The 288358-nt window shown below is 42.7% G+C and overlaps 2 protein-coding genes across 5 annotated transcripts; one reads left to right on the top strand and one right to left on the bottom strand.

The window, feature by feature from the left end:
- Nucleotides 1–9907: 9907 nt before the first annotated feature.
- Tlcd4 (TLC domain containing 4) lies at nt 9908–96682 on the bottom strand. Of its 2 annotated transcripts, none has more exons than XM_045138585.1 (7): nt 96518–96682; nt 54391–54556; nt 48555–48644; nt 42472–42530; nt 40652–40746; nt 21500–21573; nt 9908–14368 (listed from the first exon to the last, which is right to left on the bottom strand). In XM_045138585.1, the coding sequence occupies exons 2-7, from the start codon at nt 54543–54545 to the stop codon at nt 14050–14052; spliced, it is 792 nt and encodes a 263-aa protein (XP_044994520.1). In that variant the 5' UTR covers nt 54546–54556; nt 96518–96682; the 3' UTR covers nt 9908–14049. The 2 variants fall into 2 exon arrangements, with proteins under 2 accessions (XP_044994520.1, XP_044994521.1); XM_045138586.1 differs by lacking the exon at nt 96518–96682 and adding an exon at nt 96092–96214.
- Nucleotides 96683–138815: 42133 nt separating this feature from the next.
- On the top strand, nt 138816–255107 carry Alg14 (ALG14 UDP-N-acetylglucosaminyltransferase subunit). 3 transcript variants are annotated; one of them, XM_045138394.1, is made up of 6 exons: nt 138816–139057; nt 148890–149041; nt 197576–197707; nt 199601–199698; nt 210027–210177; nt 254671–255107. In XM_045138394.1, the coding sequence occupies exons 1-6, from the start codon at nt 138883–138885 to the stop codon at nt 254899–254901; spliced, it is 939 nt and encodes a 312-aa protein (XP_044994329.1). In that variant the 5' UTR covers nt 138816–138882; the 3' UTR covers nt 254902–255107. The 3 variants fall into 3 exon arrangements, with proteins under 3 accessions (XP_044994329.1, XP_004663992.3, XP_044994330.1); XM_004663935.3 differs by lacking the exons at nt 199601–199698; nt 210027–210177; XM_045138395.1 differs by lacking the exons at nt 197576–197707; nt 199601–199698; nt 210027–210177.
- Nucleotides 255108–288358: the final 33251 nt, after the last annotated feature.

The following is a 288358-nucleotide window of genomic DNA, read 5'->3' as shown; positions in this document are numbered from 1 at the left end:
CATAATTTTTTTGCATATGTGTGTGTGTGTATGTGTGGTATGGTGTGTGCATGTGGCTAATCATGTCTGTATACAGATGTGCACACTCTGTGTGCACACCACATGTGTAGAGGGCATAGAACATTCAGATGTCCTCCAATGTTGCTATCTGCACATTTGCTTCAGACCAGAATCTCTCACTGAATCCGGAGTTGCTGTTTTCCATGAGCCCCAGTGATTCTCCAGTCTCCGCTCCCCATTAGACTTCGCTTACAGGTGTGGCCATGCCCGGCCGCTTGGTGTCCGCTGAGGAAGCAACCCCGGCGCTTTCAGGCCCGCGTGCTTGCACAGCGCGCGCTCTTACTGGCTGAGCCAGCTTCCCAGCAGCCCCGCGCGTCACTTTTTATACAAACAACCCAGATCCCTTTCATTTAAAAAAAAAATCTGAACTTATTTATTTTTAGGAGCAAAAGGGGTACTCCAGGGCCTCCAGCCACTGCAAATGAACTCCACATGCATGCACCACTAGGTGCATCTGGCTTACTTGGGTTCTGGAGACTCGAACCTGGGTCCTTAAGCTTTGCAGGAAAGCCCTTAACTGCTAAGCATTCTCTCCAGCCCTGAAGTTGTATATTTTAATCATATTTAAAGATAAAAATTTCCGGGCGTGGTGGCACACGCCTTTAATCCCAGGAGGCTGAGGTAGAAGGATTGCCATGAGTTTGAGGCCACTCTGAGACTACATAGTGAATTCCAGGTCAGCCTGGACTAGAGTGAGACCCTACCTCAAAAAAAAAAAATAATAATTACCATACTGTCACATCTATTTCATTAAAAAAAATTTTATCATTTATTGATTTTTTTTAAACAAAAGTTTGTGCTCTTGAACTCTCTCCCTTGCAGCAGTTCTGCTGAGGGTCTTCGGTGGGGTTATTTGTACTCACTGTGGGGACCAAGAGGCCTCCTTCAGCCCAGGGGGTGAACATGGTGCTTCAGGCTGTTCCTACCCACCCTGAGGCTCTTGCAGTCTCTCCAGCCCTTCTGCAATGTTCCCTGAGCCTTGGCGGGCAAGATGGGGGTCTGATTTAGTGCTGCTTTCTCTGTAGCCTCTGGATCTCTGCTTTGATGAGGTCTGAGTGACCAGTGTCTATAGCCATTTCCCTGGAACTGGTTTTAAACTAGCCCTGAGAGCAGCACTCATGTCACTGCTTCCTCGGCAATGACTCCTGGGCCCAGCAGAGGAGGAGGAGGTGACACATCCCATGTAGAAAATCGGCTCTCTCTTCCTGACGTGCCCTGGTTCTCTACAATATTCTTCTCCATCTGCCCCACAAGATGCCACCAGGGAATGGGAGAATCTCATTCCATTCTTTAGAATGAAAATCTTATTTTCTTGACTCACTTCAATAAGAATTATTCATTATCTGGTCTGAAACAATACAGAGTTACTTCTTTTTTAAAATTTTTTTTGTTTATTTTTATTTATTTATTTGAAAGCGTCAGAAAAAGAGGCAGAGAAAGAGAGAGAGAGAGAGAGAGAGAGAGAGAGAGAGAGAATGGGCGCACCAGGGCCTCCAGCCACTGTAAATGATCTCCAGATGCATGTGCCCCCTTGTGCATCTGGCTAATGTGGGTCCTGGGGAATTGAGCCTCGAACCAGGGTCCTTAGGCTTCACAGGCAAGCACTTAACCGCTAAGCCATCTCTACAGCCCCAGAGTTACTTCTTACATGTCTTTCCATCATGATGGAGTGTCTTAGCTCATTCATCTACTAATCACAGAATGAATCCACAACAGATAACTTCATCACCAGTCAGGTAAAGACCAATAAAGTTGCATAATACAAGGTACCACCCAACCAAGTTAACCCTGGCGTAGTAAGTCTCTCAGCTCGATTCATCCCACTCTTGATTCCCTCCACAAAGCTACTCCGTGAGCCTGCAGTCATAGCCACACAGAAAACAGAAATATTATGGAAAGCCCTGATTATCCAGTACTGAGTCAGCCAATGTTACTGGCCCATTAGTGATAGGCTGGCTTCCCAAGATAGTGGAGGCTTTAGACTATTTTAATAAGTCAAACATAGATAACTTATTATTTACATTTTTATTAGTCATCCATTTCCCATCTTGATGATATTTTATTGTGGTAAACAAAACAATGGGCTCCATGCTTGGATCTCATGATCAAGATGTTTATATTTCCCAAAGGTTAATACTAAGAAGAATATTTTTAAAAATCAAGTTGGCTGTAAGTAGAGTGGGAAAATACATCATTAGAACTTTATCTCCTCTTAAGAATGTTGAAGCACTTAGCCTTCTGGCCAGCTTCTTTAATTGCAAGTCACACCATGTCTTCTTGCAAGTGGTCCACATGGAATCCTAAGTTTCCCCACACAAGAGCATAAAGTTATAATAAAATTAAAACACAAGTTAAAACTTTCAAAAGTGCTGGGCATGGTAGTACATGTCTTTAATCCCAGCACTTGGGAGGCAGAGGTAGAAGAATCACTGTGAGTTTGATGCCAGCCTGAGACTACAGAGTGAATGCTAGGTCAGCCTGGGCTAAAGAAGACCCTACCTTGAAAAATCAAAAAAAAAAAGGGGGGGGGGTTGGAGAGATGGCTTAGCAGTTAAGCGCTGGCCTATGAAGCCTAAGGACCCCAGTTCAAGGCTCAACTCCCCAGGACCCACATTAGCCAGATGCACAAGGGGGTGCACGCATCTGGAGTTCATTTGCAGTGGCTGGAGGCCCTGGCGCGTCCATTCTCTCTCTCTCTCTCTGCCTCTTACTCTCTCTGTCACTCTCAAATAAATAAATAAAAATAAAAACAAAGAAAAGAAAAAATAACTTTCACAATTGAAATGAATATTGTGAAACTGTTGTCTTATAGGAATTGAATTCACAGTCCGTCGTACCTTGGGCTACCACTGGCCCTATTTATCACAATCAGTGAAAGATGAGCTTTGAAAGAAAATGAACACTTAATACTGTTAAGTTTTACTTCACAGATAAAGACAAAATGAGCGCAAGTGAGCGAAAAGACTTGCTTGAAGTCGTTACCGGTGTGTAGTGGACCCAGAATGGGATGTAAGTTTCTAGGCCTCCAGATGGAAAATCTTCCCACTGTGTTATTCCAAATATCTTGTTGTGTTGTTTAAACCAGAGCGCTAACCAGACCGCCAAGGCTCAGGACCACTGCAGAAGAGGGAGCGGGCGGATGGTGAGGGCCGCCGAGTGGGTAGAAATACCCTGAGCGCGGCCCTCCTCGCCCGGAGACTGGCGGAGAGCTCATTTACTCAACAGTAAACACACCAATAACCCTGCTGTGCAGAGCCCTCGGGGAGAGAGGAGCCAGGGGAGAGGACAGGGGACATAAGACTACAACCTTTGTAAAAAAAAAAAAAAAAAAAAGAATGAAAGGAAGAAAATAAATAAGCTTATTATTATTTTTTAAGTTTGTATTCAAGCCAGAAAGGGCAGCGTTCCCACCACTTACCCCAGCCCGGGGGCGGGGGGTGCGGGCCGGTGGTCAACTCATTTCTCTGACTTCTAAGCTGAGGGAAAATACAGCTGGCTCAGCTATGGCCACAAGTTTACTCAGTTCAGAAAGTCTATCAAGGATGAGGTTATTTATCCTGGCTGTTCCAGGAACTTGACACACTAGCAAGTACACCACAAATGCTAAGACAATGTTTTGCCTGTGCATCTGTGGCATGCACGTGGACACCATGTGAATGCATGTGTGTCTGCGGAGGTTAGGGGTCACTATTGGGCGGGTGTGTCTGAGGAGGAGGAGGGTGTTTTTCCTCAGTCATTCTCCATCTTACTCTTTGAGACAGGGCTCCACACTGAACCTTCAGCTCACCAGTCAGTGAGCACCAGGGATTTCTTACCTCTGCCTCCCCAGTGTTGGCTGTGCAAATGAACACTACCACACCACGCATCTTACATGGGCTGTGGGGATCTGAACTCAGGTCTTCATGCCTGTGCACCGGACACTTTACCCACTGAGACATCTCCCCCGCCCCGATAAAAATGTGATGAGTTATTCCAGTCAATTCCAACCTGAACTTGTGATTTTATTTTGTTTTCAGTGGAGGAAAAAAACCGAACTGATCCCCTTCAAACGCGGGACTGAAGGTTCAGAGGGCACAGATGAGAAAGGGAGGAACAGCAATAAGTCATACAGGGGCCTAGAATCCCCCCTCCCTCCTGCCCCTGTAGAACTTACGGCCCAAAGATTAGGTTGAGCAAATGGGATAGAGTTACATCATCCAGAACTGGAAGGTTGGTTTAAGGAATTGAGACATGGAAGTGGAGGGCTAGAAATTTTGAGCAAGATTGCAACAAGAAATGCTCTAAAATGAGTAGAAGGCTCACTTGCTTGCAAAGCCTATAGGCCTGCGTTTGATTCCCAATACCCAAGCCAGATGCACAATTGCAGTGGAGAGAGGCCCTGGTGTACGCATATACATACCTTTTTTCTCTCTCTCAAATAAAGGATTTCTTTTTTTGTTTGTTTTTGGTTTTTTGAGGTAGGGTCTCACTCTAGCTCAGGTTGACCTGGAATTTTTCTCTCTCAAATAAAGGATTTTTTTTTTTGGGGGGGGGGGTCGAGGTAGGGTCTCACTCTGGTCCAGGCAGACCTGGAATTAACTATGTAGTCTCAGGATGGTCTCAAACTCACGGCAACCTCCTACCTCTGCCTCCCGAGTGCTGTGATTAAAGGCATGAGCCACCGTGCCTGGCTTCAAATAAAGGATATTTTAAATGAAGATCTGCTCAGTGCATGTGATGGATAAGGAAAAAACAAATGCAGGAAGACCAATTAGGAGACTGTGTGATATTCCACAAGGGACCATCTTAAAAGTGCCTCTCCATCTCACCTCTGAACCATTCACAAGCCCAAATGGAAGGAAACCTCTCAGGCTCATAAAGCCTGATCAGGACAGACATCTTCTGCTCCAGCTATTCTTTTCTTTTCTTTCTTTCTTTTTCTTTCTTTCTTTCTTTCTTTTTTTTTTTTTTTTTTTTTTTTTTTGCCCTTTCCCTCACCATCCAAAGACACCTTATCTAGGAAGCGTATTACCCTGCAAGGCTGGAGCTTCCTGACCAGCTATAGTCCAGCTACTAGATCTGCTCCTGAAAAGCCACAGAAGGGCCTTATTTTCTGGGCCTCTTACCAAAGCATCTCTAGGCTTTTCTAAAGCTCTCTGACTTGGTGGGTGGGCTAACATGGGAGAGAGGCAGGGGAGACAAGTCATGGGCACACTGGGGAATGGTGGGCAAGGAAGCCGTATCAATGGCCCATCAAGAAACACCAGAGGACAGGCTGGAGAGATGGTTTGGCAGCTAAGGAGCCAGCCTGCAGAACCTAATGACTGGAGTTCAATTCCCCGGTACCACATAAAGCCACATACACAAAGTCACCCATGTGTCTGGAGTTTGTTTGCAGCACCTGGAGGCCCTGGTGTGCCATTCTCTCTGACTATCTCCTTTTTATTTCTGCTTGCAAGTAACTAAAATAAGACATTCAAAAAGAGAGACATCTGCAGGGCATGGTGGTACACGCCTTTAATCCGAGCACTCAGGAAGTAGAGGTAGAAGGATTGCCATGAATTCAAGGCCACCCTGAGACTATGTAGTTAATTCCAGAAGCAGGCACTGCGGGAGGGTTTCTGCTTTCCTCCAGGTGCACATCCACACAGCCCTGCCGCGTGTTAGACGTCTGTGTTCAGCTCCACTCTGTCCCTCCAGTGAGAATGACTCAGACAGACCCTGCCTGTCTCCTTTCTCTGTCCTGCACGAGATCTCCTGAAGAGCTGCTGCCGAGGTGTGGCTCAGTGGTTCGGTGGCACCTGTCTCCTCCCAGGTCTACATTTTACTTGTGAGTTAAGGAGTTTTTTCTGAACATTTCTGACCCTTTCTCTTTTCCTTCTACCCCTTCTCTCTGTAATATTGATCAGAACCAGCCCTTTATCTGTCTTCTTGTGTCAGGCCAACCACCAGGCTTAACCACCTCGTATTGTAGCTCCTTAGTCAATCTTTCCGTCATTTAACCTATGTCTGTTCTTCATTCATCAAATATGACAGTCTGTCCCTTAGATACCATTGAAGTCATACTACTAAGCCACCCTCAATGCTACACTGTTCCTTCCTAATTGCCTTGTGTCAAACTAAAGCTGTTGCTAATAGTATGGAATGGCTGGAGGTGATTTTAGAATCACTTCAAACATTATTTTACAGACAATAAAACTAAAACTCAGAGATGTTTCATTGTATTACTATAGATAGACCTAAGCACCTCTCTATCTCCAAATAGCTCTTTTCCAATTTAAAATTCAAAGTCATTCCCAAGTTGCCTCATCCATTCAGATATCTTCTCTTTCCAAAGCACAGTAGGGGGCTGGAGGAATGGCTCGGTGAATAAGATGCTTGCCTGCAAAGCCTAAGAACTCATGTTCGAATCTCCAGGTCCCACATAAGCCAGACACAGTGACACAAGTGCACAAGGCCGCCCATGCGCACAAGCAGGCACATGTGTCAAGTTCAGTCACAGAGGCTAGAGGCCCTGGTGTCTCTCTCTCACATTAAGAAACAATAAGGCAACTCTGTTGGGTTTGCCTCAAAAAAAAAAAGTAGGTTTTAAAAACTGCTCACTTGAGCTGGGCATGGTGGCACATGCCTTTAATCCCAGCACTCGGAGGCAGAGGTAGGAGGATTGTCGTGAGTTCAAGGCCACCCTGAAACTCCATAGTGAATTTCAGATCAGCCTGGGCTAGAGCAAGACCCTACCTCGAAAAACAAACAGAAAAAACAAACTCTGCTCACTTCATCTTCTGAAGCCTCTCAGGATGAGCTTGTTTCCCAAGTCAGTTTTTTCCAAGGTGTTGGGAACTGAGGGGGTTTGGTGAGTATGGCAGATCTAGACTTGGGCTCTCCTAAAGGAGAGGCTGCCTCTGCCTGACGTCTCTTGGTCACTGGCAGGGTGAAACCTAAGTAACAGGTGCTCTTTCTCAGATATGATTTTGAATCATGTCCTCATGTGTGTGTATATACGAACATATGTACATATACACACAATCCTATATACACAGAGAGAAGCATATATGTGTACACATTGCATTTTCAAATTGAAATCATAAAACTTCTGATACCCTAATATCATAAGAACTGCTTCATTAATTCCCTGTAACCAAAATGTACTAGATATCATTACATTTTAAATTGTTTTCCTTAGTTGCTGGTTATTTTTTCATCCTTTCTTTTGTGCTTTTCCTTCCAAATTTTCATCTGTGATGTTTGCCCTCAATGGAAATGTAACCATCCATGTCATCTTTCTCTTCTTTCTAGGAGTCAGTCCCCACTGAACACTCTGTGTAGACAGGATTTCCTGGTATAATAAGTGAGGTGGTAAAATGACGAGATCGGTAATGGAAATTTAGTTGCAGGCAGATGAAAAGGGAAGGAGCTGTTTGCACTGGGAAGGAGGACTGAGGAGGAATGACAAGGTCACAGCCACTCAGGGAGGTAGTGTGCTTAAATGAAGAGCTCGGGTTGAGGAAAGCACCCAGAGACGTGTGGTAAATTACTAAGAACTTGCACAGGGAAGCATTACAAATTTGCCAAACCACTTACACTGGGCACGCTCAAGGACTGTTCAGAGGGAGAGAAAGCAGTAAGTCAACTTGCCTAGCAAATAGGAGGGAAAAAAAAGAATTATGTCTGAGATAACCTGAGGGGTACGAGGTTGCCTCCCCTGGCCATGGGCAGCTCTGAATCCATGCAGCTTCACCTGTGGCCTCTCTCCACTGACAGCTGATTGCTATTTTCATTTTGAAATTCAGCTGTTCCTTTGCTGGTCTTGCCACAACATCTGAGGCATGTTCAGAAGCATGACTCATGATCCTTTCCAAAGGCCAAACCGTTTCAGTACTCTATTCAATTAGGGCTCAGCTCCTTGATTTAATGCACTAGCTTGGACAGAGATGCAAGATTAAGAGCAAGGGCAATTTGAGAAGCAAAAATTGCATCCAAAACATTTGGCAAAAAAAAAGAATAAAAATTTAAAAAAAGGGCTGGAGAGATGGCTTAGCTGTTAAGCGCTTGCCTGTGAAGCCTAAGGACCCCGGTTCGAGGCTCGGTTCCCCAGGTCCCACGTTAGCCAGATGCATAAGGGGGCGCACGCATCTGGAGTTCGTTTGCAGAGGCTGGAAGCCCTGGCGCGCCCATTCCCTCTCTCTCCCTCTATCTGTCTTTCTCTCTGTGTCTGTCGCTCTCAAATAAATAAATAAATAAATAAATAATTTAAAACTTCACAAAATTATAAAGGTTTTAAAAAACAAACAAACAAACAAAAAAAAAAAACCTAGAGACCAGGAGAGGCCTGAGAGATGGAGATTAAAAACCTAATTGCCAAGGTTTGACTTAATCTAGAAGAGCTGATTAGCTAATGTCATTCCTTCCATTAACAAGCACAACTGAAGTGTTTCTAACTTGTCCTGGTCTGGGCAGCTGTGAGGCTGTAATCTCAGGGGAGAGAGGAAGAGACCTTGAGTAATAAAATCTTACCTTTAGGGCCCAGGTAGTAGAAAAAATTATTTGATTAGGAAAACATAATCTCATCAATTTGCTCATTAATTAGGACTAAAAGACACACCTTGCAGACACTTTGCACTAAATAATTGTGATTTTATTTTTCTTTCACAAAATACAAAGATTTGCACCACATGATTGTAGTATTCTAACATATGAAAATTTCAAAGGTGTTCGTGGGGTCAGGGGAAGTTACACAATGTGGATTTTATCATTCTTAGTATTGAAGGGCCATGACGAAGTAGACTGACCCTGGCTAACATGCGGGTTATTGCTTAGAACTTGCATATACTTTAAAATGGCACACATACAAATGTACAAACATTTCAAAATTGTAATGAAAATACCAAAAGACATTTATTATCCCTTCAAATAAAGCACAATCTGAAAACAAAATAAGATAATAAATTGTACTGTAATTACTGACAAGCCATTGTAACACAGATTTATAAATAAGTCTAAAATTTTGTAAGTAAAACAAAATTCTTTCATCTTATGGAAATAAATTAGAAAGTATGTTCTCAAAATAGGAAGCATATTTTGAGAGGCCTTAAACTCTGTATAATAATATTATATATTATATTCTCAGAAAAGTTTGTATATATCACTGTAGCTATTGCATGTAATGCCGTTTTCAAGTAGCATTTTTTTTTCAAATAAAATCTATGTCTATATGTTCTTTTTACAAATTCTTATGATTACAAAAAAATTCTCATAACATCTTAGTCTTAGGTTTTATCCACATGAAAATTCCTTTAAGTTAAAAGTAGACATAATCATTCCAGAAACAAACCAAGCAAAGGACAAGAATATGCAGCACATTTTGTTTACAGCTCTATTTCTATGTTTAATTAACCAAAAAGTAGCAAATGATAGTAATACATGCTTAGTTACAGAATTACATAAAAATATTTCAAAGTACAGATGATGTTTAACAAGTTCCTAGCCAGAGGTATAGCACTTATAAATGTGAGAGTCAGAAATGCTTCTCATTGCTTTTGGTCTTGTGTAGCATAGGGCCTGATAGCAATGCCGCTGCTCAGAGCGTAAGTGTAAACATTTTCAACACCAACAGGCCTACTGCTGTCCACAGTATCCTCCAACCCAGGTGTGGCAGACTGTCCATAAGAAGAGGCTAGAAAGAAGGAGGGTTCAAGTCCTTGGGTGCTTTCCTCTGGGCAGCACCAAGTCATTTGTTAGCTAGTAAGCTTATTTTTAAAGAAATGTTACCCAGGACTGGAGAGATGGCTTAGCAGGTAAGGCATCTGCCTGCAAAGCCTAAGGACCTAAGTTAGATTCCCCAGAACCCACGTAAGCCAGATGCACATGGTGGTGCCTGCATCTGGGGTTTGTTTGCAGTGGCTGGAGGCCATGGCATGCCCATTCTCTCTCCTGTGTGTGTGTGTCTCTCTCTCAAATAAATAAATAAATAAAGTTTTAAAGAAATATTACAATAAAGTCAGTTCTATTGAACAGGCTCTAAAATAATTCAGTCAGACCTTCCCCTCCACAGCTCAGTTTTCCCTCCTCGCTGATGTCTTGGGGTCTAGGGAGAATATTTATATAATTTACGAGCCTACAATAAATCCTCAGCTGAAACACTTTACAAAACTTATTGCTAAACCAGTTTAAGAGAAAAAAATTATAGATGTTTCTTAATAAAGCCATAATTAGCTTTGCTTCATGTTGTAAACAGGTATTATTAAATGCTGACTGGCTTCCTGTAGCCTTTTCATAAATTGTGGTTTGACTGATCTTTCCTTAAACTTCCTACAAGGCTTTTTTGTTTTGCAATGAGAGAACCTATTTGTAAACTTTGAAACTTGCCACATAAAACTGAGACACTTACAGAGGACATCTTAGAAGTTGACATAGAACAATGTTGACACAAGGGAGGAGGCTGGCTGATGATCTCTGTGGGTCATAGAAGGAAGGGATGGATTGGGGGGGGAGGTTGCCAAAAGAACATTCTAACTGGAGGGAGAGCTATCCTCTGTGAAGGAAAAGCAGTCTTGCTATCTCTTCCAACTCCAGTGTTTGTGGGCTTTTCTTGTCTCTGCACATGTGCTTTGCACCAAAATCTGCCTTCAGTAGCTTGACTTAAGCCAGCTGTGGATAAGGCTGAGAGGTGGGTGTGCACTCAGAGTCTGAACGCTGGGAGGTTGTCACCGGTGTGCTAGCTGATGCCTGCTGAGAAACACCACACCACTCTTCTGCAAAATAAGATGCTCCCTTTTGATGGTGTCCAAAACATAAACATACACAGCTTCTATGAAATATTAATGTCAACAACTATGTGGGCTTTTCAAATTCACAAAACAGACTAACCAACTTGAAGCCAGTTAAGATACATATTTACATATCTGTACCCACACATTTATGTTAGTAGGGTCTTTGGGAACATGTTTATTTCCCTTGAAAATAAAAGGAAAAAAACATGTACATTCCAACAATACTTTTCCCTCTTTTCCACAAGGGTGATGTTTCAAACACGTAAAAAATGCTCTCAACAGTAAAAATAGTGAAGTACTGGTCTTCAAATGTCTCAGCGGAAATATGCAATTTAAAAGCTGACACTTTAGCAAAATCTTTATTTGAGTCAAATAAATTCTTAATTGCTAGGAAAGAATTTCATTCAAATACATATAAACTAGGCAATTTTAAAACTAGACCTTTAAGACAGTACTGGGTCACACATAACCATAGACTAATGAAATAACATAACAGTAGGAATAAACACTTAATGAACATACTGTAATTAAGCTTGAGTAAATTTCTTTGTATTCATATATAACTCCATTATAAATTTTTGTTGTTGTTGTTTTGGAGGTAGGGTTTCACTGTAGCCCAGGCTGACCTGGAATTCACTATGTAGTCTGGCCTTGAACTCACAGTGATCCTCCTACCTCTGCCTCCTGAGTGCTGGGATTAAAGGTGTGCACCACCACACCCGACTCCATTATAAAGTTTAAATAAATGCAAACAAATTTTTAAAAGATTGAAGACATGAGGACACAAACTCTATAAACCCAAGCTCATTTTTTAAAAATTCTCACAAATATTTAATGCTGGATCTATGATCTTACATGCTATCACTTGATTTTCATTCACTTTTAAGTTTCACAAGAACTTTAATTTTCTAGAACATTACACATTCAGATTGTCACTAATCTTTTCTAGAAAAATAGAATTGCTTATAAATTTATACCAATTTGCTTTTATTTTCTATAAATATTTGAAGAGTTGTTAAATATCAGAATGCCTAATAGAATCATTCAAATGAACCCATGTAGCCAAAATACTTAATACCTAAAATATCTAGCAAAATTTTGTCACTCAACAAATGAAAAGTTCATTGTTTAACAAATGATATGTTCTGTCTTTATTTGCATTTTAAGTCAGTAAGTACAATCACAGAACAGCAAGTTACAGCTCCTATAATGATCTGACTTAACGCAGCATGGCAGTTTGGGGCGTTCCCTTTCAGGTCTGCTGCATGAAGAAATGCAAAGAGATGACCTCTGACTACTAATTCTGAAAAAGACTGCTGACTGAGGACATGACAAATCTTAGTTTAAAATTGCAATATTGCCAATTTACTTAGTTATTGAGGAACTATACCACTCAGTGAAAAGTAATGTGAGTAAAAACCAAAGTGAATTTTTATGCATGAAACAACTACCAATTCACTAACATCACTTCATATTGCCAGTGTTTTGATGGTGGGATTAAAACTTTGTGTTTAGAGCTATAACAATATCCAAAACGTCAAAAATATTGATCTCAAAATTTATTTCTCTCTAAATAAATTTTCAAAATAGTTTTATAATATAAATGTCTTCCTTTCTTTAAAAAAAAAAAAAAACACCATGCTTGCAAAAGACCCAGGAACAGAGTACAATCAATTGCTCTCCTTTTCCCTCTAGACAACCAGCACATATTTGAGTGCCTAGGATGTGGAGCCTTAAATTTACTAAGTGGTTATCAGAGTAACATTAGCTGCTTTAAAAACAAACTTCTTTCTTTTCATTACTTTGTCTTCAAAGCTAAATGTACAATGACAATCAATTTTTTTCATGTAGTTGATTGAAAGTTCAGTTCTCATTATTGAATATACTAGGACCTATCAGATTACTTGTATTGGAAATTAAATCAAATATCTTGGTTACATTCAGCTAGCCTCCTTTCATCATCATATGAACCAAGACAGTGAGTCAAACACTCTCCTTCAAAATAAGAATCCAAATTAATTAGCTCTTTTGGTTTAAGTTCAAGTATTCACCACTAGTTGAGTTAAATCTCTCTTTTTTAAAGAACAATCATTAAAATCAAGTACTTCAGAAAAATAAATAAAGGCAATAATAATTTTATAATTCCATATTTGGATTGCAAGAACCAAAGTAAAGTAAACATACACATAAAACCAATCACTCGTCTTCACTTAGGGGCGATATTTGATGGCAGTCAGAACACGTGGAGAAAGTGCCTATGTCCCTGTGCGGTAGGCAAGGCAGGAATGGAAAGTACTCAGAACACTGGCTAAGCCAGCCTGGTCATGAATCCTGATGACTGTGGGGTAGGTCTCACCCACCGGAGGCCCACTTTAGGAACATGGCACTCACACACCTCTACTGCAGAAGCCTGGCACTGATGGTGACAAGACCTGAACTTGGGAGATTGTGCAGACAGAGAAGGGGCGAGGGACGCAGAAGGAGCGGCAGTTAAAGCCTGTCCCGAGCGAGCGCTTGTGCCACATAAGCACTCATCTGCCAACATGCAGTTTTAGGAGACACTGATCCTGTAAGACGGTGTAGATGACAGATATCTCTTAAGCCTCATGAAAAATAAAAGCAATAATTTGATAAAGTGTTAAAAATAAAATGACATCTGAAAAAAAAAATCTTGCAATGCAGGAGTTATTTCCCAGGACTAAGCTAATGAAATATTCTCAAAGTGAGTAAAAGTCTTCATTGTGAATAGATGAGTGCATATCTGAAATGAAAAAAAAATATGTCATTTACTCGCCAGGTAAAAAGAGCATGTTGACCCTGTAGAAACTGAAACGAGGCGGCATGGCAAAGCGCAGCTGCTTACAGCTTGCCCGTCGTTCCTCTCCTCTCCGCAAATCAGGCGGCGGCTCGGCAGTCATCGTCCCACACAGCAAAACAGCACTGTGTGCTAAGAGACTTCTGAAAAGTTTCACCACTATGTCATTTTTATTTCAACCTTTAATTTTTTACCCATGCTATAATGCAGAAGGAAAGAGGAAATCTTAGAATGAAAACTAGATTTTATTTTCTTTATCTTTCCTAAACGTAAAAAAGAAAGAAAGAAAACACTGAAGCCCTGAATAACAATTATAGTTAGTAAAGAAGTACAAGAACATGCCAGGAACTTGTCCTATTAGTAGATACAATGCGGGTAGTAATAAAGATTGCGCAGCTAAACAAAGGTGTTTGACAGAGCACACCTTCAGTCAAGTTTTCCATTCTGAAGACTTTTTTTGGCTTTCTCTTGTCTGATGAGAGAGATGACTTTGATGCATCCTTTAGAAATTTTGATCATCCACATGACATTCATCACATCCAACACAAAACAGGTGGAGATCCAGGTGCACTGGATCACAAGTCCAAGCCTTCGGAAGGCGTCTGTTCCATACACGGAGTAAATGAAGAAATACAAAGGAGGTATCGCAGCAATCCGCACGATGAAAAACACCACCGTCATAAGTATTCCATTGATGACATTGACTTTGGAAAACTTAGCGTATTTCAGAGTTTCAAAGAACCACCTAAAAAGAGAATTAAAGAAACATAATTTTTTTCTGTAACTTGAGAATCAATCAAATTTTTTTTAGTTTCTAGAAGTCAAGGAGCATCTTTGATAATTAAGACTGTGTGTCTAAGTGCACATATGTGTGCAGGCACATGTGGAAAACAACTTTGGTGATGCTCCTCAAGAACAATGTCCACTTAAAAATATTTATTTATTTATCTGAGAAAAAGCGCAGACAGAGGAGTGAGTATAGGCACCAGAGCCTCTTGCCACTGTAAGGAATTCCAGGCGCCTGTGCCACCTTGTGTATCTGGCTTCCTGTGGGTAGTGGGAAATCGAACCTAGACCCTCACGGTTTGCAAGCAAGCTCCTTTATCCACTGAGCCATCTCTCCAACCCCACTTTTTTTTAATTAAGTTACAAACTGTGTGAACAAATCATGTGTTGTTCACATTCCCATTGGATTATACCTATCTCCTCTCCCCCACGTTCATTCCACTGAGGTCCCTCCTCAGTGGGGCTACTGCTATTCACCATGGGATCATGATGTCCACTCTTTTTATTGAGACTATCTCATTGATCTAGAACTATGCAAGTAGGCTTGACTGGTGGACCAGTAAGCCTGGGGATCTTCCCATCTCTGGATCTCTGGAGCTGAGATTATATGAGCATTACACCACCATGCCCAGCTTTAAAAAAATTTACAACACAAAAGCCATGGGTTCTCGGGATCTAACTCAGGTCCTTATGCATCTGAAACAAGCACTTTACCAACTAACTATGACCCCAGCCATCGTCCTTAAACTTCAGATGCAGAGGGATTGTAAAAAATGACTCAGAAGTTAAAGGTGCTTGCCTACAAAGCCGGACAGCTTGGGTTTGATTCCCTAGCACCCAAATAATGCCAGTGGTAAAAGTGGCGCAAGCACCTAGTGTGTGTTTGTAGAGGCAAGAGACTCTGGAGTGCCTACCTCCACCCACACAAACACAAATAAAAATGGTTTGGAAAAAACTGATATAGAGAGGCAAGGTGTCTAGGAAAGCCAAGACAATACTGAAAGGAACACTTGACGGAGTCACACTTCTAGTTGCAGGACATTATCATCTGGCTAAGTAGATAGGATGGCATGTGCATTAGTGAAAGAACAAAGTATGTGACAGAGCAGAGCTCAGAAGTAACTGTACACAAATATACTCAACTGATTTTTGTGTTTTTTTTTTAAGGTAGGCTTTCACTCTAGCCCAGGCTGACCTGAAATTCACTATGTAGTCTCAGGGGGCCTTGAACTCATGGTGATCCTCCTACCTCTGCCTCCTGAGTGCTGGGATGTAAAGGTGTGCGCCACCACACCCAGCTTACCCAACTGGTTTTTTTTTTTAATTTTTATTTATTTATTTATTTGAGAGCGACAGACACAGAGAGAAAGACAGATAGAGGGAGAGAGAGAGAATGGGCACGCCAGGGCTTCCAGCCTCTGCAAACGAACTCCAGACGCGTGCGCCCCCTTGTGCATCTGGCTAACGTGGGACCTGGGGAACCGAGCCTCGAACCGGGGTCCTTAGGCTTCACAGGCAAGTGCTTAACCGCTAAGCCATCTCTCCAGCCCTTTTTTTTTTAAGCTTGCTAGGCTCTTGTGATGGTTAATCTGCATTGTTGATCTTTTAAAATATAGTTTATTTATTTATTTGAAAGAGAGAAAGAGAGAGACAATAGGCATGCCAGGGCCTCCAGCCACTGCAGACAAACTCCAGATGCATGCACCCCCTTGTGCATCTGGCATAAGTGGGTCCTGGAGAATCAAACCAGGATCCTTTGTCTTTGCAGGCAAATGTCTTAACTGCTAAAAGTAAAAGGCAACTCATAGACAAAGAACCTCTTCCAAATATCCACATGAGGGGGGGAAAAAAAGAATTTAAGCAGAGACTTTCTACCTTCCACAAAATGAACTTAAAATGATGACCTCACAGTGTCTGACACTACCTATACAAGGCCACCATAAAAGAGAGACTAATGGGGAGGGGGTTATGATGGAGAGTGGAGTTGCAAAGGAAAGGGAAAGTGGAAGAGAGGGAATTACCATGGTTTATTGTCTATAATTATGGAAGTTGTCAATAAAAACAATTAACTCAAAATGGATTAAAAACACATGCAATATGAAAAAGTGTACTTGCAGAAAAAAATTCTGCATGCCATCATCTTTAGTGATGATTTTTAGATACAACACCAAAAATGCAATCCATGGAAGACAAAAACTGACAAGATGGAAAAAATATGAAAGAGGATATACACACTGGGAGAAGAGACTTACAATATGTCTATACTTTAAAGCACTAGTATACCTAAGGTATACACAGAGTACTTAAAATGCAACAACGAGGAAACAGCCCCACTAAAACAAGGGTAGCGGATCTTAAAGACCTCACTAGGGAAGACAGACAGCATGCAGATGTTATCTATAGAAGCAAGCCTATTAAAAGATGCTTAAAACCCATTGGTTCATGTTAACCCAGGAAGTTTGATACCAGTCTAAGCTACATACTGAGATCCTATCTGCAAACAAAAAATAAACATGTTCAACACTGTCTGTCATTAGGAAAGTTTGAATACAATGAGATATTACTCTACCATCATTAAAATTACAAAAATTACACACACAAAAACCCCTGAGAGTTGATGAGATGTGAAGTCATAGGAACACTCAACTGCTTATGGAAATGCAAGGTAGTCACTTCAAAAGATAAGCAGCAGTTACAAAGCTAAAGTATTTACAGAAACAAGCTAGCTGTATTTTCAAGGGATTCAACTGCATAAACAGGAGGCTGGGGAGGTGGCTCAGCAGCTAAAGGTGCTTGCTTGCAAAGCCTGATGACCTGTGTTTCATTCCCCAGTAACCATATAAGCCAGATGCAAAAACTGGCATCATGGCATTTTGTGTGGTAATTTGAATGGATATCAACCAATAGATTCAATTTTATTAAAGCTTCTTGAGTGTTCAGCCACCTGCCGGGAGAAGGTGTCACAGGGCAACTCCTGGGGTCCAGCCCTAAGGTGTTTGTTACTGGGGGTGAATCTGAATTTCAGTGAAAGTATACAGCTTGCTTGGGCTCTGCCTGGGTTTCTGGAGTGTGTCTGTTTGTGATGCTAGTATGTCTCTCTCTCTCTGCATGGACCTGTGAAAGGGGGCCAGCTTCTGCCACAGTGGAGCTTCCCCGCTATCTTAAAGCCTCAAATGAAACCGGTTCTTCCTCCCATGAACTGTGTCTGGTTTGGAAGTTCATCCCAGCAACAGGCTGCTGACCATGACCGTCTGACACTCATTTGCAGCAGCAGTAAGCCCTGGTGTGCCCATACACACACAGGTGCAAATAAATCAAATGATTTTTTTATAGTAAAATGTTCCAAAATCCAACTGAATGCCACAAGTGGAAAATCCCATGTTACCTCATTACAGGTCACGGTCAAAATGCAGGGGCACTATTAATGGTATATAAAATTACCTTGAAGCAGATTGGAGGGCTGGTTTAGTGGTTAAAGCACTTGCCTGCAAAGCCTAAGGACACAGGTTCAATGCCCCAGGACCAATGTAAGCCAAATGCACAAGGTGGCCCATGTGTCTGTCGTTCATCTGCAGTGGCTAGAGCCCTGGTCTGCCCATTCTCTTTTCTCTCTCTCTCTCTCTCTCTTTGCCCCCTCTCTATATGCCTCTTTCTCTATGTATAGAATGTGCATAGAATGCATATGAAACACAAATAAATTTTGTATTTAGGCTCAGTCTCTTCCTCAAAATATCTCAGTATGCATATGCAAAAATACCAGACTTCTAAAAAAAAATACCTGAAACCTAAGCTTTTTAAATAAGCAATATTTTAACCTCTGTTTTGTGGCTGCTCAGTTGGACAGTACCAGGTTAGAGGCAGTACTGTGTCCAGTACCAACTCTAGACAAGAGGTTAGGGTAAAAAAAGCAGAGATAGAGAAGAGATGAGAGAGGTAAGAAATACTTAGGAGGGCTGGAGAGATGGCTTAGTGGGTAAGGCACTTGCCTGCAAAGCCTAATGACCCAGGTTTGATCCCCCAGTACCCACATAAAGCCAGACGCACAAAGTAGCCCATGCATCTGGAGTTTGTTTGCAGCAGTTGGAGGACCTAGTGCACCTGTTCTCACACACATACACACACTCTTTCTCTCCCCTTGCCAATAAATAAATAATAAATAAATATTTTAAAATAATCTGTAGGAGATACCATATGCTGAGCAGGGGTAACTGAGTGGACAACTGGGTTACCTACTGATCGAAAGGTCAGGAAGAACCAAGATTATGGCAAGTAGGTGGCCAAGCTGAATTGCAGCTTTCACTGCAAGATCTCAAAGAGGTATCTGTTTAGCTCTGTTCAGGGCAGCACTACTCACAACAGCCAAGAGGTACCAGCCACTCAAATATCCGTAGCAGAAAATGTGGGAGACGGACACAGAGAACAGCATGCAGTTTTTGTTTCATTGTATTTTGAGATAGGGGGGCTGGAGAGATGGCTTAGCGGTTAAGCGCTCGCCTGTGAAGCCTAAGGACCCCGGTTCGAGGCTCGGTTCCCCAGGTCCCACGTTAGCCAGATGCACAAGGGGGCGCACGCGTCTGGAGTTCGTTTGCAGAGGCTGGAAGCCCTGGCGCACCCATTCTCTCTCTCTCCCTCTATCTGTCTTTCTCTCTGTGTCTGTCTCTCTCAAATAAATAAATTAAAAAAAAATTGAGATAGGATCTCAACTATAGCACAGGCTGACCTGGAACTCACTCTATAGTCCCAAACTGGCCTCGAACTCTCAGAGGTCCTCCCACCTCTGCCTCCCAAGTGCTGGGATGAAAGGTGTGCACCACCATGCCCCACAAGTATATGGTGTTTTTTTTTTTTAATTTTTTGTTTATTTTTATTTATTTATTTGAAAGCAATGGACAGAGAGAGAGAGAGAAGGAGGCAGAGAGAGAGAGAGAGAATGGGCGCGCCAGGGCCTCCAGCCACTGCAAACGAACTCCAGACGCGTGCGCCCCCTTGTGCATCTGGCTAACATGGGTCCTGGAGAATCGAGCCTTGAACCAGGGTCCTTGGCCTTCACAGGCAAGTGCTTAACCGCTAAGCCATCTCTCCAGCCCAAGTATATGGTTTTTCAAAAGGAAAAACCATCACATGCTAGAACATGATGAATCATTAGAACATGATGCTAAGCAAAATAAGCCATCCACACAAGAGCATATATTATATTATTCCATTCATATAAGGCATCTAAAATATTCCTGGGTGGGGGAAAGATACAGGACTGCAAGATGACAAGGTTCTCGGTATATGATGCACAACAATATCATGCACTAAATACTACCCGACAGCACTCCTAAGATGGCTGAGGTGGCCAGAAGAGGGCTGGGTGAGGGCACTCAGCACTGAGGACGGAGAGCCTGAGGTCAATCACCAGACCCCATGCTACAAAATCAATAACTAAAGCTGCGGCGGGCTCCTGTAATCCCAGCTAGCTGATGCTGATGGTGAGATGGGCAGAAAAGACAGAGTTCCCAGAAAGCTCATGAGCACAGCAAAGAACAACAGACTGAGAATCTAGAGAGAGAAACCCTGCCTCAAAGGAGGAGGAAAGGCAGTGGGCCAGCCTGAAAGTGTCGTCTGACCTACACACACACACACACACACACACACACACACTCAGTGGACACATGTACCTGCACCCACATGCACATGAACACGCACATACCAAGCACATTAACATACAATACACACATGAGAGCTATAAAATGCTCTCCCGATGGCGCTCAGTGCTCTGCAGTGCTGCGGGGGGGGGGGGTGCTCTCTTCACCTGCACAGGCACTGGCAAACTGCCCATGCTGCCGCAAATAAGCCCTACCCACACTCACGCAAACACAGCGAGGAGAGCAGGACAGGGACTTGATGAGAAGGGTGCAGGGCAGTGGGAGTGGAAACGAGAGGGCAGTGGGTGAATATGATCAAAATACACTATGTACATGTAGGAAATTATGAAATAAAAATATTGTAAAATTATACATTGTAGTTACTTAGAGGTGAGTATTTAAATTCAAAGTAGTCTTTTAAATTAAAAATAAAGGACTGAGGCTGGAGAGATGGTTTAGCGGTTAAGTGCTTGCCTGTGAAGCCTAAGGACCCCGGTTCGAGGCTCAATTCCCCAGGACCCACGTTACCCAGATGCACAAGGGAGCGCATGCATCTGGAGTTCGTTTGCAGTGGCTGGAGGCCCTGGTGCGCCCATTCTCTGTCTCTCTCAACCTGCCTCTTTCTCTCAAATAAATAAATAAGAATAATAATAAAGGACTAAACAGATGGATCAGGGGTTTAGGTATTTGCTTGCAAAGCCAAACAACCCGGGTTTGTTTCTCCAGTACCCATGTAGAGCCACATGCACAAAGGGGCACATGCATCTGGACTTCATTTGCAGCGACTGGAAGTGCTGGTACATCCATTCTGTCTGTCTGTCTGTCTCTGCTTGAAAATAAATAAATTAAAATATTTTAAGTTAAAGACATATAAATCTGGGTGTGATAGCACACACCTTTAGTTCCAGCACTAGGAAGGCAGAGGTAGGAAGGTCTTTATAAGTTTGAGGCCAGTCTGGGACTAGAGTGAGTTCTAGGTCAGCTTGTACTAGAGTGAGACCCTGTCTTGAAAAACAAAAGCAAACAACAATAATAACAATAATATCAAATTGCTTAAATGGAACAGTAAGTAAGATGCTCTCGCTGTCAGAATTTGGGGACAGAAAGCAGAATGAGATGAGCAGAGGTTGCTGTCTGCTCCTCCCCATGCAGAGCCTGGCTTCTGCGTGACCACACGTCATCCTGCAGGGTGCATCGTGGGCAGAAAGCAGCGCCTAGAACCAGGCGATGGAGACACAGCCACTCTACAGAGGGCAGGGCTAGGCCACCGGAAACACTTGTGTGAGTTATTTGAGCCTTTTCAGGGCCTCCTTTTCTCATTTGTACAATGATGACAAGAATAATTCATATCACATGTTCTCGCTTTCTCTATTGAAGCTTTAGCATTTTGAAGAAAATTTCCCCTCACACTAACAGATGAACAACTGCCTTTAGAATAATGCAGGACAGGAGTTACCTACCGCTGATTCACAAAGGGGCTGGAAAGCTCCGCAAGCAGGCGAAAATTGGCGATGTAGGCAAGCACTCCATCTCTCTGGACAATAAACACAAACAGAATGTCAGTTCTTATCAAAATGCTTTAGAATTAGTCAATAGCTTCTAGGCATAACACATCAATGTAAAAACAGGCCAGGGAGTTTTCAACCTTTAGCCATAAAATCAATTTTCTTCATCAGATTTTAGAGATGTGCTTAGAATTCTAGAGCATTTTGTTTTGTTTATTCGAGGCAGGTTCTCACTCAAGCCCAGAATGACCATGAACTCACTCTTAGTCCAGGCCTATCTCTAACTCATGGCACCCTCCTACCTCACCCTCCTGAATGATGAAATTAAAGGTGTGCACCATCAAGCCTGGCAGAATTCTACAGTGTTTTAAAAGATGGCATCACACATGTGTGTCAAGTGACTCACCTAGGAAAACAGCTTTCAAGCTGCTGGCGCACTGATAAACTGTAATTTAGCATTAGTAAGAGCATTCTTGAATTCCTTTAGGAAAAATGATGACATGGTAGCAGGAATTTCCAAAGTTGATGAATTTTAAGCTACTATGGGAACTCCTTTTTTTATCCATTATGCAGAAGAAGCAATGTGACATATCAAAAGTGTAATTTTCTGATATAATATGTGTATCTATGAAGAGCCTCAACATGCCAAATCTTGTATATTGTATTTGACCTAAAAATACCTGTCTATCAGAAGGCCCTAGAGCTAAAATACAGTCATGTCTGAGACCTAAGTTTAAATATAATCCTTAGTGCGTTCTGACAAAGCAATGTGATTAAAGATACAGCAGGATTTAGAGAGAAGGCCAAAACAAAGTTCCAAGAACTTTTTTTTTTACTTTGTTTTTATTTATTTATTTGAGAGTGACAGAGAGAGAAAGAGGCAGGGAGTTGGGGGGAGAATCGGTGCGCCAGGGCCTCCAACCACTGCAAATGAACTCCATATGCATGCGCCACCTTGTGTATCTGGCTAACATGGGTCCTGGGGAATCAAGCCTTGAACGGGGCACTTAGGCTACAGAGTCAAGCCTTAATGGCTAAGCCATCTCTCCAGCCCTCCAAGAACTTTTTAATGTACTTTACAATCTGCCATGAGGTCCAGCACTTCTAATCATGTCAGAAGGATGATTGTGTCTCAAGAAGGCACGCTACCCATCCTAATACATCACATATACACCACACCAGAAATATCATGATAAACAGAAGTGACATAAAACATTAAAAATGTACTTTTTGGTTTAGAGAGATGGTTCAGCAACAAAAAGTGCTGTTTACAGGCTGGGGAGATGGCTTAGCAGTTCAGGAATTTACCTTGAAGCCAAAGGACTCACGTTCTACTCTTCAGGTCCTAAGTCAGCCAGATGCACAGTGACGCAAGTGCACACGGTCCCACACGCACACAGGAGGGTACACGCCTCTGGAGTTCAACTGCAGCCGCTGGTAGCCCTGACACACCAATTCATATTCTCTCTCTCTATTGATCTCTTGCATAAAAAAAAAAAATGACCAGTCTGTTGGGCTTGCCTCAAAAAAAAAAAAAAAACAGTACTTGCTTACAAAGCCTGATGGCTTGGGGTTCAATTCCCCAGTTTCCACATAAAGCCAGATGCAAAACATGAACATATGTCTAGAGTTCACTTGCAGTGGCAAGCGGTCCTGGTGTGCCCATTATCTCTCTCCCTCTGCCTCTGTCTCTCTCAAATAAATAAACATATATTAAATATTACAATACTTTTATGTTTCTTTATGTTCCTTTACCTCTGTTGAATAAATGTAGTAAGCTGTACATATTATGGTTTAAAGAGAAAATGTAACACATTTTAAAAGTAATAGAGGAGGGCTGGAGAGACTGCTCAATGGTTAAGGCGCTTGCCTGCAAGGCCTGACAACCCCAGTTCACTTCCCAGTACCCACGTAAAGCCAGGTGCCACAGAATGGCGCATGCATCTGGAGTCTGTTTACAGCACCTGGCACTCCCGTTCATTCGTCTGTCTCTCTTCTCTCTCTCTCTCCTTGCAAATTAATAGATAAAAATAATAAAGGAATATAGAAGCTGGAGAAATGGCATAGTGGTTAAGGGCGCTTGCTTGCATGCCTGACAGCCTTGGCTTGATTCCCTAGTACCCAGGTAAAGCCAGACACTCAAAGTGGCGCATGTGTCTGGAGTTGGTTTGTAGTAGCAGATGTGCCCATTCTCTCTCACTCATTCTCTCTCTCATAAATAAAAAAAATTTAAACTAATATAAACATAACAAACTAATTAAAGAGGTTACCAATGTTGAATGAAAAATAAATATTTTTTTCTGACTCATGATACAGTAACATATTTTTATCCTTTCTGTTTCTTCTTCCAATAATATTCCCTTTCCAGTAATATTGCCTAGAGCCTTGGGACAGCCTTTTCTTGTACATAGTATTAAAACTGCAGTCCAACATACAATTCATTTTGACTTACATTATGGTCTTCAGCATACATTGCACCAATTTCTGGTATCAATCCAATGTGATACACTCAAGTTAAATATTCTCCCAGCAGAGATGTTTGGGCATAGGATAGTTCGTATTTTTACAGCAATGGCAGGGTTTTATAAAAATTAAATTTCCAGTTCCCCAGAAATGTCCATTCACGTTGTATCTACAATCTTGTTTTAGTAGATCAGCTGTTTTAAGTTCCTTTGCATGTGGAAATTCATCATTCACACTACCTGTGTCTAAAATGTCTATTCTCTACTCCAAAGTACATTTCATTCTGAATAAGTTATAATAATGAATCCCCTAAAATGCCTACAACAATCTGGAAATTGTTTTGTTGTTGTTGTTTTTTTGTTTTGTTTCTGCTTTAAGCTGTCTTATTTCCAAATGCCGAGGAATTGCTTTATTGCAGGAGTTTCGGTTAAAATTCAGGCACAGACAGCTCACTCTTTGCTAAGCTTCTTGTGACCTCCTCAAAGATCAAACAATTCTGAGGAACGGTGCATTGGTATCTGTTTTTTGTAATACTATTCTATATTCTTATCCTCAACTTATTTCCTAATGAAATAATGAAGGAAGGACATTCTCTCTGCACCAACTCTGAAATAAAATTATATAGCATGCCAATATTGTAACATCTTTGTCACGGCCAGTAACAATGATGGCTGTTAGTAGGCACATGCAAAAGCCATCTTGTCCACATAAAGTTAAATTAAAATAAGAGGTGGCTTAGCAGTTAAGGCGCTTGCCTGCAAATCGAAAGGACCCAGGTTTGATTCTCCAGAATCCACATAAGCCAGATGCACAGGGTGGCACATGTGTCTGGAGTTTGTTTGCAGCACAGAAAGCCCTGGCATGCCCATGTTCTCTCTCTCTCTCCCCCTCAAATAAAAAAGTTAATTAAAAAAATCTTAGACTAGGAATGCAGCTCAGTTGGTCGAGTGCTCACCTAGCGCGCGGGAGGCCGGGGTTGGTCTGCGGCAGCACATAACCAGGGAGTGGCGGCACACGCCTGGGACCCGGCGACGGGGACGCAGAGGTGTAGGGACGAGTAGTTAAAAGCCAGCCTCAGACATGAAGTGAGTTCGAGGCTGGTCTGAGCTACAGAAGACCCTCTCAAAAGCAAACACACAAAACTTCATAAAGTGCCTCTGCAGGTTTTAAAGAATTTTAAGTGACCAAGAACCTCACGACACTCTCAATATACATGTACAAGACGTGTGAGCGACTTAGCCAGTAACACCTTACTATCTTCTGCAAGACATTTATGTACAAAATAAAGTTCACCAAAATCTGTATATGTACAATTTGTAATACTTAACTTTTATGTGAGCAACATATCACCAATTTCTATGTGTTCCATGTTTAAAACTCATATTATAGAAATCAAAAATTCACCTGGAGGGCTGAAGAGATGTTTTAGCAGTTAAGACACTTGCCTGCAAAGCACTCCCACATGGTACATTAAGGCCCACTCTACCCTAACACGAGCTCATTTTAATTACATCTGCAATGGCCCTGTTTCCACACAAAATCATGTCCTAAGGTACTAGAAGTTAGGAATTTAATATGAATTTTATAATTCAACTCATGCCAGTGCTGAGTCCAAATTTCTTTCCTATATATTGTCCATATATCATTTTGGTTATAAGACTCCCTAACTCCATGTTAAGGGCTTTGCCTCTATAATAACATGTAATTACACACTAACATATACAAGGTGTTACATAGATTCCCACATACAGAATGATAACCTTTATCAGTGATGTCTGAGGGTAGTCTGGTACTGATACCACAATTGGTCTCATCTTCATGACATAAACTCTTGAGTGAATGATCAGCAAGCTTCAGAGGTCCTCTTGTCTCCATCCCAGTTAGCACTGGGGTTAAAGGCATCCACAGCCACTCCTGCCTTTTTACACGGGTACTGGGGAATCCAAACTCAGATGCTCATGCATGCGAAGCAAGAGCACTCTAGAAGAATACACAGAGTCAAAGTACTCCGCGACATAGATTAAACTAGTACTGACTCTTACAAATCGCAGTTGTTAGTCCAGCAAGCAAAGCCACAGCCAGACGACTGCGCTCAAAATCACAGCACCCTGGCGTTGCGAGAGGAAGACACTGAGCTGGATGGCCCGTTATTATAAACTGCAAACCACAGTCACCATGGTAGCTTCACATCCTGGGCTACAGGATTTTCAGAGGTGAGTGATATAGCCAGGTCTTCCTTGGATAGGTCATTTTCAACTTTGTTTTAGTATAAATTCATACAAATACATGAGAAATTGCATGGTACTGCTAGGAAAACAAAGGAATGGAAAGAACAGTCAAATATTTCTAATTTATCCCATATGCACTGAGAGGTATTTAAAAATAATAGGAAAGGGGCTGGGGAGATAGCTCAGCAGTTAAAGGCACTTACCTACAAAAGTGTGAGGGTCTAGATTCAATTCCCCAGCCCAATATAAAGCCAGATGCACAAGTGCACAAGCATGTGGAGTTCATTTATAGTGGCAGAAAGCCCTGGTGTGCCCATACCCACTCTCACTCTCACACTCACTCTCTTTCCCTCTTTCTGTCTCTCTCAAATAAACCAATAGTATTTTTTTTATATTTTTTGTTCATTTTTTATTTATTTATTTGAGAGTGACAGACAGAGAGAAAGACAGATAGAGGGAGAGAGAAAGAATGGGCAGCCAGGGCTTCCAGCCACTGCAAACGAACTCCAGACGCGTGCGCCCCCTTGTGCATCTGGCTAATGTGGGACCTGGGGAACCGAGCCTCGAACCAGGGTCCTTAGGCTTCACAGGCAAGCGCTTAACCACTAAGCCATCTCTCCAGCCCATCAATAGTATTTTTAAAAACAATAGGAAACAGAAGCCAGGCATGGTGACACACACCTTTAACTCCAGCACTGGGGAGGCAGAGGTAGAAGGATCACCGTGAGTTCAAAGCCATACTGAGACTACATACTGAATTCCAGGTCAGACTGGGATAGAACGAGACTCTACCTTAAAAAACAATGGTGACAAAGAACAAAAGAAGAAAATAAATTGCCATTCACATTTCAAGTTCATAGATATTCTATGTGACCTTTTCAAAGTATAAGAGAGTTTGTTTAAAAGAATTGGACAGAATATTAGCTTCAGGAGAGGTGAGAGCTGGGCAGGGTGGTACACATCTATAATTATAGTACTCGGGAAGCCAAGGTGGGAGGATCACAAGTTTGAGGCCAACCTGCATTACAAAGCAAGTCCTTGTCTCAAAACAAATCAAAACCTTTAACAAAGAAGAGGTTAGAAGAATATGTAATTGTGTTTAGTTGTATGTAATTCAAGGAAAACAGGAAATCTGAAGTCCTCTGCTCTTTCCACCTTTATGTATTCTGTATATGCTCTGCAGTGAATCAAAAGAGAAGAACTTTGAAGATATGCATAGCTGGAAAAGAACTCTTGGAGGGACAAAGCATGCAAGGGAAAAGTCATTTTACTGGAATTCTTACTTGAAACAGGAATAACAATCTTGGAAATATTGTCATTAAAATAATCCCTTGTATGAATTGTACAGATTGCTCAGTGGTTAAACGTGTTTGTTTATAAAACCTGATAACCTGGGTTCAATTTTTCAGTACCCACATAAAGCCCAGATGCACAAAGTGGTGCATGCATTTGGAGTCCTTTTACAATGGCCGGATGCCTTGACACACCCATATTCACTCTCCCTGTCTTTTTCTTTGTCTCTTTCATAAATAAATAAATTTTAAAAAAGAATAATCCTTTATTTTTAAGACACGGTCTCATTAGGTAGCCCAGGCTGGGTGCCAACTTGCAATCCTCCTGCCTGTACTTTGCAAGTCCTGGGGCTCCAGGTATGCACCGCCATATCTGGTAAATGCAATGAACACGTACTACTATTTCGTGAAGATAACTCACTCATGAAGATGTCTTTCGCCCCTCAGTTGAAGGCAACTCCTGTTCCAGTCTATTTTCCTTAAAAACGTCTTTGGGTTAAGTGTCTGAAGTCTGTGATACTCTACATAACCATGTCCATTATTGACAAGACGTGACAAGCTAGACTTCTGCAAAATATTATGAGCTAATATGTTCCTAAGGTCAGTCAAAATCCTTGCTAAATTACTCACTGTGTACTTTACAAACACAGCTTTTCCAAAGATAACATCTACTGCCAGAATTTGTTTATTTTTATGAGTTTAAAAATATTTTTAAACCAACACTCCAAAGTCACATAAAATGTTGAAATAATAAACTATCAATAGCCTTAGTCTTAACTAAACATCAAAAAGTGATTCTAAAAATTTCTCTCTAGTTAATACTAACTTTAAAAAAAACACAAAAATAGGGCTGGGGTGTTGGCTTAGCGGTTCAAGCACTTGTTTACAAAGCCAAAGGACCCAGGTTCAATTCCCCAGGACCCACATAAGCCAGATATACATAGTGGTACATGTGTCTGGAGTTCATTTGTGCACCCATTCTTTCTTTCTCTCTGTGCCTCTTCCTCTATCTCAAAGAAATAAATAAAAAAATTAAAAAACACAAAAATATATTCAGGATATATGTCAAAAATATGTGTTGAGGGGCTTAAGAGATTGCTAAGTGGATAAGGTACTTGCCTGTAAAGCCTAATGACCCAGGTTCAATTCCCTAGTACCCATGTGAGGCCAGATGCACAAGGAGGCACGTGTATCTGGAGTTTGTTTGTAGCAGATGGAGGCCCTGGCACATATATTCTCAATCTCTCTCTCTCTCTCTCTCTCTCTCTCTCTCCCCCTTTGCTTGAAAATAAATAAAGAATATGTGTAAATTACTTTTAACTCCTTTAATATGGTTATAGAATTGAAAGTAACCACTTCTGGGTATGGTGACATAAACCTTTAATTTCAGCACTAGGGAGGCAGAGATAGGAGGACTGCCATGAGTTAGAGGCCAACCTGGAGCTACAGAGTGAGTTCCAGATCAGCCTGGGCTAGGGTAAGAAACTACCTTGAAAAAAAATGAAAACCTATTAACTAAAATACCAAATTAATGGAGAAAACACAATTTACATACTTTAAATATTAAGTTACTAGTGGAAAAAATACATTAGAATACTGTTGGCATCTGCCATATTTTTGGGGGGTGGAACTATTTCAAGGTAGGGTCTCACTCTGGCCCATGCTGACCTGGGATTCATTATGTTGCCTCAGGGTGGCTTTGAACTCACAGCCATCCTCCTACCTCAGCCTCCCAAGTGCTGGGATTAAAGGCGTGCACCACCAGGCATGGCTCATTTTACCATTTTTGGCCAAATTACAAATTCCCCACAGTTTGAGGAAATTTACTCTTAAATTTGCAAAAGCTTGGGAATAATATCTGGGCCCTTCTAATTTCTCTCTCCTCTTACCCACGAAAATGGTTCATGGTTTTATTTGGAGTCCATCGGTTCTCTACGTATGGTTCCCAGACCAGCAGCATTGGGGAACCTGATAAACACACCTGTTCTTGATCCTCAATCTAGACATCTCAAATCTGGAACCCTAGGGATGGGAGGACCAGTCTGCATTTACTCAAGCCTCCAGATGATTCCAACATATAGTAAGCAGGGAGTTTCCCCAGTTCTTTAATGCCCTAAGGTGCTGTCTCTCTCTTCACTGTGCTTTGTGAAGGTTTACAAACACCACCATGTCCTACAGCATCATCAAGGCACCTGACCCCTTAATTCCCAGCTAGGTTGGGTGTCTCCACAGATCTTGTAGCCTGCCTGCCACAGTGCTCAGCTTCTTGCAAGTCTATAATCTATAATCCTGTGCCTCATTGACTCTCATAGCCACATGGTCTGGCCAGTGCTGACCTCTGTTTCCTGAGCTAAATCTGGTCTGCTCACTGGTTCTAAGCAGAGAGATGCATTACCTCTAAAGTCGAAAGCACATTCACCTTCAAAGAAGGGAAGGCACAGGAATGAGAGCTAAATACCCCTCTATCACACAGGAAGATGTTACCTCACAATGTTAACAAATCAAGGTATGGGTAATTTGTGTGCTGAGTTCTCTGAAGCTAGGCCATGAGATGCCTTGCTCTCTCCCATGTCTCTAGGACAATCACTCTGGAAATCCCTTTCAAATTACTATGGCCAAACTGTGAGAAGCCAGAGCTGCTCAAAGGGGCCACACATCGGTGCTGTGGTCCACCAGGTCTCACTGAGCTCTTATCAGAGAGCCCATAGCAACTGAGAGCCATCCAAATGACCACAGCAATAACCTGCTAAAAGATATCCTCCCACAGACTGGGACTTTAGCTCTGCTGGTAGAGTCTTTATCTATTATGCAGGAAGCCCTGGATTCAATTCCCACTACCACATAAACCCAGCATGGTGAAACATGTGTGTCATCACAGCACCCAGGATCAGAAGTTTAAAATCATCCTTGATGGGATACCTTCCAGTAAGTTGTTGGCCAGGAAGGTCCCTGATGCCCCCAAAGCATTGCAGGCCATTGAAAAGACTTGGTTTCCCATCAGAAATAGATAGTAAGACCCTACTGCTGACTCCACGTGCCTGGGCTACAAGATCACTGAGAAATAAAGCTGGAACTGAACTGAAAACCTCCTCCCTGTAGACCACTTGACTGAAAGCCGGAAAAAGCTGCACTTCATGCAGCACTGTAGGAGACAGAAGTCATCAGCAGTGAAAACAGTGGGCACAACAAGCCTTAAGTTTGGCCAACGAGGCCAAATGACTGAGCGGGTGCAATAGTGGCATGTCTGCTATGGGGGCCTGCTCCATGGTAGGGAATACATGCCTGATACTGAAAACCTAATCAAAAGCCTATGATGGGGGAGTTCATGAGCTCTAGGAGTGAAACAACTGCTCTTGTCTGGCTAAATGCATATATTATGCTCACCAAACTGCCCTGTAAGCACTTTACTTAACATTCATACTCATATATTAATGCTACTCTCAATTTTTGTTAGAGAAGTTTCTCTTTACAGATGGTGGTGACTACTGGGGTTGCCCAAAAGGCACCACAGTGCTGAGAAGAAGTAACAGAGAAGTGTTCTACACTGAAATATCTTTATCATATCTTCCAAGGCTCAGGGTCCATTGCAGAAGAAGTGGGAGAAAGAACGTAAGAGCCGAAAGAAGGGTAGGATGGCTTACAATGAAATCTACCAGACAGAAATTGGGCTTGATATCCATGACCTCACAGTGCCCAACAATATCTTCACAAGACCCTCATAATAGGAGGAAAAGATGATGACATCAAAATAAAAGAGAAACTAATGAAGAAAGGAAGGGGATTTCATGGACAGTGGATTTGTGAAGGAGAAAGTGGGAGGGGAGGGAATTATCATGGTTTACTGTTTGTGATTATGGAAGTTGTCAATAGAAACAGTTTAAAAAAATCATCCTTGGCTATATAGTGAGTTTATAGCCAGCCTGACCTATGTGAATGCTGTCTAAATAATAAATACATTAATAAAAAGACAAATTCTTCCACTCTGATCTCCATCTTGAATATCATTATCAATTTGCCAATTATATCAAGTTCTTTTCTGGTTAAAGTACAATTCTGTAAAACGTAAAAACACAAAGCTTACAAATTGGAATTTTTATTCCTTCTGGCAGGTTGGCCATATCTTACCAGTCCAAATATACAACTACTACCATGGCCATGCAAATCCCATTTCCTGATATCCCAGCTCCCCAGCATCTCCAGGAAAAGCCAGCATCTTCTCCCAAGACTCTCTTTATGAATGTTTACCAACCAAGGAAACTTTCTCTACTTCTTCCAGCCAATCTAAACATGAGAATTTTTAAAGCCCAAGTTTAAGTTCCATGCATCTCAAAAGCGTCTCAGAAAATTCAGAAAGACATATATGTGTGTATATACATATCTATGAAAACATGTGCAATTTACATAAACTGTAAGTACATACATCACATACCTTCATTAGTCATTGTTGGAGAAGCAGCCATAGAAAACATTATACAAGGCCAAACAGTTCTACAAATTCAGAATATTTTTATAACCATCTATATGTGGAAGGAAAAATTGGAAACTAAACTATAATATTTTTTCATTTTCTAACTTACTGATGCATTACTGGATGATATACTTATTTATTTACTTACTTATTGAGAAAGAATCTTGCTATCCTGTCAACCAGGCTGGCCCCAAACTTGTGATCTTCCTGCTTCAATCTCCTGAAAGCTAAGATTATTGGCATGCCCCATCTTACTCAGCTGCTTTTAATATTTTAAGGTTCTTACATTTAAGTCTTTGCCTCCCCCATTCAAACCAATTTCGATGTTACATATCTTTAGGTTCTATTCCTATTATCTTCACTACTTCTAGTTCCAAAAACCCAAGCTTGACTGCTCCCATTAGTTCTAAATACATAGTCCTGATTGAACCAAAATAAGTCTACTCTCTTTTCCATTTAATAGTCATTTCCCAATTCCAGGGACATTTCAAAGTCCCCATGTTCTCTGACTTCTCTTTTCCAGGCTGACATCTTTGGGTACTTCAATACAATGAGTACCTAATCTAATCTCACCTCTACAGTTAACTGGCTATTTTCCCTGTCACTTCTCTGTCTAACGTGCGCATGGCCAGGGACTCCAGATAATGGTGACACTGGGTGTGCTCTGAGCAAGCAAATTAGAACATGTTCCAGTTAGATACTGTGCCTTCCCAAATGGACTCTAAGTTTGAAAATTGCTTTATTTGTAGATGTGATATATCACTGATGCAAGTGAAGTGTGGCCATTCCTCTTTCTTACCCATTATTAAACCTAAATGCAAATTTCACCTCCATCACTATTAAAGTCCATCTATTTGTTTCAGCTTATATGATTCCAGTAGGAAGCTTTTAAAAAAAGTTAAGGAATAAATATATTGTTCAACATATTAGTTCTCCTTCCTAAATTTTCTCATTTGGTAAGCTTTGTGAGGGTATATACATAACATAAATTTCATAAATGCCCCCCTTTTTGCCAGGTATGGTAGTGCATGCCTTTAATCCCAACACTTGGGAGGCACAGGTAGGAGGATCACTGTGAGCTCAAGGCCAGCCTGGAACTGCAAAATTCCAGGCTGGTCTGGGCTACAGTGATACCCAACCTTGAAAATAGCAACAACAAAAAATTTACCCTTTTAACAGCATTTTTTGTTATTTATTTTTTAAAATTTAATTATTTATTTGAGAGAGAGAGAAAGCAAGGGGGTGGGGAATGGGTATGCCAAGGCTTCTAGCCCCTGCAAATGAACTCCAGATGCATGCACCCCCTTGTACTTACGTGGGTCCTGGGCAATGGAACTGGGGTCTTAAGGCTTGGCAGGCAAATGCCTTAACTGCTAAGCCATCTCTGCAGCCCCTTGTTATTTTTTAAGCAAGGTCTAAGTCTGGCCCAGACTGAGCTGGAACTTACTGTAGCCCTGGAACTTACAGCAATCCTCCTGCCTCAGGCTCCTGAGTGCTGGAACTAAAGGTATGTGCCATCACATCTGGCTAACCTGGAATTCACTACGTAGTCTCAGACTGGCCTCAAACTCATGGTGATCCTCCTACTTCTGCCTCCCAAATGCTGGGATATTAAAGGTGTGTGCCACCACACCTGGCCACACCTGGATTCTTCTGGCAACCTTTTAAAGTGTAAAATTCAGTGGCATTAAGTACATTCATATTGTTGTTAACCATCACTGCTTGCCACATCGGAATTTTTTCAAATTCCGAAACTCCGCATCCACTAAACAATGAGTTCTCCATTACCCCTCCACCATCTCTTGGTAACTGACTAACCCTAATTGTGCTGAGGAGCGGCGCAGAGCGCAAGCCACGGTGCTGTGGGTCCTGACGCTGCCACGCCGACAACCCCGCGATCTTCCAAAGAGGCACCTGGGCCTCTCCCTTTTGCTATCAGACGACTGCAACAACGGACCCCTAGAAACTGGAATTTTCTCATGAATCTCATGCTGGAAAAAGGAGAAGGCTAATGCCTAGTGCCAGCCAGAGGGGGACTCTGGCTCCTGGGAAGAGATTTCACACAGTTGCGACAACTTGTCAGAAAACCTTGCAGGAGAGACTGAGTGATATTGGGTAGCCATTGTGTGCATATGTGTGCACATGTACGTGTATTTGCATGTGTGGGCACATACATAACCTGCAGGTGTGGTGTGACTGCAGAGAACAGAAAAAAAACAACAACAAAAATAAAACAAAACCCTGAGCATACCAGAGAAGTCAGGGGTGGGGTGTACACAGGACGGTGGGTTGACCGTAGAGATAGGACGCTGGGGACTGGAGCATGCGGAGCAGGAAGAGTGTGCGCGGTGCGAGCATGCAGCCCGAGCGACCCACCAGCCGCGTGTGGTGTGGCCGCACATTCCGAAAACCCCACTGTGCTGAGCAGGTGGAGACAGGAAGATGACTGGGGCTCCCAGGTCAACCCGGTTGACAGAAAAACAGCAGCTCCAGGTTCAGTGAAAGACTATTTCAGGGAAATAACATGGAAGAGTAATAGAGGAAAGCACCTCACCTTCATTCTCTAGCTCCGCACACACACGAATCTGCACATACACTGAAACCACATAGTACACAACACATACACACCAAAATTTTGTTAAAGATATTAAAAACATATGGCATCAATTTCCTTTACAATAAACCAGCTATGGTTTTCCTTGATGGTTGGTAGGTATCCTTTCCCAGGGATAAGAGCTGAGTGCCGGGTGAAGGAGGGCTGCAGGATTTTTACCTCCCTGCATAGTCAGAAGAGGAGTGTCTAAGGTCTAAGTCGCTCTGTCACAGAATTTTAAAACCCAGTTAATGTAGCACAGAGAGGCACAAAAATAGTGAGTAAGACATTATGTAACCTAGATACAACCTATATATCTTAGATGCAAATATATCTTACTATTCAACTATTTCTTCAGCATGTTTATTTAAAACATACAGAGAACTTGCATTTATTTACAAAATTTTATTTAGATCCAACAACAAAATCATTTAAGATAGAAGTTTAAACAATTGTAGGAGTACCAAGTCAAGGTTCTTTCCCAACACTGACTCCCATAAATGAAAAGAATTTCATAACATTTTATACCAGAAAAATAATAATTATTACTCTCCTAGCCATTTTAAGGTTAACTTGCACAAAGTGAGTTGGGAGCTTACTGCATGGAAAGAAAAAAAATCCCTCATATATTTAATGATCAAGTGTAAGATGGTTATTACAGGTAACTTAGAGAGTGTTTTTACTAAAATTCATTGACTCCTCCTTTCAGTCCATGAAGTAACTAAAAGCAGGATAAAAGCTCACCTCTCTGACTTCATACTTTTTTCTTCTCTTTTGGTAAATATTTTTTAAAATTTATTTGCAAGCAGAAAGAGACAAAGTGAAAAGAGAACGAGAAAATAGACATGTGCCAGGGCCTCCAGTGAGTGCAAACAAACCCCAGATGCATGTGCCACTTTGCACATCCAGCTCTATGTGGGTATTGGGCAATCAAACTTGGGTCATTAGGCTTTGCAGGCAAGTCCCCTAACTGCTGAGCCATCTCTCCAGCCCTGGCCTCATTCTTTATGTCTTCCTCAAGCATCTCCCTGTCAGCTTTCACAATGTTCCAGGCCTCCAAAAGGAACTTATATGTCTCTGTCATTGTCCTAGACTTGTAGTCATCTTGGATCTTAGGAACACTTTATGTTAAGGGATTAAAACTACCCCAGAGCAAGAGGTAAGGCTAGGACAGACCACCCACTCATCAAGTGAGGACAGTTACTTGTGATGATGATAGTGTGCCTTGAGCAGGAGTCATCAGGTTGTAGGAACCAGACGGGTCCCCTCAGGTGATGACAGTGACAACTTCATATTGGACCATTTTGCAGGATGAGAGCTGAGACCATGATTTGAAAGGTCAAACTATGACCAGGACTACCTATGTATACCTCTTGTCCCGTGCTCCTCCCTTCTTCCCTTCCTTCCTGTGTGGATATATGCATGAACACTTGTACGTGCATGTTTGTGTGTGGGGTGGGTGCATGTGCACACACGCATGTGAGGCCAGACAAAAACTTCAGCAGGAAGACTCCACACACGTGGGCTGCAAGGCCACTGAGAAATCCTACTGGAACTGAGCTGATAACCTCCTCCATGTAGACCAGCTGACAAAAAGCTGGAAGAAGCCATTCTACATGCAGTTCAATGGGAGAAAGAGAAATCACCAGTGAAGATACTCAACAGTGGACACTGCAAGCCTTATAATTGGCCAGCCAGCCCAAATGAGCCAACGGGTGCAATAGTGGCACATCTGTCATGGTGGAAACCAACTGCCCTCCAATTGGACTGGAGGCCTGCTCCATGGGGGGAAACACATCCCTGATACTGAAAACTTAAAACAGGGGTAGTCATGAGCCCTAGGGGTGTAACATCTGCTGATGTCTGGATAAGTATATATACTATGCTTATCAAACTGCCCAGTAAGCACTTTTCTTAATATTCATACCCTTATATTAATGCTACTCTCACTTTGGTAGAGAATCTTCTCTTTTCAGATGGCAGTGACCTTGGGACAACTCAGAAGGTATCATAGTGCTGGAAAGAAGTGACTAGAGTACCGAGTAACATCTCAATCACACCTTCCAAGGCTCAGGGACTATTGCGGAAGAGATGGCGGAAAGAATGTAAGAGCGAAAGGAAGGGTTGGACTCCTTACAACATGCTCCCTCCAGACATAAAATGGCCTCGATATCCATGACCTCATAGTGACTGACACTACCTACACAAGACCATCATAAGAGGAGGGAAAGATCACGACATCAAAATAAAAGAGAGACTTATTGAGATGGGGAGGAGATATGATGGAGAATGGAATTTCAAAGAGAAAAGTGGGGGAGGAGGGAGGGTATTGATATTTTTTATAATCATGGAAAATGTTTTAAAAAATTGAGAAAAAAATAAAATAAAATAAGATTACAAAAAAAAAAAAAAAAAAACCAGCAGGTGTGGTGGCGCATTTAATCCCAGCATTCGGGAGGCAGAGGTAGGAGGATCACCGTGAGTTCGAGGCCACCCTGAGACTCCATAATGAATTCCAGGTCAGCCTGGGCTAGAGTGAGACCCTACCTCACAAAACCAAAACAAACAAAAAAAGTTTAAAAAAAAATTTCAGTGGTCGTTCCTCAGGTGTGTTCCTCCTTTTCTGAGACAGATCTGTTATTGGCCTTGAACCCACCACGTGAGCCAGACTAGATGGCCAGCCAGTCCCAAGGATCCACCTGTCTCCATCTTCCCGGCCCTGGGATTACAACAGCTCATTACCGCACCACACCTGGCTTTTTGCAAACTCAGGTCCTCATGCTTGCAAGACAAGCACTTTACTGACTGAGACATATCTTACTCTAGGTAAGACTGAAGCTTGGGCTAGAGAGGTGGCTCAGTGATTGAAGGCACTTGCTTGCAATGCCTGATGGCCTGGGTTCAATTCCCCAGTAGCCACATAAAACCAGGTGCACAAGGTTTGCAGTGGCTACAGGCCCTGGCATGCCTATTCTCTCTCTCTCTCTCTCTCTCTCTCTCTCTCTCGCTCAAATAAAGAAAAAAAAATAGTGCTTAAAAAAAAAAATAAAAGACTGGAGCTTATGCCAGTACACTGAACATAAGCTTAGGGATCACTGCGTCCCTTAGTCTATTCCTCTCTGACTGATTACATGCCTTTTCTCTACTTCTCACAGACTGAGTGCTTCAGCTGCCACACAGAAGGTGTGGCCTAATGTGTGGCCTAATGGGGCTGAAGCCTTTGCCCTAAAACTCCAGCTATAAAGTCATTAAGTAACATAGAATCTCCATATATAAAAACATGCTTTGGGGCCGGGGAGATGGCTCAGTGGTTAAGAGCATTTGTTGCTTAAGCCTGAGGGCCTGAGACTGCTTGTGTTTGAGTGTCCATAACCCCCTTAAACAGTTCAGTGAGGCCATGCACACTCAATCCCATTCCATGGGAGCCAAAACCAGAGAATCACTGGGGCTCGCAGACTAAAAGCAGAAGCTCCAGGTTGAAGGACAGACACTGTCTCAAGGAAACAGAACAGATGAGCTATAGAGAAAGGCACCCAACATTCTCCTCTGGCCTCCACATGCATGTGCACAGTGCCCACGTGTGCATACACCACCCCTGGCACCACACAAACCAAGCCACATGTCCTCTACACAGACACATCAAAAATCAAATCTTCATTTCATCTATTTTTCTCTTACTTTGTTTTGCTATAAATGGGTTAATTTTAGATAAATTTATTTCATACTAAAGCAATAGAACAAAAGAAGGCAGTCCAACTGCAACCATCATCAGAAAAAAACTACAGCGGATTTCATTTGCTTATCAACTTACTAAATAAGACAACCTGCAATTTCTCTTTAAAAAATGACAGCATGCATTTGATTCTTAAAAGAAAGGCTTAAGAGCTCAAAGAGAAACAAACTTGTATTCATCTCACATAATTAAACATTCAACTTGCCAATCCATGCACAGCCAACCATTTGCCAAGCCAGTGATTCCAGCAGCCAAAAAGAACAGCAGCTCATAATATCCACACTGAAACATGCACGTAAGGGACCTGTTATCTTTCATCAGTTTACATTCTTTTCAGAGCACACAGATAATTTTGTGACTCATGTTCAGAGAATATACTGATAAGTGGTAGCAAGATATTAAACTCTCATGTGTAATATTGTTTCTAGTATGGGGTTGGGTTTTTATTAGCTTTTCCAGCAAAAGTGTTTAGGACTAAATTGTCTACACACAAAATAGCTAAGACCTGTACAGGGTAGGCATCTATGTATCTACAATCTACTAACTTTTTTTTAAAGGAAGATGAAGGAAAAGAAAATGGTACCAAAATGACCTATTGTTTCATAGAAATAAAGGAATTACATATTTCTTTTGAGACAACAGCACTTATTTAGAACATACATTATTTTTAGAACATATATTATTTTTAAATTATGACTGAGTCAGCAATTTATAGAGATGTTTTATACAGCTAATTTAAATATGTATGATGCCAAATCAGCCTCTTATTCACCACCTATCATTGTGTGGGTCAATAAAAACAAAAACAGGGGCTGGAGAGATGGCTTAGTGGTTAAGACACTTGCTTGAGAAGTCTAAATACTCAAGTTCATTTCCCCAGTACCCATGTAAACCAGATGTACATGATGGCACATTTATCTGAAGTTCATTTCAGTGGCTAGAGGCCCTGGTGCACACATTCCTTCTCCCTTTCTCTCTCTTTCTCTCACTCAAATAATAAATAAATTATTTTTAAATAAAAAGAAGATTATTATAAATATATACTTATACAGATTTTTTAAATACTCTAAATGATCATGAGTATCCAGGAATATAAGGATTCTAGAAATACCAAATAAGAAAAACATCATCAGGGGCTGGAGAGATGGCTTAGTGGTTAAGGTGTTTGCCTGCAAAACCAAAGGATCCAGGTTTGACTCTCCAGGACCCACATAAGCCAGATGCACAAAGGGGCACATGCGTCTGGAGTTCATTTGCAGTGGTTGTAGGCCCTGGTATGCCCATTCTCCCTCTCTCTGTCTGTCTGTCTCTCTCTCTCTCTCAGTCTCTCTAAAGTAAATAAATAATAATTTTTTTTAATTTAAGAGGAATAAAGGAACTGCATATGCCTTGCTAATCAGAACTATAAATTGTCTTTTTTCGAGGCAGGGTCTCTCTCTAGCCGAATGTGACCTAGGACTCCCAACTACCCTCCTATGTTACAGCCTCCAGAGTGCTGGGATTGAAAGTGCATGCCCAGCCATATCTGAGCTGTAAGCTTTCTTTATTTAGACTTTTAGCTTATTATTATTATATAAATGTTTTCTATGTATAAACATTGATAAAAGTCTAAACTAAAAAATAAAATCTCAATCATGAAGTTCTGATAGTCTCTGAGCAAGATTCCCCTGCCTGTGTAAAACTAATGATTCAAGTACATGGACTTAACCAGGAAAAAATACTTTATCTAGGAATATGAGAAAAAAACATATGTGTGTGTGTGTGTGTGTGTGTGCCTGCCTATTAAATCATAAACAATTTTAAAGGACAAGTATCTACACATTCCTAAAGTTGTTAAGTGGTGAATTAAATTAGGTCATCTGCCTGCCTCAGTTTATAAATACAGACACACTAAACCATGAAGCACAGAGTGGCAGTACATCCAGCAGTTGAGAGAGGAAGATAGGATCAGTAATTCAAGGCTGGGGCCTTGGCTACATAAAGCCCTGTATCAAAATAAATAAATAAATAAATAAATAACTTAGAGCCGGGCATGATGGTGCACACCTTTAATCCCAGCACTCAGGAGGCAGAGGTAGGAGGATTGCTGTGAGTTTGAGGCCACCCTGAGACTACACAGTGAATTCCAGGTCAGCCTGGGCTAGAGCAAGACTGTACCTTGAAAAATCAAAAAAAAAAAGAGAGAGAGAGAAGATAACTTATCATAAGTGCAATCCCTGCATACATTTTAACGTGGTCTTTAAGGCCTACAGGCCCAGATTTGTGTCTACCCTTAAGCTGCTATTCCCGGCCTTGCTGCTGGTTAGGCTAATGTCAATGCTGACACTCACCAACACGAAGTAGTACGCGCTCAGGGCTGCACAGTGGTGAATTATAAAAAACTTGTCACCAATCACTTTCCAATTCAAAATGATAATCACCAAATCTGTGAGAAGAAAAAAAATAAGTCGTTACCTAAGAGAAAGTTACTGTCCTTTTTAATGTTTTATTTTTATTTATGTATTTATTTGAGAGAAAAGCAGACAAGAGCAAGAATGTGCAGACCAGGCGCTCTTGCCATTGCAAATGAACTCCAGACTCACGTGCCACTCTGTGCATCTGGCTTCACATGGGTACCAGGGACTCAAATCCCGGCTGTTAGGATTTGCAAACAAGCACCTTTGACTGCCGAGCCATCTCTCCAGCCCAAAAGCTTTGTTTTATGGGTGCACCTAACTTGTTCTGCTAATTCAGGGGTGTCTACTCAGAAGCCATAGCTCATTGGTCATCCCTCCTCTAGTACAACCCCCTCCCCCAGAGGTGTCTGTTCTTAGATGCCTGCCTCACTCCCACCTCCCCCGGCTAAAGGCACTTGCTCACAAAGCCTGATGGCCAGAGTTCAGTTCCTCAGTACTCAAGTAAAGCCAGATGCACAAAGTGGCACATACATCTGGAGTCCACTTGCAGTGTCAAGTGGTTCTGGCATGCCCTTACTCTCCTATATTTCTCTCCTCACTCTCTCTCTTTTTCTGTCTTGCAAATAAGTAAAACTTGTCTCCAGAATTTAATAAACTAAAAGCATGATCAAATAGAAGTAAGTTCAAGCTGGGCATGGTGGCCCATGTCTTTAATCCCAGCAGTTGGGAGGCCAAGTAGGGGGATCATTGTAATTTGGAGGCCACCGTGAGACTACAGAGTGAATTCTAGGACAGCCTGGGCTAGAGCAAGATCCTACCTTGAAAAACCAAAAGAGAAGTTCAAAATAAACCTAAATTACCAATTTTTGTCACTTCAACAATGCAAACTGGAAGATGGCTGCAGAAAAGCACAAAAGGAGTGACTCATTTATAACACAATCAATTTTTTTTCTTTTTAATTAAAAAAATTTTGAGGGCTAGAGAGATGACGAGATGACTTAGCAGTCAGTTAAGGTGCTTGCCTGCAAAGCCAAAGGACCCAGATTTAATTCCCCAAGCACCCACATAAGCCAAATGCACAAAGTGGCCCATGTGCCTAGAGTTCGTGAGCAGTATCTAAAGGATTTGACATGCCCATTCTTCCCATCCCCCGCCTCTATCTCTCTCTCTCTCAAATAAGTGAATTAAATTAAATTATGTTTAAAAATTGAAGGCTGGAGAGATTGCTCAATGGTTAAAGGCACTTGCTTCCAAAGCCTGATGGTCTTAGATTTCCCACTACCCACTAAAGCCACACAGACAACATGGCACATGCGTCTGGAGTTTGTTTGTGATGGTTAAGAAACCCTGATATACCCATTCTCTCTCTATTCTCTCTCTCTCTCTCTCTCTCTCTCCCCCCTTGGAAATTTTCAAATAAATACTTTAAAATATTTCTTAAAAGTTTTGTAGCCCAGGCTGACCTCATCAACTTCACATTTTAAGGGGGTGGAAAAAGAGACTATTATCTTAAAAATGTGCCCAGGCTGTGGTGTTCTGAGGCTCTACTGTGCAACTGAGATCTCCTTCAGTGAGAACCGGACAGCCAGATGAAGGGCTTCATGTTAACAACCGTGGCAGGTGTTACTTTTCCTGCATGGATCGGATCCTAAATGCTAGTTTTCAAATAAGTCATAATCACAAATTATGCATTCTCTGTACAATTCCACAAGGGGTTTAAAGAGAAATCAACCATGAATGGCATTACCACATACCGGAAATGAGGTAGCCTGAAGCAGTAGCGATATTCACATTCACAAGTGTGGCATCACCCCTGTAAGTATTAGAAACAAAAAAAAGTTCCTTTCTTAAGCGTATGGGTCACAGATGACAGATACTTTTTGCTATTGCAATTTAAATATGATGAAAATGCTTCCTCGATTAGGAAACCATCATTTTCAAAGATAAAAACAAAGCACCAATTATAGTCCCATGGGGCTACGGGGAACTGATGGTGGCGCGGACGTGGTACTGGCGCTGGCTGGAGTGAACTAACCTGACTGGAACCCGAACTGAAACCACTCCCCCCAGAGAAGTGTAGTAGCCGTCCTGGCCAAGATAAACTTGTTTTTCCTTTTCTTCCCCCCCCCCTCCTCTCTCTCTCTCTCTCTCTCTCTCTCTCTCTTTGGAGGGCTTTTTGGTTTATTTTAGTTGATTGAGCCAAAGTCTCATGTAGCCCAGGCTGACCTTGAACTCCTCATCCTCCTGCCTCTGCCTCTGCCTCTGCCTCTGCCTCTGCCTCTGCCTCTGCCTCTGCCTCTCTGCCTCTCTGCCTCTCTGCGCCTCTGCGCCTCTGCGCCTCTGCCCCTCTGCCCCTCTGCCCCTCTGCCCCCCTGCCCCTGCCCCTGCCCCTGCCTCTGCCTCAAGAGCTGGGATTTACAGGCAGGCATCACCACACCTGGCTCAAGATGAACTGTTTTAATCAAGAGACTTTCCATGATGTTTACTCTAAGCCCAAGCCAGCCTTCAGAATCTTCTCAATCGTACCTCATCAATACTTGGAGTTCAAAGTGGGATGAAATCCTCTAAAAGCCCTGATCGCTAAGATCCCTGACCCGAAAATCGGGCTTCCCCAGGATGACTAACAACACCCGTGCATCTTTTGAACATTAGTATTTAGAACTGTTCCCAGGACCTCCATGTTGAGAGGCACAGTGCAAGGTGTGCTTCGCTGTACATCAGGAGGCACCATGCACACGACCATGCACACGACAGCGGCCTCTGTGGAGCACGCGAGGCGGCCTAACTGCTCACCACAGCTGATCTATGCGGAGTATCTCATTGTCAGTTCGGGGCCTATTCTCACCCTGTCCATGCACAGCACCAGGTTAGCCAAGCTAACAGTTCTTACTGCACAAATCATCACAATTGCTTACATACATGTATACACACATATACACATAATAAATTTTAACAAAAATAATTTTACAAGAAGATTTATAAATGTGCTCTCATATAATGTATTATAAATGTGCTCTCATATAATGTATTCACAAAAGGATTCAAATGGAATTCTAGATGTTGGTTTTTTTTTTTTTAATTCCTTATTTGGAAACAGAGGTTAAAATACCTGAAGAAATCATTTAGCCTGCCTTTGATTTTGAGACAATATAGTATGATCAATATCATTCTACTAAGAATTTGCCTATTAAAAAAGAACAAAGCGATGGTCAATCAGGCAATTTAACACTATTGTTTTGATGTCTACACATATCAAGATGATATATTTTTGCCCTACTCAGTCCTTTATCTGAATTATACTATAAGTGATTGGTAAAATCAACACAAAACTGATAACAGCTAAACTTCAAATGGAAATGTAGCACTTATACTTTCTTTATAATTTTGATCTGCCAATAGGTTAAGGTCCAGGAAAATTGTACCTAAAATGAATTATAGCATAAAAGAAAAACAGCAAAAATTATAGTAGGGGCTGGGGAAATACTTAGTGGTTAAGGCAGTTGCCTGCAAAGCCTAAGGACCCCGGTTCGATTCCCCATGACTCTCATAAGCCAGATGCACAAGGCAACATATGTGCCTGGAATTCATTTGCAGTGACTGCAGGCCCTGGTACACCCATTCTGTCTTTCTCTGCCTCTTTCCTTCTCTCTCTCAAATAAATAAATAAATAATTTTTTCAAAAATTACAGTAAGTTAAAGTTTGTCAAGGCAAATACTGACCAATGAATCAAATCTTTGCTAGTAAAATTTACTTCTCAAAAGGACCAGTTCTTGCTCCACTTGCAACCACAGGATAGTGTGCCCAGTGGTATGATAGTGGGAAGACTGTCACGGGGATAATCAACAACTTTCTGATTGGATTCAAGGCCTGCTTGAATTCCCAGAAGGGAATTCATATCTGGTACTATAAACCCGGTCAAAAGCCCACAGCTGGGGAGGTCATGGCCAAAGCAAATTGCCTTCTAAATATTTGTATGTATTCCCATAGATGAATGCTGAAAATAGCTTTGACTTGAGCAGCCTACTTCTGCAGTGGCTCTCTGTTACTGCTGAGACTCACAACTTGTCAAAGTGTGGAGAATAAGTGACTACTGACATTTATATCACCTCCTCCAAGGCCCGAGGAACATCAAGGAAAATGGGGTAAAAAAATAATGTGAGGGTCAGAGGACCAGGAGGAGCTTTGTGGAATGCTGTCTTCCAGACATGACGTGGCCATTACACTCATAAGCTCATAGTAGTTGGGCTAACTGTAAAACCTATACAAGACTGGGCCAGTCACCTTCTGTCATAGATGTAAGGAGGCTGCAAAAACCCCATCCTTCCCTGAAGTGTAACAGGCAGATAATGGTTCCTATGGGGGTGGGCTTACGAGTCCCCACTCCTACCTAGTTAACTATTGGCAGTTAATGATTGCTGGGGTGGGAGAAACATGCTCTTCACTGGTATAGCTACTGGTTGCCCATGTTCTACAAATAACCAGAGCTATTTGTCAGATGCAAATAACTTCCCTTATGCTCATGTAAACAACCCTAATTAAATACATCACCAGGTCACAAACATATACTTTTAAAAAAGAAAAAAAAACTCACAGAAGTAGAAGTAGGACTAGTTGGGTAGGTAGAAAGGGGTTCAATGGGACGGGGAGAAGAGTGGGTAATGGGGAGGGGTGAACATGATCAAAATACATGTATGAAGAAAATGTCACAAAATAATAGTAACAAAGTAAGCTGGGTGTGGTAGCACATGCCTTTAATCTCAGCACTCAGGAGGCAGAGGTAGGAAGATTGCCATGAGTTCAAGGCCACCCTGAGACTACATAGTGATTTCCAGGTCAACCTGGGCTAGAGCGAGACCCTATCTGAAAAAACAAAAAATGAAACAAAAAAAGTAATTTTTTTAAAGAAAACAACTGGTTCAGCTAACAATGTTAATAAAATAAATGTGAAAACTTTTTAAACTTTTTAAAATTTTATTTATTTATTTATTTATTTGAGAGGCAGAGAGAAAGAGAGTGGGAGAGAGAGAGAATGGGCATGCCAGGACCTTCAGCCAGTGCAAATGATCTCCAGACACTTGTACCACCTTGTACATGTAGCTTACATCGGTCCTAGGGAATCAAACCTTGGTCTTTTGGCTTTGTAGGCAAGTGCCATAACCACTAAGCCATCTCCCCAGCCATGAAAACATTTTTAGAAGCTAAGAAATATTCAGTTACATGATATAAAAATCTGGTTCAAGAAATTAAATTTGCTAAATTGAGTCACTGGAAAATATCTTCCCAATGAAAATGTTTCAACTGGTAGAATCCTGGTGGAAATAAGTTCATAGTTATGGCATGAAAGCATGTGTTTGTAGCCCACAGTGATGGTTAAGAAACCTGATTATACTTTATCCCTCAAGCCCAGAGCCTCCTCTCCTCAATGAAGGGCTTCCAAAAAACACACCTCGGCTCTAGAGCTGCTCTGACCTCAGCCTTGTTAAGAAACAGTTTGCAAAATTTCTGCCACTGCAAATGACCCTGAAGTTTTCTTGAAAGAACAATGTTGTAAGTTACTATCACTTATTGCCAAACCATAGGTGGTTGGTAGTGTTCTCCGGTGGTGTCACATGCCTCTCTCACGGCAGACCACAATTCACATTGTATTTCTTTGACTGCAAACTATGGGTAAAGCATAGATTTGAACATTTAAGTTTTAAGTAGCTATTATGCCAGCTGATTATCCCTATCTTAAGAATGACCCAATTTTTCTCATAACAGTGGCTATAATAACTTGGTTTTCATAGGTCTGCTGGTAAATCCCAGTGTCAGAACTGGATTATCTCCCAGAGACCTAGCTGTTGGTCAGGTGGACCCAAAACAATGCAGGCAATTACCAAAGCACTTGGTTACCTGCCAGAGATAAATGGCAAGAGCCCATTGCTGAAGACACCACAGAGTGCAAGCACAGGGTTACAAGAGCTCGCGCTGGAACTGAGCAGGAAGGCAGCTCCCTAGCCCAGCCCTCACAGTTCTGCAAAGTGCTAGGGGAGCTGCTGGCACATAATGGCCACCAACGGCCTGAACAAGGAGGGGATTCTGCCGGCTACAAAATCAAGCAGCCCGGCAGCACGCGCACACTGCGTAATAGCAGCACACGGGCTACGGGGAAAACCAGCTGCACTGTAATTAGACATAAGGGCAGCTCAGTGGGAGAGAATTCATACCTGACAATGAGAACCAAGTCAGAAACTCATGGCTAGGAAGGTCATAGACTCTAGAGAGAAACTCTCGCTGGTAGTTGACTAAGAAGAGAGGGAGGCACATCCAACTGTCTCTGAAAGCATTATGTTTATTTATCCCCTTTTTTCATGCCACTCTCACTTTTTCTTTAAAGATTTTATTTTTACTTATTTATTAGAGTTAGAGAGAGAAAGAGAGAGAGAGAGAGAGAGAGAGAGAGAGAGAGAGAGAGAGAGAATGGGCACACCAGGGCTTCTAGCCACTGCAAATGAACTCCAGTCACATGTGCCACCATGTGCATCTGGCTTATGTGGGACCTGGAGAATCAAAGCTGGGTCCTTAGGCTTCACAGGCACATGCCTTCTAAGCCACCACTCTTGGTTGAAGAATCTTCTTTTTATTTAACAGATGGCTGTGAATACCAGAGAGAACCAAGATCATTCAATACAACAAGAAAAGATAGCCTAGCATAAGACAAGTAATCTGTATTACATCTTTCAAGACCCAGGAGACACTCCAGAAGAGTGGCAATTTAAACTTGAGTGCTGCACTCACTGCTAGCCTGACAACCTTCCCCAGAGAGATGGAAATAGACACTGAGATGATTCAAAACTCATCAAAGCAGAAATGAAGAGACTGCAAAGAGCTCAACATTAAAGGAGATTTAACACACCTGCCAAGACTTAGGGAACAATGCAGAAGAGGGGGCAGAGAATTGTAAGAGTCACAGGGCAGGAAGATGTATCCTGAGGCATTGTTCCCCAGCACAGACACTGACTGGTACATTCATTACCCCACAATTAATACCAACAACTCCACTAAGGAGGCCTCAGTGCAATGAGGGTGGGGGAGAGGAAACATTAGAATATAACACAGTGGGAATATGACCAATATGCAATAAGTTCATCTTATAAAGTTCATAATAATAAAAATAATTTAAAAAAATAACTTGGTTTGGGCTGGAGAGATGGCTTAGCGGTTAAACGCTTGCCTGTGAAGCCTAAGGACCCTGGTTCGAGGCTTGATTCCCTAGGACCCACGTTAGCCAGATACACAAGGGGGCGCACGCATCTGGAGTTCGGTTGCAGTGGCTGGAAGCCCTGGTGCACCCATTCTCTCTGTCTCCATCTGCCTCTTCCTCTCTCTGTCTGTCACTCTCAAATAGACAAATAAAAACAAAAAATTAAAAAAAAAAATAACTTGGTTTAAGCCAGGCATGGTGGCGCACGCCTTTAATCCTAGCACTCGGGAGGCACAGGTAGGAGGATTGCTGTGAATTCGAGGCCAGCCTGAGATTACATAGTGAATTCCAGGTCAGCCTGAGCTAGAGTGAAACCCTACCTCAAAAAAATAAAATAAAATAAAAAATAACTTGGTTTTACTCAATAGCACAGTATAAGCATACAACGTATATATTCTTGTTTTGGATAAAAATCACCATATAAAAGCAGCACTTATGTTCAAATCTAAAATTGTATTGTAACTTGATAACGTAAGTCTAAATAAAAGAAACTTAATAAAGCATACAGCATTGATTGTCAATATGTTTTATGTTTTAAAGTGGGGGTCTTATTAATAATTAATAGCAAGTGTAAATCAAAACAGTTAGCTTACCAAAGTGGATCACTTATTGAAGCCTCATCAAATAAGAAGAGGTATAGGCCAAAAATCCCAACCAACAAAGAATGGCATGTAGATACTACCCTGAAAGGAAAAAATACAAATGCAGATTTTAGAGTCCTTGCAATAAAGTTGAAAACGTTGTGCCTCAAAGTGTTAAAGTTTCACCAAAAGCATTAAAGGCTCCAGCAGAGTACATATGAGGAGGATTAAAACTACCATCTCAGAACCCAAGAGCTGCAACTTTATTTTGAAGTAGAATGTCAAGGTCTTTCAACTCAGGCTAGAAAACTGGTGAATCATTTCTTGGTTAAAAAAAAAATTCCAAAGCAGGGCTGGAGAGCTGGCTTAGCAGTTAAGGCATTTACTTGCAAAGCCAAGGGACCCAGGTCCTATTCCACAGGACCCACATTAGCAAGATGCACAAGGAGGCACACGAGTCTGAAGTTCATCTGTAGAGGCTGGAGGCCCTGGCACACCCATTCTCTCTCTCTTTCTCTCTCTCTCTCTCTCTTGCTCGCTCTTTCTCTGTCAAATAAATAAATAAAAATAAAATATTTTTTAAAAATTCCAAAGCAGACTGCAGAGATGCCTTAGCAGTGAAGGCATTTACCTACAAAGCCAAAGGATCCTGGTTGGATTCTCCAGGACCCAAGTAAGCCAGGTGCACAAGGGGGTGCATGCATCTGGAGTTTGTTTGTAGTGGCTAGAGGCCCTGGCACCTCCATTCTCATTCCCTCTCTCTCTCTCTCTCTCTGCCTCTTTCTCTGTCTCAAATAAATAAATAAACAAACTTTAAAAAAATTCCAAAGCAAAGACACATTTAATGAAGTCAGTAGTATCTCATGCAATCACCCGGCTACCACTCCTCATGCTCCAGATGCCACACTGTCAGCAGCACTGAGGATGAGGTTCGTACTCCAAGCCATTGGGAATGACCCCAAGTTGACTGCCATTAACTCACTCCATCTTTGTTCCAAGACCAGGGGTCACACCCTGGGTTTCATGAATATGAGGCAGATGGGCTAATAAGGCTGAGGCACATTTCCAGCCTGACTCCCTATTCTTAAAACAATCACAATATGAAGAGTCACCATCTCAGAGATTTCATTTCTAGACACACGCCCACGCACACTGCTGCACGTAGCCCCCATGTCAACCTGCAGGCAGCAATGGCTATCTGTATCTCGCTCTACTGGGAAAGATGTGCCGAACAGAAAAACAGAATCATACATTCACACAGTTAATTGTTATTTTTATTTGCTTGTTTATTTTAGTCTTTAGTTTTTGAAACAGGGTGTGGCTTACATTGTCAATGTGAGTCTTGAACTTGTGGGCTGCAAAAATCCTCCCAGGCACGCCTTTGAAATAGATGGGATTATGTGTGTGTGCACCAGGAAGCCCTTTTTTTTTTTTTTCAGGAGGCACTTAAATGAAAGTAAAAGGTTCACATGATTCTGATTGACTTTTCTCTTTAGAAGGAATAAGTTTGGAATAAAAATTTGGCACACTCTCCTGTTGCTGATGTCTACCTTTTGTGAGTCAGGGGGTGATGTCCACCTCTGCTCATACCATCATTTTCCCCTGCCATCGTGGAACTTCCCCTCAAGTCTATAAGCCAAAATAAACCCTTTTTCCCAAAAGCTGTTCTTGGTAGGATGATTTCTGTCAGCAATGTGAACCTGACTGTAATATGTAGCAAGTGCTCTAACCACTGAACCATGGCTCTTGCCCCAAAGTTTTTTTTTAAGAAATTTCAAATTTCTCACATTTTTACTTAGACATGTAGAAATAATAGTTTCTTTCCTTTCACCAACATAAAAGATGAAAGTATGAGTCAGAAATTAATAATATATAACAAATTTCTTTATGACTTCAAATCTATAAAAAAATAACTGTATTAACAATATTGATATTAGAAATTTTCATTGTACTTTGAAAAATCAGTGTACTCTATCAGACAGAGATGTTCCTCAACAGTTATGCCATGCTACAGCAAATCGCTTTAAATTCACAAAGACTATTATTAATTTAGCCACTGATGAAGAATCTTTTGTAGTACCAGAGGAACATCCTGAAGTGTGAATAATTAACCCAATTTAGAAGCCTGGAGTTCATGCCAAGTACACCTGCATTTCATTTAAGCACGGCAGGACAGAAATGTGAAATCCTCCATATTAAACAGCACACTCCATCCAAATAATCATACAGATAGCTCTCTACTATTATTCAAAAATCCTGTAAAAGGACAAAAAAAAACCTCTCTTACCAATGGGATTGAATGATTAATTAATAACTATACATAAAGAAGTTTCAGTTTGGGAAAAAACCTTTATTTTTTATTTTATTTGTGACACAGGTTTAAAGTGTTATTTTCTGCTGAGATATTACATGGCTAAACACTAAGACAAATGGCAAAATGGCATGAAATGTGTCAGAAAAGGGGTACATGTTATTTGGTCTGATGAAAAGCTCTCACCATACTGAATGGAAAAACAAACACTGCACTGCACATTGATCTATTAAAAGTCTGCACTTTGGGGCTGGAGAGAAGGCTTAGCAGTTGAAGGAGCTTGCTCACAAAGCCTGATGGCTTAGGTTCAATTCCCCAGTAGCACATGAAGCTAAATGCACAAGGCGGCACATGCACTTGGAGTTCACGTGCAGTAGCAGGAGCACAGAGAAACAGAAGAGAGACAGAGAGAACGGGCACACCAGGGCCTCCAACTGCTGCAAACAAACTCCAGATGCATGTGCCACTTTGTACATTTGGCTTTATATGGGCACTAAGGAATTGAATCAGGGTTATTAGGCTTTGCAGGCAAATGTCTTAACCGCTGAGCCATGTCTCCAGCCTCCAAAATTTTTTTAAAGGAAAAAAAAAAGCCTGCGCTGTTGTATATGGGAAAGGCAGCAGTTTTTGGAAGGTACAGGCAGGCAGATCAGTAGTTTAAGGATATCTTCAGCTACCTAGTGAATTTCAGGCCAGCACGAGGCTACATGCGACCTTGTCTCCAAAAGCATAATGATGATAATAATACATGCTTGCAGAAGCTTCTGTCAGTAAACATCTCATATTTTATTCTTTAAAATCATATTCCTGTCAAAGCAAAATGTAATCCCATAACATCCAAGAAGAAACACCAAAAGAAAATATTTCTTTTTAAAAAAAATTATTGAAAAAGAAATGTTTGTGTTTATTTAAAAAAACCCACTTGTAAAGAAATAATTGACCATTTTGAAATAATTTAGGCTGGAGAGATGGCTTAGTAGTTAAGGGCTTGCCTGCAAAGCCAAAGGACCCAGGTTCGATTACTAATGTAAGCCAGATGCACAAGATGGTGGATGTGTCTGGAGTTCATTTGCAATGGCTGATGGCCCTGGTGTGCCCATTCCCTATCTCTCTATCTGTCTCTTTCTCTCTCTCTCTCTCTAAAATAAATAAAAAAAGAAATCATTGAAATAGTAATTTAATGATTTACTGAGTTGTGTTATCAGTTATTTGTAACATATTATATACCTCTAACAACCAACAGTTCATTTTTGGAAACATAAATTTAAAACCAGTAATATTTTAATACAAAAGGGTTTTCTTTCTCCTTTTTTTTTTCCTTTTCGAGGTGGGGTCTCACTCTATCCCAGGCTGACCTGGAATTCGCTATGTAGTCTCAAGGTGGACTTGAAGTCATGGCAATCCTCCTACCTCTGCCTCCCAAGTGCTGGGATTAAAGGTGTGCACCACCACGCCTGGCTGTTTTACGAAAGCATTTTCTATGCCCTAAGAAGCCACTGGATATAAACAACTCAGAAGAAGAAAAAAAGTGAATTGTAAGATGTAGCTAACACTTTCTAGGTATGAATATTTTCAGAAAAATCAACAATTACATATTATAGTTTCTCACTTATAAACTATTATGCCTTAAGTGTGAAGCTTCCAGTATTTCTTATCCTGTCTTTTTCCTACTAGATGGTTTAGGACCCTCATTGTTCATAACTCTTTGCCAATTACCAGAAAGAATGAGGGACATGTCATTGATCTGTATATTTAAGGCTGAAAGCTGAATGCTAAGGCAAAAATATATGTACTTTAAAAATAAAAAAAAAACACGAAACTCGGTCTTTCTATTCTATAAGCGCTTCACATCAAAGTTTAAGGTCCATGCACACAAACTGGAATAGGAAGCAGGAATAAGTTTGAAAAGAGAAAATACCATTTAAATTGCTAAATCAATCCTATATGAGGCCTGATTCCTCTTGTTAATAGGAACTCAGTTTCCCAAATGGTAATTTCCAGCATCACAGAATGATAGTGAAAAAACGGGATACTACAAAATGTTTTTCAAGTTTACCATTTCATTTTCTCTCTGTTTATCTCCCCATGCCTCCCTGTTACTTTGGCTCATAGGTTCCCATGATTCAGAAGCTTTCACCTATTCTAACCATATTCAAAGGGAAAAGAGTTCAAAATTTACTCAGAGGACGTTTCTCCCCGCTTGTCTTTCCTACCATGTACTGCACTTGAACAATATTTCTGTGCTAGTCTTAAGACAAAACAACTACACCTTCTATTTTTTAGAAATATGTGGGGAAATGATTCTTGTTTTTTGGTGAAAAGAACAGTGGTACATATGAACCAGACACATCAGTATAAAGTGTGAAAGAAAACAACTAGATTTTCATTCACAGTCTGAGTTATAAAACTGGATGCCTGCAAAAACAGTTTGGTTTAACAAATATAGAGGGTTTCATATCAAATATGTCCATTCTCAAACCCTTAAACAATGGCAGGAATTTTTGTATTTTAAAAAGGAAATTTGAGTACAGAATAATTACAACAACTTTGGAGACTTGTTAAACACATCTTATAATTTAAGTTCAAGTAAATAAATAATAAAAGCACAAAATCTTCCTAAGGCTGCTGCAATGCGCATGAATGCTCTGGAGTCATCAGTAATTTTTGTGTTTGAAATCTTGTGCGACTCATGAACAGCACCAAAAAAAAAAAAAAAAAAAATGCAGCCAACTTAGAAAATCTTTTTGTTTGTTCTTTTAATCTCAAGGTGGCTTTTATTTTGGAATTCTGTAACAGAAGACTAAATCCTGGAGAGCTCAAAGTGATAACAAGAAGCTCTGGAAAAGGCAGGTAACAGCTGTGCAGACTACATTCAGCCGTCTCATGGGTGGAGGTCAAGTGCACTGGGTCTGGCTAAGTCAGCCAATGCTATGCAAGAGCCATTTGAGACTCCAACGAACGTTTTTCTTCTGTTATCACTACCAACAAATAGAAGTTTGCTACTATAAACATTTCAGAGAAGGATTTAAATTACGCTTCCACTATCAGCTGGAGTCTAATCTTCCCATGTTGCTTCAAAACATGGAGTAAACTTTCCTGATTTCTTTGGATGCAAGAATTATTTAACTTTTCCTGTCTTCTAAGGTCAAATAAGTATTTTGACCTTGAGGGCTGGAGAGATGGCTCAGCAGATAAGGCACTTGTTTGCAAAGCCTAAAAAAAAGACCCAAGTTTGATTCCCCAGTACCCATGTAAAGCCAGATGCACAAAGTGGCACATGTATCTATAGTTCGTCTACAGTGGCCAGAAGCCCTGGCGCATACCTATCCCGTCTGTCTGTCTGTCTGTCTGTCTGTCTGTCTCTGTCTCTCTCTCTTTCTGTTTGCAAATAAATAAATAAATAAATAAAAATATTTTAAAAGAATCTTGACCTTGAATTTTGTTAGATCCTAAATTAAAGGGTTTGGGGAAAACAATTTAAAATAACTTTACTTCATAGAACAACTTTTTAAGTCCATGACATTGTCAAAGCTTTACCTTGAGTTCCATTCAATCTTCTTTTCGGTGCTAAGCCTATTATAACCTGAAGAGACTTTTGCTGAAAACCAGTAGCTTATGAAGTAGAAGAGAAACTGAAACACGGTAAAGCTGCCACACATCACACCAATGACCAGTTTCGTGTTGGTTTCCATATTTCTTCAACCTGTGAAGAGAAATGATGGCTATCAGTTGCTACCTCACAATCAGCCTGCATTAATTTCTTTTTCATTCTAAAGAGTATGTACTCCTATTTTTAGTATTTTTTTTTTCATTTAACAGAAGAATTTACATAAGGAATGTAAGAAAAGAAACTCCAGAGGCAGAGGTAGGAAGACAACTTATGAGTTTGAGGCCAGCCTGAGACTTCAGAGTGAGTTCCAGGTCAGTGAAATCCTACCTCAAAAAAAAAAAAAAGAAAAAGAAAAAGAAAACGAGGGCTGGAAGATTCTCCAGGACCCACGTAAGCCAGATGTACAGAGCGGCACTGCGTCGGGAGCTCTTCACAGCCGCTGCCTCCACCTTTCTCTCTCCTTCCCCCTTCTTGCAAATAAATAAATAAAAATATGTCTTAAAATAGAGATTGGAAGAATTTTTAGCCTTTTTTTGTTTTTTACCTTTACCATCTATTTTCCATGAATCTTTCCTCCAAACATCAACAACCTTTTTTTTTTTTTAATTCACTCTATTATCCTCTAAGCTTGAAAAGACAATGGAACATTGTCAATGCTCAATAAATGTTCACTGACCAAATAAATGAATCAAAAAAATAAAAGGAACTCTATTAGCTTAAAAGCTCCAATATTATAAAATTAAGGAGACATATGAATATCAATGATATGTAAGATTATCCAAATCATAGAGTTTAATTCACATCAAGTAAAAATGAAAGCATTCTTTTAACAATACTTTTAATTATATTGAGACAAATCACCTGATTTCACTTTGACTCAATTTTCACACCTATAAATTGAAAGAGTTGGTTGGATAATTTCTAAGACCCACTTAAGCCAAAAATCCTACAGTATTGCCTGAAATGACAAGACAAAAAGAATTATATAATATAGTCTAATTGTAGAATGAGACAATATTCAACATAAAGTTTATATCCTAAGAATTAATTCTTAGAAAAGAGATATACAGCTGGGTGTGGTAGTGCATACCTTTAATCCCAGCACTTGGGAAGCAGAGGTAGGAGGATCACCATGAGTTCAAGGTCACCCTGAGACTACATAGTGAATTCCACGTGAGAGTGAGCTAGAGTGAAACCCTACCTCGAAAAACAAAACAAAAAAACAAAACAAAAAAAAAAGAAGAAAAGAAAAGAAAAAGAAAAAGTTACTACTTACATTAGTAATAGCAACTAACATTTTTCCTTTGACTAAAAAGCTCCCTAGGTTTTTTTTTTTTTTGTGGGGGATTCGAGGTAAGGTCTCACTCTAGCCCAGGCTAACCTGGAATTCAATATGCACTCTCAGAGTGGCCTCAAACTCATGTCAATCCACGTACCTCTGCCTCCCGAGTGCTGGGATTAAAAGCATGTGCCCCCCCATCTGGTTCTCTATTTTTTTGTATCTTAAAAAAAATTCTTTTAAATAAAAGAGCTTCAAATTTTAAAGATAAAGTTAGTGAAAAGAATAGCAATATGCATATGCATACTTAATGTATGTTTCTAGGCTGGAGAGATGGCTTAGTGTTTAAGGCATTTGATTGTGAAGCCTAAGGACCCAGGTTCAATTCCCCAGTACCCATGTAAGGCATTTGCACAAGGTGGCGCATGCACCCAGAGGCGCGCGCGCTCTCTCTCTCTCTCTCTCCTCAAGTAAATAAATAAAAAAATATAATAAAGTATGTTTTCTATCGCACTGAACTTTATTTGACACCTAAAAATCTTAGGAACATACAAACCAAAAAAGAACACAAAAGCATTTGCTCTTACTGAGCAAAACAGCATTTTTAGGGCTCCATCTTTAATAGAGCCAGTCTTCAAATGAAAAGGAAATGAATCAATACACATTTCCAAGCTGCCTAATGGAAAGAAACAAAGTCTACCTACGGGAGCCTATTCACTGGAGAAAAGCCAAGCCGTTGACAGCACAGGCAATAACCCACTTCACTCCCTGCCAAGCAGGGTATCATAGTAAGACTCAGCCTCCCACAGGCCCCTCCCAACAGCACTCGCACGTCTGTGATGACTTCTTTCCTCAGTGCTTTTTCTTGGTGTGTGTGTGTGCCTGGTAAAATTACCGATATTGCAAAATTCTTCTCTGTGAGATGCTACTTAACTTTATTGCTCATTTACTTTTTATTTTTTTTTTGATTCAACATGTGTTTATTAGGTTTATTAGCCTATTAAAAATAACCAAATAATGCATAAAGTTAAGCTTTGCACATGAACTAAATATCATTATACTAAGTCAGATGGAAGGAGAAAATGTTATTTTAAGATTAAAGCACACAGACTTCTGCACAATGGTGGACAGCTAATTGAAAAATATGGAATCAGTAAGTAGAGGGAAATGAACACCTGATGTTAAATGTGAAGGTTGTTTCCCTGAATGCTCCCTGGATGCGCTCTGGTGGCCCTGGAGCAGGTGCTACTGGAAAACTGGTGTTAAAATTCAACATAGCCAGGCATGGTGGTGCACGCCTTTAACCCTGAGACTACAGAGTGAATTCCACATCAGCATGGGCTAGAGTGAGACCCTACCTCAAAAAAAAAAAAAAAAAATCAACATAGATAGTTGTGGTGGCAATCCCAGCATTCAGGAGGCTGAGGTAGGACTATTGTGAGTTCAAGGTGAGCCTGACACTATAAAGTAAATTCCTGGCCAGCCTGGGCTAGAGTGAGATCCCACCTTGGAAAAACAAAAAGAAAAAAAAAATCAACATATGCAGGTCTGGGCAGATGACTCAGTGGTGAAAGGTGCTTGCTTGTAAAGCTTGTTGGCCCAGGTTTAATTTCCTAGTAGCCATGTAAGGCCAGCTGCACAAAATGGTACATGCATTTGGGGTTTATTTGCAATGGCTAGAGGCTCTGGCATGCCCAATAGTCAGTCACTCACTCACTCTCCCTTGAAAATAAATAAATAAATAAACAATATAAATTTTCTTTTAAAATTCAACATATGGGCTAGAGAGATGGCTTGGCGGTTAAGTGCTTACCTACGAAGCCTAAGGACCCCGGTTTGAGGCTCAATTCCCCAGGATCCACGTTAGCCAGATGCACAAGGAGGCGCACACATCTGGAGTTCGTTTACAGAGCCTGTAAGCTCTGGCGTTCTCCCCCTCTCTCTCTCTCCCTCCCTCCCTCCCTCCCTCCCTCCCTCCCTCCCTCCCTCCCTCCCTCCCTCCTTCCCTCTGTCATTCTCAAATAAATAAATAAACAAAAAAATGTTTAAAAAAATTCAACATATACATAAGCATTTCATGAATGTTTTCCAGAATTGTCATAAAACTTGTTTTTGTAGACAATATCCAGTTTATGAAATATTAATTTAACTAATATACTAAAAAGGACTCAAACATCTAAGTGGTATTAGTGTCCTTTGCAATGTACTCAATAAAGTATTCTCCAAAAAAAAGCATTCACCATTAGGAAATGTATTATTCCTTCGAAATCCTAGCTTTTTTAAATATATTTTTTATTTATTTTGAGTAATGGACACACCAGGGCCTCTAGCCTCTGTAAAATGAACTCCAGACACACGCATCACCTTGTGCATGTGGCTTATGTGGGTCCTGAGGAATCGAACCTGGATCCTTTGGCTTTACAGGCAAGCACCTTAACTGCTAAGTCATCTCTTTAGCCCCTAAATCCTGTTATTAAATTGTTATTATACTGGATGAACATTTTATATTTTTAATATTTATATTCAGTTATTTTGGGAGTAAATGTTGAGACTCTCTTAGGAAAAAATATATTTCATACTTCTGGGTAAGATGGCAGCATAGGAGTCACACCAAACCAGCCTAGAGAGGGATTTAAGCAAAACCACATCAAAATACACTCTTCTTCTGAAAAGTGAAGGTGTATGGGCTTTTATTATCCACAGCAGAGAAGCAAGAGAGACCAAGATCTACCAGGAAGCAGAAAAACAGTCAGAACCCCACCGAGGTGCTTGCAGCCCTGATCTGCGCACATCTGGGCACCTGCCCAGCCCAGTGCCAAGTTGCAGGAGCAAAGACCAAGCAAGGGGATTTTCCAACTTCATCAGTCTCCTTGCAAAGTCAGGAAATATAAGGCAGAAACAGTGGCGATCAGCTAAGGAGTTGCTGGAAGGGATACAGGCAGGGCCAGCTGAGCAGTACAACTCCAGGCTTCCTGTACTCTGCCATCCCCCAACCGAGAACTCATTTAGCCCCCAGAGGCAGGGCATCCAGCACAGGTGATCAGAGCACCAGCTCCATAGCACAACACTGAAGGATCGAGGTGGGCACTCAGCATTGGTAGGATTGGAAGCCACCCCAAAAGGTAATGAGGCCGACTGAGTTTTAAAAAAGCAGGTACATAGGCCTGCACGGGATATGCTAATTTCTCTTTCCATGTCAGGGCAGGTTATGGGTTACATATTTGTGGCTGGCTTTACCATTATCAATTAAGCTTTTTGGGGGGGTTGACTAATTGTTGCCTTTGATGCTTTCAGATTCATAGGGCCTTTGTCTTTTCTTGTCGTTATTGGGGGCAGGGTCTGATTCACACCCAGGCTGACCTGGAACTCATTTCAGAACAGAAATCTCAACCTCTCAGCAGAGAGGATTAAGGGTATAGAGCAACACACACCCTTAGGGATTTTGGCTTTATAAGGTTATATTTGTATGCTGGTTTTTATTTAATGTGTATATTGCTCAGTTGAAGTTTAGAATTTGCCAGTAAATTGTTCCATCCAGTCCACTAGAATACTTGCTTATCAGGCAAACTCAACACCTAGGATTACTTCTACGGTTGGATTGGAATACAAGAGCTACATTTGGCACCTCAAACTCATATCCTGAAGGTATATAAAGCTGTATCTTCACATTTAAGAACACTGCAGATAAGTAGAAAACCCAAGCATCAAATCAACTCAGGATGCAAAAGTTGCTACATTATAAGAAACAGAAATAATCAAGACAATACAATCCCACCAAAAATTATAAATCTATCAGAAATGACCCCCATTGAGACTGTTTTAGATGAAATGCCTGACAAAGATTTCAAAAAAATGATTTTATCTATAATCGAAGAAATCAAAGGAATGAAAGAAGAAACAAACTCCTGAAAGAGAACACAGGAAACCAGCTTAATGAAATAAGGAGGTCATCATAAGACATGAGTAAGGAAATAGAAATACTGAAGAAAAACCAGGCAGAAATACTAGCACTGAAAATCACAGTCAGTCAAACAAACAAACAAAAAAAAAACTCTGTGGAAAGTCTCACCAGTAGAATGGATGAAGGAGAGAACAGAATATCTAAACTAGAAAACCAGGTGGCAAACCCAATACAGTCCAACAAAGAGACAGATAAGCTAACAGGAAGGTATGAAGGGGAATTTCAAGATATTCGGGACACTAAGAAAAGATCAAACATAAGAATTCAGGGTATAGTAGAAGGAGAAGAATTTCACTCCAAAGGTAGAGTAGGCATTTTCAACAAAATCATTAAAGAAAACTTCCCCCAAATTAGGAAAGAGGTGCCAATGCAGATACAAGAATCCTTTAAAACACCAACCAGACAAAACCTGGAAAGATCCTCTCCTTGCCATATTATAATTAAACTACCAAACATACAAACCAAAGAAAAAATATTGAAAACAGTTAGAGAGATAAAGCAAGAACTGAAGAGATGGCTTAGTGGTTTAGCACTTGCCTGTGAAGCCTAATGACCCTGGTTTGAGGCTCAATTCCCCAGGACCCATGTTAGCCAGATGCACAAGGGGGCGCACATGTCTGGAGTTCGTTTGCAGTGGCTGGAGGCTCTGTCGTACCCATTCTTCTCTTTCTCTCTCTCTCTCTCTCCCTCTCTCTTTCTCTCTCTGCCTCTTTCTCTGTCTGTTGCTCTTAAATAAATAAAAATAAAAAACAAATTTTTTTTTTAAATAATAAAAAGCAAGTCACCTACAAAGGCAAGCCCATCAGAATGACAGCAGACTACTCAACACAAACTTTAAAAGCCAGAAGGGCTTGGAATGATACATTCCAAACTCTAAAAGATAACAACTGTCAACCAAGATTACTTTTTCCTGCAGTTATCTAACCAAATAGATGGAGAAATAAGGACATTCCACAACAAAAACAGGCTAACGGAATTTATGACAACCAAGATAGCTCTACAGAAAATACTTGAAGGAATCCTTCACACTGAAGAGAAAGCAAAACACACACGGGAAGAAACAGGAAAAAATAAACCATACTCAAATAATAGTTAAAACAAGAGAGTAAAGGGAAAACAGGAAGCACTATGAAACAAGAAGAATGGAGAGAAAAAAATACACATATTTCAATAAAAACTGTTATTATCAGCCAGGTGTGGTGGTGCATGCCCTTAATCCCAGCACTCTGGAGGCAGAGGTAAGAGGATGGCTGTGAGTTCGAGACCACCCTGAGACTACAGAGTGAATTCCAAGTCAGCCTGAGCTAGAGTAAGACCCTAAAAACCTGTTAATATCAATGGCCTCAATGCCCCAACCAAAAGACACAGGCTTGCAGACTGGATTAAAAAGTAGGATCCTGCTGTTTGTTGCCTCCAGGAAACTCATCCTTAATAAAAGATAGACACTGGGCTGGAGAAGTGGCTTAGCAGTTAAGTGCTTGTCTGTGAAGCCTAAGGACCCCGGTTTGAGGCTCAATTCCCCAGGACCCACATTAGCCAGATGCACAAGGGGGCATACGCATCTGGAGTTCATTTGCAGTGGCTGGAAGCCCTGGAGCGCCCATTCTCTCTCTCTCTCAAATAAATAAGTAAAATATATATTTAAAAAATTAAAAAAAATAAAAGATAGACACTATCTAAGGGTGAAAGGATGGAAAACAGTATTTCAAGCAAATGGGCCTAGGAAACAAGCAGATGTTGCTATCCTAATTTCTGACAGGATAGATTTCAAGCCAACATTACTCAGGAAAGATAAAGAAGGTCACTTCATGCTGATTGAAAGAACACTCCAACAAGAGAACATTAAAATCCTAAACACATATGCACCTAACATGGAGCCTTCCAATTTCATCAAACAAACACAATTAGACTTAAGGTCTCAGATACCACCAAACACAATTGTAATGGGTGACTTTAATGCCCCAGTCTCATCAATTGACAGGTCATCCTGGCAAAAAATAAACAGAGAGACATCCGGATTAAATGATGTCATGGAACATATGGACCTAGCAGGTATCTATAGAACAGTCCATCCAAATGCTACAGAATATACATTTTTCTCAGCAGCACATGGAACATTCTATAAAAAAGACCATATATTATGACACAAAGCAAATCTTAACAAATACAGGAAAATTGAAAAAATATTTCACTTAACACTAAATAAACAATGACATATATTCAAGCTGTGGCTTCTATTAAAGGCTCAACAGACAGAAGCTAATTAAATTGTTCTACTTTCAGCTTAATAAGCATCTGCTTACTTAATCAGTCATGCTAAATAGAGAACTAATCTAGAGACTATTGCAAATTTCCCCTGGAAACCAAGATTTACTGGGTAAAAAGCCATTGCCACTTTAGGTTTTATTCACTTTAATTGCCTGAATCAGGTAATAAAATGGTAAAAATGAATAAAGCAAACAACCCTCAATATACACTTAGATAAAGGACCTCTCCAGGCCTGAGAATCAGTGGGCAAAAGGAAAGACACATTAGGCCTCATTCATACGCCTGTAAGTGTGGCCAACCACAGTCAGAAGGCTGGCTCCTAGCTCTCCCACGAAAGAGTGCTGAAACAGACATGGCATATTTACAAGACTGCTTATATCTATAATATATATGCATATATACATATATATAGTTATTTTTGCCTATGTATGTGGCATGTAGTGTATGCACATGTATGTGCCCTTGCTGCACCTCATAAGCTCACTTGCGGTGGGTTCATTAGCCTGTGGCCCCCTGGAGTGGACCACAGTGTTTCCTGCCCCATTGCTTCTCCCATCTTGTATCTGAGCAAGGAGCATCTCTTTAATGTTTCTGGAGCTTGCTGGGCTCCATCAGTTCTCCGAGGTCAAGGCTCCCCTGTGGGACCTGGGTTATGGGTGTGCATGGCCGTAACCAGCTGTTTCACATGGGATATGGAAACGTGAACTCAGAAAGCCTCAGCCCCCCTTGGGCCTCATGCTTACACAGGAAGTGCACCTAACCACTGAGCAATCTTTCCAGCCTGATATCTACAATATAATTGACCATCTTGATTCACAGGAACTGCCAACACCAGAGAAATTTCCAGAAACATGCTGAGTACTGATGCTTGCTTCTCCGTGTCCCAGAAGGTGGCCCAGTCTGACACTGAAGGTGGTTCCTTCCTAGAGTGCCATCAGGAAGTCTGAAGCTCATACTTCCTCCCTCCACTAGGCCAGCCCTCCTCTGTGGTGGGGGTAGAGTTCACCTCCAGGGGCAGAGCCCCTGAGACAGTGCCAAGAGCTGATTTCGTCTGTATTTCAGCCCATAGTCCAGCCAGCATCTGCCACTTGCCAACCACATACCAGGCTCTCTCCCGGGGTTCAGGATACTAAATGGGGACATGCGTATGAGAAACAACAATATCTTTATAAAGTGTTAAGTTCAAAGTGCTAAGGCAACCCTCCCTGCTCTCCTAGCAGAGATGATTTACAAATAGTATGGTGATGTGTAACAGTATTCAGTAAAAGAGAGAGTCTTCTTTTTTATTGAAATCCCAACAAGATGCTTTGAGGCTAAAGCCCAAAAGATTCAGTTCCGCTAGGAGAATTTAGAGCCATCTTCCCCAGCCCCAGCAACAATTATTATATCTCTTATTTCCTCATGTTTGGTAGTCACAGACAGTGACTAAGTACAGGGGCTCCTGTCTGAACTACCAGTGTCATTTCTAGTCATACTCACGAGTACACTCCCAGATGTGAACCACTGCGATAGAATGTAGGCACGGGCTGGAGTTGTGCATTTGTCTTCAAGGCCAGCAGAGGAAAATAAAACTGGCATTAATGCTGCCCTCATGGTTAGCATTTCTTTTCCATCCTCAGCAAACTCCTCCATTCATCCCAAATACATACTACCATCAAGTCTCCAGTTCTCACCCTCTATTATAATAGAAAGGTGTCTATTATACCACCACCAAGAAGATCAAAGTTACCAGAGATGGACTTGCTTTAGCTGACAATGACGTTCACTACCTCACCATACCCTGAACCTCTTCTCTGCCCACTACCAGCTTCTCCTATGCACCCCATGCTCTGAGCACTCATTGCACCCCACAGGGTACCTGTGCTGGATGGCTCCATATGGGAACTCAGAGGCCCTGGCCCGTGATGAACTAAAACCTCAGCCATGGCGGGACAGCTCAGTGAATGGCTCTGCCACACAGCTTCAACTCCCGACCCACAGCAGCTCACTCACTGTGGATGCATGCCTGTGCCTTACTCCCCCAATAGTTAAATGGCAAGTTCTGGTAGACTGGAGAATGAATGCCCAATGAAGGATAACTTTGTTCCAGCCAAGTTCTGAGCATTTGTCATGATAGTCTTGAGTCTTACACAAAGAAATATAGCCAGGTAGCCGGGCATGGTAGCACATGCCTTTAATCCCAGGACTTGGGAGACAGAGGTAGAAGGATCGCCATGAGTTCGAGGCCACCCTGAGACTACATAGTGAATTACAGGTCAACCTGAGCTAGAGTGAAACCCTACCTCGAAAAGCCAAAAAAAAAAGTAGCCAGGTAACAAGACCTGGTGGATGCAGAGCTGGCTGGAAAATGAGAAGCTGTATATAGATTAATGAGCTGATGTCTACTTAACTATCTCTTGATGCTTGCTACAGTTGTACTGTTTTAGTACATACATTTTCTAAATATTTACATATTTAACTACATAGTATGCTATACTTTTATAGTATATTACATAGTCATTTATCAAAATTTAACTGTATTTATATTTAACTCTTCTATTTATATTTATATAATATACATATAACACAAATCTGGGAAGATACACTGGATGAACAGAAACATGTTTCCAAATTTTCTTAATCTGCTGAAATCATGAATCCCAATCTCAAAGAAAAAATATGATGGGAGAAAACTTAAAATGCACATTCAAACATGGCATAATAACTACTCAACACAACCTTAGTATGGTGAGTGGCCAACTCAATGATAAATGACAATATAATGACGTTATCACACACAAATGAAAACTGCAGACTTATTTGTAATCAAAGTAAGAGTTCCATTTTAGTCAGGAGTAATCACACACTAAAGAACTGTGGCTGAGGCGCTTACCTGCAAAGCCTAATGGCCTGAGTTCAATTCCCTAGTACCCACATAAAGCTGGATGCACAAGGTGCCGTATGCATCTGGAGTTCCTTTGCAATAGCTAGAAGCCCTGGTGTTCTCATTTTCTTTCTCTCCCTCTGCCTCTCTCTCTCTCTCTCTCTCTCTCTCTCTCTCTCCTTGCAAAGAAGAAAGAAAAAGAGGACAAAGAAAGAAAAGAAGAAAGGAGAGTAGAGAGAGGGGAAGGAAGGGGAGGGGAGGGGAGGGGAGGGGAGGGGAGGGGAGGGGAGGGGAGGGGAGGGGAGGGGAGGGGAGGGGAGGGGAGGGAAGGGAAGGGAAGGGAAGGGAAGGGAAGGGAAGGGAAGGGAAGGGAAGGGAAGGGAAGGGAAGGGAAGGGAAGGGAAGGGAAGGGAAGAAAAAGAGCATAAATAGACAGTAACTTCTAGAACTGCATCCCATTGTGAGAGTCAAAGGGCTGAGTATTGTGTGCACTGCAATGAGATTTCTTCAAAGGGACTTGAGTAGTCTTGGAACATTTAAAGAACTCTCATGTAGAAAAATCAGAGGATATTTTGCATTCCCAAGAAAGGCAAAAGTGGGCAAAAACTGTCACAGGAAAGGAGTTTCCAGGTCAGTATTTTCTAACGAGTTTGAAGCGGTCACGTACCCATCATGGAGGTGGTGAAGAACAGCTAAGGGCCAGTCAGCAGAAGGGGTGGGGACCAGGCTAACTTCAGAATGAATGCTCTCAAAGTGAGTCTTGAGTTTAATTTTGATTTTAAAGAGACAATGTGGTATTAAGTACAGTAGCATCTCCATATATTATCATTTACATTAAAATATCAAAATTTTGGGCGGTGGAGATTGCTCAGTGGTTATAGAGGCTTGCTGGCAAAGCCTGACAGCCCAGAGTTCAATTCCCCAGCACCCATGAAGAGCCAGATGCAAAAAATGGCACAAGCATCTGACATTCGTTTGCAGCAAGAGACCCTGGAGCACTCATACACACAAACACACTTCCAAATAAATAAATAGATAATTGTAAAATACCAAAATTTCACATGTAAGGAACCATTAAGCACATACATAGTGGGAAGCACACAGGTTCAGAGTCTTGGGTTGGAGTCTTGAATCCACCACCTCTTAGTAGCTGTGGGACTTTGAACAAAATACTTGCTTCACCTTAACTGAGACTCGTTTTCCTCATCCAACATCGGAAATAAAATAGTACACGTCTGGCCTGTCTATCATAAGAGAGTGAGTGAGGTAACCTTCCTTGGGTACTAAGTACAGGAATTCAGCAGTTTCAGCTTCTAGCACCATCCATGAGTTTGCAGGACAAGAACTCCAGCCACAGGACACAAGAACCTCCTCCAAATACTAAACCCAAGGCCCCTCATTCGTCCCTGTTTCCATCAGTCAAATGTTAAAATGTTGGCAGCACCACCCCACCATCTGGGTGTCTCTGCCAGGCTCCACAGGCTCTTTCTAGCCACCCCATCACCCCTCGTAACACCTAACCTCACCCCTGGGTTCCTGTGGCAGCTGCTCCGCAGGGCACAGCCTTGGTGACCCTAAGGACACCCTCTGCCCCACAACCCTTTCAGGCAGTGGCTGCCTAGCCAAACACTTCACTTGGGGTGGCTGAGTGCTCTCTGTTCCTCATAGTTCCCCTTCAGGATTTATCCCGCCACCCCGTAGCCCCCTAAATGCCACATCCATTTTGGCCCTGCCAGTGGCGCACAGCGCTCGGTCCTCCGCGCTTGTGTCGCGCTGTGCCCTCCAGACTCGCCCTGACCCCAGACGGCTGCTGCCCCAGCGCTGCTGGCCGCACGCCCTGCCGTCATCCTGAGACACTTCCTGCGCGTGTAGATGGCCCAGCAGCCCGTGACTACTTGATCCTTTCATGTTCTTCTGGAATAGCATTTCTTCTCTGCCATCTCAACCACCCTCAGGCCTTCATCATCCCTTATCCATCATCCTCCTGCCTCAAAAACACGATTTCAAGCACTCTGGTGACTGCTTTCCTTCAGGCTTGTTCAGTATTACAGCGTTCTCAAGCACACTGACCTCTTGGCTTTTCCCCTGCCCCCCAGCCCTTTCATTTGCCTTTTTTAACTCCCCTCTTTAGTTGGCGTAGGTCCCAGAGCCTATCATTTCAGTAACATTCTCACTAACACCCTGCATTCCCTTCCCTTTGCCCACCAGGGCCTGGGTATACCCAACTATTTACTCAGCAATGAGGCCTGAGCAATGAGTGTGCTGTCAGAAGCAGTCCTATACTAGAAGGGACTGAACTGGGCGAACATGAAATTACAGAGGGCTCAAACAGCCCTCCACCCTGCCCTACACTATAGTCACTTGGCTTTGCCAACCAATTCCCTCATATTTCACAGTAAAATTTCTTAACTCTACCCACCCAAACCCATTACAGCAGATAACCTCTACCCTGTTCCACAAAGTTAAAAACCAGACACCAACAAAGGAAAAATTTCAATATCCCACTCCCTACTACATAAACCATTGTATCTTCAACCCCTTCCTGTGCACATCGGAGCAGCCTGCCTGACCTTCCTGGGAATCTTTTATCCCACAGTTTCTTTACCTTCTCCCCCTCACCTGGCGATGGTAACTATGAAGTAAGCTCAAGTCCCCAGCAAAAATGTCAATGAATCTACCGCCTCTTTTTTTATCCTCTTTCCTACAGTTTTCTTTCTCTTTTTTAAAAATAATAATAATTTGATTTATTTGAGAGAAAGAGACACAAAGAGAAAGAGACAGGCAGAGAGAAGGGTAATGGGCATGCCAGGACCTCCTGCCAAAGCAAGCAAACTCCAGACACCTATGTCACTTTGTGCATCTAGCTTTACACAGATGCTGGGGAATCAAACCTAGGCCATCAGGCTTTGCAAGCAATTTCCTTGAATGGCTGAGCCATCTTCCCAGCCTTGTTTTCCCTCTCTTGCTCCCAGTTTTGTACTTGCATTCTCTGACCTTTTCCATTATTTTACAAAGTAAGAGAGGTTTGTCCATATACCTGCCATCATTTTTCATCTCACTTTTCAACTCACCCCATCCTTGTTCCCCTCCTCATCCCTCCCTTGAACCATTGCTGAGGTCACCTCTGTCAGCTTTCATGTCCCTTGACCCTCAACATCACCAGACCTCTGACCATTCCTCTTTGAATCCTTCTTCCCTATCCCCATGCTTCCTCTTCCCAGTCACCACTGGAGAAACCTCACTCGTCTAAAGCTCGGCAGCAGACTCTCTCTACTTGCTTCCTGTGGGATTTCACCAGACACCTGCAGTTTTAGTCACCACTAAGATGCAAAAAAAACATGAAGTTTAAATATCCTCTCTCTAGAGCTCTCCCTTAAGCCTAGGCCACATATAACTGACCACTACCTGTTGTTACTACAGAGGGTCTCCAAGCCATCTCAAGCCAAGCTTACAACCTGACCTCCAAAGGTAGTCCACATCTAGGTCTTCCTCTCAGAGAATGGTGTCACCGGATCTGACAGCCAGAAATGGTGATGGCTTGCTTTCTGTGCCTTCCTACACTCCTGCCACAGCCGATCTACCAGCAAGTCCTACAGATTTGGCTTTTTAAAAACATATTTTTTTTTATGTATTTGACAGAGACAGAAAGGCAGACACAGAGAGAATGAGCTTCAGCACACCAGGGCCTCCTGCCACTGCAAACACATTCCAGACACATACACCACTTTGTAGATCTGGCTTTACATAATTAGTAGGGAATCTATCGTGAGCCATAAGGCTTTGTAAGCAAGTACCTTTAACCACTAGGCAATCTCTCCAGCCCAGATTTGACTGCTTAAATGGCTTGCAAAAGGATTCATGTTTCTCAAGCGATATCATGAATTTTATGGCATGATTCTAAACTGGTCTCCTTAGTGTGAAGGTGTATGAAGGACTAGAGGGCTCTGTGGTAGTCTGAATCAGACATCCCCCATAAACTCGTGTGTTTGGGCTGAAGAAATTGCTCAGAGCTTAAAGACATACAAAGCCTAGTGGCCCTGGTTTGATTTCCCAGTACCCCCATAAAGCCAGATGCACAAAATGGCACAAATCTAGAATTCATTCATGGTGATAGGAGGCCCTCGTGTGCCCCAACTCATTCTCTATGTCCACCCCCCAACAAATAAAATAAAAATATACTAAAAAAAAAAACCCACTCATGTTTTCTCAAAACTTTGTCTCGAGCTAGTGGCAACTGGAAGGTGGAGCCTTGCTGGAGGGGGCCCCTGGGGAGAGACCTTGAAGTTTATTAGCTCCCCGTTTGCCAGCGCTCACTCTCTTGCTGCTGTCTTCCACCTGCGTGGCAAGAAGAGATGTCCAGCATCTGCTCTACCAGGCTCTCCTGCCATGAGAGCTCCCCTCAAGACCGTGAGCCAAAATGAACCCTGTCCTCTCATCAGCCGCTGTTGGTCGGATATTTTGTCCCAGCAACAGGATGATGACTAGGAGAGCTCTTTTCTGAAAGTGTAGCCAGTCATCACCTCCCCCACCCACCCTCCACTCACAATCCTCATGAGATTCCCGTCACTCCCACCACACAGACCTCAGCCTCCCCAGCCTCACCTGGCACTCACTTTCACTTGCTGATTCCGAGAGCTCCATGATCTTCTTCCTGTTCCTGGAAGGCAGTGTCTCCTCCCTCCACAAGACCTTTGCACATCCTAGGCCCTCACTTCTCACCCTCCCTGAATTCCCTACTTAACTCCCAGGCTTCGTTAGCCCGCAGGTCCATCCCCAGTTCCTGAGAGAGGCCTTCTCTGACCTCTATCAACAGTCCAGTTCCCCAGCATCTGTCCTAAAGAGCTGCCAACTGAAGCAAACGCGCGCTACTCAAGGAGGAGAGGCCGGTCATGCTTCACCTCACTGTCATTCCCTTGCCTAACACAGGGTCTGCTGTGAACTCACAGCATGGTCTCAATGTCTGTTAAATAAAATGACGATGACAGATACTCATAGTCTTTTGTACATGCATGTGTCTATGTTCATGTGTGTAGGTATAAATGGCATGCACACACAGGTAGAGGCCAAAGGATAACCTCAAGGGTCGTTCATCCAGTGCCATCTATCTTGCTGTGAGACAGGTTCTCTCACTGGCCAAGTAGGCTACGTTGGCCAGAGAGACCCAGGAATCTGCCTGTTTCCACCTCCCTGAACTGGGATTACAAGCATGTGTCACCATGTCTGGCTTTAAAAAAAAAAAAGACAAAACATGGGTTCTGGAGATTAAGCTCAAGCCCTAATTCATTTTTTTAAACTCTTTACTGACAATAAGCCATAATTCCCTCCCACCATCCCTGGTTTCTCCCTCCCAAATCCACCCTTCATTGAATTCAGGCCTTCATCCTTAAAAGGCAAGCACTTTGCCAACTGAGCGATCTCCATAGCCTGACATCCACGTTCTTGTAAGGGCTTTCCCTCCTGCCCATACTTTGTCAGTTACAGGACCTCCTTGTACGACTATCAACAGAATAGTAGAAAAGTAACTGTCTACTTAATAGGATGGTTTTGTATATATGTAAGTAGAAGAATAGATTAATGGGGGTAAAAGGGCCCAAGTGAGGTCAGGGAAGAGATTGAGTAAAGGAAAGGGGGAGGAAGGGCTAATCAAAATCTAAGAGGATATGAATAAATCATATGGAAACCTACTTTATTGGACAAATGGAACACTCAGGAGCTCAAGATTGTTACTAGAAAATTTTCAGTGCCAGGGATGGGATACCTTCCAGTGAGTTGTTGGCCAGAGAGGCCCCTGATGCCCCCAAAACATTATAGGCCATTGCCAATGTCCTTGGTTTCCCACTAAGAATAGATGGCAAGACCCTACTGCTGAAGACTCCATATACTTGGGCTGCACGACCACTGAGAAATCCTGATGAAACTGAGCTGATAACCTCCTCTATGTAGACCAGCTAACAGAAAGCTAGAAGAAGGCATTATACATGTAGTTCAATGGGAGAAAGAGATACCACCAGTGAAGATACTCAACAGTGGACACTGCAAGTCTTATATTTGGCCAGCCAGGCCAAATGAGCCAATGAGTGCAATAGTGGCATGTCTGTCATGGTGGAAACCAACTGCCCTCTAATTGGACTGGAGGCCCACTTCAAAGGAGGGAATACATCCTTGATACTGAAAACTTAAAACAGGGGTGGTCATGAGCCCTAGGGGTTAACATCTGCTGCTGTCTGGCTAAATGTATATACTATGCTTATCAAACTGCCCAATAAGCACTTCTCTTAATGTTCATACCCTTATATTAATGCTACTCTCACTTTTTGTAGAGAACCTTCTCTTTTCAGATGGCAGTGACCTTGGAATGACTCAGAAGGCATCATGGTGCTGGAAAGAAGTGACAGAGGAGTGCTCAGCACTGCAACATCACTATCACACCTTCCAAGGCTCAGGGTCCATTGCAGAAGAGGTGGAGGAAAGAATGTAAGAGCCAAAGGAAGGGTAGGACTCCTTACAATGTGCTCCCTCAGACACAAAATGGCCCAGATATACATGACCTTGACACTACCTACACAAGACCATCATAATAAGAGGAAAAGATCATGATGTCAAAATAAAAGAGAGACTGATTGAGCGGAGGAAGGGATATGATGGAGAATAGAGTTTCAAAGGAGAAAGTGGGGGGAGGGAGGGCATTACTATGGGATTTTTTTATAGTCATGGAAGTTGTTAATAAAAAAATTTTGAAAAAAGAGATATCATTAAATGTAAATAAGAAAGAAAGAAAGAAAGAAAGAAAGAAAGAAAGAAAGAAAGAAAGAAAGAAAGAAAGAAAGAAAGTAACTCTAAGCTGTCAACCCTGGTACTACAACATGAAGTATTGTGTTGACTTCAAAAAGCTTCTCACCTCTAAATGTGTCATGTCCAACAGCAGAATACTGATATTAAATGAGTATTTATGTATCTTAGCTCTCTACATGTGATATGTACTCAAAGACTCATGCATGCGTGTGTATATATGTGTACAATCATATGAATCCACACTGTCATGAAAGTCTTTACCAACTGCAGAAGTACTTATTCACTGAGTTACCATGGTTCCTAGCCCAGAGGCCTAACATCCTAGGATTTAAAAGTCGCTTTGCTGCAAATCATTTGTATATGAGTACCTGACACAGAAGATGAGCTATTTACAAACTACCTATGAAAAACGGTAGAGCAACCCCCCACCCACTGGGGGTTCTGTTTACATTTTCCACACTGCAAAGAGCAGTCTCAGTGCTGACCAAATGTCAATATTTGACCAGATGTCTTACAAACCTCTTTGCACAGAATATCACACCACTTGCTTTCATTCATGAAAAAACTGCTAAGCATTTATGCAAGCATGTAGAAACATTTAAGCTAACTGCAGTTATGTTTTTATTGGGGGGGGGATGTGAGAAAGGTTCTTACTCTAGCCCAGGCTGACCTGGAATTCACTATGTAGTCTCATGCTGGCCTCAAACTAACAGCGACCCCTCTATCTTTGCCTCCTGAGTACCAGGATTAAAGGCGTGCACCAAATGTCCAGCTGAATTTTTATTTACATATTATGTGGGGGATCATACGTTCATGATGTATGTGAGTGAGGACACATGTGGAGGTGAATTCTTGCCTTCCACCTCATTTGAGGCAGAATTCTAATTGTTCTGAGCTGTGCACAGGCTAGCTGGCCCTCGAGTTTCTGGGACAGTTTCCTGTTTCCACCTTCCTTCTCTCTCTAGGCACACTGGGATTAGAGATGTGAGCCACAAAATCCAGCTTTTAGCTGGGTTCTAGGGATCTGATCTCAGGTACACACCTGAACTGCAAGGGCTTTATCCCCGGGGCCACCCCGCAGCGCCCGCTGGTCAGTATGGAGGTATATGAATACTGAATCTAGGGCCTCGCACATGATAAGCAAGCACTCTGACCACTGAATTACATCCTCAACTCTTTTTTTTTTCAACCTTTTATTTGGGGACAGCTTCTCACTAAGTTGGCCAGGCTGGCCTTGAACTCATTTGGTAACTCAGCCTAACCTTGAACTTGAGATGCTTCTACCTCAGTCACCTGAGTTACTAGAATTACATAATACATCTGCCCCTAGGCCTGGCTGCTCTTGTTATTCTCTAAATCATGCATGGACTGTCATTGGAAAAAGAAAAAAGTTGGAAGAACTATATTCACAAAGCACTTTCACCCCTTTTTCCTCTCTGATCAAGTTCATGGGGTGGTAAAGGTGGGTAGGAAAGCAGTGACGTCCACCAGCCTGCCCAGCTGAAGGACACCCTCTCACAGTCACAGACCCAGCCTGAATGTGTGCTGGGGATGAAGCCCAGGGCTCTGAACCCCCACAGCAAGCCCCCACCACCCAGCCACGCTATGAGCCTCAATGGTACTGTTTTTTAATTTGAAGTAAGTATGCAAAAAACATTGAGACAACCAAGAAAAGCTCAGCAACCCTCTCATAGTATGACTAAGTTCGCTTCTTTTCTGAGATAAATTGCTCAGGTTTAACAAGGAAATGTTCACAAATATAAAAAAAAAAAAATTCTCTATGAGTCTTCCCTGTTGGATTGAAGACTACACTGTGAATAAGGGCATCCTTTATGGCTTTATTCTCCAGTTCCTCATTCTTTTTTTTTTAAATATTGTATTTATTTATTTATTTGCCAGGGAAAGAGGAAGAGGGGGAGAGAGAGAAAGACAGAGAATGGGTGTGCCAAGGCCTCCAGCCACTGCAAACAAACTCCAGACGCATGCACCCCCTTGTGTATCTGGCTAATGTGGGTCCTAGGGAATCGAACCTAGGTCCTTTTGGCTTTGCAGGCAAACACCTTAACCTCTAAGTCATCCCTCCAACCCAGTTCCTCATTCTTTAACCTTTTTTCACCAACAGTATTTAACAGAATACATTTAACTCTTCAATCCTGCCTGCTACAGACCCTGGCAATTGACACTTTTCTGAAGCATCTCATTATTACTATTATTGTAAGGTTTGTTTTGTTTTTCCAAGGTAGGGTCTCACTCTAGCCCAGGCTGACCTGTAATTCACTATGTAGTCTCAGGGGTCTCAGGATGGTCTCAAACTCTTGGCGATCCTCCTACCAAGTGCTGGGATTAAAGTTGTGGGCCACCATGCCCGGCTATAAGTTGTTTTGATAACAAAAAATAAAATATTTTAAATAAACTGTTCATACATGTCTCTGTTTTTGTGTTCTATATTTCTGGGTTTTATATTTTCCATAGTTCTCATGGTAATTGTAAACACAGGATGCACTAGAACAGGAAGACGCTACGTCCCGCCTGTGAATTGGGACTGTCAGGCTCAGTGCACAGCACCCTCAATCAAAAGCTACCAGGTGTCAGGGCCAGCTGGCCAGCACAGCCCAGAGACCTATTAAGACAACCAACTCCTACCTCTACTACATCTCTCTTTAAGAATTCCCTTTATCTACATGATCTGGTCTTTTTATCTATTCTTATAAATGTTTTTCCCTCTGATCTGTGTGGTGTTTGTTTGTTTGTTTGAGGTAGGGTCTCCTTCTAGCCCAAGCTGACCTGGAATTCCCTATGTAGTCTCAGGGTGGCTTCGAACTCATGGCCATCTTCCTACCTCTACCTCCCAGTGCGGGGATTAAATTGGTGTTGTTGCTTTTTTTGGTAAGGGGGTGCTGAGACACTCACTCTATGGCCTGGCAGTCATTAATAACCAAGACTGGCCCTTGAATTCACAGTAATCCCCCTGCCTCTGCCTCCCAATTGTTGGGATTTCAGGCATGGATTATGGATTTCAGGGCTGGTGTAGACCTGTCATGTGGTCTTACTGTCTATAGATTTTTGTTTGTTTTTGTTTTGAAGTAGAGTCTTGCTCTAGCTCAGGGTGACCTGGAATTAACTATGTAGTCTCAGGGCAGCCACAGTGGCAATTCTCCCACCTCAGCCTCCAGGTGCTAGGATTAAAGGCCTAAGCTACCATACCCAGCAGAGAGAGAGATTGGGAATGAACATGCCAGCGCCTCTAGCTGCTGCAACCAAATGCCAGACCCATGTACCACTTTGTGCATCTGGCTTTACATGAGTTCTGTGTCAGGAGCCATAGAGAAAAAGCCTCTCCTGGGCCTGCTCATAAGCTGACTCATTCCTCAGAAAGCTGGTCCATCCAGCTTTCTGTTAGGTACTTCTGGAACGTCGGTCAGCAGAATGCTTAAGAATCTTATCTTTTGCAAAAGGCCAGTTTATGGTCAGGATGTGAAGCCTGGTGCAGTCAGGATGTTAAGCCATTGAGGCAAGATTAGATGAACACCTAATTACATCCCCTCTAGGTTTCCTGACAATTCCAAAGCCCTAAATCACGTCAGCCAGCTTATTCCCCCCCCCATTTTTCCCCCTATATAAACACTGTATAAAAAATAAAGACTCTGAGACCTTGACAAACATCTAGCATGGTCTCCTTCTTGTGTCTGTTTGCCTTTTCTCACCCAGGTTAGCTTCTCCTCGGGTCCATGTTCAACTCCCCGCTGGCCGGAGCAGTTCTGGAGAATAGAACTGGGGTCATTAGGCTTTATGCACAAGTGCCTTAACCTCTGACCCATCTCTCCAGCCCTTCTATATATTTTTTTCTTTTTTAAAAATTTTTCTTAGCATTTTCCATGATTATAAAAAAAATCCCGTGTTAATTCCCTCCCCCCCCATACTTTCTCCTTTGAAATTCCATTCTCCATCATATTACCTCCCCATAACAATCATTGTACTTACATAGATACAATATCAACCCATTAAGTGCCCTCCCTTCTATATTTTTTTAATGAGTAGAAAAGGAAGCTTCTTGAAATAGATTTTTCTCAAAAAGCCTAAAGTGGGGCTGGAGAGATGGCTTAGCGGTTAAGCGCTTGCCTGTGAAGCCTAAGGACCCCGGTTCGAGGCTCGGTTCCCCAGGTCCCACGTTAGCCAGATGCACAAGGGGGCGCACGCGTCTGGAGTTCGTTTACAGAGGCTGGAAGCCCTGGCGCGCCCATTCTCTCTCTCTCCCTCTATCTGTCTTTCTCTCTGTGTCTGTCACTCTCAAATAAATAAAAAAATTAAAAAAAAAAAAAAAAGCCTAAAGTGCCTGACAAAGATTTCTAACAGTATCTCCTTAACCTCTCCCTCAGAATCCCTGCTCTTCCAAGAAATAACATGGTTATTCCCCTTAACTTCCCATACCTGATCAGTTCTCACTTCTATTATAGGTGGTTTTAAACAAAGCTTTTATTCTTATTTTCATAGCTTGCATTAAAAGTTTTTTGGGAGTCAGTTGAAAGATGGTTCAATATTTAAAGGAGCTTGCTTGGAAAGCCTGCCAGGCCAGGTTCCATTCCCAGGCTACCCAAGTAACCTAGGAGGAAAAAGTACCACAATGCCAGACATAGTGGCTCACACCATTAATCCTTGCACTCAGGAGGCAGAGGTAGGAGAATCGCTGTGAGTTCAAGGCTACTCTGAGACTTACATAGTGAATTCTAGGTCAGCCTGGGCTAGAGAGAGACCATACCTCAACGCCCCCACACACACAAGAAAAAAAAAGTAGCACAATCATTGGGTGTTCATTCATAACAGCAAAAGGCCCTAGCACACCCATACACATGCACAAATAAAACTAAAATACTTTTAACTTTAATTTGAAACAATAAAAATTAAAATAAAACATCTTTTTATATACTCTGCTTGGGTGGAGTTTTTGTGATTGTTTTGTCTTGTTTGGGATCTTTTTCCTCTTTTTTTTCTCTCTTTCTGCTTTTTCTTTTCTTTTTTTTCTTTTCATAATTTTTATTAACATTTGCCATGATTATAAAAAAATAACCCATGGTAATACCCTTACTCCCCCCTCACATTTTCCCCTTTGAAATTCCATTCTCCATCATATTACCTCCCCATCTCAATCATTCTACTTACAATACAATACCAACCTATTAAGTACCCTACTCCCTTCCTTTCTCTTCCCTTTACATCTCCTTTTTAACTTACTGTCCTCTGCTACTAAGTATTTTCCCTCTTACACAGAAGCCCAATCATCTGTAGCTAGGATCCACATATGAGAGAGAACATGTGGCGCTTGGCTTTCTAGGCCTGGGTTACTTCACTTACTATAATCCTTTCCAGATCTATCCATTTTTCTGCAAATTTCATAACTTCATTTTTCTTTACCACTGAGTAGAACTCCATTGTATAAACGTGCCATATCTTCACTATCCACTCATCAGTTGAGGGACATCTAGGCTGGTTCCATTTCCCAGCTATTATAAATTGAAAAATGAGATGAGTCCTTAGGATATATGCCTAGGAGTGCTATAGCTGGGTCATATGGTAGATCAATCTTTAGCTGTTTTAGGAACCTCCACACTGATTTCCATGATGGCTGGACCAGATTGCATTCCCGCCAGCAGTGTAGAAGGGTTCCTCTTTTTCCACATCCCCACCAACATTTATGATCATTTGTTTTCATGATGGTAGCCGATCTGACAGGAGTGAGATGGAATCTCAATGTAGTTTTAATCTGCATTTCCCTGATGACTAGTGACGTAGAACATTTTTTTAGATGCTTGTATGCCATTCATATTTCTTCCTTTGAGAATGCTCTATATAGCTCCATAGCGCTTTTTTTTGAATGGCTTGTTTGATTCCTTATTATTTAACTTTTTGAGTTCTTTGTATATCCTAGATATTAATCCTCTACCAGATATATAGCTGGCAAAGAATTTTTCCCATTCTGTAGGTTGCCTCTTTGCTTTTTTCACTGTGTCCTTTGCAGTGCAAAATCTTTGTAATTTCATGAAGTCCCAGTGATTAATCTGTGGTTTTATTGCCTGAACAATTGGGGTTGTATTCAGAAAGTCTTTACCAAGACCAATATGTTGAAGGGTTTCTCCTAAGTTTTCCTCTAGCAGTTTCAGAGATTCAGGTCTGATGTTAAGGTCTTTAATCCATTTGGACTTAATTCTTGTGCATAGAGAGAAAAAAGAATCTATTTCCATCCTTCTACAGATATATATCCAGTTTTCCCAACACCATTTGCTGAAGAGGCTGTCTTTTCTCCAATGAATATTTCTGGCATTTTTATCGAATATCAGGTGGCTATAGCTACTTGGACTTACATCTGGGTCTTCTGTTCCACTGATCTACATGTCTGTTTTTGTGCCAGTACCATGCTGTTTTTTTACTATGGCTCTGTAGTATAGGTTAAAATCTGGTATGGTGATACCACCAGCCTTATTTTTGTTGCTCAGTATTATTTTAGATATTTGAGTTTTTTTGTGATTCCAAATGAATTTTTAGATTGTTTTTTCTATTTCCATGAAGAATGCCTTAGGAATTTTGATAGGGATTGCATTAAATGTGTAGATTTCTTTTGGTAAGAATGCCATTTTTACAATATTGATTCTTCCAATCCAGGAACGAGGGATGTTTCTCCACTTTCTAGTGTCTTCTGCAATTTCTTGCTTGAGTGTTTTAAAGTTCTCATTGTAGAGATTCTTTACTTCCTTGGTTAAGTTTATTCCAAGGTACTTTATTTTTTTTTTTTTTGATGCAATTGTGAATGGGACTGATTCTCTGATTTTATCCTCTGTGTGTTTGTTGTTAGCATATATGAAGGCTACTGATTTCTGTGTATCTATTTTGTATCCGGCTACATGGCTGTAGGTTTTTATCAGCTCAAACAGTTTGCTAGTAGAGTCCTTAGGGTCCTTTATATATAGAATCATGTCATCTGCAAATAATGATAACTTGATCTCTTCCTTTCCAATTTGTATCCCATTAATGTGTGTCTCTTGCCTTATTGCTATGGCTAAGACTTCCAAAAATATATTAAATAAAAGTGGGGACAGTGGACACCCTTGTCTTGCTCCTGATTTTTGTGGAAAAGCTTCCAGTTTTTCCCCATTTAGTAATACGTTGCTGTAGGCTTGTCATAAATAGCTTTTATTATATTGAGATATGTTCCTTCTATTCCCAGTCTCTGTAGGACTTTTATCACGAAGGGATGTTGGATTTTGTCAAATGCTTCCTCTGCATCTAATGAGATGATCATGTTATTTTTGTCCTTCAACCCATTTATATGATGTATTACATTTATAGTTTTGCGTATATTGAACCATCCCTGCATCTCTGGGATAAAGCCTACTTGGTCAGGGTGGATGATCTTTTTGATATATTCTTGTATTCTGTTTGCCAATATTTTGTTGAGAATTTTTGCCTCTATGTTCATGAGGGTGATTGGTCTGTAATTTTCTTTTTTTGTTCTATCTTTGCCTGGTTTTGGTATCAGGGTGATGCTGGCCTCATAGAAGGAGTTAGGTAGAATTCCTTCTTTTTCTATTTCCTGGAAAAGCTTAAGAAGCAATGGTGTTAGCTATTCCTTGAAGGTCTGGTAAAATTCAGCAGTGAATCCATCTGGGCCTGGGCTTTTTTTAGTTGGGAGATTATTGATAACTGTTCAGATCTCCATGCTTGTTATAGATCTATTTAACTGATTAATCTCATCTTGATTTTATTTAGGTAGGTCATATAAATCAAGGAAATCATCCATGTCTTTCACATTTTCATACTTTATGGAGTATATGCTTTCATAGTATGTCCCTACGATTTTTTGAATTTCTCTGGAATCTGTTGTGATGTTACCTTTTTCATCTCTGATTTTATTAATTTGTGTCTCATCTCTCTTTTGGTCAGATTTGCTAAGGGTTTATCAATCTTGTTTATCCTTTCAAAGAACCAACTCTTTGTTTCATTAATTCTTTGGATTGTTTTTTTTTTGTTTCTATTTCATTAATTCCTGTGCTAATTTTTATTATTTTTTCCCGTCTACTGATTTTTGGTTTGCCTTGTTCTTCTTTGTCCAAAGCTTTAAGGTGAAGCATTAGGTCGTTTACTTGCAACCTTTCTAATTTCTTAATATAAGCACTTAAGGCTATAAATTTACCTCTTAGAACTGCCTTCAATGTGTCCCAGAGATTTTGATATGTTGTGTTCTCATTATTGTTTGACTCTATAAATTTTATTTTCTTCTTAATTTCTTCATTGACCCATTCATCATTTAGTAGTGCATTGTTTAGTTTCCATGATTTTGTGTATGCTCTATAGCTTTTCTTGCTACTGATTTGTAGTTCAATTCCATTGTGGCTAGATAGAATGCAAGGAATTATTTCAATTTTCCTGAATTTGTTAAGATTTGCTTTGTGCCCTAATATATGGTCTATTTTAGAGGATGTTCCATGTGCTGCTGGAAAGAATGTATATTCTGTAGCATTTGGATGAAATGTCCTGTATATATCTGTTAGGTCCATTCCTTCTATGACCTCATTTAGTCCAGATACCTCTCTGTTTATTTTATCCCAGATGACCTGTCAATTGTTGAGAGTGGGGTGTTAAAGTCACCCATCACAACTGTGTTTGGTGTTATCTGAGACCTTAGTTCTAATAGTGTTTGTTTGATGAATTTGGGAGCCCCCATGTTTGGTGCATATATGTTTAGAGTTGTAATGTCCTCCTGTTGGAGTGTGCCCTTAATCAATATAAAGTTACCTTCCTTATCTTTCTTGACTAACGTTGGACTGAAGTCTACCTTGTCAGATATTAGGATAGCAACCCCTGCTTGTTTTCTTGGTCCATTTGCCTGAAACACCATTTTCCAACCTTTCACCCTAAGATAAAGTCTATCCATTGTAGAAAGGTGAGTTTCTTGGAGACAACAAATTGTAGGATCCTGCTTTTTAACCCAGTCTGCAAATCTGTCTTTTCGTTGGGGCATTGAGGCCATTGATATTAAGAGATATTATTGAAAGGTGTGTATTTATGTTTGCCATTTTTTTTGTGTGTGGTTCTGGTTCTACCTTTGCTCTCTTGTGTTAACTAGTATTTGAGTATTGCTTGTTTTTTCCAGATTCCCTATATGTGCACTTCTCCTTTTCTTCAGCATGAAGGATTCTATCAAGTATTTTCTGTAGAGCTGGTTTTGTCTTCAAATACTTCTTTAACCTACTTTTGTCATGGAATGTCCTTATTTCTCCATCTATTTGAATGGATAGCTTTGCAGGATAAAGTAACCTTTGTTGACAGTTGTTATCTTTCAGAACTTGGCATATATCTCTCCAAGCCCTTCTGGCTTTTAAAGTTTGTGTTGAATAATCTGCTGTGATCCTTATGGGCTTGCTTTCGTAGGTAACTTGATTTTTCTAACTGCTTTCAATATTTTTTCTTTGGTTTGTGTGTTTTGTAGTTTGATTATGATATGGCAAGGAGAGGTTCTTTCCAGGTTTTGTCTGGCTGGGGTTTAAAGGCTTCCTGTATCTGCATTGGCACTTCTTTCCCAATTTGGGGTAAATTTTCTTCTATGATTTTGTCGAAGATGCCTACTACACCTTTGGAGTGGAATTCTTCTCCTTCTACTATGCCCTGAATTCTTATATTTGATCTTTTCATAGTGTCCCATGTATCTTGAAATGCCCACTCATACTTTTCTATAAGTTTGTCTTTCTCTTTGTTGGCCTATACTAGATCTGCCACCTGGTCTTGTGGCTTAGATATTCTGTCCTCTCCTTCATCCATTCTACTGGTGAGATTTTCTACAATTTTTTATTTCATTAACTATGTTCTTTATTGCTAGTAATTTGCACTGCTTTTTCTTTATTATTTCTCTTTCCTTATTTATGTCTTGTATTGCCTTCTTTATTTCATTAAATTGGTGTCCTGCGTCTTCGTTGATTTCCTCTTTGATTCCAGTGATTTCCTCTTTGATTTCTTCTTTGATTCCTTTGATTTGTTCTTTGACTTCTTTGAACATATTTACAGTCATTCTTTTGAAATCTTTCTCAGGCATTTCCTCTAACTCATTATCACTGGAGGTCATTTCTGATGCATTATAGTACTTTTATGTGGATTTATATCATCTTGCTTTTTAGTGTTTTTTGTGTTATAATGTATATATTTTTGCATCTTGGATTAAGTTAATGCTTGGATTTTCTAGCTTGCTGGGTATTCTTAGCTGTAGCAATTGATTTGATGTTATATATCTTCAGGGTAGGAGCTTAAGGTGTTAGGTGTGGCTCTTAAGACTCTTAAGACCGAGCCTGGAAACTGTGGCCCTGCAGAACGGCACCCCTGCTGCTGGAACTGCTACTCCTGCTGCTGAAGCTACCGCTGCTGGGTCTGTCACCACTGCTGCTGAAGCTGCTGCTGCTGGATCCACCACTGCTGCTGCAGCTGCTGCTGCCGCTAAAACTGCTGCTGTTGGATCTGCTGCTGCTGCCTCTGAAGCTGATGCTGCTGGATCTGCCTCTGCTGCGGCTACTGGACCTGCCGCTGCTGGGGCCACTGTTGCCAGTGCCGGAGCCGCTGATGTTGATACCGGACTCTGCTCCTGCTTGGGTCCTGCTGTCGGCTCAAGTTGGCATGGCCAGTCCCAGGACCACTGCTCTGTTCGCTGGAGCTTGGCACAGGCTGTGGGGGAGGGGAGGGAGCCACAGCTGCTCTAGTCCTCTCGCTGTTCCACGTGTTCTTCTACCTCATGGTCTGCTCCTCCGTTGCTCACTGCTGCTCTCCCTTCACGTTTCCTGAGTTGCAGAGAGCTCCAGTGTGAGTGGAAGCTCCCCGCACCTGGCTTTTCCTGCGGCTCGAGCCGAGCCTGGCGGCTTTCTGGTGCACCGCCGCTGCTGCAGTCGGGGACCTGCCGGGGCCGCTTTTGCCCGCCTGTGCAGGCTCTGGATGCTCTGGATCTCTTCTACTTCTCCACTGCCATTTCAGTCTTCTCCCCCACCAGGCTGCTTTGGTGTGGTACCTATGCTGCCATCTTAACTGGAATCTTTTTCTGCTTTTTCTTAATCCAGTGCTAACCATTGAATGTTGGGCACTAGGTAAGATCTGTATATATGTATTTCTCTAGCCCTCTTTTTACTTTTGATTTAAGCTAGTAATTCACTAAGATATCCAAAATAGCCTTGAACTTTCATCCTCTTGACTCAGCCTCCTGAACTATGCTCTAGGTTGTTTTTTTTTTTTTAAGGTTTAGAGAAATAAAACTTAGGGGCTGTAGAGATGGCTTACTGGTTAAGACATTTGCCTGATAAACCTAAGGTCCAAGGTTCAATTCCCCAGTATCTATGTAAGACAGATGCACAAGGTGGCGCATGCATCTGGAGTTGGTTTGCAGTGACTAGAGGCCCTGGCATGCCCTCTCTCTCCCTCCCTCTCTCTCTCTTTCTCTCTCTGTCTCAAATAAATAAATAAAATATAAATACAGAACTTAAAATACTAAAAGAGAAGGAAAGAGGGCTGGGAGATGGTTCAGCAGTTAAAGGGACTTGCCTGCAAAATCTGACAGCCCATATTCAATTTCCCCACACCCATGTAAAGCCAGATGCAAAAAGTGGCACATGTGTCTGGATTTTGCTTGTAGTATCAGGAAGCCCCAGCACCCCCATACATTTTAGTGCTCTCTGTCTCTCCTCTTAAATAAAGTTTGTTTGTTTGTTTAAGAAAATGGGAGAAAGAACAGCAGCGTGTCTGTCCGCACAGGCCAAGGGCACGTCCCAGCTCTCCCTGCCACCCGTTGCCTTCTCCGTTCCCAGCCATTGATGAATTCTACCCTTAGGAACTTCCGGGGTCTGTTTTCTGAGCCCAGAGGCTCTGAGTACGGAGGGTACATGTGACTTGTGGGATAGATGTCGCTTTCTCACATCTCACCCCGCTTAAAAGTTTTATAAAGAAGCCTTTGTTTTTGAAACCCCTGAGTTCCAATTACTGCCGCTTGAATTTTGGATCAACCAGAATGTCTTAAGCCAGGAGACCTCAGTAATTGGAAGGTCACATTTATACAGTAGCTGGCACAGATAAAAAGTAAGGGTTTTGAAGCTGACACTGCTTAAGAGCCCATCTTTAAGGAAATTAACATTTTCAGGGGTCTGTGCTCAAAGGGGGGACCAGGTGGTACCACATCACTGAGGGACACTTTCCTGCCAATTTTTTCTACCCAGCTTCTGACATACTTATTTCCGTACCAGTGCTCTTCCCTTCCTGGAGAGATGGCAGCAGGAGCTGCTTGGCATGGAACATCCTTTGGCTTTCTGCCAACACTGTGAAATCAAGGAAAAACTGGACAAAGCACAATTTTTCCCAAATGTATTTTGCTCTTTTTTATTTTTTTTAAAAAGAAGAGGAAGCACTGGGGTTTCTGCCAAAATGCCCCAGGAAGAAAGAACCTCAGGAGACAGGAAGGTTCTCACCTGCAACTCAACAGCCGGGGTGCAGGACAGGGGCTGAAGCGGGCCTTGCTGCCTGCCTTTGGTCTCCTGTCCTCCTCTCCACACTCGCCCACAGCAAACAGGAGAGTGTATTAAATGAGTTGGAGTGGCAAAGAACAATTTAGCCAATTTCTGCACATGTTCGGTTCTGAAGATAGAGAACTAGAATCAAACACTAGGTCCAATTCTTAGCAGTGGCCTTAGGTAAGAATATGATAGAAGAGTGAGAGGTGGCTTAGCAGTTAAGGTGCTTGCTTATAAAGCCTAAGGACCCAGGTTCAATTCCCCAGTACTCACATTAAAGCCAGATGCACAAGGTGGCACATGTGTCTAAGTTCATCTGTAGTAACTAGAGGCCCTTGCGTGCCTATACTCTATCTAGCTAGCTAGCTAGCTTTCTATCTATCTGCCTCTTTTTTCCCTCTTTCTTCAAATAAGTAAAATATTTTCTAAAAAAAAAGAATGCTTACCTATATTATCCGGTGGTTGTATGGTTTAATTAACATGATACCTTAAATGCACCTGGCACAGTGCTTGGTACACATAGCCACGTGGAGTGAATCACTGAATGGACTTCAGTCTGAAATGCGACACTGCCGCTCCCAGCCAGAGGTGGAGCCCTCTCTCTACCTCCACCCAACTGGGCTGGCTTTGACTCTTGTTGACAAACAGAATACACTAGAAGGAAGAACATGAGGGTGGGTCCACAACTAAAATAGGGCTCCCAAGACCTCTCTGTGTCTGCCTTGTATTCTCCTGGAATGTTGTCCAGGAATGATTATTCAAGAACACCTGTGGATGAGGGACCATGAGGAGGACGGGAGACAGCCGCACTAGCCAGCCCTCTGGGACCTGCCAGGCCAGCTGATGTGCAACTCAATGGACTCACCTGCTGCAGAGTTAACCAGCTAGGCAGGCCCCAGAGTCACAAGAAATAAGAAAACACTGGCAGGTGGAGGCCAGGGGATCAGGAGAGCAAGGTCATCCTTGGCCACACAGCCAGTTTGAGGTCAAAGTGGGCTACATGAGATCCTGTCACAAAACTGTAGCTCTTGATACAAGCAGTCTTTCCCTGTCTAGGACATTTCTCTGCTGGCACCCAATCACAGACTATGACATCCTGTGCTTGAAGCATTCTGATTGGTTCCCTCTCCTTTTCCCTTCCTGGCCCGGCAACTTGTCTCCATCTGTGATGTGATAGGAGAATTTGGTGGCTAAAAGGAGAGAATGTCTCACAACAAAGGACCCAACGGAGTGAAGCCTAAGGACGGGAGAATATCTTTGCCAGCCGAGATACATCTGACAGGAGATATGAACACCAAAATACTCTAATCAGGGCTGGATGTGGTGGCGCACACCTTTAGTCCCAGCACTCAGGAGGCAGAGGGAGGAGGATCACTGTGAATTTGAGGCCAGCCTGAGACTAAATAGAGAATTCCAGGTCAGCCTATGTTAGAGCAAAACCGTGCCTCAGGGGGAAAAAAAATTCCAGGGCTGGAGAGATGCTTAGTGGTTAAGGCACTTGCTTGCAAAGCCAAAGGACCCAGGTTTGATTCACCGGTACCCACATAAAGCAAGATGCACAAAGTGATGCATATGTCTGGAGTCTGTTTGCAGCAGCTGGAGGCCTTGCAGTGCCCATTCTCTCTGTCTCTCTCTGCTTGCAAATAAATAAAATTTAAAATAAAAATTCCAATCAGAGGGCTGGGAAGATGGCTCAACAGTTAAAGGTACTTGCTTGCACAGTCTGCTGGCCTGGCATTCAATTCCCAGTACTTACACAAAGTCAGATACACAAGGTGGCTCATAGTGGCAGGAGGCCCTGGGGTGGCCATTCATCCATTCATTTTCTCCCTCTCTCTCTCTCTCTCTCTCTCTCTCTCCCTCTCTGTGTGTGTGTGTGTGTGTGTGCATGTCTCAACTAAATAAGTATATTTAAACCCTACCTTGGGGGGGGGGACAAGAAAAAAATTCCAATAAGAAAATGAGCAAATGAATCAAACAGATAGTTGTCACAACTGAAAATGACCAGTAAGTCTATGGCAAGGGGAGGGAATAAAAAGATCAACATCTTTTGCCATGAAGGAAAAATACAAATCAAAGCCACAGTGCACTTCATCTCACCCTAGTCATGGTGTCTGCCATCAAAAAAACCACAACAGGGGCTGGAAACATGGCTTAGTGGTTGAAGCACTTGCCTGTGAAGCCTAAGGACACAGGTTCAATTCCCCAGTACCCATATTAGCCAGATGCACATATACCTAAGTACATCTGCAGTGGCTGGAGGCCCTGGTGCACTCATTTTCCCTCTCTCTCTCTATTTCTCTACCTGCCTCTTTCTCTCTCAAATAAATAAAAATAAAATACTAATTAAAAAACCACAATAAGCACTCATGAGGATGTGGGCGGCATGGGGAGAGGAACCCATATACACTGCTAGGGGAGTGTAAACCAGTGAAGCCATGATGGGAATCAGTATGAAGGTTGTCTCAAAAGTCCAAAATGAGAGCTACCTGCGATCCAGCCATACCACTCCTGGGCATATACCCAGAGGAATGTAAGTCAGCATGCCACAGAGAAACCTGCACAGCCATGTTTACTGCAGCGCCATTCACAATCCCCATGTTGTGGGACCAGCCTGCAGGATCAGCAACAGATAAACAAACACAGAAAGTGTGCTCAGCATACACAATGGAGTTTTACTTAGCCATGAGGAAAAAATTTATGTCATTTTCAGGAAAATGAATGGAATGAGAACAAAACAAGCCACACTCTGAATGACAAACATGGTATGTTTTCTCTCATGTGAAGAACCTAGATTTAAGAAAAAAATGTATATAAGGCATGAAATAAGAAAGGGAGACTACGTGGAGGAGGAGGACAGAAGAAAAGGAAACAAGAGAGGGCAGTAAGATAAAAGAAAGCCAAATATTGCATGTTTTCTCTCAGGCGAAATCCAGAATTTTTAAATTTTATTTTACTGGGTTTTTTTGTTTTTGTTTTTTAATAGAGGTAGGGTCTTACTCTAGCCCAGGCTGACCTGGAACACATTCTGAAGTCCCAGGCTGGCCTCAAACTCATAGTGACCCTCGTACTCACAGCCTCCCCCGTGCCGGAATTAAAGGTGTGTGCCAACATGCCTGGTAGAATCTAGAAAAAAAAATACACACACACACACACACACACACTCACTCATTCTTGTTTTAATTCACATACAAAATAATGGGTTTCATTTTGAGATTTTCATACATGTGTATCACCATATTTTTCTCACATTCACTACTTCCTACCCACACCCCTTAGAAGCAGGACTATTTGGGAAGGAGTGAAAAAAAATTGAAATAAATAATAATGATAACCAAGGGCTTTATAAATTCTGTAAGATCTTGTTACCTAAGATCCACTTAAGACTCTGCTCGAAGTGCTTTGAAAGCAGCTTCTCTTCTGAGCTCTCCCTAGGAAACTGCCTGCACCTAACACTGCTTCCAACTACACCACTTCCCACAAGCATGGCACTTACCACCCTAATCCAGCCAGGTAATTAAACACTGACGTTTGTTTGAGCCACTTCACAAGTCAGATGTGGTTTCACAATGCCATGCTCTTCAGGGAGCCTCAACTTTAACACTCACTACAACTCTTACATTTCAACTCATTAAATACAGTGAAATACTGGGAAAGGACCTAAGCTTCGCCCCTGAAAGACTTCTGGAAGCCTGACCTAGTACTACAGGTCTATAATTCCAGCTGCTTGGAAAGCTGAGGTAGGAGGATCACAAGTTCAAGGCCTGCTTAAGTGTAGAAAATTGTTCTGAAGGCAAGAATGGTGACTGTGGGTCACGGACTCTCGACACAAGAGCTTATGAAAAGTGAACTTCCCCTAGACTTTACAAGTTAGTGCCAAACAATATACTTGCATGGCATATTCAGATATTCTGTGCTGTTGTGAAAATACTGCCCAGGGACAGTATCACGTTGCTGTTTATTTTGGTCATATGTCCACTCGGTCCTCTTAAAACTATTTCTGGATGAAACTCATGAACTTACACTTCACCCTACTGACTTTTTACTGAGCAATGTCACCATGCGACACCTCTGGCTAGCATTGAGGAACCTGATATGAAATGGCATCACAAAATCCAGTGATGAGGTTTTACTGTACGGTATTGGGAATGTCGTTGAGAATGGCATCCTTTCCAAATGCAGCGTTTCCTTCATGAAAACCCAATGGAGAAATTTTTCTTGCCTCCTGCAGTCAAGAATACATGGAGGCAGAGGTAAGAGGATCACTGTGAATTCAAGGCCACCTTGAGACTACCCAGTGAATTCCAGGATCTGCCTGGGATAGAGTGAAATCAAACTCTTCCTCAAAATTAAAAAAAAAAAAAAAGACTAGATGGACTCTCTGACGTGCTTTGGTCTCCCTGCTGGGTGTCCTGGAGCTGGTCGTGGGCCATTTGCTTCTTCTCCAGAGCTGCTGCAGGGTTCTACAGCAAAACTTCCCACAAGAAGAGAACAGGACTTCTAAGTACATAAACGAGCCTCAGCCACACTTCCATCCATTCTGCTTTGGTTACCTGTTATTATTATATATACCTCCTGGTTTTGTATTCAGGAGATTGAACCCAGAGCTTTGACGTACGCTAGGCAAGTATACTACTACCAAACTATATCCCATACAAAGTCCATATAGCCCAGGCTGGCCTCAACTCACTACATAGCACAGGCTGATTGATTACATACACCATATTCATCTTCCTTTTATTTCCATTTTGTGACAGTGTCTCACTAAATTACCCAGGCTGGCCTTGAACTTGCAATTCTCTTGCTTCAACCTTCCAAGTAGGTGGGATTTACAAGCATAAATCATGAGCTCGGCTACAGAAACTTTCATGATACTGATCTATAAAGCTGTCTCAAGTCCTCAAAACCCACAAGGGGACGGGGGTAATGGCTCAGTGGTTAAAGGCACTTGCTTACAAAGACTGCATGACCAGGTTCAGTTCTCCAGCGCCCACATATAGCCAGATGCACACAGAAGCACATGTCTGAAGTTTGTTTGAAGTGGCAGAAGGCCCTGGTGTGCCCACCACACATGCACCTGTGTGTGTATCTCAAATATATATATATTTAAAAGTACAAAATCTTAAGGTTTGGGTTCTGAGATGGGAAGATAGGAGTTGAGAGTATCCCAAGTGTTTGTTTCAGGGATCAGTGCTAGGAGAGGGAGGATCTCCCACCATCTGACCTTTACCTGTAGTCCGCCAATTTTCCACAAACATGTAAAAACCTGCTTGATAACACTCACACAGCCCTTCAAAAACTATGAAAAGGCAAGGGATCTTTATCTGAGCAAAGCAGTAGTCTTTGTAAATCCTTAAAATAGCATGTAACACATTATAAAACACTTAATTAAATTCATAAATGTCTCAATATTTTTAAATGTATTAAAGCAAACATGTTAATCAAGCAAGACTAGGTTTAAGAATCATGTCCCTAAAATGCAACACTCTATAAAGAGAGATTTTAAATTTATTCAAAATTTTTCATCAATTAAAATTCCTTCTCCCTCTCATCTCACTAAAATAAATACATATCAACTAGGAAGACATTTTCAGTGCCTTTAAAATATGCTTTTTTTTTTGTAGTGCTGGGTATCAGTGCTAGGAACCTTAAATATGGCTATGCAAGCTTTTACCACTGAGCTCATCTTGGCCCCCCAAATGACAATGGCACCTTTTTAAAGAATAATTTTAGGGGGTTGGAGGAATGGCTTAGTGGTTAAGGTGCCTGCCTATAAAACCTAAGGAACCAGGTTTGATTACCCAGTACCCACATAAAGCCAGATGCACAAAGTGGTGCATGTATCTGGAGTTCATATGCAGTGTCTGGAGGTCCTGGTGCACCCCATTCTCTCTGTCTGCCTCTCTTCTCTCTCTCCTTGCAAATAAATAAACAAAAATATTTTAGAAAATATTTAATCCCAGCACCTGGAAGGCAGAGGTAGGAGGACTGCTGTGAGTTTGAGGCCACTTTGAGACTACATAGTTTATTCCAGGTCAGCTGACCCTACCTCAAAAAAATTTTAGAAAATAATTTTAAGGCTGGAGAGATTGGTCAATGGTTAAGGCACTTATCTACAAAAACTAACAACTCAGGTTCAATTTCCCAGTACCCACATAAAGCCAGATGCACAAAGTGGTGCATGTATCTAGAGTTCTTATGCAGCAGGTGGAGACCCTGGTGTGTCTATTCTATCTGTCTCTCTTCTTCAAAGATTTTTATTGATTTATTTGCAAGCAGGGGGGAGAGAATAAGAAAAAGAATGGGTGAGCCAAGGCCTCCAATGCTGCAAACAAATTTCAGATGCATGTACCACTTTGTGCATCTGGCTTTACATGGGTACTGGGAATAGAACTCAGGTCACTGGGCTCTGCAGGGGAAGGCCCTTAACCACTAAGCCATCTCTCCAGCCCTAAAAGATACTTTTTAATGAACTTTTAACACCTATTTGGAGAAAGCTAATTAAAATACACCTGAACGAGATAGTTTCTCTTTGTCCCTCGAAATTTTAAGTTAAATTAAAACCAGTATAGAAACTCATCAATGTACAGTTGTTCCTCAGGTTTGAGATTCAAAATTGGGCTGACAGGAGTGGCTGGATGGCCAGCTCAAGTCAGAGATGTCAGAAATAACATTAGAGAAAACAGAATTGTGAGCACTGGGTAAATGCCAAAGGGAGAAAATCACACACCTGAAAAACATCACCTAGCGTAAGAAAAGCAGACCAGGAAAAAGTGCAGTTCAAAGGAAGGACCCAACTGTGAATGTCAATGGTGAGAGAAAGCAGTAACTAGGCAACCAGCAAGGATGCGCTCTGATACCTATGAATGTTTGCTCAAGGCTTTGGTTTATCTAGGAATGTCAGGTGTTAAAAATCAGCTGTTAATTGCTATGAGAAAGGAAATAAGAAGCCCGCAGACGCCTCCACACCCCTCCCCCTTTGGTGAATTCCAGGGCAAACACTGGGATTAGCTCCTGGACACTTGTGAAGGCCGAAACTGGAGTTTGTAGATCATGACAAAGACTTCTAAAGAAGTCAGGACGGCCTCACTTGTTTGTAGAATGGAATGGGAATACTCTTCCAATTCTGTGAGGCAAGCAGCCAACTTCCTCAGGAGTTTAATCAGCCAGTGAGGTTTAGAGACAACACATGCCATGTGCTTCTGCTCTGAGCTTCTCAAAGCTGGGAGGTGGCAGCCTCCTACTCATCCATTCTCCACTGGAGACTGCACTTCCCAGCCAACCCCCGGAAGTGGACATGACCTAGATCCATCAATACTTTGTCCAGGTCCATTTGTTTTCATTTCCCCTACAGAGAAAATTCTGCTCTAAAGAAATCTGCTTTGAAATCTAAATGCACTTCCGTCCATGCCTTGTCCTCGCCCTTCAAAAGCAACTGCTTGGCTTGGCTGTGAAAGAAACTGCTGGGAAGTCCCTCTTTATATTGGTCCACCCAGCTGCCTTCTGTCTAAGTGAGTCTTATCCCCCTCAGATACCAGAGGACTTCCTGTACTTCTTTCTGTCCCAACAGATATGCAGATAGCCCTCAACTCACCTCCTCCAGCATCTCCACCCCGTCCGGGCCAGCCTGTACCATTGACACCTAGCTTTCTACCCATTAGATAAATGGTTTCCAAATACTGGACTATGACCCACTCACACATTGTTATTGTTGTTGTTATTAAAAATACCAAAGAGATGGGCTGGAGAGAAGGCTTAGCGGTTAAGCACTTGCCTGTGAAGCCTAAGGTCCCCGGTTCAAGGACCCACATTAGCCAGATGCACAAGGAGGTGCAAGAGTCTGGAGTTTGTTTGCAGTGGCTGGAGGCCCTGGTGCGCCCATTCTCTCTCTCTCTCTCTCTCTCCCTCTCTCCCTCCCTCCCTCCCTCCCTCCCTCCCTCCCTCTCTCTCTCTCTCTCTCTCTCTCTCTCTCTCTCTGTCTCCCTCTTTCTCTGTCTGTAGCTCACAAATAAATAAATAAAAATCAACAAAAAAAAAAAAACAAGAATACCAAATAGAAACAGAAACATTGCCCAGACACACAGGCACTTACTTGGGTGCTGCGCCTCAAAGGAAAAATGTATTTTGTGACATTGTGAGGCTGTGTGAAACACTGCTTTAGATAAGCCCAGGACATGGGTCTCATTGTTCAGTAGTTCCTCTCCCCTACCCCCCCACCTCTGCACGACCCCGTGTGGCTCAAGCTTGGCACAGACTTGCATCTATCTTGGCTATCTGCTCTTTTTAAAAAACCTTGGCCTTGGGGCTGCAGGGATGACTTAGCGGTTAAGGCACTTGCCTGCCAAACCAAAGGACCTTGGTTGATTCCCCAGAACCCACGTAAGCGAGATGAAAAAGGTGGCGCCTACATCTGGAGTTTGTCTGCAGTGGCTGGAGGCCCTGGTGTGCCCATTTTCTCTCTCTCTCTCTCTCTCTCTCTCTGTGTGTGTCTTTCTCTCAAATAAATAAATATAAAAAAAATTTTAAAAACCTTGGCCTTTCCCACTGATTTCCAAGGTCCTTGTTCTGTATCCACAGGTCACCTCTTCTTGAATCCACATGTCTTTCATACAAAGAAACACCCTTCGCTATTTCTGCAATCTACTTGCAGCACATCCAACAGCAGGAACAGCAGCCCTCAAAACAGCATGCTGCCTTTCATCCCCAACAAGAAAAAAAGTTACATACTGCCAAAGTCATTCTTGAAGTACCTCTGGCTTCCTTAGAAAATTGGTCTCACTTGAGCTGGAGAGATGGCTTAGCGGTTAAGCGCTTGCCTGTGAAGCCTAAGGACCCCGGTTCGAGGCTCGATTCCCCAGGACCCATGTTAGCCAGATGCACAAAGGGGTGCACGCGTCTGGAGTTCGTTTGCGGTGGATGGGGGCCCTGGTGCGCCCATTCTCTCTCTATATATATCTGCCCCTTTCTCTCTCTCTCTCTGTCACTCTCAAATAAATTAAAATAAACAACAAAAAAAGAAATAAAATTGGTCTCACTTGCCTGATGTAATCAATGTGCTCGATACACCCAGTGCCCGAGGCCAGGTCAGGCAAACACAGCCATCCCTGCAGTCCAGTTCAAGTCCACTTGCGTCGAGGGCAGGTGAACACCCCACCTCTGCGCTGCTAGCTGCTTCCCCCCATGGAAGTGGCGGCAGAGAAAGTATACTTAAGAAGGAGCCTGTACCTGCTCGGTGCGATCCCTTCCCTGCTCAAGAACAAGCTGCCCACAGAGCTCCAACCCCAGGCCACCCTTGCTCATCCAGTGCCCACACAATTAATTCATTACCGTCCTCAAAAGAAAAACGACTGCTTTCTATAGTCTCAGTGTAAACCATTTACCTGACTCATCTTAGCCAAAGTGAATGGGCCACTTTTTAATCTTTCGAGAGATGCTGAAGCCCAAATTCATATTCAATCTGTAATACAGAACATTAATTTGGAAAAGGGGAGGTAGAAGGAGACCCTGAGGCCTGAAAGTTTCTTATGAATTAAACTGTTTCGTGCCCTTTAATAACTACAGGGCCAGCGTTGAGAGAAGATCACAGACATACCAGGTCTCCCTTGCAACACCAGGGGCGGAGGGTAATAAATAGGTAGGACAGCTGTTCTTGAGCTAAGGGACAACATCCTCAACAAAAAGAAGCAGAGGAACCCATCAACCCTTAAGCGTCCTCCAGAATTAGTCTGAACCAGTCTTTGCAACTCAGCCCCTTTCTTGTCTTCCAGTCAGACATCCAGGGCTCCTTGCTGTATTGGATGCCATCCTCTCCTGCTCACACTTCCTCCTTTCCACTCCTTTACAGGGAATATCCTGCATTGCCTAGTTCCAGGATAATCAAATGGCTCTCTCCACAGGAGATGTCAGAAACTAAAGGAAAAATAGGCCAACTCTCTTGCATCTGTAATCCAGGATCTATTCAGAAGAACCCAGTAAACATCTGACTTCACTGAAGAGTGCTGTTAAGTTTCAATGCCTTGACCACCACCATCCTTGGTCACTTCCAAGTGAAGAACAGGGCTTTGGTAGCTGGGAGCCATAATTCTTTCCACCTGCTTGAAGAAGACTTGCAATGGAAGGAAGAGACAGAGAGCTAATAGTGACTAAGCAGCTAGGCTCAAGGCATTGGGCTCAGACATATAACAGCCATGCTAGATGACATGGTGAAGAGTCAAACCGTGCAGGGAGGGTGTGGTAAAAAGAAGTAGCAGGAGTAAGGGAGGTGGAGAGAAGCACTCTCAAAATAAAGTCTCTGGGTGATCGCATGTCACTGGAGAGGGGAAGCAAATGAACCCAAACCTACGGGGCCTCTAGCTAGTCTGTCATATGTTCGATCATGGCAGGAGGGCACTTTTCTAGCTTTATTTCATCCATATACTTTAGGGAAAAGAAAAGCACGGAAATTTTTAAACCTCACATACAGCATACTTAAAAAGGGACCTGGGATTGATTCTTGAGTTGGAGGCAGCACTCCACCCCCACTATGTGTGCACACCGTCATATCTCATCTTAAAACTTCCCATCCAACATCCATTTTTCTCAACTCTATTTCTGACCATGTGAAAGGATTTTTTTTGTTGTTGTTACTTTACACACTAACTCCCACCAGCCACACAGTCTTCCATCTTGCCCTCCAAGCTGGCATCTGAAGTAATTTAAACTTCATCAAAGATTGCTCTTTGAGGGCTGAGATGGCTTAGTGGTTAAGCACTTGCCTGTGAAGCCTAAGGACCCAGGTTCGATTCTCCAGGTCCCACGTAAGCCAGATGCCCATGAGGGCTCATGTGTATGGAGTTCACTTGCAGTGGCTGGAGGCCCTGGCGGCACCCAGTCTCACACTCTACCTATCTGCCTCTTTCTCTCTCTGTCTGTTGCTCTCAAATAAATAAGTAAAAATAAAGAAAATAAAGATTGTTGTTTGAGGTAAATTTTACAATTTCATGTAAGTATGTCCATGAATGCTCAAATGTGTACAATTTAAAACATATCCAATATTGGGCCCATTACCATGTTGTCCTGGACAACAGAGGTGGGCAAAAATAAATAAATAAAATAGAAGCAGGAGATAGTTGGAAAGAAGAGGGTATTATGAACAAAATACATCATGTATATATGAAAATTGTCAATATTTTCTTTAATACTGGTAGCACAGCACCCTAAAGTGAACTTAAGACAACTCAAACTACCTTCATACAGGCTGTCCTACCATCTTGAGGAGGTTGGAAAAATGCTGACACTAGCAAACCACATTCATGGCTGGGTAAACCGAGGCACATCATTTAATCGACTTGGCAGGGGTTACAACGGTAGACTAGCTGGAAGTAGAAACCAATTTCTTTCTCTCTGATTCTGCTTTCAGTCCCTTTCCCACCAGATTTCAGACCTCGGTGGCTAAAAATGGGACCCACTTGAGAGCTGCAAGGGTAAACAGAAGCTACTTGTTTTAGAAAGTGACGGGGGAGGGGGGGTCACCACTTGATGAGCGTGGGGGTGTCTCACGAGAAGGCGTCCCCTGATGCCCGGAGGTGGTACCCTACCAACTCTCTCTGGGTTCAGACCCCCAAGGCGCCCGCCAAGCACAGGGCTGGAGGAGCCGGGTCGTGCGGCCAGCGAGGCAGCGCGGAGCGCAGCGCGGGGACCGCGGGCCGCGGGGACGCGGTCTCTGCCCCGCCGCGGCCGGAAGGATGCTGCGCCGCCGCCGCACACCTGCCGGAGCGCGGCCCGAGCCCCCACCCCGGCCTCGCCCGCAGCCCACCCCCGCCCGCGGCGCCCGAGCTCGGCGGGCCGCGCTAGGCCGGTGCGGTGCCCGCGGGCTGCGCTGGGCGGCGGGGCGGGGCGCGGCCGGGCGCCCGGGCGAGGCGAGGCGAGGCCGCCCTCCTCCCCGACCCCTTCCGAACCGCGTCACCTGTGCCGGGTCCCGGGGACGACTCTCACGCCGGGGATGCTTCACGGGCGTCTGCACATCCGGATCCCCCACCTCCCGGGCCCGTGGGGCTTGGCGCGGGCCGGAGCCACCCGCCCGCGAGATGCGCGCGGGGACCGGGGAAGCCGCCGCGGGGCTCCGGAGGAGCAAGTCGCCGGCAGAGCTTCCAGCCGCCGCCGCGCCCGCCCGCCCGGACTGCGGGCTCGGGTTACCGCAGAGCGGCTCCTTAAAGGGGCCGCGGCTGCTCGGACTCCGCCGCTCGCTCCCCGCCGCTCCGACCCCAGGCCGGAGTGGGCGGTGCCAGGACGCCGTCCGTCGGGGTCCACCCCCTACCCCTCCCCACACACACACACACACGCGGCGGAGCTGGAACTTCAGTCCGGGGAAAGGGCTCGAACCCGCGGACACCTGTGGTGGAGGGCTGCGGGAGAATCCTCGGAGTTCGCTCGTCGTCGCCACGGGTTCGCGGGCTTTCCCAGCGAGTCACAACACTCAACAAGTTGGGCACAAGTATGGGAGCCCTTGTCACCCCCACCAGGCGGTCAGCACTCGGGCCTGGCCACGTATACCAAAAATCTTTTTTCAGATTGTCAATTCTGCCTTAAGTATCCCGATGTTGTGTTGTGTTGTGTTGTGTAAATGAAACAGCATGGTTTGGCTATCGGAATGGGGATGAAAGGGCAACTGCTGATTCCTCCTGCCACGTCGGACACGGCCAAAGTCGAGCCCCGCCCCGGCCCGCGCCGCCCCGCCCCGCCCCGCCCCGGCCCGGCCCGCGCTCGCGGGAGGCTGCAGGTGCATTCTGAACCGGGTAGGAGGCGAGAGCGTGGATGAGGCATGTTCTCCACAGGAGCCTTCTCCTAAATCCCTGCAAACCGCCTTTTAAAAAAGGTGCAACGCTCGCATGGGATGCACAAGGCCCTGGATATGATCCCCAGAAGAAAGTGGGTGCACCGGCAATCAATCCACTGCTGAATATGGAAGAAATACCCCCCCGCCCCAGTTAGGGTCTCAGTCGAGTCCAGGCTGGGCTCGAACTCACAGCGATCCTCTTACCACTGTCTTTCGAGTGAGTGCTGTGATTAAGGCGTGCGCCACTGCGCAAGGCAGGATTTGCATTTTTGATGCTGGTTGAGAGCCCAAGTTACCAAGTCCAAAAAAAGTTGCCTTCTGACCTGCCTGTCATCAATACACTGGATCAACCACATAGAATTCTTCGGAATAAGGAAGAGGTATATTTAGGCTGTTACAGTTAAGCTAATACATTTCCTTATTTATTTATTTATTCATTTTAAGAAATGTAAACTCTAGTAGCCTGCCCTGGTGGCGCACGCCTTTAATCCTGGGAGGCAGAGGAAGGACGAGTGCCCTGAGTTCGAGGCCACCCTGAGACAACATAGTGAATTCCAGGTCAGCCTGAGCTAGAGTGAGGCCCTACCTCGAAAAACGGAAGGAAGGGAGGGAGGGAGGAAGGAAGGGAAGAGCTCCAAATGAATCAATTATAATCACCACTATTAGTAACACAGAACTGTTATTTCTGAGAAATAATATCAAGCGAACTAACCTGTTGGACTTAACATATATGTGTACACAGACACACTGTAGATTTAAGCCAGAAAATGGACCCGCAGGCTCTCACCACATCCATATCCATATTCAACAGAAAATAGAATTGAGGGCTGGAGAGATGGCTTAGTGGTTAAGCACTTGCTTGTAAAGCCTAAGGACCCCGGTTCTAGGCTCAATTCCCCAGGACCCATGTAAGCCAGATGCACAAGGTGGCACATGCATCTGGAGTTCATTTGCAGTGTCTGGGCCTTGGCATGCCCATTCTCTCTTTCTCTCTCTCTGCCTCTTTCTCTCTCTGTCTGTCCATTCCTCTCAAATACAAGTTTTTTTTTTAATTTTAAAAAAAGAAAATAGAATTGAAACCAGAGCCTGAAATTCTGTTTGCTCTCCTTAGCTTACTGAAACTCAATCTATTCATCTATAAAATAGAGCAATACTTCGGTTATTTCTGACAACCAGGTCTTGGCAAAATCTGAAACTGACTTGGAAAGATAAAACCTGTGCCAGCCTACTGGGACAGAAACACAAGCAGGGAAGACGATCCTGCAGGACACGCCTCATGTTCTCAAGATTCCCAGCACAAACCAGGACAGCAGCCCCGTGACCACGCCTGTTTCGTCAGAGTTACTTCACAGCGTGGGCAGTCATGACTGCTTTGCTTTGCCCATAGCAGCTTCATGTGCTCATGCGGCAGTCCCATACCTCTGTGGGTATGATGATAGTGCTATGTGGACATCTTTGGGGTCAGTCCAGATAGGATCCATTTCAAAGTGTCATCCCAGGGCTCTGTCAGGGCTGCCTCCCCAGGTGTAGGCACTCTCCTATGCTTATCAATGGTGACCATCAGTTGCTGTGCTCTCTGATAAAAATGCATCACAATTATCTTTAACATCTATAGTTCTCTAACACCGATGGCAATAACTCAGGACAAATAAAACCACAGAAATGCCCTAGACTCCATGTGCCACCAGCCTTGCACGGTAGAACGGAATGGATGCATCATCAAACTACAAGTTTCTTGCTGAGATTATCCATAGTGATCCTAGCAAGGAGAGAGACTGAGATATGAAAAGAATTCAGTAACAACAATTGAATGTTAAAACTTTTTTTTTTTTTTTAGTATTTTATTGGGGCTGGAAAGATGACTAAATGGTTAAAGGCACTTGCCTGCAAAGCCTGCCGTCCTTGATTTGATTCCCCTGTTCCCACATAAAGCCAGATGCACAAAATGGTGCATGCATCTGGAGTCCTCCAGCCCTGTTTTTTGTTTGTTTTTATGAGCTAAGTCTCACTCTGTAGGTTAAGCTGTCCTGGAACTTTCTGATATAGTCCAAGCTGGCCTTGAACTCAAGCATGAGCCACAATACTCAACTGGACTGCTAGAACTTAACAAGATTTATTTCGTTTCTAATTGCACATGCAGAATTAAGTTTTGTGGGGGTTTTTTGTTTTTTGTTTTGTTTTGTTTTGTTTTGAGAGCGACAGACACAGAGAGAAAGACAGATAGAGGGAGAGAGAGAGAATGGGCGCGCCAGGGCTTCCAGCCTCTGCAAACGAACTCCAGACACATGCGCCCCCTTGTGCATCTGGCTAACGTGGGACCTGGGGAACCGAGCCTCGAACCGGGGTTCTTAGGCTTCACAGGCAAGCGCTTAACCACTAAGCCATCTCTCCAGCCCCAGAATTAAGTTTTATAATGATGTTTTTTCAAACAAATTTTATGTTTTGTTTCTCCTCTGCCCTCTTTTCCTCTTTAATCACACCATTGGTACCCTCCCCCCATAACATTCTTTCCACTTTGTTTGTTTGTTTTTCAAGGTAGGGTCTCTCTCTAGCCCAGGCTGACCTGGAATTCACTATGTAGTTTCAGGGTGGCCTCAAACTCATGTCATCCTCCTACCTCTGCCCCCTGAGTCCTGGGATTAAAGGCCTGAGCCACTATGCCTGGCTCTTTCCACTTTCCTTTGTTCTCCCCTACTTTCTCACTTCTTTCCCATCTCCACTCATAGCCTAGGCTCACTCTGGAATCCCCTTAGTTACATATACACAAATAATAAATGTTAGCATTCACATCTGAGAGAACATGCAATGTTTAGAGATACCCATTTTAGTTTTCACCTTAGGAAATTTAATTATTCTTAACTCATTTTTACCAACACTCTTTGCAAGGATACTTCCTTCAGTTTCTATTTTATTAAATGCTCATACATAGTATGTATTCTATTTTATTTTGTTTTGCTGCCTTTGAAACATGAAGTGGCAGTGCTAGTTTGTACTCTGCATTTTTTTTTTTTGTTTTTGTTTTTGGTTTCATTTTTGTGAGGTAGGTTCTCACTCTAGCCCAGGCTGACCTGGAACTCAGTCTGTAGTCTCAGGCTGGCCTTGAACTCTTGGTGATACTCCTTCCTAGGCCTCTGGAGTGCTGGGATTAAAGGGGTGAGCCACCATGAGGCCTTTTTTTTAATTTATAAAAACAATTTAGAGGTTGGGCATGGTGGTGCACCCCTTTAATCCCAGCACCAGGGAGGCAGAGGTGGGAGAATTGCCATGAATTTAAGACCACCCTGAGGATACATAGTGAATTCCAGGTCAGCCAGGGCTACAATGAGACCCTACCTTGGAAAAAAAAAAAAAAAAAACAGTTTAGAATATTCATTGCCACTTAAAAAAGTAAAAAGTGGGGGGGGGGACTGAAGAGATGGCTTAGCAGTTAAGGCACTTGCCTTCAAAGCCCAAGACCCCAGGTTCATTTCCCCAGTACCCACACAAATCAGATGCACAAGGTGGTGCATGCATCTGAACTTTGTTTACAGTGGGTGGAGGCCCTGGCTGGCATATCCCTTCTCTCTCTTTCTCTCTAATAAATAAATAAGAATATTTTTTAAAATGCAAACATTCTCTTAAATGATGCAAGTTTTTCTAGTAAATTTTTTAAAGTATTTTTATTTCCTTATTTGCAAGCAGAGATGGGGAGAAAGAGAGAGAGAGGAAGGAAAGGAAGGAGGGAGGGAGAATGAATGCACCAGAGCATCTTGATGCTTCAAACAAACTCCAGATCCATGCAACTCTTTGTGCATCTGGCTTTACATGGGTACTGGAGAATCGAACCCAAGCCGTCAGGATTTGCAAGCAAATGCCTTTAACCTCTGAGGCCATCTCTCCAGCTTTTTCTAGTGAATTTCTGTGTGCTAAAATTCTTACCTTTCTAAATAGAGTTAGCTGTTTATAAAACAATAGTCAATAAATAGTCCATTGTTTCCAAAACAAAACAATTGTATACAATTCCAACAGCTCCTTTATTCTAAAATTACAAGACAGTTTGGGCAAAAGTGTCAGAAAACCACCTCAGATCTCTACTCCACTGTTTATAAAAGTACAACCTATTTCTAGCACGTGCAAGGTCCTGAGTTCAGTCAGGAGCAGGGAGATGGGGTAAAGTGAGAGAGAGAGGAAGAAAGGTATGATGAGTTCATGAAAAATGTATAAATTCAGGCACTAATGTTTTCAGCATTAGAAGCGTTTAGTACAGTGAGAATTTTTTGTAAGTTATTTTAACTTTTTTATTTATTTGCAAGTGTGTGTGTGTGTGTGTGTGTGTGTGTGTGTGATTGCATCAGGGTCTCATGCTGGTAGACACTTGGTAACTCTTTGCATCTGGCCTTTATGTGGGTGCTGGAGAATTGAACCCAGTCATCAGGCTTTGCAAGTGAGAGCCATTGAGCCATCTCTCCAACCCCTCTAAGATTTTTTTGAGTATTTAAAAGTGCTCTCTCCAGGAGGAGGAGGGAGAGGGACTGTGTAAATAATTTTTCAATAAAGTTTTTTTTTTTTACTTTAATAAAAAAATAATCCTGGTGTGGTGACACATGCCTTTAATCCTAGTGCTAGGGAGGCAGAGATAGGGTTGCTGTGAGTTGAAGACCAGCCTGGGACTACAGAGTCAGTTTCAGGTTAACCTGGGCTAGAATGAGACACTACCTTGAAAAAACCAAGAAAATAAACATAATTTTTTAAAGTATTTTCAATATTTATCCTAAGTGCTCAGATAACATGTGCCTGCACACCCAGATTTTCAATTGTTTTTTTTTAGAAAATGTTATAAATAAACCATTTCAGGATATTAATAAATGTTATTTCTGAGTGAGTAAGATTCTGAACACTTTTGGTGTTTTTGTTGTCTTGCTTATTCTGCTTAACTCATATAACTTTTATTCCTATAATCTATATGTGTTTATTTGCTTCCATATTATTTTTTATTTTTATTATTTTTATTTATTTATTAAAGAGAGGGAGAGAGAAGGAGAAAGAGAGAATGGGTGTGCCAGGGCATCTAGTCATTGCAAACAAACTCCAGATGTATGCACCACCTTGTGCATCTGGCTAATGTGGATACTGGGGAATTGAACCTGGGTCCTTAGGCTTCACAGGCAAGTACCTTCACCACTAAGCCATCTCTCCAGTTCCTTTTTTTTTTTTTTTTTTTTTTTGAGGTAGGGTCTCGATCTATCCCAGACTGACCTGGAATTCACTATGTAGTCTCAGGGTGGCCTCAAACTCATGGCAATCCTCCTACATCTGCCTTCCAAGTTGCTGGGATTCAAGGTCTGGGCCGCCACGTCCAGCTCAATCTTAATTTTTTAAATGAAATTAATATTTATGAAAATTTAAATAGCGCTTTAATGATATGGACAAAACCACCCATGAGTCCTGTCCCAGGCCCTGCCCACTCCCTCCCTACCTTCCTCCCAAGCCTGCTGTGTGTGTTCACTTCCTAGTGATTTCCTTATACCAATGTTTGCAGCTTTAGATATCACTTACTGATATTTTGTCACAGCGTTGGGGAACCTAGTTCTTTCCTACACCACACCACGACTTCCTTCATCCCCTGCTCCCAAATTAGCCTCATCACAATCAATAAACAGTAATTAGGGTTTACATCATCCTGGCAATGTAAACATAATGCCTTGCTGAGTCAAATAATGTCCTGTGGTAACATTTTTCTTGAATGTCTCCTTCCTGGACTTAATAATTGCCTGGATGTTTTTCAGGTTTTATAAATGTATCTAATCTAAATCTTACCAGATTCTTCAACATATCAATCAAATCAGGCATGGTGGCACATCCCTTTAATCCCAGCATTTAGGAAGCAGAGGTAAGAGGATCATCATGAGAGTTCAAGGCCAGCCTAAGACTACATAGTGAATTCCAGGTCAGCCTGGACTAGAGAGAGACCCTACCTCAAAGAACAAAAACAAAAAATCTTCTAATGCTCAAACATGTAACTTTGAATTTATTCTTATTTTGTGGAAGCACTGTGGGCTCTGTAGTTTATTCAGAGAGGGCACAGAGAAAGCAATATTTCCAGTATTTCCATATGTGAAGATACATTTATTTATTTATTTATTCATTTATTTATGAGAAAGAAAGAGGCAGAAAGAAGAAGAGAGAATGAGAGCACCAGGGAACTCTTCAGCCACTGCAAACAAACTCCAGACACATGCATCACCTTGTGCATTTGGCGTTACATGGGTACTGGGGAATCAAACCCAGTTGGTTAGACTTTGCAGGCAAGTACCTCCACTGAGCCATCTCTCCAGCCCCTCTTTGTGAATCCTTGTTATTAGGGTATTAGGACAAGTATTTTACTCTCTAAATATATTGCTCTTTTTTTTTTAAATTTTTATTAACATTTTTCATGATTATAAAATATATCCCATGGTAATTCCCTCCCTCCCCACCCCCACACTTTCCCGTTTGAAATTCCATTCTCCATCATGTTACCTCCCCATTACAATCATTGTAATTACATATATACAATATCAACCTATTAAGTATCCTCCTCCCTTCCTTTTTTTTTTTTTTTTTTTTTGGTTTTTCGAGGTAAGGTCTCACTCTGATCCAGGCTGACCTGGAATTCACTCTGTAGTCTCAGGGTGGCCTTGAACTCACAGCAATCCTCCTACCTCTGCCTCCCAAGTGCTGGGATTAAAGGCGTGTGCCACCACACCTGGCTCAATGTATTGCTCTTTTACCCTCTTCATATCACTGACATCTCTTTTCATTTGTGTGAACAGAGGTTTTTAAAAAAGGTTCCAGAAAAGATTTGTCTTCCAGGGCACTGCAAGTATTTATTTACCATAAGAAAATGATTTTAGTGTGAGATTCAAAACTTGTGTGGAAAATACCAGGTAAAAAATTATTTTTGAAAGACTTATAATTAAATGTCTGTAAATTCTGTCAAATATATTCTGCAGTGAGACATGTAATACCTGAAATGCTAACATAAAGTAACATTTACTAAACAAATAGCCACAAGAAATGGATTTTATAATCAGGAAAAGTTTTAATTAATATCCCTATGAAGTATAACATATTAGAAACTATAGTCTAATTAATAAAAACCATCATCAAGATAAGGAAATTTAATTCTATTAATTCTTCCTCCAAACAAATAGAAGACTTTCACAAGCATATTGGCTGCCTACCAAAAGCAGAGGGTAAAACCCTGTTGCTGAACACACTGCTGTAGCAGAACATGGAGAAATCAAGCTCGACCTGAGAGAGAAGCTTCCTCGCTGGAGCTGCTGGCTCGCTTTCTTGGCGCTAGCATGTGCTGTGCTGTGCACGTTGCTGGGGAGAGTTATCATCAACAGGATGGTTCAGCTGTGGACCCTGCAAGCCATACCATGGACCTGACAGGCAAGGTGTGCTCACTGGCCATATAACTGTTCTGGATGTAATCAACAACTTCCTGATTGTTATTTGAAACCTGGTGTCTAGGAGAGAACTCATGTCTGGTACTATAAACCTGGACAAAACCCCATGACCGGGGTGGTCACAGGCCCCAGTTGGGGAACCCACCACAGTTGTTTTTGCTAAATGTACATGATAAGTCTGTCAAATTGCCTTCTAAATATTTGTTTATGCCCACAAGTGAGTGCCACTCTCAGCCTTGATCATAGAAGAGAAGCTTCTTTATGCAGACTAATAGCTGGTCCCATTGCTGAGGATAAGTGACTACTGAATGCTCAGCCCTACATGGGACATCTGTGTCATCCCTTTCCAGGCTCAGGGGACACTGGAGAAGAGGGGATGAAATGAATGTAAGAGCCACAGGTAGTAATGGATCTTCATGTTGTGGACTATGGACACTCTGGAACCCTTAGCAGATAGGATTACCTGTCCAAGAATTTCACATGACTGGGCTCCCATCAACATCTAATGTAATGGGGATGGGGAGGGGCTCATGAGATCCCGCCCCACCCTGAGGGTTAATAAGCTGTTAGTGGTTGCTAGAGGAAGCTAAGACATTTTCTTTAGTTATATAGCCATGAGTAAGTTGCCTAAACTCCTGGAAATAGCCCCTCCCCATGCACCTGGAAGCATCCCTAATTACATTGGTTAACAAAAAATAAAAACAAAAGCAGGTTGTTATGGCACACCTAGATCCTAGCACTTGGAAGGCAGAGGTAGGAGGATCACTGTGAGTTTGAGGCCAGCCTGAGACTACAGAGTGAATTCCAGGTCAGCCTGGGCTAGAGTGTGACCCTACCTGGAAAAAAATAAATTGAGGGCCTGGAGAGATGGCTTAGCAGTTAAGGGCTTGCCTACAAAGTCTAAGGACCTCTGTTCTACTCTCCAGATCCCATGTAAGCCAGATGCACAAAGGTGAGGCAAGCACAAGATCACTCCTGCCCACTAGGTGGTACAAGCTTCTGGAGTTCAATTACAGTGGCTGAGGCCCTGGCTGCCAATTTTCTCTCTCTAAAAAAAAATGGACATGAAAGTAGAAGTTTGGTTATTTTGGAAGAGAAAGGGGTTCAGTAGGAATGAGAAGGGCTAAGAAAGGGGAGTAAGACGTAGTATGATCAAATTACATTATGAAAATACCACAATCCATTATTATGTATAATTAATGTATGGTCATAAAAACTTTTTAAAAGGAACTAATTTTTAAAAAGAAGTAAAAATAGAGATAAACATCAGAATTTTAAAGCATGATTTAAAAGTTCAAAACCACTTATCTTCTAAATAATTTAGATGTTTTGCTTATAATGACCATTGTAACAGTAAAGGCCAATTATGCATTGTCTGTAAAGAAGTAAATGAAAATACAAACAGTTCATGTACTGACATCCCTGTATGGCTTCATAACTTTAACCCAGAATTCACTTCTGCTAGAGACGGTAGGAAATAATCTCCAAACACTTCCTTCATGATTCTTCCTAGCATTGTACAAGATTAAGGATCCCTGAAGGGTTAAGCCCCCCCCCCCCATGAGCTCTGTGCCCCTCTCCCTCGTGTTCCCTTCTTGGGAGCTAGACCATTGTCTTTTGCTGCTGCTTGAAACCCAGGGAGCATCCTTTTGCCTGGAGGAGCTCTTCTGTCACACAGACAGACTATGTACCACAAAAGCAATTCCGAAAAAAGTGGTCTATACCATCCACCACCTTTGTCTCTAATTTCCTAATGAACTCTTGATGCAATCCCTTTGCCCTTGGGCTTTTCTTATCAAAGTTAAGATGACTCTGAGAAGCTGAGGACAGAAAGACTATTCTCCTTTCATACTTAGCTTTGTTTTGCAAGTCACCTTTGGCTCACTTGATCGCCTCCTACTCCAGGTGAGGTCCTTCCTTACCTAGTGTTAACCCAGCATTAGCTTAATCTGTCCTCCTGGCTTCCGCCTGCCACCAAGGTGTGTCTGATAGTAACTCTGCCTATACAGTGGCTGTCTAAACTCTCTTTCTTGAGTTCAAAATCTATATTCCCAGTATCCTGCCATGTTTTCCTGAGTCCTTCAAATGTAGCAAAACATGGGCTGGAGAGATGGCTTAGCGGTTAAGCTGCTTTGCCTGCAAAGCCTAAGGACCCAGGTTCTATACCCAGTGTACACGTAAGCCAGATGCACAAGGTGACACACGTGTCTGGAGTTCATTTGCAGAGGCTAGAGGCCCTGGTGTGCTCTTTCTTTCTGTCTGTCTCCTTCCTTCCTTCCTTTCCTTCCTTCTTTCTCTCTCAAAAGAATAAATAAATAAAATTTAAAAGACACTCTCAAATGTTGCAAAACATGTAATAATACATCATCTTTCCTCCACATAGTCTCCAGTCTGTGTCTTCCTCTATTTCTGAACCATCATGGCTGCAGTCATTGACCCAGAAAACGGGAGCTTCCTTTTCTCTCTCCCTCAGCCCTCTGTCTCCCAGCATACCCCCAAATTTTATCAGTTCTTCTTCTTCTTTTTTTTTTTTTTTTTTTGGCACAGGGTGTTGTTCTAGCCCAGGCCGACTATGTACTTTCCAGGTGGCCTCAGATTCACAGCGATCCTCCTGCCTCTGCCTCCCAAGTGCTGGGATTAAAGGTGTGCACCTCCAGGCCAGACAAATTCTGCCAGTTCTATACTGTAAGTGACTTCTACTTAGTTGCCTCTCACATTGAGCCCTAAGGCACCTTTTCCCACTCATGTCACCCTGCCCATTGTACCAGGAAAATGTCTTCTGTGTCTTCTACCATTACTCAGTAACCACACCACACACACACAAAAGACCCCCAAATATTCATGCATCGTAACAGACCACTGACAGCCTTCAGCTCCCCGCCTTTCTTTTCCTTGTCATTTACACATTGTCTCCTTCTCCCTCCGGCTTCATGCCTCTTCAGCACTCTCCTGACCTGCTGTTGGCTACCTTAGGGAGGGTGGGGTTTCAAAGTACGGTTGTACTCTCACTGGGGCTGACCTGGGCTTCACTATGTAGTCTCATGTTGGCCTCATTCTGACCCTTTTACCTCAGCCTCCCAAGTGCTGGGATTAAAGATGACAGAGGAAGAGAGAGAGAGAGAGAGAGAGAGAGAGAGAGAGAGAGAGAGAGGATGGGTGCACCAGGGCTTCTAGCCACTGCAAACAAACTCCAGATGAATTTGCCACTTTGTGCATCTGGCTTTATGTGGATATTTAGGAATTGAACTTAGGTTGTTAGGCTTTGCAGGCAAATGCCTTAACCACTGAGCTCTCTCTCTCTCTCTCTCCAGCCCCTGGTTATCTTTTTTACTACATTCTCTTGCCTATCAAATCACCACAGGTGGGCTGGAGAGATGACTTAGCAGTTAAGGCACTGGCCTGAAAAGCCTAAGGACTCAGGTTCAATTCTCCAAGGTCCTACATAAACCAGACACATGTGGTAGTGCATTCATCTGGAGTTTGTTTGCAGTGGCTAGAGGCCCTTGTATGCCCATTCTTTCTCTTCCTCTCCCTGTCCCTGTCTCTAATAAATAAAAACTTTAAAAAAAAATTTTTAAAAGTCCAAGGTCGGGCATGGTGGCACACCACTTTAAGTGCCAGCACTTGGGAGGCCACCCTGAGACTACATCGTGAATTCCAGGTCAGCCTGGGCCAGAGTGAGACCCCACTTCGAAAAAAAAAATTTAAAAGTCAGCACAGGTGTGGAAGTCCTCCATTCTGGCTCATAGTGGTGGCGCTATAGTCAGATCCTTCATGTATGATTCACCTCCTAATTCAGAGGAGCCAAATCCAACTGTTAGTCATTCCAAACCACTGCTTCTCGATCTCCCTGTCTTCACTCATGGACCCCCAAACACTAGGTGTTCTTTGCTCTTGTTTCCTTGTCACGTTTTTCCTACTTATTATCAAGACCTAGACTGAACACTGTACCATTTTCTTCACCTAATACAGATTCTAGCAGATGGGATTTCTCTCTTCCTCCTCTTTCCTTTGAGAGTTTGAACCAGTTTATAAATTGCTTGACACGAGTATTTTATTTATTTATTTTTGTACTAAGACGGCAGTGTCATAGAGACAGAGTTTCAAAGCAGTGTTTTTCAGACTATATGCAACAATATCACCAGAGTCTCATGGAAAACAAAAGCAAAACAAAAAGGCTACCTAATTTGAGTTACCGGTGGTAGGATTCAGAGCTCTGTACTTGAAGAACAAACTCCCAGAAAACAGGTCACTGTGCCGTGAACTCTGTCAGAACGAGCGGTGCGGTCCAGTTGTAGATCCGTTAAAAGATCATGTTCAAAAACAAAAAAGTATATATCTGATACAAATAGAAAACATATTAATGATTTTATTTAATTAGTACAGTGAGGGTAGATTTTTATAACCTATGCTAAAGAGACTCTACAACAGACACATTTATAAAGCTGGGTATGGTGGCAACTGCCAGCCATCCCAGCACTTGGAAGGCTGAGGCAGAAGGACTGAGTGTTCAAGACCAGCCTGGGTCTTGAATATATTGAGATGCTATCTAAAAATAAAAAGACACAGTTGTATATGGCTATAAAAGGTCTCAAAGACAATGAAGGACATTGGTAAGGCAGCCTCTGGAAAATGCAGAATTTTCTATTATAACTCTTACTAACTGTGTAACTTTAAATATGCTATGTATCTTCTCTAAGGCTTATTTACTTTATTTGTAAATAGTGATAACATTTCACAATTTTACAAAGATATCATAAAAATAAGACCTAATAGAGTTATTGTGAAAATCAGATTAATTAATGAGTGCCAGAAGCTGGGGCTGGTGTGCAGGCCTGTAATCCCAGCTACTTGGGAAACTAAGGCAGAAGGATTGTAAGCTCCAACCCGGCCTACAGAATGAGTTCAAGACAATCCAGGGCAGCTCAGTAAGATCCAGTCTCAAAACAAAAAGTGAAAAAGAAAGGGCTGGAGAGATTGCTTAGTGGTTAAGGCACTTTCCTGCAAAATCAAAGGATTCAGGTTCAATTCCCCAGGACCCACATAAGCCAGATGCACAAGATGGTGCACGTATCTGGAGCTCATTTATAGTGGCTGAAGGCCCTAGTGTAGTCATTCCCTCTCTCTCTGAATCTCTCTCTCAATCTTTCTCTCTGTCTCCCCATCTTTCTCCCCACCCCTCAAATAAATAAAATAAAAGCTTTAAAAAAGTTAAAAAATTTAAAAATAATTTTTTAAAAAAGTAAAAGAAAAAAGGGGGACTCTCCAGTGCCCATATAAAGTCAGATGTACAATGAAGTACATGTGTCTGGAAGTCTGGAGTTCATTTGCAATGGCAAAAGGCTCATGTTTATTCATTTTCTCCTCTCTCTCTCTCTTTCTCTCTCTCTCCCTCTCTCTCTCTCTCACACATGCACATAAATTAAAAAATACTTTTAAAAAATTTTGTTTATTTTTATTTATTTATTTGACAGCAATGGACAGAGAGAAAGAAAGAGGCAGATAGACAGAGAGAGAATAGGCACGCCAGGGCCTCCAGCCACTGCAAATGAATTCCAGATGCGTGGGCCCCTTGTGCATCTGGCTAACGTGGGTCCTGGAGAATTGAGCCTCAAACCAGGGTCCTTAGGCTTCACAGGAAAGTGCTTAACCACTAAGCCATCTCTCCAGCCCCAAAATACTTTTTTTTCTTTTTAAGTATAAAAAGGAGCCAGGCCTGGTGGTGCATGCCTTTAATCCCAACACTTGTGAGGCAGTGGTAGGAGGATCTTTGTGAGTTCGAGGCCACCCTGAGACTACAGAGTGAATTACAGGTCAGCCTGTTGGGTTACAGCAAAACCCTACCACAAAGAAAGGAAGGAAGGAAGGAAGGAAGGAAGGAAGGAAGGAAGGAAGGAAGGAAGGAAGGAAGGAAGGAAGGAAGGAAGGAGGGGAAAGAAAGATGAGCAGCGATCACCAGGAAGCACAGAGGGTTAACAGATGTACTAACAACATGTGCATTCCGGTCTCACTGCATTGGAGCCAGATCATGACTGCTTATTCCGATACTTAGTGTGTGCTGGACACCAGTACCCTACTACTTTATGAAGATAACAAAAACAAAAACCCTGAGGCTGACAGAAGCCAAGCAACGTTTCCAAGAAGATTTGGTAGTGAAGGGAAACCTCAATTTATACCAGATAACCTGTTTCCAAACTGAGAAAACAGAATAGCAATTGGAGACTCAAAATCATGAGAAATAAGATCTCATCTGAGAGATTGCTGGGAACTTTGGTCTGTAGTCCAAAGCCCAGGCAGATGTGGGAGAAATCTCCAGAAAGGAGAATACACAAAACCCAGAGAAGTGTGGAGGAACGCGTTGAGTCCTCTCACACCACAAATATTGGAACGCATTAGGAAATAGCAGTACAAGCTGAGATCACAAAAGTAGACAGAGATTATGAAAAATAAATTAAGTCACACTAAATTATGTAGACTCTGCTCGGGAGCAGAGAAGATGCCAAAGAAAAATGCATGCCAGAGAAGAGGAGAGCAAAGATTAGGAACAAGGAGACAAAGATCTCATGTTACTGACATCAAAAAATTAAAGTCAGACGCTGGGGAGATGGCTCAGCTGTCAAAGGCATTTGCTTGCAATGCCTGCCAGCCAGGGTTCAATTCCCCAGTACCCATAATACCAGATGCACAAAGTGGTGCATGCATCTGGAATTCATTTTTGGTGGCAAGAGACCCTGGTGTACCCATATGCACACTTGTTTTTTCCTCTCTTTCTCTCTCTCTCTCTCTTCCTCCCTCCTTCTCCCCTTGCAAATAAATAAATTAAATTTTTAAAATTTGAAGGTGTTATAGAGATTTCTTAGTGGTTAAAGGGTCCTGCTTGGCAGCCTGGGTTTGAATCCCCAGTACCCATATCAAGCCAAATGCACAAAGTGGTGCATGCATCTGGAGTTCCTTCTTGCAGCTATAGAAGGCCCTGGTGTGTCCATTCCCCCTCCCATTTTCGATCTCTCTCTTTTTCTCTGCTTGCAAATAAATAAGTAAAAATATTTTAAAATTTAAAAAGAAACAAAAAATAAAATAAAGTTAACAAAACCCAGTAATATTAGGACCACAAAGTAAAGCAGGTATCAGGAAAGCAATGAGGTTGAAGTTTCAGTTGATCACATATCTCTTGTGGCCCACTGTGTATGCCTCACACAATATTAAGTAATACAGATGTGTATGTGCATGCATGTGTGCACATGCGCGCGCGCGCACACACACACACACACACACACACACACACACACACAGTTAAAACAGCCTCTTTTTACAAGTACTCCAAAGTCTACAGTACAATTCTCTTGGTTCATTACTTTCATTCCTGAGCCCTGGCCTTCTCTCTTATTTATACCTCACTCACCAACCTTTATTATTTATGAATTGATTGATTTTAGTTTTTTGAGGTAAGGTCTCACTCTAGCCCAGGCTAAACTGGAATTCACTATGTAGTCTCAGGTGGCCTTGAACTCATGGTGATCCTCCTACCTCTGCCTCCCAGTGCTGGGATTAAAGGCGTGCCCCACCATGCCCAGTTTCTCACCATCCTTTAGTTGCTCACATCACTGCTATGATCTTGGTTTCCCTCCTTCAATACCCTCATCCTGGACTTCCTCCATTCCTGGTCACTCCAGATACATACATCAGATCACACCTGTCTGATATCAAGCTAGCCTCAGCATCTTAACCTGGTTCTGATTCACTTTGCTGCTGTAGTGAAGATAGCAATTCCTTCAACAATTAGTACTAGACTTTTTGTCAGGACACCCTGACAAGTCATTACACATAGGTAGTAAGCTGTGTGGACGGCTTCCCGTTGCTGGGATGAACATCCACACCAGGCATTGCTCAGGGGAGGAAGAGGTTTATGCAAGCTCTCAGATCCAGGGGGAAGTCCAAGCACAGAAACCAGCACCAGCCAGCGAACACCAAAAGCAATGAGCACACAAGTGGCAGCAAACAGAAGAGACGCCTGCAGAGCTCAGACTGCTCTACGTGCCTTTGGGCTAGAATTCAGATCCACCCCCCAAACACACCTCCACCTCCAGAGACAGCTCCTCCAGTCAGGCAGCTGGAGATCCAAGTTATAAGCTTAAAGCACCTGAGTCTATGGTGGACATACATTCAAACTACCTCATATGCATAGAGAACTTGGGTTGCTAAGAGACAGACAAGAAGAGACTGTTTTACATTAGAAATTAACATGGAAGTCTAGATAGAGTTGGGGACCAGCGCAAAGGAGAGTTGAAAAGTAGAGTGACTTTAGGTATGCCTATACTAATTCGTGAGGTGTGTAATATGCTAATTTAACTCCCAGATTGTTCCCAAATCTTCAATAACTTTTCTACTGCCAAGTTGCCCTATTGCTCCATGCTACGCAGTATGAGTGAAAAAAATCATAGCATGAAATCAATTTGCACTGCAAATCAGGACGGATAGCACGTAGTTGGAACCCATTGGTAGGAGTAACAGCCCAAGGTAAAGCTCAAATCATCTGGAAAATTGACAGAATGTTTCACGAGTTATTGTAATTTCTAAGAGTTGTGTAATAAGGCTTGAGCCAATCTCATCTTATTAAAAACAAAGCAGATGTTCCCAAGCGATATCTAAATTATTTCCTCAGTCATTGACATCTTGTCACCCCATTAAGTCTTCCTTTTCCCTGCCCTCCTGTCTTTTCCCCAAAGCTAGCTAGCTATCATTGTCTCACCCTAGGCCACTTCAACATTCTTAAAAGAGGCAGATAGTAAACAGCTTGGGCTTTGTGGGCCAGGTGGCCAGCTATTTAATTAGACACATACGGTCTAGAAGTGGCTATAGACAATACTAAATGAATGGGTAGGGTTGCATTCAAATAAAGCTTTATTTACAACCACAGGTAGTAGGCCTTCTGTCCTGCTCATCTTTTGATGACATTGTCGCCAGGGCTGGCTGTTACTAAATGCCACTCCTCTGTTTAAATACTCAAATGGCTTCCTTTCGGTTGTCCTTAGAATAAAGTTCAAATTCCTTAACTGGGTAAACAAAGTGCATTCATCAGCCTCTTCTCTGTTTCTGCCTTCCAACTCATTTTTCATCAATATCAAACGACTTCGAACCGTAGGCTCCTAGTTTTCCTTCTACACATTTGCACATACTGCTTTGGGGTTGGGGAGTGGAAAGCTCCTCTGCCAGCCGCACTCACCACTCTCCCCTCACCGCCAGCTCCCTTAGATTACTCATCTGTATTCCAGGCCCCCATTCAACAAAATTTCCCTCCCCAAGCCTTTCGGAACCACCTCCCCCGCGCTCTCACATTGTTGAGATCTCTGATTTCCTGGGCTGAGTGTCCTGTCAATCCAAAATTTCACGGGAATGAAAACTAGCGTGTCACTAGCTGTTGTTTTCCAAAGTGCTCAAAAAATCTTTGGTGAGGGCTGGAGAGATGGCTTAGCGGTTAAGCGCTTGCCTGTGAAGCCTAAGGACCCCGGTTCGAGGCTCGGTTCCCCAGGTCCCACGTTAGCCAGATGCACAAGGGGGCACACGCGTCTGGAGTTCGTTTGCAGAGGCTGGAAGCCCTGGCGCGCCCATTCTCTCTCTCTCCCTCTATCTGTCTTTCTCTCTGTGTCTGTCGCTCTCAAATAAATAAATAAATAATTTAAAAAAAAGTATTTGGTGAACAGGTGGATTCTGGACTTGAGAGAAAGAGGAAGGCAAGGGACGACCTGGAGATGACCCTTCTAAATCCAATGCCTGTTGCTACAGTACTTTCTTCTTCTTCTTGTAGCTTGCATGGAGGGTTAGGAAGCGCACATCTCCAAAACTTCCTGGTACAGAAACCAAGATAAAAGGTACTTGGTAATTTTCCTGGCAGTGACCTCGGCTTCCCTATCATTCCCGTTTTAAATGTCATGCAGGCAGGCTGTGCTGCGTCCCAGCTCTCCAGAGCTTCATCATTCAGTCTTCACTCAGTCCTCACAGTAACAGTGCAAGAGATTTTTTTTTAACTTAAAAAATAATTTGGGGCTGGAGAGATGGCTTAGCATTTAAGGCATTTGCCTGCAAAACTTAACAACCCAGGTTCGATTCCCCAGTATCCATGTTAGTCAGATGCACAAGGTGGCAAATGCATCTGGAGTTTGTTTGCAGTGGCTGGAGGCCCTGGCATGCTCATTCTCTCCTTCTCTGTCTCTGTTTCTCTCTCTCTGTCTCTCTACCTGCCCCTCTGTCTCAACTAATAAAAATAAAATATTTTTAAAGTAATTTTATTGCATATATTAATTATATACAAGTTGCATTATAGCATTTTCATATATATATATATCTGTATTTTTATCATGTTCACCCCCATTTCCCTTCTCTTGTTTTCTTTCTACTCCTGCTGATCCCCAACTTCCATGGTTTTCTTGGGCAGGTTGTTTGTTTTGGTGATTCATTGCATTCTAATCTTCCTTTTTCTTCTCATTTTACATCTGACAAAACTCACACTTAAGCTAATTAAGAGACTGGTGAGATAGCTCAATGGTTAAGGTGTTTGCCTAGAAAGCCCAATGATTCAGGTTCGATTCTCCAGTACTCTCATAAAGCCAGATGCACAAAACGGTGCAGGGATCTGGAATTCATTTGCAGTGGCTAGAGGCCCTGGCATGCCTGTTCTTTTTCTTTATCTCTCTCCTTGCAAATAAATAAATAAATGAAATATTAAAAAGGAAGTTAATTAATACACAAAAGAGACAAAACAAGTGGATGAGTTGACATGTAAAGGAAGGGAAAACTAACCTTAGAGTGCTCAAATTTGTAATCCCACACTCCTTTACAGCTTCTGTGGGACCGTATCCTTTTCCACCTCTATGAACACTGATCCTACACAATCCAAGGAGTCTTCTATGGTCCGCTTGGAGCTTGATCCTGACTCTCATGGACAGTGCAGTTGAATCCAACACAATTATAACACTTATTTGTTGGACTTTTTAATGACAACCTCCACACTCATAGACAACATGCCAGCATCATACCCCCCACCTACCACTCTCCTTCTATACTCGTAATCGTTCCTGAACATAGCACTGGCTATTCAGGTTACATAACAGACTTAAGTAAGAACGATAAAGTTATCTCCACATGGCTGATGAGGAAATACAGGTACAAAGATATAAAAATATTTTCTCCATGGTGCACACCTGTAATCCCAACATTCAGGAGGCCAAGGAAGTAGGAACTCAAGTTTAAGACTGGCCGAGCCTACATACCAAAGGCCCCATCTCAAAGGAAAAGCAAAAAAAAAAAAAGAAATAAAAAATAAAAATATTTGTTTGAATGTGTTCCCAGTCACACAATTAGTAATGGAAGAATTTAAATCCATGCTATCTGATTCTATAACCCCATACTTCTGGGAACAAAGAGAACAGACATAACAGATGTGAAAGCAGATAGCCTAAAGCACTCCTCTGTCCTGATAGGACAGGATGAGAAGTATGGTTGAATTGGATAATTCAGACTTTAATAATCCCCGATCAGAGAAAAGGGAGTATATCTTATTTATTGCTGTGTAATGAACTATCTCAGAAAACTTAGTGGCTTCAGACAACATTCCTGTCTAGCTATCCATCCTGTGGGGCCCTACTAGGCAGGCTTGGCTAGGGGTCTTTCTTTTCACATTTAGCTGGATTCAGTCATGTGTTGATGGTCAGCTGGTAGCTCAGTGAATGATCCAAGATGGTGACCAAGACCAGTTCATGGGTATCTGTCCCATGCTGATGGCCTGAGTTCACATTGGAGGGTCTATACCTCTTTTTTGATTTCACGCTTATCATCTTTAACCTTTTTTTTTTTTCTTTTTTTTTTTTTGAGGTGGGGTTTCACTCTAGCCCAGGCTGACCTGCAACTCACTATGAAATCTCAGAGTAGCCTCGAATTCATGGCGAGTCTCCTACCTCTGCCTCCCAAGTGCTGGGATTAAATGTGTGAGCCACCATGCCCGGTTTTTAACTTCTTTTTTAAGTCAAGTAAATATCCCTTATTGAAGAAAAAAGGAATTTTGTTAGGTGCCAAAACTGTGTTATTACACTGCATGTACAATAAGAAAAAGGTGACTGCTATACTCGGTGTTCAAGTACTTACCTCTGCAGTTACAAGTGTAAAAAACATGAAATACAAAACAATACAGTAATTACAATAAAGAAAAGTTGCACTAAAGATAAAAAGGCAACAGCAAAAACAGTTATTGGAGATTTCATAGTATTGCTATAAATGCTTGCTTAATATTTTCTTTCCTTCTAGTTTTAATACTTTAGAATGTTAATTGAGCATATCTGAGTACTATAAATTTGCAAGAGACGGCATTTACAGTATACTGCACACACTGTCCATTAATGTGCTGTGGGAAAGCCGTCCTTATAAGCCAAGCACAGTGCATTAGTGTTTAGCTCCTTTGTTAAAATTTATTTATGTATTATTTATTTATTTATTTTGCAAGGAGAATGAGAGTACATGAGCAAATGGGCTTACTAGGACTTCCAGCTGCTGCAACCAACTCTAGATGCATGCGCCACTTTGTGAATTTGGTTTAATGTGGGGACTGGGAAATCGAATCCAAGTTGTTAGGCTTTGCAAGCAAGTGCCTTTACCACTGAGCAATCCCTTCAGCTCATCACAGTGGAACAAAGCAATCCACTGGTCCTAGGAACTTAAGTGTCAGCCCTGCTGGCAGTTGATGCCAGCTGGGCATCTTTTTCCATGTACCCTTGCAGCTTCAGAGAGGTTAGCCCAGGTTTCTTCCCATGATAGGAGCTTTGCAAGGGAATGAGAGTGAGGTCTCTGAAGGTCTAGGCTCAGCATTCCATGTCATCACTTCTGGAGCATACGGAGCGGAAGAGACAAGTTTGTGACCACTTATTGCGACCCACCATAGGAGAGGTACATGTTTAGGGAGAGAGAAGAAAATCAGTTTTGAACCTGCTGTGGCTGAGGTTTCTCCTATGGTAAATCCATGCATGGTATAAAGTGTTGATACTATAGTAATATATGGACCAAGACAATTCTTTTCATCAATATGGCCAAAAGAAGCCAAAAAAATTCCTGGTCTAGAATGTAAAAGACTATCATGATGAGATATACAAATTTGGGAATTATGATTACATAGAAGATAGGTTTCTTTTAAAATATATTTATTTATTATTTTTATTCATTCATTCGCAAGCAGAGAGGAGAGAGAGAGAGAGTGAGTTTGTGTGCATTCAAACACATCTCAGAGCCTCCTGCCATTGCCAATGAACTCCAGATGCGTGTGTCACTGTGCATCTGGTTTTATGTAGGTACTGGAGAACTAAACCCTAGCTGACAGGCTTTGCAAACAAATACCTTTAACTGCTGAGCCATCTCTCCAGCTCAGACAGTAGGCTTCAGAATAAACATATCAACGCTCCCAGAAAGGTTGCATAAATTAAGGTAAAATTTAAGAAAAAGATATAGTCAATCCTTCAGGCCACTCAATATTCTTCCATTTATTTCAATACCTTTCTGTGGGCCTAGTCCATTTTCTGCAGCCAGCTCAAGGTCCAGTATTTCTGGGTGAGTCTAGCCTTTTCTTGTTCTATATGACCGATATGGCTACTTACAGTCCAAGAACCTATACACTAAAATGCAGTTACCCAATCCTCTTCTTCAAGTCAATATGCAAAGGTAGAATAGGAATAGAATGAACTGAAATAAGAAATTACAATTAAGGCTCGGCATGGTGGTTCACACCTTTAATTCCAGCACTCAGGTGGTAGAGGTAAAAGGATTACTATGAGTTCAAGCCAGCTGCACAAAGTGGCGCATGCATCTGGAGTTCATCTGCAGTGGCTGGATGCCCTGGTGTGCCCATTCTCTCTCTCCCACCCTCTCTCTGCCTACTTCTCTCTCAAATAAATGAATAATAAAAATATTTGAAAAACAAAAAATAAATAAACAAATAAAAATCAATGTTTTTAAAGTTTTAAAATAGAAAAACTCAAACAAGTTTAAAATTTATAGGCACAGAAACTGGTTTTAGGTCTGAAGCTGCTATTGTCAAATGCATTAAGAATCTTAACAAAGGGCTGGAGAGATGGCTTAGTGGTTAAGGCACTTGCCTGCAAAGCCAAAGGATCCTGGTTCAATTCCTCAAGACCCACTTAAGCTAGATGCACATGGAGGTGCATGCATCTGGAGTTTATTTGCAATGGCTGGAGGCCCTGGTGCACGCATTCTCTCCCTCTCTCTCTCTCTCACTGCCCATTTCTCTCTCTCTTTCTCTTAAATAAATAAATAAAAGAAATTTTAAAAAAGAATCTTAAGAAAGATGAACCAACTACTTTACATTAAAGAATGCCTGAGGAAAAACTGAATGGTAGAAATACAAATTCTTAGGCTGAACAGATTGCTTAGTGGACAAGTCATTTGTCTGAAAAGCCAAAGAACCTGGGTTTGGTTCCCTAGGACCCATGTTAGCCAGATGCACAAGGGGGCACAAGCGTCCGGAGTTTGTTTGCAGTGGCTGGAGGCCCTGGTGCACCCATTATCTTTCTCTCTTTCTCTCCCATTCTTTCTCTGTCAAATAAATAAATAAATAAATAAAAATACTTAACAAAGATATAAACTCTTTTTTAAAAAAAAAAAATTAACTGAAAGAAAAAAAAAACCTGCTCTTCAAGGTCATGATTTATTTCATCTCTAAATTAACAACATGGCTGCGTTCTATGCATGGGGAATTGGTTTTAAAACTATGAAAAATACATATAAAGGGTTATAAAATGCACACGACTCAAGCAGCAACTGCTGAGACACAACGAGTGAGGCTGGGCTTGATGACCCTGATAGGCCAGTGAAGCCACTGAAAGATGGACCGTAGTTTGCAGTGTAGACCCAAGGACGCTTAGATACAGCAGGACTGTACAGGAGCTACCAAGGAGTGCTGTTGGCTTGGGGTGGAAGTTTCCCCTGGCTACTCAGCCCAGCTGGAGGGGTAGAATTGGAAAATCCAAAGACTCATTAGTGGTTATGGATATGGAACTTGAACTGCCCCCATGCCCAGCCTGAACTGCAGGTGTTTAATGCTCACCTGACGATGGCTGAGTCTAAATTGGTCCAGTCTATCCTTATTATGCCTTATAACGATGAAAATGTTTACTCTGGAGCTGGGGAGATGGCTTAGCAGTTAAGGTATTTGTCTGCAAAGCCTAAGGACCCTGGTTCAATTCCTCAGGACCCACGTGAGCCAGATGCACAGTGGCTGGAGGCCCTGAAGTGCCCCATTCTCTTTTTCTCTCTATCTCCCTCTTCCTTCCTCTCACTCTCTCTCTCAAATAAATAAATAAAGTAGTTTTTAAAATTTTTTAAAAAAGAAAATGGTTGCCCTGTGTCATTATATGTTGAAAGTATATAACTTGTTTTGATTTTATAGGACTCACAGTTAAAAAACAATCTTAAAATCTCAGATGAGACTTGGGATTTGGAACTATCTTAAGTTGATAAAAACTATGGAGACCTGGGCTAGAGAGATGGCTATAGTCCAGGCTGACCTGAAATTCACTGTGTAGTCTCAGACTGGCCTCAGTCGTATGGAGATCTTCCACCTCTGCTTCCTGAGTGCTGGGATTCTAGGCGTGCGCACCACGCCCGGCCTGAGCAGCATGGTTATGTGGGCCCTGCGGATCAAAACCAGGCCCTCATAGTTGTGCAAGAAGCACTTTACCAACTGAGCTGTCGCCCACCCCCTTGACCAGGAAATCTTAATGGAAGACTTTCATAGAATCTTCAAGCAAGTCTTATTTCTTATTTGGAAAACAGAAACTTTTGGACTTTTGAACTCTGTGAAGCACCAGTTTTCTATATATTCTGTCTTTCATTCCTGTTTGCAGACTCATCATTTCTTTCTTTCTTTCTTTTTTTTTTTTAGTTTTATTTATTTATTTGAGGGAGAGGGGGAGACAGAGAAAGAATGGGCAGCCAGGGCCTCCAGCCACTGCAAATGAACTCCAGACACATGTGCCCCATTATGCATCTGGCTTATGTGGGTCCTGGGGAAGCGAACCTGGGTCCTTTGGCTTTGCAGGCAAGTGCCTTAACTGCTAAGCCACCCCTCCAGCTCCTCGTCATTTCTCATATGCACTCATTTCTTTCTTGAGAAACCTTGCTAAATTGTAGCACGGAGAAACAGCTACACATCTATAATCTGGTGTTTTGTTTGTTCTTCCCAAGTGCTTTGCAAGTAGCTTGTCCAACCCGCTGCCTGTCCAGGACAGTGATGAGCCCAGCCCAACACAAAATCACAAGCCTACTGAAAACATTTTGAGTTCTTCAAACTCTTTTTTTTAAATTTTCTTTTTGCAAACTTTTTTTTGTAACTAGATTATATGGTTCTTGAATGTGAACTTTGTAGAAAGAGAAATGACAATACTGTGTCATAATTTTGATAAGAGGACACACCTGAGCAGCTGTAGAAAGAAGATGGTCCTTCTTCCCAGCCAAGCAGGTGAAAGTTTTACCAAACACTCGCCACGGATTACAAGACTCACCAGTTTTCTAGCCCCATGGTTCTGTTTCCTCAGTGCCAACTATTGACTGCTGAGGCAATGGTATATGTTTTGTGGTTTTTAAAAATATTTTATTTATGAGAAAAACAAGTGAGTATGGGCATGCCAGGGCCTCCTGCTACTGCAAATGAACTCCAAATGTATGTGCCACACCATGTGTTTGTTTGTTCAAGGTAGGGTTTCACTGGAGTCTAGGCTGACCTGGAATTCACTATATAGTCTCAGGGTGGCCTTGAATGGCAATCCTACCTCTGCCTCCTGAGTGCTGAGATTAAAGGCGTGCGCCACCACATCCAGCTATCTTCTCTGCTTTCTCATAGGAAGTCTAAGTCCAAAATGGAGTCACTGAGGCCAGCATGAGGGCTACAGGGACATAAGGAAGTGGGTCATCCACATTCCTCAAGGAACCACCCAGCCATTATCCCTTCCTTGCCTAACAATGCCCCAGGTCTAGGTTCCTGCCCCCTTATCTCCCAGGTCACCTGGTTACTATTCTGGTGTCACACCCTGGCTATTTTAGATCTCCCCTAAAGAAACCGTTTTCTTTACTTCCCCCTTCTTCATTTTCCCCCAGCTGAAGAGCTCTGTATAGCCCACTATCAGTAATCACAAATGGACTGCTCCACTCTTTAGAGTCAGTCCTGACAGCTCATGTTTTTCCCAAATAAAAGCTTCCATCTTTGCCTCAGAGTGGTCTCTGTGGTCTTGGTCACTCCTGAACCTTACGCACATCATCTTTCTGGTCGCAGATCATTATAGACACGCACAGGAAGAAGAAAGAATACTCTAAGGCCAGCCATCTTTCCTTTAAAAACCAGGAAAAAAAATGTACTCAGTGTTTCTAGTTCCAGGTAAGCCTGAGCTAGAGTGAGACCCTACCTCAAAACAAAGAGCAACAACAGCAAAGCAAGAAGGAAAGACACCCCCACTAAGACTCTGTAAAGGGGGCGGAGGAGATGCTCAGTCAGGAAAGTGCTTGCTGCACAAGCAGGAGGACCTGAGTTTGGAACCGCAACACCCAAAAGCCAGGTGTGGTTCTGCGGAGGCAGAGAGAGGAGGGTACTGGGGCTTGCAAACTAGCTGGTCTAGTCCAGTTGGTAAACACCAGATTCAGTGAGAGAGCCTGTCTTAAAAAATAAGATAGAGAACAAGTGAGGAAGAAACCCAGTGTTGACCTCTGTCTTCCACATGCATGCGCATACATGTTGTGCATACACACACATGCATATACATACTTGTGTTTGTACACACATGCAAACAAGCACATAAATATCCAATCACGACACACCACAGACAAAGAGAGAGAAAAACAATTATTGGAAACATAAAGGCCAGAGAAAAGCCAGGCAAGGTGACACACACCTTTCCATGAGTTCAAGACCACCCTGAGACTACACAGTGAATTCCAGGTCAGCCTGAGCTAGCATGAGACCCTACCTCGAAAAAGCTCAAAAAGAAAGGAAAAAAAAAAAAAAAAAAAAAAAACACCAGAGGGCATAAATCGGACTTTTGTATCTTTGAAGGCAAGAATCTGAAAAATATACAAAATCTAGCTAGGGAGAACCCAAGTTTCCAATTTATCATTTTCAGTACTTTTGGAAATATAACATATAAATAATGGATTTTTTTTGAGGTAGTATCTTGCTCTAATCCAGGCTGACTTGAAATTCACCATGTAGTCTCAGGATAGCCTCAAACTCATGGTGGGTGATCCTCCTACCACTGCCTCCAGAGTGCTGGGATTAAAGGTGTGTGCCACCATGCCCAGCTAAATAAAAGATTTTTAAATTTGAAGTAAAGTAGATAAAAGACCCAAGAAAAGTAAAAAAGGAACTCCAGATACTTGTGTCATTTTGTGCATCTGGCTTTATGTGAGTACTGGGGAATTGAGCCCAGGTCATTAGGCTTTGCAGGCAAGTGCCTTAACCTCTGAGTCATCTCTCCAGCCCCCAGAAAGTTATCTTTAATTTTTTTTCAATTGCTTAAGAGAAGAAAGGGAAATATACTTGAAACTTGAAACTCCAGTGCTCATTAATTACTGTATTAGTGAACTGGAGAGATGGCTTAGCACTTAAGGCACTTGCCTGCAAAGCCAAAGGACAAAGCTTTGATTCCCCAGGACACACTTAAGCCAGATGCACAAGGTGGTGTATGCATCTGGAATTCAGTGCCTGAATGCCCTGACATGCCTATTCTCTCTCTCTCTGCTTCTTTCTCAAATAAAGAAATAATAATAAAATTTATATAGTTACTGTAGAAGTTAGAGTTCAGTGAATTGAGAAGTGTAAATTAACAAGAAAAATGAAATAGCAAGCACAGAGTAATTATCTTTTTTTTTTTTTTCCAAGGTAAGGCCTCACTCTAGCCCAGGCTGACCTGGAATTCACTCTGTAGTCTCAGAGCGGCCTCAAACTCAAGACGTTCCTCCTTCCTCTGCCTGGGATTAAAGTTGTGTGCCACCATGCCTGACTTCTTTCTTTCTTTTTTAGTAACACTGGTTTTATACCAAAAAAAAAAAAAACAAAGATAATTACTTTGGGGCAATTGTACTTGCATGAGGACTGAGATAAAGCTGGGTCAGTACTGCTAGTTCTAAAGACAAAGGTGGCCCACGTTCTAGCTGCGCTGCATGCATGAACTGAGAGCCTTGAACATCTGGAAGCACATGGCGCACACGGTATGGCTTCCCCAAAGGTCCAACCTTGGCTTAAATGCAATGGCTGAATGAGATCCTGGGGCCAGAAACCATAAGTAACAGCTTCACTCTCCTAAGTCAGTAACGGCCACTTCTACACCACATCAATGGCTTAGTCCCTGGCCAGTCATGGAACACAAGCTGGGAGAGGAACTAAGCAAGGGCCAGGAACATCTTCGTTAGCTGTCCCTCCCTGTGGGACAGGGGCTTTTCCTGCACCTGTGACCAAGGTGTCTCCTTTGAATCTCTGTTCCTGCCAGAATGGTTACAACACACCTGGTTTAGTCTGCAGACAAAGGTACTTGGTGTGCATTAGTTTCACTGAGGCTTACTGGACATCCTGGCAGGAGTAAAGATCTTCTAAAAAGACTATTGTACCTCTCCACTTGCCTATCAGACTATCTAAATAATGCACTGCAGCCCCCCCCCCACCGCCATTGGAATCTCCCCAGGAGTCTCATGCTGGGAAAAGGGAAAGGCTGAAGCTGGCCAGCCAAAGGGAGAACTCGTGTCGTAGAGAGATTTCATTTCATGTCACCACCCTGCGGGAGAGGCACTGAAGATGGGGAGGACCACAGCTTGACCAGGACTGCCTAGTCACACAGGGCAGATCTCATGTCCTCTATCTGAACCAAGCCTCACACCAGCACTACAAGATGGACTTGGGGCTCACTGCACCCCTTTATCTATTCCTCTTCCCAACGTAGCCACATTGAACAAATCTCCTTTCTTTGATCTTCAGTATTACTTATCTACTTAAATTTATTTATTTGCAAGCAGAGAAAGAGAGTGAGAGAAGAGAGACAATGGACACACCAGGGCCTCCAGCCACTGCAAACGAACTCCAGATCCAGCGCCACCTTGTGTATCTGGCTTATGTGGGTCCTGGAGAATCAAACCTGGGTCCTTAGGCTTTGCAGGCAAACACCTTAATCACTAAGCCATCTCTCCAGCCCATACTTGTCTATTTAATTGGCCCATTGAGGATGGGTGGCTGAGCCTGCCTTGTTAGGGCTGCCTGAACCCAGGCTTTGACCCTAACAACTGCAGTAAAGACATGATCCCCTTCCATTAAGAAAAAAATCCTATCAGGAGAGACAAAGAGTCAGCAAGTTCTAATTAAAGTTCACTCTATCTTTTCAAAGTGGCAGAGAAGGCAGATATGATAAGCCCACAATTCCTTTAAGATATACCATCTCAGACATGAAAATATAAGAGAGACAAGTTGGAAAGAAGAAAGGATCGAGTGGAAGGAGGGGGTGGAAGTGGAGAACAGAAGAGGGTGGTAGTAAGAGTTTATGGTCAGAGTACATTGTATGTATGTATGTATGCAGGTTGTCAATTTTAAAAAGGTTGAAAACTACAGAGCATTTAAAGGACAGAAATATCATTTCATGGAGGAAGGAGGAAGGCATCGGCTCAGTCTGTCTTTGTAAACCTCTTTGCTTCTTACTACAGTGGGTCTGTGTTCGGGGTCAGGCTGGACTGAACAACCACGAGGATGGTCACCTCTAGCCTTATTCATGAGACCTGGCCCACTGTTCTCTGGAGCTCCCAGAGCCTGATACTCACTCAGACGCAGTCGGGATGCTCACACAGCTGATGTCTGAGGCATGATACAGAATAAACAGAGATGAAACCATCTTCAGTGGGAAATGCTTAACTAGTTCTGAGAGAGGGAGACAAGGCCAACAAACTGAGGGAATGAAAACAATGCAACTGTGGGGAGGAGGTGGCAAGAGGGGCTTATTCTCTTTGTGAGGCAAAACTCTAGAAGGTCCTTCTCTTGGGTGGCTTATCAACTCCTTTGGAAAGATCATCACAGGGCAGGCATGGTGGTGTTCGCTTACAATCTCAGCATTTGTGAGACCAAGGCTGAGGCAGGAGGATCGTGTGGTTGAGAACAGCCTGGGCCACATAGCAAGACCCTACCTTAAATCTATATATATATAATCATTAGAGGGCTGGACAAGTGGCTCAGTGGTTTAAGGCACTTGCTTACAAAGCCTGACAGCCTGGTTTGATTCCCCAGTACCAATATAAAACCAGATGCACAAAGCGGTAGATGCATCTGGAGTTCATTTGCAGTGGCAAGAGGCCCTGGCATGCCTATTCATTCTCTCCCTCTTCCTCTCCCTGCTTGCAAATAACTAATTTAAAAAATCACCATCTTTCAGGATGACTCAACAACTTAAATATAATTTTGCTCTGTGCTCAGCAGAATGCTTCTGTTTTATGACATAGTCCACAAGCATAGATATGAACTTGGGGTTGGAAAGCTGTCTGGCACAGGGAGGGAGAAAAGGTGTGGGTAAAGATACAGTGTTGGTTTCATGTGGTTGGGCTGTGTAGTTTAAAGGAGTCTTGTTGAGCCAGATTGATTGAGGGCGTGCTTTATTGATTTTGCTTTTATTTTTTAATGAGAAGCACTTGAACTTGTTTTATTGGTTAAGGATAAAGGCACAGTGAGAGTCACTGGGTTCAGGCTGAGGAGAAGGCAGAATTGAAGGGAAATGGAGATGTTTCCAAATTTTAAAACACAATTTATATTGCTTAAGATTTGTGCATGGAACTCTGGAACATCTATTTTTGTTTATGTTATCTTTCTCTCTCTCTCTCTCTTTTTGAGGTAGGGTCTCACTTTGGTCCAGGCTGACCTGGAATTCACTATGTAGTCTCAGGGTGGCCTCGTACTCATGGCGATCCTCCTACCTCTGCCTCCCAAGTAATGGGATTAAAAGTGTGCACCACCATGCCTGGCTTCTTTTTCTCTTTTAAATATATATTTTTTATTTTAGCCAAGTGAAGTGTGGTGGCACATGCCTTTAATCCCAGTACTTGGGAGGCAGAGGTAGGAGGATCACTGTGAGTTCAAGACTCTAGCCCAGGCCACCTGAAATTCACTATATAGTCTAAGTATGGCCTCAAATTCATGGCAATCCTCCTACCTCTACTTCCCAAGTGCTGGTATTAAAGGTGTGCGCCACCATGCCCAGCTGTCTTTAAATATTTTTGTTTGTTTGTTTTTTCAAGGTAGGGTCTCGCTCTGGCCCAGGCTGACTTGGAATTCACTATGCAGTCTCAGGCTGGCCTTGAACTCATGGCAATTCTCCTACCTCTGCCTCCCAAGTGCTGGGATTAGAGGCGTGTCCCACCACACCCAGTTTGAAATTTTTAAAAAATTATTTAATTTATTTATTTGCAAGCAGAGGGAGATAGAAGAGAGAATGACAGAGAGAATGGGTCCTTCAAACAGATGCCAGATGCCTGCGCCACCTTGTGCATCTGGCTCTACATGGGTACTGGGGAATCAAGCATGGGCCATTAGGCTCTGCAGGCAAGCACCTTAACTGCTGATCCAGCTCTCGAGTACTGTTTATGTTATCACTTATCAGAACCAAATATGAGTAACTAAGAACCCACCTGAGTCCTAGTATGGAGGAGAGAGTAATATTAACCGTAGGACTAGTTAGGTCACTTGGGATTTATAGTTTTTGAAAAATCAGTAAATTAATAAGCCTGTTTTTATAGCAAATTGAGAAGGTATTCAGAATGGGTAGGACACCTAATATGCACAATAAACAGCATATTAAGTGTGTCATGGAGATGTGGCAAAGAAATCAGATTAAATTTATAGAGCTATTTATCTATATTGTAAAGTATATTCATTGGTTGTTTACACAAAACTCCCAAGAAAAAATAACACCAACCCCTAAGCAGCACATCAGTCAATTTCATATTTTATTTCTTTTTTTTCTTTCTGTAAAATAATTTCTGCATAAAGTACCTTCCTTAAGTGTCACTATATTCTGAAGCCACTAGGTGGCCACAAAACAAACACAGAAAGTTAAATGAAAGCACGCACAGAGTTGATTCAGTATAGTAAAGTCTCTTTACTCACGTACTACGTGGAAATAATTATGGTCTTTAAGTTCGTAACATGGGTGTAAGAGGTAGCTGCAAAGGTCCGCGTGTGCTTACTAAAGGGTAGACAGACGTGTGATTATGTCCATGAATTTCATGGAAGGGTTACTGTGCCTTTCCTTTTTATAAAGCTTAGGAATAACAAATAGTCAAAGAAGAGTTAAGGTAGAATTTGTGTTTGTATCAAGGAGAAAACAGCTCTGTGGCAGCAGAAAGGAATTTCCGAAAGAAAATATGGAAGTATATGTATTAGAAAACGGGAAAAAGAAAGGCCTCCGTGGAGATGTTAGGGGTAGCTTGGGGGAGGATTGCAATGTAAGAAAATTAACTCAATGCATTGCAAAAACAAACAAACAAAAAGTAGTATTTAGTGGAAAAAAATACTGTTTTACACTTACTGAACAAAAACTGAAAATCTTATAATTTTGAAAGTTAAGCCAACATTGTGAAAAACTATTGTAATCTAATTCCCATGATAGTCTAGAAGTGTAGGTTTTGTCGTTTTTCTTCTTGTTGTTTGTTTCAAGGCAAGGTCTCATACAGCCCAGACTGGCCTTGAACTCCTTATGTTACCAAGGCTAGCCTTGATCTCCTGATCTTCCTGCCTCTACTTCCCATATGCTGGGATTATAGACACGTTACCACCATACCTGGCCTCTTTGTATAAATTGTGTTGTTGCTGTTTTGAGATTAAGGAGTCACTCTGTAGTCCACGCTGGCCTTGAACTCATGATTTTACAGCCTCAGCTTCCTATATGCTGGGATTATAAGCATGCACCACCATGCTTACTTGGAATGCTTTTTATCCTGTTTGGTTTTTCTAGGTAGAGTTTCACTCTAGCTCAGGCTGACCTGGAATTCACTATGTACTTAGGTTGGCCTCAAACTCATGGCATTCCTCCTACCTCTGCCTCCCAAGTACTGGAACTAAAGGCATGCGCCACCACATTGGTGGAATGCATTATTTTATGCTAGTTTTCTCTGATTTAGTTATTTGCAAGAAGAGAGACAGAGTGAATGGGCATGCCAGGACTTCCAGATGCTGCAAATGAACTCTAGATGCATACACCACTTTGTGCATCTGGTTTTATGTGAGTACTGGGGAACTGAACCCAGTTCATTAGGTTTTGCAGGCAAGCACCTTAACTGCTGAGAAATCTCTCCAGTCTGGAATTTTTTAAGCTTTTCTTTTAAAAAAATTTATTGTTTACTTATTTATTTGAGAGAGACAGCAATAGACAAATAGAGAGAGAATGGGTGCTACAGGGCCTCCAATCACTGCAAACAAACTTCAGATGCATGCGTCCCTTGTGTATCTGGCTTATGTGGGTCCTGGGGAATCAAACCTGGGTCCTTTGGCTTTGCAGACAAGTGCCTTAACCACTAAGCCATCTCTCCAGCTCTGGAATTTTTTTTTTTTTTAGGTAAAGTTTCATTCTAGTCCAAGCTGACCTGGAAGTCACTATGTAGTCTCAAGGTGGCCTCAAACTCTCGGCAATCCTCCTACCTTTGCCTCCCGGGTGCTGGGATTAAAGGCGTGTGGCACCACACCCGGCTTAGAATGTATTTTTAAGTAAGTTTTTTTTTTTTTTTTTTTTTTTGAGGTAGGGTCTTGCTCTAGCCCAGGCTGACCTGGAATTTACTCTGTAGTTGAAAGCTGGACTTGAACTTACAGCAATCCTCCTACCTCTGCCTCCTAAGCACTGGGATTAAAGGTGTGCTCCACACAACTGGCTTAAATAAGATTTTATTTAACATTTTGCTAACTTTTGAACTAATAAGGAATTTTGGGTGTATAAGGCTATAACAAAGATTTAAAAACAGTTGAAAGTATGTATTCCAAGTTAAGGACATATAATGAGAGAGAATAAAATTATGGTATGTTAATTTCATCACATATTCACTTTAAATGATGCCTGAGTCAAAATTTCATAATATAGTACAGAGAGTAACATTTGTGTGTGAACTTGGAGAAACAGCTAGAAAAAAAAAACCTTTTGTTTTGCTCCGTTTTGTCTTTTTATAAAAAAGTTTTAGTTATTTATTTATTTGCAAACAGAGAAAGGCAGAGACATACTGGGTGTACCAGGGCCTCTAGCCACTGCAAATGAACTCCAGATGTGTTTGCCACTTTGTGCATCTAGCTTTATGTGGGTACTGGGGAACCAAAGCTGGATCCTTAGGCTTTGCAGGCAAGTGCCTTCACCACTGAGCCATCTCTCCAGCCCCTTATCCTGTATGGAGACAAGGCCTCACTGTGTCTCAGGCTAGTTTGGAATTTACTATGTAGCACAGACTGGCCTTGAACTTGCATTTGCCAGCTCAGCCTCCTGAGTACTGGCTTGCAATGTTCTACTACCATGCTAAGCTTAGAAAAGCAAGTTTTGTTTTTTTTTTTTTTTTTTTTTTGAGGTAGGGTCTTGCTGTAGCCCAAGCTATGTAGTCTCAGGGTGGCCCTGAATTTATGGTGATCCTTTTTCCTCTGCCTCCAGAGTGCTGGGATTAAAGACGTGTGCCACCATGCCTGGTTGCAAAGCAATATTTTAAAACTTTAAAACTTATTTACTTATTTATTTATTTTAGAGAGACAGAGACAATTGGTGTGCCAGGGCTTTAGCCACTGAAATTGAACTTCAGATGCTTGCACCACCTAGTGGGCATGTGCGACCTTGTGCTTGCCTCACCTTTGTGCATGTGGCTAACGTGGGATCTGGAGAGTCAAACATGGGTCCTTAGCAAGCGCCTTAACCACTAAGCCATCTCTCCAGTTGGCAAGTTTTTATTGAACTGTTAAAAGAACACTTAAAAAATATTTTCCAGGATGTGACATAGCTCATCTTATGGTAGAGTGCTTGCCTAGCATGCACAAAGCCCTGGTTTTGACATTCCACACATACCTGTAATCCCAAAACTCAGGAGGTACAGGCAGGAGTATCCAGAGTTGAAGGTCATCCTCCTCTACGTATAAGGTTCAAGGCCAGCCTAGTCTATGTGGGAATCCTACTCCAAAAAAACAATTAAATAGGGCTGGAGGGATGGCTTAGCAGTTAAAGCATTTGCCTGCAAAGCCAAAGGATCCAGGTTCTATTCCCCAAGACCCATGTTAGCCAGATGCACAAGGGGGTGCACACATCTGGAGTTCACTTGCAGTGGCTGGAGGCCCTGGCACACCCATTCTTTCACTCTCTGTCTCCCTCTTTCTCTGTCAAATAAATAACTAAAAATAAATTACTTAAATAATCTTTTTTCCATTTATAATAGGTAAAAATTCAGATACAGTAAATACCATATTTCTCTTTGCCTTTGATATATAGTATAACTAACACAAATACACAAATTGGTTTTATTTATTTATTTATTTATTTATTTGCTATTGTTGTTTTGAGGTAGGGTTTCGGTCTAACCCAGGCTGATCTGGAATTTACTATATAATCTTAGGGTGGCTTACAACTCACAGTGATCCTCCTACCTCTGCCTCTCAAGTGCTGGGATTAAAGGTGTGCGCTACCATGCCCAACTCAACAAATGGTTTTGACACTATAAATGATCAAAGTGTAAGCCATGTAATCAGACTGACTAAGATTGAATATTGATTCTGTAAACTCAAGATGCAATCCAGAGTCAGAAGTGACATGAACTTTCTGTAACTCAGTGTCCTCATTCATACAGTGAAGATCATAGTAACGGTGTCTCATAATGAGAATTAAATTAGTTCATGTTTTAACTTCTTGGCATAGTGGAATCACAAAATAAATGATAATTTTTGTAACTATTATATAGTTGCATAAGCCTGTAATGGGTTATCTAGAATTCTGGCTTCATTCAGGAAAGGCTTGTGACTCAAACAGAAAGTGTATTTGACATGAAAAAGTCTTGCTCATAACGAAGAGTACTTTGGTTGAGATTGAACCATTTCTGTCACCCGTTCTGCCTAACTTTCTAGAAGATCTTTAACAGTAAGATGTATAACCACTAGTCTTGGTGGCCACATGGCCCCAATTCTACCTCTAACCCACTTCTTTCTCTACCCCAGGTCCCCTCTTCATCCTACCTTGTCATGGGCAGGCAAAATGCTGACCAAAGTGGTCTTTCTGATTCTTTCAGAAAAGCTTGTCTTCTTTGTCTACAGTGTACTACCTTGTTTAGGACTGATGGTTGCACTCTGGTGGGAAGGAATCTAGCTTTCAGAATCTTCACCAGCCTCCCCCTCCCTGGCAAGCCCATTTGTTGGTGATTTTTCTCCAGGAGGCCCTGCCAAGAGGCTGGTGCTTCACATAGTCAGGCTTATTGTTAAGTCACTGCTTGGGTGTCAACTGTTATTACCTGATCCCTGCAACCCAGTGCCTAGTGAGCAGCATATACTAGATACTAATAGATCTGAGCTCTGAGACCCTGCTCACGTCGCTGTTTACTTCAAGAAGCCTCCCAGAGCAACCATTGTCATCTTGATTCATATCTATATCATTTCTTTAAAAAAATATTTTTATTTATTTACTTGAAAGAGAGAAAGAGGGAAAGAATGAATGAATGAATGAAGGGCCTCTAGCTGCTGCAAATGAATTCTAGATGCACGCACCACCTTGTACATCTGGGTGGGAAATCAAACCTGGGTCCTTTGGCTTTGCAGGAAAATGCCTTAACCACTAAGTGATCACTCCAGCCTATATCATTTATTTTAAATCTTCCAATCTAACCCAACCCCTATTTGTTACCCTTCAAACCTTTTCACTATATCTTCTACCCCTTCTGATATATAAGTTATGAACTTCTCCTATATTTTAACCTCTTTGAACGTCTTTCTCTCACCCTTGCATAAACTGAAACCTTGTTCTTTCATATTACCTCAGTATGTGTCTCAAATATAGATCAAATATAGACTTGTTTGCAAAGCTTGACAGCCTAGGTTCAATTCCCCAGTTCCCATATAAAGTCAGATGCTCAAATAGAGACCATTGTTTCTCCTAACCCCAGAGAGGTGACATTTCTCTTTCTTCCTGTTGCAGCATGCAAAGTATTTGTCTTTTCAAAAACTCCAATTCCAGGAATCTGGAATGGTGGTGGATGCCAGCACTCAGAAGGCAGAGGTAGGAGGATTACTGTGAGTTCAAGGCCAGCCTGAGACTACATAGTAATTCCAGGTCAGCCGGGATTACAGACCCTACCTCAAAAGAAAAAAAATTCTTGTCATATAGTTGTATCACCCTTTGTCAGTGATGGTCCCCAATAGGATACAGATGAAACATGCTAATAGGTTAAGGGTGATTTAATAGGTAGATTATTAAGAAAGGTGTGAATGAGGCAGGGAAAGGGAGTGTGCACAGTGACACACGGTACTTAGAGGAGCTGGGACAGAGAGGGATGCTGCGATGCAAAAGGAGAGAGATGCATAAAAAAAGCCCAGAAAAGAGCAAGCCCTCTGCTCAGGGATAGGGTTTTCCCTCTAGCCATTCTTCTAAGATCCCCACTGGCCAAACCCAACCAGAGCCAGAAGACAAGAGAGCTTGTTGAGTGGCAGCCTGCACGTCTAAGCTGGAAAGAAACTGAGTAGGGTAAAGCATGAACAACGGGTCGGGGGAAAGGAATTCAGCTCGTCCAATGCTCTTCTTGGTTTCTGTTATCTTCCAACTCTTCACCTTTGAAGACTTAAAAGATTATTCATTTATTTATTTAAGTTACTTATTTATTTAAGTTACTTATTTACTTAATTTACTTATTTATTTAATTTACTTATTTATTTAATTTACTTATTTATTTAATTTACTTATGCAGGTGCACATGCACATGTGAGCACCCAGGGTCTCTTGCTACTATCAATGAATGTCTGTCCATCTGGCTTTACATGCATGGCTGAAGAATTAAACCCAAGTCTGAAGGTCTTGTAAGCAAATGCCTTTAACCACAAAACCATTTCTCTTTCATCTTTCACCAAATTTACCTTTTTTTTTCCCTTAAGGAAAAACTTCAATGTCTGGCTAAAATGGTTTTTGATTTTTCTTGTCTCCCACATTTTTTTTTTTTTTTTGACTCTCAGAGTAACTCAGTAACATGAATGTTTCTACTCGCTTTGGTCCTCTGTGCTAGCTGGTTACCTCCTTTGAAAAGTTCCATTCCTAGCTCATGGTCTTTCTCTTCACCCCTCAGGACTGTGGTACTCACATGGGGCCCATTTGTTCCCATAGCAACACCCTGAATACTATCACCAATAATTATACAATATTGATTTCATTCCACTCGATCTCCACTTCTTGTCTGTATAGTTCATTTTATTTCAACTCTTCCACCTTTTTAAAAAATATATTTTATTTATTTACTTGCGAGAGAAAGAAGAGGCAGATAGAAAAATGAATTCCAGTGACATGCACCACCTTTGCAACCGGCTTTACGTGGGTACTGGGAATCAAACCTGGGTCTTGGCTTTGCTGGCAAGTGCTTAGCTGCTAAGCCATCTCTCCAATTCATCTTTCTGTGTCGCCCCCCTCCTGGCCCCCACACAGGGTCTCCTGTAGACAAGCTGGCCTCAAACTCTCTATGCCCAGGAACACCTGAATCCTCCTGCCTTCACCTCCAGAGGTGGCTACAGGTGTGTACCACAACACCTACTTTTATGCAATACTGCCAACCAAACCTAGGGTTATATGCCTACTAGATAAGCACTCCCCCAGTTGAGCTATATTCCTAGCCAACTCTTTAACCTCCTAATTCACTGATGTTACCACCCTTTCAGTATTCATGTATTCCCCACTCCACTCTCCCATCTTCATTTTCTACTATGTGCATAGAAAATCCCACAGACCTCATTCGCCTGTCAAAACACTAACATTGGTTAAAGTTAATTATCTGTCTTTTCCAGTGAAAGAAAAAATATATAAAAAATTATGCTGTCTTTCAGTGTATTATTTGTTGTTACAAGCTTCAATGGCAAGTTTTTTTGTTTGTTTGTTTCAAAGTAGGATCCCACTCTAGCCCAAGCTGACTCTGTAGACTCAGGGTGGCCTCCTAAATGCTGGGATTAAAGGGGTGTGGCACCCCGCCCTGCTAAATGGTACTTTTGTTTGGACCAGAAGTACTACACTATTCCTGGTGAGGATGCCAATTACTGACGATTATTCCTGTACCTCTTCTGTCTTCAAGCCTCTCTCTCTACATCCTTAGTCTGCACATTCTCATCCTTTCCTGAAACTGTCGTTTCTCCCTGTCCTCCATCCAGTCACCATAGAATAAGGTTCACTCTTCCTAGAAAAGTCCAACCTCTATTTATGCTCTAGAGTCTTACCCATTTCTTATGAAGAAATTTGTTTCTATTGTCATTTCTTTTCCCTTCTGTTTATTAATTCCTCCACTGGATCTCTTGAATGCAAATATGTCGAGACCCACTCATTTTAATGTCCTAGGGTTAGGGATGTAGTTCAGTGGCAGAGAGCTTGTCCAATATTCACTAGGCTCTAGATTTGATTATTGGTATCACAATGGTGAAAGAGGGGCTCTCAATTCCAGACTCTCCTTCCTCTTTCACCCAATTTACCTTTTTTCCATTAAGGACAAACTCAAAATATCTGGTTAAAGAGACTTGATTTTCCTCATCTCCCAATCTCTTTTCTGACCTTCTCATTAATTTAGAATAACTCAGTCACACAAATCTCTACTCACTTTCATTCTTTACACTAGCTGGTGAGCCCCCACATGCTCGTTTTCTCATTTCTCCCAGCTGCATAATACATGTGGTTAAACTGATTTTTCCTACAGAACTGGTAATTATAGTAGTGAGGAGGTGAGGGGCTGGAGTAACAGGAACTTCAGGGTATCTCCTCCATATTGTCTTCTGTAATGGACAGCATGAGGTCTAGAGCCGCCTAAGTATTGCATACCTGACATCTGTGTGCATGCGTCAGTTTACAAATGCACACCACCTTCACAGAATCCAGACATCACGGCTTCCCAGCAATCTTTTCTCTTTTAACTTCCCCCTCTTTAACAGGTTATTTTTTTGAGGTAGGGTCTTGCTCTAGCCCAGGCTGACCTTGAATTCACTATGTACTCTCAGGGTGACCTCGAACTCACAGCGATCCTCCTGCCTCTACCTCCCAAGTGCTGGGATTAAAGGCGTGCACCACCACGCCTGGCAAGAATAACTTTTTTATTCAGATCCTATCTTCTACCCAATAACCATATGCTCTAACACTTGTATGTCATCTTCCATCCCTACCTCCACTCACTTTGAAGTCTCTTTCCTCTTATTATGTGCAAATGATATAAATATGGTCTTAGAGAGTGAATTAAAGTCTTCTGTAAGGGATTTTGAAAAAGATTTCCTTGTCCTTAATAAAGATCTACCCTTCCTTTGGCTCTTACATTCTTTCTGCCATCTCTTCCGCATTAGACCCTGAGCTTTGGAAGGCGTGATCGAGATGTTACTCGGTACTCTAGTCACTTCTTTCCAGCACCATTATACCTTCTGAGTCATCCCAAGGTCACTGCCATCTGAAAAAAGAAGATTCTCTACCAAAGTGAGAGTAGCATTAATATAAGGGTATGAATATTAAGAAAAGTGCTTACTGAGCAGTTTGATAAGCATAGTATATATACTTATCCAGACATCAGCAAATGTTACACCCCTAGGGCTCATGACAACCCCTGTTTTAAGTTTTCAGGATGTATTCCCTCCCTTGGAGTGGGCCTCCAGTCCAATTGGAGGGCAGCTGGTTTCCATCATGACAGACATGCCACTATTGCACCCGTTGGCCCATTTGGCCTGTCTGGCCAATTATAAGGCTTGCAGTGTCCACTGTTGAGTATCTTCACTGGTGGTATCTCTTTCTCCCATTGAACTACATGTAGAATGGCTTCTTCTAGCTTTCTGTCAGCTGGTCTACATGGAGGAGGTTATCAGCTCAGTTCCAGCATGGCCTGCCTACTTCTGAGATCACTAAATATCTTCATTTAAATGTGAGGGAAGCATCTTAGGTTAATGCCTTTTTGGGGGATGGCAGAGATGCCAGATGAGAAAAAATGTAACATTCCTGAGCTGGCTTTCATATTCTGCCAGAAGGCCTACTTTTGTTTTCCAACTATGCATTTTCAAGTCCAGCAGATGCTGATCCCATCAAAATTTGAGAGGCAATATCTTCTAAGCCTACAACTATGAACTTTCTCCACTACTTACCTAATAAGTAACCTTAGATGAGTTAGTAACTCTTTTTATTTATATGTTCATAGTATGTGTGATGTGGCATGTGTGTAGTGTACGTGCTGATGCAGCGATTGGCATTCACCTTCAGTGGCCAAAGGAGAACATGTGATTTTTCCGTGCTATGGAGCCTCTTATTGATTCCAAAGCTTGGACTTCACAAGCCATAGCAATTTCCAGTTCCCGGAGATTTCCTACAGGAAAAGAGTTGAGGACATGCTGATGTTTATGTGGGTTCTGATTTATTTATGAGAGAAGACGACAGAGGGAGAGAGAGAAGGAGGATATGCCAGGGCCTCTAGCCACTGCAAGCAAACTTCAGACACATGTGCCACCATGTGCATCTGGCTTTATATGGGCATGGGGGAATCCAACCTAGGTCTTTAGGCTTTGCAGGCAAGAGCCTTAAATGCTAAGCCATCTCTCTAGCCCAGTTCTGGAGATTTAAACTTAGCCGTCTCTTATGCTTGAGCTTGCACAGGAAGCACACTTAACTGCTGAGTCATCTCTGTACCTCAAATTAACTCTTAAATAATCTATTTCTTCATCTATAATGCAAGAAATAATATCCATCTAGGACCTTATTGTGAGGACTGGGGTTAAAAGGGATTAATTGAAGATTTCATAGGGAAAGTGTTTTGTGGATCATGAGCCAGAAAAGAATATACCCAGAAAGTTCCCAAGCGTTCTTGCTGACTCCAGAATAAACACATTGGTTTTATAGTAAGGGAATCCCAGTACCCTTCGCTGAGATTCCAGTTCAGTAGCTCCCTATACACTCTGGGAGTCTGCACTTTTTTTAAAAAAGTTTCTTTGTTCATTTTTATTTATTTATTTGAGTGACAGAGAGAGAAAGACACACACACACACACACACACACACACACAGAGAGAGAGAGAGAGAGAAAGAGAGAGAGAGAGAGAGAGAGAGAGAGAGAGGGAGGGAGGGAGGGAGGGAGGGAGGGGGAGAGAATGGCCGCGGCAGAGCTTCCAGCCACTGCTAACGAACTCCAAATGCGTACGCCCCCTTCTACTTGGGAAAGTTGTTGCACTTTTATGGAGCTGTCTACTCATCTGTATATTGTCGTGTGTAACCCACAGACCTATGCAGGTCTGAAGGAAAATCGTATTTGAGTGAAGGGGTTTATCTAACCCTAGTAATTTTATGACGCTGTAATGTGGATTAAGTAGACATATAAATAAGCAAACCTGGGATTGGAAGTAACCAAAGAAAGGTATTGTAGTAGATTGAAGTGACTCTTCATTTCAGGATTATGCCTTTTCTCTCTTGCTACCCGGAACCACGGAGCTTCCACCCTCAGGAACATGGCTTAACATGGGGCGATCCCTTTCAGATACTCTGCTTGGAAACTGCCTAGAAAAGTTGAAAGCAGCCAGGCGTGGTGGCGCACGCCTTTAATCCCAGCATTTGGGAGGCAGAGGTAGGAAGACTGTTGTGAGTTCAAGGCCACCCTGAGACTACATTTTGAATTTCAGATCAGCCTGAGCTAGAGAGAGAAAAACCAAAATAAATAAATAAAAAAGTTGAAAGCAAGAGCCTTGGGAAAGAGGGTTTGAATGTCTCCCCGCTAGGGTGCCTCTGACAGGCACAGTTTCCGTTTTCATGTGGAACAGAATCTTCCCCTTCCAGGAAGTGGGGGGGATGGAGGAGAGAGCCCTTAACCTGATGCCACAGCTGGCGGAGCTGGGGCGCTCCACGACGTGGGAACTTCCGGGCATTTCCAGTTTGCGCATGGCCTGACTTCCCAGTCACCGTCAGAACTCCAACTTCGCCAGGACTTCCTCCCAGCTCTACGCAAGCTCAAGGCCAGTGACACAGAGAGAAACCAGAGCCCTGCTGACCCCGCGGGCGCTGGCTCCGCCCCTCCCGGCGAGCCCCGCCCCTCCCGGCGAGCCCGCCCCTCCCGGCGAGCCCCGCCCCTCCCGGCGAGCCCCGCCCCTCCCGGCGAGCCCCGCCCCTCCCGGCGAGCCCGCCCCTCCCGGCGAGCCCCGCCCCTCCCGGCGAGCCCCGCCCCTCCCTCCGGGAGGCGCCGGCGCGTCGTCTCTGCGTCGCTCTGCGACGAGCCTCCCCAGCGAGGGCACTGGTGAACTATGACCGCAAGAGTAGTAGGCCTGCGCCATCCCTACGCTTGGGTTTGCTTTGTTATTCTTGCTGCCACGATGGGAGCGGTGACGCTTGTCCTAATCCTGCGACTATGCATCGTGCTTCGGTCGCACGACGTTAAGCCCCGGGAGTCTCTCAGTCTCTTGATAGTGGCTGGGTCAGGTGAGTTCCAGAGCGGTGACTGTCACTACAAGCCCCAGAATCTTCCGCGAAACTCTATGGTCGTTCTAGCGCTTTTTGGAGCGCGGCATGCTGGGATTTGTAGTTTCTCGTGTTTTACCGGAACCGGTCAGCCCAGCCAGGGAAATATGCTGGTTGGCTCCCGTGGCCCCGTTGGCTTCTCTTCAAGACGAGTTAAATAATTTACACGAATCTGTAATTAAGCCTCTCTGTGGTATATGGCTTTCTAGAAAATAATTAGTGGCGACGGAACGCTGAAGTCTTTTGATACTAATATGCATTTGCCCTGTTTGGCTGCTGTTATTATTAATCTAGACATTTTGTGTTTCGTTCAGGAAACGCGAATACAGGGTGATAAATAAGGACGCCTTGTTGGGTTTATAAATGTGCTAAGTCCACGAGTACCAAAACATTATGGGCAGTCATTAGAACAAGGTAACCGACATGAGTAACAGAGTGTTTATTACTAGGTAAACAATATAAATCCACCAGCTCCTCAGGAACTTATAATTTGCAATATACATTTTCTTTTATTTATTTATTTGCATGCAGGGAGAGAGAATATGAATAAGTGAATCAATGAATGAGAATGGGCATGCCAGGGCCTCTAGCCACTGCAAACAAACTCCAGACATAGGTGCTACCTCCTGCATCTGGCTTAAGTGGGCACTAGGATTTGAACCCTGTCATTAGGCTTTGCAGGCAAGTGCCTTAACTGCTGAGCCATCTTCCCAGCCCTCAATATACAGTTTTGACAATTACATACTCATACAGGGCTTACCTTTTCAAAAATATGTCTGTTTAAACATCAGAGTATACTTACACAATCTAAAATGGCATCTAATTTCACACACCAAGACTGTCTGAGATTATATGTATATTAATCTTATTTCTGGGACCATGACACTTAAAACAAAACATAATTAAATCAAGTACAGCAGAAAATGACGCAATCAAGAAACACAGTAAACCGGATGTATGAGGCTGCTGCCGCTGCAACAGGACATACTGTTTTATAGTTCACTTTTGTAAATAGGAGAACACTCTAAAATAATAGTAAAAAGTAAGTATGTAAATCAGTTACCTTGTGTATATTATCATTATCACGTTTTATACCTTCACATAATTATATGTACAGTACTTTTGTATGGTAGTGCAGTAGGTTTGTTTATATCTGCATCACAACAAATGTGAGTGTTATCTTGGGCTACTATATTATGATGGCTGTGTTGTCACTAGGCAATAAAAATTGTTCAGTTCCTTTTTAATTCCATGTGATCATGTCATATATACTATCAGCAATCAAAACATCTTTATGTGGTGAGTGATTACATACACACAGACAGAGAGATTGAGAGAAACATTTATAAATGCTAGGAGATTGACCAGCAACAAGAGGCTTTGACATGTTTATTCTCTCTCCCCCTCAAAAAAAATAAATAAAATTTAAAACAGATTGAAAATTTATTTAGAAGGAGAGCCCTCCCTCATTCAGCTCATTCAGTTGAGGTCAGGAGCTGTCAGACATACAAATCTGGGCTGTAGAGATACCAGTGGGTACAGTGCTTCCTGCTGATTAATTAGTCTGACCAAAACAAAAAAGCATGCCTGGATTCTTGAGAGACTCCATCGGAAGAAAACAAGAGGGAGAGTGATACAGTGGCACACCTGTCCTTCTCCTCTTCCTTCTGCATGTGGGCCCATGGGGCATGAACATCTATCTACACATTCGTGCATACACCACACATACCACATGGACCATACACACACAGTATACTATATATCCTACATACATGCCATTTTTTTTAAACATGTAGAGCAAACCTGGTATGATTGGGCGAGCTTGTAAATTACTAAATCAGAAGGCTCAGGCTGAAGGCTTACAAGTTCAAGATGACCTTGAGCCACATAGAGACCTTGTTTCAAAGACCAAAAAAGGAGGGAGGGAGAGATAGATGATTAATAGATGATAGATAAATAGATGACAGATAGATAAAAGACTTCTTATAATATGATCTCACCTCCCACCATCACAACTGTTACCTTCAGACCTCATCTCCTGCTTTTTTCCCTTAGTCAGTCTGCTCTCATCACTCTGGTCTCTTTGAAAATTCCTTTAAATACCAACCTTTCTTCCCAGATGCATATAATTTACTATGGAGTATATTTATTTATTTATTATTTTCTTGGTCTTTTGAGGTAAGGTCTCACTGTAGCCCAGGCAGACCTGGAATTTACAATGAAGTCTCAGGATAGCCTCAAACTCATGATGATCCTCCTACCTCTGTCTCCTGAGTGCTGGGATTAAAGATGTATACCACCACACCCCCACACCCAGCCTATTTATTTATGTTTCCTTTTATATATTCCCTCATCCATACCCCACCAGAAGGATAGAACCATAGGGCAAGGTTTTATTGGTTTTGTTTTGTTTTTTGTTTGTTTTTCAAGGTAGGGGCTCACTCTGGTCCAGGCTGACCTGGAATTAACTATGTAGTCTCAGGGTGGCCTCATACTCTTGGTGATCCTCCTACCTCTCTCTCCAGTGCCTTCAAAGTAGTACTTTTTTTTTTTGTTTTATTTTTATTTATTTACTTGAGAGTGACAGAAAGAGAAAGAGGCATAGAGAGAGAGAGAAAGAGAGGGGGGGAGGGGGGAGAATGGGTGCACCAGGGCTTCCAGCCACTGCAAACGAACTCCAGATGCGTGCGCCCACTTGTGCATCTGGCTAACGTGGGTCCTGGGGAATCGAGCCTTGAACCGGGGTCCTTTGGCTTCACAGGCAAGCACTTAACTGCTAAGCCATCTCTCCAGCCCAAGTTGTACTTTTTTATATTGTTAGACTAGTGAGTTAGATATTGAATCTGAAATTTACCTAAGAAAAATATACTGTTTATTACAGGAAAAAGTAATTGTGATAGTTGATTTCTGAATGTAAGTGGTCAGTAATATTTTGTGGTACCTGTTAGTTAATCTCAATTGTCAATTTTTAAATTTTTTTTTTTTTTATGAGAGAGAGAGAAAAAGCAAGGTAGAATGGGCACATCAGAACCTCCAGCCACATTGCAAACAAATTCCAGACACATGTGCCACCCTGTGCATCTGGCTTATGTGAGTCCTGGGGAATCAAGCCTGGGACCTTTGGCTCTGCAGGCCAGCACCTTAACTAGTAAGCCATCTCGCCAGCCCTATTTTGGTTTTTCAAGGTAGGGTCTCTCACTCTAGCCCAGGCTGACCTGAAACACACTGTAGTCTCAGGCTGACCTTGAACTCATAGTAGTACTCCTACCTCCCAAGTGCTGGGATGTATACCACCACACCTGGCTTCAATTGTCAATTTGATTGGCTGTGAAATTACCTAGGAAACAAGTCTCTGGACATGTCTGTGAGGGAATTTCTAGATTAGGTAATTTAGGTGGGAAGACACATCCTAGTTCTGGGTAGTACCATCAAATGGGCTGGAGTCTTAGACTGAATAAAAAGGAGAAATTGAGTTGAGTGCCATCATTCATCTTTCTCTCCTTCCTGACTGCAGATGCAATGTGACCAGCTGCCTTAAGATTTTGCTGCCAGGTTTCCCACAAGAACTGAAATAAACCCTTTCTCCTTTACACTGCTTCTTGTGAGCAATGAGAAAAGTAAAAGTAGAGATTTGGTACCAAGAAGTGGGGTCACTACTTTGATAAAGCTGACCATATTGTTCATAGGTCTGTAGAACTTGTTTGTAGGAGGAATATGGAGAAGTTTTGAACTTTGGGCTATAAAAGCCCTAGAATGCCATTTTCAGAGCTTATTGGGTCATTCTGATGGGAATTTGGAAGAACAGAATGCTAAGAGAAATGTGGACAGTAGAGGCATAGCTCATGAAATTTCAGGTGGGAACAATGATTATATCAGGAACAGAGCTCAAGACCACTCATGTGATATTCTGGCAAAGAATCTGGTTGCACTCTGCCCATGTCCTGAGAACTTGGGTGAGGCAAGATTCCAGAGGAATGGACTGATGTGTCTTTTGGAGGAAATTTCAAGACATGATAGCATTCAAGCTATATTATAGGTACTACTCACTGCTCTTATCCAGACATGTTTAAACATGCAGACAGAGCAGATTCAAAAGCAGCTGCAGTGGTTAACAGAATCAGCACCACTAAGGAGAAACCTAGTGCTGTGCACTGGGACATTGAGAAAGATGCGCTGAGGACCAGATGCCACCCATCAAAGACTTCATCTTATGAAAATCTATGTATATTGGAAAGGAGAGAGCCCAAACTGAGAATACCACTTAAGGGGTTCCATGGCTAAAACATCTCCTGAGAGAAGTGTTACCTCGGTGCTTTGAAAGCACAAGGAGGCAGATGCTACTGTGGTCCAAGGAAGCCAAGCTATATCTCAAGTTGACAGCAGAACTTGACAGCATTGTCCACACAGTACTAGTCTTACAGGTATGAAAGATGCATGATTGAGGGAGTCTTGGAGTCTTTCACCATGGTTTCAGGGAACCACTGAGGCCAGGGGAAATATGAAGGTCGGAGTCCCTGCAAGGGGCCCTGAGAGGTCACTGCATGAAGCTGTGAAGGTGAAGACTAAGTTGCATACAGACCCCATCATGTTGGAGATGCCAGTGTCACAAGACATCTATCAAGGAAAGCCCAAGGGAGAGGCTGTGTGTGCTGTGGACGGCAGTGCTTGGGGTGTGGGCTGTCCAAGCCCTTTGGAGCCCAGATAACTCTGTTCTGAGCGCCACATGATGGGCATGGCTTTGAAGGGTTTGGTGTTTGTCCTGCTGAGCTTTGTTCTTGCTTTGGCCCAGTCTTTCCTTTCTGTGTTCCCAGAACATGCTTATTTTGTGAAATTTTATACTGGAAGTATGTAACTTGTTTAGTAATTTTGTAGGGCCTCTCAGTTAAGCCAGTTGCTTTGAATTTTGCTTTGAGTTTGAACTTGTGAACCAGTGTTGAGAATTTTAATAGGGTAGCACTGGATGCTGTGTTGAAAACAGCCTTCAGGAGAAGTTACAGGGGAGGGAGAAGGGGCCGGACACAGTGGCACACATCTTTAATCCGAGCACTTGGGAGGCAGAGGAAGGAGGATCATGAGTTTGAGGTCACCCTGAGATTACATTGTGAATTACTACATTTTGACTACATTGTCATCTTGGGCTAGAGTGAGACCCTACCTCAAAAAAAAGGGGAGGGGCAGGGGAAGGAATCGAAGAAGCTGTACTTATTGTCCATGTGAGAAGTAATACTGTCCTGGAGCCTAGTGGTTGTAAGATAGGTTGTAAGAAATGATTGGATGCTGGGTGGGTTTTAAGGTCTAACTAAAGAGCTTATTCCCCCAAAATATATGTTTTTAAAATATTTATTTGAGAGAGTGAGAGAGAAAGGGAGACAGAGAGAGAGAGACTGTATGGGTTAGTAAGGACCTCTTGCCACTGCAAATGATCTCCAGATATATGCACCACTTTTTGCATATGGCTTTACATGGGTACCTGGGAGTCAAACCTAGGCCAGCATGCTGTGCAAGCAAGTGCCTTTAATTGCTGAGCCATTTCCCTAGCACCCCCAGATATATCCTAATGAAAGAGTCAAGATGAATTCTTAGTAAAAAAAAAAGTCCCTCATGTTATCAACTTTATTCAGTAACCTGGGTAAATTTTCAACAAATGTATTCAATGAAGGTTCCTTAAAGGATTAAAAGAAGTTCCTATGTTACTGTGGGTAGTGTGTTCATCCTTAATTGTTCCAGCTGTGGAAACAAGTGCCTACTTTGCCAACCACAACCCTTTTTCAAGGCTAAAAATAAAAATAAGTATAAACTAGATGTGTAAATTATATGCACTTAAGAAGATGGGTGACAAGTTATAATGTTAATGTGTGACTCTAGTTCCTGAAATTCACACACTAAATCTAAGCCACATTTCTTTCTATATATAATTTCTTCCAGGATCTGGGAAAAAAGTTCTTCCTTTCTACTATAAAAAACATGTGTTAATGGGCTGGAGAGATGGCCTAGTGGTTAAGCGCTTGCCTGTGAAGCCTAAGGACCACGGTTCAAGGCTCGGTTCCTCAGGTCCCACGTTAGCCAGATGCATAAGGGGGCGCACGTGTCTGGAGTTCGTTTGCAGAGGCTGGAGGCCCTGGCGCGCCCATTCTCTCTCTCTCTCCCTCTATCTGTCTTTCTCTCTGTGTCTGTCGCTCTCAAATAAATAATAAAAAATTAAAAAAAAAACACAAAAAACATGTGTTAAATCTGGGTGTGGTGGCACACCTTTAATTCCAGCACTTTGGAGGCACAGGTAGGAGGATTGCCACGAGTCTGAGGCCACCCTGAGACTACATAGTGAATTCCAGGTCAGCCTGAGACCCTATCTTGAAAAACCAAAAAAGAAAAAAAAAGGTGTGTTTAAAGAAAACTCATTTCTTAAAAATTTTTTAAAAGTATGTTATTTATTTATTTGTAAGCAGAGAAAAAGAAACAAAGAAAGAAAGAAAATGAATATGGGCATGCCAGATCCTCTAGCCACTACAAATGCACCTCCTTGGGCATTTGGCTTTATGTGGGTACTGGGGAATCAAACCCGGGTTGCTGGGCTTTCTAGACAAGTCCTTAACTGCTGAGTCATCTCTCCAGCCCCTGGTTATCTTTTTATGTGTTTGTATATTATTAAAATTTCATTCTTAGAACAGTAAAGAAGTTGAGAATTGGGGTACCATTTCTAGGTAGGGGGAATAGTATCACCAAAAGCAAGGGGGTTGAGCTGTTTATGAGGTAGGAGGATCATCATGAGTTTGAAGCCACCCTGAGACTACATAGTGAATTCCAGGTCAGTCTGGGCTAGAATGAGACCCTGTCTCAAAAACCAAAAAAAAAAAAAAAAAAAAAAAAAAACAGCTAGGCATGGTGGCGCACACCTTTAATCCTAGCACTCAGGAGGCAGAGGTAGGAGGATTGTTGTGAGTTCAAGGCCACCCTGAGACTACAGAGTAAATTCCAGGTCAGCCTGAGCTAGAGTGACACCCTACCTAAAAAAAAAAAAAAAAAAAAAAAAAAAAAAAAAGTGCAGGGAATGTAGTAGACATCAATGTGGTTGAATCACAGAACTTGTGAAATAAAACTAAACTAAAATAGACATAACTTGGCTTCTTTATAAGTAATTGATTATTTTACTTAAATGAATTCTGGTGGATGTTCTTCCATTTGTGGTGGTGGTGGTGATGGTAGTTTGCATGAAGAAAACACATGGTTGGGTCTGTCTCCATAAGCCATAGATTCTGATCTTTGGATCTAAAGTACTAAAAGAAATTCTCTCTCTAATAAACATGTACACTTTTCATTGTTCCCTAAACAATACAGTATAATTATTTTTAGCACATTAATTTTTAAACTAGCATTTACATTGGGTATTATAGGTAACCTAGGGATGACTTAACATATATAGAAGGAAGTGTATAGGTTATATGTAAAACTATCTCTTTTTTTTTTTTTTTTTTGAGGTAGGGGCTTGCTGTAGCACAGGATGAGCTGGAATTCACCATGTAGTCTCAGGCTGGCTTTGAATTCACAATGATCATCTTATGTCGGCCTTCCAAGTGCTGGGATTAAAGGTGTTCTCTACCCTTGGGGAGAAAGAGAGAGAGAGAGGAAGAATGAATGGGGGCACCAGGCCCTCTAGTGGCTACAAATGAACTCTAGACACATGTGCCACTTTGTGCATCTGTCTTTATGTGGGTACTGGGAAATCAAACTTGGGTCATTAGGCTTTGCAGGCTTAACTGCTGAACCATTTCTTCAGCCCAACTATACCATTTTTTAAACCTTATTATTTTTTATTGACAACTTCCATAGTTATAGACAATAAACCATGGTAATTCCCTTACCCCTTCACTTTCCCTTTCACAAGTCCACTCTCCATCATACTCCCTCCCCCTCTCAATCAGTCTTTCTTATTTTGATGTCATCATCTTTTCCTCCTAGTATGAGGGACTTGTGTAGGTAGTCCAGGCACTCCAAGATTACGCATATCCAGGTCATTTTATGTTTGGAAGACTATTGTAAGCAGTCCTACCCTTCCTTTGGTTCTTACATTCTTTCTGCTACCTCTTCCACATGGACCCTGAGCTTGGGAGGTGTGATAGAGTTGTTTGTGTTGAGCACTCCTCTGTCACTTCTTCTCAGTACTGTGGTGCCTTTATAGTCATCTCTGTGGTCACAACCATCTGAAAAGAGAAGCTTCTGTAATAAGAGTGAGAGTGGCGTTGATATATGGGTATGAACACTAAGAGCAGTGCTCATTGGGCAGTTTGGTGAGCACAGTATATGCTTTTTAGTTAAGGTGTCAGGTGTGTAGCGCTTATACTCTAAGAGAAAGAGCAGAAGTGACCCTAGGTGTTTGCTTGCTGTTCAAGTGTTCTAGTAGACTGGGTGCAGCAATTTACTGGCAAATTCTAAAATTCAACTGAGCAATACATACATTCAATCAAAACCAGCACAGACTGTGCAAGAGTGGGGATTAAAACAAACAAAGATAACAAAGGCTTTATAAATCAGGAAACATCAAAGGCAACAACAGTCAACACCAAAATACAGTTTATTTGAGAATGGTAAAGCCAACTGTGAATATAGCAATCAAATTTAACACATAGCTTGCCCTGACATGGCAACAGAGATTAGCACTTCCAGTGCAGGCCTATGTGTGTGGCTTTGTGTTAGTAAGCCCTGTTACCTTTGGGGATGGCATCTAGTCTCACCAATGCTGAGTGCCCACCTCGGTCCCTCTCTGTTGCACTGCGGACTGTTAATGCTGCTTGAATCACTGGATCTGGTTTTCTGATCAGCTGTGCTGGATGCTCTGTGGCTGGGGGCTGTAGGGGGGATGGATCAGTCCTACGGTGGTTCATGGCACTGGTGTTTTGGGGGATGCCAGGCTGTGCAGGAAGCGTGGAGTTGTACCAGAGCTGCTCAGCTGGTCCCATTTGTGTTCTCCTTCAGCAGCTGCTCCACTGGTCCCTGCTGTCTTCCCCTTTAAGTTTCTTGACTTTCCTAGGAGGCTGATGTGAGCAGAAAATCCCTTCCCCTAGTTTCTGTTCCTGCAGCTCTTCACTGACTGGCAGGTGCATGGATTGGAGCCACAGGGGCCTTGGCCAGGTTCTGGCTCCTTTCTAAAAGAGCTGAGTGTCTTCTGCTTTTCGGATGTGATTGATAATAACTTATACACCATCACTTGTCAGTAGACGAGGTTTTTTTTGTTTTTTTTTTTTGCTGTTTTTCTGCTTATTTCCCTCCCTAGACTGCTTTGGCATGGCCAGTATGCTGCCATCTTACCCAGAAGTCCCTATACCATTTTAAATAAAGGAGTCACCTGCAGGTTTTGGTTTCTGTGAGGTGCCTACAAGCCAATGCCCCACAGTACTGATTTAAAAATATTTTATTTACTTATTTTGAAAGAGAAGGAGAGAGAGAGAGGAAGATAGAAAGAGAATGGGTACACTAGGGCCTCCAGCCACTGCAAATGAACTCCAGACACATGTACCACCTTGAGCGTCTGGCTTATGTGGGTACTGGGGAATTGAACCTGGGTTCTTAACTGCTAAGCCATCTTTCCAGCCCTGATTATCTTCTCCAATATAAAAGTAGTATTTATGCAAGGGCATAGATACTTGCTCTCAGATGTTCTTGTGTCTTTGGAGAACTATGCAGTTACAGGGGTTCCCCACCCCTGAAAGTATGTTATTGGTGTAACATGCTAAGATGGATATATCCATTTTATTAAGTTTATTATGTTCCCTAATCTTGGGCCTTCTGTTTGTTTCAGGTGGGCATACCACTGAGATCCTAAGGCTGGTTGGGAGCCTGTCCAGTGCTTACTCACCTAGACATTATATCATTGCTGACACGGACACAATGAGTGCCAATAAAATTAATTCTTTTGAACATGATCGAGTGGATAGAGACTCTAGCGCCTTGGTAAGTGATCATTTCATTTCATTTTTTTGTATGTATGTGTGAGAGCACATGTGGGTGGGTCCCTATGCATGTTTGTGTGCGTGTGTGTGTGTGTGTGTGTGTGTGTGTGTGTGTGTAGGCTGGAGGTTGTTGTCAAGTGTCTTTCTCTATTACTCTCCACCTTATTACTGAGGTAGGGTGTCTTAATTGAACCCAGAGCTCATTGATTTGGCTAGATTAGCTAGCCAGCTTGCCCTGGGGTCTGCTATCTCTGCCTACCAAATGCTGGGATTGCAGGCAGGCCTCAAAGCCTACCGAGTGGGTACTGAAGATCCAAACTCAAGTTTTCATGCACACTTGCCCAGTGAGAAATTTATCTGCTGAGCCATGTCTCCAGCTTGGAAGTGATCATTTCTAAACGTTACAAGTTGTACATTGAGCTTAATTATCTCTGAAAAGAATTTCATGGTTTTCCAATAGGCAATCAACATGTACTTTTGATGAAATACATGTGCTTTACTATGAAACAATAGGAATTTCTTTAAATTGAATCTTCAAATTAAAAATATTCTCTTTTGGGCTGGAAAGATAGCTTAGTGATTAAGGTGCCTGCCTGCAAAGCCAAAGGATTTCAGTTTGATTCCCCAGAACCCATGTAAGTCAGATGCACAAGGAGGCACAGGCATCTGGAGTTCATTTGCAGTGCCTGGAAGCCCTGGTGTGCCCATTCTTTCTCTCTCTCTCTCCACCTCTTTACCTCTCTCAAATAAATAAATAAATAAATAAATAAATAAATAAATAAATAAATAAAAACATTCTCTTTTACTAAAAGGAAGAAAAGAGGGACTGAGAATGGGCACACCAGGGCCTCTTGCTACTGCAAACGAACTCCAGGGGCATGTGCTACTTTGTGCCTCTGTCTTTATGTGGATGCTGGGGAATCAAACCCAGGCCGTTAGGCTTTTCAAGCATGCTCTTTTAACCAGTGAGCTATCTCTCCAGCCCTACAAATACTCTTTATATGTTTCTCTTTGTTAAAGCACCTTGTCAGTGTATTACATTTATTGATACTTTGATTTATGTGTGGCTTCTTTTTACTCTTCAAGTCACATTTGTGTCTGTTTTTATCATTATTTCTCTATTCTATGTTGTTTACTTCATTTTCACATTTTAGTGCAAATTTAGTAGTTTTCTTTTTTAGTGAAACCTCTTCTTTATTGCAAAGGGAAACTAGAGCTGTGCTTAGTGTAGATTGTCACCTTCCGTCTTTGCTGTGGAAAGTGTCCAGGCATAGGCTTGCATTTGGAAGTTCACAAGTGGATGCCTGATGTAACTCAGGTCCCACAGTCTCTCACAGACTTTCCCACTGGAGACCTTGAGAATGGAGTCTGTCTCTCTTCAGGAACAAGCTCTGTAAAGGATACAATTTAGGATGTGCTGGCAGTCATATTTTCACCTGGTGGATAAAGATAATGTCCAGGTAGCAAATGCAGATAATACACAAGAGGACTAGATGGAAGATGAGGGTTGAGTCCTCCCGTCAGTGGCTCCAGGGATTCCATTACATTAATGTTGGTCCCTGCCTGGTGGTTCTCTTCCTTAGAAGTAAAGATCCACCAACAGAGTTCCTGCCCATTCCCCTTACTACCACCTCCCAGTGCACACTTACACATATCACATTTATTTTTATTTTTTCCTTTTCAATTTTTTTATTAACAACTTCCATGATTTTAAAAAATATCCCATGGTAATGCCCTCCCTCTCCCACTTTCCCCTTTGAAACTCCACTCTCCATCATAGCCTCTCCCCTCTCAATCAGTTTTCTCAATCTTTTATTTTGATGTCATGATCTTTTCCTATTATGATGGTTTTGTGTAGGTAGTGTCAGGCACTGTGAGGTCATGGATATCCAGGCCATTTTGTGTCTGGAGGGAGCATGTAAGGGGTCCTACCCTTCCTTTGGCTCTTACATTCTTTCCGCCACCTCTTCTGCAATAGACCCTGAACCTTGGAAGGTGTGATAGAGATATTGCAGTACTGAGCACTCCTGTCATTTCCTTCCAGCACCATGATGCCTTCTGAGTCATTGCCAAAGTCACTGCCATCTGAAAAGAGAAGATTCTCTACCAAAAGTGAGAGTAGCATTAATATAAGGGTAGGAACATTAAGAGAAGTGCTTACTAGGCAGTTTGATAAGCATAGTATATACATTTAGCTAGACAGCAGAAGATGTTAACCCCTAGGGCTTATGACTACCCCTGTTTTAAGTTGTCAGTATCAGAGATGTATTCCCTCCCATGGAGCAGGCCTCCAGTCAAATTAGAAGGCAGTTGGTTTCAACCATGACAGATGTGCCACTATTGCACCCATTGGCTCATTTGGCCTTGCTGGCCAAATATAAGGCTTGCAGTGTCCACTGTTGAGTATCCTCACTGGTGATTTTTCTCTCTCCCATTGAATTGCATGCAGAATGGCTTATTCCAGCTTTCTGTAAGCTGGTCTACATGGAGGAGGTTATCAGCTCAGTTCTAGCAGGATATCTCAGTGGCCTTGCAGCCGAAGTATGTGGAGTCTTTAGCAATAGGGTCTTGCCATCTATTCCTGATGGGAAACCAAGGGCCTCGGCAATTGCCTATAATGTTTTGAGGGTATCAGGGACCTCCCTGGCCAACAACTCACTGGAAGATAGCCCATCCCTGGCACTGAAAATTTTCTAGCAATAATCTACTGCTCTTGAGTGTTCTATTGTCCAAAAAAGTAGGTTTCCAGATGGTTTATTTATATCCTCTTAGATTTTGATTAGCCCTCCCTCCACTTTTCCTTTACTCAATCTCTTCCCCTGACCTCACTTGGGCCTTTTCACCCCCATTAGTCTATTCTTCTTCTTCTTCTTCTTCCTCTTCTTTTTTTTTTTTTGAGTTTTTCGAGGTAGGGTTTCACCATAGCCCAGGCTGACCTAGGATTCACTATGGAGTCTCAGGGTGGCCTCGAACTCACGGGGACCCTCCTACCTCTGCCTCCCGAATGCTAGGATTAAAGGCGTGCGCCACCATGCCTGGCTAGTCTATTCTTTTACTTACATATATACAATACCATCCTATTAAGTAACCCCCTCCCTTCCTTTCTCTTTCCTTTATATCTCTTTTATAGCTTACTGGCCTTTGCTACTGAGTTTTCTTCCTACTCACACAGAAGTCCAGTCATCTGTAGCTAGAATCCACATATGAGAGAGAACATGTGATGCTTGGTTTTCTGGGCCTGGGTTATCTCACTTAGTACAATCCTTTCCAGATCCACCCATTTTCCTGCAAATTTCATAACTTCATTTTTCTTTTTTAAAATTTTTTTGTTTATTTATTTTTTATTTATTTGAGAGCAACAGACAGAGAGAAAGGGGCAGAGAGAGAGAGAGAATGGGCACGCCAGGGCCTCCAGCCACTGCAAATGAACTCCAAATGCATGCGCCCCCCCCCTTGTGCATCTGGCTAACATGGGTCCTGGGGAATTGAGCTTCGAACTGGGTCCTTAGGCTTCACAGACAAGCGTTTAACCGCTAAGCCATCTCTCCAGCCCATAACTTCATTTTTCTTTACTGCTGAGTAGAACTCCATTGTGCAAATGTGCCATATCTTCATTATCCACTCATCAGTTGAGGGACATCTAGGCTGGTTCCATTTCCCAGCTATTGTGAATTGAGCAGCAATAATTGTGGTTGAGCAAGTATCTCTAAGGTAATGAGTCCTTAGGATATATGCCTAGGAGTGCTATAGCTGGGTCATATGGTAGACCTATTTTTAGCTGTCTTAGGAACCTCCACACTGATTTCCATAATGGCTGGACCAGATGGCATTCCTACCAACAGCATAGAAGGGTCCTTCTTTTTCCATATCCTCGCCAGCATTTATGGTCATTTGTTTGCATGATGGTAGTCAATTTGACAGGAGTGAGATGAAATCTTAATGTAGTTTTAATCTGCATTTTCCTGATGACTAGGGATATAGAACATATTTTAGATGGTTATATGCCACCTGTATTTCTTCTTTTGAGAACATGCTATTTAGTTCCATAACCCATTTTTAAAATTTTTTTTCTATTTTTATGTATTTCTTTAATTGTTTTCTTTTTTTTCCCCTCAGTTTTTATTAATATTTTCCATGATTATAAAGAGTATCCCATGGTAATACCCTCCCTCCCCACCTTTCCCCATTGAAATTCCATTCTCCATCATATCCCCTCCATATCTCAATCAGTCTCTCTTTTATTTTGATGTCATCATCTTTTCCTCCTCTTATGATGGTCTTGTGTAGGTAGTGTCAGGCACTATGAGGTCATGGATATCCAGGCCATTTTATGTCTGGAGGGAGCATGTTGTAAGGAGTCCTACCCTTCCTTTGGCTCTTACATTATTTCCTCCACTTCTTCTGCATTAGACCCTGAGCCTTGGAAGGTGTGATCGAGATGTTACTCAGTACTCCAGTCATATCTTTCCAGCACCATGATACCTTCTGAGTCATCCCAAAGTCACTGCCATCTGAAAAGAGAAGATTCTCTACCCAAAGTGAGAGTAGCATTAATATAAGGGTATAAATATTAAGAGAAGGGCCATAACCCCCCCCCCTTTTTTTTTTTCGAGGTAGGGTCTCACTCTGGCTCAGGCTGACCTGGAATTCACTATGTAGTCTCAGGGTGGCCTCAAACTCTCGATGATCCTCCTACCTCTGCCTCCCGAGTGCTGGGATTAAAGGCATGCGCCACCATGCCCGGCTCAAGCCCATTTTTTAATTGGCTTATTTGATGTCTTATTACGTAATGTTTTGAGTACTTTGTATATCCTAGATATTAACCCTCTATCAGATGTCTAGCTTGAAAAGATTTTTTCCCATTCTGTAGGTTGCCTCTTTGCTTTATTCACAGTGTCCTTTGCCAACTCTTTGTTTCATTGATTCTTTGGAATTTTTTTGGTTTCTATTTCATTAATTTCTGCCCTAATCTTTATTATTTCTTTCCATCTACTGATTTTCTGTTTGCCTTGTTCTTTTTCCAAGGCTTTAAGGTGAGCCATTAGGTCATTTACTTGAGACCTAATTTCTTTTTTTTTAAAATGTTTTGTTTATTTTTATTTATTTATTTGAGAGTGACAGAGAGAGAAAGAGGCAGATAGAGAGAATGGGAATGCCAGGATCTTTGCAAACGAACTCCCAACGCATATGCCCCTTTGTGCATCTGGCTAATGTGGGTCCTGGAGAATTGAGCCTTGAACCAAGGTCCTTAGACTTCACAGGCAAGTGCTTAACCACTAAGCCATCTGTCCAGCCCTCTAATTTCTTAATACAGGCATTTAAAGCTATAAATTTCCCTCTTAGGACTGACTTCATTGTGTCCCAAATATTTTGGTATGTTGTGTTCTCATTGTCCTTTGACTCTATGAAGTTTTTGATTTCCTCATTGACCCATTCATCATTTAGTAGTGTAGTGTATTTAGTTTCCATTATTTTGTGCATGCAATATAGCTTTTCTTGTTATTGATTTGTAGTTTGATTCCATTGTGGTCTGATAGAATGCAAGGAATTACTTCAATTTTCTTGTATTTGTTAAGATTTGCTTTGTGTCCTAATATATGCTCTATTTTAGAGAATGTTCCATGTGCTGCTGAAAAGAATGAGTATTCTTCAGCATTTGGATGAAATGTCCTGTAGATATCTGTTAGATCTATTTCTTCTATGACCTCATTTAATCCAGATGCCTCTCTATTTTTTGCCTGGATGACCTGTCAATTGACGAGAGTGGGGTGTTGAAGTCACCCACTACAGCTAGCTGTGTTTGGTATTATCTGTGACCTTAGTTCTTATAGCATTTGTTTGATAAAGTTGGGAGCCCCCATGTTAGGTGCATATATGTTTAGTGTTGTAATGTCCTCCTGTTGGAGTGTGCCCTTAATCAATATAAAGTGACCTTCCATATCTTTCCTAACTAATGTTGCACTGAAGTCTACCTTGTCAAATATTAGGATAGCAACCCTTGCTTGTTTTCTAGACCATTTGCTTGAAAAAACATTTTCCGATATTTCACCTAAGATAGTGCCCATCCTTTGTAGAAAGGTGAGTTTCTTGGAGGCAACAAATTGAAGGATCCTGCTTTTTAACCCAGTCTGCAAACCTATGTCTTTTGGTTGGGGCATTGAGGCCATTGATATTAAGAGATATTATTGAAAGGTGTGTATTTATTTTTGCCATATTTTTTGTAGTTATTCTGGTTTTACTTTTGCTCTCTTGTATTAACTAATATTTGAATATGGTTTCATTTTTCCAGGTTCTTTATATGTCTGCTTTTCTTTTCTTCAGTATGGAGGATTCTTTCAACTATTTTCTGTAGAGCTGGTTTTTGTTCAAATATTCCTTTAGCCTGCTTTTGTTGTATAATGTCCTTATTTCTCCATCTATTTGAATGGATAGCTTTGCAGGATAAAGCAACCTTGGTTGACAGTTGTTATCTTTCAGAACTTTGAATACATCCCTCCAAGCCCTTCTGGCTTTTAAAATTTGTGTTAAGTAATCTGCTGTGATCCTGATGGGCTTGCCTTTGTAGGTAACTTGATTTTTCTCTCTTAACTGCTTTCAGTATTTTTTCTTTGGTTTGTATGTTTGGTAGTTTAATTATAATATGGTGAGGAGAGGTTCTTGCCAGGTTTTTTTCTGGTTGGTGTTCTAAAGGATTCCTGCATTGGCTCCTCTTTCCCAATTTGGGGGAAGTTTTCTTCTATGATTTTTGTTGAAAACGCCTACTATGCCTTTGGAGTGAAATTCTTCTCCTTCTGCTATACCTTGAATTCTTATGTTTGATCTTTTCATAGTGTCCCAAATATCTTGAAATTCCCATTCATACTTTTCTATTAGTTTGTCTTTCTCTTTGAGGGACTGTATTAGATCTGCCACCTGGTCTTCTAGTTTAGATGTCCTCTCCTTCATCCATTCTACTGGTGAGATTTTCTACAGAGTTTTAAATTTCATTAACTGTGTTCTTCATTGCTACTAGTTCTGACTGGTTTTTCCTTATTATTTCTGTTTCCTTATTTGTGTCTTGTATTGACCTCTTTATTTCATTAAATTGGTTTCCTGTGTATTCTTTGATTCCTTTGGTTTCCTCTTTCATTCCTTTGATTTCCTGTTTGACTTCTTTGAGCATATTTATAATCATTCTTTTGAAATCTTTCTCAGGCATTTCCTCTTAACTCATTCTCACTGGAGGTCATATCTGATGCATTAATACTTTTTGGTTGTTTATATTGTCTTGATTTTTGGTGTTTCTTGTATTAGAATATATATATTTTTGCATCTTGGATTAATTTAATACTTGGATTTCCTAGTTAGCTGCAGTATTATTAGATGTATCAATCAATCTGATGCTATATGTCTTCAGGGTAATATGCTAGGTGTGGCCCTTAAGGCTCTCAGAGTCTAGGTGTTGGGTTTGCCTGCTATGAGAGTATTCAGATAGGCTGAGTGGAACAAAATACAGGCAGATTCTAAAATTTAACTAAACAATGTACACTTTCAATGAAAAACAGCACAGTGTATTTATGTAAGAGTAGGTATTATGACAACCAGATCCTCTAACAAAGTCACTGTCCCTTAGGGTGTGTGGTGCCCCATACCCTTAATCCTGTCAGCTAGCAGGTTAAGATTTCTGGTCTGTTGAGGGTTCCAAGTCAGCTTGTGACCAAGTGAGACCCTTCCCTAATATATAACAGAAGAGGAAACAAAACCACTATAAATCAAGAAGCAACAAATAACAAGCCTAAAATATAGCTTACTTAAGAATGTCAAATCCATCTGTTCATCAGATTTAACATATCTATTTAACATATTTATCCTGATATGGAAGGTGCAATTAGCACTTCTGGTTCAGGCCTATATACCAGGCTTATTTGGTGGGCACTGACCTGGTGTAATCCCAGTTACCTTTTGGGATGATTTTGGTCTCAGTTATGCTGAGCTCCTGTTTGGGTCCCTCTTCGGTGCACGGTGGGTTCAAGTAGGATGGCTGGGTCATTGGATTGCCATTCTGGTCATTGGTGCTAGGTGCTGTGACATTCCTTCCCCTGGTCTTTGGTGCTTGCTGGTGCTTGTGCTGGTGGTAGGGGAGGGGAGGCCGTGGATGGTGGCTCTAGTTCTCTTGCTGGTCTGCTCCTCCTTTGTTTGCTGTGGTTCTCCCTTCATTTTTTTTTTTTTTTTTTTTCCGAGGTAGGGTCTCGCTCTCGTCCAGGCTGACCTGGAATTCACTATGGAGTCTCAGGGTGGTCTTGTACTCATGGCAATCCTCCTACCTCTGCCTCCCGAGTGCTGGGATTAAAGGTGTGTGCCACCACGCCTGTATTCCCTTCATGTTTCTTGAGTCTGAAAAAAGCTTCAGTGTGAGTAGAAAATCCCCTCACTTGGCTTTTCTTGTGGTTCAAGCCGAGCCTTGCAGCTGTGGCCCTGTGGACCTGGTGCCACCACTGCTGGAGCCGTTTCTGCCTGCCTGTGGGCTCTGGATGCTCTGGATCTCTTCTAGTTCTCTGTTGCCATTGGTAGTTTCTTATACACCTCACTTTTTAGTAGAAGAGTATATTTTGGTGGTTTTTTTTTTTTTTAAAACTTTTTCCTCCCCTAGGCTACTTTGGTATGGTTCCTATGCTGCCATCTTAACCAGAAGTCCCATACTGACATTTATTTATTTATTTGCAAGCAGATATACACGCATGCATGCACACACAAACACACACACACACACACACACACACACACACACACAGAGAGAGAGAGAGAGAGAGAAAGAGAGACAGAGACAGAGAGAGGAGAGAGAGAAAGGGAGAGAGAGAGAGAGAGAGGGAGAATGAGCATGCCAGGGCCTCTAGCCATTGACTGCAAACAAACTCCAGATGTATGCACCTCTCTGCACATCTGGCTTATGTGAGTACCGGGGAATTGATCTCAGACCATTCCATCTCTCTAGTCCTGTGGTGGTTTGATTCAGGTGTCCTCCATAAACTTAGGTGTTGTGAATGCTAGATCCCCAGCTGATGGATATTTGGGAATTAATGCCTCCTGGAGGGAGTGTATTGTTGGGGGCAGGCTTATGGGCTTTATAGCCAATTTCCCCATGCCAGTGTTTGACACACCCTCCTGTTGCTGTGGTCCACCTTATGTTGGCTGGGGGTGATGTCCACCCTCTGCTCATGCCATTGTTTTCCCCTGCCATCGTGGAGCTTACCCTCGAGCCTGTAAGCCAAAATAAATCTCTTTTTCCCAGAAGCTGCTCTTGGTTGGGTGATTTCTAACAGCAATGCGAACCGGACTGCAACAGTAAAGTGGTACCAGGAGTGGGGTTGTTGTTAGACACCCGACTGTGTGGCTTTGGCCTTTTGGAACTGATTTCAAGAGGAATGTGGAAGGATTTGAAATCTTGGCCAAAGGATGCCTTGCAGTGCTGTAAGTACAGCCTGATGGACTATTTTGGTCTGAGTTGCAAGACCTGAATGCAGTAAGAAGTATGGACTGTGAAGTTTGGCTTATGAGGGTGTGAAAGAGCTTTGCCTAGACTGAGCTAGCAGTTTGTGTGAAAAGCTTGCTCATGTCCTGAGAAGTTGTGCAGGGTTGCTTTGCATAGAAATGAACTGGTGTAAGCAGAGGAATATGGCACAGAAGGAAAAATCTTTGGGTGAACTGCTGCCTGTTCAGCTGCAACTGAGAGATTACAAGCTTTGAGACTGGGCTAGCTGACCTGTGCTGGGGAACAGGAAGAATGTAGACTCTTTTGAAGGGGCCTGAATGCTCAAGGAGTCCTGTTCTTCAAAGTCTGCTTTAACCCCCCCGGATTAACAAATTGGCACCCTACCTGGTATTGTAGAGTATAAGAAATGCTGGAAAGAGGGTCATTGAGTTTGCAACACGGTCTTGTGTTTTGGAAATGGCCATGGGCAGTGTGAAGCAGGTTTGCTGGTTGCCTGCATAGAGATCCCATGGGGCCAAGAGGATGAACTGTGGCTTGCAGTGGAGACCCAGTGGAGATGCCGGGACCATGAGATGGCTGCCAAGGAGCTTCCAGCCCCGATGAAGTTTTCGAGGACTGTGAGTAGCCTAGCTGGAGGGGTGGAATTAGAATGCCAGAGACTTGTTGCTGGTTAGAATTATCGGACTTCAAGATTTGTCACTGGCTAGAGTTGCTGGACTTGAAGCTACAGAGTTTGATGTTTGCCCTGGTTGTTTTAAATCTTGTGTTGGTTGAATGTTTCTTTGCTATGCCCAATGCCATCTACTGCAGTGTGAATATTTTTTTGCTGTGCTATTATGGGTTTTTTGAGGTTATTTTTTGGTATTATGGCTCAGTTAAAAGATCTTGAACTATGGGGATGTATGAACATCATTGGGATTGATAAAAACTATGGGGACTTTTAAAGTCAGACTGAATGCATTGTATTTTACATCATGTATGGATATCAGTTTATGGGGGGCAGGGGCAGAATGTGGTGGTTTGATTCAGGTGTCCCCCATAAACTTAGGTGTTGTGAATGCTAGATCCCCAGCTGATGGATATTTGGGAATTAATGCCTCCTGGAGGGAGTGTATTGTTGGGGGCAGGCTTATGGGCTTTATATCCAATTTCCCCATGCCAGTGTTTGGCACACCCTTCTGTTGCTGTGGTCCACCTTATGTTGGCTAGGGGGTGATGTCCACCCTCTGCTCATGTCATTGTTTACCCCTGCCATCGTGGAGCTTACCCTCGAGCCTGTAAGCCAAAATAAATCTCTTTTTCCCAGAAGCTGCTCTTGGTTGGGTGATTTCTAACAGCAATGCGAACCGGACTGCAACAAGTCCCATCCTTACATTTAAAGAAAATTTCTTTGGTTGAGTTTTTATCACATGTAGTCGTGTTTCCTAACTATTGCACTGTTTCTATATATTCTTGCTAAATCTACATCAAACAAGATCAAAATACGAATCTGCATGCTTTCCCTAGGCTATGGAAAAATGCATGGAACTCTTTCTGTGTGAGAGACTAGCCAAGATGATTCTATTTTTGCTTCAAGGATCAATGCTGTGCTAATTCATGTGAATTGCTATCACAATGCCAAAATACCATGAACTGGTAGCTTAAACAGAAATGCATTCTCTTGGTGTTGGAGGCTAGAAGTCTGAATCAAGGTGTCTTAAGGACAAGCTTCCCCTAAAGGCTCTAGGGAAGAATTTGCCTTTGTTTCTTCCTGGCTTGGAGGGGTTGCCAGCAATCCTTGGTATCCTGTAGTTTGGTGCTGAAGCACTCTGATGGCTGCTTCCGTAACCACATAGCATGCTTTGTCTCGATGTGCCTCTCCTGTGAGAATACCAGTCAGTGGATTTAGGGAACATTCCAGTCCATAGTGACCTCATCTACCTTTATAATGTTCTGTAAAGACCTTATTTCTAAATGAGGTCACATTCACAGGTTCCAGAGAGACATCAGTTTTGAGAGGACACCATTAAGTGCAAACTTGTTCATAGATCTGATTCAGGAAAGTCTACACTGGAAAATACAACACCCTTAAAATGATTGAACCTGCTAGCAGTCAGCCACTTCAGAAACTGTGAGGTCACTGAAAAGGCTCTTTTTTCACAAATAATTGGGGCCACACCAGACTTGTCACCTACTTAATTTCTCCCAAGCCTCTGCCTCCCCTGCATAGTCATATTGCCTCTTTTGTTTATTCTTTTCCAGTTCACAATCTCATTGAGAAAAGTATGCTTGGTAATTCTTATTCAAGGAATGGGAGCTTAAAATGTCATTTAATCTCTTATTTCAATCTGCACCTTTCAATTAACAGAGACTTTGGAGAAAATTATGATGAGTCTTTTCACACAATAAGAATGTAAATTCTCATAATTTATCAGTGATTTTAAAAACACTTAGAAATATATAAAAATAATCACAAAATTCTAACTTTTTTTTTTTGTTTTTGTTTTTTGAGGTAGGGTTTCACTCTAGTCTAGGTTGGCCTGGAATTCACTCTTTATTCTCAGGGTGGCCTCAAACTCATGGTGATCCTTCTACCTCTGCCTCCTGAGTGCTGGGATTAAAGGCATGTACCACCACACCCAGCTCAAATTCTAACTTTTAAAGAAAATAAGGAGCAGATCAAATATTTTTGATTTTCTTTATATTATATTATTTATATATCTGTCCTGTGTGTGTGTATGTGTATATATGTATATGTATATGTATATGTGTATATATATATATGTATATATGTATGTATGTGTATATATATATATTTAAATATTTATTTGACAGAGAGAGAGAGTATGGATATGTCAGGCCTTCTTGCCATTGCAAACAAGTTACAGATGCATGTGCTACTTTGTACATCTGGCTTTGCATGAGTACTAGGGTATTGAACCTGGGCCATCAGGCTTTGTAAGCCATAACTGATGAGCCATTTGCCCAGCCCTATTAATGTATATGTTCTTTTATGAAGTTACATCCAGTTTGGAGACTCTAGTTTTATATTGAATGTGGATTGATTATGATAATCTCAGTCTGTCACCATATGTGATTTTTACTTGCTGTATAATGACATGACATTGAGAAGATTGCCATGTACTTGCTGTAGATAACAACAGTGTAGACCCCAGTAAATTGTATTTGATTCACATTGATCAGAAAACTAAAGTTAGGAATTTTTCAAGTGCCATTGTGTTTTTATTATCAGAGTGGTAGTACAGTACTCACCAAGCATCTCTGTTTGACAGCTTTCTTCTGTGACTTAATTTCTTGCAGAGGCGATGCAATCATTAGAGAAAGAAATCTGTCCCATTCTGTTCCTATTCATGAATCTGACTCGAGAAAGTGATGTAGAAACAAGCTGTCAAAGACGGAGCCTTTTGTCTTTTGTGCTGGTCCTTCCTGTCATACATTTGTGTGTGTGTGTACATGTAACAGTGTGTGTGTGCTGGTCTTCCTGTCATACGTTTGTGTGTGTGTGTACCTGTGACAATGTGGGTGTGCGGGTCTTCCTGTCATACGTTTGTGTGTGTGTGTACATGTAACAGTGTGTGTGTGCTGGTCTTCCTGTCATACGTTTGTGTGTGTGTGTACCTGTGACAATGTGGGTGTGCGGGTCTTCCTGTCATACGTTTGTGTGTGTGTGTACATGTGACAGTGTGTGTGTGCTGGTCTTCCTGTCATACGATTGTGTGTGTGTGTACATGTGACAGTGTGGGTGTGCTGGTCTTGCTGTCATGTTTGTGTGTGTGTGTGTACATGTGACAATGTGTGTGTGCTGGTATTCCTGTCATACGTTTGTGTGTGTGTACATGTGACAGTGTGTGTGTGCTGGTCTTCATGTCATATGTTTGTGTGTGTGTGTACATGTGACAGTGTGTGTGCTGGTCTTCCTGTCATACGTCTGTGTGTGTGTGTACATGTGACAGTGTGTGTGCTGGTCTTCCTGTCATACGTTTGTGTGTGTGTGAACATGTGACAATGTGTGCGTGCTGGTCTTCCTGTCATACGTTTGTGTGTGTGTACATGTGACAGTGTGTGCGTGCTGGTCTTCCTGTCGTACGTTTGTGTGTGTGTGTACATGTGACAATGTGTGTGTGCTGGTCTTCCTGTCATACGTTTGTGTGTGTGTGTACATGTGACAATGTGGGTGTGCTGGTCTTCCTGTCATACGTTTGTGTGTGTGTACATGTGACAGTGTGGGTGTGCTGGTCTTCCTGTCGTACGTTTGTGTGTATGTGTACATGTGACAATATGTGTGCATGCTGGTCTTCCTGTCATACATTTGTGTGTGTGTACATGTGACAGTATGTGCATGCTGGTCTTCCTGTCATACGTTTGTGTGTGTGTGTACATGTGACAATGTGTGCGTGCTGGTGTTCTTGTCATACATTTGTGTGTGTGAACATGTGACAGTGTGTGTGTGCTGGTCTTCCTGTCATACATTTGTGTGTGTGTGTACATGTGACAGTGTGTGTGTGCTGGTCTTCCTGTCATACATTTTTCTGTGTGTACATGTGACAGTGTGTGCGTGCTGGTCTTCCTGTCATACGTTTGTGTGTGTGTGTACATGTGACAATGTGTGTGTGCTGGTCTTCCTGTCATACGTTTGTGTTTGTGTACATGTGACAGTGTGTGCGTTTTGGTCTTCCTGTCATACGTTTGTGTGTGTGTGTGTGTACATGTGACAGTATGTGCGTGCTGGTCTTCCTGTCATACGTTTGTGTGTGTGTGTACATGTGACAATGTGTGTGTGCTGGTCTTCCTGTCATAAGTTTGTGTGTGTGTGTACATGTGACAGGGAGTGTGTGCTGGTCTTCCTGTCATACGTTTGTGTGTGTGTGTACATGTGACAATGTGTGTGTGCTGGTCTTCCTGTCATACGTTTGTGTGTGTGTGTACATGTGACAGTGTGTGTGTGCTGGTCTTCCTGTCATACGTTTGTGTGTGTGCGTACATGTGACAGTGTGTGCGCGCTGGTCTGTCATACATTTGTGTGTGTGTGTACATGTGAAAGTGTGTGTGTGTGCTGGTCTTCCTGTCATAGGTTTGTGTGTGTGTGTATATGTGACAATGTGGGTGTGCTGGTCTTCCTGTCATACGATTGTGTGTGTGTGTACATGTGACAATATGTGTGTGTGCTGGTCTTCCTGTCATATGTTTGTGTGTGTGTGTACATGTGACAATGTGTGCGTGCTGGTCTTCCTGTCATACGTTTGTGTGTGTGTGTACATGTGACAATGTGTGTGTGCTGGTCTTTCTGTCATAGGTTTGTGTGTGTGTGTACATGTGACAATGTGTGCATGCTGGTCTTCCTGTCATACGTTTGTGTGTGTGTACATGTGACAATATGTGTGTGTGCTGGTCTTCCTGTCATACGTTTGTGTGTGTGTGTACATGTGACAATGTGTGCGTGCTGGTCTTCCTGTCATACGTTTGTGTGTGTGTGTACATGTGACAATGTGTGTGTGCTGGTCTTTCTGTCATAGGTTTGTGTGTGTGTGTACATGTGACAATGTGGGTGTGCTGGTCTTCCTGTCCTACGTTTTTGTGTGTGTGTACATGTGACAATATGTGTGTGTGCTGGTCTTCCTGTCATACGTTTGTGTGTGTGTGTACATGTGACAGTGTGTGTGCTGGTCTTCCTGTCATACGTTTGTGTGTGTGTGTACATGTGACAATGTGTGCGTGCTGGTCTTCCTGTCATACATTTGTGTGTGTGTGAACATGTGACAATGTGTGCGTGCTGGTCTTCCTGTCATACGTTTGTGTTTGTGTGTGTGTACAAGTGACAGTGTGTGCGTGCTGGTCTTCCTGTCATACGTTTGTGTGTGTGTACATGTGACAGTGTGGGTGTGCTGGTCTTCCTGTCGTACGTTTGTGTGTATGTGTACATGTGACAATATGTGTGCATGCTGGTCTTCCTGTCATACGTTTGTGTGTATGTGTACATGTGACAATATGTGTGCATGCTGGTCTTCCTGTCATACATTTGTGTGTGTGTACATGTGACAGTGTGTGCGTGCTGGTCTTCCTGTCATACGTTTGTGTGTGTGTGTACATGTGACAGTGTGTGCGTGCTGGTCTTCCTGTCATACGTTTGTGTGTGTGTGTACATGTGACAATGTGTGTGTGCTGGTCTTCCTGTCATACTTTTGTGTGTGTGTGTACATGTGACAGTGTGTGTGTGCTGGTCTTCCTGTCATACGTTTGTGTGTGTGCGTACATGTGACAGTGTGTGCGCGCTGGTCTGTCATACATTTGTGTGTGTGTGTACATGTGAAAGTGTGTGTGTGTGCTGGTCTTCCTGTCATAGGTTTGTGTGTGTGTGTATATGTGACAATGTGGGTGTGCTGGTCTTCCTGTCATACGTTTGTGTGTGTGTACATGTGACAATATGTGTGTGTGCTGGTCTTCCTGTCATAGGTTTGTGTGTGTGTACATGTGACAATATGTGTGTGTGCTGGTCTTCCTGTCATACGTTTGTGTGTGTGTACATGTGACAATGTGGGTGTGCTGGTCTTCCTGTCATACGTTTGTGTGTGTGTGTACATGTGACAATGTGGGTGTGCTGGTCTTCCTGTCATACGTTTGTGTGTGTGTACATGTGACAGTGTGTGTGTGCTGGTCTTCCTGTCATACATTTTTCTGTGTGTACATGTGACAGTGTGTGTGTGCTGGTCTTCCTGTCATATGTTTGTGTTTGTGTGTGTGTACATGTGACAATGTGTGCGTGCTGGTCTTCCTGTCATACGTTTGTGTGTGTGTGTACATGTGACAATGTGTGTGTGCTGGTCTTTCTGTCATAAGTTTGTGTGTCTGTGTACATGTGACAATGTGGGTGTGCTGGTCTTCCTGTCATACGTTTGTGTGTGTGTGTACATGTGACAATGTGGGTGTGCTGGTCTTCGTGTCATACATTTGTATGTGTGTGTACCTGTGACAATATGTGTGCGTGCTGGTCTTCCTGTCATACGTTTGTGTGTGTGTGTACATGTGACACTGTGTGTGTGCTGGTCTTCCTGTCATACGTTTGTGTGTGTGTGTGTACATGTGACAATGTGTGCGTGCTGGTCTTCCTGTCATACGTTTGTGTGTGTGTGTGTGTGTGTGTGTACATGTGAGAATGTGTGCGTGCTGCTCTTCCTGTCATACTGAGTATGTTTGTGTGTGTGCACTAGTATTTGTATACGTACAGCTGGAAAGAGACAGATACTTTCCCATCAGGCCATGCTAAAGGGAAAGTTCTACCTACTGGCCTATTCTTGTGCTATAACTCAGGGGCTGCTGCTTAGCTATATCTGACTCAGGCTACTAAATAATCAAGACCAATTGTCACCTATAATAGCCATCTGCCACATATAGCTATTTATGTTTAACTTAAACTTATTAAAATCAAGAGAAATTTAAAACTTAATCCCTTGTGTGTGTATACGAGCCACATTTCTAATACCCAGTAGCCATGCAAGGCTTGCAGCCCCCACACTAGACAGGATACAGTAGAACATACTCATGCAGAAATTTGTGTCAGATGACCCTGATCTGGACACTTGTTCTAAGCTGAAAATAAAACATGATCACACATTATGAAGAGAATCAAAAGCTGGCCATGGTACCCCACACCTTTCGTCCCAGCACTTGTGAGGCAGAGGTAGGAGAGTCTTTGGGAGTTTGAGGCCATCCTGAGACTACATAGTGAAGTCGTTGTGGTCGAAGCAAAGGAAATGAGGAGAGCCGGGTAGGATGCCAGGTCATGAGTGAGTGTAAGGATGTTGGGTTCAGACCTTTCAAACCTTGAGTTCCCTTGTCAGGCTTAACATTTTTCCTAGTCAGAGGTTCTGAGCCAGTAGATTTCCAGTAGAAGAGTGACAGGACCTGACATATTTCAACAGGATTGCTTTGGCTGCTGAGGATACTCAAAGGGAGAAGGCAGGAGCGAGCAGCTGTTTGGAGACTAGGGCAGGGATCCAAAGGAGGCGCCGAGCAGTAACAGTGAGCCCCTCTGTCGGAAGCAGTGAGATTCTAGTTATATCTGGAAGGTAGAGTTAATAGCATTAGCTGGCAGGATAAGATTGGGAGTGCGTGAGAAGAAGGCGACGGAGAAGACAAAATAAGAGATGTAGAAGACGACACCCGTGCTTTGAGCTGGAGCACTGGCAGCGTGGGGTGCCGTCTGTCCGCTCACCAGCAGAAGACACCTTGGGGAGAGGAGGGCTCAGGCCGGTGTCGTCACTACAAAGACAAGATGCCTCTGTGGTAGTGTATGTACTGTGAATGGATGGCCCTATAAACAGGGTTTTACGAAAATTGAGTTTCAACTTTAGCACTCAGCAGGCAGATTCCTGCTAGAGGGAGGCGTGTTCCTGGGCGGGTCTGACTCCAGCTAGATCTAAGGTGTGCGGAGCAGTTTGCACGGAGCAGTTTGCGCAGCGGCGGGGCGGGGCAGGTGGCGCTGCTGCTTGCTGGTGGTCGCTTGCTGCCCTCCTTTCTCTCTGCTTGGCCGTGTGGAAGTGAGCAGCAGCTTCTCCCGCCACCGGTGGAGTTCCCCGGATTTGTAAGCTGAAATAAGCCTTTTCCCCCATGAACTGTCTGGTTGGATGTTCAACCCAGCAACCTCGTGGAGCTAACTACAACAGCCACTTTTTTTTTCTTGATGTAACCTTGCCAACTGCTGTTTCTGTGCTACCAGTAAATACTCCTGTGGCTAAAGGTCTTGGACTCTGTCTTTGTAATTTAAATTTTCAGGCTTCTTAAGTGAACCAGAAAACTGCTGTTTAAAGCATCAGCAGTAGCCGGGCTATGTGCTTGGGCAGCTCAGCTTACCCGGCAGGCACTTTAGGAACAAAAGTGCCTCGATTCAGAGTTGGTGCTGGTGAGAAGCCAAAACCCACATCTCATGCAGGCTTCTCTTCCAAAAACATAAAGAAAGCCTTCCCAGAACGTAAAAGGCACAACCACCGCTGTTAATTACCAGTTAACTAAGTAACATAGGAATTTTCTGTTTGGTTTATAAATTACTTTAATACATAAATTTTCAGTGGATTTCCAAATGTGTTTCCCAATTTGTAGAAAAATATATTTGCATTTATTTATTTATTTATTTGCAAGCAGGAGATAGAGAGACTGAGACACAAACACACACACGCACACACACACAGGGGGAGAGAGAGAGAGAGAGAGAGAGAGAGAGAGAGAGAGAGAGAGAATGGGCACGCCAGGGCCTCCAATCACTGCAAACTCCAGATGCATGTACCACTGTGCATCTAGCTTTATGTGAGTACTGGGAAATCGAACCCAGGTTGTTAGGCTTTGTAGGCAAGTGCCTTAACCCCTGAATCATCTCTCTAGCCTTTTTTTAATGATTTACCTTTTTATGATGGGTACATATGGAACAGATTCTAAGTTTAAAATTAACAGGGCTGGGAAGATTGATCATCAGTTAAAGGTGCTTGCTTGCAAAGCCTGATGGCTCAGATTCGATTCCCCAGAACACATGTAAAGGCAGATACATTAAAGTGCACATGCATCTGGAGTTTTGGTGTATTATCAGGCCCTGGCACACCCATTCTCGCTCTCACACACAAATAAAATTAATATTACCTACTAACTGCTGTAGGTAGTCTATACTTTTGCTGAAGAAGCTTCATTGAAATTTCTCTTGTTTATCTTAACTTAGCTATTTTTAAAAATAGAGTTAAGTTTCAGGTGCTGACTTAACCCTGTTTACAAATATGCAGAAGTAACACAATCAATATCCATAGTATGCTTTTTAGCTCTACTAGCCTATGCTTCTGTGAGAAACTAAACTACCTATTTTCTGGATAAAGGCTTCCCTTGACAAATAGCAACTGAGATGAGAAAAGAGAAGAGCAGCAAGGTTAGCCACCCTCCCAGCAAAACAGCATCTGACTGTGAAATTACTCGTGGCAAAAAGTGTCTTGCAAGTCCTTCTAAAGAAAAAGTTATTTCCACTTGGATTAGCTCTGAAGTAAATAATAACTAAAAGAATACAAAACTTGTGCAGTAACCTTTCCAAGTAGAGCCAGTTACCAGTGTCATGTGAAGGTAGATACAGGAGAGCTTGCTTCCTGGGCTCCAGGAGTCCTCTCACTGGCCAGTGTTGGAGTGGGGCCACCCACCCTGCCTTGTAAGTCCTGGAAGGAAGCGAGGCTTAGCTTTGGTTCATCCTTTTCTGTGCTTCTGAATGGGAGCCTTGTTGTGTAAGTGCCTCCCTTGACAACCACCATTACTCCTCGGACCTTCTGTGACCCCTTCAGATCCTGTGACTAAAGGAACAAAGCTCTGAGACACTCGAATAAAATATTTTCAAGCTATACTTCAAAATTACAGATTTAACTTTTCCACATTATAAAACAACAGAAATTCTTGAAAATGGATTTGAAAGGTTAAATATTGAAGCCAGCCTTCTTTACTTTTAGATTCCTGCTACTCTATAATTAGCCTTATAATGTTTTCCCAGAAAACGTTGTTTGTTCATTCATTCAAAAATTATCGGGTGCCAATTCTGTACAAGACACTATGCTAAGTATTTGAGCAATTCTTCATTGAACTTAGCCCAGAATTAACACTGGCTAGTTTTGTTTGTTTCTCTTTCTTTTTGGTTTATTTCTTAATTTGGAAACTTTAGACAGTAAAGAAGGATACAAAATAAAACAGACATTCCCCGTCACCACGCCAGCCCACTCCCTAGAGGGACCAGTGATACCGGCTGGAGTTCACGCCTTTTAGTGCTCGTTTCTTTTCATTACACGTGTCCCTGTAACCACGGGTTATGGTTACCTGTACACATATGCATGAGATCACATAGTGTTAAGATGCGTATTAGTCAACTTCTTGTTGCTGGGACAAAATACCTGACAAGAATCAGCTTAAGGGAGGAAGAGTCTAGTTTAACTTACAGCTCCAGGTGACAGTCCACAGGGAAGGCCTGGTGGCAGGAGCTTGAGGCAGCTGCTCACATCCAGTCCTCAGGGCAGAAGCAGAAAGCAGCGAAGGCTGGTGCCCAGCCAGTGCCCTCCCCTTTACACAGGCCAGAACCCCAGCTCAGGAGCGGTGCTGCCTGTAGTTAGGTGGGTCTTCCCAGCTCAGTTAACCTAATGAAGACAATCCCTTACCAATGTGCACTGAGGCTAACCTGATCCACATAAGCCCTCCCAGGTGATTCTAGGTCCTGTCAAGTTGGCAGTCAATGAAAACCACCCCCAGGGGTTTGGAGAGTGTGTGAGATACGACTAGTATATGAATCACATCCTATATGTTATCTTCAACTTTTTTCCTTTTATCTCTATACCTTGCTTGCTTTCTGTGTTGATATATGTAGATCTCCCTTGTTTTTTAGAAATAATTGCCCAGTAATCTGTAGGATTGTTGTTCACTTTTATTTTGTTTGTTTGAGGTAGGGTCTTTCTCTAGCCCAGGCTGACCTGTAATTTACTATGCAGTCTCTGGGTGGCCTTGAACTCACAGTGATCCTCCTACCTCTGCCTTCAGAGTGCTGGGATTAAAAGCATGTGCCACCACGTCTGGTTTGTAGTACATATTTTATTGTTACTGTTTTCAGTTTTCACCTAATGATTTCAGTTAACATTTTTTTTAAATTTTTATTTATTTATTTGAGAGCGACAGACACAGAGAGAAAGACAGATAGAGAGAGAGAGAGAGAATGGGCGCGCCAGGGCTTCCAGCCTTTGCAAACGAACTACAGACGCGTGCACCCCCTTGTGCATCTGGCTAACGTGGGACCTGGGGAACCGAGCCTTGAACCGGGGTCCTTAGGCTTCACAGGCAAGCGCTTAACCGCTAAGCCATCTCTCCAGCCCAGTTAACATTTTTGTTTTCTTATACATTCTGCAAATATTCTCATGCTTTTCCAGTTTTTCTCAAGTAAGTTTGGTACTGCTTTGATTATGAAACAGTTAAGAATCAATGAGGTCCAATTTAAACAATTACTGACATTAAAGGGCTGCCAATGCTTTCCTCCTTCAGTTGATTGAATTCCTGTTTTGTAACACCCACAGAGATTAAGAAAAAGTACAAATATGTGGGGCAGAGACCACAGTCACAAACTCATGTTCTTTTGGCCACTGAATGAATCCCAAGCCCTCGCTTCACTTTTTAAAATAATTTGCATGAGCTGAGATGCTGTGAGGCCTGTTACCCACAAGCCTTATCGATGCAGCTCTCACGCATCACGTTCCAATTGTCCATGGCTGCCCCAGCCAGCTTCCTGGACACTTCAGTACACAAACAGCCCATCATCCTACCATTCTCAGTGGCTTCCTTAATATGAAAACATGCAGTTGGACTCAGAAGCCAGTGTCCAGTAGAGACATTCTTTATCTCTAAAGTCAGGAGCAAAATACAAATATCTGTCACTAGGAATACTCTTTTTATTTTGAGCCTTCACCTAAAATGAAATGAGAATATATTTATAAATACTGAAAAAGTTATATAAGCAATTAAATCTAGCAACAAAAAATATCCTCTAAAGGCTTATCAAACAGTATGAGTTTAGAAAGGTGTTAGATGTAAGCCAAATGTGCAGTACTCCATAGCTTCCTTACATGATCGTATTAACTTCTACAAAATAATAATGAGAAAGGATACCACATATTAAACACTAAGAAAGGACATCTCATAAAAAGAAATAATTAATGTACTCACAGCAGTGAAATCTTACCAAAAGATATTAACTTTGGTATAAATAAATACAGAGATATATTCTGTATTTATCTTAAGATGTGTGAATAGTATTAAAGACTTGTATTTTCCCCCAAATTTTGCTACAATAGCAGTCAAATTCATATGCTTTTTAATAGTTTATTCAACAGTAAACATTTAAATCCCATTTGAAAGAATCACTGTGGTTAGTTGGAATCTATCAGTGACCAAAATAGACCAACCCCCTTCCCTGCTATCCCGTAACTTAGTCACCTCTGCTCGGATGAGAAGGTGGCATACTAGACACCTTGGCTAGGAAGTTAGAAAGCTCATCGGAGTGTGATTAGCACCGTGGAGGCTTGCATATGGATGCCGGACTGGGGAGGTCTGGCTGGACAAAGAAGATTGAGTTGCTCATTGGACCTTGAGGAAGACAGGACCCTTGGGAGCCCATCTCTGGAAAGCTAGAGTAGGACAGTCCTGGATGTTGGGGGAGTGCTGGAGTAGGTGCCTGGAGCAGAATCAGTGGGAGACATTAGAGAGGGGTGGCAAGGGACAGAGGCCAGATGACTGTGGGAGGAATTTCCTCTGTTACTCTGAGGACAATGGGAAGTCACTGGAAATTAGTGCTTCTGGCTCTACATAGCAGAGCAGAGGTGAAAGCTCGGAGGCTGCTTGCCCCTGCAGTCAAGCTGGAGACAGCGTGGCTCCCACCAGCGAAGGCAGGAGTAGGAGAAACAATTGGGTTCTAATTTCTTTTTTTTTTTTTTTTTTAAGGAAGAATTACAGATTTCTTCTCAAATTTCATTGGGGGTTTCAAGAGAGAAGCCAGACATGACTTCAAAACGTTTAGTCTGAGCAATTGTAAGAATGGTGTTGCCTGGCCATCTCTGGATCTCTCTTTTTTTTTTTTTTTTTTAAGATTTTCTTTTTATTTATTTGACAGAGGGAGAGGGAAGGAGGGAGGGAGGGGGAGAGAAAGAGAGAGAGAGAAGGAAAGAGGGAGAGAGAGAATGAATGTTCATGGCCTCCAGTCACTGCAAACGAACTCCAGACACGTGCCCCCCCCCTTGTGCATCTGGATAACGTAGGTCTTGGGGAATTGAACCTGGGTCCTTTGGCTTTGCAGGCAAATGCCTTAACCATTAAGCCATCCCTCCAGCCCCCATCTCTGGATTTCTTAAGTGGAACTTTCCTGTCCCCAAGTGTCTCTATAGAGTTCCATATCACCCGAACTGGCCAATGGCCTCGCAAGGTTAAAGGACATGCAAACTCCCTGGGTTTCAGAGGCACTTTCTGAAAATTCTTTGCACTGATTCAAAACTTTCCTGAGCTCTATACATTTACTCTGTCTTCCTCTTCTCTCCTCATTCCCCTGTTACCTTCTCCGGAATACCTTCCAGTCTCCTGCCAACCCATTCCATCCCCTCTCACTTTTCCTCTTCCTCCCAGAAGAATCCTTTAGTCTTCAAATAATGGCCCTGGAAAGTCCCTGGCGTGTATTTCCTTGTTGTTGTCATTTTAAAAGTATTTATTTTATTTTACTTAATTGAGGGAGAGATAAAGAGGCAGATAGATTGGGGGAGAATGGGTGCACCAGGGCCTCTAGCCACTGCACATGAACTCCAGGCACATGCACCACTTTGTGCATCTGGCTTACATGGGTACTGGGGAATCAAACCTGGGTCCTTAGGCTTTGCAAGCAAGTTCCTTAATCACTAAGCCATCTCTCCAGGCCTGTTTTTATTTTGTTAGTTGTTATAATCTGTGTCAAACACAGTTTGAAAGTGTGCGCCATCAGTGGAGCTAATAAGTTCCAGCTGTTGACCTGGTCTTACCAGACCTGTCAGCTTTGCTGAGCCCCTAATGTGGCTTGAGCCTTGTATGTATTACACCACAGAATCTACATTTTATCTGTCACAAGTTGGTCAGCTATTATAACTTCCTACACACCTAATTCTCAGATGAAAAACTTGATGCTTACAAATGTCATATAGTCTGAGCACAGCAAACTACATGCCTGGTATGCACAAGTCCCTGAATTCAGTCCCTAGCAGAACAAACACACGCACACATTTTCCAAGGTAGTGCATTTTCCAATTCTGAGCAGTCTAAGTTGTTGTGAGGCAAAAACAAGAGCCTTCTCTGATGAACTCTGCCCTCTTTTTAAGGTTTCAGGGTCACATCTTTCTACTTCTCCCACTCAACGCAGAGCCATCAAGTGAGCTTGTCTTACTATGGTTATGCCAGGAACATAGATTGTTTTCCTCCTCCTGGGCTTCCTGTGGAGTGTAGTTTTGAAGGGTTTGTCCTTATACTTTCCTCTGTAGACCCCCTTGCTCTTAGCGTTGTCATTCCCTCATGCTGCCACCTGGTGGCGGTAGACTGCTGAATATTGAGCTGTTGGACTTGGCATTTCTCAGTAGAAGTAATGGAGGGCTGAACCTCAAAATAGCCAGACTTCATAATAGTGAGGATTAGATTGGGAATGGTTTTCTACACTTATTTGGAGAACATCACGTATTACTCTTCAGAGTGATTCTCATTATTTGAACTAAAAAGGACATCATATGGCTTTGTAGTCACTTCCTCCTGTAGAAACTTTCTTTCTGCTTGCTTCAGAGGACTACATAGGTAGATAAGCCAAGCTTTAACCCCTGAATGGAACAGGCTCTAGCTTTCACATCAGTGTGCCAAATTGAGGGTGGGGTGATACCCTGAAAACAGCTTCAGAAAGACTGAATATTCCACCCTCCCCCTAATGCTTAACACTTGGGTCTCCTCTCCGGATCAGTCCTCAGAATGCTCCATTTATATCCTCCATGTAGGAAACTGAAGCTAAGTTTTGAAGGAATTAATTTGCAAGAGGACAGAACTATAAAGTCTAACACTTGGGTCCTGGTTGTTTTTTCCCTTTAACAAGCCCCATGCAGCACAGAGCTCTCGCGGTCTGTTCCTTAATGTCTCATTTATTAATGTGAGCCAGGTCTTCACACTGTCTTAGCTATTGAAATTTTAGACCACATAAATCTTTATTGTGGAGAAGTGCCCTGTGTATTGTAGGGTGCTCAGCAGCAGCCATGGCCTAAACCCACCAAATGCCCGTGCATGAAGCCCTCCTCCCAGACACCCGTCCTGGCCACCCTGAGTGCCTCCGGACCTCACCAAGGGGGCTGGAAGGAGTCTCTCCTCTCTCCCTGAAAAACACTGGTTTTAACTAACATCCAGCAGCAGGCAGACAAGAAATGCCTGTAACTTAAGGAAAACCAAAACTACCAACCAACAAAAGGAACTTAGAGAAACACTCAGTGCAGAAAGGAGAGTTGAACAGAAGCTTAAAAGAAAACAGCTATTTTCAGAGAGACAAGAGGACATTATATCCCTGAGAATAAGATCTAGTTTTTTTTATATAACTTAGAAACAACCTAGCCCATTACAAGTTAGAAATGCAAAACAAATCTATGAAGAACTAGAAGATCACATTAAGGAACTCTGCTACAAAGCCTAAGAAAATGATAAAATAATAACAAGTAAGCAAGTCAGAAAATCCAGAAAAAAAATCAAGGAAACAGGAGAAAAGTTCAAAAACAAAACAAAAGAATGACCCAGGAAAAATTCCCACAAGTAGAGGAATGTGACACCCTTGTAGTCATACAAGCTGTGGTCATACAAGTCATCTGCACTTTGAAGACTCATGACAAAGATGAGAGACCAAAAGCTTCCAGGGATGCGAGAGAGAGAAGGAAGAGAAAGGGTGGGGGGGAGAGAAAGGGTCACAGGAACAGTTTATTTATTAAAGAAGTAACTCAAGCCGGGCGTGGTGGCGCACGCCTTTAATCCCAGCACTCAGGAGGCAGAGGTAGGAGGATCCTCTTGAGTTCAAGGCCACCCTGAGACTACAGAGTTAATTCCAGATCAGCCTGGGCTAGAGTGAGACCCTACCTCAACAAATAAAAAAAAAAAAAAGAAGTAACCCAGACATATACCATAAACAATGATATTTTGAGGTGTGTGTGTGTATATATATATATACACACACATACATACATACATACATACATACATACATACATACATCATACATGCTTGGTTCTTCGAGGTAAGGTCTTGCTTTTGCCCAGGCTGATCTGGAATTAACTATGTACTCTCAGGTTGGCCTTGAACTCACAGTGATCCTCCTACCTCTGCCTCCTGAGTGCACCACCATGCCCATTGTAAGGCTAGTATACATTTTTCAAAAGCATGGGAGTTTGAGATTTGTATTAATGACTAGAGTCTTTTGTTGGAGTTTTTTTCTTTGCATTGTGGGTTTGTGAATGAATTGGTTGCTGGTTTTACCAAACAGCAGTGACTCTCAAACTAACTTGACATTTCCCTTAGCACCACCACTTCTTTCCACAAGGTGGGGTCCTGAATTCACACTGGACTGGAGCTTCTAAATTTAATGCATTTGGTGAGTATCTCCAGTAGCTTCCAAACAGTTCTAAAAGAAATGCTTATAAACAACAAGTGCAATTGTGAGGTTTTGTTTCAGATAGTAAACCACATAACAGCTTATAGTTTAGAGTGGTCTGTTCTTATATTATGGCACATATAAATGCCCTTTTTGTTTTTGTGAGCCTTCACTATAATAGTTATAGGTACAAGTAGAGACCTCTACCTTAGAAGAAAGCCAGTCTAAATGAGCAGAATGTCTGAATAAGTAAGTGATTACAAAACAGAAATCCTGATGTAGCTCTCATTTATCCTTGTTTCTACTATTTACAATAGCTTTGTCCCTTAAATTCCTCCACCAACCTTATTTATTCCTTCTCAGACTTGGTCCTGCTTGTGACCAGTTTTGTCTGCTGGGGCAAATCAATGTCCCTTAGACCTGTCTCATTCTATATAATGGGGAGGCCTGGCTGAGGTTAGGGATCCTCAGCTAGCCACCACGATCCCACAGTGCTCTCTCAAGTCTGACTTGCCAGAGATAAGCGAGGCTGCCACTGCAGGCCAAGCATGTTGTGGGTGTGCCTGTGCTTGTACCTGTGACTGCCTAGAATCCAGGTTCTGAATATTGTCTTCCTAATTTCCTGTCATCTTGCTCGGCACACCCACTGCCTGGTTAGCTCATTACCCCTGTTCCAGGTATGGATGCTTATCCTGCCCCAATTCAACCTGGAAAGTACATGTTTTCTAACCCTGAGGTGTACATTGTACTTGGAGAATGTTTTATTGACTCACCAAATTAGGCTCAAACACAGACCACAGCTGGGGCCTGATGGAAGGGCCTATCATCTCAGTCACTTTGGAAGCTGAGGCCTGAGAATTGCAAGTTCAAGTCCTACCTGAACTACTGAACAACTTCAAGAACAACCTGGGTAACTTGGTGAGATCCTGTCTCCAAAGAAGCAGGATGCTTGGGAAGTTAGTTGGAAAAATGCTTGCTGAGCAAGCATGAGAATTCGAGTTGGATTCCCAGAACATACACATATAAAACAGGCATGGTAGCACATGCTTGTCATACCAGTGCTGGGGAAACAGACACAGGTGGACCCCTGAGGCTCTCTGGCCAGCTAATCAAGCCTGCTTGGCAAATGCAGACCAATGAGAGACCCTGTCTCAAAAAGAAGAACCTGTGGTGGATGGCACGTGAGGCTGTCTTCTCTCCTCCATGCACAGTCACATAGATGTGCATGCATACCTGCACACACAGCCTGTGAACACACACACGAATGTCAGCACAGACAGTGCTGAGGGCGAAGCTCGGTGTGAGACGCTTGCTTGCTGAGCGTGCAGCCTGGGTTGCTTGCTGAGCGTGCAGCCTGGTTGCATCCCCGGCGCTGCACCACCAGGAAACGAACAGACCACAGACATGGGTGGTGGGCTTGCAACCAGTTTTCCTTCCTTGCGTTCTCTCCTTGGGGCATGACATACCTTTAACCCAACCAAAACAGAGTTGCCTCACACTCTGGGCTCCCTGCAGCCCCTAACCCACTGTTCACCCACCCCATTCCTCTACCCTGGTGTGCGGCTTTCCTGTGAGCCTTCGGCACCATTGTCCCAGTGTATTGCAGAGACCTTCCGAGATCTCCTCCTTCTCTGTTGTGCCCATGTCTGTTCTCATGGTTGCCAGAGTGCTGTCTTGTGAATGCAGATCTGATCACAGGTCCCCTTGTAACATCTGTCTCTATGTTTGTTTTCATATCCCATCCTCTTTATTAAAGACACTTCCATTCTCCCAGAGAATCCTGGTCAGAAACTTGCATTGAAATTTAAAGAACAATCCAATTTTTAGTAGGTATTTTCTTTCTTTATAAAAAATATTTATTTATTTGAGAGAGAGAGAGAAAAAAAAATGGGTGCATCAGGGCCTCTAGCCACTGCAAATGAACTCCAAATTCATCTGGCTTTACATGGGTGCTGGGAAATTAAACCTGGCAAGTGCCTTAACCATCAAGCCATCTCTCCAGCCCAAGAACAACTAAATTTTCATTTAATAGTTTGATTTCTTTTTTGACAATTTCATGCATGTATATGATATGTTTTGATCATATTCACTCCTCATTGCATTCTCTTATCCCTCTCCTACTTCTGATGAACCCCTTCAATCTCAACTAGGCCCCACCTATTTTTCGGGATTCTCTGGGGCTTCCCTAACCATCTCATCGGGAAATATCCCACATCTGGCACTAAGATTTTTGTTTAATGAATTGTGGCTTCTAGGAACAGCATTAGCCACCTATGTAGGCTATTTCCATTTAAACTCATTTTTTTTTGAATTGTGTACACTTTCATGTTCATGTGTGTCAGTACAGGCATGCATTGCCATGACGTGTGTGTGGAAGTTAGAGGACAACCGCTGGTGTCAGTCTTCACTTTTTACCTTGTCTGAGGTAGGACTCTTGTTCTTTACTGGTTGGTGCATTCACCAGGCAACTGGCCTGTGAGCTTCCGAGATCTAGCCTCCTGTCTGCTGCAGACCTGCCGGGATTACAGATACTCGTGGTACTGTGACTGGGTTTTCATTGGTTCTGGGGATCCAAACTGAAGTCCTCATATATATATATACATACATACATATGATGTATATGTATATAAAGAGAGTGTGTTCTTTTAAACTATTATGAAAGAAAACTAAAACTGTGTTTGGATGAATGAAATTTGACCAATTTAGTTTTGTCTTATTTCCAAGATTCTGCAGTGGTGTGGCATTTGTTAAATAATAAGCATACTGTATGTTTCAGTGTGGTAACAACAAAAATGACTTCATAGACCACTCGGTCTGCTGTGTTGAGGCTTGTGATACCATCTGGATGCTTTGGTGTAATTACTTCTTTTGAAATCACTATAAACTTCTATTCAGTTCTCACAAATCTGAAGCCAGATACTTTTGTGGTTTCTAGCAGTGATGTAATTCTGGAACATACTTTGAAAGTTATAAGTTGTCATATACTATTAGTGTTTAGCTGAATATTTCATATCATTTCAGACAAGCTAGAAGCTTGAAAAATATCTTTCTTCACTTTATTTTTTCAATCTTCAGCATTCTACTTTTCTTGTCTGTCTTGCCACTACATATTTGGTTTTGTACCAGTCAAAATGTATATAAAGCATTGGGAGACCCTCTGGGCATATAGGATACTATAAGACATGACCCTAGCCCCTCCTTAATTAGGAAGTTCAGATAGAATGTTTTGCTTTTTTTTTTTTTTTTTTTTTTTTTGCCTTCTACATGATAGAGAAAGAGAAAGAATCTTCTTTCTCGGCTGATTGCATGAGAAAGGCTAGCTCATGCTTCACAGTATACACACAGAGGAGATACACATTGAACTGCATGAGAAGAAAGATGCCAGTTAAATTCATCCTTTCTCTGAGCAGGTAGTCCTGTTGGCTGCCAGGCAGGAGCAATACCAAAACAATAACACTTGCCTAAAGAAGTTGGAGCCTGAAAGTCAACAGAAAAGTCTGAAGATATCAAGTTTGTATGTTTTGATTCTGTTTTCCTAAAAAAAAGCCTTGGGTCAGAACAGGGAGGGGTACTTGTAGCAATGGTAGATGGACCCTTTGCTACGCTAAACCTACAGTGCAGAATTGGACACTGGGAACTAAGAGACAGGAGGAAGTTTCCACAGAGCCAGACAAACAGACATGTCTCTGTGGGTTTTGCAGTGGTCAGTAGTACGTGGAGAAGGTATAGTGTCTTAGGAATTACAAAAGCAAGCATCTCAGTGGGGAGGCATCGAGATCCAGGAATGACCCATGCATAGAAGGGTCTCCGTATATTTCAGGACATGTGGAAAATTGGGGTTCAGGTCCTGGCATTGTCACCCGGAGGAAGTCCAGAATCCTGGGGATACACTTCAGGAGTTGAGAGCTTGCCTGAGCATGCTCAGGGCTGTTCAGTCCCTGGTACCATGTACACCTGAGCATAGTGGTTCACACCTGTGATCCCAGCACCTGGGAGGTGGGGTCAGAGGAGTAGACCAGACCAGGTTACTGGAGACCTTGTGTCAAAAAGGGGGTGGAGAGATGGCTCCGCAGTTAAGAGCACTTGCCACTCAAGCCTAAACATAAGGGTCTCTCAAGCTGGAGATGGTGAGGTTTGACGCCCCAAAACCTGTGTAAAGGCTGGGTGTGGCCATGCATATCTGTAATTGGGGTGGGCAGACACCTAAATCACTGGGGCTTGCTCGTCAGTGGCAGCTCCTGGTTGAGGGAGAAACCCTGCCTGTCTCAAAGAAATGGGTGGTCGAGCATGAGAGGACTCCCCTGGCCTCCGCACACACAGCCATGGTGCACACATCTGCACACACACAGTATTATACCACACATCACACACATGCTCTGCACATACAACAACAACAAAAATACCAGATTTCTCCCATGGGAAGCAAAAGTTTGAATTAGCAGGTCTCTTACACAACTGGACTTCTAGAAACTGTAATAATCTTTTACCTATAGGTGTTGCAGAACACTCTAGGCATAACATGGCCATCATTATTGTGAACTCCTAGCAGGTATAAAAGACCTAAACATGCAAGATTGGGCCCATGGGCAGTCTGTGATAGAGGAGTGAGAGGAGACTCAGAGAGAGGAGCTCATTGGAAGCATGGAGCCCCAGCCTTCCCCAAGCACTATAAATGAACAGTTAAGTTTGCTGGAGCTGGGAAGACATTTCCTACTGTGTTGTAGCTGCCTATGAGTTGCCCATGGTCCTGTAGAGAACCCCTCACCCAGGTTCCTTGTAAGTAACCCCAGTTCAATTGATCAGTTCACCAAGCATGACTTGGGGGTAATCACTTCTTTGATCTGGTATTGGTACCCTATCTGGCCAGAAAAGGTTCACACAACAATGTGGCACATATTTGCAGAGTGCTTGTGATCTGGAAAATGACAGTTTAAGCCCTGGTATTACAGCAGTGTATGAGGTGAAATCCTGTCTCCCATCAAGCCTCATTCTCAGGAGAGGCAGAATATTAAACACTCATATGGAGGAAGAAGTTAACTTGTGCTGATAATTGCTGTGAAGACAGTAAAATAAGACAGTGTGGTGGACAGTGATTGTGTATTAGGGACTGTGCCTGTAGTCCAAGTAGATTGTGTTCAAATGAAAACTGATGTGTAGGAGGAAGCTAGCTATGAGACTGACAGAGGCAAAGAATGCAGAGAAAAGGCCCCTTGGAAGGAGTGTGCTTGATACACTGAGAGAACAGACAGGAGACCAGTGTGGCTCCAGAGAGTAAGCAAGGCGGGATTAGACAAACAACTGGAACCAGATTTCATGGGACCTTGGGAACAGTTGCAAGGAATTTGGACTTGATCCCAGGTGCAGTAGAAGCCTGTAGATGGCTCTGAGCATGAACATGAATGGGTCTCCTTTACACCATCATGAGATGGCCTTGGTGAGTCCTCAGAGAATAAACTGTAGCAAAGCAAGGGAGCAGCAAAGAGACTGTCCTTAAGAGGCTGTTAGTAGTAGGAGCCAAAGTGAAAAGATGGTGGGAACTTGAACTGTGGTATAGCAGGGACATTTGGAATAAATGGATAGCTACGGAGTCTGTAAAGGCTCTGGAAGGACACACCCTCCATCACCTCATTTCTGCTGACCCCAGCATAAGTATGCATTTCCATGCAGGAAATTGGTGATACATCCTCTGGGTCATAATTTCTGGTCTGGAAGGATAGCATGTTTTGGTGTCATGTGGTAGTTGTGAATTGTTATACATAGCCTACTGGGCCTACTGGGGGCTGTAGAGATGGGTTAGTAGATAAGGCACTTGCCCACAAAGCCAAAGGACACAGGTTCGATTCCCTAGGACACACGTAAGCCAGAAGCATAAAGTGGCACATACATCAGGAGTTCATTTGCAGCAGCTGAAGGCCCTGACATGCCCATTGTCTCTCTCTCTCTTCCCCACCAATAAAAATAATTAAAAAAATAAAAGCCTACTCAGTAGAGAAAAATAAAGATTGTATATATTTCTTAGTTCCAAAAGAATAACTTGAGAGCCAGTTTAGAAGCCTACAGTGTATGTACTTCAAATGAAGAATTTCTTTCTCTAGATCTTTCTAAGAATCCAGGAAAACACAACCTTGCTTGGATTATATGGCCATTACTGAATGGAATGGTGGGTCTGGGAGTGGAGTGTGGGGAGGTAAAGTGATGGATGGGTATCTTTTATGTCCTGCATCCCACAGTAAGATATCAAGTAGGGTCAGGAACAGTTCCCCCAAGGCAAAGGAACAGACTGTCAGTCTGTAAAGATGCCTTCATTTGGATTTCTCCTACAGCTATAACCCTCAGAGAATTCTTGGCCAGAGGTCCTAGTCAGACCTGAATGGTAGCTCTCTGAATCTCTGTTCCATTCCATTGTCTTCAAAGGGACCGAACTACAAGCCTTCTACTGATAATTTTTTTCCTTACTGACTTATTTATATATGACTATTTTTTAAAACCATATTTAAGAAAAAAAGAAACTTTTAAGATGCCACAGCCAGGCTCTTGGTGTTTCCTGCAGGCTGAGCAAGGCCAGCAGAGAGCCCAGGCCTGCTGTGTAGGTCGCGGGCCGAGGAGTGGATGGATAGGCGGGGAAAGCGCCCTCAGAAAGACTGCGGCGGTCATACTGCGACTGCGGGGTGGAGACTGAAAGAACAGTATCTTCTTGGGGGGAGGATTCCTAGTGGTGTGAACACATTATTTAAAGAGAATCAAGACCTGGATAGGATTAGGAGATGGAAGCTTCTCTAGTGTTCCAAGGCATGTTTCTGTAACTGTTCGGGCTTTCAGCTTGACTGTATCCCACTTCCCACTGATGTTGCCAGCACCTCCTCCTGCCCTCCCCTGTGCCTTTGCTTCATTGTTTAAGCTGGGATCCTTGCGGAAGCAGAACAGGGCACTATAAATCATGCCGAGGTAACAGGTGTATACAGACCACACTCAGCACATTTGGTGGCTGCTCACTACAGGCAAGTGGTCCCTGGCCCAGTCAATTCCAGCTTGCAAATGGCACCAGAACATCCCTTCCCAGCTAAGCACCTGGTCTGCAGACTGGAAGGCCAACTTCTTGTCTGAGGCGCACTGCAGTCAATAGTGAGACTATCAAACCTTTAGTTACTGGTCTCACCTCACCCCGTGTGAGGTGGAACTCCCACAGCTCTCCCTGTGAATGACTCAGGACTTCCCAAACCTGTTCCTTTCACTGCTTAGGCTGCTGCCAAGGGCCAGATGGAGACTTGTCCTCCATGCCAGGCCCAGGAAAGCTAATGTCTGCTCTAGATGCCATGCCTTAACAAGCCAGGTTGTTTCCTCCTTGGAACTAAGCTTTGATCAGAGAGCAAGCATTAAGCTTATCAGCCTTCAATTCTCCTGAAAGCCTGCTCCAGTAGAACCTAGAAATATTTGCTTATGGCTTTTTAATAATATTTTATTTTATTTTATTTTATTTATTAGCGAGAGAGACAAAGAAAGAATGGGCATGCCAAGGGCCTTTAGCCAATGCAAATGAACTTCAGACCTGTGTACCACCCTGTACATCTGAACTGCTAAGCCATCACTCCAGCCCTCACTGCTTTTGTAGAGTTATACATACAGCTTTAAGAAAGTCAAGGAGGGCTGGAGAGATGGTTTAATGGTTAAGGCACTTCCCTGTGAAGCCTAGGGACCCAGGTTCAATTCCCCAGTAGCCATGTAAGCCAGATGCAAAAGGTGGCACATGTATCTGGACTTACTTCACAATGGCTGTAGGCACTGGTGTGTCCATTCTCTCTATCTGCCCCTTCACCCCCACTTCCCCTCTGCCTTCTTCCCTCCTTCTCTTTCTGTCTCTCTGAAATAAATAGAAAAATTTAAAAATTTCAAGGAACATAAGTAAATGCCTATGCTGTGTGTATATTTGTGTGTGTATGGGTATGAGTGCACATGTCTGCACATGTGTGTGGAGGCCAGAGAACAAGCTGAGCTGTCATTCTTCAAGTGTAAATGTCCATGATGTATGTGTACTTATGTGTGTATAGATATGAGTGCACACATGTGCTCATGTGTGGAAGCCAGAGAACAAGCTGAGGTGACATTCTTCAACTGCCATGCACCTTTTTGGAGTTAGAGTCTCTCATTGGCCTGTAACTTGCCCAATAGTCTGGACTGGCTGGTCAGAGAGCCCCAGGATCCTCCTGTCTCTGTTTTCCCAGCACTGGGATTACAAGTGCTTGTCCACTGTGCCTGTCTTTATGTACATGGGCCCCAGGGGTTGAGCTTGGGTTCTCATGCTTACAAGGCAGGCACTTTACCATCGGAGCTATCTCCCCCGTCCCTGTGCTGTTTTTCCCCGTGTGTGTGTGTGTGTGTGTGTGTGTGTGTGTAATTTTTTTTTTTTTTTTTTGAGGTAGGATCTCACACTAGCCTCGGCTGACCTGGAATTCCCTATGTAGTCTCAGGCTGGCCTTGAATTCATGCTGATCCTCCTACTTCTGCCTCCCTAGTGCTGAGATTAAAGGTATGCACCACCACACCTGGCTTCTTTATTTTTGAAAAGAACATATTACATATAATGTGGTCAGACCACAAAGTCTGGTGGAAGTAACATACCCCCAATTTATAATAAAACCCTACTGGCTTATTTTTATCATAATAGACATGCCATCTTACTGGACTCAAATGTATTTTGTAAAATGAGTTCCAAGTCTCTTATTTGAAGTCTTAAAAATTCTGTAGATTGGAGAAAAGAAATTCCAAGTTTTCACAAGCTTTCCTAAAAATTAAAATCTGATTTGTATTGCTTTATCTCTTATGGTATCTGTTTATCCCTCCTAATGTGAACCTTCACATCTCACCACAGAAATACTAATAAATTTGATTACTTCCTTAAAGTCAAGGAGGATATAGATACATAGAATATATACTATAGGCACCATATTCCCTGCACATGCACTTCTGGCCTATCTGGATTCTAAAAAGGGACTTTATCTAAGTAGTACTACTTGGCCTATTGTTCATTTTTTCAATGAATTATTTCCACCAACAAAACAAGTATACAAGTCTACTATGTGCTTTCTGATTACTTCTCCCTGAATATGGATTTAGTAGCAGGTACTTTCCCAATTACTGGTTGGGCGTGAGAGTAGTATTTAAGAACTGTGTACACATCTGTGATAACATGCTCATTGACCTGCACCATCTCCTGAAGTCCATTTGGAGTTAAGAAGTCCAACTACACCATGGAGACCACACTAGAGCTCAAGGCTCTTATAGATAGTACAGCTCCGTCATGGAGACCACAGTACAGTTCAAGGCTCTTCTAGATAGTACAGCTTTGTCACGGAGACCACACTAGAGCTCAAGGCTCTTCCAGATAGTAGAGCTCTGTCACGGAGACCACGCTAGAGCGCAAGCCACTTCCAGATAGTACAGCTCCTTCACGGAGACCACGCTAGAGCTCAAGGCTCTTCCAGATAGTACAGCTCTTTCACAGTGACCACACTGGAGCTCAAGGCTCTTCCAGATAGTACAGCTCCATCACGGAGACCACACTGGAGCTCAAGGCTCTTCCAGATAGTACAGGTCTGTCATGGAGACCACACTAGAGCTCAAGGCTCTTCCAGATAGTACAGCTCCATCACAGAAACCACACTGGAGCTCAAGGCTCTTCCAGATAGTACAGGTCTGTCATGGAGACCACACTAGAGCTCAAGGCTCTTCCAGATAGTACAGCTCCATCACAGAAACCACACTGGAGCTCAAGGCTCTTCCAGATAGTACAGGTCTGTCATGGAGACCACACTAGAGCTCAAGGCTCTTCCAGATAGTACAGCTCTTTCACAGTGACCACACTGGAGCTCAAGGCTCTTCCAGATAGTACAGCTCCATCACGGAGACCATGCTAGAGCTCAAGCCTCTTCCAGATAGTACAGCTTCATCACGGAGACCACACTAGAGCTCAAGGCTCTTCCAGCAAGACTCTTCTAGATAGTACAGCTCCATCATGGAGACCACGCTAGAGCTCAAGGCTCTTCAAGATAGTACAGCTCCATTGCGGAGACCATGTTAGAGCTCAAGGCTCTTCCAGCAAGACTCTTCTGGATAGTACAGCTCCGACTCTTCTGGATGGTACAGCTCCGTCACGGAGACCACACTAGAGCTCAAGCCTCTTCTAGATAGTACAGCTCCATCATGGAGACCACGCCAGAGCTCAAGGCTCTACTAGATAGTACAGCTCCATCATGGAGACCACACTAGATCTCACGGCTCGTCTAGATAGGGAGCACAGAGTGTGATGATTTTTCTCATCTTTTTATTTTCAAAAGCTCTGAAGACCTAAGTATGTATGACTTTTTGCCTACCACATACCATTTTTAGTATATGGAGCTATAGTTGGGAAACTATTAGTTTTTAGGTCACCATTTAGTACTTTAAGCTTTTGAAGTAACAAAATAAAATAAAAACAGTGGTGGGTCTGGGAAGATGGCTCAGCATTTAAAGGATAAATTGATGGTTGGATAAATGATTGTTAAATAAAAATAACAACATTGTGCCCAGATTTTCCTTTCTCTATTGGTAAAAGGAGGAAGAAATATCCTTTATCATGAGAAGGGATAGCAGAGTGGCCACCTGTGCAGTCTGTTTTCACTTGTGCTTATTATGTAAGAACCACACTGATGCTTTAAATCTCCAAATACAATTTCCCACCTTTATTCTGACTACAAAAAAAAAAAAGACTGGGCTGGAGAGATGGCTTAGTGGTTAAGCGATTGCCTGTGAAGCCGAAGGATCCCGGTTCGAGGCTCGATTCCCCAGGACCCACGTTAGCCAGATGCACAAGGGGGCGCACGCGTCTGGAGTTCGTTTGCAGTGGCTGGAGGCCCTGGCGCACCCATTCTCTCTCTCTCTCTTTACCTATCTGCCTCTTTCTCTCTGTGTCACTCTCAAATAAATAAAAATAAACAAAAAAAAATTTTTTTAAAAAAATAAAAAAGAAAAAGACAAAATCTATGACTAACACTTATGACCTTCCCACTAGTTTAGAAAAAGGTGTTTCTGTTCTTTTCATAGTGAGCCGATTGTTTTTCAAGGCTAGAGGGGATGGGGTTGGATTCAATTTTTTAAATTAAATTATTATATTTGAGGGAAATACAGAGCCAAGAACAGATACCCACATGGCTAGAGATCCCACATGGAGGGCCTGGGAAAACTGTGGAAAGAAAAGAGAAAAAGAAAAAAAGTTTAAAGAACTCCTAACATGTGGGGAGCTGCAGGGAAGATAAAGAACCCATATAGAGAGTAATGCTGGGTGGGGTTGGGGGGCACTCCCCTTGGCTCAGCCTGCCTGGCCTGGGTGGAGCTGGTGGAAACTCACCAGCAGCTAGAAGTTCCCAAGTGATCAGAGCCTGCCCTGCCCTCACAATGTATTTATGACCTTACAGTGGTGGGCTGTCTTCTGGGTCAGGTGAACGAGAAAGACAGGTGACTTATTAGAGGGCCAGCTGTTTGGTTAGGGCTGTCTCAGGAAGAGGCTACATCTGACACCAAGTTCCAGGGGCTGAAATCCTAGGAAAGACCTCCCTCCCAGGAGGTGTCCCGATTGTTTGTGGAAAAACAGGTCTAGGGAACTAGGCAAGAGCTAAGCAGTCGGATTGTCCTTTGTAGACTTCCCTGCCTTTTGTATTTCCAGGTTCTCAGTTACCCTAATTCTCTACTCCCTCTCATTCCGCCTCTCTTGACAAGACAGTCTAACTGCTTTTAGAGGAAAGAAGATGACAACTGCTTCTGGCTGAATGGGGCTGTAGAAATATGGCAGTTAGAGTCTCTCCCAGAGAAGGGAACTATTTCTAAAGGACCCCGAAAGTATATTGATGGAGTGCAGGAAGATAGTTTTGGAAGAGAATGTTGGGGAGAAAGAATAAAAAAGTAAGGAGTTAGTGAGAAGTAGGCCCACAGTAAACTGGTGGTCTCCTTCAGGGTTGTCCTTATTGTGGACTTCTAGACCTTGGGAGCATTCTCAGGAGCCCAGGTAGACGGAGCTGGGTTGTCTCAGGACATCTGAGCATGAGTGGCTGAGATTTTCTCCCAGAACTGGTTACCGAATGGCATAGTAGTGTGTAACATGGTCTGAGTCTGTTCCTATATGGCCTGTAAAACAGAAGAGATATTAATTAGCAGAGTTATCAGGTATACATACACAACATTTAACCTTAATAATGGTAAGTATACTGTATTTTGTATAATAGCTTCCTGGAGTGTATGTTTTTTAATCTGTCCTGAGGGTAGCCAGGGCCAAAGGTTGGTACCATAGAGCCACTGGGTGTCAGCAGGAGCAGTACAAATATATTTTTGTCCTCAGGACTTATTTAATGATGTCCTGGCACAAGTTAGGAGGGATTTATCATTGTTCCCAGTATAAGGAAGTCTTCCATTTGTATTTTAGATTTGAAAATAACCATTTTGACATCTATGGTTGTTTTTACTTATTGTAGAACTATTAGAGGGGAGACCAACATGTCTTAAGGCCTTGTTTGTTTCCTCTTTTGAAACCTCTTGTGTTAGTAAGCCATTTATATAATATTCAAGGTATCCCTTTATCTTTGGTTATACATTTTTTTTCTGAGTGTTTAAGGCCAAACAGGTAGCCAAATTTTAATCAAGGATTAATTTTGGAGGTCACTAGTGGCACTCCAAAGGAGACTTTAGGGACTCAGGAGTATCCCTATAGCTTCTCCGATATTGGTATTGTCTGTTAGGATGAGTTGGAGCCATGCTGGCCAAGTAGTTTTCCCTTCTTTGGGAAGCCAGAGGGACTGCTCTCTCTCCAGTTGTGACCCTCCTGTTTCAGACTATACACTGATTATTTTCTTTTGGGTCTCCGTATCCTCCCTAATCAGGTAGACAGGTGACTTTAGGAGTGTCATATCACTTCTAGTGGCCTCATGGCCTGGGAGCAGGGGCCAAAATATTGGCCTTTTAAGTTCCAGTGGATCCAATTGGCTTTGCCTTCTACATAGGTTGTTAGAACTCTTAGAAAAGTAGCTATGCCAACCTTGAAGAGTATACATATATAACACATTTGATTAGTCAAACATATCCAGTTAAAGAATGACACAAATGTTTTAAGTTATCTTGTCTAACCTCTAAGTTTAGTTATCCTGTGATAGCATAGACCATATGTGAAACATACAAACTAGGCATGTCTTAGCCTTTAAATATCTAATAGCTATAAACCCAGGCAGAACATATTGCCAGTCCTGAAAACAATACAAATCTAAGCCAATTAACCTAGAAATTGTCAGCAAAAATATAAGACAGTATAAAGTCTTGGCACCTGTGTTTGAAAACATTTTTGATTAGTTTAGATACTAGTGTGGGTAACAGTTACCTAGGGAACATTGGAAACAGAACCACAGAACTTGAAATTCTTTCTCTCAGATTAGGACTGCAGAGCATGAGGCTGTACCCTAAAGTCTTAAGAGTTAATTCTTTTATAAATAGTGGACTTGGGATATCCAAGCAATAATACTAAGATAGTCATTTAAATAAAATCTTGATTAAAACTACTTGATTATACATAATAGAGTAGAATCTGGTCATTGTTGAGTCAAAACAGATGAGTTTTGATACAATGCTTGACAAATGTATCTTGAAAGAGAAGACATTGACAACCAATGTTGTTAGCTTGAACTTGGATAGCAATCTAATGTTCACTAGGAATTTTTATTAACATAAAGCAATTTTATGTCTTACCCATGACTTAAAATTGATAGAGCTTAGGCAAGCTATCCCAACATATTTTACCTAACAGGAGGATAAAAGTTATAGTGACTGAAATTAAATCACTTAAATTTAAGTGGTTAAACCCAGTGATGACCATTTGATAGAATTAGCATAAATAAAACAGGAGCTGTCCTTAAAGTCACAATGTTCTTAGGTATGAGAACTTGGTCTTTGGAAATTAAACACTTATAAGTGAACCTTTATCTTAAGACTCAGTTTCTCCAATCGTTAATACTTTGACAAACAGAGGAACCTAACTTATTTTACTGAGAACCTTACAGTCAGTTTTTATAACCTTAAATCATTAACATAGTGAACTGTTGGACTCAGTTTTTCTACTGGTTAAAACCTTGGCATTAAGGAAAATATTTTAGATTTTATCCAACGAAATGTTCTAATGGAGGAGCCCTTCCCTGAGTGACCTTCATTATCACTATGATTTTTCTAGTGCTGTTTACCCTTCTTTTTCTTTTTTTTTTTTCCTGTTTGTTCTGTTTCCCATTTTTCTTTTTTATTTCTCTTCTTTCCTTTTCTGTTTCCTTTCTTTTTTTCTCAGCTTCCCAATAATAATAAACAGAAGTTGTAGCCTGCAGCAACTTTTTAAGCTCTTATCTGAGTCATCTACAATTTTTGTAATTTCTTATGAATATCAGGTGTTTGCTGAGTTAAAATTTTATCTTTAAGAAGATTTTTTTTTTCCTGCATAGTATCTGGAATTAAATTAGTATTTAAAAAAATATTTTTTAACATGTATTTATTTATTTGAGAGAGAGAGAGAGAGAGAATGGGCACACCTGGACCTCCAACCACTGCAAATGAACTCCAGATGCATGTGCCACCTGTGCATCTGGCTCACGCAAGTCCTGGGGGAATCAAACCTGGGTCCTTAGGCTTTGCAGGCAAGTGCCTTAACTGCTAAGCCATCCCTCCAGCCCAGTTAGTATGTTTTTTAATTGTTTCCTGGAGTCTCTGGAGAAAAGTAATGGATAATTTCTATTCTCTTTGTATTACCTAAGTGAGCCCAGTTCTCAAGGAGACAGGCTAGCAGAGACTTTTGGGGGTATATTGGAAGCTGATTGTCCCATATGAAACAAAATGAAGGAAAGTGAAAAGTAGAATCTAGTCAGGTCATGCCCCATTCAATCTCACATTTTTTCATTAGAGGGAGCATCCCTCCAACCAGATTTAAGAGAAGAAATTCAGGGTTTTTTTTTTTCCCCTTCCTACAGGCATCCTAACCCAAATCTCCCCCTGATTTCTCCCCAATCAAAAGGGGACACATTGCACAGTCTACATGCTTCTTGGAGCAAGGAAGGTCCAAGATAGGATATCCATGCTCTTCCTACAAAGCCAGCTCCAACATTGAAAAATTCCTTCCTGTTTCCTTTAATCATATCATCTCAACCCATAATTAACCATCTTTCTTATAACACTATTAAGAGAGACTACACTGGGAAGGAGACCAACACAGAGAAAAATCAACTCCTACCAAATCAGAGAGCCAGAGCCTCAGAGGCCCCCAATACCTCATCACTGAAGCAGACCAAAAATGAACCCAACACAGCTCAGGGAAATTTTGCAGAAGAGGGGCAGAAAGAATGTCAGAGCCACATGTTGGGTCAGGATATGCAGCGACATTTATCATACCAATAACTGTGGGCTAACTCCACAAGGCATGACCCATATACCTCAACAAGGAGGGGCCAATGGGGAGGGGGTAGGTCATTGGATGAGCATAACAATGGTACCAAACTGCATGTATTTGCTGAATAGAAAACTAATTTATAAAAAAAAAAGAGAGACTACATTGAATTGATTTATTATTCATTTTAAAAGAAGCAACTAATCTAGCCTCAAAGGGTTAAGTAGCCATTTTATTTTTGGAACTTTATAGAGAAATAGCCTTAGGAGAAAAACTTAGAATCTCCTTATTGTTATATCATCAAAAAAAAAAAAAAAAACAAAACTACATTTTAACATACTTAGCAGCAAATAACCTGTCATGATACTCAAACATGTGCAATAGTGGTGCACAGCCATGGTGGGAAACCAACTGCTCTTGATTTGGCTAACTGATCCCCTCAGTGGTACAGGACCCATAGCTGGAGCTTGGAAACAAGTCAGAACCATATCCAAACCATATCCAAACATAAGCCCACTCTCTATTATCAAGCTACCACCAATCGTGGGCTACAAGAGGGCCTACACCTATTAAATTCTCTATAAAAAAGTTAGGGTTATCTCATTTGTCTGGTGCTAACTTACTCTCTGTTGGAGAATCTCCTTCTCTTTTTCAGATAGATGTAGATCCTAAGGAGAGAGCCACCCCATCATACCTCAAAAAGGCCCTGGCTGAACAATTGGCAAAACAAGCAAGGGTGCTGTTTTCTTGGTGAACCAGGTACCAGAACAAGGGTGAAGGAGATCAACACAGAAAAATCAACTTCTACCAAATCAGATATCCAGAGACCCAGAGGCCCCCAATACCTCATTCACTGAAGCAGACCAAAAATGAACCCAACATGGTTCAGGGAAGTTTTGTGGGAGAGGGGGTGGAAAGAATATCAGAGCCACACGTTGGGTCATGACATTTATCCTACCCATAACTGTGGGCTAACTCCAGAATGCATGACCCATATACCTCAACAAGGAGTGGCCAGGGGGAGGGGGTATGACATGGATGAGCCTAAACAATGGTACCAAATTGACTGTATTCTCTGAGTACAAAACTAATTAATAAAAAATAAATAAATAAATCTACATTTTAAATGAAATTTAAGAAAAGTTAAGAGTAGCTAATGAAATTTAAGAGTAGCTAATGCAGGGCTAGAGAGATGGCTTAGCAGTTAAGGCGTTTGCCTGCAAAACCAAAGGACCCTGGTTCAATTCTCCAGGACTCACGTAAGCCAGATGCACAAGGGGGTGCATGCGTCTGGAGTTTGTTTGCAGTGGCTGGAGGCCCTGGTGCACCCATTCTCTCTCTTCCTCTCTCTGCGTCTTTCTCCCTTTCTCTCTTAAATAAATAAAAAAGAAAAATAGGGCTGGAGGAAACTCAGCCTCAAAAAAACAATAAATAAATAGGGCTGGAGGGATGGCTTAGCAGTTAAGGCCTGCAAAAGCCAAAGGACCCTGGTTTGATTCCTCAGGACCAATGTTAGCAGATGCACAAAGGGGCGCACGTGTCTGTAGTTCATTTGCAGTGGCTGGTGGCCCTGGTGTGTCCATTCTCTCTCTCTCCCTCTTTCTCTACCACATAAATAAATAAAAATAAATAAAGTTTAAAAAAAGAGTAGCTAATGCAGATTTTTACTGTCTTGAGGCAGGTTGGCCTGGAACTCAGGCCAGTTGCCTCCTCATTTTAAGTGACAGGGCCATTACAATCTCTGAAAATACCAAGCAAGTTATGAGCCACCACCTCAGGGAGAACTTTGTTATTCCCAGTAATCTGCGACGTAGGTTGAAGTTGATGTACAACATAAACACTAGCTGGCCTGGAATTCTTTGTGTAGTCTCAGGCTGATCCTCCTACCTCTCCCTCCCAAGTGCTGGGATTAAAGGCATGCACCCCCATGCCTGGTCCTTTTCTTTTTATTAGATTCCCCATTTTTTTGAAACACTGTCTTAAGTTAAGGTCACTTGCATAATCATATGTAATATGATTATACTCATGAGTGGGAGGTTATTTGCTGGAGAATGAGTAGTTCTCTAGTGGCTGCATCCCTAAGAGATAAGACTTCCCTTTTCTAAGCAATCCTTAGTTTCCACTACCTACCCTGGGAGATGTGGGAGTTTCATTGTCCCTTCTCTCATCTCTGATGAGATATTGGCACACTTAGTCATGATAAGAAAGCCATCTGCTGTGAGCCTGTGAGTGTAGAGGTTTGTCGTGTCCCAAAGACAGCACTCCGCAGCTCCACCTATCAGTGGTCTTACATTCTTCCTGCCTCTCCTGGTAGGTCCCTGAACCTTATGTCTTGTTTGAGAGTTAAGACAAACTAGTCACTTACTCTTTTTCCTAGATCTTTGTAATCCTCCTATTGCTTGCATAAAGAAACTTCTGTGTTCAAGATTGGGAGCAGTATCACTCTATGGGAACAAACATAGATATTTAGAATATAATTTGACATGTTATCATAATTAGCACAACCGCTGCCTTGGCTTGCTCTTTAGGGCTTAGGTCATTAGCCACAAACTTTTGGCCAAATTTATAGGATTGGGCATGTTTTCCCTCCTGTAGAATAGGCCTTCAGTTAGTTACTCCCATAACTCTCCTGCCATTATTGTTCCAGGAGACACATCTTGCCTTGTGGGTTGATGGTGAAGCCCTCGGGGTCCACAGCTGGGTAGGATTGTCGAAGCCTTTTCTCCTCCAGCAGCCTGCATGGCACCTTCCAGCACAAAGAAAGCTAGTTGGCGAGTAAGAAAGGAAACCATTTCTTATGTAATAGCCCTGTGGAAAGGCCCATGTGATTGGAACTAAAACCATCAACAACAACCAATATCAAATTGGCAGATATGTCAGCAGGCCACATTAGAAATGGATTCTCTAACCCTAGTCAAATCCTTGCATATTTGTAGCCCTGGCCAACATCTTTGTTTCAAGCCCATTAGACACTCCAAGCCAAAGTAACCCAGCCAAGGTACTCCTGAATTCCAGAAAGTGATAAGAAGAAAAAAAAATGTTGTTTTAAACTGCTAGGTTTGAATCTAATTTTTTACATAGCAGTTGATCACCAATATACCTAAGGCTTTGAATCAAAGAAAATGTTGTTTTCTGTCATTAAAATAATATCATATTCCTATAAATTTCAACCACATGTGACCTGGATCAATTTTGTCCTGTCATATCAACTTTATTATCTGGCATATAGTTTTAGATTCTCTCCATGTAAATAATAAATGCATATGTGTATACAAGGGTATATGTGTGATGTGTGCATAAGTGCCTGGTTAAAAGACATGGAATCAGGGGCTGAAGAGATGACTCAGTGATTAAGGCTCTTGTCTGCAAAGCCTAGTGACCCAGGTTTGATTCCTCAGTACCCACATAAAGCCACATACACAGTGGCATATGTGTCTGTAGTTTGCTTGCAGCAGCTGAAGGCCCTGCCATGACATATTCTCTCTCTGTCTCTCTTTTCTATTTCTCACTGCTTGCAAATAATTTTTTTTATCTTTTCACAATTTTTATTAATATTTTCCATGATTATAAAAAATATCCCATGTTAATACCCTCCCTCCCTCACCCCGCACTTTCCCCTTTGAAATTCCATTCTCCATCAAATTACCTCCCCATCTCAATCATCCTACTTACATATATACAATACCAACCTATTAAGTACCCTTCTCCCTTCCTTTCTCTTCCCTTTGTATCTCCTTTTTAACTTACTGGCCTCAGCTACTAAGTATTTTCCTTCTCACACAGAAGCCCAAGCATCTGTAGCTAGGATCCACATATGAGGGAGAACATGTGGCGCTTGGCTTTCTGGGCCTTTGTCACCTCATTTAGTATAATCCTTTCCAGATCCATCCATTTTTCTGCAAATTTCATAACTTCCTTTTTTTTTTACCGCTGAGTAGAACTCCATTGTATAAATGTGCCATATCTTCATTATCCACTCATCAGTTGAGGGACATCTAGGCTGGTTCCACTTCCCAGCCATTATAAATTGAGCAGCGATAAACATTGTTGAGCATGTACTTCTAATGAAATGAGATGAGTCCTTAGGATATATGCCTAGGAGTGCTATAGCTGGGTCATATGGTAGATCAATCTTTAGCTGTTTTAGGAACCTCCACACTGATTTCCACAATGGCTGGACCAGATTGCATTCCCACCAGCAGTGTAGAAGGGTTCCTCTTTTTCCACATCCCTGCCAACATTTATGATCATTTGTTTTCATAATGGTAGCCGATCTGACAGGAGTGAGATGGAATCTCAATGTAGTTTTAATCTGCATTTCCCTGATGACTAGTGATGTAGAACATTTTTTTAGATGCTTAGATGCCATTCATATTTCTTCCTTTGAGAACTCTCTATTTAGCTCCATAGCCCATTTTTTGATTGGCTTGTTTGATTCCTTATTATTTAACTTTTTGAGTTCTTTGTATATCCTAGATATTAATCTTCTATCAGATATATAGCTGGCGAAGATTTTTTCCTATTCTGTAGGTTGCCTCTTTGTTTTTTTCACTGTGTCCTTTGCAGTGCAAAATCTTTGTAATTTCATGAGGTCCCAGTGATTAATCTGTGGTTTTATTGCCTGAGCAATTGGGGTTGTATTCAGAAAGTCTTTGCTAAGACCAATATGTTGGAGGGTTTCCCCTACTTTTTCCTCTAGCAGTTTCAGAGTTTCAGGTCTGATGTTAACGTCTTTAATCCATTTGGACTTAATTCTTGTGCATGGAGAGAGAAAAGAATCTATTTCCATCCTTCTACAGATATATATCCAGTTTTCCCAGCACCATTTGCTGAAGAGGATGTCTTTTCTCCAATGAGTATTTTTGGCATTTTTATCAAATATCAGGTGGCTATAGCTACCTGGACTTACATCTGGGTCCTCTATTAAATAATTTTTTTTAAGACACTGAGCCGGGCATGGTGGTACACACCTCTAATCCCAGCACTTGGGAGGCGGAAGTAGGAGGACTGCTGTGAGTTTGAGGTTACCCTGAGGCTATAGAGTGAATTCCAGGCCAGCCTGGGCCAGAATGAGACCCTACCTCAAAATAAAAAATAAAAAGACACTGAGGTATATTAAACATGTTCTATTACAACTTGTAGAATTCCTTCCATGTGACATAATTCATACAGGCTCATAGAGATGTATTCACATAGAAACATCCTCATAGATCTCACTACGCGGACTGCGCCATTCTCTTCTGGAGAACATTGAGTCTTTGTCAGGTTTCCACGCACGCAGTAGTGATACTGGATGAACATATGGCAGACCCTCAGGAGGCATCTCCAGAAGCAGGAGTTCCGTATGAAAGGTAGACAAGTTTAAAATTTGGACAGGTGAGCAAGGAATGTAATTGAGTGGTAGAGCACTTGCCTAGCATGTGTGAAGCTCTGGATTCATTCCTCAGCACCACAAAATGAAAAACATGAACTAAAACAAGATAAAAACAGGGCAAGGGATGTAGCTCAACTGGAGAGTGTTTGCCTAGCATGCACGAGGCCCTAGACTTGATTCCCAGTGAGTATAGTGGCACACATGCTTTTAATCCCAGCACTTGGAAGATGGAGATAGGAAGATCAAAAGTTCAAGGTCATCCTCATCTGCACAGGGAGTTTAAGGCTACTCTGTGCTAGAGACTCATAAAAAAGTAGGGAAGTGGGCTGGAGAGATGGCTTAGCGGTTAAGCGCTTGCCTGTGAAGCCTAAGGACCCCAGGTCCCACGTTAGCCAGATGCACAAGGGGGCACACGCATCTGGAGTTCGTTTGCAGAGGCTGGAAGCCCTGGCGCGCCCATTCTCTCTCTCTCCCTCTATCTGTCTTTCTCTCTCTGTGTCTGTCGCTCTCAAGTAAATAAATAAAAAAAATTAAAAAAATAAAAAGGTAGGGAAGTAAATGAATAATGACACATTTGGTGACAGGTGCTCTCAGATTGCTCTTCAGAGAACTGAACCAGTCTACTTGCTAAGGGAATGCATTTCCCTACGCCCTCAACAACGCTTGCTATGTACAATTATTCAGTCAAGTAGATGAAATGACTCATTCTGTCCCGTGTTTCATTGTTTTCCATCTTTTCATGCTGGTTGTTTGTATTTCTTCTGTTTGAGGTAACCTGTCCATTTGCCTGTCTTGTTATGAGTGATGTCAGTTTGGTAGATATCTTCATGTGTTATTCTCTTTTCCTTGAACATACTTCATGGAAAATTTTCCCCAACTTATTGGCAAAGCTCACTTTAATTTTTTAAAATTATATTCAGGAACTTTTCTGTCATAAACCAACGAGTGGCATGAGTGTTATATATAGCATAAAATAGGCTTAGTGATACTAAGTGATTAGCATGAAATAAACAGGAAAACATTTTCCATTGCTACAGATGCTCACTCTGTCTAACTTGGTTATTGGTGATCTAGTTGATTTAGCTTTCTGCCATTTCTTTGTAGAGCAGCAGCTATCACATTCACCGGATCCCACGAAGCCGTGAGGTTCATCAGTCCTGGCTCTCCACAGCGTGCAGTACCTTGCGCTCCTTGTGGCTCTCCTTTCCCCTGGTTCATGGGATCAAGCCTGATCTGGTATGTAGGACTGTCACTGAGGAGAGAGGCGGTAACACTCTGAAGATGTTTTACTAATAACGAATTTACTATTTTATTAAACAGCTCTGTGCTGGAACAAAACACCTGACCGAAAGTAGCGTATGGGAGGAAAGGGTTAACTTCAGCTTCCGGTTTCCAGGGGAAGCTTCAGTGTGGCTGAGAAAGCATAGCTCAGGCAACCTGGCAGGGGAGGCTATAGAGTAACATTTGAAAACTATCAGAGGAATATTCAGGTTATTGGTCTCATATTAGGAGAATTCTGATCATTTGTGATTTTCATGGGTTTGTTAAATTTTATCTAAATTGTCAAATTTCTGTATGTAGAATTGTTTGAAGAATGCTTTTATAATCCTGGCTACAGTTTTAGAATCTGTAGTTATACTCTCTCTTTCATTTCTGATGGGCAACTTTATATTTATTAGTGTTGCTAAAGATGTCAACTTGGGGTATGTGTGGATGTACAGGTGTATGTAGATGTGCATGTGTGTATATATCCCTGTGTAGGTATGTGTGGGTGCAGATGTGCATTCCTCCGTGTGTACATGTGTGCAAAGGCCAGAAAAAGATGTCTGATGTCCTCTTCTAATGGTCTTCTGCCTTATTTCCCTAAGACAGAGTCTCACTGAGCCTGGAACACCCCGTTTTTCAGTTGACCAGTAAGATCCTCTTGTCTTCTTCTGCCCCGTCCTTAGTGCTCAGTTACAGGCATGCATGGCCATGCCTGGCTTTTTATTTTTTTATTTTTTTATTTATTTTATACAGGGTCTCACCCTAGCCCAGGCTGACCTGGAATTCGCTGTGTGGTCTCAGGCTGGCCTCGAGCTCATAGCAATCCTTCTATGTCATCCTCCTGAGTGCTGGGATTAAAGGCATGTGCAACCATATCTGGCCATGCCTGGCTTTTTTATGTAGGTGCCCAGGATCAAACTTCATTTGCATAGCAAGTGCTCTTACCCACTGAGCCCTCTCCCCAGCCTCTTTTTCTGGTTTCTTAAGATGGGAACTTCCTCTTGTCTAATGTAAGGGCTTAGTGCTCTTCCCCACTGAGCCCTCTCCCCAGCCTCTTCTTCTGGTTTCTTAAGACGGGAACTTCCTCTTGTCTAATGTAAGGGCTTAGTGCTACAGATTTCCCTCTTAGCACCACCACAGTGCCTTTCCTCAAAAGTCGACATGTTGTATTTTCATTCATTGGCTTTGTTTTCCTATTAACACTTGTTTAATTTCCAAATATTTAGATTTTTTTTATTATTATTATCTTTTGGTTCCTGATCTCCAGCTTTAGGATCCCAAATATAGTCTACATAGATATTCTTTGGATGCTTGAAAAGAGTATGAATTCTGCTATTGTTACATGGAATGTTCTTTAGTTGTCTATTAAATCCTATTGGTTGATGACTCCCAGAAGTTTTCCCTCTGTATTTACTAGTTTTCTGATAGTTCTGCTGGCTTCTGAGAGGGAGGCATGGAACATCAATCCCATTAAAGCCAAGTCTAAGTGCATCCTGTTGTTTGTGGCCATTCATGATCCCGTGTGCCCTTCTTCCCCTCATGTAATGCACACTGATCCCATATTCAAATCTCTAGGAATCTACTGTTTCGTATCTAAAGTCCAAAGACTTCTTTCACTATTGTGTCTTTACTTTTTCCTAAAAGTAAGAGTCTTTGAGTCAGCAAGATGATGTCATTTCTCTTGGAAAGAAACTCTTGAAGAGAAATTGGTTTGTTTCAAGCACAGGAAGAAAAAGTTTAGTTTGAAAAGTTTCTGGGCATTAAAAATAAAAGGAATGCCTATGTTGGGAAGGGGGCAAAAACCTGTGAAGTTCTTGGGAGTAAAGGCTAAATATTTTTGTGTTTCCCACGATCCTGTCCTAGAAAAATGCTTCCACATATTTGTGGGATGACTTAAAAGTGAATGAATGGAGCCGGGTGTGGTGGCGCACGCCTTTAATCCCAGCACTCGGGAGGCAGAGGTAAGAGGAATACCGTGAGTTAAAGGCCACCCTGAAACTACACAGTGAATTCCAGGTCAGCCTGAGCTAGAGAGAGATCTTACCTTGAAAAACCAAAAAAAAAAAAAAAAAAAAAAAGTGAATGACTGGATGTTGGGTGATGTGAGTCATCACAGAAACAGACTCCCCCCTCCCCCCACCCCTTCCAGTGCTGAGGTCTTCTCAGGCTTATCAAGAGTCTGGAAAAGCAGGAGGACATCCAGAGGCAGCAGCACGTTTGACAACCGGGTTCATTCCAACCTGGCCATTGTTAAATGAAGTACTCGAGGAAAGAATTCTGTGTGCAAAAGAATGAAACCCAGTTTAATTTAATCTTTAACCAAGTAAAAAAAATGTAGATTTTTCAATATATAATAAATTAAAAAAGAAATGGACCATTCTAGTCTAATATTTTGCCTCTTTGCCTGTGGCTGATTTAATTCACTATGACAAATTTAGATGTATTTATTACGTTTATACTCATGCTTGTACGAAAGAAGCCCACTATTTTACTTAGACACTTTTTTTTCCTGCACCATACCTAGTTTGAGCTCAGAAATGTCTAAGTACCTGGCTGTAGCAAGTTGATGACATGAATAGTAGGTTATGGTCCATGAGTACGACGCCCTGATCTTAAAAATTAGGTGTTTTCTGTGGTAGCCACAAGCTAGGAGGCACCATGATTATCACTGTTTAACATTTAATAGCATGTAAAATTTTTATAGGCCTGCTAATTAACATGTGTTTAAAACATTACAAAGAATCAATTAACTTTTTGTGATTATGCCAGAACTTTTAGAGAATCTTTGTCTTTCCCCTTGTTGATTTGATTTCATTTGTGTTACAGCCTTCATCTATTTATGATATCTTTGATGGTCAAAAACCTTTTAACGTGTCCAAAGAAACTTAGCTAGACCAGGAAAAAGGTCAGTTGTCTCAAGATGCCTGTCTGTAAACGAAGGTCAGCGACAATAAGTGTTTTCAAGGCAAATGCAGCAAGAAATGGTTTGGCCACGCTGTGTCCTGCTGCCCGTTTTCCAGGGTGAAGGCAGTCGTACCTGGGAGCTGTCCTCTCAGCTCTCCGCAGCTCCTGCTCCTCTGGTGTATTCGTGTCACGGCACTAGTGCTTTTGGTCCTGTGCCATACACATAGTAAGTTCACAGCCTTCAGGCACATGCACAAGAGCCAGCTCTGAACTGTTATGCTTGTAGCAAGTCTGATGATGACCAGAGTCCACTGTGGAAAGGGATTTGGTGTGAAAATCCTCTCAAATATCTGTTTTCTTATGACCAGCTAACTGCTGTTCCCAGCCACATGGTGTCATTACCAGCTGTGCCACTGACACATGGGCTGGGTTTCGTTCGTTTCAGCATCACTCCTTTCATTTCACGTTTTGAGAGCACTCAGCACACTCTGTGTCAAAGCTGGGTTGTGTTTTATCAGTCAGTGATTGCTTCGACCTGTTATTCTCCCTTTTCAGGGACTCTCAGAAGCTTGAATGCATTTTTTCTTTCTGTTGATCCTCTTTCCACTTGGCAAACACTGCACTTTTCCTGTGTGCAGAGGCCAGCCAGCATGGCTTGCTTACAGCTTCGCTCCTCCTTGGCTGTGTTCATGTCACTGAGTCATTGCCCTTTCAGCCCACCAGGCTCATGCCAGACCTGGCCCTGCTGGTGTGTCTCTTCAAGGTGTGGCTATAGCAGACACAGAAATTAAAGTGGCCGGGAAAGAAATCCTCATGAGACAGGATAAGAAAAAGGAAGTATGATGGGAGCAAACTTTTTCAGAGACTGATGTATGGTGAGAGATAATGAACCTGGGTAGACTTGCTCTTGGACAGGGTTGTGGGAAGCGCAGGTAGCTACTTGAAAAGTGGGTGAGATGTTGAGGTAGGAGCTGTGCGAACTGACCTTAAGTGCGTAAGTCATTCCCACAACAGTCCAGCCTCTCTGGCTCTCAGTGCCTATCTTAAAGGCTCAGGTGAACTACTATAACATGTAGTGTTTGAAACTCAGGAAAGTAATGCTTTTGCTTAGAACTTTTTAAATCTCCCTTTCATCTGAGTAAAACAAAACCAAACAAAAAAAAAAAAAAAAGGAAAGAAGTGGAGCACAGGCAGCTAAAGCAATTACATATATAGTGGAAGGGCTTCAGAAGAACTGCCGGATTGTTAAAGATTTGGAGGCTTTACAACTAGCTAGTATGAAAGGGTCATGGAAAATTTTACAAATTTGAATGCAGACCATGAACTCCTTAAAGAAGAGAAACATAGATTACTCATTTTGGCAATATTTGCCCTATTCAAGTGCTTGAGGCATGCCAGAGTTCAACAAATATCAGAGAACGGAAGATGGGTCGGAAGGGATGGGGAAAAGCAAGCCATGCTATGAAAACTGAGTGATGACTGCGCACAGCTATACAATTGGATGGAGAATGGGATAGGAATGTGCATAAGTATTCCTTGGAGAACTTTTGCTCCCTCTAAATTAATTCCTGGAGTTCATGTAAGGTTTTTTTGGTAATGTATTTCTGAAGTATTAAATATTTGCTTTGTCCGAACAATTAAAAGAAATGGAAAGCTGGGTATGTTAACTGTAAACCTAGCCCTTGGAGGCTGAGGCTGAATTCCAGGCCAGTCTAGGATACACAGTGGGAGCCTTATGTATTCACCCACCCCCACATGCAGTGTTTAAAAGTGGTGTTTTCCAATAGCCTCTAAAAATCAAAAGCCACTTTCTCTTTATAGTCTTCCTTTAGAATTTGCTGTTTGCCTGCCTCAAAAATCATTGGGTAGAGTGTACCTTTTTTTTTTTTTTTTTTTTTTAAGATAGGGTCTCGCTCTAGCCCAGGCTGACCTGGAATTCACTATGTAGTTTCAGGATGGCCTTGCACTCACGATATTTCTCCTACCTTGGCCTCCCAAGTGCTGGGACTAAAGGCATGTGCCACCATGCTCAGCCCTGGAATGTACCTTTTTAAGTTAGCATTTACTATCTAATAGTTTGTTATATGACTTTTTCCTGGCTTGGCACAATTTTGGTTTTTTCGAGGTAGGATTTCACTCTAGTCCAGGCTGACCTGGAATTCACTCTGTAATCTCAGGGTGGCCTCGAACTCATGTGATCCTCATACCACTGCCTCCCGAGTGCTGGGATTAAAGGCATGTGCCACCACGCCCGGCCTGGCACAGTTTTATCATTTGTAATGTGAATACAGTAAAGTTCCCCTTTATTGATCATCCATGTATTTCCTTGAGACAGAGTCTATCATTGAACCCAGAGCTATAGGGGTTTTTGCCAGACTGGCTGACTAGCCAGTCACAGTGATTCTTTATTCTCTGCTCCCTATAGAACTGGGATTGGTTACAGACTTGCATAGTCATGCCTAGCTGTCTACATGGGTGCTAGGGATCAAACTTAGTTTCAGAACTTCATACTTGTGGCAAGGATTCTTAACTCCTTATCCATCTCCCCATCCCCAATATATGCAGTTAAGTCAGCTGTAAAAAGCTTATTACTCCTCCATTCCACTTGTACCAGGACATTGATGGTCAAAAGAATGTAAATTGATTTTCCCTAAGATACATGGGCAAATAATTACAGAAATGTTGTTCAAAAGGATCTTACCATTAGAAACGAAGAAGTTATGATTATCATTGTGTGGTGATTTGAGTCAGGTGTCCCCCACAAACTTAGGTGTTCTGAATGTTAGATTCTTTGCTGATGGCAATTTGGGAATTAAAGCCTCTTGGAGGTGATGTATTGTTGGGGGCAGGCTAATGGGTGTTATAGCCAGCTTCCCCTTGCCATATTTGGCACAGTCTCCTGTTGCTATTGTCCACCTGATGTTGGCTAGGAGGTTATGCCCACCCTCTGCTCATGCCATCATTTTTCCCTGTCATTATGGAGCACTCCCTCAAGTCTGTAAGCCAAAATAAACCCTTTATTCCCCACAAGCTACCCTTGGTTTGTTGTTTTCTGGCAGCAATGCAAAGCTGACTATGACAGTTAAGTTGGCACTAAGAAGTGGGACTTTTGTTGCTAGAAACCTAACTGTGTGGCTTTGATCATTTGGAACTGGTTTGAGGGAGGAATGGGGAAGACTTTGAAATCTTGACTTAAGAAACACGTACTTTGCAGTACTGTATGTACAGCTGGATGGACCATTCTGGTCAGAGTGGAAAGACCTGGATGCAGTAAGAAATATGGAGTGTGAGGTTTGGCTTATGAGGGTGAGAAGGATCTTTGCCTGGACTGGGTTAGAAGCAGTTTGTGTGAGAGGCTTGCTGTTAAACCCATGTCTTGAGAACTTGTGCAGGATTGCCTTGTATAGATATGGACTGATATGAGCAGAGGGATTTGGCACAGAACAAAATGCAATCTTTTTGGCCAAAACTGCTGCCTGTTCAACTACAATTGTTTGAGAGATTATAACCATTGAGACTGGGCCAGCTGACCTGCACTGGGACAACATAAAGAATGCAGAGTCTTTTGAAGGGGTCTGAATGCTAAAGGAGTGTCCTATTCTTGAAAGTCTGCTTCATTCCCCCCTGGATTCACAAATTGGTAGCCCTCCTGGTACTATGGAGTATAACAAATGCAAGAAAGAGAGGGTCATTGAATTTGTAACAGTTTTGTATTTTGGAAATGGCCATGGGCAGTGTGAAGCAGGCTTATTGGATTACCTGCATGGAGGCCAAGTGGAGCCATGTGGATGGACTGAGGGTTGCAGTGGAGACCCAGTGAAGATGCCAGCACTCTGGGATGGCTGCCAAGGAGAGCTGCCAGTTCCAGATGAAGTTTTCCAGGACTGTGAATAGCCTACCTGGAGGGGAGAAATTGGAACTCCAGAGACTTGTCACTGGTTAGAATTGTTGGACTTGGAGACTTGTCACTGGTTAAAGTCGTCAGACTTGGAGCTACAGAGTTTATTTTTATTTTTATTTTTTTGGTTTTTCGAGGTAGGGTCTCACTCTGGTCCAGGCTGACCTGGAATTAACTCTGTAGTCTCAGGGTGGCCTTGAACTCACGGCGATCCTCCTACCTCTGCCTCCCGAGTGCTGGGATTAAAGGCGTGCGCCACCACGCCCGGCTCTTGGAGCTACAGAGTTTAATGTTTGTCCTGTTTGTTTTAAATCTTGTATTTGTTGAATATTTCTTTGCTATGCCCAGTGTCATCTTTTGCAATGTGTATCTTTATCCTGTGCCATTATGTGTTTTTGGTCCAGTTAAAAGACCTTGCACTATGGAGACATTTGAACATCATTGGGATTTATAAACTATGGGGACTTTTAAAGTTAGACTGGATATATTGTACTTTATATCATGTATGGTTATCAGTTTATGGGGATCAGGGCAGACTGTGGTGGTTTGACTCATGTATCCCCTATAAACTTATGTGTTCAGAATGTTAGGTCCCCAGCTGGTAACAGTTAGGGAATTGGAGCCTCCTGGAGGTGATGTATTGTTGGGGTAGGCTTATGGGTGTCATAGCCAGCTTCCCCTTGCAGTGTTTGGAATACTCTCCTGATGCTATTGTCTCCTGATGTTGACCAGGAGATGATGTCCACTCTCTGCTTGTGCCATCATTTTCCTCTGCCATCATGGAGCTTCCCCTTGAGTCTATAAGCCAAAATATACCCTTTTCTTCCACAGGCTGGTCTTGGTCAGGTGGTTTTTGCTAGCAACACAAAGCTGACTGCAACACATAAATTTCCTATGATTATCATAGATCTTACTATCAGGAATGAGGAAGTTACAATTATTACAGATTTACTAAGTGGAAAAAGTAAATACACTTTGTTGCGGCTTATAGAAAAAAACATTGGAAGTGCTATTTAGTAGATTGAAACAGATTAGAGAGCTTGAACTGATATTACAAATTTGTAAGAACAGTGAAAAGTTCCCTGTTGATAAGACCCTTAAATGATGAAAAGAACTTGATGTGACTGATTGTTCCTTTGAAGAAATGTGAATACTAGATTGATAAGTTTCATGTTTACAGTGTCAAAATTTCCATATTCTGCCATGAAGGATGAAGCCCTGTAGCTGAGTCATCTGTAGACTTGCAAAGGGCAGCAAATCCCATTTGTTAACAGAATTTTGCATTCTTGATGTTCCTGAATTTACTCTTAAGCTACTTATACAAGCCTTTTAACCAAGCACTTTTTAAAAACTATGTTTACAGTTCACAATTTGTGAAAATGAGTTTAGGTTTAACTTTTGTGAGCTAAATAATACTTTTCTCTCAGGGCAGGTGTTTGGGGCTTAGATCAGTTGTGTCCACACCAGCAGTGCTCCAGGTGCTGTTGTCAACAACAAATGCGCACACAGCGCGGTGACCTTTAGAAGTCTGAGGAGTGCCTAGCGTTTAGGGGACTCTGCTGTTGCTACTTCATTATTCCTAAACAGCTTTCCTGTTTCAGGTTTTCAAGAGCCATGTCTTCTCTGTCTATGTACATGCTGGGGGAGGGTGGGAGAATTCCTCGCCAGTCATCCTGTTGGAGAGCAGAATTGGGATGGGAAGGCAGTGGGGTGAGTTTGGGATTAGGAGTAGGTGAGAGGTAAATTCCGCGCCCATCTACACAGGACTCAAGTGAGGCTTACGTAGGGCAGATTACCGGGCATCAGGTCCCAGAATTCCTTATCCTTATATCAGTTTCATTGACGATTCCCCTGAATATTTGCCTCACATTGTTATAATGGCCAGAGTGTAAATTTTTTCTGATTTGTGTCTGTCACAGCTCAGGGTTGGTGCAGGAGAATGAGGAGCTTTGGACTTCACCTTTGCTGGACACAGCCAGCCACCCCTCCCTATCTCATGGGCATGAGAGGCCCCTCTAGGAGATGTCAGATCCATCCCTCTGCTTCCTAACAGGCCACTCCCTCCCCTGAGGGGATTTCTCGTCAGGGCTTCTGCAGCTCAGCACGTCTGAAAGATTAGAGACCTCAGAAGAATATATGCTTGAGAGTGCTGGCTAGAGTCATTCTGGGGTTCCTCCATGTCTAGGAGTTGGAGAGATGGGCTAGCAGTTAAGGCATTTGCCTGCGAAGCCAAAGGGCCCAGGTTTGCTTCCTCAGGAACCACATAAGCCAGATGTACAAGGGGCACATGTGTCTGGAGTTCATTTGCAGTGACTAGAGGCCCTGGCTGCCCATTCTTTTTGTGTCTGTCTTTCTTTTCTCCCTCCCTCCCTCCCTCCCTCCCTCTCTCCCTCTCCCTTTCTCTCTCTCTCTCTCTCTCTCTCTCTCTCTCTCTCTCTCTTTCTCTCTCTCTCTCTTTCTCTCTCCCTGCAAATAAATAAATTGAAAGAACTGGATGAATGACTTAGCAGTTAAGGTGTTTGCCTGCAAAGCTAAAGGACCCAGGTTGGATTACTCAGGACATATGTTAGCCAGATGCACAAGGAGGCACATGCGTTTGGAGTTCTTTGCAGTGGGTGGAGGCCATGGCGCACCCATTCTCTCTTTCTCTTTCTCTCCCCCCCCCAGCTCTGTCAAATAAATAAATAAAAATATTTTTAAAAAAAAACAAAAAAGAAGAAGCATGTCCAAAGGGACATTTTAGAACTTGCTTGTCATTCTATCCTTCCCAAACATGCTCAGTGGCCCTCTTCTCTGCTGTCTGGCTGTTCACATGGCACTGTATGTCTCTTTCTCCCCTTCTCACCCTCTTCTCTCTGCTGTCCGTCCCCGTCGGGCAGCCCCGTGTGTCTCTTTCTCCCCTCCTCACATGCTGCCGTTTTTCTCCAGGTGGACTTACCTGTGTTCCTCCTTGTCTGCCATGAGTTATTCACAAAGGCCTGAGGTTTTGGCCTGTTTGCGTCTCTACTCCTTTCCAGCTGCCCTGTTTAAAGGAATTCTTTTTGCCTTGAGACTTTGGGGCATCAACTTTTTTCATTTTAATTACTTGAATGCTAATTTTAATTAGTTCATTCTTTTTTGTTGTTGTTTCTGTTTTCCAAGGCAGCGTCGTCTCACTCTGAACTGGAACTCACTATGTAGTCTCAGGGTGGCCTCAAGCTCTTGGCAGTCCTCCTCCCTGTGCCTCCTGAGTGCTGGGATAAAGGTGTGTGCCACCATGCCCGCCTCAGTTCAGTCATTTTTTTCACCCTCCCTAGCACATCAACTCTTCTTTTGGTTTTTGTTTGGTTTTGTTTTTATTGCAGCTGTGTTTAGTTCCATCATGAGAATATGACTCTCAGGGTCTGTCTTGCTGCTGACTCTCAAAAGTGTATATTATTGATTAAGAAAAGTACAAGCATCGCGAGGGTAGATGTGTAAGAGCTTTTGGTTTACCAGTGGACTTCATTCAAATATGAAGTAGACAAGATTGGCTTTTTCTTTATTTGTTCCAGTGAGCCCTTTTCTATTTCTAAGAATAACATTCATCAGGCCTTCCTCTGCCTGTTGCTTTTTAATCATTCAATTATAAAACAAACTGATCCTTTGGTCACAGGACACAGAAATGTTTTATCTGATTTATGTAGTTGGTCAGTATTTGACTACATAATTGATCAAGGTATTTCTTCGCATGCAAAAACCCCTCCATTTCTAGCGTCTTTTGTATGTTAGAAGGGCTGGTGTCTTGAGGATAGATATTAGCCAGAGCTGAGTAGTAACTGCCCTAACTTATAAGATATGCATTCATTCATTAGTTCATATTCTCTCTTCTTCTTTCCCTCCTCTTTTTCTTTTTCTTCTTGTTCATCTTCCTCTTTTCTTCCTCCTCCTCTAATCCATCCCTGTCATCTTTTAAAAATATTTTATTTATTTATTTGAGAAAGATAGAGAATGGACAAGCCAGGGCCTCCAGTCACTGCAAATGAACTCCAGACGTATGTGCCACCTTGTGAATCTGGCCTACATGGGTACTGGGGAACTGAACCTGGGTCCTTTGGTTTTGCAAGCAAGCACTTTAATTGCAAAGCCATCTCTCCAGCCCCATCCCTGTTCTCTTTTTATTTTATTTTACCTCTAGTTATGTTATTTCTCTGGACTGGAGGGCCGTGTCCAGCCGTTTTGGGGATCTCTCTTAATGGATGATAGTAGTGCAGAGGAGTAGCTCAGCGACCTGGTGGATGCTATGGAGACTGAACACATGCCATGTAAGTGAAGACGTGGGGTTGTTGTATAAGATAGACCTTTTTGTCACATAACCCTTCTTCTTTAAAATTTTATAGCTGTCACTGCCATTGTGACAGACCAGTTGATATTTGTTAGGTTATTATTTATATCTCGGTGGGCTTGAGATATGACTTGGTATGTTTACCTTCTGCTGTCATTAGCACATTTGTGGTCAGTCAGTCCATGCTGAGGAATCATAAACACAGATAATCCCTTAGCAATAATTTAGGCCCATCTCTTTTTGTAAGGTTGAAGTAGTAGAAACAGCATGCCTTACCCAGATTCTTATAAGTAATGCTAAAGCAGAGATCAAAAATCAGTTCTCACTCCAAGCTCTAGGCTCAGCTCCAGGCCACAGTGCAAATGAGTCACCATTTGTTTCTGTCCTCTGCAAGGCTAAGTGACTGTGTTCTTGCTACATGAAACAGGGAAAATGGGCTTGGATCAAATGTATACCAAGGTTCAAAATCGAGGTAGGTCTGCCATTCTCATACTTAGACAAGCTTTGCCTTGTCTGTAGAATAGAACCATGATCCGATTTCCTCATCTTTTGTGACCATAACCGCATGTTGATGAGTACCTCCACAGCTGCCAGGTCTCCCTCCCACTCTCCTGATCTCTCATTAGGTTAGAACTCAAGTGAATGTTTTCAAGCTTAGACCAAGGAATGTGTGCACAGTGCCCAGCTTGGACCATGTGGTATGCCTAACTGTTTTCATGCTGATTTTATGCCACACTGAGCCCCTTCAGGCATGAAAACAGCCGAAGATTATTTGCTTTCTCTTTTGGCCTTCTGGTTGTGTTTTCATCGCAGATCCCAGCCGTTCCTGGGTCAGGATTTGCCAGAGAATCTCAGCTCTCTCCCACTGCGCCACCGCTTAAGAACAGCCGGAGCTTGCTCCCCTCACAGGGCTCATCTGCCTGTGCTTAACTCACAGGCAGCTTCAGTTCCTGGTTTTCTTGGAGCTTCTTCCGAGACATTACCTCATCCCATTCTTCCTCTTTGAGAGCTCTTGAATTTACAGCTTAGCATTTAATTGTTCTTTGGTCATTTAACTTGTGAATTTTTTTCTCTCCCCTTGTGAACATGTGTTGTTATCCACCATGGAGCTTAGCTTTTTGCTGGGTGCTTGGAGAAGCCTGGGATTGGCAACAGTTCCATGGATGGGTGTTCTTTTTCTCTAGCTGGATCGAATTCCCCAGTGGACAAGACGCCCTTCATGTGCTGGTCTCTGGCCGCTTTCCCTCTTCTGTGCCTGACAGCAGAGAGCAGAGGCGGCAGCAGGTGGAAGCATCCATGGCCCTTGATTTACAGGAAAAAGAGCGTCAGAGGATGGTACTGTAACATTGTAAAGACCTTACTAGTGACTTTAACAGACTTTAAAAGAGCTTTGACTGTGCTGACACCTTCCTAGGCCCCAAGAAAAGATGGGTCCCTCTCCTCTGTGTCAGAACTAGAATGAACCATTAACAGAAATTAGCGATGCCTGGTCCCAGCTCCCCAGAGCCTGGTACTGTATTGAACACATAGTCCTCAGCTAACACCCTCTCCTTCTCCCTGAAAGGTGAATGGCATTCACAGGACCCCTGTGGCATCTTATCTCCTGGGTCAGGTTTATTACTCTGACTCCCCCTTCCCACCTTCCATTGCCACTAGATAGTTGGGCAGTGCTGTCGTTATTAGGCAAGATGGAACCTTGGCCTCCACTTTTCTGTGTGTCATTGCAAGTTTTAAACTCTGCAAAACTCTTCAGATTGGAATGTATTAGGAAGCATAATGAATCCCTAGGTCCCCCTCCACCACTACTCCACCAAAATGACCAAAATTTCTTTAGTTCTTAAAGAAAATAGTATCCATTGAGTTAGATTTTACTTTTTAAGATGTCTTAAACTATCATTGTAAAATGGCTTCTAATGCCATTTGCTCCAAAGAATCATAAAATCTAAATGTCAAAGTTATCATTTGAACTAATTTATTTTTAAATAAATATATGTAAACATATTACAAAAAATAATTTACAAGTTTGTTTTCATTTTGCATCTAATAACTGTTGTGAACTGAGACTGAGTTGGCTACCATGAAAAATGGAGGTGACAGTATGGCTTGGCCTTTTTTATAGTCTAGGATGACCCCAAGACTAAAGTTAAGAAGGAGAAGTATGTGGAGCAAGAATGAACTCATCTAAGCCAGGCGTGGTGGCGCACGCTTTTAATCCCAGCACTTGGGAGGCAGAGGTAGGAGGATCGCCGTGAGTTCGAGGCCACCCTGAGACTCCATAGTGAATTCCAGGTCTGCCTGGGCTAGAGTGAGACCCTACCTCGAAAAACCAAAAAAAAAAAAAAAAAAAAAAAGAATGGACTCATCTGCCTCAAGGTTTGGGATTAAAGCATCAGGATGCTTCTTTGAAGGTGTTTTAAATCCCGGGCCTCTTTTGGAGGTGACCACAGATTAATGGGCCACTATCCTGTTATCATGGACTACAGAAGCTGCACAGTGAAGAATGAGGCTTTAAGGTGCTGTACAAAGTAACTCCAGAGACAGGAACAGCACGTGTACCTTTCAAAGGGCCCGAACAGCTTTCCTTTTGGGTCAGCTTTGAAATCAGTAGCAAATCAGGCACCAAAAGAGGAAACCTGTTTCACAGCCAAGCCGCAAACAATACTGAAAGGCCAGGCGCCCACAGTCTCTGGGGAGTAGTCAGAACTTGCTCTGAAATTAGCCACTTTGTATTTCTGAGAATGACTGTATATACAAAATGATAACAGTTGGGGCTGGCTCAGTAGTTTTAAAGGCACTTGTTTGCAAAGCTTGACAACCCAGTTCCAATTCCCCAGTATCCTTGTTAAAGCCAGGTGCGCAAAGTATCATATGTATCTGGAGTTCATATGCAGTGGTAGGAAGCCCTGGCACCCCATACTTACCTCTCACTCTGTTGCTCAAATAAATAAAAATATTTTTTATAAAACAATAAAATTAACATAAAAAGTAAATAAAATAAAAATAAATAAAAAATAAATAAATAAAATTAACATTTTCTATGATTATAAAAAATATCCCATGGTAATACCTTCCCTCCCCCTACTTTCTCCTTTGAAATTCCATTCTCCCATCATATCCCCTTCCCATCTCAGTTTGTCTTTTATTTTGATGTCATGATCTTTTCCTCCTCTTATGATGGTCTTGTGTAGTTAGTGTCAGGCACTATGAGGTCATGGATATCCAGGCCATTTTATGTCTGGAGGGAGCACGTTGTAAGGAGTCCTACCCTTCCTTTGGCTCTTACATTCTTTCTGCCACCTCTTCTGCATTAGACCGTGAGCCTTGGAAGGTGCGATTGAGATGTTACTCAGTACTCCAGTCACTTCTTTCCAGCACTATGATACCTTCTGAGTTGTCCCAAGGTCACTGCCATCTGAAAAGAGAAGATTCTGTATCCAAAGTGAGAGTAGCATTAATATAAAGGTATGAATATGAAGAGAAGTGCTTACTGGTCAGTTTGATAAGCATAGTATATACATTTATCCAAACATCAGCAAATGTTACACCCCTAGAGCTCATGACTACCCCTGTTTTAAGTTTTCAGTATCAGGGATATATTCCCTCCCATGGAGCGGGCCTCCAGTCCAATTGGAGGGCAGTTGGTTTCACCATGATAGATGTGCCACTATTGTACCCATTGGCTCATTTGGCCTGGCTGGCCAATTATAAAGCTTTCAGTGTCCACTGTTGAGTATCTTCACTGATGGTATCTCTTTCCCCATTGAAGTACATGTAGAATGGCTTCTTCCATCTTTCTGTCAGCTGGTCTACATGGAGGAGGTTATCAGCTCCGTTCCAGCGGGATTTCTCAGTGGCTTTGCAGCCCAAGTATGTGGAGTTTTCAGCAATAGGGTCTTACCATCTATTCCTGGTGGGAAATCAAGAGCCTCGGCAATGACCTATAATTTTTGGGGGGCATCAGTGACCTCCCTGGCCAGCAACTTACTGGAACGTATCCCATCCCTGGCACTGAAAATGTTCTAGCAATGATCTATGGCTCCTGAGTGTTCCATTGTCCAAACCAGAGGATTCCATATGATTTATTTATATCCTCTTAGATTTTGATTATCTCTCCCTCCACCTTTTCTTTACTCACTCTCTTCCCCTGACCTCATTTTGGGCCTTTCACCCCCGTTAATCTATTCTTCTACTTACATATATACAATACCAACCTATTACGTACCCTTCTCCCTTCCTTTCTCTTCAAAGGGATTATTTTTAATAGGGAAAAGCAATTACAGATAATGTTAATAAAATTAGGGCTGGAGAGATAGCTTAGCAGTTAAGGCGTTTGCCTGCAAAGCTAAAAGACCTCGATTTGATTGCTCAGGGCCCACGTAAGCCAGATGCACAAGGGAGCACATGCATCTGGAGTTCATTTGAGTGGCTGGAGGCCCTGGTGCATCCATTCTCTCTCTCCTTCCCTCTGTCTCTTTCTCTCTCTCTCTCTCTCTCAAATAAATAATAAAGTTTAAAAAAAAATGACCCAGGATTGAAAACACATACTGAAGCATGTTACCTCACTGGGGACCTGAGATCCACACTAGAGTGTGGTCCTTACTGGGCCAATCAATCAGTCTGGGGACACTGAACTAGTAATGGCTTCCTTGTTTTCTTAGCTAGTGCTAGGGTTGAGGGCTGCTTGTTTTAGTTCTTGGTAAAGCTCTGTAAATATCTATGTTATGGTTGTATTTTTTTCCTAAATTTTTTTGTTCATTTTTTATTTATTTATTTGAAAGTGACAGAGAGAGAGGGAGAGAAAGAGACAGACAGAGAGGGAATGGGCGCGCCAGGGCTTCCAGCCACTGCAAACGAACTCCAGACTGGTGTGCCCCCTTGTGCATCTGGCTAAAGTGGGTCCTGGGGAATCGAGCCTCGAACCGGGGTCCTTAGGTTTCACAGGCAAGCGCTTAACCACTAAGACATCTCTCCAGCCCTATGGTTGTATTTGTTATTATAAAGATCAAGTTTAAATATTGCCTGTTAGTTCTCCTGCCCTGGAAAAATGAGACAATTCTACATTTAGACATACATAGTAACCCTTTATAACAACAGTGAAAAATTCTTTTGGATTTTTAACATTTTTTTAATTTCTTACTTTAATTTATTAGAGAAAGAAAGAGAAAGAGAGAGAGAAGGAGGATGGGTGCAAAGGTCTCCAGCCACTGCATACAAATTCTAGACACATGTACCACCTTTTGCATCTGGTTTATGTGGGTATTAAACCTGGGTACTTGGAATTAAACCTGGGTCTTTAGACTTTGTGAACAAGCTCCTTTTAACCACTAAGCCATCTCTCCAGCCCATGGATTTTTTTTAAAAACCAACAGAGGAAATACACAAAAACATGAGTTAGAACAGCTTTTCCTAGGATGCCATTAAAAAAAATGTTATTTATTTGAGGGGGGGCAGATACAGAGAAAGAATAGGTGCTCCAGAGACTCTAGCCACTGCAGATGAACTCCAGACACACATACCACCTTGTTCATCTGGCTTTACATGGGTACTAGAGAATAGAATCCTGGTTCTTAGGCTTTGCAGGCAAGTTCCTTAACTGCTGAGCCATCTCTTCAGCCCTGTGATGCCATTTCTCATTTTTAAATCCCCATCTAGCTTTTCAAGTTTTGGCTCACTGATTCTAATGTGATATACTAGAAAAGTCTACTAAACCAAGGCTGCTTCCCAATGACGGCACAGGAAACAGGTTTCTCTGGGGGCGTAACGTGGTAGTATGGCTAACTGCACTGGTGCCCAGTGAGGCTCTGCCTCCGAGCTTCCCTTAGTACCAACTCAGCGTTCGTGACTATCACACGGAACATTTGTATTTCCCAGTAGTAAATGTGGGGAATTAATTATTCCTCAGCAAACAGTGAAAATCTTTTTTTTTTAAATTTTTTATGTATTTATTTGAGAGCGACAGACATAGAGAGAAAGACAGATAGAGGGAGAGAGAGAGAATGGGCGCGCCAGGGCTTCCAGCCTCTGCAAACGAACTCCAGACGCGTGTGCCCCCTTGTGCATCTGGCTAACGTGGGACCTGGGGAACCGAGCCTCGAACTGGGGTCCTTAGGCTTCACAGGCAAGCGCTTAACCGCTAAGCCAGCTCTCCAGCCCAACAGTGAAAATCTTATTAGGCCCCAGTGCAAGACTGTCATAAATTGCTCTAACATACAACTGTTCAAGAAAGGAGCTCCAACTCACTTCTGACACCTGGATGGTACTATTTCCCTAAACTAGAGATTTAAAGTTACTCTGGCATTCATTGATCCAAGTCATGTTTGCATGGAAGTTCATAGGATATAGTAATTATTTCGGTTAGATAGTGGGGTTTTTGGTGGTCATAAAGATCAAACCCAGGGCCTTGTCCATGCTAGATTAGTGCTGTATAGTTACATGTCTTAATTTGTATCTTTCTTAACTTTTAATCATTCAAAATAAATATTAGGGCTGGAGAGATGGCTCAGCAATTAAGGTGCTTGCCTACAAAGCCTAACAACCTGGGTTCAATTACCCAGAGCCCATGTAAGCCAGATGTACAAGGTGGTACATGCAACTGGAGTTCATTTGCAGTGGCTACAGGCCCTGACATGTACTCTCTCACTCTCCTCTCTACTTGCAAATAAATAAATAATTTTTTAAAAATTAAAAAAGTATTATAGCACTTACCAATCACAGTTAGTTTAGAGTTATATAATAAAAAATAAGGAAGACTCTTAGTCCTGTTCTTTTAAGATATTTATTCATTTGAGAGAGTATGTGTGTATACACCAGGGCCTCTTGCCACTGCAAAGAAATACCAGACCAGTGCACCACTTTGTATATCTGGAATCAAATCCAAGCCATCAGGCTTTGCAAGCAAGTGCCTTTAGTCACTGAGCCATCTCTCCAGCCCTCTTAATGCTGTTTCATATGCAAGTGTCTAAGTCTGTTCAGGCTGCTGCCATGAAATGCCATAAACTAGATATTTGTGCATAGCAAACATTTGTTTCTCAGTTATACAGGACAGGAAATCCAGGATCAAGGCCCTGCCAATTTGGTGTCTGGTAAGAGGATACTTCCTTGTTCATAGATGAGTTCACTGTCATCTTACAGGGAAGAAGGGACTGGGGAAATTTCAGGGGACTTTTTTATTTAAGTACTTAATACATTCATGAAGGTTTCACCTTGATGACCTAATGGCATCTCAGAGTTCCCATCATTTTGGCAGTTGGGATTTCAAAACATGAGTTCAGTCCATCACAGGAAGTGAGTGAATTCTTTGGGTTTCTTTGCTAATCTAGATGTAGTTTTCCTTTTCCGGCTCTCCCTCATCCTTTTTTTCTGACTTTCTGATCATAATATGACTGGAGCAACACATTATTCTAAATATAAGATCAGAACAATTCCCCTTGACTTGGTTCAGTATCTTTGTTTATATAAGGAAGAACTTTGCTTGTTTTTATTCTGCCTGGCCCTAGTGGAAGTAGAATTATATCTTCCAAATTGGTAAAACTTTTTACTAAATATGGAGTGATAGTCTGTTATTTTTTTTCCCCTTCCAGTTAAGAACTGTCTTTTTTTGGTAGAATTTAAGAATGGAAAAGAGCTAACTCATCCTTGTGGTATTTTATAAATCTGTAATTACAAATGAGTCGTCACATAGCTAATAAAAATAGGAATATGTAGTAGTTTTCTCTTTTAAGTAAAATAAAAAGGACATTTTAATCATTACAGATGTACTGAATAAAGACTTACTAAATTCATAAATGCTTTCCACAGTCTCCTTTTTGCATTTTAGGCCAATGCAACTTTATATTTATCATTGATAGACAACATCTCTGCCTCCCTGTAATAAAGGTAAATTAATTGTAGCTGTACTTGAGTGAGAGTAGATACTGTGGTTTCACCCTACAGGGTAGACCAAATTCTACTTCATAGCAGAGAGAGGAGGTGGTTGAGTTCAAGTCTAATATGAGTCTTAGGAATCTGACTTGCGCAAATGATTCAGACTTCAGCTCCTTTGGGAAGTGGGAATGTCCAGAAGGCTTTTAGGTACCCTGTCACATCGCGGGAGCAGCATGAATTAGAAACACTGATATACTAACTGTTGAAGAATATATTTATCTATGGAGATATAAACACAAGCTTTGCATAGGGTCTTCCTATGTTTAGCTATTCTAAAGGAGGCAGTGGAAAGCACTGGGAGACTGGATCTAGAAGGAAGAAACACACAGCCAATGTGTTCGTGGCATGCAGGGCAGAACTGCTTATTATAGACATTTGAGACAGTATTCCTCTGTAATTTTTCATCTGTGACTATTGGAGGCTCATTTAAAGATCAGGCTTACAACTTTAAATTTGCTATTGCTGTGTCTAGTTATTTGGGTTCATAATTTCAGATACCCATTGAAATCCAATGATTCTGCATTTTTAAAGTGTTTATTTTGAAATCATTTTGATACTTTCACAAAAGTTTCAAAAATAGTAGAGAATTCTTGAGTATCACTCAATCAGCTTCCACTAACATCAGCATCTTATTTAAACATACTACTGTTATCAACACCAAGATATTGCTGCTGGACACAGTGGTACTCCCAGCACTCAGGAGGCTGAAACAGGAGGATTGCCCAGGAATTCAAGGCCATCTTGGGCTACTTAGTGAATTATAGGTAAGCTTGTGCTACAGAGTAAGACTCTGTTTCAATAAATAAATATATAGACAGATCGATAAATAGTATTTCAAGATACTGATACCAACACACTGTTAACTGAATTAGGGACTTTTTTCAGGTTTTACCAGGTTTTTTTGTTGTTGTTGTTGTTGTTTTTCGAGATAGGGTCTCACTCCAGCCCAGGCTGACCTGGAATTCATAGTAGTCTCAGGGTGGCCTCAAACTCATGGCGATCTTCCTCCTTCTACCTCCTGAGTTCTGGGATTAAAGGTGTGCCCACCATGCCTGGCCAATTTTTTTTTTTAATTGTGCTTTTCCTGTTGCAGATCAAATCCAGGTCTCATACTGCATTCAGCTATCAGGTCTTTTTAGTCTCTTCTAACCTGGACAATTTATCTGTCTTTGTTTATCTTTCATGAGTGTTATCCTTTTAGTGTGCTGCTAAATTATTTTGCTTATAAGGATTACAAGTATATAATCAAATAGTAGAGTTTATTCTTTGTTTTTAAATGGAATTTTTACTTTTCTAAATAAAACTAGATTTTTTTTGTTCTTTTTAAAAATTTTTTTGTTGTTCATTTTATTTATTTATTTATTTATTTATTTGAAAGTGACAGAGAGAGAGAGAGAAAGAGAGGCAGAAAAGAGAAAGAGAGAGAATGGGCGCGCCAGGGCTTCCAGCCACTGCAAACAAACTCTAGACGCATGTGCCCCTTGTGCATCTGGCTAACATGGGTCCTGGGGAATGGAGCCTCGAACCAGGGTCCTTAGGCTTCACAGGCAAGTGCTTAACTGGTAAGCCATCTCTCCAGCCCCATAGATTTTGTCTTTTCAAAGTCCTGATATTTACATTTTAGCAGGATATGACTTGTTTTGACTATTTTCTTAGAGAGCTCTAGTCACTTCAAAATGTCTTTTGAGCCGGGTGTGGTGGCACATGCCTTTAATCCTAGTACTAGGGAGGCAGAGGTAGGAGGATCACAGAGAGGTGGAGGCCACCCTGGGACTACAGAGTGAATTCCAAGTCAGCCTGGGCTAGAGTGAAATTCTACCTCAAAAAAAAAAGTCTCTCTCCTTTGCTACCAGGAAGTTCTATAAACTACAGCAATTACTATGCCTCTAATGATAAGTCAAGTGTCAAGTGTTTAACACAGCTTTTGCAGTATATAGTTCTCAAATTAACTAAATATTGTGTTATTAGTCTTCATTAAAAATATAGGTAGGGCTGGAGAGATGGCTTGCTGGTTAAGACACTGGCCTGCAAAGCCAAAGGACCCAGGCTTAACTCCCCAGGACCCACATAAGCCAGATGCACAAGGTGTTGCATGCGTCTGGAGTTTATTTGCAGTGGCTGAAGTCCTTGGCATGCCCATTGTCTCTCTCTACCTCTTTGTCTCTCTCAAATAAAATAAATAAAAATGCAAAAAAATTAAAATTACATATTATGTATAAAACCAAGCATGATGGTAAATGCTTGAGGGTGAAGATAAGAGGTTCAAAGTTATCCTTGGCTACATAACAAGTTCAGGGTCAGTCTGGGGCTGTGTGAGACTGTCTCAAAACAATACCTTTTATAAAGGACTTAAAAACTCAACAGTAAAAGAATAATCAATCATCAATCAGTCAATAGGCAAAAGATCTGAACAAGCACTTGTCAAAGGAAATATAAATGGCCAGTGAAGCAGTTTCCTTCCTGTTGCTGGGACAAAACACCCAGTCAGAAGCAGCTTAGAAAGGAAAGGGTTTATTTTGGCTTATGAGGTTTGTTGTTATTATTTTTAAGGTAGGTTCTCACACTAGCCCAGGCTGACCTAGAACTCACTCTGTAGTCCCAGACTGGGATCTTCCTACCTCTGCTTCCCAAGTGCTGGGATTAAAGGCATGTGCCACCACACCTAGCTTGACTTATAGTTCTGTTTTTCCTGTGAACATGGCAATTTTATTTCATAACAATAAATTTGTTATATATAATCCATATATCCAAAATGGAATACTACCCAGCAGTAAACAGAAATATACTACTACAACATGCAACATGGATGAATTTCAAAAGCCTTATGCTGTTAAAAACAAAACACAGGCATGCTAGGATACATACAGCATGATTCATTTCTGCGATGCTCTGGAAAAGGAGAACCGCAGTGGAAACTAGACACGCAGTTGTGAGGGCTGTGGTGGGGGAGGGATGGCTGGAGTGGCTGAAATGCTCCGCTGTGCAATTGTCATCACGGTACGTGGCTGAATGCGTTTTCAAAATTCAGATATCGTCATGGTGGAGAAAGCATGGCAGCAACAGACAGCAGGGCCTCACATCTCCATAGCAGCAGGGAGGCAGTGGTCTGAGTATTAGGCTTGGAGCTGGGCCATGTTAATCCAAAGCCTACCCACCCAACACACCTCCTCCAGAAGGCTCCCTCTCCCAAAGACCCCAACTCTCCCAAATTCCTACCAGCTGGGGAATCAAGTAATTAAAACACATGAGCTGGGTGTGGTGGCACATGCTTTTCATCCCAGCACCCAGGAGGCAGAGATAGATGAGTTCCAGGCCACCCTGAGACTGCATAGTAAATTCCAGGTCAGCCTGGACCAGAGCAAGGCCCTACCTTCAAGAAAAAACTACAAATAAATAAACACTTGAACCTATGGGGGACACTATACATTCAAACCACCACATTCAATAGATGTAAGGGAGATGCTAAGCATCTTTAGCCATCAAGGAACTGCAAATCAACCTAGTATGAGGTTCCATCACATCCCATCTAGCTATTATCTAACTCTCCCCTCCAACAAAAAAGCAAATGCTGGTGAGAATGCAGGGATAAGGAACCCTTATACATTGTTAGTGTGAATATAAATTAGTACAGCCACTATATAAAAAGGAAGTTTGTATATATTATACTGTACATATAAATTGAATTTTATGTATATTTTCCAGAATTTTTAAAAAGCCTTGTAAAGCCCTAGATTTTCTTTCCTTCATTTGTTGAATAATTTTAATCCAAAATATAGAGAGTTTTTTCTCTTCGTTTGTTTGTTTTCTTATTGTTTTTTTTTTTGTTGTTGTTTGCTTGTTTGTTTTGTTTTGTTTTCCAAGTTAGCCCAGGCTCACCAAGAATTCCTTACTTAGTCTCAGGGTGGCCTTAAATTCATGGCAATCCTCTTACCTCTGCCTCTCAAATGCTGGGATTAAAGGTGTGCACCGGGCTGGAGAGATGGCTTAGCGGTTAAGTGCTTGCCTGTGAAGCCTAAAGACCCCGGTTCGAGGCTCGGTTCCCCAGGTCCCACGTTAGCCAGATGCACAAGGGGGCGCACGCATCTGGAGTTCGTTTGCAGTGGCTGGAAGCCCTGGCGCGCCCATTCTCTCTCTCTCCCTCTATCTGTCTTTCTCTCTGTGTCTGTCGCTCTCAAAATAAATAAATAAATAATTTAAAAAAAAAAAAAAAAAGGTGTGCACCACCATGCCTGGCTTTTTGTTGTTGTTTTGAGGTAAGGTCATACTGTAGCCCAGGCTGACCTGGAATTCGCTCTGCAGTCTCAGGATGACCTTGAACTCATAGTGATCCTTCTACCTCTGCCTCCCAAGTGCTGAGATTAAAGGCATGTGCCACCACACCAAGCTGTATAAGTTTTTTTATTTTCTCTCATTTTCTACAACTTTTTTTTTCTGAGAATCCCTTAATAGAAATATTATATTATAGTTGGCTCTATAAAAGTTGTATGTCATCTGTCAGAATTTTTTAAAGTTTCATCTCAAATTTATTTGACTAGTACAATTTCTAATAGCTGTTTCAATTCATTTTGAAAGTTAAGTGGAAACAGAAAGTTATTCTCCCTTGAGATTCATTTTATCCTATTGGCTTAGATTTGGGGCTAGGTGTCCCATAGAGTTTAGCCTCTGAGGGCTTACCTGTAGACTATCCCACTCACAATTACCAAAGCTCCCGAACTTCTGCTTGCAAATCTCAGAAGTAGGGAGGCATGCAGATACTTGCTTACTGTAGGGAAGCTAGGGGTCAGGGACTTACATATTCATGAGCCTCTTGACTCACACCACCATCTGTTAGTCTGCTCTGTCTCAAGATCAATTGGCAATCCGAACAGAATAAAAATGAATATAGAAGAGGTGAAAAAGAGGGGAAAGCGGGCAAAAAAGTGAGAGTCTACCATATCAGGTCATTTCATTCATTCACTTAGCAAACATTTGTTTGCTATTGTAAGAGGGAGGGATACATCAGCTGACAAAATGTACAGGTGTTTCTGCTCTCCTGTTGCTTTCCTTGGAATTGGTCTGTTCAGCTACAAAAGCAGGTTGAAGCTTGGGTAGGTAGCTTCTATTATCATAAAGGGCTTGACTTCCATAGCTCCCCTACTCGTCAAAGTCCTTGCATTCAAAGTGCAACCTAGTAAGCATGCCAGAGCGGTGTCCTTGTGCATGTCCGCTGTAATTCCCAATGGGCCGGACAAGTGGATGTATCCCTGTGGCTTGGGGGCTTCTTGCATGTAGAATGAGGAGGTGAACTGGTACTATGATAATATTTGTGGACATGTTGGCAAAAGTCAAGTTGTGTAGGATTTCAGTCTCAGACCAAAATGGGATCTCAGAAAATTAGGAGTCATGATGAAATTATGTGTTTTGGAGCTAAAGATAAGGGTCACTAGGCGCACAGGAATGAGGAGTTTCCCACACATACCACACTCAAGTTTAGGACTAATACTCATTCTCTTTTGTAGACCAAGGACCTGGAAAGGGTGGTGTCCCTGCCAACCTCAGTTAGACTGACTTGGGATTTGAGTAGAGTGAAGTCCATAAGTGCTTCAGCTAGGAAATGATTGTAGGATACTGGTAAGCAGATGCTATCAGCACATAAAAATAACTGGTAGTTTTTGCTCATCAGAGTCATTTTGTTTTCATTTAATCCTCAAAACAAAAACAAAGAAAAAGAACAAATTTTGAGATGAGCCATTCAATTTGAAGTATCAAAAATGAAAATAGAACTCACTGCCACAGGGCTGGGGAACAAATATGCAAATACGAGTTTCTGAGTTCAGATCCCCAGAACCCACACAAACCAGACACTGTAGCAAACGTGGAGATCCCAGTGCTCCTACAGGGAGATGGTAGACAGACAGGCGAATCCCTGGAAGCTTACATGCCAGCTGCCCTGATGTACTGCAGTGAACAAAAGACCTGCCTCGAACAAGGTGGAAGGCAAGGACCAGCCGCTGGGGTGGTGCTCTGGCACCTGTGTATTTGCAGACACATCGTGCACCCACACATCAACATCCAGAAAGATTTAACAATAATTTGTTTCAACATAAAAGGAAAAAATACTGAGCACTGAGATATGATGGTTATTAAGACAGATCTTGCCCTTCTCCATCTTGATTTCACTGTGTCCAAGAAGAACATTTTTCCTTTGGGGGAATATTAGGAAATGCAGTTATATATTTTGTTCTGGAAACCACATTTAGTTCTGGGCACCACACTTTTAAAGGGCCAGTGACAAATTGGAGCATGTTCAGAGGAAAATGACCCAGATGGTGAAGGAATATGAAACCACATTATATGAGAAACAGTTGGAGGAAGTGGGGAGATTTAGCCTAAAGGAGAGAAGATTAACCAAAAGTATTCCAGAGCCACAGTATTCAGATTCTGGCAGAGACAACTACAGAGCTTAGGGATTCATCATGTTCTACCCGTTGGGAGTCTTCCAGAACAGGGACCTTGGTAGGGGAGATACAACAAGGGCATCTAGAAGAACTTAAAGCTGTGCCTTGAAAGGACATCATTGAGGCAGTGCTAAGTGCTCATTCCTGGAGTTACCTGACAGAACATCAGTCAGCTTCTTACTTGTGTCACTGCTGCCTCCATGGGCTCTCCAAGATTCTCCATGGCCAATAACCTTTCTTCCTTATTAACCATGGAAAGGTTTAATAGCCTTCTCATCATACATTTGCTTTTTTGAAGTACTTTCTTTGGGTTACCATTACTTGGTTATTGTGGTGGTTTGATTTAGGTGTACCCCATAAACTGTTCTGAATGTTAAGCTCCCAGCTGATGGCAGTTTGGGAATTAAATCCTCCTGGAGGGAGTATATTGGAGTGTATTGTTGGGGGCAGGGTTACGGGTATTATAGCCAACTTCCTCTTGCCAGTGTTTAGCACACTCGCCTGTTGCTATTGCCCACCTCATGTTGGCCAGGAAGTGATGTCCACCTTCTGCTTATGCCATCATTCTCCCCTGCCATCATGGAGCTTCTCCTCAAGTCTGTAAGCCAAAATACCCCCCCCCCTTCTTTTTCCCAAAAGCTGCTCTTGGTTGGGTGTTTTCTGCCAGCAACATGAACCTGACAGCAACAATAAAGTTGGTACTGAGAAGTGGTGTTACTACTGTCAGAACCCTGACTGTGTAGCTTTGGTCTTTTGGAACCTCTTTGCACAAGGAATGTGGAAAAATTTGAAATCTTGACCTAAGAGCTGCCTTGCAGTGTTGTAAGTACAGCTTTATAGACTATTTTGGTCAGAGTTGAAAGACCTGAATACAGTAAGACTATGGACTGTGAGGTGTGGCTTATGAAGGTGAGAAAGAGCTTTGTCTGGATTGGGCTAGAAGCAGTTTCTATAAGAGGCTTGCTGTGTTCTGCCTGCCTGCATCCTGAGAACTTGTGCGGAGTTGCATTGCATAGGAATGGACCAGTATAAATACAAGGATATTGCACAGAAATGAAATCTTTGGGCCAAAACTTCTGCCCATTCAGTTGCAATGAAAAAGATTACAACCTTTGAGATTGGGCCAGTTAATCTGCATTGGAATGACAAGAAGAATTCATAGTCTTTTGAAAGGGCCTGAATGCTGCAGGAGTGTTCTGTTCTTCCAAGTCTGCTGGATTCCCCACTGGATTAACAAATTGACAGCCCACCTGGTATTACAAAGTATAAGAAACGCAGGAAAGAGAGGGTCATTGAATTTGCAACACGGTTTTGTATTTTGGAAATGGCCGTCAGCAGTGTGAAGCAGGCTTGTTGGATGCCTGTATGGAGACCTGATGGAGCCATGAGGATGAACCGTGGGTTGCAGCAGAGACCCAGTGGCGATGCCAGAACTGTGGAGGGCTGCCAAGGAGCTGCCGGCCCCGGATGAAGTCTTCCAGGACTGTGAGTAGCCTAGCTGGAGGGGCAGAATTAGAATGCCAGAAATTCGTCATTGGTTAGAATTATCGGTCTTGGAGATTTGCCACTGACTAGAGTTGTTGGACTTGGAGGTACAAAGTTTGATGTTTGCCCTGTTTAAATCTTGTATTGGTTGAATATTTCTTTGTAGTGCCAGTGCCATCTTTTGCATTGTGAGTGTTTATTCTGTGCCTTTATTGGCTTTTTCGTTTTCTTTGGTATTATGGCTCAGTTAAAAGACCTTGGACTACAGGGATGTTTGAATATAATTGAGATTGATAAAAACTATGAGTACTTTTAAAGTTGCCCTAAATACATTGTATTTTACATCTTGTATGATTATCAGTTTATGGGGGCCAGGGGTAGAATATTGTGGCTTGATTCAGGCATCCTCCATAAACTTGTGTTCTGAATGCTTAGGTTCTCAGCTGTTGGCAATTTGGGAATTGAATCCTCCTGGAGGCAGTGTATTGTTGGGGGTGGGCTTATAGCCAGCTTGCTCTTGCCAGTGTTTGGCACACTCTCCTATTGCTGATGCCTACCCTCTGCTCATGCCATCATTTTCCCCTGCCATCATGGAGCTTCCCATCGAGTCTGTAAGCCAAAATAACCCCTTTTCTCCCCCCATAAGCTGCTCTTCGTTGGGTGTTTCCTGCCAGCAATGCAAACATGAATGCAACAGTTACACTTACATACATTTATCTCTCATTTAGTGATTCTTAAACCCACCCTAATGTATGCTTTTCATAACACAATCTTTCCTGTCCTAAAAAGAAATTTATAGGTTAACCCATTCTACCTTTGTACATAATTCCACAACTGCAACATGTGCTCTAATTGTAATAAAGAGAGGAGGAAAGGAAAGTGTTTTGTAATCAAATTACTTGTCTTAGATATATAAGTAACCAAGCGTGAGGACATAAGAGACATACTCAAGGAGATGTAATCAAGAAAGTAGATTCGGGGGCTGGAGGGATGACTTAGTCATTAAGGCACTTGCCTGCAAAGCCAGAGCACCCAGGTTTGATTCCCCAGTACCCACATTAGCCAGATGCACAAGGGAGCACATGTGTCTGGAGTTCGTTTGCAGTGGCTGGAGGCCCTGGTGTGCCCATTCTCTCTCTCTGCCTCTTTGTCTGTCTGTCACTCTGAAATAAATAAATAATAAACAAAATAAATAAATAAATAAAAGTAGATTCTGAATGTAGAATCATGATAAACCAGGCAGACTGACACTGGTACAATATGTACTATCAACTCCAAAACTATGAGCAGCTTTCCTGCCCATGATGGAATGTGTTAAATAGTGAAAGGTCTAGGTAACGTTGCAAACCAAACAAAATATAGTCCTTGCTCAGTTTCTGAACTCTGTGTCAATTCAGTGCATATAGAAAACATGCCAAAACTAAGTAAAATAAAATTAGGCTTTAAAGTCAATCAGTTGTAAGTGGCTTACAACCCACAAGAACATGCGGCTAGGCAACTGAAGGTCAAGTATTGCAGAATGTGCATGTCCCTGGCACCTCCCACTAGTGCAGGTGGCACCCCGCAGTCACTATAGCAGCTCGAACTGATATCTGATATCCCTGTATGTCACCACCACTGAGAGCCAAACACTTCAGCACTGGAGTTCAGGAAAGGAGGACCTAGTTTTGTCCCTCTTTTACCTAACTTATACTTGACACAAGAAGGGCTCAGTATTCGTTAGAGAACGCAGGAGAGAGACATCCAGGTGTTCCTTGAGTATCTAAAACTTAGTTTTCTACCTTCCTGTTTCCTACCCCTCTTCCTGTTTGGTTTAGCTCCTTAACTCTTGTTCTTCCACGTAGGTGTCTAAGAAGCTAGCCACGGTGGATTCATTCTCCTCACCACCTATGTCCAGTCGGTCTCCAAAGCATTTTGTTTCTGTCTTGGAAATCCCCTGAGTCGTGTCTCCTCCATCTATCTCCATGCTTTGACCTTCCTTTGATCATCACCTGGGCTAGCTGTGTTTTCCAGACACTCTCTATTGCTTTCTATTTTACCTTGGGGTGGGGCAGTTCCCTGCACATCAGCTCACATATCTGTCCCTCTGTGAGGTCTTCTGCAGCCATAGTTTCTCAGGATGTCTCTGTCTATATCTTTATTGTGACATTTCCTTAACTGTATGACTTCATAGGCCTGCAGTCACTGTAGACTGCATGGTGTTGTTATATTTTTTTTTCTTTTCTCAAGGTAGAGTCTCACTCTGGCTCAGGCTGACCTGAAACTCACTCTAATCCCAGGCTGGCCTTGAGCTCACAGCATTTTCCTGCCTCTGCCTCCCAAGTGCTGGGATTAAAGGCCTGTGCCACCACACCTGGCTCTTTTTTTTTTTTTTTTTTGTTACTTCTTGACAATCTTTATACATATATACAATATACTATGATCACAATCCCGTCGTAACCATCCCAGCCCCCCTACACTGAATCCCTATTTATTTCCAACTAGTCTCTCTTCTATTTTGTTGTAGTTTTTCTCCTTCCTACTCTGCAGATCTTGTGAGGGTGGTGTCACCACTGTGAGCGCCATGACCATGCTATATCTGGAGGCAGTGGTGCAGCTCCCCTGTTTTGGATCTTACCTTCTCTTGCTTTGGAGGCTGTGATAGAGATGTCTCACTTCGTGCTGAGCACTCCTCTATCTATTTTCATCACAGTGGTGAGTTGTTCTTATTGCTTGGAGGTAAGGTCTCGCTCTTGCCCAGGCTGACCTGGAACTCACTATGTAGTCTCAGCGTGGCCTTGAACTCACCTCAGTCTTCCTACATCTTCCTTCCGAGTGCTGGGATTAAAGGCATGCGCCAGCACACCCAGTTATGGTGAATTTTGAGTCACCTCAGTGGTCTCTGCCTTCTGGAAAGAGAAGCTTTTCCAACCAAAAGTAAGAGTAGTATTAATACATATGCATAAATATAAGTATTTAGAAGAAGGTTTGCTGGGCACACTATCTGCATTTAGCCAGATAACAGGAGTACTTCTCCCCCTAGGGCGATGAGCTCCCCAGCCTAGGGTGTTGCTTAGTCTTTCACTGTCAGGCATGAATTCCCTCCCATGAAGTGAGCCTCAAATCCAATAAGAGAGCAGTTGGTTTCCCCCATAATAGACATGCCACCATTGTACCAGCTGTCACATTTGGCCTGACTGGCCAACCGTGAAGCTTGTGGGGTTCACTACTTGGTAAGACTGTTGATGACTTTTCTCCCCAACAGGCTGCACAACTCTAGCCTAGACTACACGTTTCTTAATTAGAAGTTAGTGACTCAATGTAGTCCTTAATTTCTCGAAGCCCCAGTCTTCATATCTGAACCACAGGGAGAACAGTAACTGCCTCACGCAGCTCTGAGGCTAAGTGCCGTACTTCAGAGTCGGTTAAAGCAAAGCCTGGGATGCTGACCAGCCTTGTGTCTGTCTAACACCTCACAGGAAGCGTAGTAGAGAAAGTGCCTACTATTGATACTGTCACATCCTGGGACTAATTATTTTGTCACCAAGTTGAACATTACATTGAGAATTTTCAACCAGTTTTATCATAAATTTACCCATGAAGAAATATGCTTAAAACAAATAAAAGTAATTTATTTTCCTTTCTAACTTTTTTAATTTTTTTTTTCAGTTTTTATTTATTTATTTGAGAGTGAGAGAGAGAGAAAGAGGCAGATAGAGAGAGAGAGAATGGGCACACCAGGGCTTCCAGCCACTGCAAACGAACTCCAGACGCGTGCGCCCCCTTGTGTATCTGGCTAACGTGGGTCCTGGAGAATCGAGCCTCAAACCGGGGTCCTTAGGCTTCACAGGCAAGCGCTTAACCGCTAAGCCATCTCTCCAGCCCACTTTTTTGTTTTTTTAAAGAGCATTCATTCTAAAACAATAATGTATTTTTAAAGAGTTATTTATTTATTTATTAGAGACAGAGAGGGAGAGAGAGACAGAAAGAGAGAGAGGGTGGGAGGGAGAGAGAATGGGCATACCAGGGCTTCCAGCCACAGCAAAAAGAACTCCAGATGCATGCGCCACCTGTGCATCTGGCTTACATGGGACCTGGAAAGTCGAACCTGGGTCCTTAGGCTCCACTAGCATGTGCCTTAACTGCTAAGCCGTCTCTCTAGCCCCCAATAAAGTTGTTTTTTTTTTAAAGAAAAAGAACCTTGTACCTTTAAAGTTCATGCGCACTGTGGAAAATCCTGTGTCTTGAAACATCTGTATTTTGGATTTTGACTTACACTTCCCAAAATGTGAAGCATGGGGAATGTTGCTCTTCTCTTCTCCCACCCAAATGCTAACCATACCTGACTCTGCTTAGCTTCCGAGATCAGACGAAATCAGGTGCATTCAGGGTGGTATGGCCATAGACCACTTTTCTCTACCTGGAGCAGTATGAGCCACGAATATGCTGAGCTCCATAGCACACAGTATCATTGCACATGTATATTTTATTGTATTAAGTAGAAAGTTGCACGGATATATCATATGTTAGCACCCCCATGCCCTCCTCCCCCATTCTGCTGGGGGCCTGCCTAGGTGGGATTGCTGGTATCTCCCTACATTTGTGGGTTATGGGATGTGAGAGCATTAGTCAATCACTGTAAAGAAAGGGCAAATGTATATTCTTATTCAGGCTGTCTCATTGTTCCCTTATATTAGGACTGTCTCTCTAACCCCTCCCCCCAGGTAAGGTTTTGCTCTAGCCCAGGCTGACCTGGAATTCATTATGTACTTGCAGGGTGGCCTCGAACTCACGGCCATCCTCCTACCACTTCCTCCTGGATGCTAGGATTAGAGGCGTGCACACCACACCCGGCTAAGTCTCTTTTTTTATATGTCTTAGGTGCCATTTGCAATATAAAACTGAATCCTGTTTTCAAAACTTCCATTGGTAACCCTGGGCTGAATAGTTAAAGCCTGACATTTAATCTCTGTGAAGTGGAACGCTCTGATTTCACTGTTTTCAGCTAGTAAATGTCACTCCCAGCATTGTTGCTTTCAGTCACACTTAGGGCTTTCATGTGCAGCGGGTCAGAGAATTCTTTGTGTGCTACCCCAGTGAGGGGGAAAGATGACACTGGGCCTTTAAACAGGGAATACGAAAACAAGCTGCAAGACAGACTCCCCTTTTTACGTGGTGGTGGTGAGTACACAGTCCTGAGTTCTACCAGATACTCTTAAAAAAACCAACTCCACAGCTCACTTAGAACAGGGTCCCACTGAGCTCACACATGGGCACCGGCCAAACCGCCTCTGCTGTGGGGGTGGGGTGGGGTGTGTTCTCCAGCCCATCCTTACTTTCACTTTCGCCTGCAAGGCGATCTTGATTGACTCCCTAAACTTTCCAACCGAGGTGTTTGTTTCTGAGTTCTTAAAGCCTACCAGCCCCAGAACAGCTGTCAGGCTTCTTGTTTGTTTGCTTGGCTTTAGCTTTGCTTTTTTCTTCCTTTCTTTTTTTTTTTTTTTTTTTGAGACAGAACCTCCTTATGTAGCTCAGGCTGGCCTAGAATTCAACATTGCTTCTGCTCAGCCCCCTGTGGGTTGGGATTACAGATGAATACACCACCATGTCTGACACTTTATTCTTCAGGCGAAGGCTCACTTCTCATCATTTTGACATGAAAGAAACAGTTTGTGACTGTTTTCACAGCTGTTCTCTTACCTGGCTCCCATTTATTTATTTATTTGGTTCTGGTTTAGTTTTTTTGTTTGTTTTGTTTTGGAGGTGGTTTCTCATTGTAGCTCAAGCTAACCTGGAACTTACTCTGCAGAGCCCAGGCTGACCTCAAACTCAAGGTGACCCTCCTTCCTTAGCTCTATACCCCCTCTGGAGTGCTGGGACCAAAGGTGCGCCACCACACCCAACTGGCTACCTCTTTTAACGTTTGTTTGGACTTCTAAAATGTTCTCTACTACCTTTTCTCCTTGGGTTTTTATGTTTGTTCTTCCTTCCCTTGCCTTCTCCCCATCCCTCAACTTCTAAGTCCCTTTTGGCTCTCAGCCCCTCTCCTGGCCCTCAGGAGTTCCTGGCCCCATCCCTTTTGTTCACCTTTCTCCTCCCCATCCACTGCTTCGGAGCCCCTTAACCACTTCTCCCCATCTTCCAGGTCTCTCCTCATGCACCAAGGGCTCTGGCAGAATTGGGCAGTCATGTGTCTGACAACAAACAGACACACTGAATGCATCCCTCACCACTTTAGGGACATAGATCATCTGCAGAGATTGTAGACACACATGTATTTTTTTTTTTTTTAAGATAGCTAATACCTACACCAGCCAGTGTTTCCAGTTTCCTGGCAGCTATCCTGAAGCCTAGAAATAGAACATCATATAGGAGCCACTGAAGTGGAATTTTAGAAAACTGTGAGCTTTTCTGACACACATGGATTCAAGTTTCTACTCTGTTACTTATTAGCTACATGGCCTTGGACATTCATTCAACAAATGTTTATTGAATGCATATAGTTGTGCCTTGTGTTTGGCTCTCATTGAGACAGTCCTGTGTCTTCCACTCCTACATTCTCAGTGACTTCACAAAGAAGAAGGAGGGCGAGGGATGCAGCTTAGTGGCAGAGTGCTTGCCTCGCATGCACAAAACCCAGCCGAAGCACAGAGATTAGATGGAGGTATCAAATTATTAGCTTAATCAGCTGATATAAGAGTCTTACTGGAAGATGTAGCTTATATGTGTAGCCACTGTGAGTGTACAAATTCTTCTAAATTAGACTGTGGGCGGCCTCTGTTCCATTCGGCACTCTAGTCTTTGTGGGTGGGAAGAGAGAATGCATGTTGAAGGCAGACAGGCTGAGTGAAAACATGAAAAGGTTCATGCGAGCTGGCTGAGCATGCTCAGTCTGTTCTAGAATCACTGACCAGGTTAGTGCTTCTCCCCTCTGGGAAAACAGAGTGGGAAGGTAAGGAAAAGACGACTTTTCCCACCAGGGACCTGGAAATTCTTTTTGCTCTAGGGACACAGGAACTATAAGGTTACACTTGACCAGTGATCGCCATAATGAATAAATATTTCATATCTGTGCCCTCACCTGTAAAGTACAGATAAGCAGTTTCCTGTAGTAATGAAGTGCACTGCTTACAACAAATGCCAACGTGTGTGAAGTGTTATTCTTTGACTAGAACCAGCCTCAACTAGAACAGCCCACTCAATAGGCCCAGTATATATCTTTGTTGTCCACTATCCTTTCTTTATTTTTTTAAACTTTATTTATTTATTTTTATTTGAGGGGGGGCAGAGAAAGGATGGGCACACCAGGGCCTCCAGCCACTCCAAACAAATTCCAGACGCATGCGCCCCCTTGAGCATCTGGCTTACATGAGTCCTAGAGAGTCAAACCAGGATCCTTTGGCTTTGCAGGCAAGTGCCTTAACCGCTAGGCCATCTCTCCAGCCCTTCCTCTCTTTATTTTTAACGTGAGCTTGTATGTGCATGTTATGTATGCACATATTAGTTAAAAATGATTGCTTCTTTCTCTTCCTGTACTTTTAAACCAATTATTATCTAACCTGAGCTTATATCTATATACACAAATGCCCCAAAATATTATTACTCTAAACTTGCACTGATGAGGCAAGTAGATAAACATGAGTTCTAAATTGTTACTGGGAAAAAATAAATATGGAGTGGGGAAGCAGGGAAATGGGTGAGAGGGAGATGGCCCATGCCAGATGAGGGCAATGAAGGTGCCAAGTAGGCCTAGGTTTGGGAGACTTTCAGAGTAGAATCGATTGGGTTTGGGTACAAAATGGAAAAGAAGCTAGGAGACCTGCTTCCTAAAATTAATCAAATGACAGTGCTGCCAGAGGCCCTTCCTCAATAGGCTAGAGTTGCCAGAGAGACTCCAGCTGGGAAAGACAGTTGGAGCCCAAGCAGAGATGCACTTGCCTTGGCAGAGGAGTCCAGAGGAAGCTCCCTGGGTGCAGTGTCACACAGACATCTGCCTTTCACTGACTGGAGAGACAGAGGGGACTTAACAGGAAAAGTCAGTATGTTGGTGACGTTTAGGGACCACATGATTTCAAGAATATAAGCATAGTATAAGCTCTCCTATCTCACACATAGTTGTATCTAAACATATGCTGGGGCATAGCAGTAAATATGTAGCCAGTGATACAGTGGTAGAGTGTACATACAAGGTCCCATGGTTCCATGCCTAGGGCTGAGAAATTTAAACTCTAATAAACTACTTACTTCACTGAATACTTAGCTAGAAGTTTTTACATTTTGAGCCATATCTTAATCTTCATTTTTTTAATTGCCTCCTTCTTTGGCCCTAAATTGCCTGGGGTGGAGGGAACTAGATCTCTGGAGTAGGCCATCTCTGTAGTGTGTTTTTCTAGGCTGTTATTAGAACATTTAGATGTTGAAGCAATGTTCTAAAACCATGAACTAGAAAAGGCTGGTGAGGAGAAGGGAAAGGGGAGATTATGTGGCTTTGAAATAGTCAACTCTATTCTTTGCTCACTCTTTCCCATCTGTTGTCAGAGAGGGTTTACTTACTAGCTGCAGCCTCTGAGCCCTCATAGCAGTCACTGGGCACGTCAGCAGTGAGCGTGCACTCGCACGTTTTTACATGATACATGAGACAATGAAAAACTGTTTTCAACTTGTCCAACAGACTGAAGCTGTACTCTCCATGTCATAATTTTTCAAGACTCTCAGGGACTGGGGCTGTAATTCAGTTGGTAAAAAGGGCTTGCCTCGCATGCACAAAGCCCTGGATTCCATTCTGGTACTCCATTAACAGGTGTGGTAGCACACACCTATAGTCCCAATGCTTTGGAGGTGAAGGCAGGAAGATCAGGAAGTTCCAGTTCATCCTCAATATAGCAGGGTCAAGGTCAGCCTGGAACACATGAGATCCTATTTCAATAAATAACTAATTCAGGATTGGAACATGAACTATGTATCTGACTGATTTGTAGAGATGCTATCTAAAGCTACTGCTCTGGCTGAGGTTGTGATGGTAAACCAGTCAGCACCTCTAGAATTTTAACCATGAAAGAGCAGTCTCTGCAGGCTTCCCTTGAAACCTGGTTCATTTGTTTGTACAAAGCATGTGCTAGGGGTTGAATGCGTACCACATTTCTAGATTGCGAATTTCCTGAGGCTTACTTATCTTCCCAGGCTCCAGTGCTGAAAAAAATGCCAGGTTCCATTGTAAAACCTTGTGGATATTGACTCATTCAATCCTCATATCAACTCTGTGCTTTAGTTACCTGCCTTTCCCCCCTTGAAACAGGATTTCTTATTATCCCAGGCTGGCTTTAAACTGAGTATGTAGCTGAAGATGACCTTGAACTTCTGGCTCTCCTGCCTCCATCTTCTGAGGAATAGGCATGCACCATAATGCCCAGTTGCTTACCATTCATTGTTCTTGGGGTTGCATTTTTCAGTGTAGGTGTTGTTCATGTGTGGGCAGATATGCATCTGTATGTGTGTAAAGTCCAGAGGACAACCTCAGGTGTTGTTCCTCTCAGGTACTGTCCCCTTTCTGAGACAGGATCTCCTATTTTCCTGGAGCTCACCAAATAGGCTAAGCTGGCTGGCTAGTGAGTCTGATCCATGCACTGAGATTACAAGCTTGTACCACATGGCAGCCTTGGTATTTTTTTAAACTGAGAACATTAATATACACACATACTTCAAGTTGGTATTAGTTCTTTTGTTTCATGACATGGGTCCTATGCAGCAAGCGCTTTATCAATTGAGCTACCTCCCCAGCCAGACCTGCCATTCTTACTCCATTTTGTAAATAAGAAAACCAAGCACAAGAAAGAAAACTGAGGGCTGGAGAGATGGCTTAATGGTTAAGGCACTTGCTTGCAAAGCCTAAGGACCCAGGCTCAATTCTCCAGGACCATGTAAGCCAGATGCACAACGTGGTGCATGCATCTGGAGTTCATTTGCAGTGGCTAGAGGCCCTGGCATGCCCATTTTGTCTCTCCCTCTCTCTATCTCCCTCTCTGTCTGTGTGTCAAATAAAGAAAAAAGGAAGGAAAATTGACTTGGCCTGAAGTTTGATGGCTGGGTGTCCAAGACAAGCTCCACCTCTGACAGCTCAAGGCTACAGCATTGTTGGTGCGTTATCTGTGCAGTCAGCTGTGCTGCCCTCCTGCTTGTGAATGTTTCCTTTTTTAAATTTTTGTTATCATTGACAGATTCCATAATTTTAGACAATAAACCATGATAATTGACAACTCCACTGTCCGTCATATCCCTTGCCTCTCTCAATCAGTCTGTCATGAATGTTTCTTAATAAAGACAACCTGAGTGATGGGCTGGTGGTAGTTATCAGAATGACAGCATGGATTTCAGCCTATAGTCAACACTGAACTTAAAGTCACTGTCTGATACACGTCTGCGTGCTCACCCTGGTTTTCTTCCCTTTCACACCTTCTCATTGCCAACATTTATTCCGGCCAAAGGGAGCCGGGTTTTGTTTCCAGGCCCAGCTCTGTGTTTCAAAGACTCACACAGGCTAGAGAGATGGCTTGTTGATTAAGCTATTTGCCTGCAAAGCCAAAGGACTCGGGTTTGATTCCCAGATGCTCAAGGTGGTATATGTGTCTGGAGTTCCTTTGCAGTGGCTGAAATCCCTGGCATGCTCATTCTTTCTCTCTCTCTCTATCTGTCCCCCTCAAATAAATAAACAAAAATAAACTATATATATTTATTTAATTATTTAATTATTTATATTTATATATATTTATAAAAAGACTCATACCATGGTGGGCTGGCAGGAAGGCTGAGTAGGGTCAGACAGCAGTGGAGGTAGGAAGTCAGGAGCAACAATGGATTCGTAGCATTGAAACCTGCATGGAGCTTGCTGTCCCTGGAAACACGCTGTCAGACTCAGGAAGTGTGATTTAATCCTGGTTATGATAATTCCATTTAACACCCTAGAATGGGTTGTCTAAATTCCTTAGTGGAATTTTATTTTAAATCTTGCCTTGAGAAATCATACCAGTATATAATGTGGCATATACTCTTTGCCCTTGTAGCTGAACCACACAAAAATAGGGGCTTATTCTTTTCTATTCCTACCACTTTTTTCCCTTAAAATCCTCCTAACAGAACCTGAGGACCCATTGCCCCAGAGGAAGAAGCCTGGGTTGTGCCCAGCAGTGCCCTTCACAGACCTGGTGGAGGGGGGAAGAACAATTCAATGGAAAGAGCCTCTGCGGAGCTTGAAATCCTCAGCCTTAGCGGGCCACAGACTCTCCCCTTCAGCTCTCAGGTCCATCTCGTGGGAGCTGTGCGGTGGCCCTGGACCAATCGCATGGTACCGCCGCCCCAGAGCTCCATGGCCTTTGCCTCACTCGATCCTCACCATGGCCCAGTGGAGGGCACTGCTGGGATTCTCATCTTATGAGAAGACAGGCACCAAGAGGGAACATAAGCAGCCCCAAGTCACACCGGTCAGAAGACAGAACCAAGAACCAACCCTAGGCAGGGTGGCTCCACAGCCCCTGTTCTCACCAGTCTCTTTCCTATGGTGCCAACACCAGAGATACTCCCTGGGAAGAAACTATAGTTTCCAGAAAGGGGGGGGGGGATGTCCATATTTAAATTAGAAAACCTAGGTTTACATTCTCCCCATGGTGGCTGGGAATTACTTCTTTAAGACATCTTGGCTTTTGGGCATACACAGTGTTTCCACACTGCTTGCTGGATGAAATCAAACCATCTGTCCACACCCTTAAAGTCTGCTCTGACCAAGGCTTTACTTGGGTGCTGCTGACAGATGGGTCTTCACTGGGGAGAGAGGCCCCAATACCCAGCCCCCACCTCCCTGGAACCTCAGGTTATAACATGTTACATGCATGGGCAGCAAATCATCCCCACCTGCTCTCAGCAAGGATGGAATGGGACACCTTGGAAGCTAAGGTGGCTTCAGTAGAAGGGGATGTGGTACCTTGTTTCCTACCACCTGACTATCTGTGTCTTCCTCTCTCCCCTCAAAGTACCTTTATCCTATTTTATCCTCTCTGAATGCCATCAATGCCTCCTTTTTAAAGCACTAGCAGGTAATTATGGCAGTCCTTAAGGCAGAAATGTCTCCAGGGATATTTGCTTTCCAAGAGGTAACTGTCTCACCACAGAGGGAAAGGTTTTCTGGCTGGGTTCCCCAGTATCTGGCAGCTGCCTGTCTGCTGGAAACCTCTACAGGAGTCCAGCTGTGGGCCTTGCCTCAAAGGTTGTGAGCAGCAAGACAAGACAGAGAATGGGATTCCCCTGAGCATACATAGACCTGCTTCCAGGAGTGAATGCCTGACAGGAGTGCCATGCCTGGAGACTGCCAGCCCACAGCCTCTTCTACTAGAGACAAGAGGCTTCTAAGCACTCATGTGTACCTGGTCTCCTGGGCCTGGGAAGATGGCTCGGCAGTTAAACGTGCTTACTTACCAAGACTGCCTGCCTCAGCATCCACCTAAAGCTGGAGACAAAGTGCTCCATGTATCTGTGATGCCCAGAGTACCTCAGAGGAGGTGGAGATTTTGTCATCTGACCTCAACATGCAGACCATGGCACATGTATCCATACACACACCTCAACATGCACACACACACCTCAACATGCACACACACACCTCAACATGCACACATACCTCAGCATGCATACACACACCTCAATTTGCACACAACACCTCAACATGCACACCCACACCTAAACATGCATACACACACTTTAACGTGAATACACGTACTACCTCATCATGCACACACGCACCTCAACGTGCGCACACACACCTCAACGTGCACACCCACACCTCAACATGCACACACACACCTCAACATGCACACACATACCTCATCATGCACACACACACCTCATCATGCACACACACACCTCAACACACACACACACACACCTCAACATGCACCCACACCTCAGCATGCATACACATACCTCAACATGTGTGCACACACAGCAACATGCACACACATGCCTCAGCATGCATGAACACACACCTCATCATGCATGCATACATGCCTCAACATGCACCAACACACACACCTCAACATGCACACACACCTCAGCATGCACACACACACCTCAGCACACACAACACACACCTCAGCACGCACACACACACGCCTCAGCGCACATACACACACATACCTCAGCTTGCACACACACACCTCAGCATGCATACACACAACCTCAACATGCAGTCCATGGCACATGAATCCATACACACAAATCAATTTAAAAATAAAAAAGAGGGCTGCAGAGATGGCTTAAGGTGCTTGCCTGCAAAGCCAAAGGTCCCAGGTTCAATTTCCAGTACCCATGTGAGCCAGATGCACATAGTGGTTCATGCATCTCAAGTTCATTTGCAGTTGCTGGAGGCCTCCCATTCTCTCTCTTTAATAAATAAATAAATTTCTTAAAAAAGAATAAGGGATATGCATTTTCCTGGGTCCTGGACCTAGGTATTCCAATTCAGCAAGGCTCTACAAATTGGATGAGTGCCTTTGGAAAGTGTGATGTGGAAACCTCAGAAACATTAACATAGGGTTTAGGATTGCTTCTCCACTTGGTTGTCTCAGTGGGAGCCTCTCTGAGTAGAGCTGACATAAACTTGTTATACCTCTCAGTGCCTACCAGTGGTCCTGACTTCACATCTGCAGTAGGAAGAAGTAATTAGTTGAGGCAAGCATGTTTAACATGACTCAGCTAAGCATGAAGTCAGTAACGACCTCCGAGAGTCTCAGAAGTTACTGATGCTCAATGTTGGACTTTTAATGCACACAGCCATTGAGAGCCTGAATGCACAGAGTGAACTCGTGTGCACCCGAGGAGCGCGGCCCTTATTCCAGGCGTGGATCCGAACTTGTTCCACAATACCATGGTTCCTAGCCACACCAACAGTATTGCTCAGTTTGTCAAATTCTGTCTTCTTGTCTCTGCTTCATGGTTTTCACAGTCTTCAAGTCCCCACTACACACACACACACACCCAGAACCCCATAATAAACAAGTGTTCTTGTGCATCCTTTTGACTCAGAGCTAACGAATCAGATAATCTATAAAAATACTTAAGGAGAACTGAAGAACAGTTTTTAGGATAGAAATTTGATGCATAGGTATGTGTATAAGAATTGAAATAGAATATCAGGGAGAATATCACTTACCTAACTTAAGAAAGTATCTTGACAGAAGTTGGGAATTACATAATTAATTTGAATGCAAGCCAGTTCTTCCTGCCTAGAAACACTATTCCTTTTTCTTTCAAAAGTGTTGCAACACTTTGTGTATTTGGCTCTACTTGGGTGCTGGGGACTCAAACAAGTACCTTTAACTGCTGAGCCACCTATCCACCCCTAAATTACTTTTGTCAGGGTATTTCCTCACAGAAATGAAAAACAAAATTAATACATCATTTCACCCATTCCCTCTGCAGACAGGCTTTTCTAAATGTTATTGTTGATCTTGATTACCAGCTTGATTGAACTGGGAATCACCTTGGAGATGACAAACACCTCTGGGTGTGACTCTGAGGGCATTTCCATAGACAGTTAAGCCATAAAGGCCCCTGGCCTAATGGATGTATCAATATGCTGGTATATTCATAGCATGAGGTCTTTATTGGTGGGAAGCAGGAGGTGGGGCCGAGTTAAAGGAAGAAGATGACTGAAGCATGTCCTTGGAGGTTTTATCAGGTTCTGGTCTGTTCTATATTCCACTTTTCTCTGCTTCCTGGCCGCCACGGCATGAGCCTCTCTGCTCTGCCACATCCTTCCTGCCATGATGAACGGAGCCTTCCGGAATCATCAGCAGATCAACCTTTCCTCCCTTAAGTTGTTTCTGGAAGATGTATCAGTCACAGCAGAATTAGCCAATACACCAATCCATCTTAGTCAAGTAACATGTTACAGTCCATCAGTGATTTCTCTACTAAAACTATAATATTTTAACAATTAACAGAGTCTAACCTTTAATTAACTTTTTAGTAATTTTCTACCCTTCCAGCTCACATGGGATCTAGTTAGCAAGTCACACTGGACTAGCGTACCAGGGAGAGGAAAACCCTGAGTTGGTCCTCAGAGGCTAGAGTGTGAGTGTCACTCAGCTATATCACTAGCTATATGAGGATTCATAAGCCTTTAACTCTAGACATAATGTCTTTTTCTAAACCATGAACATAGCAACATCTATCTCACAGGACATATAAGATTTAAATGGGGTTCAGGATTCCTTCTCATGCAAGGATTCACTCTTTTTTTTTTTGTTTTGTTTTTTGAGGTAGGGTCTCACTCAAGCCCCGACTGACCTGAAATTCACTATGGAGTCTCAGAGTGGCCTTGAACTCACAGCAATCCTCCTACCTCTGCCTCCCGAGTGCTGGGATTAAAGGCATGCGCCACCATGCCCGGCTAAGGGTTCATTCTTTACAACCTTAGTTACTTGTGGTTAACTGTGGTCTGAAAATAATCAATGGAAAATTCCAGGAGTACACAATTAGTTTTAAATTGCCTACTGATCAAATCTTGCATTATCCCCTTCTATCCCACATAGAGCATGAATGTTCTCTTTATCCAGTATGTCCATCTATACTACCAACCCATTAGCCACATAGTAGCCTAGTTTGTTATCAAGAGTGACTATCATGGGCTGGAGAGATGGCTTAGTGGTTAAGCGCTTGCCTGTGAAGCCTAAGGACCTTGGTTCGAGGCTTGATTCCCCAGGATCCATGTTAGCCAGATGCACAAGGGGGTGCATGCATCTGGAGTTCGTTGGCAGTGACTGAAGGCCCTGGCATGCCCATTCTCTCTCTCTCTCTCTCTCTCTCTCTCTAACTTTGTCTGTCTGTTGCTCTCAAATAAATAAATAAAAATGAGTGAAAAAAAATTAAAAAGAGTGACTATTGTGATATCACATGCTTGTGTCTAAGTGATCCTTATTTTACTCAGTAATGACCCACAGATCAAAAGTAGCGATGTCTGCAATTTAGATATGCCAGAGAGAAGCCATAAGGTGCTTCCCATCAGTGAGATGGTGAAAGTTCTAGATTTAAAAAAAAGAAAAAAAATCACATGCTGAGGTTGCTAATTTCTATAGTATTTTGTTAGAATTATTCTAATTTTTATTTTTTAGTGATCCATTACTCTTCTTAAGTTACTGATTAAACTTTGTCATAGGTGTGTTTAATTAGGAAAAAAAATAATATAGGGTTTGGTATATCCATGGTTTCAAGCATCCACAGAGGATCTTAGACATATCTCCACAGATAAAGAGGAATTACTGTATGCAAAATTCTACACTTTGCTCTATCCCTAGCAAATAGTGGGTGCCCAGAAAGTGCCCTTGTTTTTCTATTTCTCTCCCCAAGCTAAAGGGAGGGGATCTAATTAAATGATCACCTGAAGCCATCTCTAGCTGTAGCTTTCTATGTATCTGGGGATATCGGGAGGACAAAAGAAAACACTAGATTCACAGGATTCAAAGACCTTGATGAAAACATTTCAGTGGGATGAAAATACAATGAAAATAACAACAAAAATAGACCAAGAAGTCAGGAAATTGTCACCTAGACCATTTGGTACAGAGAACAAGAAAACTAAAAGCTTGAGTTTCCTCATTTGAAAATAGAAGCAGTCAGAAAGACTAAGCAAAAAGTGTTCTGTCAGCCTAATCATAGTCCACAGTGATGATGCTTTGTTCCATTAACCTGATCATAGTCCGCAGTGCTGATGCTAAGTGTTCCATCCACCTGATCATAGTCCCCAGTGATGATGCTAAGTGTTCCGTCAGCCTGATCATATTTCGCAGTGGTGATGATGCTAAGTGTTCATCAGCCTCATCAGTGCTCACTGATGATGCTAAGTGTTCCATCAGCCTGATCAGTCCTCAGAGATTATACTAAGAGTTCTGTCAGCCTGATCAGTTCTCAGGGATGTTAAGTGTTCTGTCAGCCTGATCATGGTCTTCAGTGATAACAGTAAGTAGGTGTGCTGTAGCCATTCTTACAAGATTTTTTGAGGGGCTGGAGAGATGGCTTAGCACTTAAGACACTTACCTGCAAAGCCAAAGAACCCAGGTTCAATTCCTCAGGACCCACATAAGCCAGATATACAAGGTGGTGCATGGGTCTGGAGTTCATTTGCAGTGAGTGACCAAAGGCCCTGGTATACCCATTCTCTCTCTCTGCCTGCTCCTTTTTCTTCCCCCAAATCTCTCAAATAAATAAAAATGAAATAATTTTTAAAAATTTGTTTGTTTTTGTTTTTCCATGTAGGGCCTCACTATAGCCCAGGCTGACCTGGAATTCACTATGTAGCTGGCCTGCAGCTCACAGCTATCCTCCTACCTCAGCTTCCCTAGTGCTGGGATTAAATGTATGTGCCACCATGCCTGGCTTACAAAAATGTTTTATTTTTAAGCTTCTGTTTTATTCATGTGTCTATTTTTATGATGGCAGGAAATGAAATACTGACTTAGTGTGGGTACTGACAAAACCCTCACCTGAAGCGTGGTGTGATGGTGCATACCTGTAATTCCAGCACTCAGAATGTTGAGGCAGGAGGATCATGAGTTCAAGAGTCATCTAGCTCCACAGGGGACCCTGATTCATAAACATCAAACGAAACCCAGCTAACTCTCCCTGGGAGTCGCTGGGTCTCTGGATGCCTGTGCCACCTACTGAACCCCTGTCACTCAGCTCAAACAAAGATCAGAATGGTCACCAGTAGGTTAGGAAGTCCTACTTCCCATGAAAAAGTAAAATAGTCAACTTTTGCTTCGAAATGAACAAAATTAGGCTTGTTGATTGTGTCACTATTGTCTGTGGCGTGGCCATGTGGATGTTCAGAGGCATCCTTGGAAGAGTGTTGTAAGTCATGCCATATCAAGTCTGCCCTTGTGACAGAATGAGGCCATGAGGACAAGATTACACAATCCATGTCTATGGCCATGGGAGACAGAACATTTAGCAGCTCACTAGCCCCACATAGTTGTCTTAAAGTTTGAAAAACTGGTGGCTAGGGAGATGGTTCAGTAGCAGTGCTGGTCAGAACGTGAGTTTACAGCTCCAGCACCCGCGTGACACACCTGTAATCCCAGCTCCGAGGAGGCAGAGGTGGCGAGTCCCTGGGGATCCTGGCTAGTTAGTCAGCTGAACTGATGAGCTGTAGGCTCAGTGAGAAATCTGTCTCAAAGAATAACATGGAGAACTATTAACAAAGATACCTGACATTGAACTCTGTCCTCCACATGTGCATGCGCATACATATGTGCCCTCCCACACACTACATGTGCATCTACACGAGCAAACACACAGGCGTGCACTCGCACCACACACCCCCAAAGGGAGTACATTAAACACACAGGTGTGCACTCACACCACACACCCCCAAAGGGAGTACATTAAACACACAGGCGTGCACTCGTACCACACACCCCCAAAGGGAGTAAGTACATTAAACACACAGGCGTGCACTCGCACCACACACCCCCAAAGGGAGTACATTAAACACGCAGGTGTGCACTCACACCACACACATACAAAGGGAGTTTTTGAAATGCCATTAGCATACTGTTGTACCTTTGAATGGAGTATAATAGCCACTGTTGATTGATATGTTATGATGGACCAGACACTGAGTTAAATGTTTTACCTAGCTTATTTTTTTTTAATTTTTAAAAATATTATTTATTTATTTATTTGAAAGAGAGCAAGAGACAGAGAGAGAGAAAAAAAGAACACCAGGGCCTCCAGCCACTGCATACAAACTCCAGATGCATGTGCCCCCTTGTGCATCTTTACCTAGCTTATTTAACCTATCAAACACTACTGAGCAGGTACTGTCTTCCCACATTGTGTTTGCTTCTGATTAGATTGCCAGTCCCTATGCCTAACATTCTGTCCTTGCCATGATAGACTCCCAGGAAAAGAATGCATCTCTACCTAAGAGCCAGCAGGACCATCCCATCATGTCTACCCCTTTGTCAACATTACTCACTACAACCCTGAAATACACTCACAAGTCTTAACAGTTGGTGTTTGTCTTTCTCTGTCTGGCTAATTCGCTCAGTATACCATCCTCCACATCCATCATGCTGCCACAAATGAGAGGATTTCGCTCTTTTCTTTTTTTATGGCTGTCATTCAACCTCTTGTCAGACTATGTGAGGAGCAAGGTGTTGTTTCTGAATGGGAGCGGTCAGTGATGGGGGATCTGTCAGCTCAGAGAACTTGCCACTTAGCCAAGAGCTTACAGGACCACAGTTTACTGTTCTTCCTAGTTATCTGGTTAATTTGTAAGCAGTTACCTTTTAATTGTAACCCATTGTATTAGTTATACTTCCTGTGGTTGTTACCAAATACCTGGCAAGAAGCAGCGTAAGGGAGGAAGGGTTAATTTTGGCTTACAGTTCCAGGGGTACAGTCCGTCACGGTGGAGAAGGCGTGGAGCAGGCTGTGAGGCAGCTGATCACAGAGCAGCCACATCAGGACACAGAGAGACAACTGCTGCTGCTCAGTTCACTGTCTCCTTTCTCTTCACCCCTGTGAGGGTGAGTCTTCCACCTAAATTAATTTAATCTAGAAGCCCCCCCTCAGACCTGCCCAGAGCTTGTCTCTTGGATCATTCTAGATCCTGTCAAGTTGACAGTCAATATGAGCCATCACAGCCAGCAGAATGAGGAGGAAGCAGTAAACAGCAGTGCAATATTAGCCTAGGTTTCTAAAAGTTTGCAACTTGCATACCTTTTTTATATGATTTAAAAGAAAATGATTGCCAGGCTATAGAGATGGTGCAACAGTTGAAGCTACTTATTATCAAAGTCTGACAGCCCAGGTTCAATTACCCAACACCCACACAAGCCAGATGCCCAAAGTGGCCCAAGCATCTGGAGTTTGTTTGCGGTGACGAGAAGCCTTCGCATCCCCATACGCATTTCCTCCCTCTCTCCCTCTCTCTGTCTTTCTCCTGTCTTTGTCTCTCTCCCTCTCCCCCCCCCCCACTCTCTCTCTCTGCTTTCAAATAAGTTTAAAACAACGAAGTACAAGAAGATAAAAGCTATGTTTAAGTAGAGAAAAGCTACTAAGAGGTGATGTCTTTTCATCATTAGCTTAATTTTAACTTAATCACCAGCTCCCTTTCTTGCAAGCTACTTCATACCATTTGAAACCAATAAATATAAACCCAAAACAAAAATACAAGTGACTAGATGGGCTGGAGCACATTCATGCAGTGGAGCAGCTAGTGTCTGTGCAGAAACATGGGGTGACATTAGTTATATGAGTGGGAAAGTAGGGCTTAAAATGTGGCATACGATGATGGCAACTGAAAATTCTGCTCACTGTACAATGTAGCAGACATTGCAAATGTGACTCAAGTGTTCAGGATTCACCAGGCTGCTTCACGTGGGTCTCGATATTTTGATGTTTCTGTGTAACCATTACTACTCAGATGACTTGATATTAAAAAAGAAGAAATACAATGTTCTGTAACGTGAGCCAAGTGCATATGGCCAAGTGCATACGTCACCCCCAGCTGCTGCACATCCTTTTCCTTGTCTACTTCCCTGACCATGGACGCCCAGCACTGCCTTTCCTCGTGCTTCACCCCAGCCTTCCGCTGCTCCCTGGGAGGAACACCTGCCCTCCAGCCGCAGCCCCGTGGCGGCTCACGAGTTCCTCTGCCAGGCTTTCCCGCACTGTGGCCCCTGCTCACGCGCACTCCCAGGGCAGGACTGCTACTCGCTCATTCTGCACCCGAGACACTCACTGTGTGTCTTTGTGCTATGCAGTCTGCATCCTTGCGTCTCCCTGTCTGCTTGCTGTGTTTACGGGCCAGTGCTTTCCACCCTGCCTGAGGAAATCTTGACTTTCGTGATGCAGTCCATTGCTCCTCTAACTACCTTTGCTGTTCTTCTAGTCCTGGTTCCTTCACAGCAGTTAGTGTTCTCAGTAGCAAACTGCCGTCCACTTTGATTTAAATTAAAAAAAAAAAAATTTTTTTTTCAAGGTAGGGTCTCACTTCAGCTCAAGCTGACCTGGATTCACTCTGTAGTCTCAGGCTGGCCTCGAACTCACGGCGATCCTCCTACCTCTGCCTCCAAGTGCTAAGGTTGCGGATCATGCTCAAAATTCCAAGAATGCTAATGCAGTTGCTTCCACACCACAGAGGGTGAAGTAGGAGCAGAGCTGCTAGAACCATGACCATGGAGTGGTTCACAGAAACTCGCTGCCACCACTTCTGGGCAGTGGATTCTATAGCTGATGCCCAGCACTGGATGCTGGGCACTTCCTGCAGTACCTGTGCCACCAGACTCTCCCCTCCCGTCCTGCTTCCCTGCACCACCTGCTCCTGGTGGAAGCAGAGCCGTCTGGCCAAGTTCCTGGCCCACCTGCCAGCTGCAAAAGAGGCCTGGAAGGTACTGTTGCACAGTCACTGTGGAAACAGAGCCGCTCACTACCACAACTCATGGAATAGGGAATCTCTCTGATTCTAGACAGGAACAAAAATAATTTTTTTAAAAAAGATCACATGGCCCATAGCAATAATTTATTAAACTTTCTATAGTTTTCTTAAATCCTTTAAACTATTTCTGCTAGCATCTTAGTCAGAAAGAACTATGGAACATAGTTTAATGCAAAAGTAAAACTTTCAGGGTCCGTATTTATGATGGTGTTAATATGTGTCTCAACCACCCGCCCTGCCCGCCCCACCCCACCCATAGCATCGGAGAGGTTTGATTAAGAGTGAGCTTGCAAAGAGAGCCCTGCTGGAGAGGAGATGGGGGAAGATCTTATAGTTCACCCAACCAGGTGTATGAAAAGAAGCAGTCTGAGCTCTGTCTGTTCATGCTTGCTGGTTGTTTGGTGGTGTCTCTCTGATATGGACCTATGGAAGTAAGCCAGCTTCTTCTGCATTGATGGTGTTTCCCCTGATTCCATAAGCCTGAAATAAACCCCTTTCCTCCCATAAGCTGGTTGGGTGTTTGTCCAGTAACAAGAAAGTATCTACAACAATATTTATACACCAAGATGTTGATAATAGCAGGAATTAGAAAACAGAGTCAACCTAAATTTCTAACAACAACTACTTCTGTGAGAAGGGGAATGGTTAAATAAATAATGAGATAACTATATAACTAGACATATGTAGTCAGTAAAGTCAAGAGTCCTGGGGTTGTGATGTAGCTCAGTTGGTAGAATGCTTCCTTGGTTCAGTTCCCAGCACCACATAAAAGCAGGTGTGCTGATCCACACCCAGCACTCAGCAGGTGGAGGCAAGAGAAGTTCTAGGTCGTCCTCAGCCATATGCTAAATTCAGGGCCAGCCTGGGCTACATGAAACTAACTCAGTATCAAGAAAAGTACAAGGATTTAAAAAATTCAGCATTTGGGATGGAGAGATGGCTTAGTGGTCAAGGCACTTGCTTGCAAAGCCAAAGGGACTTAGGTTCAATTCCCCAGGACCCATGTAAGCCAGATGCACAAGGGTGTACATGCATCTGGAGTTCATTTGCAGTGGCTGGAGGCCCTGGCGTGCCCATTCTCTCTCTCACCCTCTCTCTACCTTCCCATTTCTGTATCTCTCTCTCAAATAAATAAATAAATAATTTAAAAAATTAAATATTTTATTCATTTGTGCATGTGTGTATGGGCACACCAGGGCCTGTACCACTTTTTACATTTGGCTTTGCATGGGTACTAGGGAATTGAACCCAGGCACACAAGTACCTTTAACCACTGAGCCATCTCCCCAGCTTCAAGGATTCTTTAAGCATTTTCTAAACAAAAACATAAGTAGAAAGAATATCACAGTTATCTGTAAGTTCTCACATTTATGCAGATGTACATATATGAACAAATATAGAATGTAAACGTATATATAAAGATACAAATTTCAAAGAAATACATGGTTATTTACATTTAAAAGATACTTTCGGACTCAAAAGGTGGCTTAGTGGTTAAGGCACTTGACCATGAAGCCTAAGGACCCAGGTTCAATTTACCAATACCCATGTAAGTTGGATGCATAAGATGGTGCATGTGTCTGGAGTTCATTTGCAGTGACTAAAGGCCCTGGTATGCCCATTCTATCTGCCTCTTTCTCTCCCTCTATCTCTCTAACAAATAAATAAATCAAATATTTTTAAAGATACCTTTTTTTAGCTTTTCTTTATTTCCATATTGGGCTGAAAAGTTCTTCATTTGTGAGAAAATCCATTGATGAAAAACTTCCTTCACTACCATTGTTGCTCTTTATCATGTTGTCAGAAAATACAACCACACAAACCAAATACTTTCTTACTCCTTTCTTCCGGTGTTAATGGAACTCCTCCTCTTCTATATAGTCAGTTATTTCCTCACTGTCACTTTGTTCCTAATCCGCTTTATGGCCAATGTCTATTGACCAGTTTTTTCATTCCATAAAGCCTATCCCTAGCCCTTTCAGCCAATTACCACCTGAGCTTCCCTCTCCCCCAGCAAGCTCCTCCTCCTCTCCTGCCTGGCATTTTAGTCATTTCTCAGTCACTATCTTGAGGTTTCTAGTACTGTGCTTATGATGACATCAGAAGATCTCTTTGTTTCTCTTTGTAGCTTTTCTTCTGTAAGAAATAGTATTAAGTGGGTGAGGTGGAACATTCCCTTAATGACAGCACTCAGGAAGCAGAGGTAGGAGGATCACCATAAGTTCAAGGCCACCCTGAGACTACATAGTGAATTCCAGGTCAGTCTGGACTAAAGTGGGAACCTACCATGAAAAACAAAAAAAGAAAGGAAGGAAGGAGGGAGGGAAGGAGGGAAGAAGGAAGGAAGGAAAGAAAGAAAGAAGGAAAGAAAGAAAGAAGTAAGTAAGTAGCATTAGGGTTGGGGAGATGGCTCAGCAGTTAAGGCGCTTGCCTGCAAAGACTAACAGCCTGGGTTCAGCTCTCCAGTACCCATGTAAAGCCAGATGCACAAAGTGGTTCATGTAGCTGAAATTCATTTGCAGTGGCTAGAGGCCCTGGTGTGCCTAGTCTCGCTGTCTCTTGTCTCTTTTCTGTCTCTGTGTGCAAATAAATAAATAAATAAAATAGTATGAAAAAAGAAACAGCAGTAATAATTTTGCCAATTTTTTTTACACACATTTGGGAATAGGCAAGGAACTGTGGTTTTCCTCTTATTTCTCTAACTGTTCAACCAACTCTGCTTCCTGCTAAGCTTTACAGCTAAGCTTCTCTGCTTCCTGTGTCTTCTCCAAGCCAGTGTTTGCTCCCCTCCCACCTCCCCCTTTTCCTTTCTGCAGAGTGGAGCCAGCGTGTTACAAAGACAGGGGCTGCATTTGGCAGAAACCGTGACTTCCAGTGCCTGCCTCCCTCTGCTCAGTTTTGACAGAGGGTTCTAGTTTCTTGCCTCTAGGAACTCACAAAACCTTCCCTGAAGCTGTGTTCCCATAGTTCATGACCTCTTACTGGCCTTCATGTCCACCTGAAAGATACTGTGAGAATATTTTCAGATCAGTGCTGCAACATTGGACTCTGCTTCTCTGTCCATTCTCCCTTTCAGCCTCACCCTCACATGCTCCCTCTTGACACCCAAAGGCCCTGGCCTGATTCCTGGGGAGCGGCTCTTCCTGGGTTGGGAGTTAAGTTTGCACTACTGAAGTTCCATATGTTTCATACATGCAGATACAGGTTTCAGCCAATGAGGCTTGACCTGTGGTGACCCCAAGACAAAGGAAACAAGCCTGTCATTGATCTTTAGTCTGGTTCGTCTACCCTCATGACTCCATATTTATAACGGCACTGGCCTCTGCATGTTTTAGCCCTGTGACTTACATTATCTTTAGTTATCTTGGACTTCCTGCTCTCAGAGAAGTTTATTTATTGGTTTGATAATTCATCCAGCAGATATATATTAAACACCTACTGGTTGGTGCTGTGGATTGTCAGAGGCTAGGCAGAGTCAGACAAAATAAAGAATTGGTGTCTATTAATTTGTTTTTGTCACCATTGACAGAAATCTTGATTCAAACTGGCTTAAGCAGAAATGAAATGTGTTCCCTCACGTACCTGGCAAGTCTGGGGGAGATTCAGTTTCCTTCAGGCGCAGCTGGATTCGTGGATCTTAAATGTCTGGCCTGCCGGTCTTCATCTCACAGCTCTGCTTGATGTTGCAGTGGCTTCATTTTCAAGCGGCCCTTGTGGTAGCAAGCTCAGTGTCAGCAGTACTGGTCTACACGCATGTGGGCTTACTGCACCACTTGAGCTGGGCGTTGTGACACATGCCTGTAATCCAGCACTCAGGAGGCAGAAACAGGAGGATCACTCAAGAATTCAAGGCCGTTCTTGGCTATAGAGTATTCTAAGCCAGCCATCCAGGGCTACAGAGCAAGCAAGACCCTGTCTCAAAAAATTGAGAGAAAGAAAGAAGAGAGAAGAGGAGGAGGAGGAAGAGGAAGAGGAGGAGAGAAAAAGAGACAGAAAAGAAAAGGCACCATTCATTCTGCAGCCTCAGCCAATGTCCCTCTAAGTACTGCAATCTCTGCTTGGTTTATCAGGAGAACTCTGTGTTCAGATTGGTCAGATAGCATCATAGGTCCCATCCTTACAGCTGGATGTGGAGTCACTCAAACATGGATGTTGACAAGAAGGGATGTACTGGTTCTCCTGGGGGTGGGGGGAAACTGAACAGATGGTGGATGCTTTAAAAAAAAAAAAAGTGAGTTACCACCATTCTGCCAGCCAACCACGTGAGTGTGTTTCACCAGGTGGACAAGTGCGCCGAAGGGGAGTGTTTGACTCCACCCAGGTTAGGAAAAGAGCCTCTTTCCCTTACCCCTTACCCCTGCCCTCTCTTTTCCTTCCAGCTGACTTTGTTCCACTGCAGCGTGTAGATTGTCCTAAAAGGGAGCTTCAGAGTGGTGAGGAAGAGGGCCCCAGGGCGGTGGTCCTGCGTTCCCTGACAACTTCGGTTATCATTCAACATCATCTTTACCCAAGGCTTTCTCAAGGAGCTTTTTTTTTTCTTTTTTCCAATGCTTGGAATAAATCTTTCTGATATGTTTCATTGAATAATGAAATCTCCATAATCCACTTTTTAAAAAAGTCTCTAGGCTGCTGCAACTCAGAGTTAAAACCCATGCTTAATTAAAAGTGGTTTTCTTAGAGATTAGTTTTCCCCAGGCCTTTTTGGTTTTTTTTTTGTTTTTGTTTTTTGTTGTTTTTTCGAGATAGGGTCTCACTCTGGCTCAGGCTGACCTGGAATTCACTATGGAGTCTCAGGGTGGCCTCGAACTCTCAACGATCCTCCTACCTCTGCCTCCCAAGTGCTGGGATTAAAGGCATGCACCACCATGCCCGGCTGGCTTTTTTGCTTTAATACATCTTCCTGTGGGGCAAGGGATCAAAGCCAGGGCCTTATACATGCTAGGCCAGGTATGTTACCACTGGGCTATATCCCTGCCTTCCAGCCACTTCTTGATTTATGAGTTTATGGTTTTATTGTACTTGGGACTTGGTAGATATACAACAAAAATAAACCAACAAAATGCATTTGGTTTCTATTTTCTCCTTAACAGTCTCTACTTCTCATCTGTGGCAGGCCATTAGCACATGTCCCACAAATACTCAATCATATATAGTCACTTCTATTGTTGTATACATAGCTTGTGTGCAGAGGTTGTTGTATACATAGCTTATGTATAGAGGTTCAAGCCGATATTGGAGTGAGCATGTGTAGATATGTGTATTTTTTTAAAGTGACATATAAGAGTTTTGTGTCATTCAAGATATAGCACACAGGGCTGGAGAGATGGCTTAGCAGTTAAGGCACTTGCCTGCAAAGCCCAAGCACTCACGTTCACTCTCTAGGTCCCTCATAAGCCAGACACACAAAGTGACGCAAGTGCACAAGGCCTCACGTGCACACAGGAGCACAGCGTCTGGAGTTTGAGTGCAGTGGTGCTCCACCTCACTCTCTCCCTCATGGAAAAGGCCAGTCTGAAGCATGGTGGTGCACACCTTTAAACCCAGCACTCTGGTGGTAGAGGTAGGAGGATCACCATGAGTTTGAGACCAGCCTGAGACTCCATAGTGAATTCCAGGTCAGCCTGGCCTAGAGTGAGACCCTACCTTGGAAAAAAACAAAGCAAACAAACAAAAAAAGATATAGCAAGTAGGGCTTACAGTCCTTTATAGCTGTGGCTTTTATTTCATTCTGTACTATTAAAGAAGATTGTGATAAAACAAAACAAATAATCCAAGGATTAGCAAGTTCTTTAATAAGAGTTGCTTGAGGTCCTGCTTGTTGTTTTGACTACTGGAGTCTTGTGGCTAGGCCAGATACTCAGAGCAGATTCCTACAACTAAAAAAAATACACTCTCCAGAATGCCACTAGTGCCTTGCATTGATAGAATTTCTAGAATTCTGAGCCCTGACAAGATGTCTGTACTCTGCATAAGAAACAAACTAGAGGAAAGTCAGAGTCAGAAGCGCAGAGCAGATGAGGAGTCACGGGGCCAGCTTCCCCACTTTAGATGGGCTGGAGCTGGGGACACAGTTCAGTGGATAAAGTGATTGCTACTCAGTCATGGGTGTCTGTGTTCACATCCCCAGAGCCCATGTAGAGTAGATACTTTAGCACATGCATCTGTAATCCTAATGCACCTATGGTGAGAGGAGGGAGCAGAAACTGGAAAGTCCCCCAGAAGCTTGGCACGTGGAGTGGTAAATAATGAGAGATTCATGCTGGAGGGATGGCTTAGCAGTTAAGGCACTTGCCTGTGAAACCTAAGGACCCGTGTTTGACTCTGCAGGTCCCACATAAGCCAGACACACAAAGCAACGCAACTGCACGAGGTTGCACGTACGCACAAGATGGTGTATGCATCTGGAGTTCAATTGCGTTAGCTGCAGGCCCTGGCATGCCAATTCCCCCTCCCCTCTCTCTCTTGCTCTTGCATAAAAATAAAATAAAAGGCCAGTCTTTGGGCTTGCCTCAAAAATAAAAAATGAAAATAAATAAAATAATGAGAGATTCTGTCTCAGGCACAGTGGAAGGTGAGCAGTGAGACCCACACATGTCATCTGACCTTCACATGTGCATCATGGTAGTTACATACCCACACTCACACACCCACATACAGCCAAAAACCAAAAAACCATGACTGAATCACAGAAGAAAAATGTGGCCTGAAGCAGCACAACTTCTTTGCCTCCTAAACCTGTTTGTGATCAAGCACCATGCCTAATTTCTCTTTCTGTTTCCTCACCTGCAAACACAGATAATAAAACTTGCCTCAGATGGTTGCTGTGAGGGTTAATTAAGACATATTTCACGTTAAATGCTTAGTCCTGGCCTTACTTGTAGTCAGTGGCCATTGTGAGCTGAAAATGACCAGTGGTCATGCTTGTGGGAGGCGGCAATTGTTAGGGCCACTGCTCAGTCACAGAGCTCTGTGCAGCCTGGGGAGCTGCTCCACCTCACCGCAGCACACACACACACACCCCAGTTCTCTGTGCTGTGCTGTATTTGGGGTCTAGTGATGGAATGCCAATGCAGTGCAGCCTGGGGATCAGCATATTGGCTTGTGATTCAAGAGAAATTCTCAATAAAACATTCTCTTTGCTTAAACTACTGTTGTGCTAGAAAGACGTATACAAAAATTGATTGAAGCAGGCTGCCCTCTGTCTGCCTAAAGCTCTGTGACAGAATGTGCTCTAGGTGGTCACACTCCAGGGCGGTTGGGGCCTGGTCCTGGTGACTTCTCTCCAACACTTGCAACCCTGACCATGTTCCCAAGAAAACAGGGTCATCTTTGTTGGGGGGAGTGCCCCTGAAATGCAGGAATGGTTAAACAGTGTATCTGGAGACCCACCCCATGTCAGAGTCTGATGTCACATGTCTATGGGCCTTGGGCCAGAAAGATCCTGTGACATGGAAGATGCCTGTACGCATGTGTGGATGGACACAAATCTCTTGCTCTACTTCTGTGGAGGAAAATGATTTATTAGGTCTTACTAATTGAGTTGACATGAGCATGTAAGTAAGATACTGTTTAGAACACATTTCCTACAAAGTTATTTCTAAGTTGTAAATTATCTTACTGGCTGGTTTGTGACATAAGTTTTCTCTCATTTTCTCAGTTGCAAAACTTCAATGCAGTTGTTCTATGATTATTTCTCATTAGCTTAGTCAACCAAATTGTTTAAAATTGGCGACTATCTGTAAAAATAAGTAGAATTCCAAAAGCATTAAAGCTCTTCTTAGATTATACTCTTTTAAGGAAAAATGTCATTCATGTGGTAGCCTTCTCTTGAATATCTCGTTTGTTGGCTTAGAATCTAAAATGATCTCACCTCACACAAAAATATCCTATGTAACAATCACTGGAAGTGTTTTCTTCTACATTAACAACACATTTAGTAGAGGTAAAAGAAGTGGATGATTTTTTATTTATTTTCTGTATACTTGTGGGACATTTAAGAATCACAAGGCAGGGCCGGAGAGATGGCTTAGCAGTTAAGCGCTTGCCTGTGAAGCCTAATGACCCTGGTTCGAGGCTCGATTACCCAGGACCTACCTTAGCCAGATGCACAAGGGGGTGCACACATCTGTAGTTGGTTTGCAGTGACTGGAGGCCCTGGTGCGCCCATTCTCTCTCCCTCTCTCTCTCTCTCTCTGTCTGTCACTCTCAAATAAATAAATAAAAATAACAACAAGAATATTTTTAAGAATCACAAGGCAGCAAGACAGGGGTAACAGATCAGCCAATGAGTACTCAGTGAGCCAGACACTTTGCTAGAAATTAGAATTGTTGTGACCCTAAGTCCCACAGCTGTGAAGCAGGAGAACCCCAATGTCATAGTTTGTGATAGATTCTAGGCATGGAAAGACTTACTATGCTTATAAACAAAATCCCCTGTAAGATCATAATGTTCTTAATACCAAATGCCCCAGTCAGGACAGTATTCTATATTTTAATTTGACTGTCATCTTTTTTAAGGTGTTATGTAATGGACCAGGGACCTGTGTTCCTGTCTGCGTATCTGCCCTTCTCCTCGGGGTACTCGGGATAAAGAAAGTGATCATTGTCTACGCCGAAAGCATCTGCCGAGTGGAAACTTTATCCCTGTCTGGAAAGATCCTGTTTTATCTTTCGGATTATTTCATTGTTCAGTGGCCAACTCTAAAGGAGAAGTACCCCAAATCTGTGTACCTTGGGCGGATTGTTTGACAGATGGTAACTTCTTCAAAGTCTTATTGTAAAGTTTTCTGAAAGTTAGAGAATTGTTAATGGTAAAGAATAAAAATTATGCAAATAACCCAGTGAAGAGGTTGAGGCTTCTAAGGTAAATGTTAGTATAAAATGCCCGGCAAATGTTTATGCCTCTGTATACCAAATTTCTTTTCTAAATAAAAGTATGTATCACTACCTGCAAATTTTCTTTTGACTGTTTTAGTAGTGTTTTTGCTTCTCAATCTAAATATAGCATCTGTATAATTAGTAACATTTCCTGTTCCACAGACTGAAATAAAACAGTAAAAGAAAAAATGGGTGAGCTGGATGTGGTGCATGCCCGTAATCCCAGCAATTTGCAGAAATGGAGACAGAAGGATCAGGAGTTCAAGGCCACCCCCAGACGCATAAGAAATTTAAGATCCTATCTCAACAAAACAGAGACAGGAAAAGTATTTTGTTCAGATGTGTAGGCCAATTATTCCTGAATGGAGGCAGCGTCATCCCGGTGAACTCTCTGAGGGAAGGAAGCAGGGCATCGAACTGCTTCCCTGCAGGCTGTACTGCAAATGCTTCCAGATCCTTGGCCATAACGAGTACCTTCTTTTTGTTCTTCAATCTTTTTTTATTTATTTATTTTGCTTTTTCGAGGCAGGGTTTACTTTAGCGCACGCTGACCTGGAATTTACTGTATAGTTTCAGGGTAGCCTCAAACTCACAGCAATCCTCCTACCTCTGCTTCCAAAGTATTGGGATTAAAGGCGTGCACCACCACACCCGGCTTAAAATATTTTTATTTGTGAGAGACAAACAATGGGTGCACTAGGGCCTCTTGCTGCATACAAACTCCAGACACATGTGCCACTTTGTATATCTGGCTTTACATGGGTACTGGGGAATCAAACCCAGGCCAGTGGGCTTTACAAGCCTTTGACTACTGAGCCATTTCCCTATATAGTATTTTAACTTATATTTTCTCCTCTTAAATCTTTTCTTGTATGATATATATCTAAGTGAGAAGTGGGGAATTATTAATGAAGATACTGAATTACATGTAAAAGAGACATGATTATCCAGGAGGATGTAAAATTTCCGTGCTGAGGCTGAGCCAGGCCTGGTGGGGCAGGTCTGGAATCGCAGCTACTTAGGAAGATCACATATTCCAGGATGCTTGAGCTACAGAGTAAAGTCCAAGGCCAGCTTGGGTAATTTAGCAAGTCCCTTTTTCAGAATAAACAGAGGAGCTGGCACCATAGCTCAGGGGTAAGAATGTCTGCTTAGAATGTGTAAATCCCTAAATTCAGCCCCCAAGACTGAAGAAATGAAAATCACAAATAAACTACAAGGCTGCTCTTGGCTCTCTTCTTTTTTTTTTTTTCTTAATACGTCTGTGTGTCTGGTTTGTGTGTATGCATGCTCACGTTCATGTGGGATGCATGTGTGGAAGCCAGAGGACAACCTCAGGTGTCAAGACTCAGCAACACCATCCACCGCCTTGAAGACAGGATCTGTCAGTGGCCTAGAGCTCACGGACTTGGCTAGACTGGCTGGCCAGTGAGAGGCAGGAATCCTCTTGTCTCGGCCTCCCCGGTGCTGGGATTAAGAGCGTATACCACCACACTCCGCATTTACTTGGATACTGGGGATTAAACTCAGGTCCTTGCATTTGTAAGGCTCTCACGATTTTAGAAAAGTCCTGGACCTCATAATGGTGGCACATCTGTTGCAAGGATGTTTTCTTGGGGTTTTGGCAGGAGATGCACTTGGAGGAAGACGTCTCAGCATGGAGACTGCTTTGCTGTCTGCAGTCAGTGGCCTTGGGGCAGCCAGGCAGTGGTTCCGTTTCTTCTGCTTTAGTCCTTCAATCTCAGCACCGGCTTTGAGATGCAGAACATCAGCCAGGCATTAAATAAATCAGCCGGGACCAGAGGTAAAGTAATCTCTTTTACTAAACAGGAGATGACTTCTTTGCAATGACAACAGCATGCATGCTCATTTGATTCATGCCTGAGTCTTTTCTACTCTGTACTTGGATCCTAAGTGGCCCTGGCTAGGTGATTAAGAAGGGAACCTGGTCTGTATGCAGTTGTCCATGCCCATCCGGGCTGCAGACCAGCTTCCTCCATGTCTTCCTGCCCACTCCCAGGTAATTTGGTGAACAAGTGTTCACCTTGGTGTCATTGGCTAATTGGAGACCCCGAGGTCACACTGGCAGAGGGGCTGCTTTGGGAACATAGTAAAGGGCACAGTTTCCTTGCTGTGCATTTCTCTACAATTCACAGAGTGCTCCAGTTCCAAATGGAAATGAAAATTGATAGTTAATGCATTCTTTTTTTGTGTTTCCTAAAGCATTCCGGAATGCACCTTTTACCGTAAAACACCACTTATGAAAAATGAACTGAGCCAGCGTTCAAATGAGGGGCAGAGAAAGGGCACATCCTGCCACACCTGCTTCCCTGGGAGATTTTTATCTACAGTTCAGCTATCCTAAAAGGTCTCCACAGCTTGCCAGGTCAGAAGGGCCATTTCAAATAGGATGCCCAAAAGTCATGACAGGAAGCTTTATCCTGTAATGAAAAGCAGCATGAATGCCCAAGAGGAAGGCTGTGTGATTTAAAACTGAATAGCAAGCAGTCCTTGCTAAGGAGATACACTTCCCCTACAAAAGCAACTAAAAGCGCATTGTTTAGTTAACCTTCCAGAGTGACTTGGATTAAAATAGGAAGCATGTCTCCTTAGTAGATGGTTGCTTACATTGAACCAGTGCTTTAACTTTTTTCTGAAAAACTCTAGCCTCTAAAAGGACTGTGATGACATTGCGGTATTAAACACTAAAAGACCATCATCATGAGCATCAAAGAAGATTGTCCTTCTCCCATGGGTCAAAGGGTTTCTTCCCACTACTGTAGTTCTGACACAATGAGCAGACACCCAGATCTTGTCTGCCCTGAACTTTCTTCTGTTAGAGAAATCATTCTAGCTCTAAATATAAAGGATCTCCCATTGTATTCTCATTGCCAACTCATTTTAACATGGAGTTGCCATAGCTCCTCCTTTTCCCTCCGGAGTCATTAACTGATGCAAACCCACTAACCCTCTATCATAGGCCTCCAACAACATTCAGAATTGTTTTTCCACGCCTTGCTTAGCCACATACATAAGTTGTCATTTTTAGCAGCTCCAAGGGCTGGGGATGTGGCTTAGTGGGAGAGTGCTTGCCTAGCATGTGTAAGACCCTGGGTTCGATCTCCACACAAAGGAAAACAAGGAGGAAATTTATATCCTCAGAATTATCTTTTGTCTTTTCTTTCTCTTCTCTCTCTGGAATTACTATTTTTCTTCCTCTCCTTTCTCTACCTGAATTCATCTGATTTTGCCAGTGACCTATGTCTACTGTTTCTTTTTCAGTCCCATGCTCACAACTTTTTTTCTTTTTCCCTTCTCTTTGACGAGCACTCTGTCACTGAACCATGGTCCTGCCCCACCCACCCTGTCCTTGTGGTCACAATCTAACTCAGTTCAAATTCCTTATCTGGCACATTTTATAAAACTTGTTATCAACAATTTCCATTGATAAAAACAATATACCATGATCATAATCCCCTCCCAGCACCCTCCTTTCCACCACCCAAATCCCTTGTCCACTGAATCCCTTCTTCCCAGCTAGTCTCTCTTCTATTTTGATGCCATCATTTTTCCCTCCTATTATGCAGGTCTTGTGTAGGTGTGCAAGCTGCTGTGAGGTCATGGATAACATTCATGTCTGGAAAATAGTATTGTAAGCAGTCCTTCCCCCACCCTTTTTTGGCTCTTACATTCTGCTACCTCTTCTACAATGATCCTTGAGCTTTACAGGGTGTAATAGAGAGATGTCTCAATGCTGAGCACTCTATTGTTACTTCTCAGCACTTTGATGAATCACCCCAGTAGCATATTTTTTAAATATTTTTATTTATTTGAGAGTGACAGAGAAAGAAAGAGGCAGAGAGAGAATGGGCACATCAGGGCCTCCAGCCACTGTAAACAAACACCATACCCATGCTTCCCCTTCTGAATCTGGCTTACATGGGTCCTGGGGAATCAAGCCTCAAACTGGGAACCTTAGGCTTCATAGACAAGTGCTTAACTGCTAAGCCATCTCTCCAGCCCCAGCACTTTTTCTTTTTACACTGAGGCATAAGAAGATTAAACACCTTGTTAGGTGTTATATAGGCTGATGTCATGATGCATACCTAAAATTTCAGCACTCAAGAGGCTGAGGCAGGAGGATCAGGCATTCAGAGCCAACCCAGTATACATATCTTGTCTCAAAACAAACAAGACCATATATAATTAGAAGGTAGCAGAAGTGGGATTTGACCCATAGTACCCTAGACCCATCCAGACATCCTTTTAAAAATAGTTTTTTATTTTTATTTACTTATTTGAGAGAGAGAAAGAAGCAGTGAGGGAGAGCATGGGTACACCAGGACCTCCAGCCACTACAAACAAATTCCAGACTCACGTGCCATCCTGTGCATCTGGGGAATTGAACCTGGGTCCTTAGGCTTCACAGGCAAGCGCCTTAACCGCTAAGCCATCTCTCCAGCCCCAGACACCATTTTTTAAACTTCTGTTGCACTCCTGAGGCTTGAACCCTCAAATAGAATGCTAGACAAGAGCTCTGCCACTGAGCTACACAGCTGCCTTCCCCGCCCAGACTTCCCTTAACACAGTGTTATTAAGAAAATAATCAGGGGCTGGAGAGATGGCTTAGCGGTTAAGCGCTTGCCTGTGAAGCCTAAGGACCCTGGTTCGAGGCTCGGTTCCCCAGGTCCCACGTTAGCCAGATGCACAAGGGGGCGCACGCGTCTGGAGTTCGTTTGCAGTGGCTGGAAGCCCTGGCGCGCCCATTCTCTTTCTCTCCCTCTATCTGTCTTTCTCTCTGTGTCTCTCGCTCTCAAATAAAATAAATAAAAAATTTAAAAAAAAAAAAGAAAAGAAAAGAATCAGGGTGCCATGATGGAACACGCTGCGTGCTCGGTTCCATGAGTGTGGAGACACCAGGAAAGGCCTCTCAAAATGACATTTCGGCTGAGCTCTGAGGCATAATGTCTTAAATACCTGTCTTTCTACTTCTCTTTCAAACTTAGCTCCTAGCCTCCCGGTCTCCCTATTTCCTAGTTTCAGACAGTTTGGGCTGCTTTTTCTCTAAGCACCTCCAAGACACAGCCCCCCATAACCAAGGTGACTACTGGCTTAGCACCTTCACACCGCAGGGCCGTGTGTTTTAAAACACCCATGAAAGCTGGGCCTGGTGGTGCACACCTTTAATCCCAGAGGGAGGAGGACTACTGTGAGTTCGGGGCCACCTTGAGAGGACATAGTGAATTCCAGGTCAGCCCAGACAGGGTGAGACCCTACCTGAAAAAAATTAAAAAATAAAAATAAAACACCTGTGGAAAGAACAAATTTTGTTCATTATTCATTTGTCTCACTGCAGGCACCGTACAACATTCTAGTTCAGTCTCTTTCTTCCACTCTTGGTAATCATATACCATAGCTCTAGATAACATACGGGAACTGACTAAACAGAGAAGTGGTGATGAATACAGACTTTACCTGAGCCTGCTTTGGTTATGCTTTGTCCGCAGCAGTGATTCTCGAGCTTTTAGGTCTGAAATGTAATCACACCTTTCAGTTACTGAAGATGCCAGTGAGAGTGTCCTTGTGAGCTTTGTCTGGATTTTCCATACTAGTAGTGAGGGGACTTTGATAAACAAGAACACACAAGGACAGTTCATTAGCAGCCAGGGCAATAGCACCACATACCAGGTAACATCTGGAAAATGACTATGCAATTATAAGAACAAGAGGGAAAGGAAAATAACATGTTAGGATTTCTGTGAAAATAGTTTTGACTTACTGGGCTTCTTCAAAGGTCTCAGCCCCAAGACCTCCTTAGTCTCATTTTGAAGACTGTTACTCTATCAAAGAAACACACACACACACGTATATATTTGTAACAGCCTTTATTCAGTCATTGATCTGTGTGTTCATTTGTATCACTATGTAATAAACTGCCACAAATTCCATGGCTTAAGACAGTGCATGATGTCACAGTTCTGTGGCTTAGAAATCCAGGCAGAGTGTTTAGTTTTCTGCTGAGGGTCTCACAAGTCTGAAATCAAGAAGACAGCCCATCTGGAACTCTGAATCCTCCTTCTAGCTGAGGAAAGTAATTTCTTTCTTTCTTCCTTCCTTTCTTCCTTTCTTTATTTGTTTTTGAGGTAGGGTTTCACTCTAGGCCACACTGACCTGGAATTCACTGTGCAGTCTCAGAGTAGCCTCGAACTATTCTCCTACATCTGCCTCCTGGATGCTGAAATTGAGGGTGTGTGCTACCACACCAGGCCATGAAGGCAATTTCTGGTAGAATTCTGTTCTTACAGTTTTAGAATGCATGCTAACCTGTGTGTGTGTCTCTGTGTGTATACATGTTTGTATATGATATGTGCACACATGTGTGTTCATGTGTGTGAGGGTGGGTGTGCACATGTGGAGGTCAGAGGACAGAGAAGTTACTTTCTTGTTGCTGGGACAAAACACCCAACCCAGAGCAGCTTACATAAGGAAAGGGTTCATTTCCAGCCAGCAGCTTCAAGGAGAAGGTTCATCATGGTGGGAACAGCATGGCAGGAACAGGCAGCCGGGTGCCATGTCCCCACATCAGTGTAGAGGAAGCAGAGAGAGTGAGTTGACTGTGGCAAGTGGAGCTGGGACATAATACCCCAGGGCCTACCCCAGCAACTCACCTTCTCCAGCAAGATCCACCCCACCTGCCCAAAAAAGAAAAAAAATCCGGGTGGGGATTAGGTGTGAGGCTTTATCACAACCCCACGAGGCCATGGAGGACATTTTACATTCAAACAAGCACAGAGCACAGCTTTACGTGTCAGTCCTCACCTCCCTCCTCATGAAAGGCATGGTTTATCATTGTTCACTGTTGTATTTGGCAGTCTTTCTGGCCCCTCAGTTTCTGGAAAATTCTCCTATCTTTCCCTCCCCTCTTGCCCAGGGTATGCTAATGTCACAGAGGCCTGCCTCGGGTTCTCGCTTCGCTGTGGGGTCTGGACGTCTGAACTGAGATGCTCACAGGTGTGCAACGAGCGCTTTACCCAGTGAGTCGCCTCCTTGGCCCAGTAGCCTGTTTTTCAAAGTCCAGCAGGAGAGTTTCTGCCGTTGTTTCACTCCTTTGGAACTCACATGGGGTCCGTCACACATGATGGTGGAGTCAGCCACACACAGCAATAGCTCACTTTTTAAGAAAAGTATTTATTTACCTGTTAAAGAGAGAGGGAGAAGGAGGCAGCTACAGAAAGTAAACACACCAGGGCCTCTAGCCACTGCCAATGAACTCCAGAAGCATGTGCCACCTTGTGCATCTGGCTTACGTGGGTCCTGGGGAATCGAACCTGGGTCCATAGGCTTTGCTTTTGCAAGTGCCTTAATTGCTGAGTCAACTCTCCAGACCAAAATCTAACTTTTGATGAGCTCAACATCAGCTGATTATTAATACATCCTTTTTCCATGTTATGTAGCATAATTAGGAGAGAGTATGGTAGGATATTCACAGGTCCCACCATACTTAAGGATAGAGGATCATACAAGGTTTGTGTAGTAGGAATTGAAATATTGCTACACCTTATTGGACTTCTGCCAACCACAATCTTCCAGAGATTGTTTTTGTTAAAAAAAAAAAAAAATGAGCCGGGCGTAGTGGCGCACGCCTTTAATCCCAGCACTTGGGAGGCAGAGGTAGGAGGATCACTGAGAGTTCGAGGCCACCCTGAGACTACATAGTTAATTCCAGGTCAGCCTGTACCAGAGTGAGACCCTACCTCGAAAAACCAAAAAAAAAAAAAAAAAAAAAATACTTAAGAGTTGGGCATGATGGCACACATCTTTAATCCCAAAACTGGGTAGATGAATACAGGAGAGTTGACAACTTCAAGGGTGTTCTAGTCAGCTCCTTGTTGCTGATACAAACATCCATCCAGACATGGTTGATGGGAGGAAAGGGTTCATTTCATCTTACAGAGCCAGGTCAAGTTTCACTAATGGTGGAAGAAGCTGGTTCACAGATCCAAGCATAGAGAAACCACCAAGCATCCAGCACCACAAGAAAGCACAAAGCCTCCAGAGCTCTAACTGCCCTTCCCACCTCTTTGGGCTGGAATTTACAGCCACCCTCGGTGACACACTGCTAGCACAAATCAGCCTGCTAAGGGCTAGAGTGAAAAATTTAATCAAGGGGCTGGAGAGATGGCTTAGTGGTTAAGATGCATGCCTGCAAAACCTAAGGACCCTGTTTCGATTCTCCAGGTCCCACATTAGCCAGATGCCCAAGGTGGCACATGCATCTGGAGTTCATTTGCAGTGGCTAGAGGCCCTGGCATGCCCATTCACACTCTTGCATTTTCTCTTTCTCCCTCTCTCTGTCTCTAATAAATAAATAAATAAAAATGTAAAGTGTGTTGGTAAGTTTTTTTTTAATTTTATCAAAAATGATTGCGTCTATGTGGCCAAGCATTCGAGCTACCCCAAAGGGCCTGCTGAGCTCTGAAACCCTGGCTCAAAAGAAATTATTCATTTATTTATATTTTTTGGAGGTAGGGTATCACTATAGCTCAGGCTGACCTGAAATCCACTATGTAGAGTAAGGGTAGCCTCAAACTCACGGCAATCCTCCTACCTCTGCCTCCTGAGTGCTGGGATTAAAGGCATGTGCCACCACACCCGGCAGAAATTGTTTTTACATTTTTTATTGTTATTTATTTGACAGAGAAAGAGGGAGAGAGAGAGAATGGATGTGCCAGGGACTCCAGCTACTAAAAATGAACTCCAGACGTGTGCGCCCCTTGTGCATCTGGCTAACATGGGTCCTAGGGAATAGAACCTGGGTCCTTTGGCTTTGCAGGCAAACTCCTTAACCACTAAGCAATCCCTCCAGCCCCAGAAATTATTATTATCATTTTTGATTTTTCGAGGTAGGGTCTCACTGTAGCCCAGGCTGACCTGGAATTCACTATGGAGTCTCAGGGTGGCCTCAAACTCACAGCGATCCTCCTACCTCTGCCTCCCAAGTGCTGGGATTAAAGCATGCACCACCATGCCCGGCTTCAGAACTTATGTTTATTTTTTTAATTTTTTATTTATTTATTTGAGAGTGACAGAGAGAGCAGGAGGGAGGCAGGCAGAGGGCGAGAGAGAGAATGGGCATGCCAGGGCTTCCAGCCACTGCAAACGAACTCCAGATGCATGCGCCCCCTTGTGCATCTGGCTAACGTGGGTCCTGGGGAATCAAGCCTTGAACCGGGGTCCTTAGGCTTCACAGGCAAGCGCTTAACCACTAAGCCACTTCTCCAGCCCCAGAACTTATTTTTAAATAATAACTTTTCACTTGGACCACAAAACTTCTACTTTAGTATCCAAGTTCTCTATTTTAGTTGGGGGAATTCATATTTCTCCAAATCCATTCTACTTCATGCAAGCTACTTCTCTCAACAGCTAGAATAATGGTTATCCGCTGCCACCAGACTTGTGCTATGTGATGAGTGTGCTGTCTCTAGCACAGAACCTGTCATTGTGCAAGCCCTCAGTGGCGTTCCGCATGGCCTGGTGGCTTGTTTGGTGTATAAATAGCTGAGGAAAAGCTTCCTTTAAGCTCAGGACAGCTTCTGACTTTCTGGGATGGCTACAATCAAAAACATGCATAGTTGAGAGCATGATGAAATTGGAATCCTCACACATTGCTCGTGGGAATATAGTATTAGCCACCATAGAAAGCAGTTTGGCCATTCTTCATCAGCAATTTCACTCACAGGTATACCCCAGATATGTTCACATAAAATTTTCTTTACAAATGTTTATTACAACATTATATATAATAACTCAAAAGTGTAAAAAACTCAAATGTGGGCTGGAGAGATGGCTTAGCAATTAAAGATGCTTGCTTGTAAAGCCTAATGGACTGGATTCAATTCACCACATAAAGCTGGATGCACAAAGTGGTGCATGTGCTTGGAATTTGGTTGTAGTAACAGACCTTGGTGCACTCACCCTCTCTCTATCTCCCCTCCCCACAGACAAATAAATTTAAAGTAATGAAACTCAAATGTCTATGGATAAACAAACTACTAAGCATATTCATATAATGAATATTATTCAATCATACAAAGGAATGAAATATTAATACACACTATACAATATGGATGAGCCTTGGAAACACTATGCTAAGTGAAAGAAGCCTGTCAACCGATTGAGTGATTCCATCACATAAAAGACCCAAGAAGGCAAATCCAAAGAGAAAAAGCCGATTAGCAGCTGCCAGTGGCAGCGGTCGGGGAAAATGGAGAGGAACTTCTGGGAGTGATGAAAATGGTCGAGAATTAGTAGCGATGCTTACACAACTCTGTGAAATGCTTAAAGCCATTGAATGGCACCGTGGGTATGTGAATTCTGTCTTAGTGGACACTGCTGTTGCCATCAGTACTTTGTTCATGTGTGTGTGACTGTCTGTGCAAACAAAGGGAGAAAACAAGCCAGCCCAGCAGCCAGGGCAGCAGGTATCATGGTGGCCCCATGTCTGCCCATGCCCCAAGGCAAAACAAAGACTGGACGTGCTGAAGACCAAGACTGGCTCTTGTCAAAGGGCTGAGTAGGAAATGGCAGAAGTGTGCATGGTGAGGAGCCCCGAAGGAGACGGATTCAGAGCAAAGCTGCCTGATGGCTGGGGAGACTCAAAACTCATCAAAGTGCTGAAAGTAAGAGGCAGTTTAGAGCTCAGGCACTAAATGAGACATCTCTATTGCATTCCCATAGGCTCAGGGTATATCATGGAAGAGGGGTAAGAAAGGATGCCGAAGTTGTGAGGAGTATGTGGGGACACTGTCCTCAGAACATAAAGTGACTGGTGCATTTGCAGCTCCATAGTGATTGTCATGGTGGTCATTACCTCCACCAGATCTGCACAGTATAGAGCCAAACCACATTTGGTCATGAATGAAGGAGGAGGGCCAAAAGAAAGTAACATTAAAATAGAAGGACTACTTAGAAAGGGAAACAGGAACAGGTTGGGGACAAAAGAGGGGATTCTGACCAAATTACAGTATGTTCATCTGTGAAAATTCTCAATTAAAAAAAGGACAGGATGACCTCATAGTGCCTGACACTACCTACAGAAGACCATCATAAGAGGAGGGAAAGAGCACGACATCAAAATAAAAGAGAGACTTATTGAGATGGCGAGGGGTATGATGGAGAATGGAATTTCAAAGGGGAAAGTGAGAGGAGGGAGGGTATTACCATGGGATATTTTTTATAATCATGGAAACTGTTTTTTAAAAATTGAGAAAAAATAAAATAATATTTTTTTAAAAAGACCTGTGCTGGCAAATCCAAAAGAAAAGGAACCCCCTCCACCATTTCACCTTTAAGGAGGCCTCAAACTACCAAAGACCCCTCAGAGCCAATATGACAAAGATACACTGTTTTTTAAATTGTCTTTCACATGCTCTTCTGTAGTCACAATCTGGGCACCTTCCTGTGTCCCTTCCATTTGGACTGACTTGGCTTGAATCTGAACTTGCTTAGCTACTTAAATACAGCTGAAGTGACAGTCTGACTCTGTGTTGACATGCTTACTCTGGAAGGATGAACCTCTCAGAACCCAGCCACCACACCATGAGAAAGCCAAGCCATGCAGAAAATCCCTGTGAAAGGCGGGCGTCATTGCCAGTGACATCTAAGGATAGACTTACTACAGACGCATGCATCACTTTGTGCATCTGGCTTCATATGGGTACTGGGGAATCAGACCCAGGGCTGTCAGGCTTTGCAAGCACGTGCCTTCATTGCTCAGCCCCAGCCCCAGCCCCAGGCCTGTCTCTTTAGTCACTCCCAGCCTTTCTAATCTTCTAACCTAAAGCTCAGTGGAGCAGTTGCCTTCTCATTGCAGTGCAAAATACCCGGCCAGAGGTAGCTAATTGAAGGAGAAGTTTATTTCAGCTTACAGTTTCTTGGGGAGGTTTCATCATGGAAAGGAGAGTGTGGCAGGACAGAAGCAGGGCATCACATCTTGTCACATCAGCTGGGAGGAAGCAACAAGAGTGAGCTAGCTGGCACTGGCTTGGGAGCTGGATTGTAAAATCCCAAGGCCTGCCTCCAGTGACACACCTCCTCCAGCTGAGGACCAAGTATGAGGCTTGGTCACAATACATGAGGCTATCAGGGGACCATGTTTCACAGTCAAACCACCATGCTCACTCACCCTGAAGCCGAGAAAAGCCCTCTCTTCCATGTCCTGTGAATTGCTGACTCACAGAGTCCATGGGCATAATTAAATGATGGATATTTTCCACCACTAGGTTTTGGGAATAATTTGTTGCAAAGCCATAAAGTAATTGGGGCTGAGGATACAGCTCAGTGGCAGAGCACTGCTTAACATAAGGGCCATGGGTTCAATCTCCAGCTCCACAAAAAACATAAAAATAAATCGTTTCCATCCCTAGCACCACAAAACAGTCTTTTTAATCATTAGGGAAAAACTGATCTTCAGGGCTGGAGGAATGGCTTAGGGTTAAGGCATTTGCCTGCAAAGACAAAGGATCCAGGTTCAATTCCCCAGGACCCACATTAGCCAGATGTACAAGGGGGCACAAGCGTCCAGAGTTTGTTTGCAATGGCTGGAGGCCCTGGTGCACCCTTTCTCTCCCTCTCTCTCTCTCTCTCTCCCTCTCTCTGTCAAATAAATAAATGAATAAAAATAAAATAAAATATTTTTTTAAAGAAGAAAAAATGATCTTCAGGAGAAGTCAAGTTTCTCCCATTAGGTTTCTTTGGCTTACAATTAGAAGAGGAAGCAATTTCTTGCTCCCAAGGCGAAAGGAATAAGGAGTTCTACACCATGGATAGGAAAAAGATTTCTCGTCTCCCCTCCTTGCTTCTTGGAAGCCTGCGTGTCGCCGTGAAACAGAAACCAGTGGATTCTTTTAAACCTTTTAACCATATGCAGATGAATAAGCAAGCGGTTGGACTTGATTCCTAATCTCTTTTCCTTTCCTGTAGAACTGAGAAGTTTTTTCCACTCTAATAAATGTGAGCATTCAAACAGAAGTCATGTGTCACATACATGACGCTCAGCAGCAAGAATGTAGAGAAGGCGAGGGCTGCTGTGCGGAGCCTCCACCAACGCCCGGGCCGCTCATCTGCAGACAGGAGCAGTGCTTCTGGCCGCGAAACCCGGAATGTGTTTTCCTGATGTTTGCCTTGGAGCTTCTTTTGCTCCTTCTCTTTGTTTGTTTAAGAAAGAGATTTCATATGTAGTGACAAGAACTTTGGTTTTCAGTTTAGCTCGGGTGAATAAAACACAATCATCTTCTATGAGGTTGAATAGAACCACCGTCCCTGTGTCTGGACCACGGTGCACACTGCCAACCCTCAGAATGTACAAGCTGAAACTATGGCTAGAATCAACTGAAGGCAAGCCAAGCACCAGCAGGAGGGATGGAAGAGTCTGGAATGGCCATCTCTTGTCCCCCTTCAAGAAAGGGGGGAGGAAGAAAAGGAAAGCAAAAGATGTCTATGGAAATGCCGTTTGCAAAGTTGGCAGAAATTCAGCAAGAAGGAATAAAAAGTATCCAAAATGTTCCCTTATTCAGTTCCAGTCTGGCAGGCAAATTAAAAGAGGTTCAATTTTCAAACTGATTTGCCTTGTATTATCTGGACCCAAAATCACACCCGGCATGTGGAAGGCCTGCTGTGGTTCACTGACTGCGCAGGTAAACAGGCAGTGTAAAGCGGCCAGGTGGGGACAGAGCCTAACTTTCCTCCTGGAGGTCTTACTGCGCACACGTAGAGGGTTGACATGATGACCGAGCTGAAACCTGACCCCACGTCCACTGCTGGGGAGGAGAAGGACGGAGGATTCTTAGATGAAATGGGATTAACTGGGAGTGAACCTGTGGCAGCTGGTTAGGCAATTGGCACAAGGGGAATGGCTACAGTAAACAACCTGTCCTTGTCCTGTGTCTTTCCTCCTGACCACGTCTGACAGCTTCCCACCTCAGATGAGGGGGGGTGTCCGGGATGCTACGGCCATAGACTCTCCATCTTTCCTAGATGTGTCAGCATTGCCACACTTAACGTAATAAAAGCACATTTCACAGAAGTACCCAGGTTCCTCCCCACCCCCCAAAAAAGAAACCCCAAACGATCGTTGATTATAGCTAAACTGAAACAAGGTTATCTTGGTTTTGAAATAGGGTCTCACATATCCCAGGCTGGCCAGCAACTCCCTGTATAGTGTGGATGACCTTGAACTTCGGAACCTCAGTGCTGGGATTGTGGGCGTGCTCCAGCACCGCCAGCTTACCCTGTGCTGAGGAACAGACGCAGGACTCTGAATGCTAGGCAGGCACTCTATGCACTGATCTACAGCCCCAGTCCTGAAAATTGCTTTTAGCATGTTCAACTCATGGAAAAAAAAAACAAACAAACAGCTCATTCTGCAAATCTAACTCATGAACCTGAATAGGTTTTTCTAACTTGAACTTCTTTGTCATGGGCTACCAAGTACCAAAAGTCACCATATTCTTTATCTGCCCAAGGGCCATACTGTTCGTCGCTCCGTAAATATTTGAGGTGTTCCAACATGAACTTGACAAGACCTTTGCAGGTAGCTTAAGGACTTTAACTCATAACTGTCCAAGGTCATACTGACTATCCTGGAGCAAATAGATCACCTTACCTGTGTGGACTCCTGCCCTTGCATATGTTTAAACATGGTTGGTTGACTTTCATGCTGGAGCAGTGGTTCTGTTGCTAAAGGCATTTGTTTGCAAAGCCTGACAACCCAGGTTCAATTCCCAGTACACACATAAAGCCAGGTGCACAAAGTGGTGCATGTATCTCGCATTCCTTTGCAATGGCAACAGGCCCGGGCCTGCCCACTCCCCACTCGTGTGTGTGTCCTTGCAAATAAATAAATAAAATATTTAGAAACAAAACAAAACATGGTTTACTTTCATGTTTCAGTGATTTGATTTACTCACCACGTAACCAAAAATTTGACTAAATCATCTTCGAGATCCTTCTATCCACAGTAAACTCTGCTAGGCCAGTAAGTGTTGCACTCCCCGCACCCCCTCCCCGCCGCCGCCGTGTTGAGTGCTTTGACTCACCGCTGCAGCCCCTCGCAGCTGCGGCCCCACACTGGGCGATCCCCACTCCTCTCCTTGTGGGGGCCACACTCTTTTTCAGAACTTAACTGGCTTCCCAAAACTCAAGAATTCCCTTCCTTCGGATATGCCATGGTTCTGGAGCTCTCATGGGTTTCTTGTTCCACAGAATACAAGCCAGCTGCACCGGAGCCTCAGAAGCGGCGCAAGCTGCATGCAGTGGGGGAGGGCGGGGAGTTCAGACCTGCAGATCAGCGAGCACCGCGCCGTGCAGTTCTCACTCCACAAAATGGAGTGGAAAGAAACGGAGGTGGCTGGGAGCAGTGGTGTTTGTTCATGCTCTAGCCTAAGGCCCTGTAAATGTTAGTGGTGGGCTACGTGAGGTAAGTAATGGCACCTCTTTTGGGGAAAACAAAACCACAGCAGAAAGCTTGAATAAGCCAAATATAATGGCACATGCTTATAGTATTATCTACTTGGGAAACTGAGGCAAGAGGATCTCTTGGGCCCCAGGACTTTAGAATCAGTCTGGGTAACATAGTGAGACCTTGTCTCCAAAACAAAAGAAACAAAAAGAAAGTTCCTATGGGATGACACATGCCTGATGTCTCAGTAGTCAGGAGGCTAGGACAGGGGATCTTGAGTTGGATGTTATACTGAGCCACTTCAAAAGAAGGCGACCGGACTGGAGGGATGGCTTAGCGGTTAAGGTATTTGCCTGCAAAACCAAAGGACCCAGATTCAGTTCCCCACGTTAGCCAGCTGCACAAGGGGGTGCATGTGTCTGGAGTTTGCTTGCGTGGCTGGAGGCCCTGGTTCGTCCATTCTCTCCTCCTCCCTTTTTCTGTGTCAAATAAATAAATAAAAATAAAACATTTTCAAAAGGACTATGGAGACAGCTCAGTGGGTAAAGTGCTCACCACAGAAGCCAACTTCAGGTCTCCATTACTTTATAAAAACCAAGCATGTTGGCGGCACATGTCTGTGATCCCAGCACTGGAGAGGCAGAGACAAGAAGACCCCTGGGCCTTGCTGACTAGCTAATCTAGACGAATTGGTGAGCTCTAGATTCAGTGTGAGACCCTATCTCAAAAAAGTAGGATGGATAAGAACTTAAGAAGAGGGCTGGAGAGGTGACTCAGTGGTTAAGGTGCTTGCCTGCAAAACCTAAGCTACCCCGGTTTGATTCCCCAGGACCCATGTAAGCCAGATGCACAAGGTGGTGCATACATCTGGAGTTCATTTGCAGTGGGTGGAGGCCGTGGCATGTCCATTCTTTCTCTGACTCTCTCTTCCTCTCTCAAATAATATATATAAATATAAATAAAATATTTTTTTTTAATTTTTTATTTATTTATTTGAGAGAGTCAGACAAAGAGAGAAAGACAGAGGGAGAGAGAGAGAATGGGCGCGCCAGGGCTTCCAGCCTCTTGCAAACGAACTCCAGACGCGTGCGCCCCCTTGTGCATCTGGCTAACGTGGGACCTGAGGAACCGAGCCTCGAACCAGGGTCCTTAGGCTTCACAGGCAAACGCTTAACCGCTAAGCCGTCTCTCCAGCCCAATAAAATATATTTTTAAAGAACTGAGGAAGACATCTGATGTCATTGCTGCAGTCAGGTTCGAGTTGCTGGCAGAAATCATCCAACCAAGAGCAGCCTGTGGGGGAAAATGGTTTATTTTGGCTTATAGACTCAAGGGGAAGCTCCATGATGGCAGGGGGAAATGATGGCATGAACAGAGAGTGGACATCACCCCCTGGCCAACATAAGGTGAACAACAGGGACAGGAGAGTGTACCAAACACTGGCAAGGGGAAACTGGCTATAAAGCCCATAAGCCCACCCTCAACAATACACTGCCTCCAGGAGGCATTAATTCCCAAATTGTCATCAGCTGGGGATCTAGCATTCAGAACACCTAAGTTTATGAGGGACCCTGAATCAAACCACCACCGTCATCTTCTGGCCTCTATACACACATGTGCACATAGATGTGTATACACACACACACACACACACACACACACACACTTTTTTTAATTGAACATTTAGGAGAGAACACTTGAGTGAGTGCTTGTTTGGCACAGCTGGTTGTGGCAGAACCTGCCTTCAACTGCTGTCATGATTCCAGGATCTTCCATGCTGTCAGTGACAAAACCCACTGGCTCAGCAGATACTCGGTGCTCTCCTGAGACCCAGAGAGGGTCCTGAGAATCTGGCCTCCAGCAGTGCCATTGCTCTTGGACCCCATGCTACCACCTTGGTGCCAACTGAGGATGTGGCAGAGAGCAGTGATGGCAAAGCCTCACCCAGGAAAAATGACCATGGCAACCTGACTCAACAGAAACATACTTGATACAAGGGTGTGGCTGATAGTCCTAGGCTTTCACTGTTCATTGTGGACTTGTCACCTACAGCCACTGGTCCAAATGCTGACAAGCAAGAAGGTAAACCATGAAGCCCGGCATGGTAGCACAATCCTTCCATCCCAGCCTTTGGGAGGCTGAGGTAGGAGGATTGCCGTGAGTTCGAGGCCATCCTGAGTGAGACTATATGGTGAATTCCAGGTCAGCCTGAGCTAGAGAAAACCCCTACCTCGAAATCCCCCTTTCCCCAACAAGAAGAAGGTAAATCATGGCCTGCAGGGATGAGTGAGTGGTTAAAGGCTCTTGCTTGCAAAGCCTGGCCACTGGATTTGATTGCACAGCACCCGTGTAAAGCCAAGTGTGCTAAGTGGTGCCTGTGTCTGGAGTTCGTTTGTAGTGGCTACAGACCCTGGCATGTCTGCCCCCCATAAATAAATAAATAAATAAAATATTTTTTAAAAGATAACAATTGAAGCTGGACGTGGTGGCTCACGCCTTTAATCCCAGCACTCAGGAGGCAGAGGTAGGAGGATCGCCGTGAGTTCGAGGCCACCCTGAGACTCCATAGTGAATTCCAAGTCAGCCTAGGCTAGAGTGAAACCCTACCTCGAAAAACCAAAAAAAAAAAAAAAAAAAAAAAGATAACAATTAGATTTTAACCTTATTGAACAAGCAATCATTCATCCAGTGAAATAAGATATCTTTCTCTCATTTTAATATTTTATTTGTTACTTAGAGATAGAGGCAAAGAGGGGGTGGGTGGGGAAGAGAATGGGGATGCCAAGGTGCCTGGCCACTGCAAATGAACTCCACATGCTTGCACCATCTTGTGTAACTGGCTTACGTGGGCACGAGGGGATCAAACCTAGGACCTTAGGCTTCACAGGCAAGCTCCTTGACCATGGTCTCTTTCCTTTAAACTCTAAAGCCAGTAAGTTACTTCTGATAGACAAAGACCTTCTTCCCCTTTAAGGACATTCTGAAGCACAAGAATAAAATCTAGCCAAATATAGTTTCATTACTATTTGAAACATCTATCAAATTGCAGGTAATTTGAAAAAACAGATTTCTGGGAAAAAAGCCATAAAATATTACAACATTTTTAGAAGGCATAATTTGATGTACTTAATACAAAGTAGTTAATTTAGTTATGTTTTGGATACTAACCACAAATATCTAAAGTTGGTAAAAATAATAGTAGCAAACAGAATTGAGGGCCTCTGTGCCAGGGACAAGGTTTAGTCTTTTGCAGATATTAACTCAATTCCCTTAGAAAATGGGATTATTCCTTCATTACAAATGAGCAAAGAGAGTAGTAAGCTTGGAAGTAAGATTACGCACAAAAGGGTTTTTCCAAAGAGTTATCTATAATAGAACGGTAGGAGACAAAAATTGATAAGTACTTAATATACTATTATATTGCCATATGATAATTGTGTAGCCATTAAAATTATGTTCTTGGGCTGGAGAGATGGCTTAGTTATTAAGTTACTTACCTGCAAAGCTGAAAGACCCAGGTTTGATTCCCTAGTATCCATGTAAGCCAGATGCATGAGGTGGTGCATGTGTACAGAGTTCATTTGCAGTGGCTGGAGGCCTTAGCACTTCCATTCTCATTCTCTCTCTCTCTCTCTCTTGCTTCTATCACTTTCTGTTTAAAAATTAATTAAATATATATATATATATATTTTTTTAATTATGTTCTTATAGGTGAAAGCCTGTAATCCCAGAAGTAAGAAGGCTGAGGCTGAAAGATTTCAAGTTCAAGGCCAGCCCGAACTAAATAACAGGATCTTTTCAGGCAGTATAAAACTCTGAAGCACTATACCTTCTAAAACTATACTGGTAAACCTAGTCTTACTGTTCTGCAATATATACAGCCTCTTGTGATAAAACAAAAGCTGAATAGTTGTGACTTCTCCAAGGTTCCACAGATGTCCCATGGTCAGGTCAGGACTGGAATCTTTGAACATGGGATCACCATAGGGCATCTGTGAGCCTAGTCCCAGGGTGAGGCAGGCCAGGAAGCATGTTGGGCTGACCGCGTTCCTGTTTACTCACCATGAAGTCCACAAGTGTGGAAGTTGGAACGGGAGCCCCATGCTAGTCGGTAGGAAGGCCAGTGAGACAGGAGATGAGCTCCAGTCCCAGCTCTGCACTGATTCTCTGCGTGAATCTTTTGACCTCTCTGGATCTCTGTGCACCTGGATACAACACAAATGTAACCTGGTTTTCGGGGATTCATGCCTGTCCTGGAGGTCTATGCCCATCATTGCCACATGCCTAAATCCCTAAAGATTGATTCTAAAAGCTTTAAAGAACTTTGCATTAGTAAGGAATTTTGGCAGGGAGAGGATTGCATCACCAGGGAGACATCCTTAAAGTCTGTCTCTTTTTTTTTTAAAGATTTATTTTACTTATTTATTACAGACAGAGAGAGGGCAAGAGAGAGCGGGCATGCCAGGGCCTCTAGCCACTGCAAACAACCTCCAGCCACATGTGCCACTATGTGCATCTGGCTTATGTGGGACCTGGAGAATTGAAGCTGGGTCCTAAGGCTTTACAAGCAAGTTTCTTAACCACTAAGCCATCTCTCCAACCCCTTAACGTTTTTTGAAACACTTCTTTCTGCCCCAAATTTTCTTTTTCCTCAATCAATTGCCCAAATTCTCTTTTTCTGTTTCCTCTTCCCTTTAAAAACAACTTCTTTGCTCCTGTCTCTAGCCACATGAAAGACCCCTGTAATTGCAAGGCTGTTTTATCCAGCAGATATTTAGGATATACCTGTCATGTCCCAGGATATTCTAGAAGTGGGCTTTTCATTCCAACCCCTTGCTTACAGTTATCTAACCTGCCCACTGATTCTGAACTTTGAATTCAGTCCAGGGTAGGCTGGGACACATATAGAAGATATAAATTACTAATTATTTTTATTAAGCTCTTCTTGCTCTCCCAGGATCTTCTAATTCTATTATTTTTAAAAACTCATAATTTTATAAAAATCCATAATAGCATGTCCTTCAAAAAACAGATAATATTTTTTTAGGAAAATGGATAGACTTGGAAAAAAATCATTCTAAGTGAGGTCATGCAAGCACGGAAAGACAAGCACTGCATGTACCCTTTCATCTATGGTTCCTAACTGGGATCAAGTGGATATGAGTGCCCATGGTGGTAAGAACCGGGAATATGAGCATAAAACTAAAATGAGACCAGGAGAGAGAAGAAATAAGGTGAACAGACTCTGGCTGGTAATTACCAGAGATGGCCAGGGAAACCCATGAGGTCTCCAAAACAATGCAGGCCATTGCCAAAACACTCGATTACCTGACAGAGCTGAAAACTAAAACCCTATTGCTAAAGATACCATAGGCTGCTGTTGCAAGTCATTGGAATGCCATGCTGGAACTAGCTCCCTCCTGGCTAGACCTCATAATGCTGGAAGAAAATGGTCACCAACAGCATGAATAAGCAGGGAACCCTGCAGACTATGAAATCAACCAGCAGGACAAGAAGTATATACTTGGGCTGGAGAGATGGCTTAGCGGTTAAGCGTTTGCCTGTGAAGCCTAAGGACCCCAGTTCGAGGCTCGGTTCCCCAGGTCCCACGTTAGCCAGATGCACAAGGGGGCACACACATCTGGAGTTCGTTTGCAGAGGCTGGAAGCCCTGGCGCGCCCATTCTCTCTCTCTCCCTCTATCTGTCTTTCTCTCTGTGTCTGTCGCTCTCAAATAAATAAATAAAAAATTTTTAAAAAAAGAAGTATATACTTGTGCAATAGTGGCATGTGGCCTCTGTGGGTAACCAACTGTTCTTTGTTGGACATGAGGCCCACTCAGTGGGAGAGAACTCATATCTGGTACACCAAAAATCTCTCAAATGACTTTGTATATCACCTTTAACTCAAGCCGTTGCCACTTTTGGTTGGAGAATCTGCTTTATTTTACAGATGCAGAGAATATAAAGGAAAACCAAGATCCACCAATAAGACAAGAAGAGAGCTGACTACCCACCATGAGATGTGCGACCTCTACCACATCTGCTGGGCCTAGAAGAAATTGCAGAAGAAACTGCAATTGAGTACTACTCTTACTGGTAGCCTGATAACCAAAGTCCCAGGGTGATGGTGACAGACACTATGATTAATCAAAACCTATGAAAGCAGAAACATAGAGGCTATGAAGAACTCAACACCAAATCGGACTGCCAACAGGCTTGCCATGTCTCAAGGAACATTGCTAAAGGGGGGACAGAAAGACTGTAACAGCCACAGAGTGGGTAGAAATGCCCCACTACCCCATAGGGACTGACTGAGGCCTTCATGACTCCATAGTGAATCTCATAACTCCACTAAGGAGGGCCCTCAGCATGACAGGAGCCAGGGCAAGGGATAAAAGAGCATAACCTGTCATAATCTATATAACATTAAAAAAAAACAGATAGGGCTGGAGGATGGTTTAGCAGTTAAGGCGTTTGTCTTTAAAGTCACAGGACCTAGGTTCTATTCCCCAGGACCCATGTTAGCCAGATGCACAAGGGGTTCATGCATCTGGAGTTCCTTTGTAATGGCTGGAGGCCCTGGCATGGGCCCATTCTCTCTCTCTCTTTTTCTCTATCAAATAAATAAAAATAATTTTAAAAAACTGATAATAATATCACTGGTATGTACTGAATATCCATAGAGCCTCACAGTGCTCACAGTAATTGCTTTGCATTCAGCTCGCACAATCCAGTGAACTATGGGTACAATTGCTATCTTCTTCCTCAATGAGGAAACTAAAGTTTAGATGGTTGGCATGTCTGAAGTCAGACAGCCTCTGGATAGCTCGTGTTCTCCCAATTCAGCTAAATCAAAGAGCAGAGAATTCTCTCTCTCTGTGTCTCCCCTCCCCCCTCTAGTTAGCTCTGACTGGGTCCCATCATGATGAACTGTGGTTTATGAACTCATCAATGCCATGAGAAAAGTGAGTACACCAGACCAAGGGATAGCTGAGAAGCCATCCACCACTTAGTCAACCATTGTCTGAGTGTTGCAGTTTCATTGAGGAAACAGAGACAACAATATGTGAATGAAAAATGATCCAAAGATGCGCACATTTGCCCAGTGAAGGTGCCTGGGAAGAAGGAATCAGAAATGCAAAAGAATTGACCTTCCCTGCTCCTCAGGGAACTTTTGGAGGTATCTGGGTATAGACTTTCTAGCATCCTGGCCCTCCAGTTTCCTGTCAGCTTTTCCTAGTGACAGTCCCACCATTGCTGGTGGAAACAGGGGAGTAGCTGCTGAACAAAACAGCAAGACAGACTCCCACGCCTGTGGCAGAAATAAAGTTTTTCTCAGAGCAAATGGAAGCCAGCTGTTTGGTGGTGTGTGAGACCCAAGAAGGGGATAAATAACTAGGAGACAGGTAGAAAAAGTTGATTCCAAAGGGAAGCTGCATAGCCATGTTATGTTGAACGTGTTGAGTATCATATAGCCTGTCTTGAATGGAGAAAGCTCTGTTCATGATCTGCTTCAGGAAGGAATTTGCACCCCTTGACCCTGAGCTTCATAAAGCCCGTCCACAGTCCCAGTATGGAGTCTCCTCTCTTTTCTCTTTCTCCTTGGTTCTCTTTATGTAGTCCAAGTTTCACATTATTACAACCTTCTATCAGTTAGAATTGCTTTTTATTATTTTTATTTATTCATTTGGGAGCCGAGAGAGACAGCGAGAATGGGTGTGCTTGGGCCTATAGCCACTGCAAATGAATTCCAGATGCATGTGCCACTTTGTGCATCTGATTTTACATGGGTACTGGGGAATCAAACCTGGGACAATAGGCTTTGCAAACAAGCACTTTTAACCACTGAGCAACTTCTCCAGCCCCAGTTATAGTTGTTTTAAACCAAGTCTTTTTTTAAAAGACTGCCTTTGTCTGCAGATCAGTGAGTTCTCTGAGACTCACTCACAAATGACCAGAATATGTGCTCCATTTCTTTCCTAAAAACAATAGGGTACGTGGCCACAGGTCTTTAGTGAGCTGCCAACAAATTCTTTCCATCAGTGTGTCCAGAGTGATCTTGTCTGAGCAACAGAAGGCATTGAATTCTTATAGCAGCAATGAGTTTCTTATGTAGGGATTCTAGTTTGCTCTCAGTGAAGCCAATTTCTGTTTAGATGGTCAGGAGTTTATGAATTTGTTTTTCTGTCATCTAAAAACATTTTGCAGATGAATGTCCATGTAATTCAAGTATCCAAAGGCCACCACAGGAGTCCTGGCTCACAGAACCTACTGTGTCTACAGGTGTAAGTAGAAGGCAGAACTTCCTGTTCTGAAAAGAAAATAAGTCCATTTACAATGGAAGGATTTCCTTGCTTTTTTTTCTCTTACTATTCTGGAGAGGGCTACAGTAGTCTAAAACCATGTTTATTTAACCAAATGTGTTAGCAGGTTTTTTTTTTTTCATAAATTTACTGTACTGGAAATAGGAATTCTTTTACTCCACACACAAATCCAACCATGAAATATTTTGAAATACTGATGGCATGGCTTACCCCTTAATGCTTTAGCTATATAATGTGTCAGTAATCATATATTCAGTATTCTTAATTACCCTACACCCAACATCTGAGCCAGGGATTTTTAAACTAGAGTCCATGGACATGTCTACTACTGTTTAGGAGATTTATATACCTATGCATTTTCTAAGAAAACAAACCACACTTTCATTAGATTATAACCACCCCTTCACCCCCACACAAAATATATACAAAAGATCATGAGGCTTTTAAAAGAGTATATTGGTTTATTTTGATTTTTTTTTCCAATATGAGTTTTGAAATCTAATGGTAAAACAACCTTATCTCTTTTCCTTTCTTTCTTTCAATCATCTCACTTACTCACAATGAATAGTGAGTAGATGTTTGTGGTGTGTGTGGGCAGGGTGGGAAATATATTCTCAAAACAGTCTGAGGACAATGGGATGCAAGAAAAAAAGTGATAGGAAAAGAATAGACCAGGAATGTTGGTGCACACCTTTCATCCCAGCACTTGGAAGGCAGAGGTAAGAGGATCACTGTGAGTTCAAGGCTTGTCTGAGACTATAGTAAATTCCAGGTCAGCCTGGGTTAGAGTGAGACCCTACCTCAAAAAAAAGAAAAAAAGAATACTTTTTTTAGAAAATAATATTTTAAACCAGATATCTGCCCTGAGGTCTCTTCTCTCCCTCCCTCCCTCCCCCCCCCCCCCTCTCTCTCATCTCTTGGCTATTGTTCATTGTTATTTAGTGTTCTTCACTGTGATTTTTTTTTTTTTTTTTTTGGTGTGTGGTGACTGTAAATTACTAGATTCTATTTTAACTGGAGTAGCCAACACAGCAAATTTATGTTCTGTTATAAATTAAGTGATGTGATGACATATGCTTAGTGGTTAGACTGACACACAAAATAAATCAGATAGATTCATTGGAATATAAGTTTCAGATACAAAATAAACCATTTTAGGGTTGAGACAAAAGGCAGAGCCATAGAAGTAGCAGTTTGCCAAAACACAAATAAGCTAATTCTGTTTAGAATCAGCAAAATAGTTTCAACTGGATATTTTTGCTTCTTCAAGAAAAGTACCATTCAGAGAAGTGAACAACTCAGATGTAAAAACATGGGATTTAAAGAGGACACACTCACAAGTTAAAACAGAGGACCAAAAGCACTTCCAAGACACAGGGCAACTGGTCACCAAAGCCCTACCAAAAGGTGTCCAGCACACTTTCCAACTCTTTCTTGTTCAAAGCACCAGAGAAAACAAGTGACTTAAAAATTACTATAGATGTTGACGAATGTGCACTTCAAACCCATTTACCACTCCTGGGACTCAGTCAAGGGCCCCACTACCAGGAGAAGGAAAGCTACTGCCTGTCAGTGAATAAATGATCATCCCAGGAGCAGCTATGAGGCTAGTGTCTGACTTGTTCTGGTTGTCAGGCCAGAGCCAGTTTTCCAAATTGACTCACTAAAATTATTTCCATTTAAAATTATAACTTGTGGGAGAGATAAAATTAGAGAAGTAAATAACTTGATGGTCTCAATAGGTTTTACTTTTTAAAATTTTCTTGAGAAGTATGGAAACAAAGAGAGTATGGGCCCCCCAGGGCCTCCAGGCACTGCAAACCCTATATCAATGCATGATTTTGTGTATAGAACCCAGGCCATTAGGCTTTACAAGCAAGTGCCTTTAGCCGCTGAAATATCTCCAGTCCCTTAACAGTTTTTGTGTACTTCAATTTCTCTCCCTGATCAGTTAATCATTTGTTATTTGTATAGTTTCAATTAAAAAATAAGGGGTGGACTGGAGAGATGGCTTACCAGTTAAGCATTTGCCTGTGAAGCCTAAGGACCCCAGTTCAAGGCTTGATTCTCCAGGACCCATGTTAGCCAGATGCACAAGGGGGTGCACATGTCTGGAGTTCATTTGCAGTAGCTGGAGGCCCTGGCATGCCCATTCTCTCTTTCTTTCTATCTGCCTCTTTCTCTCCCTCTCTCACTCTCAAATAAATAAATAAAAATAAACAAAATATATATAATATATATATATATATGGGGCTTGGGCTGGTGAAATGGGCTTAGTGGTTAAGGCATTTGCCTGCAAAGCCTAAGAACCCCTGTTTGATTCCCCAGGACCCACGTAAGTCAGATGCACAAGGCGCATGTGTCTGTAGTTCATTTGCAGTGGCCCTGGTGCACCCATTCTCTCCCGCTCTCTCTAACAAATGAATAAATAAATAAAATATTTTTAAAAACTAAGGGGCTGGCTTAGCGGTTAAGGCATATGCCTATGAAACCTAAGGACCTAGGTTTGATTCTCCAGGTCCCATGTAGGTCAAATGCACATGGTGGCACATGTGTCTGAAGTTTGTTCGCAGTGGCTAGAGGCCCTGCCATGTCCATTCTCAGTCTCTCTCCCTCTCTCTGTCTCTAATAAATAAATAAATAAATATAAAATCTTTTTAAAAATAACTAAAAGTAACAACTGTTCACCTTGATGGTATTTTTTTTAACGTGGCACTGTCTTCTATGCTTAGCCTACCAGTTGCATTCAAAAAAGAAAAGAAAAATGACCTTACATTATTTTTAGAAAATTTTGGTTATGTTGCTTTTCTTTTGTGCCTCTTCAAGAAAGAACAGAGACCAGATGGTTGGTTAAAATAAAGCCACAACTAGAAACACACATCTTAGAACACCAGAGGAAGTGAACCATAAGCGAGAGACTCAGGAACTTCCAGGTTACAACAAAGATGGCAAGGCGTCTCCAAACCACCATCCTTCCATTTACTGACCTTTACCTTTACGATGGGTGATCCTGGGCATGTGTCATCCGCTTCCACACTTCCACTTCCCACTGGTGCTCAGTAACTTGCACTGGAAGGAAGTCTTGCATGAGGTCTGTCTCGTGTCCTGCACAGATCCCAACTTATCCATCACCGTGGGCCAAGATACCTCAGGCACTCTAGTGGACACTCTGCCTATAGCAGTCCATTTTCTCTTCAGGACAACCACTGAAGAGGGCTTCTATCACCTCTACTCTGCAAGGAAACCAAACTAAAAAAAAAAACGGTTAGGAATGCTGAATATGGTGGCTCATACCTATAGTCCTAGACCTTGAAAAGCAAGGTAGGAGAATCAGGAGTTCAAAACCATCCTTGGTTACATAGAAACTTTGAGGCCAGCCTGAAATGCATTCAGGTGTCATCCATAAACTTAGGTGTGCTGAATGCTAGGTTCCCTGCTGATGGAGATTTGGGAATTAACACCTCCTGGAGGTGTATTGTTGGGAGCAGGCTTATGGGTGTTATAGCCAGTTCCCCCATGCCAGTGTTTGGTACACTCTCCTGTTGTTCTTGTCCATTTTATGTGAGTCAGGGGGTGATGTTCACCCTCTGCTCATGTTATCATTTCCCTGCCATCATGGAGCTTCCCCTCAACTCTGTTAGCCAAAATAAACCCTTTTTTTCCCCACAAGCTGCTCTTGGTTGGATGATTTCTACCAGCAATACAAACCTTACTGCAACAGTGAAGTTGATACCGAGAGTGGGGTTGCTGCTGGACACCTGATTGTGTGGCTTTGGCCGTTTGAAGCTGGTTTTCAAGAGGAATGTGGAAGGATTTGAAACCTTGGCCTAAGAGTTGCCTTTCAGTGCTGTAAGTATGGCTTGATGGACTATTCTGGTCAGAGTTGAAAGACCTGAATGCAGTAAGAACTACGGACTGTGAGGTTTGGATTATGAAGATGAGAAAGAGTTTTACATGGACTGGGCTAGAAACAGTTTGTGTAAGAGGCTTGCTGTTATGGCTGTGTCCTGAGCAGTTGTGCAGGGTTGCTTTGCGTAGAAATGGATTGGTATGAGAAGAGGGACATGGTGCAGAAAAAATGAAATCTTTGGGCCTAAACTGCTGCCTACAATTGTTTGAGAGATTACAACCATTGAGATTGGGCCAGCTGACCTTCACTGGGGCAACAGGAAGAGTGTAGACTCTTTTGAAGAGGCTTGAGTGCTCAAGGAGTGTCCTATTCTTCAAAGTCTGCTTTATTCCCCCTGGATTAACAAATTGGCACACTACCTGATATTATGGAGTATAAGAAATGCAGGGAAGAGAGGATCATTGAGTTTGCAATGCAGTCTTGTGTTTTGGAAATGGCCATAGGCAGTGTGAAGCCATGGGCAGTGTGAAAGCAGGTTTGCTAATTGCCTGCATGGAGACCTGATGGACCCCATGGGATGAACCATGGATTGCAGTGAAGATCCAGTAGAGATGCTGGGACCATGAGATGGCTGCTAAGGAAAGCTTCCAGCCCCAGATGAAGTTTTCCAGGACTGTGAGTAGCCTAGCTGGAGGGGTGGAATTGGAGTTCCAGAGACTTGTTGCTGGTTAGAATTATTAGACTTGGAGATTTGCCACTAGTTAGTTGTTGGACTTGGAGCTGCAGAGTTTGATGTTTGTCCTCATTGTTTTAAATCTTGTATTGGTTGACTGTTTCTTTGTTGAACCCAATGTCATCTTTTGCAGTGTGAATGTCATGGTTGGGTGATTTCTGCCAGCAATAAGGACCTGGCTGCAACAAGACCCCATCAAGAAGAAGAAGGAGGAGGAGGAGGAGTCATATGGAAACCTACTTTTTGAACAATGAAACACATAGGAGCCATAGATTATTACTAGAAAATTTTCAGTGCCAGGGATGGGATACCTTCCAGTGAGTTGTTGGCCAGGGAGGTCCATGATGCCCCCAAAACATTGCAGGTCATTGCTGAGGCTCTTGGTTTCCCACCAGGAATAGATGGTAAGACCCTATTGCTGAAGACTCCACATACTTAGGCTGCAAGGTCACTGAGAAACCTGCTGGAGCTGAGCTGAAAACCCCCTCCATGTAGACCAGCTGACAGAAAGCTGGAAAAAGCCATGCTGCATGCAGTTCAATGGGAGAGAGAGGACTTACCAGTGAAGATACCCAACAGTGGACACTGCAAGCCTTATATTTGGCCAGCCAGGCCAAATGAGCCAAAGGATGCAATAGTGGCACACCTGTTATGGGGAAACCAACCACCTTCTAATTTGACTAGATGTCTACTCCAGGGAAGGGAATACATCCCCAATACTGAAAACCTACAACAGGGGTAGTCATGAGCACTAGGAGTGTAACGTCTGCTCCTGTCTAGCTAAATGTATATACTATGTTCACCAAACTGCCCAGTAAGCACTTCTCTTAATGTTCATACCCATATATTAATGCTACTCTCACTTTTAGCTAGAGAACCTTCTCTTTTCATATGGCAGTGACTTTGGGATGGCTCAGATGGCATCATGGTGCTGAGAAGAAGTGACAGAGGAGTGCTCAGCACTGAAATATCTCAATCACACCTTCCATTGCTCAGGGCCCATTGTGGAAGAGGTGGCAGAAAGAAGGTAAGAGCCAAAGGAAGGGTAGGACTCCTTACAATGTGCTCCTCCAGACACAACATGTCCTGGATATCCATGACCTCACAGCGCCTGACACTACCTACACAAGACCATCATAATAGGAGGAAAAGATCATGACATCAAAATAAAAGAGAGTCTGATTGAGAGGGGGAGGGGATATGATGGAGAGTGGAGTTTCAAAGGGCAAAGTAGGGGGAGGGAGGGCATTACCATGGCATATTGTTTACAATTATGGAACTTTTCAGTAAAAATAGATTTTTAAAAAAAAGAAAGATCATACATACAGATGGCAGGTGGTAGAAATGAAACACAAACCTATAGGCAATGTATGTGATTGGAAACTCAGTGAAATAAGTATCGTTAGAATTGTTTCATTCCCCTTTTCTTTCCTGATGGATGTAGCACATTGCTATACAAATAGCAGGCATTATGATTTTGAAAGAATTAACAAATGATGGGTTTAGTAAGAACAAAGCATGAAACCTCTTTTGGACATGATTTTCAATAGTTAAGAGTGTTTTGTTCGATTCTTTTTGGTGAGGGGGAGCGCTGCGCACAACCTGACATGCTGCAGGCCAGTCATGAAGCAAGTCCTCTGCCGTCTAGGAGAGAGGTGGGCAGTGGGTTCACGTCTGGGCCCTGGCGTCAGGCTGCTGCGCTCAGATCCTCTCTTGCTTCTCATCACAGCCAAGCTACCCAGCTGTTCAGTGCCTCGGCGGCTTCCTTTGTAAGGTGGGGACGAGAGTTGTTCTGTCTTTACAGAGTTGTTTTGTTGAAGATGAAGAGAGTTAATAGATGTGAAGCACATAGTCACACGCAGTAAACACTCCATAAAAAGCTTTATTAACTTAAATACATTTCTTCGCAGCTCTTGTTAAACTTTTACCACCCCCTTTTGCAGTAAAACGTTTTTACTTAGTGCCATCATCCGGGTTCTCATCTTGCATCTTTCCTGGAGAAGACCCCATTGACAGACATTACAAAACATATCCTGTTCATCCAGGACAGACATGGGTCCTTGGGTTGCTATACCACAGGGCACCCGAGGCATAAGAATAGGAACTGAAAAGACAGAAACCAAGAACAAATAAAAATCCAGGCAGAGAACACTTGGCTATTTTCCCCTTTGCTGCATATGAGAAAAGAAAGTGAATTGAAAACCTGTGAAGTTCACATCAAAACATTTATGTCCTGACTACAAGTGGAGAGTTCTCGTTTGTCCTTTGAGCCAAGATCTATCAATGGATATAAGGGTGACCTGGTATATATATATATACGGCATCTACCCTGGATTTTCTAGAACAATCTTAACTTTAAATGTCTTTGGTGTCTTCATGGGAACAAATTTACAAGGCAAGGGGAGGAAAGCTGATCTCAGACCTGTGGCCAGAGCTCTGTTTCATGTTTGGAACCAGCCGTATTTCTGTTTGCCCTGAGGCTGGGAGCCGCCCACTAAAGTTGTCTCCCGGTCCTGAAGGGCTATAGGAGTCCAGACAGGGAAATTACAAGCAGGGCCCTTCTGCGGGAAGTGATCAGTATAAAATTTTCATCTATGAGTGTGGTTGTTTCTTTGCAGTTGGCAATAGGTACTGGAAACCATAGTATGTAGTCATTTATGCTTGTGTTGTTTTACAATGGGATGTGCTACTATGAAAAGAGGGGGTTGGGAAACAGAAAGTTTCCTTTCGGGTGATCTGCTGTATAAGAAGAGTGAACAGTCTTTCTGGGAGCAAGAGTTCTAAGCGGGGCCTGGGGAGATGCCTCTGGCAGTGAAGCAATAGCATGAGAACCTGACTTTGGCCTCCCAGCACCCATATAAATGCCCAGCAAGGCTGTATGTAACAGAGTCTCATAGCTGGGGAAACAGAGGCACGAGGATCCCTAGGTTAGCGAATCTAACCACATTGGTGAGCTCTTGGTTCAGTGCAAGACCCTGTTGTTAGGTTTGGAGTTAGAAGACCACCAAGCAAACGGTTTCCTTGAGCCCAAAGTTTTATTCATTCCAGCAAGGAAGTGGTGTGCTTCAGAGTGAGAAACAGGAGAGGAGGCTCTGGACACCTCGCATGAGAAGGAAAATGTCTTAAGCCCCGGGGAGAAGGAGGAAGGGGGCTCTTACGCTGTTGGTGTTTAGGGTGTCTGCTTCCTCCGAGGAGAGACTTTTGCTTGAGCCACATGCCCAATCCTAGGAAGCTGGGGCTCTCATCTCCATTTCTGTCAGGGCGTGTTGGCTGAGAGGAGCCTAAAAATTACCATGATCGGTGTTGATGCTAAAATTCCTGATGCAGTCTGAGCCTGCTTGCCCCTGTCTCAAAAAAATAAGGTGGGAAGCAGTCGAGGAAGACACCCGATGTCGACCTCTGGCCTCCGCATGTCCACACACTCACACCAGCATGTGTACATATATGCTCGTACACGCATGCACACAAGAGTAAAGAGGTTGAGCAAAACTATGCATCTGGTGCCATTTTCTTTCCTCCTCTTAGTATCCTAAGGCACACTCAATAAACATCTATCAAAGGAATCAACACAGGCCTTTTTAATCTCCCTTAAAACATCTTTATTTTCATAAACAGCAATATTTTAACTCACTTTAAGCATGCCAAGAGGCATGTGTGTGTGCACACATGGGTATGAAATCTGGATTTATAAATATTTCTTGCTTGATGACAGGATAGCTGGGTTCCTGTCCCATCACGTCTCCAGAGGTTTAAAGTGTGATTTGATTTGCTTCACTTTCCTTGGGAGAGAGTGAGGTATAATAAACCAAGATCCCAGGGCTTAACTCTTGTCTCCTCTCTGTCCAATTGTGTCACTCATTGTTCATGTTACTTTTCTGTTTCTTTTTTAGCTGCTCTGGGTCTCAGTTAACACTACAGTACTATGGGAATAATTGGAAGGAATCTAGATAGCCACTAAAGCCCCTGGCACAATGCCAGGAACATAGATCGAAATTTGAGCTGCTATTATTGTTGTTTATTAAAGCTTTTCAGAATACCCAGTGCATGAACTGAAGGGCAATTACAATGGTAACCATGAGCTGTTCCCGAAATGTGTGGTGAAGCTCAGACCTACTGGGAATGTGAAAGCAAACTGTTCACACTTAGTCTCCGCCAAGTGATTTCAATGCTTAGACTCACATCATTTCATGCCTGGAGTTCTGTGAGCACAGAGGCCTCCTTCACTTCCTTGTTTATGTAACAAGAGTGGAAATCCCACCCTCCTCCGGGCCTTTCCAGGCTAACCTTTGAGGTTCAGCCAGGAAACAAAAATAAATAAATAAATTAAAAAGGACTGACTGGTAAGCTTGCATGTTGAAACTGCAGCTTAGCAAGAATTACTGAACATTCAACCCAACATAAGACCTCAACCTCATATAAACTTTTCAGTGTGATAAATAAACTTAGAGCTACATCATATGGTGTAGGGTAAGAAGTCTCCCTCCAGATCCTACCCTCCCGCCTCTTTGAGGGAGGAGAGAGTCTCAAGGGATGATAGGCCATGGGCGATCGGCTCAACACAACAAAACATGGATCCTCTGCCCGGGACTTGTGGTTCCAAAGCCCTTAAGTTTCGAACACTGTGGAGCAGGAGAGCAGCACACGTGGCCGCTTCTGGCTCCAGACCTGCTCCCTATAGGACCAGTTACAGATGCCGTGGCCAAGCTGGGAGTGTGCTGGGCTGCCCGCGGTCGGGGAGTATAGGAGCGCCCACCCTGGCTGAGATTCTTGGCACATCCACACGGTAACCGGCCTCCTCCCCACGCTGTGTCTGCCCTCGTCTCCTTCTGGAGTCGGGAAGGGGCCTTGGGGAGCTGGACGAGGGGCACAGACCACCCGGCTGCGGGTACTCCCATCCCACACTCCCAAATGAGATATCGACCCTGCTTGTCTGCGTCACCGATTCCTTCTTGGGTAACTGTAA

This window comes from Jaculus jaculus, chromosome 19 (genome assembly GCF_020740685.1).
Source record: "Jaculus jaculus isolate mJacJac1 chromosome 19, mJacJac1.mat.Y.cur, whole genome shotgun sequence".
NCBI lineage: Eukaryota > Metazoa > Chordata > Mammalia > Rodentia > Dipodidae > Jaculus > Jaculus jaculus.
Note: the sequence above shows the minus strand (reverse complement) of the source record. Positions and strands in the feature narration are given on the sequence as shown.

What these genes read in the sequence shown, in the direction of transcription:
- Tlcd4 (XM_045138585.1), bottom strand. Translation starts at nt 54,545, where the DNA reads ATGGAAACCAACACGAAACTGGTCATTGGTGTGATGTGTGGCAGCTTT. An exon ending in GCGCGTACTACTTCGTGTTG is followed by an intron (nt 21,574 to 40,651) that starts GTGAGTGTCAGC and finishes TTTATTGTCCAG; the next exon opens with AGAGATGGAGTGCTTGCCTA. An exon ending in AGCCCCTTTGTGAATCAGCG is followed by an intron (nt 14,369 to 21,499) that starts GTAGGTAACTCC and finishes TTCTCTTTTTAG; the next exon opens with GTGGTTCTTTGAAACTCTGA.
- Alg14 (XM_045138394.1), top strand. Translation starts at nt 138,883, where the DNA reads ATGACCGCAAGAGTAGTAGGCCTGCGCCATCCCTACGCTTGGGTTTGC. An exon ending in ATAGAGACTCTAGCGCCTTG is followed by an intron (nt 149,042 to 197,575) that starts GTAAGTGATCAT and finishes ATTTCTTTGTAG; the next exon opens with AGCAGCAGCTATCACATTCA. An exon ending in ATGGGATCAAGCCTGATCTG is followed by an intron (nt 197,708 to 199,600) that starts GTATGTAGGACT and finishes ATCCTGTCCTAG; the next exon opens with AAAAATGCTTCCACATATTT.